Here is a 288,358-nt window from a genome sequence, read left to right as displayed (position 1 = left end):
TATAATGCATCCCATGGTCCTCCATATTGTATAATGCACCCCCATAGTATAATACACCCCATAGTCCTTTATATAGTATAATGTATTCCCCATTGTCCTCCATACAGTATAATGCAGGTCCCATATAGTAAAATAGTCCTTGATAGAGGATAATGCAGCCCTCGTGTAATATAATGAACCTCATGATCCTCTATAGAGTATAATGCAGCCCCCCTCAAAGTATAACGGAGCCCCCACAGTCCTGCAGTGTTATGGCCACCATGTACTTACTGGTATATACAAAAATAAATAAATGCAATACTTACCTTTCCTCATTCTCCCGCTGCTCCGGTATCTGCAGCTCCACTGCTGGTACATCACGCCCGCTGCATCAGAGGTAGAGGGGGAATGATAGGCGTGGAAGCAATGACGCTCCTTCCTCTATCATTGCTTTCTACTGTATGATGCGGATACAGTTGAATGCGCGATGCGGGGGGGGGGGTGCTGGCGCCGGGCCCCCCTGACTCACGGACTCTATAGCGGCCACGTGGTGTGTCGGTATTAGCTGCACGCCACTGGCTGGGGGCCCCTGGGAGAGTGGGGACCCTAGGCAGATGCCCAGTCTGCCTACCCCTAATCCCTGCCCTGGTTCAGACGCCCGTATTCCACAGTCCACTTATGGACCACAGAGCCCAGAATGATCGTTAGTCTCCTGACCTGGACTCAACAGCTTTATAGGCATACAGTATATGAGACTGCTGAGTTGGGGTCCAGGAGATTTCAGGGTGGTCCAGGCATTGTGGCTCATACATGGACTGTGGAATACAGCCATCTGATCCTGGCCCAGGGCACGACATTTTCATTGTTTGAACCTTTTAGGATTCAGATATTATTTTTGTAAACAGAAAAAATTGACCAGCACTTCCAAAACAAGAAATAGGTGTGTATAGGTGCTTATCAGGAGCAGCTACCTCCATATACAACTAACAAACGAAGTAGCACACTGCAACGCTAACATGAAATATATGAAATTTGAATAGCTTTACTGCTCTAGAAAATAGAAATAACTGAGAAACCTATCAGAAGCTTCTAAACACATGACCTCATCATATGGGCAGTCCAGAATTGTTTAAAGGCATAGTAATCTTAGTGTATGTAAACTTTTGACTTTGCAGTATGTAATAAAAATGCCTTAAAACATTCTCTCTCTCTCATTATTCTGGCATTTGGCAAATATTAAAAATTATGGTAATCCTAAGTGACCTAAAATGGGAAACGTTTATTCTGATTTCATGTCAGATATTGAGAAAAACCTGCATATGTGTCTTTTTAAATAGCGTATGTAAACTTCTGGTTTCAGCTGTATGTCTATATGCATAATATTATAAGTGCTCTATAAATAATTTTTTTTTTTTTTGGAGTTTTATTATTGACACTGATGTTATTGAGTTCATTTCCGTGAGACCTTATTAAAATGATATCGTGTTCATTTTCTTTACTGATGTTGAAAGCTCTGGATGGGCTGAAATGCATTTATTTTGTCCAGTTCTGACAAATAAAAAAGTCAGATGAAGAATCGACATAAGTGCCAGGCTTTCCTTGACTCTATAGTGAATTGGACCATCAGCGCAAATTCCCATTTTGACAATCTATAAAACAAGTACGCCTGTTTGTAAAAGCATCCAAAGTCAATGATTGCTTTCAAACATTCTGAGCTGCACACAATACACGGCACTAGTGATCTTGTTGTCACGCTCTACCAAGTAGCCAGACAACGCATGGAGAGACGGATGGGAAGGGGAGCACTACCACTAGGGAGAGATTAGAGTGATAACTAGTGTTGAGCATTCCGATACTGAAATATCGGGTATCGACCGATATTCGCGGTATCGGAGTTCCGATACTTTTAGAATATCGGATACCGGAATCGGAAGTTCCCATAATGCCTGCGCTCTGCAGTGTCTCTGAAGGATGACAAGCTGGATGGCAGCGCTCAGCTGCGATCCAGCCTGTCATCAGAATGCCATGCCAGCGTGAGAGAATTCTCCTGATTGTTTAAAAGCGGCGGGCGGTAAAAAGCCGCTGGCTTTTAAAGAATCACACAGCCCCATACTGCTTCCCCGCAGCCTCCCATCCCGATCCTTCGCTCCCCCCGCCACCTCTCATCCTGATCCTAAGTTAGGACCGGGCGGGGAGCGCAGCACCAAGGAGTGGGGAGCGAAGGACCCGGGCAGGAAGGCGGCAGTGAAAAGACTTCACCGCCGGCTTTCCCGTTCTGTGCTGCGCTCCCCGCTCCCTGATGTATGTGGTATGATGTATGATTGGTGTGTGCGCGGTGTCTGCCGGTGTCTGCGGGTGTTTGCGGGTGTCTGCGCGATGTCTGCGGGTGTCTGCGTGCAGGCACACATAGGCCGATGTGACACTACTACTCCCATCGGCCTATGTTTGTCCCCTGTCCACTCGTGCCAGCAGGATCAGCTCGATGGGAGCAGTAGTTTCCATCAGCCTGATCCTGTTATTTAAATTGCCCTACTGTGTCCTTTAAACTGCCCCATATGTTATTTTGGCCCCCATAGGTTTATATTTTTGCCCCTATACATGTTTTATTTGTTTAGGCCCCCATATTTTTTTGTTTTGTTTTTGGTCCCCAATAAATTTTAAATACATTTCATTGGTGGCCAGTGGTTACCTAAAATTAATTAGTTTATACATTACCTGTCCCCGCCGATTGCCACCTAAAATAAAGTAAAAAATAAAAAAAATACACCTATACTCACCTAGACACCTAATTCCCCGAAGCCATCGATCTCCTGTAATAAAATATAAAATAATAAACCACAACCTTATCCTTACCCCTCCGTAGTAGTCCAAATCGAGTGTCCCACGATGATCTCCAGTTTAGAGCAGCCACATAAAATCTGACCGCTCTAAACCGCTGCCGCCGCCACAATGACGGGGCCGTAAAGCAGCCCCGTCATTGCATAAGCGGGTTCGTCGGGGTTCAGGCAGCGCTGCTCCGGTGACCTCCTTTATGGCCCCGCTGACCGTGAGAAATTCCCACGGTACAGCAGGGCGGTAAAGGAGGTCACCGGAGCTGCGCTGACTGAATGCACTCCGGTGACCTCAGTCAGTGGCTCCCGCTGCCGGAAGCGGACGTGTTCCCGGCAGCGTGAGCTTACAGCAGCCATGCACAGCTGTCACCATCTCCAGATGTGACAGCTGTGCATGGGAGATCACAGCGCAGGAACGTGGACAGGTAACTATTTTTATTTTATAATAAACTAAGAATTAAATAAAATTGTGTGTTTTATTTCAAATAAATTATTTTTTTCTGGGTGTAGTGTGTGTTTTTTCTTTTTAACACTTTGTAGGTTAGTAATGGGGGTGTCTTATATACGCCCATCATTACTAACCTGGGCTTCATGGCAGCTGGCGCTGACATGAACCCCACCACTATTACCCCCTGCCACCGCACCAGGGCAGCGTGGAAGAGCAAGGCTAAGCGCCAGATTTGGCGCACAAATAGGATGTGCCAAATCTGAGGGCTGCTGTTTCTAGCCTGGGAGGGAGCCAATATTCATGGCACCCTTCCTGGGCTATTAATATGAGCCCCTAGCTGTCTGCCTAGCCTTTGCTAGCTATTAAAATAAGGGGACCCCACGTCATTTTTTTTTGGATCCCCCATTTTAATAGCTAGTAAAGGCTAGGCATTCAGCTGGGGGCTGATATTAGTAGTCTGGGAAGCTCCGTGGGTATTACCCCCTTCCCAGGCTTCAAACATCTGCCCCAGCTGTCTGCTTAACCTCCGCTAGAGACTAAAATTATGGGGGATCCCACGCCAATTTTTTTTTTAATAAATCCTTTATATTAACACTAAATGACACTTGAGGGCTTAATAAAGATGCAGTCCCTAAATTATTATTTATTTTTAATTAATTTTTCCCAAAAATTTTGACGTGGGCTTCGCCATATTTTTGTATGCCAGCCAGGTACAGCATCCAGGAACGGGCTGCCCCCAACTACCAGATGCCTATTTGTACCTAGCCGGGCACAACAATATAGGTAACCCTTTTTTTTTTATTTTTTATTATTATTATTTCATGAATTTCATGAAATAATTTAAAAAAAAATACGTGGGGCTTCGCCCTATTTTTGTGTCCAGCCAGGTACAGCAGGCAGGAACGGGCTGCCCCCAACCACCAGCTGCCTATTTGTACCTGGCCGGACACACCAATATAGGGAAGCCCTTTTTTTTAATTATTTCATGAATTTCATGAAATAATTAAGAAAAAAAACGTGGGGCTTCGCCCTATTTTTGTGTCCGACCAGGAACAACTAGGCAGCTGGGGGCTGGAATCCGCAGCGCAGGGAGGCCCAAGCTTTCTGGGCCCCCCCACGCTGTACCCAACTCATCCAGGGCCCTGGTGCGGTGGCTCACTGGGTAATAAAGGGGTTAAGACCAGCTTGGCATTATCAGCTGGCCCTAAGCCCGAAATTCATGGGGTCACGCCAATATTAGACTTGACCGCCATGAATTTCTAGTAAAGTATTTAAAAAAACACAACACCCAGAATAAAGTCCTTTAACTGAAATAAACACACAATTTTTTAATGTTCTAAATTAAACCATACTTACCATCACGCCCATTCCAGCTGAAGCCAATGTCTTCTGCAATAAAAGTAAAATAATAAAGCAACCTCATCCTTACCTTTCCATGGTTCCCACGACGGCTCCAGCTCTGCTACATCCAGCTTGCCATGCTGCAGATACTGAGAAGCGCAGGCATGCTGGCGCTCTGCAGTGTCTGGTTGTGACGGCATCCAGATGAGCTGAGGTCATGTCCAATGAACTCAGCTCACCTCATGCACGTCTTTCTATTCTAAATTGTCGGGTACCGATGCTGAATTGCCGGCCGGCTTTTTTAAAGAGACGGTGCATGAAAACACTATTATTTTTTTTAATAAATCCTTCAACACTAAATGACAAGTACAGTAATCGGCACTATCACTGTACTTCTTATATATGTGACTGACATGTTTCTATCTATCTAATCTATGTGTGATGCTCTATTCTTTTTGTTATAAATTGTCGGGTACCGATGCTGAATTGCCGGCCGGCTTTTTTAATGAGACGGTGCATGAAAACACTATTATTTTTTTTAATAAATCCTTTAACACTAAATGACAAGTACAGTAATCAGCACTATCACAGTACTTCTTATATATGTGACTGACATGTTTCTATCTATCTAATCTATGTGTGATGCTCTATTCTTTCTGTTATAAATTGTCGGGTACCGGTGTATGCCGCTGCTGAATTGCTGGCTTTTCATGTAATACATTCTACATTATTCTTAGTTGTTTTCCTTCATGTAGAATTAACCTACAAGGAAAGAAAGGGTTTATTTTCATTTCGATATTTGTGTCCCATTGACTTGCATTGGTTTCCGGTATCGGAATCGGCGATATCCGATATTTTTTGGATATCGGTCCGATCCAATCCGATCCGATATTTCTTGATATCGGAAGGTATCCCTCAACACTAGTGATAACCCATGAAACTTGCCCTGCGCAACCCTGAGCTCCCTGACGTCCCTAGACGGGTTCTTTCACCCCTTGAGGTGATTGCATTCCTATCCCAGTCTTGCCCTAAGCACGGCCCTGGTTAGTGCGTTGGGTAGCAGGAATGCTAGTTCTGCCCTATAATACAGACACAAAGGGAAACAGATAAGGATAACAGAAAACAGCAATCACTCTAAGCACACCCAAACTATGGAATGGTATATAACAGGAAAGGAAGAGAGAGGCTAACCAAAAGGGAGATAATGAAAAGGAAGACACCAGACAAACTTCCAAACAGCAATCTCTGGAGACAACTCAAACTACTTCTCTTTCTACGGCTCTCCGCTCCAAACCAATTCCAAGGTATAGCAAGCTATCACTGGCAACTACCCAAGCTAAGAGGTGTGCATTTATACCAGAGGGGAGGGGAGAATATCAGAACAGCTGGGATAACTCAGGACGGAAAGCTTTAGGCTGCGTGCCCACAATGCGTTTTTCAAGCTTTTTTGATGTGGAATTTTCACAGCGTAAACGCTTGCAAAACGCTTGGTAATCTGTGCCCCATGATCCCCAATGAATATCTGCATGTTCTGTGCCGATACTGCGGAATTTTCCGCAGCGGATTTTCCTTACGGAAAAATCCGCAGCATGTCCATTATTTGTGCGTTTCCGCATGCAAATTTGAGGTCACAATGCATTTGAAAAACGCAAGTCAAATCCGCATGTAAAAACCACAAGCGTTTTTACTGCCAAGAACATGCAGAAACGCTGCGGAAAATTTCTGCTTCAATTCTGCATCGTGGGCACATAGCCTTAGGAGACAGGAGTGTTTAACCCTTGCAACCAACGAACAAGGGAAATCTGTACAGCTAACTGGAAAGCACAGCAGATCCAACCAGTGCAGGCGTGCGTGTAGCCAAACGCTGCAATCATCTGACCTCTAAAATAGAGGAGACCTCTCTCTGTCGTGGTATCCCTGTGACACTTGTGCTGAAATTTAGTCCCCTATTAATGTATTAAAATTACATCACCGGAAAAAGGGTCCATCACAACCAAACAAAGCCACAAGACAGTTTTGATATATGAGAGAATTCTACCATTTAACTGATACCAGTATGACTGATAGAGCTTCAATTATGTAAGTTAGCCTCATACTGCTGTATGTGACAGTGAATAAAACCCCCACGTACTGTGTATGTGACACAAATGTATATGGGGAAATCAAGCTACCTCCAAGCAGCTAAATGTTCAGGTGATTAATTATACATTAGCGTAATAAATCACTGCAACATGTAGCAGCTTCATTATACCGAGCGCTGGCGCAGAAGGAGGCTGGAAGCCATAGCACCCATGTCACTGCAGGTCATTAGCCATGTTGTGTATATGTTTATTATACAGTGCTTTGAAGCTGCAATGAATTTTTATATTCACTGTAGTGTATAATTGAATTCAGACATTGCTGTGAACAGTCACCTTTACAAGAAATGATATATCCTCGGTATAGAGGGTTTCGCGTTAACAAGATTTACATATTAATTGGGAAATGCATTTATATTTCTACATCTGGTTAATTTATTTTTGTTTATAAAAATATGCTTTTTCAGTTTGAAATACTGTACCTTCAGGTGTGGAAAGTTTGTAACTAATCAGAGCCTATAATTTTTTCTAGTGCAGGTAAGACTCTGTTCACACCTGTGGATTAGGATGCATCCTTTTGTATAACGGATGCAAATGGCACTATAGGACCCCGTTGACTGTAAAGCTATGTTCACATGAAGCATTTTTTTCTGCAGCAAAAAAACTGATTTCTTGGCAGTAAAAGATGATCCATTCAAAATGGAGGTTTTGTTGCGTTTCTACTGCTTTTTGGGTTGTGTTTTTTATGCATTTTTTAGGCACTGTTTAATTGTGTGATTTGTCTACAGTACATGTTTAATAAAGCTAGTTTTATTCCCCACAAACACAGCAAAAAAGGCTGCAAGAAAGCAGCAAAACCTGTTTGCTGCGTTTTTTGCACCGATTTTTCGCGTTCTTATTGCTTCCTATGGGTGAAAAAACACTGCAAGAATTAACATGCTGTATATTTAAAAAACACAGAGTGCTTACATTTAGACTGGAAAATAAAAGCATGTGTGTGCATGAGATTTCTGAACTGTCATTGCTTTTGCTGAGACTGTAAAATACAACTTCTTTTTTGCATAAAAACCCGCTGCTTGTGAACATAGCCTAATGGAATCTGCCTGGCGTCCATTATGGTGTCCATCAATTTACCAACATGCTTTTCCTTTTCCGACACCTCCTGACGAAGCATGGAGGTGCTTCTGCGTCATTCTGTTATGTGTAGCTACTACATCACAGCATAATACAAGTGAATAAGGTCGCATTGCAACGAGTAAGTCACAAAAATTCCATCAAGGTCAGATTTTTACCACTTGCTTATCACAGCCACGCTACCCATGCATTTTGCAATGTGAACCCATTTAACCGTATTGTGCTGGAATATAACAATATTTGGCTGCATGATCTGGGTAGCAGCCAAAGTCGCATGGCCTCAGCCTTATAGTCGTACCATATTTTTAAGCTGCATTTACACTGAAGTATTATCGTGAATGAGCGTTTTTAAAAATGCTCGTTTTATGATAAATTTTCAGTGTCAACAGGCTGCCGATCACCTGATGAACGATCAAAATGCTCGTCCATCATGGGAAATGATCTTTTGCACAGCACAAAAAATTCTGTGTGAATGGGACTCGCACTGTCGAGACCTGTGTCAGCCTAACCACACCAAACGATCTACTACTGATTGCTCAGTGCACATCGTTTACTGTAGCGTGCCTGTTTAAACAGGTTATTGAACGACCACCAATCGGTAAATGTTTGCTTAGTGGCGGTCGTTTAGTGCCTCTGGTCGGTACGTGTAGTCAGACCGTTAGCGGCCAGTCTATAACAACAAAAAGTGCATTTGGTTTCTTATAATGGAGTAGCCTATTACACATGATGAACTATATGAACACAGCCTTTTTGTCTGCAAGTTTGGACCTTGTATGAATCATGTATTTTACTGATGTACTGTATGTTACTTACCATAATTGAATGTTTTTCAGACCTTTGGCTCCATTTACCCTACAGGAAAATTGATTTTCACCTTCTTTGGATTTATGACGTTGAATGATAATGTGCATTTTGTTGTGTTATACCACAATTGCATTCTACTTGTCATTAGTGTTGAGCCACCCCCGTAGTGTTCGAGTTCGGTTCGTCGAACACCCGTGTGTTCGCCAAACTGTTCGTCAAACTGTTCGTCGAACACCTTCGAACACCGTTAAAACCAATGGCAGGCAAAAAAAAACACATAGAAACACATAGAAAACACCTTCAAAGGTGTCCAAAAGCTGACAAACTGCTCAGAAGACATAACTAACACATGGAAAAGTGACAAGTACATATAGTCATGCGAAAATAAAAGAGGTGGAGGAGTAAAAGGAGGGGGAGACACAGATATAGGCATGTCATGCCCTTCTAAAATCCAAAAAGTGAGAAGCCGACACGGCCAGTCCGCTCCTGCCCGTGCCACCTCCGTGTCGTCGGGTTTGTGCCAGAGCCGCGGTGAACCCTGATGGCCAGCCCCCCTCTCCCAATACTGGTGCCTGTCCGCTGGTGGGTCGAGCGAGCCCCCCTGTGGTGGAGGCAGCTCTAAGCTTTTTAATTTAAATTGTCTCTCTAATTTGAATGAATACACTTTAAATCCATTTACAAGGATCTATTGGAGGGCAAGTCTCATGCCAGCAGCCGCGTAATTCCAGCTCCAGTAGCGTCCACTAAAGCTGCTGCAGTTAAAAAGCTTTTATAAGGATCGAGCTCGGCTGTCCACCGCAAGGCATCCTACTGCCAGTCCCAGCCCCTATGCCTTGGTGTGCCTCCTGATGCTCTTTACTGAGTATTCCATGGTCCCGAAGCATTTCCTTTGAAAAAATTAAGTGTCTAAACTACAGGTGGTGTAGCTTGCTTAACAGCCGGGATAATCCGCTGACTAGCAGACACTGCTACTAGGCACAAAGTATTTCCTGGGCTAGATGCAGTTAAAAATTTGTAATTAGATACTCTCGTTGGATGCTGAGAAAGCATTCCATAGAGTCTCCCGGCACGCCATATATGATTCTCTTAAAAAGCTTGGGGTAGGGGTCTAGGGGACCCTTTTATAGCCAAAATCACGGCCCTGTATCACAATACATCACCTAGGCTGAAGATAAATGGAACTGTAGCACCCTGAGGGCTCGGTTGCTACAGAGGTATTGCACCTCACCCAGAGGTGTGATATCTCACTCTCAGGTAAGGATGGAGTGTGGATCAGGACCCGACACCTGCATGCATTACACCACATTGCCGTGGGGCAGGGCGACCAATACGCCTCTGAGATGGGCACGACAGTCCCTGTCCCTGGCTGTAGTGGGGGGAGGGAACACTGAGGAAGGGGAACCCTGTAGTGCAGGAGCAGGGAGGAAGCAGTTCCTGGGTGCATTGAGAAGGGAGTATAAAAGGTGGGCACCATCTTAGTTCAGTGCAGAGAAGTCTGAGCAGAAGTGGCAGGGAGCAGGGGCTCTGCATGAGCTCTGCTCCGGAGGCGGGCCTAGTAACAGAGGCCCAGGCCTGGAAGAGGGAGAAGGAAGGAAGAGGAGCGGAGAAGGCTCCAGGAACGAGGAATGAAGGGATCCCAGGGGTGCGGACGGGCGAGTCGCCACCGCACGCCCGAATCCACCTGCGTGGAGGGGTCAGGCCAAAGGGGGAGACCGGTCCCCGAAACTAGTGGAGGCAGGAAACGACCCTCAGCTAGAAACCGGAGGCTGTGACATTTTATGTGGCGCAGTCCCTCGCTACACCCGCTAGGAAGGCACCACATAGGGTCAGGGAAACTGGCGCCAAGTTTACCAAGAGGAGGCCCGAGGCAGCCGGACAGAAGGGTTGGTAAGAAAGGCCAGACAAAGGACACACAAAGGGGGTCCTGTGAAGCGCTCCAAAGTTATCTGGGAGTTGTCTGAGCCCCTCACCTGGTGAGCACAGTACGACGTGGGCAGCCGTTACCTGCAGACGTGGTCTGGATAATAAGAACTGTGAGTAAAGGCCCTGGACTGCATCACTGACTCCGTGTCGTTACTGCTGCTGCCCTGCACCATCACCCCCATCCTCCGCATACACTGCCCTGAGGCTATACTCCTCCCGTGGGGAGTTATGCTACGCTCTGCTGCACCCACAACACCAGCCTCAGCGGTCTGCCCTGCAGCGGCGGTTCACTCTGACCGCAATCCACGGGTGGCGTAGTCGGACATTTAAACATCAAAACCACATAAATAGTTCCGCCACTGGTTTGACCACCCTGAGCCACGGAACCGGGTCGCCGCCACGAAGACTACAACCACCAGCATCCACCAAAAAGGGTCCGGCTCCGGGTGTCCCAAGGCCCAGGGGGTGCATCAGAACATTTTCATCACCTTTCACAATCACCAATGGGACAAGGCAGGGATGTCTTCTGTCCCCTCTCTTATACATCCTAGTGACGGAGCACCTGCTCTCATCAATTCGCCATAACCCCAATATTAGGTGGATTGAGGTGGGAGGCACCGAGTACAAGTGCTCTCTATTTGCTGATGATGTCCTAGTATATATCACTCAATCACATATATCCATCCATGCTGTTATGGCTGAAATAGATCACTTTGTTACATGGTCAAATTTTAAAATCAATGCAGCGAAGTCTGAGGCCCTCGATGTCTCCCTCCCCAAATCCATATAGGATTCCATCCAGTCCAACTTTCCCTTTGCCTGGCTCTCACAGGGTATCAAATACTTAGGAATTCCTATTCATAGAGACCTCTCCCATCTATGTTATCTTAATTTTGGGCCCTTTATTGAACAACTCCATACAGACCACGGTTGGCAAGTTAGAACTGTAAGATTCACTACGTGAACCACTTGTGTTTTGTGGAAAAGCACATGTACACTGCGTTCCAAATTATTATGCAAAAAGTGTTTGGGAGTGATAAGGGAAAAATTTGTTTGTTTGTCAGTTAAACTCATTGATGGTGATGTGTGTCAGGGCTCTTTATATCACTGTAAGCAATTGCAGACACCTGTGCTAATTAGTTTGGCAGGTGTGTCCAATTAAAGGCAAGACTACTTAAGAAGGCTGTCTCACATTATTAAGCAGCCTACATTTTCTGCCAAAATGGGAAAGAAAAAGGATGTGTCGGCTGCTGAGAAGCAACAAATTGTGGAGTGTTTAGGTCAAGGCATGACTACAATCAACATTGTGCGATGATCAGGATGAAGTGTCTTGGCAATCAAGAAGTACGTAGCTGATTCACAGTACACAAGTGTGCGTGCTGATAAGGGCAAATTGAGGACTCTTTCCTACAGGCAATTACGTCAGGTTGAAAGAGCAGCGGCAAAAAAGCCTTGTCATAGCAGCAGACAAGTTTTTGAAGCTGCTTGTGCCTCCAACGTCCCCCGAACAACAAGATGCAGGGTCCTTCAGAGGTTTGCAGCTGTGCATACGCCATCCTGTCGACCTCCTCTATCCACTTCACACAAGCAGAAACGCCTCCAGTGGGCCAAACATTACATGAAGACTGATTTCAAAACTGTTTTGTTCACGGATGAGTGCCGTGCAGCGCTCGATGGTCCAGATGGATGGAGTGGAGGATGGCTGGTTGATGGACACCCCACGCAAACACGGCTACAGCGCCAACAAGGAGGAGGTGGAGTAATGTTTTGGGCTGGAATCATGGGGAGAGAGATTGTCGGCCCCTTTAGGATCCCTGAAGGCGCTAAAGATGAACTCCATAATGTATGTGGATTTTCTCAAACAGCACTTCCTGCCATGGTTCAAGAAGAAGAACCGTGTATTTCACAGCAAGATCATTTTTCTGCATGATAATGCACCATCTCATGCTGCACATAAAACATCTGCATCTCTGGCTGATATGGGCATAAAAGGGGACAAACTTATGGTGTGACCCCCATGCTCCCCTGACCTGTACCCCATTCAGAACCTTTGGAGCATCATTAAAAGGAGTGTCTATGATGGCGGGAGGCAGTTCACATCTAAGCAACAGCTCTGGGAGGGTATTCTGTCCTCATGCAAAACAATTGAAGCAGAAACCATCCAAAACCTGACAAATTCAATGGACGAGAGAGTTCAGAAGCTCCTTTCGAACAAGGGGTCCTATGTGAAAATGTAACATCACCTAGAATAAAGTTTTGAGTTGAAAACTGTTTGATTTCAGTTTCTAACAATCTGCTAATGCTTATAATTTCAAAAATGACCATTTTTTTGGTCTTTATTAAAATGAAAAGGTTGAACGAAAAATTTGGGGGATCTAAGAGTGTGGCAACCCAGTAGTCATGATTACTTCGAATTCTGACAATATGAGGGTCATGCTGCAGGTAGTGCAGCAAGAAGGCACTTATGTGTCTTGCGCATCTCAGAGCCCCAAAATTATTTTCCGGGCTAGATGCAGCTAAAAATTATTATTAATTTTAAATCTGGTGAAGCTTTAGTATAGATGGCCTAATAGGATCAGTGCTGCACACTGCTACAAAGCCCAAATTATTTTCCAGTCAAGATACAGATAAACATGATTAGTAATTTTAAATCTGGTGGAGCTTATTATAGATGGCCTAATAGAATCAGTGCTGCACACTGCTACAAAGCCCAAATTATTTTCCAGCCAAGATACAGATAAACATGATTAGTAATTTGAAAGCTTAAAACGGTTGGTAGGGTGATTTTAACCAATCATCAAGCTTTTACTCTCCCCAGGATGACACAGGGGTAGAAAAGTCGTTTCGGATCCATGATTTGTTCATCTTTATGAACGTGAGTCTGTCTACATTATCAGTGGAGAGCCGCGTGCGCTTATCTGTCAGCACACCACCAGCAGCGCTGAACACACGTTCAGACAGAACGCTGGCTGCGGGGCATGACAAGATCTCCAAGGCGTAAGTGGCTAGCTCCGGCCATTTATCCAGATTGGAAGCCCAAAAAGAGCAAGGGTCCAGTGACACAGTCGTGGCTTCAATGTTTACTTGGAGATACTCCTGTACCATCGTCTCTAGGCGTTGACTATGTGTCAGACTTCTTGTCTCCTGTGGCCTTGCAAAGGATGGGCTAAAAAAGTGGTGAAATGATTCCGCAAAATTGATGTTACCAGCAGATACTGTGGTTCTGTTACGGTTTGAGTGCTGAACACTTGACGGTCCCACGGTTAGCAAGTTGGAACTGTGAGATTCACTACGTGCACCACTGGTATTTTGTGGAAAAGCACATGTAAGATTCTGCAACAGTCTCTGCTGATACTCCTGCATGCGTGCATCCCTTTCTATGGCAGGAATAATTTCTGCAAATTTACTTTTGTACCGGGGATCTAACAGTGTGGCAACCCAGTAGTCAGGATTATTTCTAATTCTCACAATTCGAGGGTCATGTTGCAGGTAGTGCAGCAAGAAGGCACTCATGTGTGTTGCGCATCCAGGAGCACCAAGTCCCTGTTGTGTTGGTGGCGAGGTAACAATCATGCTTCCTTCCTCTGTCCTCTCCCCCCAACCTCGCACAACAGAAATGTGATCAAGGTCTCCCTCATCTGATGAGTCTTCCATCAGTTCGTCCTCCACTTCTTCCTGGGCTCCTGCACCTTCCTCACTAGTTTGGCTGCTACCATGCGCCCTGGTAAAACCATCTCCCCCACCCTCACATGCCTGCCGCCTTGGTGCTGCTGACCGTCTGGACCTTGCAGATGTTAGCCCTTCCGCATACAACTCCTCCTCCTCTACTTCCTCCACCTCCTCTTGTGCCACCACCTGACTCCGAATTCTGTTTAACATGTGCTCCAGCATGTAAATCACCGGAATAGTCATGCTGATAATGGCATCGTCAGCACTAAACATCTTCGTCGCCATTTCAAAACTGTGCAGAAGGGTGCATAGGTCCCTGATCTGAGACCACTCCTCCAGCGTGATTTGCCCCACCTCTGAATCTCGTTGGCCCAGGCTATACGTCAGAACGTATTGCACCAGGGCTTGTCGGTGCTGCCACAGTCGCTGCAACATGTGCAGAGTTGAATTCCACCGGGTAGGTGTAGCACCCTGAGGATTCGGCTGCTACAGGGGTATTGCACCTCAACCCAGAGGTGTGATATTCCACTCCCGGGTAAGGATGGAGTGTGGAACTGAGCTCAGATAGACTGCATGCACTACATACATCCCATTCCAGAGGAGCAGGCCGACGGTACTCCCACTTAGAAATGTGCAGGTACAACCGAGCCTGTTCCTGGCTGGAGTGGGAGGGGGGTGGTACATCCCATGTAGTGTAGGGGCAGATAGGGGGAGCAGTCTGGGTAGTGATAGGAGCTCATTGGGTGCTGGTCACCTGAGCTCACACATAGAGGGATATATAAGGAGGGCACCAACTTAGATCAGGGTCAGACGCTGAGAACAAGTCAGTTGGAGAGGAGAGAGAAGGAAACAGCAGCCCTAGAGAGAGAGAGAGGAGAAAGAAAGAGAAAGACCCAGAGGGGGAAGACTGAAGGGACCCAAGAACCCAAATTAGAACACCGGGTGAGGAGTCAGCAAGAGGGTACCGGAACCCAAGCTGGTGGGGGTAAAGACATTCCCCAGCCAGAGACCGGAGATCGTGGGCAGCGTTTGCCACGGTCACCCACCACATTCACCCTGAAGGCAAACCACATGAAGGGTCAGGGAACCCAGGGCCAAGGGTGTCCCAAAAGAAGGCCCGAGGGAGCTGGACCTAGGTGAATCACTGGTGGGGACGGCTGAAGAAAGGACAGAGGGAGAGCTCAGGGCCACGCTCCGGACTTGTTTGGGGGTTGGCTGGATCCAGGACCTGGTGGACGCAGCACGGCTCGGGTGGTCACTAGCAGCTGGAGTGACCAGTACAACATCTGCAGTAAGTAAACACCCTTAACTGCACAACCCGACTCTGTCTTCACTGCCGTCTGCACTACACCACCACAACCCCCATCCTCTGCGCCTGTCCCCTCTGAGGCTATACCCCTCCCGTTGGGGGTTATCCCACCAAGCTGCGCATCCACCATCAGCCTCAGCGGACCCTGCTGCAGCGGCGGCCACAGTGACCGCATCACAACGGGTGGCGTAGTCGACACAAAAGAACTTTAGTAACATCTGTAAAGCTGCCACATAACACTGAGCTTGACGCCCTGGGCACGGGACCGGGTCACAGCCGCTCGGAGACTACAACCCCCCATCTGATCCGGTGCCGGGTATTCCCCTCAAAAAAGGAATATGTCCCAGGGGGCGCGTCAACTTTGGCGTAGTCGGCAGGATTACGTGCCCGCAACACCCGGGTACTGCGTGCCTGAAGAAAAGTGCAAGTTTACCTCAGAAAGAAGTCTCCCGCCAGTTCCGGAGGGTCCACGCCATCGGACTCCATCACCAGTCGTTTCCCGCCGATTGTCCGCCATTTCCAACTTGTTCCCGCCATCTGCAGAGTTTCCCGCCACTGGGCGACGCTTCCCGCCAAAACCGCAGATTTCCCGCCTTGGAAGAGCAGCGGACGCCATTATGGGCGTGCCGAAGGAGGGCAGGAGGCCACCTCCCATCGTGGGCCAGGACAGAAAATGGCGCCAAAAGTGGAAACCGCCCCCACCAATAGAGACTGTGATGCTGGAGGTGTCTGTCAGCGTGAAAGAACTACCCCTAGAGCTGACAGTCACCGAGTTGCCCCGGGACCGCCCTCGAAGTGGGAGGAGACGAAAGAGAAGAGAAAAGATGGGTGTCGCTTGGAGCAGTCTGGAGCGAGCGCACCCGGAGGCAGGAAGCCTGGAAAGGAGCAGCAGAAAAGCTCACCCGGAGATGTCCAGAGAGCAGAGCAGCACCGGCCCGCTGGCCAGGAGCCTGCTGGAAGAAGAGCAGAGCAGCACCGACCCGTTGGTCAGGAGCCTGCTGGACACCACGACCCCACTAGGCCTAGTGGAGGTCCTTGCACAGCTCCCCCGAGACCGGGAGTGTGCACAAACTGCCCTGGAGGGCCTCGCACGGAGGATGGCCCGGGTACAGCGCGAGATACTGGCGGAGTGGAGCCGGGAGATGGCCCAGCAAGCAGAGACCAGTCAACGGAGCACGCTACCCTGGAAGAGGAAGCAGACCGCCTCTGAGGATGGCGCGGGAGGACCCAAGGCCGGAGACGGCGCCAAGGAGGGAGCCGAACGCATGGAGGCAGGTAAAGGGGACGCCTATACCCCAAGCCGTGACACCGCTTACCTGCCCCAGCTCCCCGTCGCAGAGCCCGAAAGTCCCCCTGCTGTGCCCGTAGCCGCCAGGTCACCGCCATGGACTAGGCCCCGACCGGAAGCCGCCGCCGCGACCCCTGTGACGTCACACGCACCGACCCGGAGCGTGACAAAGCAGGAATTACCACCAGCCTGGTCGCAAGGCCTAGTACCCTCGGGCGCCGCACCACCAACAGCGCCCCCTACCTCCGCGGAGCCTCCGGCCTGGCCGCAAGGCCAGGTAGCCCAGGGCGCCGCCGTCCTAACGGTGCCCTTCACCTTCCAGGTGCCCCAGGCCTGGCCGCAAGGCCTGGGCAACCCGGGCGCCACCACCACCGCGCCCGCGCCCGCAATACCTAGGGTGCCACACCTGGGGGAGGACCTCTTCGGCCAGCTCACATGGCCGGACGGGCGGCCCTTCATCTGGCCCGAAGGGTACCCTGAGCTGGAGCGGCAGCAAAGACTAGGGCCCTTGTGTGAGCCCCTGATCCCGGCTCCGAAGCCCGTGACTCGGGTCTCGCCTCCTTTAGAAGAAGCCCAATTCGTGTGGGACCCCACGGGAGAAGATTTGATGGGGTTCACCGGAGAAACTCGGGCAGTCGCCGCTGAGCGTACTGAGTATTGTCGTCAGCAGCTAGCAGAGTTTAAGAGAGAACGGGAGGAGAGGCGGGTCAGAGAACAACAGGCCCAAATCCAGAGCGCGGAGCAGAAGAGCCGGACTAGGAGGAACCCCCGTGCAGCGCATTGTCCCCGCACCATCGGGACAGTGATAAAGTTCAACCCGCAGCATGGGTGGGGCTTTATTCGGGACCGTAACAACCGCGGTGACGTTTTTGTGACCCGCAGAGACGTCGAGTCCCACCTGCCGGAAGGTCACAAAGGCCGTGACCTCTACGTCGGAGACGAAGTCACTTTCACCCGGCACAAGTGTGCCAAAGGACCTTACGCCCTCCACGTACACCGCTTGACGGAGGAGGAGTTGCGGTACGGGGAGGAGGAGCCAGAGGACCCGGACGGGTCTGAAGAAACATCATTACAAGAAAGAGCAGGAGGAAGACGCCGTTGAGTGCGGCAGAGCAGGAGCTGTAAATAAGTTACCCAATCGGGGTATATAGAAACTGAAACTGTTGCTGCTAAAATAGTCCCCGTTGGGACCAGTGAACTGTTCACCCGTTAACCCCTTCATCCTACAGGCTGAGGACTGTGAGCAGCCATTCCCTTCCCTCTACCTGGCCGAGGACTGAGAGCGGCCAACTTCCAACTTCCCCTGTATATAGTTGCGCGTCCTAAAGCGCCCCCTACCGGTTTTATAAGAAAACCAGATTTTCTAAGAGACTGTCGCACTTTTCCCGGACACACGTTGCACAGTGTCCGGAGGAGGAACCAGAGACAAGAGAAGTCTACGAGAATGTTTATATAAAAAGTTTTATATATATATAATGTTTATATGTTTTATATGTTATATGAAAAATTTGTATGTTTTGGTGTTTTTGTCTTACAGCCCGAGGACGTGCTGTGATTTACCAGGGGGGAATGTAGCACCCTGAGGATTCGGCTGCTACAGGGGTATTGCACCTCAACCCAGAGGTGTGATATTCCACTCCCGGGTAAGGATGGAGTGTGGAACTGAGCTCAGATAGACTGCATGCACTACATACATCCCATTCCAGAGGAGCAGGCCGACGGTACTCCCACTTAGAAATGTGCAGGTACAACCGAGCCTGTTCCTGGCTGGAGTGGGAGGGGGGTGGTACATCCCATGTAGTGTAGGGGCAGATAGGGGGAGCAGTCTGGGTAGTGATAGGAGCTCATTGGGTGCTGGTCACCTGAGCTCACACATAGAGGGATATATAAGGAGGGCACCAACTTAGATCAGGGTCAGACGCTGAGAACAAGTCAGTTGGAGAGGAGAGAGAAGGAAACAGCAGCCCTAGAGAGAGAGAGAGGAGAAAGAAAGAGAAAGACCCAGAGGGGGAAGACTGAAGGGACCCAAGAACCCAAATTAGAACACCGGGTGAGGAGTCAGCAAGAGGGTACCGGAACCCAAGCTGGTGGGGGTAAAGACATTCCCCAGCCAGAGACCGGAGATCGTGGGCAGCGTTTGCCACGGTCACCCACCACATTCACCCTGAAGGCAAACCACATGAAGGGTCAGGGAACCCAGGGCCAAGGGTGTCCCAAAAGAAGGCCCGAGGGAGCTGGACCTAGGTGAATCACTGGTGGGGACGGCTGAAGAAAGGACAGAGGGAGAGCTCAGGGCCACGCTCCGGACTTGTTTGGGGGTTGGCTGGATCCAGGACCTGGTGGACGCAGCACGGCTCGGGTGGTCACTAGCAGCTGGAGTGACCAGTACAACATCTGCAGTAAGTAAACACCCTTAACTGCACAACCCGACTCTGTCTTCACTGCCGTCTGCACTACACCACCACAACCCCCATCCTCTGCGCCTGTCCCCTCTGAGGCTATACCCCTCCCGTTGGGGGTTATCCCACCAAGCTGCGCATCCACCATCAGCCTCAGCGGACCCTGCTGCAGCGGCGGCCACAGTGACCGCATCACAACGGGTGGCGTAGTCGACACAAAAGAACTTTAGTAACATCTGTAAAGCTGCCACATAACACTGAGCTTGACGCCCTGGGCACGGGACCCGGTCACAGCCGCTCGGAGACTACAACCCCCCATCTGATCCGGTGCCGGGTATTCCCCTCAAAAAAGGAATATGTCCCAGGGGGCGCGTCATAGGCACATCGCATTTTAGCCGGTGAAGTGGCAGGCCCAACGACTTCTGTAGAGATGTAAGTCGCTGAGCTGCGAGATGCGAACGGCGGAAGTGAGCACACAGCGACCGTGCCCTCTGCAGAAGGCCATCTAGTCTGGGATAGTGGGCTAAAAATTGCTGGACAACCAGGTTCAACACGTGAGCCATACAAGGCACGTGTGTGACATTGCCCCGGCGAAGGGCCGCACCCAGGTTTGCAGTATTGTCGCACACGGCCTTCCCTGGTTTCAGGTCCAGTGGAGACAACCATTCATGAAATTGGTTCTCCAGAGCTGACCACAACTCCTCAGCTGTGTGACTCACATTTCCCAGACATTTCAATGTAAAAACCGCCTGATGACGTTGAGCCCTACTGCCAGCATAGTAAGGAGGTGTGCAGGATCCTTTCTGCGCAGTTAGAAAGCTTGTGGCATGACCAGACAGGCTTTGGGTGCAGGTGGAAGACCGAGAGGAGGTTGAGGAGGCAGAAGCAGTGGAGGAACTTTGACATAAAGAGGATTGACGCACAACTCGTGGGGACGGCAAGACTTGGACAGCAGCCCCTTGTCCTGCTGTCACCATAGTTACCCAGTGCCCAGTCAGTGACATGTAACGCCCCTGTCCATGCCTACTCGTCCAAGTGTCTGTGGTGAAATGCACCCTGTCACACACAGAGTTTCTCAAAGAAGCGGTGATGTTGTGTGCGACATGCTGGTGGAGCGCAGGCACACCTTTCTTTGAGAAGTAGTGCCGACTGGGCATCTGGTACTGGGGCACTGCGACGGACATAAGGTCTCGAAAATCCTCTGTGTCCACCAGGCGGAAAGGCAGCATTTCTGTAGCCAAGAGCTTGCAGATGGTGAAATTCAACCTCTTAGCTTTCTCATGGCTAGGAGGAAATGGTCTTTTACTTGTCCACATCTGAGGGACCGAGGGCTGGCTATTGTGCTTAGACGGGGTTGATAAGGGTGTCCCCGGCAAACTGCCGGTCTGTGAGGAAGATGCAGGCGGACATGTTAGGTTGCCTTGATCCAAAGGTGGTGCTATCGATGTCGGACAGCGCTCAACACCAGCTGGTGTTACCACCTCCAAAGAAAATGATGACCTGCCAATCACGCTGGCTGTTGCGGGTAAAGAGGTGGCAGGTCTGCGCCCCAAAACAGGTGTGACTGCTGTCCCCCCAGTCACAGAGGATGAAGAGGCCACAGATGCACAAGATATGGCAGACGGTGGTTGGCCCGGCCGGCTAGGCCGCATTGTAGCACACTGAGCTTCCCACTGCAACTTATGCTTCATGTCCATGTGCTGGTTCATGCATGAAGTACTCAAACTATGTATTTTTTGGCCTCTACTTAGCTTTTGCTGACAAATGTTACAGATAACACGAGTTGGGTCATCTTTATCGATCTGAAAAAATGCCCAGGCTATGCAAGGCTTAGCACCCATGCGACCTGAAGAGCCACCACGACTTGTGGTGAGAGGCAGAGTTGTGTTTGAGGATGCAGTTGTTGACGTGCTTCCAGTACTACGTCTCTGTCCAGGAAGGCGCAACCTGACCTCGTCGTCACTAGCATCTTCCTCCACCTCCTCTGCTGACCTCATCTCTTGGCTGACTGTGGGTTGACAGTAAGTGGGATCTCCAACCTCATCATCATCACCCTGTGCGTTATCACACCCGTCGTCCTCAGAGCCAACCTGTTCCTGCCCTGACAAAAAACTAAAGTTGTCGCTCCAATCAGGTATTTGAGTCTTATCATCGTCTTCCTCATTGTCTCCACCAACAGGAGTTACAGTTTGGGAATGAGGGTCTACATTATGGTCAGAACCTTCTGCGTCTGGTCCTGGATCCGACTCATAAAGATTCTGGGCATCAGTGCAAGAACATTTCCTCGTCTGGATTCACAGAAGCGCTGGAGTCGACCGCTGATTCCCAGGCTATAGTATGAGTAAACAGCTCTGCAGACTCAACCATCTGTTCTACCTCATACTCAGACGGGCAGCTGGAGATTTGGGAGCTGTGAGGAAGCAAGTGCGATTGGGGTGACACCTTTGAGGACTGGAGTATTTGTGATGTTGAAGTTGATGTGAAGGAGAGCCCACTTAAAGGAGCACTTGATATCCGTTGAAGCACCTGCTGTTTTTGTGCCTCATCTGGAATTTGTAGCGATTGGCGTGGCCGTAAGAAAGGGATCTTATCACATTGTCCGCTAAAAGAAGTAGACATTTTAGTTTGGCTGGAAGATGGTCTTTCTTCTGCAGATGTTACTGTTGCTTTAACACCTACCCCACGGACACAACCTTTTTTCCCCTTCCCAACACGCCTATTCCCCTTTCCACCAGCAGCAGGCCTTTTTCCACTCATTTTGGTGGTTAACTAATTCACAACTCTGGAGTTGTTTGCACAAAAAAACAATGGATGGGAACCGAGCAGAGCTGAGTGGCCAAACTGTGGTATTAGGCCAAAACTATTGGCTGGGTTAGATGCAGAAAAAAATTATATTCAATTTGCAACCTGATGGAGGTCTGTATAGATGGATTAATAGAACAAGTCCCACACACAGCTAGAAGCCCAATATTTTTTCAGAGGTAGATGCAGAAAAAAATATATTCAGTTTGCAACCTGATGGAGGTCAGTATAGATGGACTAATACAACAAGTCCCACACACAGCTAGAAGCCCAATATTTTTTCAGAGGTAGATGCAGAAAAAAATATATTCAGTTTGCAACCTGATGGAGGTCTGTATAGATGGATTAATAGAACAAGTCCCACACACAGCTAGAAGCCCAATATTTTTTCAGAGGTAGATGCAGAAAAAAATATATTCAGTTTGCAACCTGATGGAGGTCTGTATAGATGGATTAATAGAACAAGTCCCACACACAGCTAGAAGCCCAATATTTTTTCAGAGGTAGATGCAGAAAAAAATATATTCAGTTTGCAACCTGATGGAGGTCTGTATAGATGGATTAATAGAACAAGTCCCACACACAGCTAGAAGCCCAATATTTTTTCAGAGGTAGATGCAGAAAAAAATATATTCAGTTTGCAACCTGATGGAGGTCTGTATAGATGGATTAATAGAACAAGTCCCACACACAGCTAGAAGCCCAATATTTTTTCAGAGGTAGATGCAGAAAAAAATATATTCAGTTTGCAACCTGATGGAGGTCTGTATAGATGGATTAATAGAACAAGTCCCACACACAGCTAGAAGCCCAATATTTTTTCAGAGGTAGATGCAGAAAAAAATATATTCAGTTTGCAACCTGATGGAGGTCTGTATAGATGGATTAATAGAACAAGTCCCACACACAGCTAGAAGCCCAATATTTTTTCAGAGGTAGATGCAGAAAAAAATATATTCAGTTTGCAACCTGATGGAGGTCTGTATAGATGGATTAATAGAACAAGTCCCACACACAGCTAGAAGCCCAATATTTTTTCAGAGGTAGATGCAGAAAAAAATATATTCAGTTTGCAACCTGATGGAGGTCTGTATAGATGGATTAATAGAACAAGTCCCACACACAGCTAGAAGCCCAATATTTTTTCAGAGGTAGATGCAGAAAAAAATATATTCAGTTTGCAACCTGATGGAGGTCTGTATAGATGGATTAATAGAACAAGTCCCACACACAGCTAGAAGCCCAATATTTTTTCAGAGGTAGATGCAGAAAAAAATATATTCAGTTTGCAACCTGATGGAGGTCTGTATAGATGGATTAATAGAACAAGTCCCACACACAGCTAGAAGCCCAATATTTTTTCAGAGGTAGATGCAGAAAAAAATATATTCAGTTTGCAACCTGATGGAGGTCTGTATAGATGGATTAATAGAACAAGTCCCACACACAGCTAGAAGCCCAATATTTTTTCAGAGGTAGATGCAGAAAAAAATATATTCAGTTTGCAACCTGATGGAGGTCTGTATAGATGGATTAATAGAACAAGTCCCACACACAGCTAGAAGCCCAATATTTTTTCAGAGGTAGATGCAGAAAAAAATATATTCAGTTTGCAACCTGATGGAGGTCTGTATAGATGGATTAATAGAACAAGTCCCACACACAGCTAGAAGCCCAATATTTTTTCAGAGGTAGATGCAGAAAAAAATATATTCAGTTTGCAACCTGATGGAGGTCAGTATAGATGGACTAATACAACAAGTCCCACACACAGCTAGAAGCCCAATATTTTTTCAGAGCTAGATGCAGAAAAAAATATATTCAGTTTGCAACCTGATGGAGGTCTGTATAGATGGATTAATAGAACAAGTCCCACACACAGCTAGAAGCCCAATATTTTTTCAGAGCTAGATGCAGAAAAAAATATATTCAGTTTGCAACCTGATGGAGGTCTGTATAGATGGATTAATAGAACAAGTCCCACACACAGCTAGAAGCCCAATATTTTTTCAGAGGTAGATGCAGAAAAAAATATATTCAGTTTGCAACCTGATGGAGGTCAGTATAGATGGACTAATACAACAAGTCCCACACACAGCTAGAAGCCCAATATTTTTTCAGAGGTAGATGCAGAAAAAAAAATATTCAGTTTGCAACCTGATGGAGGTCAGTATAGATGGACTAATACAACAAGTCCCACACACAGCTAGAAGCCCAATATTTTTTCAGAGGTAGATGCAGAAAAAAATATATTCAGTTTGCAACCTGATGGAGGTCTGTATAGATGGATTAATAGAACAAGTCCCACACACAGCTAGAAGCCCAATTTTTTTTCAGAGGTAGATGCAGAAAAAAATATATTCAGTTTGCAACCTGATGGAGGTCTGTATAGATGGATTAATAGAACAAGTCCCACACACAGCTAGAAGCCCAATATTTTTTCAGAGCTAGATGCAGAAAAAAATTATATTCAATTTGCAACCTGATGGAGGTCAGTATAGATGGACTAATAGAATGATGCTATGCCCAAAAGATTTTACTTCACTAGGTGCAGTAAAAAAATTGGTATTCTATACACAGGTGGTATATCTTGCAACACAGATAGGCTACTCCACTGACTAACACACTCTACAATAGGCCAAAAAGGATTAGCTTTGCTAGATTCAGCCAAATGCTGTGAAAAAAACTTGCACAGCACTGGCACAGACCTGTCTGGCAAAAACTGATAGGAACTGATGTAACCTAGTCCTGAAAAGAACTCCAATTATAATTAGTCTTTACTCCCACAATCTATCTATTTAAGAGCACAGACCTGCCTGATAAAAGTCGTAGGAAATGCTGTAACCTAGTCCTTAAAAGGACTGCAATCACAACTATTCCCTACTCCCAAGCTATCTGTAGATTTGTGCGAAAATTGGCTTGAAATTAACAAGGTATAGCGCACACAGCAACAGCGGTGCCGTCTAACACGCAGCTGCAGCAGTGAGAAAATGGTGACGACGGGGAAAATGGCTTGGTCTTATAGGGCAAGGACATGTGACATACACTGCCAATGACACATGCCCTTGCTTGTGTGAAAAAAAGCACTTCGCTCCGTGTGTGCGCTGCTGATAGGCTGACAGATTGCACCTCCCCACTGCAAATGCGGGAAAGAGAAAAAAAAATGGAGATCTTCATTGTTCCTGCAGAGATCCATCCCCTGCCCCTCCCCCCATCCCGCTGTACACTCAAACTGCGTATTAACATTAATTTTCATCATTACTGAGAAAAAATCCAGTTATGATTTTGGTGCACGAACAGTTATCGAACATAACCTCGAACAGCCGAATTTTTCTCAAATTGTTCGTGTTCGCCGAACGGCTCGAACACCGCCCAAAACAGCTCGAATTTGAGATTGGCGAACAGTTCGAGTAGAACAACGCTCATCTCTACTTGTCATCTTATCTTGCATTTAATATTTTACTGTATTTCTATAGTGTGAAGAAGGTCTGGGTCGTCAGACCGGAATGTCACTGTGGGTTTCATTTGGAATGCTTTCAAATAAAAGATTCATACCAATATTACCACATGGAGTGCTGAGAAGTTCTATATTGCTCAGGTTACCAATTAACCTTTACCGATTTTGATTTCTAATTGCCATATTTATTATTGGTACCTGTAATTGTCTTTATCACTTATGATCTATAGTCCATTGTACACATCACTACTTTCATCCCTAAGGATGCTTTCACATTCTGTTTTTGTCCACATTGGTTAGTCCTGTGGAGGCTTGTGTAGCACCCCGAGGGCTCAGCTGCTACAGGGGTATTGCACCTCGAAACAGAGGTGTGATATTCCACTCCCGGGTAAGGATGGAGTGTGGAACAGGACTCAGTTAGCTGCATGCACCACACACACCCCATTTCCGAGGGACAGCTCAACGGTGCTCCCACTAGACAGAAGTGCAGGCACGACAGCATCTGTTCCTGGCTGGAGTGGGGAGGGGGGAGAAAAACCCAGTGGTGTAGGAGCAGATAGGAGTGGGTCTCTGGGCATAGGTAGGAGCCCATTGGTTGCTAGTCACCTGGGCTCGGGTGTTAGAAGGAGGTATGAAAGGTGGGCACCATCTTAGAACAGTAGTCAGTGGAGTGCAGAGAAGAAGCTAAGAGTGAGAGGAGAAGACAGGAAGCAGAGCCCCTGCATGGGCTCTGCTCCGCAGGCAGGCCTTGTCAGGAGGCTGGAGCCTGAGAGAGAGAGAAAGGAGAATGAACAGAAAGGACAGTAAGAAAGGAAGCAAGGAACAGGAACACAGAGAAAGGCCCAGAGACACGAGGACAGAAGGAACCCCATATGCCCAGGAGATACAGGGTGAAGGTTTGGCAGAGCAGGGTACCGGAACCCAAATTGGTGGAGGCGACTAATCCTCAGCCAAAACCGGAGGTTGTGACCACATCTTGGTGCGACCCCTCACTACATCCACCAGGAAAGCATACCGCATAGGGTCAGGGAAACCGGAGAGAGGTTTCGCCAACAGAAGGCCCGAGGAAGCTGGACAAAGGTGGGTCACTGGTGGGGACAGCCAGAGAAAGGAAAGGAAGGGAGTCCTGTGCCACGCTCTGGAATTGCCTGGGAGTTGGTCGAGCCCCTTGCCTGGTGGACGCAGCACGGCTTGGGCAGTCACCGCCGGTACCGAGGTGACTAGGACCAGTAAAGAACTGTGAGTAAAGCATTGGAAACTGCAACCACACGTCTCTGTGTTTCATCGCCGCACCAGCACCATTAGTACTGGGACGCTCACACCATCACTCCCATCATCTCTACTCTAGCTGCCCTGAGGCAATACTTCTCCCGTGGGGAGTTATCCCATTCTTGGCTGCACATATAACATCAGCCTCAGCGGTCTGCAGCGCAGCGGCGGTCCCCACTGACCGCAATCCACGGGTGGCGTAGTCGGACAATTACAATACCAATAGACTGCCACTGGTTTGACCGCCCTGGGCACGGACCGGGTCACCGCCACGGAGGACTACAACCCCCAGCGATCCGGCTCCGGGTATCCCCCTGCACAGCACAGGCCCAGGGGGCGCGTCACTTGCGTCCGAACCCCCCGCAAAACGGGATTCGGAAGTATGCGCCGACAGGGCCATAGACTATAATGGTGCCAACAGAGTAAACGTGCGCTCTCACAAGCATCATTTTCGGGCGTACACGCCTGCTGAAGATGGACACCCAGACGTAGTGTACTACGGGGGCTTCCGACTCAAGCACCAACAGGACCAACGAACGTGGACAAAAACCCTAATCCCAAATTAACAGGTTCATATTTTCTTTTAAAATAGTGGGTGCAGTCATGAAAATTATTCAATGTTGCCCCTCTTGTGACTGTGTAGCCCCAATTGCTAGTGTTTCACACATATACAGCCTAACTTTACTCAAAGTTACTGTTTGAAGCCTGTCAGGCCTCGTAATGTAAAATGTGGAAATAAAATCATAGTGTCAATTTCTTAAAGAAGCATAATTTATTACCGAAACAAATACACTGAGTTATGTTGGAGTAGAGCCTGAGGGCGGGGGATACATGACATCAAGTTTCAAAGGGCACATAAATGGCCTCAGATCCTGCTCTAGGCATAAACACATTGTATCAGTTTCACCCCAGGGATTTTCCTTAAAGGAAAGCTGTCACAATATTCATACTGCCAAAACCAGGGGTAAAATAAATCAAAGCTTGGCTGGAAGATTGCAGCCGGATAATTTTTAATACAGTTAGAAGATCCGACTGGGGACCATAGCCAGAGATGAGACTAACCCCGGCCAGCATCTCCCTGCACCGTTCCAGATGACTGACAGGTTTTTCCCATAGCAAGAGACAAGTCATTCACTTGGAGCTGCACTAGGAAAAGCCAGTCAAGGACGCAGCCAGACAAGACAAGTCTCTAGCTATGATCCAGGCTGGGTCTACTAGATATATTTTTTCTGGAATCCTGAAGCATTTTAGAGAAAAAAATGTACCTGGCTGCAATCGTGCGCCCAGGCTTTGATTCATGCCCATTGTTTCGGCTGCATGAATTGGGTGACAGGTTCCCTTTAAGGTATTATTCCTTGCATAAGTGAGCAGGCTGCTCATCATAAATTGTACTGAACTAACAACAATCACTTTCCCATGTTGGAATTGTGGAACTTTGCTAAGAAAAGGTGGTGGGATCAATGGTTGAGGTGGGCTAGTTTCAAATCAGCCATATAGGATTTCAAGATTAAAAAAGAGTTTCTAGCTAATATTTACCTTCGGACTACTATCTTGTACAGGGAAAAGAGATCTGTAAATGAACTGTTATATGTAGTCATAGTGTGCCTGGGTACTAAAGTGGAACATCCTTCCGAGATAACACTAGTGACAGAGAAAATGTAGATCTGCAAAGATCCAGTAAGTATACTATAAAAGGGTGAACCCAGTGATCATGTGATTACTGGGATCAATAAAGGCCTTGCCACTTCCCCTATTAACTACACAAAGCTCATCATAAACCACTTCTATCTTCTCCTTTGGTTCAAGACGATCTTTAATGCACCAACGAGTTAAGATTTGGATTACATCTTGCTGTTGTAATGCGCTAAACAGAAGAACAGCTGGTGCGCCAGGCTGCACCATGTCCTGCCAAATTATCTCTGACTCTAGGTCCTGGCTTAGGGTTTATCTCATGTTTGGAAATTATCTTGTTAGTTATTTGTAGGTGCTGTGTGCTCAGTCCGCAGATGCACCTACAAATGGGGAGTATGGTATATGCAGGTTCTGTGCCAGGATATAGTGAAGAAATTCCGGTGGGAAATTCACACTGCACATGCTCCTCTCAGTCTGTGAGCCCATATGCACAAGATTTGGGAAAGCTAGACATATTGATGAGGGTGGTAGGGCAGATTTAAATAACCGAGTATGGGCATAGATGGGTGTCCATTTTAGCAATTCATTGGTATATGGAGGACTATGAGACACACGACATATAGCAAGCGGACTACTTAGAGCTGCATTGATAAATTCCCTTTAGGCTGGAGTCACACGAGCATATGTATCGGATGAGTGCAATTCGATAAAAATCGGATTGCACTTGGACCAATGTTATTCGATGAGGCAGTGCAGATCTGCGTATTTTTTCTCGGCAGTATTACTCATGAGAAAAAAATTACAGAATGCTGCAATTTCACTCTGAAATCGGACAGTGCGAGAAAAAAAAATCACATGCCATACAGACCATCAGAATGGCATCTGATTTTTACGGATACATTACAATTCTGTAGCATAGGAAATTGTAAATGGTCCTATAAAAGATTGATAGCTGGTAAGTAAGAAAAAGGATTGCATATGGATGACAAGTGAGAAAAAATCGTCCCACTCTCCTAGATGAGAATGGGACCGATTATTCATACGCTCGTGTGACTCCGACCTTCGGTGCAGACTTCTTCTCTCTACCTGCATCATACACAGGCAGATGCTCTCTCAGTCACTACTACTCTGCTACTCTTTGACTGCACCAGGAACACCAGTTTTGATGCCAACTGTCCTCCTGCAGGATCTAACTGGTCATACTTAACCTATTAAGGACTAGACGAATTTTCATTTTTGCTCTTTTGTCGTTTCCTCCCCTTATTCCAAGGGCCATAATTTCTTTATTTTTCCAGTGACATAGATGTGTGAGGGCTTGCATTTTGCGGTACAAGTTGTACTTTTGAATGACACCATCCATTTTATCATGTGATGTACTGGAAAGTGAAAAAAAAATTCCAAGTGTGGCAAAGCAGCAAAAAAAGCACAATTCCGCGATTGTTTCTTGTTTTTTTTATTTGAATAATTCATTTTACGGTAAAAATATTTGTCAATATGATTCTCCAGGTAAGTATGATTACAGACATACCAAACATGCATAGTTTTTGTTTTATTTAAGTAGTGAAAAAGAAAAATCAGGTAAAAAAAAAGTTTGCAACGCCATTTTCCGAAAGCCGTAACATTTTTAATTGTACAGAGATGGAGCTGTGTGAGGGCTTGTTTTTGTGAACCCAAGCTGATGCTTTTATTGATATCATTTTGGTAGATATAATCTTTTAATCGCCTCTTATTACATTTTTTTGTGTTGTGGCATCCAAAAGAACGAAATTCTGGCATTTTAATTTTTTTCCTTGTTATGCTGAATACCGATCGCATTAATTTATTTTAGATTTTGATAGATCTGACTTTTATGAATGCAGCTATACCAAATATGTGTTTTTTTTTTATTTATTTATTAATTTGTAATGGAAGAGCTTTTATATATATATATTTTTTTTTTCATATATTTTTTAAAAAAAATATTTCACTTTCCCTGTATTTGTTAATCACCATGAGGGACTTGAACGTTCGATTGTCTGATCGCTTGTGGTATATACAGCAATGCCACATCATTGCTGTATATAGCGAAAATCACAGTCTCCTACGAACGCCAGTCACATGTTGGTTTTCACAGGAGTACCTTAATGACAGTCACGGGGGTGAGCAGTCTCCTGGCCATCATGGCAACCCATCGGCGCTTCGCGATCACGTCATGGGTGCGCCAATGGGCGCACAGAATAATGTGTGCACCTGCGGGTGGGTAGTCAATGCCGTTGTCACATGACCCTGTACATCATATGTCGTTAAGGGTTTAAAGGGTTCTTCCTAAAATAACAAGTTATCCCCTGTCCATAAATCCTGAAATCGTGTCTCTGTTACCTTGAATATGGGGCTCTGCAGCCCATCTTGAATGGAGTAGAGGTTTCATGCTCGATCTCTGCACTAGTCATTGTCTATAAGACTGGGGGAGAAAGCCAAGTATACCACAGTATTGCTGATTCTATTGCGTAGGACAAAAAGCTACTAAAAAATACAGCATACAAGTCATATAATGGCCAGAATTAGCACTGGGGAACACTGCTAGAAAGGACCCCTGTGCAAGAATAATTTATGGGCCCTTTGCAGTCCAATATCTCATCATAATGCACAATTCCACCTGCATTGAAGATGGAAATGGGCCCCTTACCTCATGGACCCCTGTGCACCCGCAAGGGCTGCAGCAATGACATGTCCGCCCCTGAGATATAGTGTTATCCCTCATGTACACACATGGCAGCTGAGGAGAGAAAAACAACACATTTCTCTGAAAGATATATTACAAAGTTGCTTATTATAACGTTCTATTGATCTATGAAATGTGAATTAAAATAACAGGCTGAGTGCACACATTGCATTTTTGCTGCATTTTTTTCAGTGCAGAATTGTCACAAAACCTGAAGAGTTTCCTGATGCCAGCAAAGTGAACGAGAATCCTGAAGTGTCACGGACACGTTGCTGATTTGGGGCAGATTTAAATCTGCAGCATGTCAGTTCTTTCAGCGTTTTTGCTGCAGATTTCACCCATAGTAATGAGTGAGGAAAAATCTGCACAAAAACGGCAATAAAAAACACAGGAAAAACATGCGATTTTGCGCTGCGTTTTTCCTGCCAAGAGATGCAGAAATGTCTGCACCATATACTTAACATGTGCACATACACTTACTCTGCGGGGCACGTCAATCTTTTATTGTATGCCCCTGACTGCTGTGCCTTGTTTAAGGGGTTAAGATTCTGTGTCTCATGTTATTTCTCCTCCCCTCCTGATTTTCTATCCAATGCTTGTCTTCTTCCTCCCTCTTCCCCTCTTTATAAGCCCAGACCATGTCTCTTCCTGTCTCTCTCCTCACAAGCATTGGACCTGGAGGCTGCTTTGCTCTGGTGAGAGACGGCCGTGAACTTAATTGTGGCGATAAGGAACAAAATCAGAAGGGAAGGTGATTCCTGGCTTGCCAGTATCTTGATTGAGCAGGACTCACCCCCTCCTGATGTTCAATCGCTTCCTCCCGGTGGCCGGTGGTCTGCTCGGCGCATCCGCCAACCAGATCGCTTGAGCCACGCCCCCATGACGACACGGGTGTGCGCACGTGTCACGTGCGCACTGCCGATCTGGCAACGCCACCTTCGGCTCACGTGGTGGCTGCAACCCTCCCCTGTCCCAGGGATAATGCAGCGCTGCCATTTTACCCCACCACGCTTTCCCCAAACTTCCTGTCCCATCTCTTTGCCTACATGAGAGGCCAAGCCAGCAGTGGTTCCTCATCGGTGGAAGAAACTGCCAGCACAGTGCATGCTCCTGCTGTGCAGGCACCTCCTATCCAGGCATCAGCTGCTGCAGCTCCTGCACAGGCTGCTGCTTCAAGTGTGCGCTGTTTAAATAAAAATATTCCCATGCCACTTCCACCACACCTTCCACAACCCTTACCTCCCCTACCAGCCCCTACTCAACCTCCAGTACAAGTGCCAATTCACCCCCTTACTTTACCCACTCTGAGTACAGTGCCCCCTAGTGTTCCCCTCGTGCCATCTATATTCATGACCCATACCGTGGCGGGCGCTGGATACCCAGCCCTGACTCTGCGCCGTCATGGGCGCGATAACCGAGCCACAGGGTCACCATCCCCCTCATCATTCTACAGTCCTGATCGGCGCCACCGTTCCATTAGAAGTCACAGCAGGCGTTTGTCACTTCGCTCCAAATCCTCCAGCCGTAGTCGTCGGTCCTGATCCTCACACTGGCGATCACCTTTGTCATCGGAGGGGTCGTCTGATGAATCAGCGAGTCCACATAGGAGATCACATCATAGGTCCAGACATCATCGCAGATCACCAAGAACATCTCCAGTCTGCGCTCATCCCAAAGACGTGGTTGGTCTGATGAAGGCTGTTCCGGTTTACCCCACTCCGGTTCACTTTGTTCCGTTGATTCTGCAAGGTATCGGTGAGTACCAGTATTTGGGGGCTTGGGGGGATGGTGCGGATGTACTTACAGCCCTTAAACCGCTTTTAGGTCAGGGTGCTAATCCCCTCCCTGGCCATAAAATTATGGTTAATCCTCTTTTATTAAGTCAAAATCCACAAAAAGAAACCCCTGCCCGCGCAAGCATACACAAGGACATCTTCCTCTGTGGTATTTCCCTCCTTGGGTCCCATTTAGATGATCAGACCGTTAATAAAATTTGGTTTAACAACTATATCGATATTTGGTCCCTCGTCTCTCCCTACCAAGATACAGTTGATAAGGAATGGCAACCTTCGTATAGACCTTTTGATTGTAAACCAAAAGTCGTAAGAACCATGAATAATTGGCTGCAAGCCTTTTTTGGCATGGGTTGCGTTATGGGTCAAAAACACCCAGAGTGCTGTTCAAAAATGTTTATCTACATGGACACCATTTATAATTCTTACAAGGCCCATGATGGAAGCGACTGGTGGCGTTTTGATGAGGAGTTCAGAAGGCGTTTAGTCTTACAGCCTCACTTGGGTTGGGGAGTTAAAGCTACACATACTTGGATTCACCTTATGCTAGCCCAGAAACCCGCTACTCCCTTTCACGCAGCGGCCTCTGGTAAACACTGCCGGCACAGGGTCAACGGCCATCGGCAGATCCGGCTCCTATTGGCTGTTCAATGAGGGACACTGTCGTTTTTTTGGACTGCGTAAATACAAGCATGAGTGTTCAGCCTGTGGAGGCCCCCATGCTGCAGTCAAATGCCCCCGTCCTTCCACAAAGCTTCCAACAAAACCCCCCAATCAACCAAATTCTAAAGACCCAGTAAGCGTAACCGCAATGGGGCCATGGCTCGATCTCTACCCCAGTAACGAAACAGGAGCTCAATTACGCTTTGGTTTTAGTTACATTGTTTTTCATACCCTTCACTTTCAGTAGACATCCATTGTTTTCATCTAACATGAAATCAGCTAAAGATTTTCCACTAATCCTTTTGGAAAAAGTGCAAAAGGAGGTATCCCTGGGTAGAATGGCAAGTCCTTTTTCAATCCCCCCCATTTTACAATTTAGACTTTTCCCCATTGGGAATCGTTCCCAAGAAAGATCCTGGCAAGTTTCATTTGATTCAACACCTCTCCCACCCCAGGGGAACATCGGTAAACGATGGAATTGTTGAAAGCGACGCGTCTGTGACGTACGTTTCATTTGATCGGGCCATCACTTTGATCAGGGAGGCTGGTCCTGAGGCTTTAATGGTGAAATCAGATATTGAGTCTTCCTTCCGCCTTTTTCATCATTTGCCAGACCATCAAGGGTTGGAGGAGGGGGCACATTCGTCAAGAGAGCAGACGGCCCATTTCTTTCAGCTTGCTTACTGGTTTAATTAATTGTACCCCCGCCGTCTGTTCTTGTCCTTTTGAGTCTGCTCTCTTTTCTGCCACATTTGGCCTCGCGTTTTTTGGTGCCTTGTGCATTAGTGAATTGGTTTCCTCAACCAAGCGCATGACTGGAGGCCTCCAACATGATGAGGTCACCCCCTGTGACAAAGGTCTTCATATCTGCATTCGGAGATCGAAAACTGACCCGTCTGGTATTGGTTCATGGGTGCCCTTCTATACCTGGCCCTATTTGTCCTTTAACACTTGTCAATAATTACTTATAGTTTTGGCGTTCTGGTGACTCCTTTTTCTCCCATGAGGATGGTTCTCCTCTTACGGTATTTCAATTTCAATCCCTTTTTTCGTAAGTGCTTGTCTTTATTAGGCCTTCCTCTCAAGGAATTTGGTACACACTCCTTTAGGATTTGAGCTGCAACAGAGGCAGCCCGTGCTGGTTTGTCTAACTTTGAGATCCAGCGCATTGGTAGATGGCGTTACTCCTGTTTTGCCAGATATATCAGACCAAATTTATTACTTCACTAACTTTATTATCTCTTCATAGGTGGATGAAAACCCACAGTGTGGATACAGGGTCACCCTTACATCTTCTGGGAGTCTCAAAGAGCAGAAAGTTGGCCAGGTGGAAGAGGTCTTGGGTTTTACCTGGCCTCAGGTTCTTCCTGAGGTCGTTCGGATCACGCAGGCCACTTCCTCTCCTGTAATACTAGTCCTGCATGCGGGCGGGAATAATCTCTGTTCCTTCCACCTAGCAGATCTTCTCACTATGATGCATTCTGACGCGGATAAATTCCACGGCTTCTTTCCAGACCTTACTCTGGTTTGTTAGAGGTCATTTCACGTGTTGCATGGCAGGGTGCCAGAGATGCAGCAGCAGTTGAGCTTTCTCGGCACAAACTTAATACCTGCTTGTCCCGCTTCATCCGTTTTAAAGCCGAGTGGTCGATAGGCAAGGTCAGCTGGTGGGAGACAATACTCGTCTTATGTTACCATAGCTTCCATCTTACAGAGATAAGACCAGATATTTTTCTCTCCGGTCTCCAGGATGGCATAGAGCAGGACTTGTACCAAATGGGTGGGGGTCAGAGCGCAGTATAAAATACTTTGTTCCTCCTCGGCGGTCAATTGTTCTATCTTGATGTTTTTCTGGTACGAAGTCAGACTTGCATTGGGAGTCCAGGTGTGGCATAATGATTCATACATGTTCAGCTGGCCATTTGTGCCTTAATTGAGAGTTATACCAGTTAGGTGCTGAGTACGACCTTTATGGCTGTGACCGACCCCCACTCATTAAAGGGAGTTTTTGATGAAAATACTGTGTGTTGTCTTTATTATTACATGGGACGTTGTTGGGAAGTATTGCCTTTTGGGTCTCAGCAGTCTTACCACGTTCACACTATCAGTATTTGGTCAGTATTTTACCTCAGTATTTGTAAGCTAAAACCAGGAGTGGGTGATAAATACGGAAGTGGTGACGTGTTTCTATTATACTTTTTCTCCTGGTTTTGGCTTACAAATACTGGGGTGAAATACTGACCAAATACTGAACGTGTGAACGTGGCCTAAGACTAACAATTTGCATGCCAGTCTTTAACCTTTTAATCCAAAACCACATACATGTACATTGTAAGATGCACTGCTTTCCCACATTCTTCTGTACATGTACGTGAATGATTTAAACCAGGGGTCTTAAACGCAGCTGGGTAAATGGGCCGCACATAGAAAAAATTTGAATATGAAGGGCCTTGATCTTTACAGGAGAGGATGACGTTTTTTTAGTGATACCATTATTATTCTATATGACTTTTTGATCATCATCTTTTTTTTTGGGGGGGCGTATTTTTTATTCCTTTTAATGGTGTTTATCATATGGCTTATGATACAGGTCTTCTCTTTCATTTAAATTTTTACATAAAACAGTATTTTTAGCAGCAAAATATTACTTTATTTTTTCATTCATTGTTTTACATTTTTAAATGTTTTCCTTTTTTTTGATGACCCCCTCCCCTTCAATTAACCCTATATAATATTTTTTTTTTACAATTATCCCCATATAGCAATTCTGGCCCCCATCCTGTAAAAATGTCTCCGATCCTCTTATAATGTCCCCTATCCTGTAATAATAATGTCCCCAATCCAGTAACAATGTCCCCATTTTGTAATAATGTCCCCAAGCCTGTAATAATGTCCACGATATTATAATAATTTCCCTCAGCCTGCAATAATGTCCTCTGTTCTGTAATAATGTCCCCAACCTGTAATAATGGTCCTTGTCCTGTACAGACAGACCAATCACAGTGAAGGAGGCTGGTTTATCCAGTCATGTCACAGGGAAGATAATAAGTGGTCAGGTTAACCCTCAATGTCTTATTGAGGGCTAACCTGACTGCTTATTATATTACGGTATATATGCATTGATGTCATTCATGTAATGATTGAATTTTTATTGCATACAGCATATATGGACAAGGTTTTTGAGGTCTCTTTGTTTTTAAATGTTTGTATGTGTGCGCACTGAATTGATACTAATAAAATTATTGTTTTTTCATTTTGGCGTGCATAGCCTTCCCTTTGCATTTGTCTTTTTTCTTCTTTGTTGCATGACTTTGTAACCAATGCAGGCTATAGCACCCGCATCTTTATATATAGCATTATGGTGCACTCCAATCCTTTTGCCTTATAAACTGCAATAAGCGGCCACGTGTTTTGCATTATTGTAGTGAGGAGATCTCAATTAACAATTTACGAGGTGCATGTCTCCAAAAGCACAAGCTGGGCACAATGTATGGGGCGCTACAATATATGGGGTTACTACACTGTATGGGGGCACAATGTAAACTGGCATATTTGCCATTCATCAGAATAAAGCATGGCGTGGATGTTACAACATAGTCATTGCAGCCATAGATTCATTCATGCCCCAAAGTTATAAAATTCTGTGGAACAAATATGGGACCTAAATCCTCTCTGCAGCCCTAGATTAATTATTTGAGGGGTGTAGTTTCCAAAATGGGGTCACTTGTGGGGTGTTTTTGCATGCCAGGGGCTCTTCAAATGCGACATGGTGTCCGCAATCTACTTCAGTCAAAATGGTGCTCCACAATTCAAATAGCACTCCTTACCTTCCATGCCCAAACAGTAGCTTCCTACCACATATAGGGTATTAGCACACTCAGGAAAAATTGCACAACAAATTGTGCGGTTTAATTTTTCATTTTCACATCTCAATGTTATAAAGTTTTGTGAACCACCTATAGGACCTACACACGTGGTCAACATTGTTGGTACCCCTCGTTTAATGAAAGAAAAACCCACAATGGTCACAGAAATAACTTGAATCTGACAAAAGTAATAATATATTAAAAATTGATGAAAATTAACAAATGAAAGTCAGACATTGCTTTTCAACCATGCTTCCACAGAATTTTAAAAAAAAATTAACTCATGAAATAGGCCTGGACAGAAATTATGGTACCCCTAAAAATAATGTGACAAAGGGGACACGTTAAATCAAGTTGTGTTCACTAATTAGCATCACAGGTGTCTACAATCTTGTAATCAGTCAGTGGGCCTATATATAGGGCTACAGATACTCACTGTGCTGTTTGGTGACATGGTGTGTACCACACTCAACATGGACCAGAGGAAGCAAAGGAAAGAGTTGTTTCAGGAGATTAGAAAGAAAATTATAGACAAGCATGTTAAAGGTAAAGGTTATAAGACCATCTCCAAGCAGCTTGATGTTCCTGTGACTACAGTTGCACATATTATTCAGCAATTTAAGATACAGTTATATGAAAAAGTTTGGGCACCCCTATTAATCTTAAGCTTAATATTTTCTTAAAATTGGTGTTTTTGCAACAGCTATTTCAGTTTGATATATGTAATAACTGTTGGACACAGTAATGTTTCTGCCTTGAAATGAGGTTTATTGTACTAACAGAAAATGTGCAATCTGCATTCAAACAAAATTTGACAGGTGCATAAGTATGGGCACCCTTATAATTTTCTTGTTTTAAATACTCCTACCTACTTTTTACTGACTTACTAAAGCACTTTTTTTGGTTTTGTAACCTCATTGAGCTTTGAACTTCATAGCCAGGTGTATGCAGTCATAAGAAAAGCTACTTAAAGTGGCCACTTGCAAGTTGCTCTCCTGTTTGAATCTCCTCTGAAGAGTGGCATCATGGGCTCCTCAAAACAACTGTCAAATGATCTGAAAACAAAGATTATTCAACATAGTTGTTCAGGGGAAGGATACAAAAAGCTGTCTCAGAGATTTAACCTGTCAGTTTCCACTGTGAGGAACATAGTAAGGAAATGGAAGAACACAGGGACAGTTCTTGTTAAGGCCAGAAGTGGCAGGCCAAGAAAAACATCAGAAAGGCAGAGAAGAAGAATGGTGAGATCAGTCAAGGACAATCCTCAGACCACCTCCAGAGAGCTGCAGCATCTACTTGCTGCAGATGGTGTCACTGTGCATCGGTCAACTATACAATGCACTTTGCACAAGGAGAAGCTGTATGGGAGAGTGATGCAAAAGAAGCCGTTTCTGCAAGCACGCCACAAAAAGAGTCGGCTGAGGTATGCAAAAGCACATTTGGAGAAGCCAATTTCTTTTTGGAAGAAGGTCCTGTGGACTGATGAAACCAAGATTGAGTTGTTTCGTCATACAAAAAGGCATTATGCATGGCGGCAAAAAAACACAGCATTCCAAGAAAAACACTTGCTACCCACAGTAAAATTTGGTGGAGGTTCCATCATGCTTTGGGGCTGTGTGGCCAATGCCGGCACCGAGAATTTTGTTAAAGTTGAGGGCCGCATGGATTCCACTCAGTATCAGCAGATTCTTGACAATAATCTTCAAGAATCAGTGATAAAGTTGAAGTTACGCAGGGGATGGATCTTTCAGCAAGACAATGATCCAAAACACCGCTCCAAATCTACTCAGGCATTCATGCAGAGGAACAATTACAATGTTCTGGAATGGCCATCCCAGTCCCCAGACCTGAATATCATTGAACATCTGTGGGATCATTTGAAGAGGGCTGTCCATGCTAAGTGACCATCAAACTTAACTGAACTGGAATTATTTTGTAAAGAGGAATGGTCAAAAATACCTTCATCCAGGATCCAGGAACTCATTAACAGCTACAGGAAGCGACTAGAGGCTGTTATTTTTGCAAAAGGAGGATCTACTAAATATTAATGTCACTTTTCTGGTGAGGTGCCCATACTTATGCACCTGTCAAATTTTCTTTGAATGCAGATTGCACATTTTCTGTTAGTACAATAAACCTCATTTCAAGGCAGAAACATTACTGTGTCCAACAGTTACTACATATATCAAACTGAAATAGCTGTTGCAAAAACACCAATTTTTATAAAACATTAAGCTTAAGATTAATAGGGGTGCCCAAACTTTTTCATATAACTGTATATGGGACTGTAGCCAACCTCCCTGGACGTGGCCGCAGGAGGAAAATTGATGACAAATCAAAGAGACAGATAATACGAATGGTAACAAAAGAGCCCAGGAAAACTTCTAAAGAGATTAAAGGTGAACTTCAAGATCAAGGAACATCAGTGTCAGATCGCACCATCCGTCTTTGTTTGATCCAAAGTGGACTTCATGGAAGACGACGAAGGAGAACACCATTGTTGAAAAATTTGCCAAACTACATGTTGACAAGCCACAAAGCTTCTGGGAGAATGTCCTATGGACAGATGAGACAAAAATGGAAGCTTTTGGCAAGGCACATCAGCTCTATGTTCACAGACGGAAAAATTAAGCATATTAAGAAAAGAACATTGTCCCTACTGTGAAACATGGAGGAGGCTCTGTTATCTTCTGGGGCTGCTTTGCTGCATCTGGCACAGGGTGCCTTGAATCTGTGCAGGGTACAATGAAATCTCAAGACTATCAAGGGATTCTAGAGAGAAATGTGCTGCCCAGTGTCAGAAAGCTTGGTCTCAGTCTCAAGTCATGGGTCTTGCAACAAGATAATGACCTAAAACACACAGCTAAAAACATCCAAGAATGGCTAAGAGGAAAACATTGGACTATTCTGATGTGGCCTTCTATGAGCCCTGACCTAAATCCTATTGAGCATCTTTGGAAAGAGCTGAAACATGCCGCCTGGAAAAGGCAACCTTCAAACACGAGACAACTGGAGCAGTTTGCTCACAAGGAGTGGGCCAAAATAGCTGCCGAGGGGTGCAGAAGTCTCATTGACAGTTACAGGAATTGTTTGATAGCAGTGATTGCCTCAAAAGGTTGTTCAACAAAATATTAAGTTAAGAGTACCATCATTTCTGTCCAGGCCTATTTCAGGAGTTTAATTTTTTTTTAAATTCTGTGGAAGCAGGGTTGAAAAGCAATGCCTGACTTTCATTTGTTCATTTTCATCGATTTTTAATTTATTATTACTTTTATCAGATTCAAGTTATTTCTGTGACCATTGTGGGTTTTTCTTTCATTAAACGAGGGGTACCAACAATTTTGACCACGTGTGTAGATGCTCACAGTACCCATACAAGAATTCAATGAGGGGTGTAGTTTCTAAAATAGGGTCACTTGTGTGGGGTTTCTGCTGTTTTGTCATGTCAGGGGTTCTTCAAATGGAATATGGTGTCCACAATGTATTCCAGTCAAAATTGCTCTCCAAAATTCAAATGGCACTCCTTCCGAGCCATGCTCTGTGCCCAAACTGTAGTTTCTGACCACATCGTCGTACTCAGGAGAAATTGCACAACAAATTGTAAGGTCCATTTTTTCCTGTTACCCTTGTGAAAATGAAAAATTTGGGGCTAAAGCAAAATTTTTGTGGAAAATAACAAATTTTTCATTTATTGTTTCCACTTTGTTGTAATTCCTGTAAAGCACCTGAAGGGTTAACAAACTTGATAAATGTGATTTTGAATATGTTGAAGGTTATAGTTTCTAAAATGGGGTCACTTTTGGATGTTTTTTTAACACATAGGCCCCTAAAAGTCACTTTAAATGTGAAGCAGTCCCTAATAAAATAGGTTTTGTAAATTTTGCTGGAAAAATGAAAACTTTATGCTAAAACTTTAACCCTTTTACCTTTCTAACACAAAAATATGTTTAAAAAATTATGCTGGCATAAAAGAGACATCTGGTAAATGTTATTTCTGAATTAGTTCTAGTGGTATGACCATCTGTTTTAAGGGCATAAAAATTCAAAGTTCGAAAATTGCAAATTTTTTAAAATTGTCATCAAATATCCAATTTTTCATAAATAAACACAAATCCTATACCGTATTTTTCAGACCATAAGACACACTTTTTCCCCCCAATATTTGGGAGGAAAATTGGGGGGTGCGTCTTATGGTCTGAACGTTACCTGCGGTGGTGGTAAAGTGGGATTGCAGGGCCATCCAGGAATGCGGCAGTGGTGGTAGTGGCGCGGCGTCAGCGGCAACTGTGCCTGGCCGGTACTGGGGCTGGGGTCGGTGTCGGGCTGTAAGCGGCGTGCGGCCTGCGCAGGTTTCCGCTGTGCGCAGCCATCTTCCTAGAGCTGTGATCTACAGGAAAATGGCCGCCCGAGCCGGCGCATGCCCCAGCCCAAGACCCCGGCCCCAGCCAGAGGCCCAAGCCCCAGCCAGAGGCCCCAGACCCAGCCAGAGGCCCCCGGCCTCAGCCCCAGCCAGAGGCCTCCGCACAGGAACCGACCAGGCTAAGGGCCTCAGCCAGACACAGGCTCCACAGCATCTGACCTCTTCTGCTGCAGCCGCCGACTTCCTGAGGGACCGTGCCTCTTGTGACCCTCACTTCACTGCCCCCCAGGTAAGATACCGTACCTGTTCAGACTATAAGATGGACCCCCATCTTATAAAAAATATTTTTTTTCTATTTTCCACCCCAAAATTTGGGGTACGTCTTATGGTCCGGTGCGTCTTATAGTCCGAAAAATACGGTAATCATATCAACCTAAATTTAGCACTGATCTGAAGTACAATATTTCAAGAAATAAACAATTACAGAATCACTGGGATATGTTGAAGCATTTCAAAGTTATTACCACATAAAGTGATACTGCCTAGAATTGAAAAATTTGGCCTAGTCAGTAAGGTGAAAACAGGCTTCGGCGGTAAGGGGTTAATGTATTAACATTTAAGCCGGAAACAAATAGAACATATAAGCAACAAAGAAGTCTATAACATCAATCTAGTATATACGAAGGGCTATATAATAAAGCAAGCCAGGATCTCCATTATAGAATCCAACTTTATTACGCAGGTGCACTTTAATAGATCAATACCGTATTGTATAGTATTGATCCTCTGACTTGCGTCTTATTACAGTTGGAGTCTTTACTGGTGATCCTGCTCAGTTTATTATATTACTCTTCATACAAGTTATAATTATATACTAGGTGCTGTGCAATGCAATATGGCTGCGTATTATGGGCATGCAAAAGTATCAAAATAACAGTAAGCAATTTGAGTGTTCGGATGGCAATTTTAAACTAAATAAGATGGAGTAATTTTTTTGTAAAAAGTCAGTATTATTATTGCGATACAAATGTATATATTTTATATTTTGGGTAATAAAAACAAAAAAAAATATATTTTTTTGTTTCCCTATATTTTGTGTCTTACTTTTTTGCGTGCTGGTTGCTTTTTGGGGGGAGGAAGGAATTAACTTTCATTGGTACCACAATATACTGTTCTTTCACTGGGGTCCTTCTCTGTCTATTTCTATCTCATCTGCAGCATACCGTTTTATAAATTGTAAGGTGACTGCCGAACAGGTCGCGGACCTGTATGTATGTGTCCCCGAAGAGCCAGGCTTTCGTGATGTAGGACCCAGAGAAGCAGTCTCCAGCACACATAGTGCTGAGAGGAATTTAATGGGCCCGGATTACAGGGCCCGGTTTTACAAGCAGCTGAAAGAGCTGGGTGGGATCAGCTGCTCACTTACCTCCAGTCCAGGTCTTGGAAGGCTGATTTAAGACACCTGCGCCTGTCTCAGTCTGTCTGTGTGTGTTGGGCAAGGTGAGCAGACCTTGCATGTGCTCCTTAAACTCCGCAGTAGGCAGAGAAAAGCACATTGTTTAAACGGCTGAGGCCGTGCTGCATGGACTTGTTATTTTGAGCTTTGTTCTGTTATTCCTTTTTGTGCCAGGAAAAGGCTGTTACTTTTGGTTCCTCACTGGTATATGGACACTGAATAAAACAACCAGTTTGTTTGAACCCGCGGACTGCATCACTGTGTGAACCTGTGCCTACCTCCAACGCGGCTCAGTGAGTACAAATCCCTACAAAATGTATGGGAAAGCACAGCAGACTGCGCTTACCTATACTGATGAACACTGTGAAGAAGCGTTTGCCAGGCAGTATACTTTTATTTTTTATTTTTTTTACAGTGGGTCTGTAGGTCAACAGATGCCTCAACATCTATCCTGACTGTGGTTTCTGTTGAGCACATACCTTCTGGCTTAGCATGATCATTTATTTATGTGAATACATACACAGCAATATTGATTGTGTACTTTTTTGCTTTAGACTTTTTCACAATGAAACATTTTTATTTGTGAACTTTTTTGTAACATTTTTTTCCTTTTTTTTTACTTTTTTTGTCCTATTAGGAAACAAAACATCTCTTAATCACTTCTGCTAAACTTTTATGCATCTGTCCCACCACTGTAGTGCGGCACGGGGCGGTAGCCACAAGCAAGGCTCTCGTCTCCTCCTTTTACGTCCTGGCGCACTACATGAAAGTGTGGGTCCTGGCTTGGTGTTGGTGTTAGTGCTGTGAGGGCTTTGCGCCCTTGCAGGCTACCGGTAGCCGGTGTTGGCTGGCCAGGACCATAGCTTCCGCAGTTCAATAAAGGAGATTCCCGTTCTAAAACACAGTCTTTACTGAATGGTAACTTTATAATGATTATGTAGAAGGGATAGCGAGTACAAAGCCTTATGGACGTTTCCTTTGTAGTATAAAGCATTTTCATTCCCACAGTATCTTTCCACTGTAGTATACTCCAGGGCTGGTGAAGCTCACTGTTTCGCCCTTCTTCGTCACAGCCTAGCTTGTCGTCACAGTCCTGATCAGCAAGTCTCTCTACTTGCTCAGCACTTCCGAGTCCTATTCCTTCCACTACTGGCACCCTGGATCTACCGCTTGGCACCCCCACTAGTGCCACGAACTCAGTCCTGTCTGGGTCCGTTACCTTTAGTGTTTTGAAAGCTCATGGTTCTCGTGACACGTTGTCCTATCCAAGGACCCCTTTTCTGGAAGGCCACTCTGTCTTGTCAGTCACTTCAGGATCTCACTATTCCCTTGTCCCTTAGTCTCCTTTTCCAGTAGTTCACCCAATACGGAAGCACTGCTCACAGAACACTTTCTACTTCTACTTGATCTAGTACCTATCTGCCTAACTACAGGTAGCAGTCACTTGCCCTAACACTAAGCCCCTCAGACTATGGGCTAGTCCCAAACATTAACTCAATCTTACCCTAATGTCGCTACCTAGCTACAATAAACTACCTATCTTGTGTCTTAAGCCTTAGACTATGTCTTACCCTATACTTATCCTATACTGTAACACTATACATTACCAACCTTACTACACATTATACAGACAAACATCACATGACATAATATGTACAAAGATGCAAGACATAATATACAATATGCATAGCGCGATTGGTGTCTTCAGGGGTAGGAACGCGACAGTCCAATCCACACCCCTTGCACCACCTTCACCTATGACTGCCACTCTCTGTCGTGCTCCATATCTGGCTTTGCAAATTGCCCAGCATAGTTCTGTGATGTAATCTCCCGAAGCCTATTTAAGTCCCACTAAGACATGTATCTTAAAATTAAGACTCCTTGTCCTGTGTTTGGTGTACTGCATCCTCAGTGAATTCTGTGCTCTCATTCTGCAAGAACTCTGAGTTTCTGTACACCTTTGGCCTTTCTAACTGCCTGTCAAGTGCCATCTCCTGTCTTATCACGGCATTTGACAGGTAGTCAGAATTGAGTCAGGCTGCCCACGTTCAGTCAGAATGTGGCTGTGCGTTTGCATATCGCATAGAGTGACTGTAGACTTTCGTAAAAAACCTGGACAACCCCATTAGGACTCCTAATCACGTGTTTGGTATGGTGCATCTTCTGTGCTTTGATCCTGAAAGACCTTTGAGTTGCTGCACAACTTTGGCCTTACCGGCTACCTGTTGAGTGCCATCTCCTAGATTATTCTCCAGCCGCATTAGCTCACAGACTATATTGGATTTTGCTTATGCTATTCACTCAGTCATGCTATAAATCTGTGGATCTGTGGTCTTTTTGCCTTCCACTGAGTTTTGCCCTGGTCTGGCTGTGTCCTCTTTACATTTGTCCTTCTGTGGTCTCCACTGTGCCAAGTCCTGGCTCCCTAAGCACCTTCCTGCCTGTTGCACGAAAGTCCTTTGTCGGTGTGCCCACTCTGACCTGTGGCTTTGAGAGTCCACCTCACCAGGTGAGCCTAACAGAATTCTAAGACCATGGTGTCAGGATTTCTGTTGCCCTTCTACAGTTTGACAACTAGTGGCCGCTATTGTTCATTTTAATATTTGTGCTGCAGTTTCACTCCTTACCACTGGAGGCTGCTGTTGTGTTCTGCAATTGCTCTTTACCAAGATGGCGGATTCCGAATCTATGGAATCTATCTTGTTTCCTGTTTGGGCCTACTTAAAGCCACATGGAACTCTCATTCATTGCTTGAGTATTGTGTCTAGCTACTAGCCTAGTTTCAGTCTCCAGCTCCTGAACATTCTTACCCAGACTGTTCTAAGTCATTTATGGATTGTTTCCTACAACTCCTTGCTAACTTCAAGAACTTCTTCTACCACTTGCTGTTCCTACTTGTGCTCCTTCCATTACTGGATTTCTGCAGTACTACGCCAGTATCGTAACAGGATACTCAAGCCATCATCATGGACGCCGTCGAGGGAGGAAAATTGGAGGTGCGTGTAACTAAGATGAACTGTTTGATTACCAACATCTATGCAGATATGCAAACACTAAAAACAAAATACATGGCATTTGAAAATCAGACAACTCATAACGTTCAAATTTTTGGACAAGCTACACAGAATCTAGAGAATATTGTGCAAGATCTAAGCAATAAGATGGCACAGCAGTCTGAGCAGATACTTCATTTACAAAATCAACATATAACTCTGGCCCCTCCACCCACCTTTCCACTGCCACCTTTCAGGTTTGGTGGAGACCGTGACAAATTTAGTGGATTGATCAACCAATGCAGACTGTACTTTGGAGCACACCCTGCTCACTTCCATACTGACAGATCAAAAGCATTGCGCATCATTATGCTACTGACACATAAAGCTTTGGCTTGGGCATCCCCCTTATTGAAACTCATGATGATCGACTTAATGATCTAGAGGCTTTCCTTGCAGCCATGAGCCAGGTGTTTGATGACCATAATCGTTGTGCAACAGCTTCAGCTACACTGATGGCGCTAAGTCAGGGTAAATGCTCTGCTGCAGGGTACGCCACAGAATTCAGACGGTGGGTGATTGATTCCGAATGGAATCATGTTGTAAAATTATCCTTTTTTAAGAATGGACTCTCGAGCGCACTCAAAGATGAACTAGCCCAGGCCGATGCTCCTACAAATTTTGATGACTTCATTCACCATTTTATTCGTATAGACAACCGTTTGTCAGAGAGAAGATTGGAAAAGTGGAATTCAAACTGGTTTCACAACAGTAATCGTTATCCCCCTGTTTCAACCACCAGTCCCAGAGACTTTGAGATAAAGAGCCCTCACAAATCTGAAGTTGAATCCATGCAGGTTGACAGCCTGTTAAAACATGAAAGTGCTGAGAGAAAAGAAAGGAGACTTCGGGAAAATTAGTGTTTTTATTGTGGCAAGACTGACCACTTTCTCATCAATTGTCCTTCTCGACTACGTAAAACAGTGTCAATGGTAGCGGATCCCAACTATTCCGACGAAGAATCAGTCTTGTCTGAATCTTTGCCTCCAGTGAATGCTGTCATCCATTCAATTTCTTCTATTGCACCCCACATTAACCCCTTCGCAACCCTGGAATTTTCCATTTTTGCATTTTCATTTTTTGCTCCCCTTGTTCCCAGCCATAGCGTTTTTATTTTTTGGTCAATATGGCCATGTGAGAGCTTATTTTTTGCGGGACGAGGTGTACTTTTCAACGCCATTACTAGTTTTAAAACAGGAAAACAGGAAAAAAATTCCAAGTGCAGTGAAATTGCAAAAAAAGTGCAATACCACAGATGTTTTTTTTTTATTTTTTTTTACCACGTTCACTGAATGCTAAAACTGACCTGCCAGTATTATTCTCCAGGTCATTACGAGTTCGTAGATACCAAACATGTATAGGTTCTTTTTTATTTAAGTGGTGAAAAAAAATTCCAAAGTTTGCTAAAAAAAAAAAAAAATAGCGCCATTTTCCAAGACCCGTAGAGTGTCAATTTTTCAGGATCTGTGGCCGGGTGAGGGCTTATTTTTTGCGCGCTGAGCTGACGTTTTTATTGATACCATTTCGGGGTAGATCCAATGTTTTGATCGCCCGTTATTGCATTTTATTGCAATGTTGTGGCGACCAAAAAACGTAATTCTGGTGTTTAGAATTTTTTTCTCGTTACGCCGTTTACCGATCAGATTAATTTTTTTTATATTGATAGATCGGGCGATTCTGAACGCGGCGATACCAAATATCTGTATGTGAGTTTTTTTTCTTATTATTTTATTTTGAATGGGGCGAAAGTGGGGTGATTTAAACTTTTAAATTTTTTTAAATATTTTTAAAAACTTTTTTTTTCACTTTTTGCCTGCTTCTATTGTCTCCATAGGAGACTAGAAACAGCACTTGTCTGATCACCTCTGCTACATAGAGATGATCAGCAGATCACCTCTGTGTAGCAGAAATGGTCCTATGCTATGAGCGCCGACCACTAGGCGACCACTGGAGTCTGCTGCAGACCTAGGGTTGTCATGCCCACCCATCGGTGACCCGCGATCACGTAACGGGGTCACCAATGGGCGGGGTAAGTGACACGCTTCCGGCGCGGCGCTGTTAAATGCCGCTGTCAGAGATTGACAGCGGCATTTAACATGTTAACAGCCGCGGGTGGATCGCGATTGCACCCACGGCTGTTGCGGGCACATGTCAGCTGTAAGAATCAGCTGACATGTGCCCGGTTCAGTGTGGGCTCAGCGCCGGAGTCCTCACTGAACCGGGGGTTACAGCCTTGTGCGTATAAATACGGCACACGCTGTGAAGTGGTTCAAAAAGAAAACAAGGACTCTCATTGCTTCATTTCTATCAAGTTTCAAGTTGATTCTCAATGGATTTCCACATCTGCCATGGGTGATTCAGAGCAAATGAAAATTTTATGGACATCTCTTTCGCAAAGGAACATGGGTAAAAATTCAAAACAGACTTTCATCTATTATCAAGGAAACTGTTGACGAATCTCCACTAAATTTGGGACCAGTGAATCAAGAGACTGAACCCTTAGAGATAGTTATGGAACTTAATCACCATGCGGTTTTATCCTCCCTACTAATCTCATCTCCACATTTTCCAATAATCCTGGGGTTCCATGGCTACAGACTCAAAATCCAACAATCAAGTGGAGAACCAAAGAAGTGTCTTTTCCATCTACTGTACACTTCCCACAGGCTTCACCAAATGAAGAAGTTGTAAAGGATGCTGAACAATCTTCTAAAGTACCATCTATATTTAAGGAATTTGGTGATGTAGGGGACAAGAAAAATGCAGATAAACTCCCTCCTCATCACCCGTATGATTGTCCAATTGATCTATTACCAGGAGCAGCAATACCCTTTGGAAGCATTTGCCCACTGGCAGAGCAGGATTTAAAAACATTCAAGGAATACATCAATGAAAATGTAGCTAAAGGGTTTATTCGTCCATCTTCATCACCAGCAGGTGCGCCTATATTTTTGGTAAAAAAGAAAGACGGTTCCTTAAGATCCTGCGTTGGTTACAGAGAATTGAATAAAATGAAGTCTCACTAAGACACATACCGGAATCTTAGAATTAAGACTTCTAGTTCTGTGTTTGTTGGACTTCATCCTCTGCGCATTCTGTGCTCTTATCCTTCAAGACCTCTGAGTTGCTTTACATCTTTGGCCTTTCTGGCTTCCTGTCAAGTGCCATCTCCTGGATTATCCTCCGCATTAGATCACAAACTATATTGGACTTTGTTCATACTATTCAAGCAGCCATGCTATACATCTGTGGTTCCTTCCTCTGGACTGGCTGTGTCCTCTTTATATCTGTCCACCTGTGGTCTCTAGTGTGCCAAGTCCTTGCTCACCATATGCCTTTCCCACCTGCTACACCAATGCCCTGGGTTGGTGTACCCACACCGACCTGTGGGATCAAGAGTTCACCTTGCCAGGAGAGTCTCACAAAAACAGTTTTTAGTCGCAGTGCTTTATGCCTTTTGTTCTAACACTAACAGATAACCTATTAGAGCCTAATGGGTTTGCTGAATTATCTGCTGAATAGGCAATATGAATGGAAGTTCTGCAGCCTATAAACTGGTTACAAATGTTAAAACCTCTGAAACATATGACCGTAGTTTACCTCATATCTTGTCAGATAGTCTGCCATTTCTGATTTGTAATTGAGACATCTTGCATTCCATTACTGAATACAGGTCTCGGCCCTGATTGGCCCCCTGTACGTGTTAATCAGTAAATAATAACTACAAAGTAATTAAAACCCAGTACCACAGTGACAGAGCATCATGGGCAGACTGCGGGCATTCTCAGAGGAATACTTATTTTTAGGAATTTCATAGACTGAATGGAGCAGCCGTTGGCGTAGAAGTGTCTGAGCTCCAACTATCTGTATTCCACGGTCCACCAGGCAGGCACACAGGAATAAACTAAGGGGAAGGTGAAGCAGGACAGATGGTGACAGAGACGGAGTGAGGGATGAAAATAGTTTTGAGACGGTGTGTGACAGAGATTGAATGTGGGACTCCGAAAGCAGCAGGAACCTGTCTGTGATTCCCTGTCACTGAGACACATATGAAGAGAAATGGGCCTAGTGTAATTCAGCTTCCTCGGGATGTTATCAGCCCCCTGTTGAGTTTTGTCCGCTGTTTCCACATGTGTGTGGGCACAAATAAGAGACAGACTGACATCTTAAGTACAAAGCGCCATAACACAATTAGAGTTCAGGAAGGCAATACACCAATGACAATTGGCAACATTTAGACTGCAAATAATCTAAAGATACTTACTAAAATAAACTGCTCAAAAAAATAAATGGAGCACTTAAACAACACAATGTGACTCCAAGCCAATCACACTTCTGTGAAATCTACCTGTCCAGTAAAGAATCAACACTGACTGTGAATCAATTTCTCCTGCTGTTGTGCAAATGGACCAGACAACAGGTAGAAATGACAGGCAATTAGCATGACAACCCCTATGAAGGAGTGGTTCTGCAGGTCACCATTTCTCTGTTCTCATCATTTTTGGCTGTTGTTTTGATCACTTTTGCAATTTGTCATTGCTCTCACCCCTAGTGGTACAGTAGCATGAGGTGGTGTCCACAGTACAACCCACAGAAGTTGCTCAGGTAGTGCAGCTCATCCAGGATGACACATCAATGCGAGCTGTGGCAAGAAGGGTACCTGTGTCTGTCAGCACAGTGTCCAGAGCATGGAGCAGATACCAGGAGACAGGCCAGTACACCAGGAGATGTGGAGGGGGCCGTAGGAGGGCAACAACCCAGTAGCAGGACCGCTACCTCCACCTTTGTGCAAGGAGCAACAGGAGGAGCACTGCCAGAGCCCTGCAAAATGACCTCCAGCAGGCCACTAACATCCATATGTCTTCTCAAATTGCCAGAAACAGACTCCATGAGGGCGGTATGAGGGCCTGATGTCCACAAGTGGGTGTTGTGCTTACAGCCCAACACTGTGCACGCTGATTGGTATTTGCCAGAGAACACCAAGATTGGCAGATTCAACATAGGCGCCATGTGCTCTTCACAGATGAGAGCAGGTTCACACTGAGCACATGTGACAGACATGACAGAGTCTGGAAACGCCATGGAGAGCGATCTGCTGCCTGCAACATCCTCTAGCATAGCCAGTTTTGCAGTGGGTCAGTAATGGTGTGGGGTGGCATTTCTTTCCAGGGCCGCACAGTCCTCCATGTGCTACCAGAGGTACCCTGACGGCCATTGGGTACCGGAATGAGACCCATTGTGAGACCATATGCAGGTGCAGTGGGCCCTGGGTTCCTAATGATATATGACAATGCTAGGCCTCATGTGGCTGAAGTGTGGCAGCAGTTCCTGCATGATGAAAGCATTGACGCTTTGGACTGGCCTGCCCGTTCCCCAGATCTGAATCCAATCGAGAACATCTGGGTCATCATGTTTTGTTCCATCCACCAACACCACGTTGCACCACAGTCTGTCAAGGAGTAGACTGATGCTTTAATCCAGGTCTGGGAGGAGATCCCTCAGGAGAACATCCGCCGCTTCATCAGGAGCATACCCAGGCGTTGTAGGGAGGTCATACTGGCACGTGGAGGCCACACACTCTACTGAGCATCATTTCCTTGTCTTGAGGCATGTCCACTGAAGTTGGATCAGCCTGTAATTTGATTTTCCACTTTGATTTTGAGTATCATTCCAAATCCAGACCTCCATGGGATATTAATTTTGATTTACATTGATCATTTTTATGTTTTACTAGCTGTACCCAGCCACGCGTTGCTGTGGCTGTCTGGTTAAATGGAAAAGAAAGAAAATAGAAGGCGCACGCTTCTAAAATATCTAATTTAATTTTGCTTGTGAGTATACAATATTTTTTGTTGTTCCATTGTCTGTGTAGATATAGAGATTGTCTGGTTTGCTGACTCTAGAACACGCAACATATAATTGTCCATGCGAGAAGCAATCTGTGTCTAGATTTAAACAGCACAATTCTAAAGATTGGCCCTGAGCTTTGTTGATTGTGATTGCAAATTTCAAAATCTTAAATCTCCAAAAGTTCTTCACCGATTCCTTTGAAATTTTGACACAGTCAGGTGTCACAATGGAGCCGGTCATGTCAGGGATTGCTAGTTATTCAATTCCCTAGTACAGAGGGAATGTGACAGGAGGGGCACAGAGATGAAGGCAGGCAGCGGGAGAGGAGGAGGGGGTGATCCACTTGACATGTGCTGGGCCGGTACTGGCCAGATCCCGCTCCTGCCGGTGACGCAGTGGGATTTGCACTCGCTCACTATCCGCCCACTGCTGTGAGGCTCGGGCCCAGCTCAGCGCCCAGAGTGGAGGCCGCGGCCTGTGCCTCTCCGTGCAGCCTCCTTCTCTCCTTCCCTCCCCCGCTTGTTGTTGTGCAGTTGGAAATAATACTCACCTGTCAGAGAAGAAGATGCAGCAGCAGCGGTGCCGGAGAGCAGAGGCGGCCACCTCTCAGGCGGTTGTGGCGTTGAGCAGTGGCGATGAGCAGCAGCGTCTTTTGGCCTCGAACAGACGGTCTCGTCATTCCCCTTCCCCCAATCCCCATGGGGGACACGAAAGTAGCAAAGCACAGGCAGCGGCTGGAGCGAATGAAGGCGAGGGAGAAGGGTTTAAGAATGAGATATCACTAAGTGGGCGGGGAATGCTGGGCAGCCGGGGAGAGTCAGCCTGGGACTGAGCTCGTAACACCCCCCTCTTGCCGTTGCTTTTACGTTCAACAGCTGGTATATAAAAACATAGTAGGTATATAAAAACATGCGTGTCTTCGAATGTAACGTTGTGTCAAAACTTCATAGCAATCGGTGAAGAACTTTCGGAGATTTAAGATTTTGAACAAACGAACATTTACATTTTTATTTATGTATAGAAGATAGATTGTTCTCATTCCACTATGTAATGAATAAAGATTTGCAACTGGAAGATTTCATTCAGTGATTTCTACAGTGCTGGCCAAAAGTATTGGCACCCCTGCAATTCTGTCAGATAATACTCAGTTTCTTCCTGAAAATGATTGCAATCACAAATTCTTTGGTATTATTATCTTCATTTAATTTGTCTTCAATGAAAAAAACACAAAAAGAATTGTCCTAAAGCCAAATTGGATATAATTCCACACCAAACCTAAAGAAGGGGGTGGACAAAAGTATTGGCACCGTTTGAAAAATCATGTGATGCTTCTCTAATTCGTGTAATTAACAGCACCTGTAACTTACCTGTGGCACCTAACAGGTGTTGGCAATAACTAAATCACACTTGCAGCCAGTTAACATGGATTAAAGTTGACTCAACCTCTGTCCTGTGTCCTTGTTTGTACCACATTGAGCATGGAGAAAAGAAAGAAGACCAAAGAACTGTCTGAGGACTTGAGAAACCAAATTGTGAGGAAGCATGAGCAATCTCAAGGCTACAAGTCCATCTCCAAAGACCTGAATGTTCCTGTGTCTTCCGTGCGCAGTGTCATCAAGAAGTTTAAAGCCCATGGCACTGTGGCTAACCTCCCTAGGTGTGGATGGAAAAGAAATATTGAAGAGAGATTTCAACGCAAGATTGTGCGGATGGTGGATAAAGAACCTCGACTAACATCCAAACAAGTTCAAGCTGCCCTGTAGTCTGAGGGTACAACAGTGTCAACCCGTACTATCCATCGGCGTCTGAGTGAAAAGGGACTGTATGGTAGGATACCCAGGAAGACCCCACTTCTTACCCCGAGACATAAAAAAGCCAGGCTGGAGTTTGCCAAAACTTACCTGAGAAAAACTAAAACGTTTTGGAAGAATGTTCTCTGGTCAGATGAGACAAAAGTAGAGCTTTTTTTATGAAAAAGCATCAACACAGAGTGTACAGGAAAAAAAAGAGGCATTCAAAGAAAAGAACACAGTCCCTACAGTCAAACATGGCGGAGGTTCCCTGATGTTTTGGGGTTGCTTTGCTGCCTCTGGCACTGGACTGCTTGATGGTGTGCATGGCATTATGAAGTCTGAAGACTACCAACAAATTTTGTGTGACACCCCAGGGGTCTGGTTGCCACAGTAATAGAGATATTATGTCTGAGAGCAAGTGGGAGGTTTCTCTGTTCAGGAGCCCTAAGCATGCAACACTGCCCACCCAGACCTGGGAGGGGAGGAATCTGCCCTTATAAACTGGGTCTGGGGCGGGATTAGGGGAGACAGAGCCTGCAGAACAAGCAGAGCAGTCAGAGCCTAGAGTGAAGCTGCAGACACAGGAAAAGATAGATCAGGAGCTCTGTAGGAGCAGAGGCAGAAGGCCAGGGGCTGTGAGCAGAGATATAGCTTGCCCTGGCTGAAGTTACTAAAACCGGACACAGGAGTCCGAGGCGGTGGGGACTGATATATACCCAGCAGCAGAAACCAGCCGGCAGGGGATTCCAGGTCCTCTGGCCATAGAAGCCCGGAGGCTCAGTCACAAAGAAGGGACCAGCGCCGCCATCCAGGAGCGGAGGCTAACAGAAGGCCCCAAGTCACCAGCCATACGGGTGAGCACCACACGGTATACTCAGGGACGTGGGCTACTTGTAACCGCTGACAGCAAGGTAGCCAGGAAGAGTGCAGATAAACGGGGAGGCCTACAACTCCACCTGGCCAGGGGAACTCCTGCTTGCTCGCAGACTGACCAGGCCCCTTATACTAGCCAGTACTCCCGGGAGGGTCTGCCTTGTACCATCAGTAAAGACCCTGAACTGCACCTCACGTCTCTGTGATTCCTTGCCGCACCAGCACCATTAGCACTGGGACCCTCACACCATCACTCCCATCATCTCTCACATTAGCTGCCCTGAGGCAATACTTCTCCCGTGGGGAGTTATCCCATACTCGGCTGCGCAGACAACATCAGCCTCAGCGGTTGGCAGCGCAGAGGCGGTCCCCACTGACCGCAATCCACGGGTGGCGTAGTCGGACATTTGCTATACATTAAGACTGCCACTGGTTTGACCACCCTGGGCACGGACCGGGTCACCGCCACACGGAGACTACAACCCCCAGCATTCTACAACAGGCCCGGTTCCAGGTTCCCCTGCACAACACAGGCCCAGGGGGCGCGTCAATTTTGGCGTAGTCGGCAGGATTTCGTGCCCGCAACCACCGGGTACTGCGTGCCTGAAAAAGAGACTTTTATACTTACCTGTGGTGAAGTTTCCCGCCGTCCGGAGCCGATTCCCGCCATCAGACGCCATCTTGGACCGTTTCCCGCCGTCTTCTGCCATCTTCCTGCCATCCGCAGCTGCTTCCCGCCTTCGGACGCCATCTTCGGGACGCCGCACGGGAAGAAGAGGGGCGTGGACGCCGAAAGCGCGCGAGATTCGAAGCTCCGCCCCACGTTCTGACGCTGCGCAAGGTCCTGGAAGGGAGGAAGAGCGACGCTGACGTCATCGGAGCGCGACGCCAGGTCCTCAACCCCGACGATCGACTGCGGAGCCGCGGCCTACGGAAGAAGAGCATCGCAAGGTAGGCCACGGTCCACTAGGGGGGAGGAGGATGCCGGATACCGAGGGGAGCTCCACTGCCACAGCCACCGCCAGCGCAACCGCTGCAGCAGTCATGCCATTCACCATGCCCTATATCCTGGGGGCAACCTGGCTACCCCAGTACTCAGGGGAGTCACATACTCTAAATGACTTTAGAGAAAGACTGGATAGCCTCTTCCAGGTGTACCCCCTCACAGAAGAGCAAAAAGTGAGCATCCTGGTGGCCCAATTAATCGGGGCAGCCCAAAGGGAGGTAAAGTCCTGGCCACCTGGGAGGAAGAGGACTGTCAGAGAAATACTAGCCCGGCTGAAAGACACATTTGATACCCGCACCTCAGCCGAAATAAAGCTCAGATTTGTAAACAGCGGGCACATGAGAGTATAATAGACTATGCTCTAAACCTACAAGAGGCCCTGAGAGCCATTAAGCAGGCAGACCCTGACAGCGTGGGAAATGAAGATAAGCTGTTGACCGAACAATTTGAGGGTCTACTGTACAATGCCCACCGAACCCAGTTGCGGGCAATGGCCTTACAGGACCCTGACCTGGACTTTGCACAGTTCAAGGACAGAGCCATCCGGGCGCTGTGACCCACAGGCGCCCTGCTATCACTTACCACCAGGAGACGGCGCCCTTGTCTGCAGGGCCTGTGGGAGCTGATGCGCAGGCTTTGAACAATAACCCGGCAACAGACCTGCACCATCAGGTCCAAGAGCTGACTAAGAGTGTTGCCGCGCTAACCAGAACTGTGTAGTCTTTACAGGTCTCTTCTCCAGAAAAGATCCAGCTGGCATCCGGACCGGAGGACGTCCCGTGGCGCCGACTGAGGAGGACCCCACCGGCCAGAGGAAGACCCAGCGACAGATACAACGAGGACAGACGACCCATCTGCCGCCGCTGCAATCAACCCGGACATATGGCAAGGTACTGTCATTTAAACGGGCACAACCTGGGGTAGAGGGCCAACCCCCAGGCATAAGATCATCAGGCCCATCAAACTGGCGTGACAAATACATAGGGGGACGTCCGGTCTTGCCTGTGGTACTGGATGGCATTCCTATGAGTGCCCTACTAGACACCGGGTCACAGGTCACCACCATCCCCTACGTGCTCTTCAAGCAGTACTGGAATGACTCGGACATAACCCGCTACCCAGATGACGACCTGAGCATTGTCGCCAGCAATGGTCAGCCCGTGCCACAGATAGGATTTAAGGAAATGACCATCAAGGTCAGTAAAGTTGAACTGCCGGCACAAGGACTTATCATTGTGGATATTGACCGTCGCGAGAGTCACCCAAAAATCACCCTAGGTACTAACGTAATTGAAAACTGTCTTGCAGAGGTGATTCTTATTTTGCAGCAGGTCGCCAAGAACGCCAGTTCCAGCCAGCAGCGTGTGCTCCAAAAAGAGATCCGGGCACTGATGAAGCGGCAACAGGTGGAACTATCTGGTGGTGAGATAGGTAGCGTGAGAATGTGTGACCCGTTCCCTATTGCCATGCCCCCAAAAAGTGAGATGATGATTTGGTGCCGGGCAGCTATTGGTCTAAGAGGTAGAGACTACCAAGCAATGGTAGAACCCGTCTACTCAGACAGTAGGCCCACCATTTTGACAGCACGGGGGGTGGTCGATGTACGCCATGGGAGGGTGCCCGTTCGCATCATAAATATCGGGGAGAGAGAAGTGCACCTGCCCCGGTATGCCACGCTAGCCAAATTGTTCACCATCAACCAGAACTCTGTACAGGCCGTGGAACCCTTGCCTCCATCTCAACCAGAGGAAGGTAACGGCTCTAAGAAACCAATGGAGGACTGGTGTCAGCAGCTGCATTTGGGTACTGACTCCACTCCCTCACACCAGAAACAGGGAGTCTATCGGGTGGTTCGAGAGTACGAGAGAGTGTTTAGTAAACACCCGCTAGACTTCGGGCGAGTAAAGGGGGTAGAACACCACATCCCCACGGGAGACCATCCTCCCATAAAGGAGAGATACCGACCCGTACCCCCGGCACACTACCAACACGCCAAGGGGATGCTTAGAGACATGAAGGAGGCTGGGGTAATCAGGGACAGCTGTAGCCCCTGGGCAGCTCCACTAGTCTTAGTGAAAAAGAAAGACAACACCATGAGAATGTGTGTAGACTACAGGAAGGTCAACCGTATCACACACAAAGATGCGTACCCGTTACCAAGGATAGAAGAGTCCTTAGCTGCATTAAAATCTGCTAACTTCTTCTCTACTTTGGATCTCACTAGCGGGTACTGGCAGGTTCCTGTAGCAGAGGCGGACCGGGAGAAGACCGCATTCACCACCCCGATGGGTCTCAGCGAATTTAACTGTATGCCGTTCGGGCTCTTCAACGCACCAGGAACCTTCCAACGGTTGATGGAATGCTGTCTGGGACACCGGAACTTCGAGACGATCCTGTTATATCTGGACGATGTCATCGTCTATTCCAGGACCTACGAGGACCACCTGAAACACCTGGCAGAAGTGTTCGAAGCTCTGGCAAACTACGGCCTAAAGGTGAAACCCTCCAAGTATCACCTCCTGAAACCAAAGGTGCAATACCTGGGACACGTGGTGAGTGCTGACGGAGTGGCTCCTGACCCTGATAAGATCACCGTGATTAAGGACTGGCCAAGACCCTCCAGCATAAAGGAAGTGCGGCAGTTCCTCGGGTTGGTAGGCTACTACCGAAGATTCATTCCCGGTTTCACCAAAATGGCAGCCCCTATGCAGGACCTCCTGATAGGTCAATCTCGGAAAGCCAAAAACCAGAAGCCGCCCTTTAGGTGGGAAAAGCTGGAAGAGGAGTCCTTCTGCCAGCTGAAGATGGCCCTCACGGGGGATGAAATCCTGGCATATCCAGACTACAGCCAGCCCTTTATCCTCCACACGGACGCAAGCAACATCGGGCTAGGAGCCGTACTGTCCCAGATCCAGCAAGGGAAAGAACGGGTAATCGCTTACGCCAGCCGAAAGCTACGGCCCACGGAGAGGAACCCTGAAAATTATAGCTCATTCAAGCTGGAGTTCCTGCCAGTAGTGTGGGCAGTGACCGAACGTTTCAAGCATTACCTTGCCTCCTCCAAATTCACCGTGTACACGGATAACAACCCGTTGACACATCTGGACACTGCAAAGCTCGGTGCCCTGGAACAGAGATGGATGGCCCGCCTGTCCAACTTTGAATTCACCATCAAATACCGGGCAGGACGCTCAAATGCCAACGCGGATGCCCTGTCTAGAATGCCGAACTTACCGGACGTAGGGGAAGATCCAGAAGATCTGGAAGAAGTTGAGCTCCCTGCGTTCCACCGTCATGGGATTACCCTGTATTCCCACCGTGTGAAGGACAGGCGCTCCGTGACGTTCAATCCCTTGCCCCACTACAACTGGGCGGAGACGCAAGACAGTGATCCCGCAGTCCATTTGGTGAAGGAAATGCTGACCCAGGCCGATGCCCGTCTTGACCTAGATGCTCCGGAGGAGACCAAGCAACTGTGGAAGGAGAAAAGTAAGCTGTTCCTCTACAGGGAGAAGCTGTGCCGGAGAATGGTTAACTCTCGAACACGTGAGTTGACCTGGCAGGTAGTGGTCCCAAGACGACACGCGGCTATGGTTCTGGAGGCATACCACAACGGAGCAGGGCATTTCGGATGGAAGACGCTGGAGTTCTTGTTGCGTGAACGGTTCTACTGGGTAGGCATGAGAGGAGCCATCGAGAGGTGGTGCAGAGACTGTGGCCCGTGCCACCTGAGAAGAAAAGACCGAGCCAGCCAGAAGACTCCCCTGCAGCCCATCATCACCAGACAGCCACTGGAACTAGTAGCCCTGGACCATGCGAAACTGGCTCCAAGCAGATCTGGGTATGTCTACGCCCTCACAATCGTAGACCATTACTCCCGGTTCCTGGTGGTGGTCCCGGTCAAGGACTTAACGGCTCAAACAGCAGCTAGAGCCTTCCAGCAGCACTTCTGCCGTCCACACGGGTACCCGGACCAAGTGTTGACAGACCAAGGACCAGCCTTCGAAGCGGAGGTCTTCCAGGAGTTCTGCAACCTGTATGGCTGCAAGAAGATAAGAACAACGCCCTATCACCCTCAAACCAATGGACTCTGCGAGAAGATGAACCAGGTGGTGATAGATCTGCTAAAAACATTGTCCCTGGAAGAACGCAGTCTGTGGCCTGAGAAACTGCCCGATCTGGTGGACCTGTATAACCACATCCCTGTAGGTTCCACCAACTGTACCCCGGCTTACCTAATGAGAGCAAGACCTGGTAAGCTGCCTATTGACCTGGATATGGGAGTCCTGACGCCTGAGGACACCTCACCAGAGGCAGACTGGGATACAGAACGGCAGCAGCAGTATCGGAAAGTACAGGAGAACGTCGAGCGAAGTCTGTCTCAAGCTAGAGAAAGGCAAGAGAAGGCTTATAACCAGTATGCTCCCGCTGTTCCCCTGGTACCTGGAGAGCAGGTCTTGAAGAGGAAGAGGCGGCTCCACAAGTTGGACGACCAGTGGGAAAAGGACCCGAACACCGTACTGCCATCAAGCCATGAGAACCCAAAAATCTGCGTAATCAGTAAGGATGGCGGAGAAACCACAGCCATTGTCTCCAGAGACCACCTGAAGAAGTGTCCCGAGCAGCTGCAAAGCCCTGAAGAAGATCAAGGAAACCCTCAACCCGCAGAGGAAAGGGAAGAAATGATCAGTACCGTACTCGGAGACTTCCCCCGGTCTTGGACACAAGTCAACGGCGCTGTCGTGGTACCTGTCCTCACCTTTCTCCAGCCAGCCCCGCAAGTGTCTACAGAGGAACCGGTAGAGCTGGAAGAGCAGCCGGCCCAAGAGGCAGAAGAGTCCACACCAGCAGTACAGGAGGATCAACCCTCTGCTAGTAGTGAGCCTGCCGTGCCCCTAGTGAGCCAAAGAGTACGCAGACAGCTGCCCAGCTTACCCATAACACCTCCTACACCCTGTAGTGCAGAACCAGTTAGTGAGCTCCGTAGGTCCACTAGAGTCACTAGAGGTCAGATGCCCGCTCGCTGGAGAATCTAAACTAATGCACTGTGAATTTATCTGTTAACTGTTTATGGTTTATGTTTGTTGCCTGTTATTAATTATATTTCTCAGTTACCCTGCAGATTTTTATGGACTAACAAGTTATGGACGCTGGATAACCGGAACAGTTTTGTAGATAGTTGCACCTTGGTGCCTCTTGCGAAGACGGCCGCGGAAGAGAAAACCTGTCTGGCGTGGCCTCCTTGCGGCCCAAAGTAGTTAGTCTACCCTTGCAGCCACGCCCAAGGCCAACGCAAGGGGTTTGCTTTGGACAGGTCCCCTACTTCGCTTAAAGTTTCACCTTGGGTGACATGGACACCCTCTTGTTTCAAAAACTTCACCTTGGGTGATATGGACACCCGGTTGCGGACACGCCGTGACCTTTAAAGAACTAAAGCTTCTTGCAAATATGTTATCGTATTATTGTTTATACCCTGTTATTATGTTTTAAAAATGTGTTTAGTCCCGGAGTACTAAAATTTACTAGGGGGGAATGTGACACCCCAGGGGTCTGGTTGCCACAGTAATAGAGATATTATGTCTGAGAGCAAGTGGGAGGTTTCTCTGGTCAGGAGCCCTAAGCATGCAACACTGCCCACCCAGACCTGGGAGGGGAGGAATCTGCCCTTATAAACTGGGTCTGGGGCGGGATTAGGGGAGACAGAGCCTGCAGAACAAGCAGAGCAGTCAGAGCCTAAAGTGAAGCTGCAGACACAGGAAAAAATAGATCAGGAGCTCTGTAGGAGCAGAGGCAGAAGGCCAGGGGCTGTGAGCAGAGATATAGCTCGCCCTGGCTGAAGTTACTAAAACCGGACACAGGAGTCTGAGGCGGTGGGGACTGATATATACCCAGCAGCAGAAACCAGCCGGCAGGGGATTCCAGGTCCTCTGGCCATAGAAGCCCGGAGGCTCAGTCACAAAGAAGGGACCAGCGCCGCCATCCAGGTGCGGAGGCTAACAGAAGGCCCCAAGTCACTAGCCATACGGGTGAGCACCACACGGTATACTCAGGGACGTGGGCTACTTGTAACCGCTGACAGCAAGGTAGCCAGGAAGAGTGCAGATAAACGGGGAGGCCTACAACTCCACCTGGCCAGGGGAACTCCTGCTTGCTCGCAGACTGACCAGGCCCCTTATACTAGCCAGTACTCCCGGGAGGGTCTGCCTTGTACCATCAGTAAAGACCCTGAACTGCACCTCACGTCTCTGTGATTCCTTGCTGCACCAGCACCATTAGCACTGGGACCCTCACACCATCACTCCCATCATCTCTCACATTAGCTGCCCTGAGGCAATACTTCTCCCGTGGGGAGTTATCCCATACTCGGCTGCGCAGACAACATCAGCCTCAGCGGTCGGCAGCGCAGCGGCGGTCCCCACTGACCGCAATCCACGGGTGGCGTAGTCGGACATTTGCTATACATTAAGACTGCCACTGGTTTGACCACCCTGGGCACGGACCGGGTCACCGCCACACGGAGACTACAACCCCCAGCATTCTACAACAGGCCCGGTTCCGGGTTCCCCTGCACAACACAGGCCCAGGGGGCGCGTCATTTGCAGCATAATGTAGGGCCCAGTGTGAGAAAGCTGGGTCTCCATCAGAGGTCATGGGTCTTCTAGCAGGACAATGACCCAAAACACACTTCCAAAAGCACTATAAAATGGTTTGAGAGAAATCACTGGAGACTTCTAAGGTGGTCAGCAATGAGTCCAGACCTGAGTCCAATAGAACACCTGTGGAGAGATCTCAAAATGGCAGTTTGGAGAAGGCACCCTTCAAATATCAGGGACCTGGAGCAGTTTGCCAAAGAAGAATGGTCTACAATTCCAGCAGAGCATTGTAAGAAACTCATTGATGGTTACCGGAAGCGGTTGTTCGCAGTTATTTTGGCTAAAGGTTGTGCAACCAAGTATTAGGCTGAGGGTGCCAATACTTTTGTCTGGCACTTTTTTGGAGTTTTGTGTGAAATGATCAATGATTTGATTTTTGCTTCATTCTCTTTTGTGTTTTTTCCTTGCAAGCAAATTAAATGAAGATAATAATACCAAATAATTTGTGCTTGCAATCATTTTCAGGAAGAAACTGAGTATTATCTGACAGAATTGCAGGGGTGCCAATACTTTTGGCCAGCACTGTATGATGTGGTATTTTAGTGTTCCCTTTAATTTTTTTGAGCAGTGTATATTAGTGCACAGAAAACCTTGTGTCTTGTCAGTAGAAACACAAGTTACACAGTTTCTTAATACTATTGAAAGAACACTGGAATTAAAAGTTTTTACCGTATTTCGTTCTGCCCGCATGTCCTCTCATTACATGCTACAAGACCATAGAATAACATTTACACATCAGTTTTTTTTCATTGCCACTTCCTCCATTTAAAATGGGTGAAAAACAGAAGGAAAATTAATTACTTCCATTATTTTAATAGTTGTCAAGGATCATCATAGGCTTGAATGGCTGATTGTGATTCACAAAAACAAATGAGAATAAAACATGCGCTGAGATTAACAGATCCGGTTCATTAAAAAGACAAATGTGGAATTAGTTCCATTAAACTTTATGGGTCAGTGTAATATCTGTTTTTAAAATGAAGAGCAAATGGATGAGAAAAATTGATGTGTGGATATGCCAAAAGGAAGCAATAGAAACTATACAGGTGAGTTTTTAGTGTCTGATGATTGCCTTAGCAACTGCCCCACTCATCTTTCCCTCAAGTATCCTCAGGCAAAGGGGGCGATTAATTAACACTGGCGTTAGACATGCCAGACTTAAAGGGGTATTTCCATCTCCAAGATGCTATCCCAATGTGTAGCAGGTGTAATAATAATAATATTATTATTATAAGAAAATACCTCCAATTAGAAATGTAGGATAGTTCTCCTGATAACCTATGTTGCTTATCTCATGTGCAAGGCATTGCAGTAGTTTAGGTATCCATGGTTGCGACCATTAACAACTAGCTATTTAACTAACTGTCACTATATGAGTGGTTGTAACCATGGATACCGAAGCTACTGCAATGCCCTGCATATGGGGTAAGCAATATAGTGAATCAGAAGAACTATACTATATTTCTAATTGGAGGTATTTGCTAATATTATTATTATACCTACTACATATTGGGATAGGATCTTGGAGATAGGAATACCGCTTTATTTAACAGGCTCTCTGGATTACAATGCACCTAATTCATTAAGAGGAGCACACCACTTAATGAATTAGGTACATCTCTTAACTGAGTACGCCACTGCCAAAAATGTACTCCACTCAGGGAATGAAGTACATTACTAGCAAAATTTACACCACAAAAGTGGTGTAAATTACAATGAATTAGATGGGTCCTCTTAGCTATGCCCCATCCCACCCATGTTCCACCCATTTCTACAAAGCTGGCCAGAACTGGCATGTAAATTTTTGAGCAGCGTCCAAGTTGCACAAAAATTTTGCAACAAATGAAGGTGTTTTATGCCAAATGACTGGCCTAAATACCTTCATGCATTCATGATGGAAGCAATGCATACTGGGAAGTGGGAGTAATGTGGTTCCTAAGATGCTAGCTGAATGCTGATGAAGAGGAACTATCTATTCAAAAAGAGAGGATGGCATGTACGAGCAAGATAAAGAGCAAGAGAATAAGGGCAAAATCTAGATATATTAAATTACCATATTATATGAATGTATTATTACGCTTTAATTTTCAACATTAGATGATTTTTGTAGTGTGATGAATTTAGTTTGAAGTGCATATATCAACAGTTTTAAATTTTCTCCTACTACATCTAAATGCTTTATAGCATGGTGTAATTATGAATCATATGTTACAGGTGATCAACTCTTTTGAAATTCAAATTTGCCAAGTTCGACAATTTATTTTTAAATTTGATTCAAAGGCAAAAGTTTCCAATTTTCAATTGCCCTTAAAAGATGTGAATAACACTCTGAGGTCTCCTGGGCCTTTATCCAACCCGTTCCAAGCTCTTTAAGGCTATGTGCCCACGATGCAGAAATGCTGCATATTTTTTACGCTTCTCCCTGGCAGGAAAAACACATGCGGATTTTACATGCGTTTTTCCTGCCAGGTAGAAGCGTTTGTCAAGCGTTTTTGCATGCATTTCTGCATGCAGGTTATCAAGCGCTTTTCCAAGTGATTTTAGCATCACTTGGAAAAGTGCTTGACAACTTGTTCACACTATATAAATCCATGCAACAGGCATGGATATATAGTAGTGTGACCAAGTTAGTTAAAGAAAAAGAATAAGAATGGTAAAAAATAAAAAAATAAAGTTTATACTCACCTTCTGATGTCCTCCCGGTGTTATCTCCGCTGCGTCTGGTGTGTTGGGCGGCTCAAGGTGTTGTGAAGGACCTTCGGTGACGCCATTGAGCCATGTGATGGGTCACATGACTCAGTGACGTCATGGCAGGTCCTTCACAACAGCGCGAGCATTGCAATAGACCGGACGGAGCGGACAAAACACCGGGAGGACATCGGAAGGTGAGTATAAGCTTTATTTTTTATTTAGAATTCTTTTTTTTACAGTTTCTATGGTACCCAGGTCTGGATGAGAGTCTCCTCTCCTCCAGACTTGGGTACCATCCGCACATAGAAACGCATAATATCCGTGTGTACAAATGTACTGACACGAATATTATGCATTTCAATGCAAGTCAATGGCGGCGATTACGCTGCGTGTCCGCAAAATTAATGGACATGCTGCGGATTTTCGAGCGCAGCATAAATGTTGCGGAAAAATCCGCAGCATGGGCATTGACATTGCGGCTTGTCATTGGGGACCATGGGGGGTGGATTACCAAGTGTTTCCCAAGCGTTTATGCTGCGGAAATTCCGCAGCATAAAAGCTTGGAAAACGCATAGTGGGCACACAGCCTAGCACAAAATACAGTCTTAGGCTATGTGCCCACGATGCAGAAATGCTCCGGATTTTTCCTGAGCGTTTCTGCATCTCCCTGGCAGAAAAAAACGCATGCGGATTGTACATGCGGATTGTACATGCGGATTGTACATGCGTTTTCCTGCCAGGGACAAGCAGATGTGAAGCGTTCTTCACATGCATTTCCGCATGCGGGTTGACAAGCGCTTTCCAAGCGATTTTAGCATCACTTGGAAAGTGCTTGACAACTTGGTCACACTATATAAATCCATGCAAACGGCATGGATTTATATACACTGTGTTCCAAATTATTATGCAAATAATATTTTCTCAGATTTTCCCAAATTACCTATATGAATTGCAGTCATTGTAATTTTCCAGTCAAATAACTATTAGAGTACAATTGAAAGGTTTTTGTACAAACTGCCTATGATAACAGTATATTTCAAAAAAATAAAACACTCAAACTGCACTCAAAATGCATGTTCCAAATTATTATGCACAGCAGAGTTTTCAACCTTTTCATTTTAATAAAGAACAAAAAAATGGTCATTTTTGAAATTATAAGCATTAGCAGGTTATTACAAACTGAAATCAAACAGTTTTCAACTCAAAACTTTATTCTAGGTGATGTAACATTTGCACATAGGACCCCTTGTTCGAAAGGAGCTTCTGAACTCTCTCATTCATTGAATTTGTCAGGTTTTGGATGGTTTCTGCTTCAATTGTTTTGCATGAGGACAGAATACCCTCCCAGAGCTGTTGCTTAGATGTGAACTGCCTCCCGCCATCATAGACACTCCTTTTAATGATGCTCCAAAGGTTCTGAATGGGGTAGAGGTCAGGGGAGCATGGAGGCCACACCATAAGTTTGTCCCCTTTTATGCCCACAACAGCCAGAGATGCAGATGTGTTATGTGCAGCATGAGACGGGGCATTATCATGCATGAAAATGGTCTTGCTGCGGAATGCACGGTTCTTCTTCTTGAACCATGGCAGGAAGTGCTGTTTGAGAAACTCAACATACATTATGGAGTTCATCTTTACCCCTTCAGGGATCCTAAAAGGGCCGACAATCTCTCTCCCCATGATTCCAGCCCAAAACATTACTCCACCTCCTCCTTGTTGGCGCCGTAGCCGTGTTTGCATGGGGTGTCCATCAACCAGCCATCCTCCACTCCATCCATCTGGACCATCGAGATCATTTCATGCATGATAATGCCCCGTGTAGGGTGACCTAAAGAATGGTTAAAAATAAAATAAATAAATATATACTTACCTTCCGATGGCCCCCGCAGTCTTTCTTCGCTCGGTCCCGGCTGCCAGCAGATTGCGGTACACTGAAGGACCTGCCGACGTCAGCATCGCGTGACCCGTCACATGACTATGACGTCAGCGCAGGTCCTTCAGTCCATCGCTAGCTGCCGGCATGGGAGGACGAGCGTTCCGCGGGCCATCAGAAAGTAAGTATAACATCTATTTTATTCTTTTTTTTTACAGTTTTCTATGGTACCCAGGTCCGGAGGAGAGTCTTCTCTTCTCTAGACCTGTGTACCATCTGTACATTAGAACGCATGGAATGCGCATCTACATATACAGTGATGCGGAATCCATGCATTCTAATGCAAGTCAATGGCAGCGAAAACGCAGCACTTCCGCAAAATAATTGGTAGTGCTGCGTTTTTTCCCGCAATGATAATCCGCAGCGGAAATTTCCGCAGCATGTGCACACCACATGCGGATTATCATTGGGGAACATGGCAGGCCTTCTACCATGCATTTTTTAAGTGTTTCTGCAGCCTTTTCGCCACTGCGGAAACGCTTAAAAAAAGCATCGTGGGCACACAGCCTAAGTCATGTCAAAGTAACTTAACCTTAGAAACAGATGGTAACCTGGTAGTAGCTATCAGCCCAATTAATAGCAAGGAGCACTGACAGTTTTTTGTTAAATTAACCACTTCCAGACCGCCCACTGTACATAAACGTCGGCGCTGCCTGGGCTCTGTGCAGCGTCGACGTTTATGAATGGTTGGTCGTCCCACAGCCCTTAGGACCTGCAGGGTCCTGCAAGTGCTGCGGTTCCGGTGCAGAGCGATAGCTCTGACAGGGGACATCATCGGGACCTGATTGGATCAGGTCCCAATGATGTTAACCCTTTGCTATCTTCTATATGCCGCGATCTATAGTGATCGCGGCATTTAGAAGATAGTAAGAGGAGAGGGGGTCATCCACTTACCTCTCCGACGGCCCCCTTTTATATTGAAGATCTCAAAGAGTTTTGGCTTTGCTAGAGACCTGTTACTTTGCTCATCTATTATGGCATACATTTTGGAGGCCTTGTCGGGTTGTCCTTCTGGATAGACATTGACCAAACATACTTTAGTGCAGCATTTAGGATCAGTCCCTTCTCCACATACTTCCATACATGAGGAGGAAACAGCAGTTGCAGCTGGATCAGGAACTTGTGGCTCCCCGCCATGCTTTTGAGCAGGATTGGGTGCTGCAGAAGGTTGTGAATTGTGTGGAGCTGGTGTGGGATGCATAGATGTAAAGTGTTTGTCCCTACTGCATTCGGTGCACTTAATGACAGCCTTACAGTCCTTAGCAAGGTGGTCTGAGGAGGCGCAACACTTGTAACATACCCCTAGCTCCTTGAGAGTATCTCTGCGTTCCTGCAAAGTCTTTGCCCTGAATCCACGGCATTCCATAAGCGGGTGAGGTCTTTTGTGAATAGGGCACATACGGTTACTATCCATAGCCTTAGGAGCAACAGCGTTTGTTTTGGTAAAAGAGGGTGCAGTAAGTGGAACGTCAGTCTTTCTCACGGATACTGTGCTTCTTAACTCTCTACGTTTGGTGATATTGTTATCATACCTTGTAGATGATGATGATAAAGCTGGTGGAGTAGGTTCAGTGAAGTCAAAGCTGGGATCATTCTTCTTCCGAGCTTGATCACTGACGAACCTGGAAAAATAGGAAAAGGGAGGAAAAGACACATTATGCTGTCTTTTATACCGTGAGCCGTGGTCTGCCCATTTATCCTGCATGCCTTTTGGCAACTTGAGGACTACTGGAGTCACGCCATGAGCAGTATCAAGGTAGCTCAGTCCTGAAAGATGTGGGTCTAATTTTGCCAATTCTATTTCCTTTAGCAGGTCACTCAGGTCTTGCACTTTTCGATTGTCCTTGTTAGTTATTTTTGGGAAGGCTTGCAGTTTCTTAATTAAGGCAGACTCTATGGCTTCTGAGCTGCCGTAGGTTTGCTCCAGTCTCTCCCATGCTGCAATAAGACCTGCATCTGAATAGTCCACATGAACTGCCCTTATTGTCTTGATGCGCTCCGCTGATTCAGGACCTAACCAGTTGACAAGCAAATCTAGTTGTTCCTTGCCGGTGAGATTAAGGTCTTGGATTACTGCTTGAAAGGTCGATTTCCATGCTCTATAATTTTGGGCACAATCATCAAACTTTGAGAGACTGATGTTTATTAACTTCCTGCGAATCATATATCTGGCGAATTCAGACATGTCCGACCTCCCGGTCATAGTTGCAGGATTAACTTGTGGTATCCCTGGGGAATGTAAGTTCTTTGGCTTATATGAGACGGATCAGGACGGGATGATGTGGCATGAGGGTTAAGTTGTGGTTTAGTCTCTATAGGGTCTGCTGGCTGCGGCCTAAATTGAGGGTTAGTGCTGGAAGTTACCTTGTCGGCAGTAGGTGGCGACATTTCTTGGCTTACGGGTGCATCCGTGTGGTGGATTGGAGGTGGCGCTGGTACAGATGGTAAATGTTTTAGCACATAGTCTGTAGTGCGATCAGCTGGGTCCTCCATTTCTCCTGGAATAAAGCAGTCCATATCAGCATCTTGACCTAGTGCTTGTTCAAGGACCTTCAGTTTAGCGAGGGCTGCTGCTTCTTCCCTTTCTGCTTGGAGTATTTTTAATTGAGTTTCCATCTCAGCTTCCTGCTTTTTTAATTGGGCTTCCATCTCAGCTTCCTGCTTTTTTAATTGGGCTTCTACTTCAGCCTCCTTCCTAGCAAAGGAGCTTCTTACTCTAGCTTCCTCTGCAGATGCACGGATTTCCAGTATCTTGTAAGACAATGTTGACTTCCTGGACTGAGATGATCTGGAAGACCGAGATGTGATTTTGGTCGAGGTTGTACGATGTGACCTAACCTCTTGGAGGAGTTCTGCCTTATCCTGGGCATCTCGCACTAATATGGTCTTTTCTTGGCGAAGAGTCTCCCTTTCAGCCAGCTCTGCTGGGGCATCATCCATATCACAGTTACTCAGGAATGCAATGTACTTAACAGACAGTCTCTGGTAGCGATCATAGGCAGCAGATAAACTCTTCAATTTGGCGGTTAAATCTGCTGCGTCATTGTGAGCACGTGGAAGAGCTGCTCAACTCTGCCCCATAAATGATCTATGTTATCATGGAGCTCATCTCTGGTTGTCTGCAGGTTCTCTCTGACCTTTTGTGTTGGCTTGGTTACATGTTTGGGTTGTACATCCTGCTCTGCAGTAAGTGTGGACTCTGCTCCTGGAGCATCTGTGGTGTCAGGAACATGAAGTGCTTCTCCCACAGAGGGATCCACTGTGCCCTTTGTGGACATGCTTTAGCTAAGATGGTGGACGGTCATAGACTTGCTAGCAGATATGCATATGCACACAGATACTGAAGACTTAGGTCTCTTGTTACTATTCTGCCACCGATGTACGTGGGGCGAGATGTGTCTGAAGGATGTGACACGGATCTCTGTATAAGCAATGGCATATAGCGTCAACTCACTGACCTGCGCTCCTGTTCCTCATGAACTGCACGTGGTAATCCGGAATGATGATGCAGTGATGAATTCAACAGATTTATTTACAGTTCTTGATGAGGTGAGATGAGGGAAGGTGAAGGCTGAGGAAAGGGTAGGAATTGTAGGTATTAGAAGCGCCAGGTAAAGTGGTAACAAGAGAATCCTTTTTCCAGTCCTGCAGCATGTGTAGTCAAGATGGATGTGATGAAAAAGAAGGAGGTGAGGAGAAGGAGATAGGAGGAGTTACAGACCGAAAGGGTTTGTGGGTAAAAGACAAGAATAATACATGTTATAACATACAGTATTATAACAACGGCCAGTAGATGGCAGCAAAGTACAACAATACAATAATCATGTAACATTAGGTAATGTCCAAAATGGCTGAAAGTCTTTTCAAACAAAGAGCTGGACAGCACACTCCCCGTCTGAAATCCCTGGATTTCACTATATTAACAGTCTTGAGGTGGAGGTGTTTTCCTGAAGTACTGAGGGATACCTCAACCTGAAAGACAAACAATGCATGCAATGCAACAATAACAAATAACAAACGAGGTAGACGAATGTCTATAACAGTTCCTGAAGCAATCCAAAGGATGCCCATCTTCGGATTGGAGAAACCGCACTAGGCCAAACTGTCTCCAACCCAATGATAATCCAGTGGTTACAGTTCCTGGTTGCAATCAGATAAGTGTCTTTAGTAGTCCAAAAGTTTCTTGAAAGTTCCAAGTTCAAGTTCCAGATGTGTTGGCGCAAACAAGTCTTGTCCATCTGGAGAAGTGTTCAAATTTCTGTCAGCCCAAGCCAACCTTCTATTTGGCAATGGGGGTGCTGACATCAGGACGGATCTCTGGGTCAACGTTTGGATCCTGAAGACTGAAGCTGTCTTCAATGGCAGTCTCTTCACACTGGCCGCAAAGGAACTTCGGTCCTGTTAACCCAGAAGAGTTTGCGAAGGCACCAACAGACACTGGCCTAGTAGCAAGGTCAGCAGGGTTAAGATGGGATGGAACATACTGCCATTGCTCAGGTTTAGCGGATTTCCTGATCCTTTCAACGCGGTTACTGACATAGACATAGAAGCGTTTTGTCTGGTTTTATATGTAGCCCAGAACAACCTTGCTGTCTGTGTAGAATCTTGTGTCATCCACGTGAATAGCTAGTTCATTCTGTATGAAGTCTGCAATCTCGATGGCTAGTACAGCTCCACAGAGCTCAAGTCTGGGTATGGTGTGTTCAGGTTTAGGAGTCAATTTAGCCTTTCCAAATAGAAATCCAACATGGGCTTCATTGTTAGAGTCTATAACCTTCAAATAGGCAACAGCTGCAATAGCTTCAGTAGAGGCGTCGGAGAATATATGGATCTCTTTCCTTTGACTCGTAGCAAGAGATGCTGGAGTATAACAACGTGGTATGTGGATTTTATCTAAGGCACAAAGAGATTCCCTCCATGACTTCCACTTTAGTTGTTTGTCAGCAGGGAGTGATGCATCCCAGTCCTTAATAGACTCTGAGAGTTGCCTTAACAGAAGCTTGCCTTGTATAGTCAGGGGTGCAAGAAACCCGAGTGGATCATATAGACTGTTCACCACTAACAGTGGTGGTACAGAAAAAAATGGTTTTTCTGTACCACTAACCTGAAAGCTGAAGGAGTCCTTTAGCAAGTTCCATCTCAAGCCCAGACTTCTCTGTACTGGTGGGTTGTCTGAACCTAGATTCAAGTCTCTGAATTCTGAAGCATAATCATCAGAGTGAAAAGCCTTCATGACAACAGCACTGTTGGAGGCAATTTTATGCAATCTTAAATGAGCTTTAGAAAGCATACCTTGTGTCCGTTTGAGCAGATCTATGGCTTGTTCCGCTGTGGGCAGGGATTTGAGACCTTCGTCCACGTAGAAGTCCTTTTCAACGAACTGTTGGGCATCCTTCCCGAATTCTGCTTCACCATCAGAGGCGGTCCTACGTAGGCCGTATGTAGCAACTGCAGGAGAAGGGCTGTTTCCGAACACGCGCACCTTCATGCGGTATTCAACCATTTCCTTGCTGGTGTCGTTGTCTCGGTGCCATAGAAACGGAGATAGTTTCTGTTATCTTGTCGCACGATGAAACAATGGAACATTTGTTCAATGTCAGCAGTAATGGCGACTGGCTCTTTTCTGAATCTCATGAGCAATCCCACCAGGTTATTAGTCAGGTTGGGACCAGTGAGAACATCATTCAGAGATATACCATCATGTTTGGTGCTTGAATCGAACACCACTCTGATTTGTTTAGGCTTTCTTGGATGGTATACTCCAAAGGAAGGTAGATACCAGCATTCTTCATTGGCTTGTAAGGGTGGAGCTAGCTCTGCATGGTCATTGCGAAATATCTTCTCCATAAAGGCTACAAAATGGTCCTTCATTTCAGGCTTATTTCTCAATGTTCTCTGCAGTGAGGTGAACCTTGATAAGGCCTGTTCTCAGTTGTTAGGAAGCAGGGCCCTTGTACCCTTGAAGGGTAAGGGAGTGACCCAACGGTCAGCTTCGTTCTTGAAGAATCCACTGTCCATTATTTTAATAAATTCCTTGTCTTCTATGGATAAGACGACCTTGTTGTCATCTTGTGTTGTGCGAAACACTGTTCTCCCTAAGTCGTCACCATAGGGAGTGGGAATGATGTCAGGCTCTTGGATGAAGTCAGAGAACCTTTCTTTCACTTCGTAGTGATGAGAGCATGGTTTGAAGTGAGTTGTGCGACCATTTTGAAGTACATACGTTTTAAAGGAGTTGACTTTGGATGCCTTGTGACTCTTATCCAGACATACATTGCCCACGATTACCCAGCCTAGATCAAGTCTTTGGGCGTATGGAGCATCATCTGGGCCATTACATTGATGGCGCACCTTGTGGACCCTTAGAATGTCTCTCCCCAGTAGGATTAGAATATCAGCATTCATGTCCAGAGGAGGAATTTCGTTAGTTAGGTGCCTCAAGTGGGGATGATGAAGCGTGGCTTCCAGAGTGGGAATTTCTTCCTTGTTATCAGGTATCTGGTCACATTCTATTAAAGTTGGCAAGGATATGTGTACATTCCCCTTGATTGAAGAGATAATGTACCCAGAGGCTCTCCTACCAGAAGTCTCAATACGACCAGAACAAGTGTTGAGGGTGTATGGAGCCGTTTGTCCTTTTATATTGAAGATCTCAAAGAGTTTTGGCTTTGCTAGAGACCTGTTACTTTGCTCATCTATTACGGCATACATTTTGGAGGCCTTGTCGGGTTGTCCTTCTGGATAGACATTGACCAAACATACTTTAGTGCAGCATTTAGGATCAGTCCCTTCTCCACATACTTCCATACATGAGGAGGAAACAGCAGTTGCAGCTGGATCAGGAACTTGTGGCTCCCCGCCATGCTTTTGAGCAGGATTGGGTGCTGCAGAAGGTTGTGAATTGTGTGGAGCTGGTGTGGGATGCATAGATGTAAAGTGTTTGTCCCTACTGCATTCGGTGCACTTAATGACAGCCTTACAGTCCTTAGCAAGGTGGTCTGAGGAGGCGCAACACTTGTAACATACCCCTAGCTCCTTGAGAGTATCTCTGCGTTCCTGCAAAGTCTTTGCCCTGAATCCACGGCATTCCATAAGCGGGTGAGGTCTTTTGTGAATAGGGCACATACGGTTACTATCCATAGCCTTAGGAGCAACAGCGTTTGTTTTGGTAAAAGAGGGTGCAGTAAGTGGAACGTCAGTCTTTCTCACGGATACTGTGCTTCTTAACTCTCTACGTTTGGTGATATTGTTATCATACCTTGTAGATGATGATGATAAAGCTGGTGGAGTAGGTTCAGTGAAGTCAAAGCTGGGATCATTCTTCTTCCGAGCTTGATCACTGACGAACCTAGAAAAATAGGAAAAGGGAGGAAAAGACACATTATGCTGTCTTTTATACCGTGAGCCGTGGTCTGCCCATTTATCCTGCATGCCTTTTGGCAACTTGAGGACTACTGGAGTCACGCCATGAGCAGTATCAAGGTAGCTCAGTCCTGAAAGATGTGGGTCTAATTTTGCCAATTCTATTTCCTTTAGCAGGTCACTCAGGTCTTGCACTTTTCGATTGTCCTTGTTAGTTATTTTTGGGAAGGCTTGCAGTTTCTTAATTAAGGCAGACTCTATGGCTTCTGAGCTGCCGTAGGTTTGCTCCAGTCTCTCCCATGCTGCAATAAGACCTGCATCTGAATAGTCCACATGAACTGCCCTTATTGTCTTGATGCGCTCCGCTGATTCAGGACCTAACCAGTTGACAAGCAAATCTAGTTGTTCCTTGCCGGTGAGATTAAGGTCTTGGATTACTGCTTGAAAGGTCGATTTCCATGCTCTATAATTTTGGGCACAATCATCAAACTTTGAGAGACTGATGTTTATTAACTTCCTGCGAATCATATATCTGGCGAATTCAGACATGTCCGACCTCCCGGTCATAGTTGCAGGATTAACTTGTGGTATCCCTGGGGAATGTAAGTTCTTTGGCTTATATGACTGAGACGGATCAGGACGGGATGATGTGGCATGAGGGTTAAGTTGTGGTTTAGTCTCTATAGGGTCTGCTGGCTGCGGCCTAAATTGAGGGTTAGTGCTGGAAGTTACCTTGTCGGCAGTAGGTGGCGACATTTCTTGGCTTACGGGTGCATCCGTGTGGTGGATTGGAGGTGGCGCTGGTACAGATGGTAAATGTTTTAGCACATAGTCTGTAGTGCGATCAGCTGGGTCCTCCATTTCTCCTGGAATAAAGCAGTCCATATCAGCATCTTGACCTAGTGCTTGTTCAAGGACCTTCAGTTTAGCGAGGGCTGCTGCTTCTTCCCTTTCTGCTTGGAGTATTTTTAATTGAGTTTCCATCTCAGCTTCCTGCTTTTTTAATTGGGCTTCCATCTCAGCTTCCTGCTTTTTTAATTGGGCTTCTACTTCAGCCTCCTTCCTAGCAAAGGAGCTTCTTACTCTAGCTTCCTCTGCAGATGCACGGATTTCCAGTATCTTGTAAGACAATGTTGACTTCCTGGACTGAGATGATCTGGAAGACCGAGATGTGATTTTGGTCGAGGTTGTACGATGTGACCTAACCTCTTGGAGGAGTTCTGCCTTATCCTGGGCATCTCGCACTAATATGGTCTTTTCTTGGCGAAGAGTCTCCCTTTCAGCCAGCTCTGCTGGGGCATCATCCATATCACAGTTACTCAGGAATGCAATGTACTTAACAGACAGTCTCTGGTAGCGATCATAGGCAGCAGATAAACTCTTCAATTTGGCGGTTAAATCTGCTGCGTCATTGTGAGCACGTGGAAGAGCTGCTCAACTCTGCCCCATAAATGATCTATGTTATCATGGAGCTCATCTCTGGTTGTCTGCAGGTTCTCTCTGACCTTTTGTGTTGGCTTGGTTACATGTTTGGGTTGTACATCCTGCTCTGCAGTAAGTGTGGACTCTGCTCCTGGAGCATCTGTGGTGTCAGGAACATGAAGTGCTTCTCCCACAGAGGGATCCACTGTGCCCTTTGTGGACATGCTTTAGCTAAGATGGTGGACGGTCATAGACTTGCTAGCAGATATGCATATGCACACAGATACTGAAGACTTAGGTCTCTTGTTACTATTCTGCCACCGATGTACGTGGGGCGAGATGTGTCTGAAGGATGTGACACGGATCTCTGTATAAGCAATGGCATATAGCGTCAACTCACTGACCTGCGCTCCTGTTCCTCATGAACTGCACGTGGTAATCCGGAATGATGATGCAGTGATGAATTCAACAGATTTATTTACAGTTCTTGATGAGGTGAGATGAGGGAAGGTGAAGGCTGAGGAAAGGGTAGGAATTGTAGGTATTAGAAGCGCCAGGTAAAGTGGTAACAAGAGAATCCTTTTTCCAGTCCTGCAGCATGTGTAGTCAAGATGGATGTGATGAAAAAGAAGGAGGTGAGGAGAAGGAGATAGGAGGAGTTACAGACCGAAAGGGTTTGTGGGTAAAAGACAAGAATAATACATGTTATAACATACAGTATTATAACAACGGCCAGTAGATGGCAGCAAAGTACAACAATACAATAATCATGTAACATTAGGTAATGTCCAAAATGGCTGAAAGTCTTTTCAAACAAAGAGCTGGACAGCACACTCCCCGTCTGAAATCCCTGGATTTCACTATATTAACAGTCTTGAGGTGGAGGTGTTTTCCTGAAGTACTGAGGGATACCTCAACCTGAAAGACAAACAATGCATGCAATGCAACAATAACAAATAACAAACGAGGTAGACGAATGTCTATAACAGTTCCTGAAGCAATCCAAAGGATGCCCATCTTCGGATTGGAGAAACCGCACTAGGCCAAACTGTCTCCAACCCAATGATAATCCAGTGGTTACAGTTCCTGGTTGCAATCAGATAAGTGTCTTTAGTAGTCCAAAAGTTTCTTGAAAGTTCCAAGTTCAAGTTCCAGATGTGTTGGCGCAAACAAGTCTTGTCCATCTGGAGAAGTGTTCAAATTTCTGTCAGCCCAAGCCAACCTTCTATTTGGCAATGGGGGTGCTGACATCAGGACGGATCTCTGGGTCAACGTTTGGATCCTGAAGACTGAAGCTGTCTTCAATGGCAGTCTCTTCACACTGGCCGCAAAGGAACTTCGGTCCTGTTAACCCAGAAGAGTTTGCGAAGGCACCAACAGACACTGGCCTAGTAGCAAGGTCAGCAGGGTTAAGATGGGATGGAACATACTGCCATTGCTCAGGTTTAGCGGATTTCCTGATCCTTTCAACGCGGTTACTGACATAGACATAGAAGCGTTTTGTCTGGTTTTATATGTAGCCCAGAACAACCTTGCTGTCTGTGTAGAATCTTGTGTCATCCACGTGAATAGCTAGTTCATTCTGTATGAAGTCTGCAATCTCGATGGCTAGTACAGCTCCACAGAGCTCAAGTCTGGGTATGGTGTGTTCAGGTTTAGGAGTCAATTTAGCCTTTCCAAATAGAAATCCAACATGGGCTTCATTGTTAGAGTCTATAACCTTCAAATAGGCAACAGCTGCAATAGCTTCAGTAGAGGCGTCGGAGAATATATGGATCTCTTTCCTTTGACTCGTAGCAAGAGATGCTGGAGTATAACAACGTGGTATGTGGATTTTATCTAAGGCACAAAGAGATTCCCTCCATGACTTCCACTTTAGTTGTTTGTCAGCAGGGAGTGATGCATCCCAGTCCTTAATAGACTCTGAGAGTTGCCTTAACAGAAGCTTGCCTTGTATAGTCAGGGGTGCAAGAAACCCGAGTGGATCATATAGACTGTTCACCACTAACAGTGGTGGTACAGAAAAAAATGGTTTTTCTGTACCACTAACCTGAAAGCTGAAGGAGTCCTTTAGCAAGTTCCATCTCAAGCCCAGACTTCTCTGTACTGGTGGGTTGTCTGAACCTAGATTCAAGTCTCTGAATTCTGAAGCATAATCATCAGAGTGAAAAGCCTTCATGACAACAGCACTGTTGGAGGCAATTTTATGCAATCTTAAATGAGCTTTAGAAAGCATACCTTGTGTCCGTTTGAGCAGATCTATGGCTTGTTCCGCTGTGGGCAGGGATTTGAGACCTTCGTCCACGTAGAAGTCCTTTTCAACGAACTGTTGGGCATCCTTCCCGAATTCTGCTTCACCATCAGAGGCGGTCCTACGTAGGCCGTATGTAGCAACTGCAGGAGAAGGGCTGTTTCCGAACACGCGCACCTTCATGCGGTATTCAACCATTTCCTTGCTGGTGTCGTTGTCTCGGTGCCATAGAAACGGAGATAGTTTCTGTTATCTTGTCGCACGATGAAACAATGGAACATTTGTTCAATGTCAGCAGTAATGGCGACTGGCTCTTTTCTGAATCTCATGAGCAATCCCACCAGGTTATTAGTCAGGTTGGGACCAGTGAGAACATCGTTCAGAGATATACCATCATGTTTGGTGCTTGAATCGAACACCACTCTGATTTGTTTAGGCTTTCTTGGATGGTATACTCCAAAGGAAGGTAGATACCAGCATTCTTCATTGGCTTGTAAGGGTGGAGCTAGCTCTGCATGGTCATTGCGAAATATCTTCTCCATAAAGGCTACAAAATGGTCCTTCATTTCAGGCTTATTTCTCAATGTTCTCTGCAGTGAGGTGAACCTTGATAAGGCCTGTTCTCAGTTGTTAGGAAGCAGGGCCCTTGTACCCTTGAAGGGTAAGGGAGTGACCCAACGGTCAGCTTCGTTCTTGAAGAATCCACTGTCCATTATTTTAATAAATTCTTTGTCTTCTATGGATAAGACGACCTTGTTGTCATCTTGTGTTGTGCGAAACACTGTTCTCCCTAAGTCGTCACCATAGGGAGTGGGAATGATGTCAGGCTCTTGGATGAAGTCAGAGAACCTTTCTTTCACTTCGTAGTGATGAGAGCATGGTTTGAAGTGAGTTGTGCGACCATTTTGAAGTACATACGTTTTAAAGGAGTTGACTTTGGATGCCTTGTGACTCTTATCCAGACATACATTGCCCACGATTACCCAGCCTAGATCAAGTCTTTGGGCGTATGGAGCATCATCTGGGCCATTACATTGATGGCGCACCTTGTGGACCCTTAGAATGTCTCTCCCCAGTAGGATTAGAATATCAGCATTCATGTCCAGAGGAGGAATTTCGTTAGTTAGGTGCCTCAAGTGGGGATGATGAAGCGTGGCTTCCAGAGTGGGAATTTCTTCCTTGTTATCAGGTATCTGGTCACATTCTATTAAAGTTGGCAAGGATATGTGTACATTCCCCTTGATTGAAGAGATAATGTACCCAGAGGCTCTCCTACCAGAAGTCTCAATACGACCAGAACAAGTGTTGAGGGTGTATGGAGCCGTTTGTCCTTTTATATTGAAGATCTCAAAGAGTTTTGGCTTTGCTAGAGACCTGTTACTTTGCTCATCTATTACGGCATACATTTTGGAGGCCTTGTCGGGTTGTCCTTCTGGATAGACATTGACCAAACATACTTTAGTGCAGCATTTAGGATCAGTCCCTTCTCCACATACTTCCATACATGAGGAGGAAACAGCAGTTGCAGCTGGATCAGGAACTTGTGGCTCCCCGCCATGCTTTTGAGCAGGATTGGGTGCTGCAGAAGGTTGTGAATTGTGTGGAGCTGGTGTGGGATGCATAGATGTAAAGTGTTTGTCCCTACTGCATTCGGTGCACTTAATGACAGCCTTACAGTCCTTAGCAAGGTGGTCTGAGGAGGCGCAACACTTGTAACATACCCCTAGCTCCTTGAGAGTATCTCTGCGTTCCTGCAAAGTCTTTGCCCTGAATCCACGGCATTCCATAAGCGGGTGAGGTCTTTTGTGAATAGGGCACATACGGTTACTATCCATAGCCTTAGGAGCAACAGCGTTTGTTTTGGTAAAAGAGGGTGCAGTAAGTGGAACGTCAGTCTTTCTCACGGATACTGTGCTTCTTAACTCTCTACGTTTGGTGATATTGTTATCATACCTTGTAGATGATGATGATAAAGCTGGTGGAGTAGGTCCAGTGAAGTCAAAGCTGGGATCATTCTTCTTCCGAGCTTGATCACTGACGAACCTAGAAAAATAGGAAAAGGGAGGAAAAGACACATTATGCTGTCTTTTATACCGTGAGCCGTGGTCTGCCCATTTATCCTGCATGCCTTTTGGCAACTTGAGGACTACTGGAGTCACGCCATGAGCAGTATCAAGGTAGCTCAGTCCTGAAAGATGTGGGTCTAATTTTGCCAATTCTATTTCCTTTAGCAGGTCACTCAGGTCTTGCACTTTTCGATTGTCCTTGTTAGTTATTTTTGGGAAGGCTTGCAGTTTCTTAATTAAGGCAGACTCTATGGCTTCTGAGCTGCCGTAGGTTTGCTCCAGTCTCTCCCATGCTGCAATAAGACCTGCATCTGAATAGTCCACATGAACTGCCCTTATTGTCTTGATGCGCTCCGCTGATTCAGGACCTAACCAGTTGACAAGCAAATCTAGTTGTTCCTTGCCGGTGAGATTAAGGTCTTGGATTACTGCTTGAAAGGTCGATTTCCATGCTCTATAATTTTGGGCACAATCATCAAACTTTGAGAGACTGATGTTTATTAACTTCCTGCGAATCATATATCTGGCGAATTCAGACATGTCCGACCTCCCGGTCATAGTTGCAGGATTAACTTGTGGTATCCCTGGGGAATGTAAGTTCTTTGGCTTATATGACTGAGACGGATCAGGACGGGATGATGTGGCATGAGGGTTAAGTTGTGGTTTAGTCTCTATAGGGTCTGCTGGCTGCGGCCTAAATTGAGGGTTAGTGCTGGAAGTTACCTTGTCGGCAGTAGGTGGCGACATTTCTTGGCTTACGGGTGCATCCGTGTGGTGGATTGGAGGTGGCGCTGGTACAGATGGTAAATGTTTTAGCACATAGTCTGTAGTGCGATCAGCTGGGTCCTCCATTTCTCCTGGAATAAAGCAGTCCATATCAGCATCTTGACCTAGTGCTTGTTCAAGGACCTTCAGTTTAGCGAGGGCTGCTGCTTCTTCCCTTTCTGCTTGGAGTATTTTTAATTGAGTTTCCATCTCAGCTTCCTGCTTTTTTAATTGGGCTTCCATCTCAGCTTCCTGTTTTTTTAATTGGGCTTCTACTTCAGCCTCCTTCCTAGCAAAGGAGCTTCTTACTCTAGCTTCCTCTGCAGATGCACGGATTTCCAGTATCTTGTAAGACAATGTTGACTTCCTGGACTGAGATGATCTGGAAGACCGAGATGTGATTTTGGTCGAGGTTGTACGATGTGACCTAACCTCTTGGAGGAGTTCTGCCTTATCCTGGGCATCTCGCACTAATATGGTCTTTTCTTGGCGAAGAGTCTCCCTTTCAGCCAGCTCTGCTGGGGCATCATCCATATCACAGTTACTCAGGAATGCAATGTACTTAACAGACAGTCTCTGGTAGCGATCATAGGCAGCAGATAAACTCTTCAATTTGGCGGTTAAATCTGCTGCGTCATTGTGAGCACGTGGAAGAGCTGCTCAACTCTGCCCCATAAATGATCTATGTTATCATGGAGCTCATCTCTGGTTGTCTGCAGGTTCTCTCTGACCTTTTGTGTTGGCTTGGTTACATGTTTGGGTTGTACATCCTGCTCTGCAGTAAGTGTGGACTCTGCTCCTGGAGCATCTGTGGTGTCAGGAACATGAAGTGCTTCTCCCACAGAGGGATCCACTGTGCCCTTTGTGGACATGCTTTAGCTAAGATGGTGGACGGTCATAGACTTGCTAGCAGATATGCATATGCACACAGATACTGAAGACTTAGGTCTCTTGTTACTATTCTGCCACCGATGTACGTGGGGCGAGATGTGTCTGAAGGATGTGACACGGATCTCTGTATAAGCAATGGCATATAGCGTCAACTCACTGACCTGCGCTCCTGTTCCTCATGAACTGCACGTGGTAATCCGGAATGATGATGCAGTGATGAATTCAACAGATTTATTTACAGTTCTTGATGAGGTGAGATGAGGGAAGGTGAAGGCTGAGGAAAGGGTAGGAATTGTAGGTATTAGAAGCGCCAGGTAAAGTGGTAACAAGAGAATCCTTTTTCCAGTCCTGCAGCATGTGTAGTCAAGATGGATGTGATGAAAAAGAAGGAGGTGAGGAGAAGGAGATAGGAGGAGTTACAGACCGAAAGGGTTTGTGGGTAAAAGACAAGAATAATACATGTTATAACATACAGTATTATAACAACGGCCAGTAGATGGCAGCAAAGTACAACAATACAATAATCATGTAACATTAGGTAATGTCCAAAATGGCTGAAAGTCTTTTCAAACAAAGAGCTGGACAGCACACTCCCCGTCTGAAATCCCTGGATTTCACTATATTAACAGTCTTGAGGTGGAGGTGTTTTCCTGAAGTACTGAGGGATACCTCAACCTGAAAGACAAACAATGCATGCAATGCAACAATAACAAATAACAAACGAGGTAGACGAATGTCTATAACAGTTCCTGAAGCAATCCAAAGGATGCCCATCTTCGGATTGGAGAAACCGCACTAGGCCAAACTGTCTCCAACCCAATGATAATCCAGTGGTTACAGTTCCTGGTTGCAATCAGATAAGTGTCTTTAGTAGTCCAAAAGTTTCTTGAAAGTTCCAAGTTCAAGTTCCAGATGTGTTGGCGCAAACAAGTCTTGTCCATCTGGAGAAGTGTTCAAATTTCTGTCAGCCCAAGCCAACCTTCTATTTGGCAATGGGGGTGCTGACATCAGGACGGATCTCTGGGTCAACGTTTGGATCCTGAAGACTGAAGCTGTCTTCAATGGCAGTCTTTTCACACTGGCCGCAAAGGAACTTCGGTCCTGTTAACCCAGAAGAGTTTGCGAAGGCACCAACAGACACTGGCCTAGTAGCAAGGTCAGCAGGGTTAAGATGGGATGGAACATACTGCCATTGCTCAGGTTTAGCGGATTTCCTGATCCTTTCAACGCGGTTACTGACATAGACATAGAAGCGTTTTGTCTGGTTTTATATGTAGCCCAGAACAACCTTGCTGTCTGTGTAGAATCTTGTGTCATCCACGTGAATAGCTAGTTCATTCTGTATGAAGTCTGCAATCTCGATGGCTAGTACAGCTCCACAGAGCTCAAGTCTGGGTATGGTGTGTTCAGGTTTAGGAGTCAATTTAGCCTTTCCAAATAGAAATCCAACATGGGCTTCATTGTTAGAGTCTATAACCTTCAAATAGGCAACAGCTGCAATAGCTTCAGTAGAGGCGTCGGAGAATATATGGATCTCTTTCCTTTGACTCGTAGCAAGAGATGCTGGAGTATAACAACGTGGTATGTGGATTTTATCTAAGGCACAAAGAGATTCCCTCCATGACTTCCACTTTAGTTGTTTGTCAGCAGGGAGTGATGCATCCCAGTCCTTAATAGACTCTGAGAGTTGCCTTAACAGAAGCTTGCCTTGTATAGTCAGGGGTGCAAGAAACCCGAGTGGATCATATAGACTGTTCACCACTAACAGTGGTGGTACAGAAAAAAATGGTTTTTCTGTACCACTAACCTGAAAGCTGAAGGAGTCCTTTAGCAAGTTCCATCTCAAGCCCAGACTTCTCTGTACTGGTGGGTTGTCTGAACCTAGATTCAAGTCTCTGAATTCTGAAGCATAATCATCAGAGTGAAAAGCCTTCATGACAACAGCACTGTTGGAGGCAATTTTATGCAATCTTAAATGAGCTTTAGAAAGCATACCTTGTGTCCGTTTGAGCAGATCTATGGCTTGTTCCGCTGTGGGCAGGGATTTGAGACCTTCGTCCACGTAGAAGTCCTTTTCAACGAACTGTTGGGCATCCTTCCCGAATTCTGCTTCACCATCAGAGGCGGTCCTACGTAGGCCGTATGTAGCAACTGCAGGAGAAGGGCTGTTTCCGAACACGCGCACCTTCATGCGGTATTCAACCATTTCCTTGCTGGTGTCGTTGTCTCGGTGCCATAGAAACGGAGATAGTTTCTGTTATCTTGTCGCACGATGAAACAATGGAACATTTGTTCAATGTCAGCAGTAATGGCGACTGGCTCTTTTCTGAATCTCATGAGCAATCCCACCAGGTTATTAGTCAGGTTGGGACCAGTGAGAACATCGTTCAGAGATATACCATCATGTTTGGTGCTTGAATCGAACACCACTCTGATTTGTTTAGGCTTTCTTGGATGGTATACTCCAAAGGAAGGTAGATACCAGCATTCTTCATTGGCTTGTAAGGGTGGAGCTAGCTCTGCATGGTCATTGCGAAATATCTTCTCCATAAAGGCTACAAAATGGTCCTTCATTTCAGGCTTATTTCTCAATGTTCTCTGCAGTGAGGTGAACCTTGATAAGGCCTGTTCTCAGTTGTTAGGAAGCAGGGCCCTTGTACCCTTGAAGGGTAAGGGAGTGACCCAACGGTCAGCTTCGTTCTTGAAGAATCCACTGTCCATTATTTTAATAAATTCCTTGTCTTCTATGGATAAGACGACCTTGTTGTCATCTTGTGTTGTGCGAAACACTGTTCTCCCTAAGTCGTCACCATAGGGAGTGGGAATGATGTCAGGCTCTTGGATGAAGTCAGAGAACCTTTCTTTCACTTCGTAGTGATGAGAGCATGGTTTGAAGTGAGTTGTGCGACCATTTTGAAGTACATACGTTTTAAAGGAGTTGACTTTGGATGCCTTGTGACTCTTATCCAGACATACATTGCCCACGATTACCCAGCCTAGATCAAGTCTTTGGGCGTATGGAGCATCATCTGGGCCATTGCATTGATGGCGCACCTTGTGGACCCTTAGAATGTCTCTCCCCAGTAGGATTAGAATATCAGCATTCATGTCCAGAGGAGGAATTTCGTTAGTTAGGTGCCTCAAGTGGGGATGATGAAGCGTGGCTTCCAGAGTGGGAATTTCTTCCTTGTTATCAGGTATCTGGTCACATTCTATTAAAGTTGGCAAGGATATGTGTACATTCCCCTTGATTGAAGAGATAATGTACCCAGAGGCTCTCCTACCAGAAGTCTCAATACGACCAGAACAAGTGTTGAGGGTGTATGGAGCCGTTTGTCCTTTTATATTGAAGATCTCAAAGAGTTTTGGCTTTGCTAGAGACCTGTTACTTTGCTCATCTATTACGGCATACATTTTGGAGGCCTTGTCGGGTTGTCCTTCTGGATAGACATTGACCAAACATACTTTAGTGCAGCATTTAGGATCAGTCCCTTCTCCACATACTTCCATACATGAGGAGGAAACAGCAGTTGCAGCTGGATCAGGAACTTGTGGCTCCCCGCCATGCTTTTGAGCAGGATTGGGTGCTGCAGAAGGTTGTGAATTGTGTGGAGCTGGTGTGGGATGCATAGATGTAAAGTGTTTGTCCCTACTGCATTCGGTGCACTTAATGACAGCCTTACAGTCCTTAGCAAGGTGGTCTGAGGAGGCGCAACACTTGTAACATACCCCTAGCTCCTTGAGAGTATCTCTGCGTTCCTGCAAAGTCTTTGCCCTGAATCCACGGCATTCCATAAGCGGGTGAGGTCTTTTGTGAATAGGGCACATACGGTTACTATCCATAGCCTTAGGAGCAACAGCGTTTGTTTTGGTAAAAGAGGGTGCAGTAAGTGGAACGTCAGTCTTTCTCACGGATACTGTGCTTCTTAACTCTCTACGTTTGGTGATATTGTTATCATACCTTGTAGATGATGATGATAAAGCTGGTGGAGTAGGTTCAGTGAAGTCAAAGCTGGGATCATTCTTCTTCCGAGCTTGATCACTGACGAACCTAGAAAAATAGGAAAAGGGAGGAAGAGACACATTATGCTGTCCTTTATACCGTGAGCCGTGGTCTGCCCATTTATCCTGCATGCCTTTTGGCAACTTGAGGACTACTGGAGTCACGCCATGAGCAGTATCAAGGTAGCTCAGTCCTGAAAGATGTGGGTCTAATTTTGCCAATTCTATTTCCTTTAGCAGGTCACTCAGGTCTTGCACTTTTCGATTGTCCTTGTTAGTTATTTTTGGGAAGGCTTGCAGTTTCTTAATTAAGGCAGACTCTATGGCAGGGGTCTCAAACACGCGGCCCGCGGGCCGCATGCGGCCCCTGAGGCTGCTTTATGCGGCCCGCAGGCACATACCCCTTGATGATCCCGACCAGGTCCAGGAGGAGCCGCCGACAGCAGCGCTGCATTGCCGCACAGAGACTGTTTCCCAGCACTGCATTTCCAATGCCAGCCGCCGGCCAATCAGAGGCCAGCAGCTGATATCTGCGTGTCGGCGCAGCGAGTATGACGTCATTGCCATATGCAGATGTCCGCTGCTGGCTTCTGATTGGCCGGCGGCTGACATTGAAAATGCTGTGCTGGGAGACAGTCTCTGTGCGGCAATGCAGCGCTGCTGTCGGCGGCTCCTCCTGGACCAGGTCGGGATCGTCAAGGGGTCGGACTCTGTGGTGCCTGCGGGCCACATCTGCAGGAAGGACGCCGAGGGAACGGAGGACAGGTGAGAATCATCTTTTTTTTTTTTATGTGTGTGAAGAACAGCACAGGGAAAACATAGCCACAGGATGGGGACCTGGATGGGGCACAGAGCCACAAGAGGGGACCTGGATGGGGCACATAGCCACAAGAGGGGACCTGGATGGGGCACATAGCCACAAGAGGGGACCTGGATGGGGTACATAGCCACAAGAGGGGACCTGGATGGGGTACATAGCCACAGGATGGGGACCTGGATGGGGCACATAGCCACAAGAGGGGACCTGGATGGAGCACATAGCCACAAGAGGGGACCTGGATGGAGCACATAGCCACAAGAGGGGACCTGGATGGGGTACATAGCCACAGGATGGGGACCTGGATGGAGCACATAGCCACAAGAGGGGACCTGGATGGGGCACATAGCCACAAGATGGGGACCTGGATGGGGCACATAGCCACAAGATGGGGACCTGGATGGGGCACATAGCCACAAGATGGGGACCTGGATGGGGTACATAGCCACAAGAGGGGACCTGGATGGGGTACATAGCCACAAGAGGGGACCTGGATGGGGTACATAGCCACAGGATGGGGACCTGGATGGGGCACATAGCCACAAGAGGGGACCTGGATGGGGCACATAGCCACAAGAGGGGACCTGGATGGGGCACAGAGCCACAAGAGGGGACCTGGATGGGGTACATAGCCACAGGATGGGGACCTGGATGGGGTACATAGCCACAGGATGGGGACCTGGATGGGGTACATAGCCACAAGAGGGGACCTGGATGGAGCACATAGCCACAAGAGGGGACCTGGATGGGGCACATAGCCACAAGATGGGGACCTGGATGGGGCACATAGCCACAAGATGGGGACCTGGATGGGGTACATAGCCACAAGAGGGGACCTGGATGGGGTACATAGCCACAAGAGGGGACCTGGATGGGGTACATAGCCACAGGATGGGGACCTGGATGGGGCACATAGCCACAAGAGGGGACCTGGATGGGGCACAGAGCCACAAGAGGGGACCTGGATGGGGTACATAGCCACAAGAGGGGACCTGGATGGGGTACATAGCCACAGGATGGGGACCTGGATGGGGTACATAGCCACAGGATGGGGACCTGGATGGGGTACATAGCCACAAGAGGGGACCTGGATGGGGTACATAGCCACAGGATGGGGACCTGGATGGGGCACATAGCCACAAGAGGGGACCTGGATGGGGCACAGAGCCACAGGATGGGGACCTGGATGGGGCACAGAGCCACAGGATGGGGACCTGGATGGGGCACATAGCCACAGGATGGGGACCTGGATGGGGCACATAGCCACAAGAGGGGACCTGGATGGGGCACATAGCCTCAAGATGGGGACCTGGATGGGGCACATAGCCACAAGATGGGGACCTGGATGGGGCACATAGCCACAAGATGGGGACCTGGATGGGGCACATAGCCACAAGATGGGGACCTGGATGGGGCACATAGCCACAAGATGGGGACCTGGATGGGGCACATAGCCACAAGATGGGGATCTGGATGGGGCACATAGCCACAAGATGGGGATCTGGATGGGGCACATAGCCACAAGATGGGGACCCGGATGGGGCACATAGCCACAGGATGGGGACCTGGATGGGGCACATAGCCACAGGATGGGGACCTGGATGGGGCACATAGCCACAGGATGGGGACCTGGATGGGGCACATAGCCACAAGATGGGGACCTGGATGGGGCACATAGCCACAAGATGGGGACCTGGATGGGGCACATAGCCACAGGATGGGGACCTGGATGAGGCACATAGCCACAAGATGGGGACCTGGATGGGGCACATAGCCACAAGATGGGGACCTGGATGGGACACATAGCCACAGGATGGGGACCTGGATGGGGCACATAGCCACAGGATGGGGACCTGGATGGGGCACATAGCCACAAGATGGGGACCTGGATGGGGCACATAGCCACAAGATGGGGATCTGGATGGGGCACATAGCCACAGGATGGGGACCTGGATGGGGCACATAGCCACAGGATGGGGACCTGGATGGGGCACATAGCCACAAGATGGGGACCTGGATGAGGCACATAGCCACAGGATGGGGACTTGGATGGGGAACATTACTACAAGATGTTTGCCATTATTACTATATGATGCTAATTGTAAGACAATATTACTGAATGTGGCCAATTGGGGGAAACAAAATTGTAAAAATCAAAAAAATAAAAATAAAGCATGAAAAAATATTGGGCGCTAAAAATGCTGTTTTATATGTAAACTAAAGTAAACACAAAAAAGTGCACGTTTATTATCGCCACATCCATAACGACCCAAGCCATAAAAAAATAAACACGGAAAAAATGTTCAAAAGGTGTATACAAAAAAAATGGTATCACTAAAAATGTCACATTGAACAAAGAATGCGGCCCCCCAAATTCAAATTTTTTCCATGTGCGGCCCATATACCCAGCCGAGTTTGAGACCCCTGCTCTATGGCTTCTGAGCTGCCGTAGGTTTGCTCCAGTCTCTCCCATGCTGCAAGAAGACCTGCATCTGAATAGTCCACATGAACTGCCCTTATTGTCTTGATGCGCTCCGCTGATTCAGGACCTAACCAGTTGACAAGCAAATCTAGTTGTTCCTTGCCGGTGAGATTAAGGTCTTGGATTACTGCTTGAAAGGTCGATTTCCATGCTCTATAATTTTGGGCACAATCATCAAACTTTGAGAGACTGATGTTTATTAACTTCCTGCGAATCATATATCTGGCGAATTCAGACATGTCCGACCTCCCGGTCATAGTTGCAGGATTAACTTGTGGTATCCCTGGGGAATGTAAGTTCTTTGGCTTATATGACTGAGACGGATCAGGACGGGATGATGTGGCATGAGGGTTAAGTTGTGGTTTAGTCTCTATAGGGTCTGCTGGCTGCGGCCTAAATTGTGGGTTAGTGCTGGAAGTTACCTTGTCGGCAGTAGGTGGCGACATTTCTTGGCTTACGGGTGCATCCGTGTGGTGGATTGGAGGTGGCGCTGGTACAGATAGTAAATGTTTTAGCACATAGTCTGTAGTGCGATCAGCTGGGTCCTCCATTTCTCCTGGAATAAAGCAGTCCATATCAGCATCTTGACCTAGTGCTTGTTCAAGGACCTTCAGTTTAGCGAGGGCTGCTGCTTCTTCCCTTTCTGCTTGGAGTATTTTTAATTGAGTTTCCATCTCAGCTTCCTGCTTTTTTAATTGGGCTTCCATCTCAGCTTCCTGCTTTTTTAATTGGGCTTCTACTTCAGCCTCCTTCCTAGCAAAGGAGCTTCTTACTCTAGCTTCCTCTGCAGATGCACGGATTTCCAGTATCTTGTAAGACAATGTTGACTTCCTGGACTGAGATGATCTGGAAGACCGAGATGTGATTTTGGTCGAGGTTGTACGATGTGACCTAACCTCTTGGAGGAGTTCTGCCTTATCCTGGGCATCTCGCACTAATATGGTCTTTTCTTGGCGAAGAGTCTCCATTTCAGCCAGCTCTGCTGGGGCATCATCCATATCACAGTTACTCAGGAATGCAATGTACTTAACAGACAGTCTCTGGTAGCGATCATAGGCAGCAGATAAACTCTTCAATTTGGCGGTTAAATCTGCTGCGTCATTGTGAGCACGTGGAAGAGCTGCTCAACTCTGCCCCATAAATGATCTATGTTATCATGGAGCTCATCTCTGGTTGTCTGCAGGTTCTCTCTGACCTTTTGTGTTGGCTTGGTTACATGTTTGGGTTGTACATCCTGCTCTGCAGTAAGTGTGGACTCTGCTCCTGGAGCATCTGTGGTGTCAGGAACATGAAGTGCTTCTCCCACAGAGGGATCCACTGTGCCCTTTGTGGACATGCTTTAGCTAAGATGGTGGACGGTCATAGACTTGCTAGCAGATATGCATATGCACACAGATACTGAAGACTTAGGTCTCTTGTTACTATTCTGCCACCGATGTACGTGGGGCGAGATGTGTCTGAAGGATGTGACACGGATCTCTGTATAAGCAATGGCATATAGCGTCAACTCACTGACCTGCGCTCCTGTTCCTCATGAACTGCACGTGGTAATCCGGAATGATGATGCAGTGATGAATTCAACAGATTTATTTACAGTTCTTGATGAGGTGAGATGAGGGAAGGTGAAGGCTGAGGAAAGGGTAGGAATTGTAGGTATTAGAAGCGCCAGGTAAAGTGGTAACAAGAGAATCCTTTCTCCAGTCCTGCAGCATGTGTAGTCAAGATGGATGTGATGAAAAAGAAGGAGGTGAGGAGAAGGAGATAGGAGGAGTTACAGACCGAAAGGGTTTGTGGGTAAAAGACAAGAATAATACATGTTATAACATACAGTATTATAACAACGGCCAGTAGATGGCAGCAAAGTACAACAATACAATAATCATGTAACATTAGGTAATGTCCAAAATGGCTGAAAGTCTTTTCAAACAAAGAGCTGGACAGCACACTCTGGAAAAGCGAAATGGCCCTTGCCCCCCAAAAGAATTTCAGAAAATTTTTGTTCCCAAATCCAAATACCTATTCTACTATAATTTGTTCTCCAATTGTCAAATAGCGCTCCGTCCCTTCCAGATCTCGCCGTATGGCCACATATGGGGTATTGCCACGTTTAGAAGAAATTGTGTGACACATTTCGGCACCATTTTTACCCATTGACCTGTGTGAAAATGTAAAATCTGAGGGTAAAACATTTTTTTGTGGTAAAAATATAATTATGCTTTTTTCACTGCCCAATGGTATAAAATTTAAAAATTAAAAAATACTCATTACTTCCCTAGATGAATTCCTTGAGAGGTGTAGTTTACAAAATGGGGTCACTTGTGGGGGTGTCTGCTGTTTCGGCATGTCAGCGACTCTTCAAATGTGACATGGTGTCTGCAACCTATCCCAGCCAACATAGCCCTCCTTTCTCTTCTGAACCCTGCCGTACACCAAAGCAGTGGTTTTCCCCCACATATGGGGTATCGGCGTACTCAGGAGAAATTGCACAACAAATTTCATGGTGCAATTTCTCCTGTTATCCTTATGATAATGCAAAATTAGGGGATGAAAAATATTTTTTGTGGGAAAAATTTGAAAATTTTATTTTTACAGCTCAATATTATAAACTTCTGTGAAGCACCTGGGGGTGCAAGGTGCTCACCACACATCTAGATAAGTTCCCTAAGGGGTCTAGTTTCCAAAATGGTGTCACTTGTGGGGGGTTTCCACTGTTTAGGCACATCAGGTGCTCTCCAAACGCAACATGGCGTCTGCTAATTATTCAGACAAATTTTATATTCAAAAAGTCTAATGGCACTTCTTCCCTTCCGAACCCTGCAGTGCGCCCAAACAGTGGTTTTCCCTCACATATGGGGTATCAGCGCGCTCATGAGAAATTGCACTACAAATTATGTATTCCATTTTTTCCTGTTACCTTTGTGAAAATAAAAAAATTGGGTCTAAATAACATTTTTGGGAAAAAAAGTTAAATGTTCATTGTTTTCTTCCACATTTCAAAAATTCCCGTGAAACACCTGAAGGGTTAATAAACTTCTTGAATGTGGTTTTGAGCACCTTGAGGGGTGCAGTTTTTAGAATGGTGTCACTTTTGGGTATTTTCTGTCATAAAGGCCCCTCAAAGTCACTTCAAATAAGATGTGGTCCCTAAAAAAATGTTTTTGTAAATTTTGTTGGAAAAATGAGAAATCGCTGGTCATCTTTTAACCCTTATAGCTTCCTAACAAAAAAAAATTTTGGTTCCAAAATTGTGCTGATGTAAAGTAGACATGTAGGAAATGTTATTTATTAACTATTTTGTGTGACATATCTCTCTGATTTAAGGGCATGAAAATTCAAAGTTTGAAAATTGCAAAATTTTCAAACTTTTCGCCAAATTTCCGATTTTTTTCACAAATAAACGCAAGTGATATCAAAGAAATTCATGAAGTACAATATGTCACGAAAAAACAATCTCAGAATCAGGGGAATCCGTTGAAGCGTTCTAGAGTAATTACTTTATAAAGTGACACTGGTCAGAATTGAAAAAATTGGCCCGGTCACGAAGGCAAAAACAGGCTCTGGCGCGAAGTGGTTAAAAAGTGGTCCAAAAATTATTCCGATTAGTCATTTGTGGTCAGGCAGACCATTCTGTGTAAAACACTGACTCAAAGTGACAGTGTCCCTGACAGAGGGAATGTCTACATCAACGTTAGTATTACATTAACATACAGGTGCACAAATACGCTATGTGGCCAATATACAAACAAATCCATACACTGTCTGTCAGCACACTGATTAATGAATACATGAACTACAATATTGCTGTAAAAGTTAAATACGTAAGTGTTACGGTGTCGGGTGGTGGAACCACTGTGCTATGGTACAAGGGACGTAACTAGGGACCTCATCCTGGGCCGACCTTGGCTATATGGCGGCTTACTCAACTCCGTAAACCAAGGAAGGATCAGGAAGGTGGACCAGATGCTACTCCGGGACCGACCTCATGTGAGATCAGGCAACTCCGATGGGACTGATGACATGCGCTGACTGGCACGGCAGCTAGACAGGTTGGCACGGTTGGTAGGCAGGTGGGCGGGCACGGCTGGTAGGCAGGCTGGCAGGCACGGCTGATAGACAGGCTGGTGGGCAGCATTGGGACCTGGGGGCTGACAGAAGTGTTAGACACTAACAGACAACATTGCTCAGGCACCTCCATGTTGGGGGAGGTGCCTTATTGTAGTAGATGCCTTCTGGCCAATGGCCAGGGACATCTTAGGATGGCGTGCGTGCGCGGCCCCTTTAAGGGACAGGGAGCTCCTGTATGGAGAAACTAGTCGCATGCATTGGTAAGCTGTGATTTTGTCCCATTCTTCACATCCTGAAGGTTCAGTGGGCTCCTTCTGATAATTAGTTCTTTCCATTAATTTTCTATTAGATTCAGGTCGGGTGATTGGCTGGGCCATTCTAGTGGCTTCATATTCTATTAAATCAATTGAGAGATTCCTTGTCTGTGTGTTTGGGAACATTGTCTTGCTGAAATGTCCACTCTCGTTTTATCTACATCATCCTGGCAGATGACAGCAGATTTTTATCAAGAATATCTCGGTACATTTCTCCAATCATCCTTCCTTCAATTATATGAAGTTTGCGAGTGCCGTATGCTGAAAAACAGCCCCACATCATGATGTTCGCATCTCCAAATTTCACTGTTGGTATGATGTTTTTGGGTTGATTCCAGATTATGGCCCCAACAGTGCTCACTGGAACCTTCAGTAGTTTAGAAACTCTTCGGTAACCAATGCAATCAGTATGTTTTGCAACAATAAGGTTGTGAAGGTCTTAAGACTGCTCACTAGTTTTACCCATCATGAGATGTTTCTCGTGTGACACCTTGGTAATGAGACCTCTTTTTATAGGTCATCAGTTGAACCAGTTGATTTTATTTTTCACTAAGTGGCAGGATTGTTTTCTAATTACTGATAGATTTCAGCTGGTGTCGTGACTTTCCATGGCTTTTTCAACCTCTCATTCTTCATGTGTTCAATACTTTTTCAAATAATACCATGGCCATTGAAAAAGACAAAAATCGTTCTGACCGAAACCGTTGGCCTGTTTTCTTGTACAGACTCTTTGGTGCACTGACTAAAGTTTGTGTATTTTCACCTGCAAGTTTTCAGTGCCGTGGTATTATTTGATATATATACAGCATGCTGTTTTCTATCATGTAGCACGGATCATTTTATTGAACCACTGAGTGCCCACCTTATTTTTTCTATTTCTCATTATTACACATAACTATGAACATCTATGCTTTGATTTCTTTGCCTGTGTGGATTGAATTTCATGTCAATAGTATCTTTAGAAATACATTTACTTAGAAAATTGGTGAGGTGTTCAATACTTATTTCACCCGCTGTATTTAAGTACTGTTTGGCTTTATGGGCAATGACTGCATTTTAGTAATGCTCAACTTCCAATCAGATTTTCAAGATATTTAACCCCCTTATGCTATTTGACATATATATAAGTAATGAGCAAAGGTCACTTAGTACTCCATTATGGATATATGTCATGCTAACATCCACAACTGGGTTCTTACTGTAACTGCTGGGATCAGAGTTCTTGCAGATCCTAGAAGTTTAACCCTTCATACCATGCTGTCAATATTGACACATGAGGAGTTTCATATTGGGAAAGGGCTCCCTCTGTCAGCACACCTGCAGTGCAATCGTTGATGGCAATGGGTTGCCATGGCAACCAGCGGCCAGAGGCGGGGCTTGACAGGCTGTCAGTCAAGCACTGACAGGATAGTGTAATACACAGCACTGCTAAGATAGTGTTGTGTAATACTAATGCAATCAAAAGATTGCATGTTCAAGTCAACTTGGTGACTAAGGACTAATAAATATTTTAGAAAAAAATGTGCATTTCTTATTTTTTCTTGTGGAAAAGTAGAAAAATTTTAAAAAAAGTTAAGAATTGTATCAGTGTAATCATACTATGCTATAAATCTATATAATTGAACAGTGAATGCTTTAACCCCGCTATCCCCTCAAGCCTGTTTTCACCTTCATGACTGGACCAAATTTTACAATTCTGACCACTATCACTTTATTAGATAATAACTCTGGAACGCTTCAAAGGATCCCCCTGATTCTGAGATAGTTTTTTCGTGACATATTGTACTTCATGATAGCGGTAAAACTTATTCGATATCACTTGCGTTTATTTGTGAAAAAAAACAAAAATTTGGCAAAAATGTTGAAAATTTAGCAATTTTCAAACTTTTAATTTTCATGCCCTTAAATCAGAGAGATATGTCACACAAAATAGTTAATAAATAACATTTCCCACATGTCCACTTTACATCAGCGCAAGTTTTCAAACATATTTTCTTTTGTTAGGAAGGTTAAAAGTTGACCAGCAATTTCTCATTTTTCCAACAAAATTTACAAAACCATTTTTTAGGGACCACATCACCTTTGAAGTGACTTTGAGGGGCCTTTATGACAGAAAATACCCAAAAATGACACTGTTCTAAAAGCTGCACCCTTCAAGGTGTTGAAATCCACATTAAAAAAGTTTATTAACCCTTCAGGTGCTTCACATGAATTTTTTGAATGTGGAAGGAAAAAATTAATATTTAACTTTTTTTCACAAAAATTTTACTTTAGACCCAATTTTTTTTATTTTTGCAAGGGTAACAGGAAAAAATGGACCCCAAAATTTGTTGTGTAATTTCTCTTGATCATGTCAATACCTCCATTTGACTTTTTCAATGTAAGATTTGTGGAATAATTAGCGGATGCCATGTCGCGTTTAGAGAGCCCCTGATGTGCCTAAACAGTGGAAATCGCCCACAAGTGACACTATATTGTAAACTACACCCCTCAGGGAACTTATATAGATGTGTGGTGAGCACCTTGAATCCCCAGGTGCTTCACAGAAGTTTATAAAGTGCCGAGCTGTGAAAATAATCACATTTTTCCCACAAAAATATTTTTTAGCAACAAATTTTGCATTTTCACAAGGGTAACAGGGAAAATTGCACCATACAATTTGTTTTGCAAATTTTCCTGAGTACACAGATAGCCCATATGTGGGATAAACTACTGTTTAGGCGCACAGCAGGGCTCAGAAAAGGAGTGACATTTTGGAATGCAGACTTTGATGGAATGGTCTGCAGGTGTCATGTCGTATTTGGAGAGCCCTAATGTGCCTAAATAGTGGAAAAAACCCACAAGTGACCCCATTTTGGAAACTAGACCCTTCAAGGAATTTATCTAGGTGTGTGGTGAGCACTTTCAACCCACAGGTGCTCATTGAATTTTACAAGGTTGATCTGTGAAAATGAAAAAAATATATATTTTTTTGCCCACAAAAATGTTGTTTTAGCCCCAATTTTCTTCATTTTCACAATAGCAGGAGAAGTGCAATTTTTCCTGAGTATGCTGACACCCCATATGTGGTTGAAAACTACTTTTGAGGCACAGTGAAAAGCTCAGAAGGGAAGAAGCGCCATATTGGAGTTCAGATTTTTCAAGAATGGTTTGAGGGTGCCATGTTACATTGGCAGAGGTGCCAAAACAGAAGAACCCCCCCCCCCATAAGTGACCTTATTTTGCAAACTACACCTCTCAATGAATTCATCTAAGGGTGCAGTGATCATATTGACACAACAGGTGGGTCACAGAATTTTATACCATTGGGCAGTGAAGAAAAATAATTACATTTTTACCACCAAAATTTTGTTTTAGACCCAGATTTTACATTTTCACACTGGGAAATGGGTAAAAATGGCACCAAAATGTGTCCCACAATTTCTGCTGAATGTAGAAATACCCCATATGTGGCTGAACACTACTACTTAGCTATACGGTAAGACTCTGGAGGGACGGAGCGCTAGTTGCCTCCTGGAGCGCAGATTTTCCTAGAATAGTTGCGGACTCCATATGCAGAGCCCCTAAATGCTAGAAAAATCATCTTTCAAGTTACCCCATTTTGTAAATTATACTTCTTTGGGAATTTATCTACAGGTGTAGTGATGATTTTGACTCCATGGGTGTTTTCCAGATACAAGCAGCAGTGAATGTTGCCGAGTGAAAATTGCAAACTGCCATAGTAGTACCCAGTACATTGTAGCGACCAGTACGTTGTAGTGCCCGTACATTGTACCTAGCTTATGCTCCTGGAGACACGCACCCGTAAATTAGGACGGCTCTCATCGCTACAGGAATCCAAAACGTGGACGTTAAATGTGGTTTGGGCATACTGTGGGGCTCAGAAAGAAAGGGGAAATTGGATTTGGGAGCACAGAATTTGCTGGTTTTCTTTTGGGGGCGAGAAGCCATTTAGGTTTTCCGGAGCCTTTGTTCTACCAGTAACGTGGAAGCGCCCTATATTTTCATTGACAGATGATGGACCTGAGTGGGGGCTTTTTTGTGGATTGATTTGAAGCTTTTGTTAAGAACATTTTACATAACGTTTGGAATCACATTTATCCGGCGCTCTAAGCACTTACATCAGGGTTTCCATCTAAATCTCCGAGTGACGGGATTCAGATGAAACCCCCGAGGGTTCCATTCACTATAATGAGGCAGCAGAGTTACTCTGGACTCCACCTGGCCTCGGTTCAGTGGTGTCCTTCATTTCAGAGGTGCACAAAACTATGGTCGATGGCACTTTTATGAACGCCTAAAAAGATGGACACCGACGGATTACAGGTCAGACGGCGTTTACAGTGTTTACATCTGCCTCAATATAGGGAATCTTACGCCGATGGTTCCGTCTGAATCACGTATTTCAGCGATTTACACGGAAACCCCGGTGTAAGAGCTCAGCGTAGAGCACAGGATAAATGTGCGCCGAGCCTTATTGTGATCTTTGGGAGGCAGAATGAACAAATCAACAGCACGTGAAGAATTGGTTTTATTTATTTTTTTCTCACGTGGTATCAGTGATTAGACAACTTTATTCTTCGGGTTGGTGCGATTACAGCGATACCAGATTTATATCGGGTTTTTATGTTTTTCAGCTGTCACACATTAAAAGACACTTTTTCTGCATTAGAACTGTCAGCCTTGCAGACACAAGTTAGTTAGATCATACACTGCCCATGATCTAACTAACTTGCTAGTGCCTGGTGACCCAGATGACATCAGATTACCATGGCAACGATTGGGCCCCCACGATGATGTTGCAGGGGCGCCAATCGGAGTGCAGAGGGGCTCCCTCCCTCTGCATGCCTGCTAAATGCTGCGATTGCTAGGGGTTAAAGTGCTAGGAGCAGTGTCAGAATCATGACACCAGGCGGCAATCGCATGCGCACAGCCTCTGTGCTCACAAAATCACCTGGACGTATCCATATGTCCAAGGACGGTAAGTACCTAGCGAACTGGACCCTGGACGTTTAGATATATGTCCAAGGTCGTGAATTGCTGTATTTTGTTCACCCAAAAGCCCAAAAAAAGAAATAATGTTATCACACTGATAATATATCAATATGTGAATTAAATTGCACAATGAAGTGTTTATAAAAATCCAAAATTGTTGTTTCTTTTGTACATTCCATCTCCAAAATGTGTAATAAAATGTGATAAAAAATTGTATGTATCAGAAAATGGTAACACTGAAAACGACATCGTCACACAAAAATAAGCAGTCACACAGCTCAATTGGCAAAAAAAAAAAGTTAAAAGGCGTCTCTAAAAAGATAGCGACATAACACATGATTTTTTTCAAACAGTATATTTATTATACAAAAATAATAAAAACTATATAAATTTGGTATCGGCATAATCGTGCTGACACATAAAAGGTCCTTACAAGCATAAATAAACACCTTATTTGTGCAGCATGAACAGCAGAAAATGTAAAACATTAAATAAACAAATTGCTGGGGCTTTTTTTTTTTCTTATTTTTACCTATAAATAGTAAAAAAAAAGATTGATAATAAGTGTAATGCAGCGGCTTGCTGCATTGCTAAAATGTCCAGGGGGTGTGTTCTGGCTGACCATTTACCTCCCCCTCAGGTGACTGATCACATGACTGTGACATCATCACAGGTCCTGTGTGCACAGAAGGATATATAAATCCTGGTGGTTTTGAAACAGAGAGAGAGAGGGCTGGGGAGGCAAGAGGCCTGGTCCCTGTGTCTGGGACTCCACTAGCCTGGAAGGCAAGAGGCAGGATCCCTGTGTCTGGGATAGCAGTAGTCTTGGAAGGCAAGAGGCAGGATCCCTGTGTCTGGGATACCAGAAGCCTTGGAAGGCACGTGGCCTGTAGACTACGTCTAGGGAGCCTTAAAGCCACAGCTGTGGCAGAACAGAGCTGATAGAAGCAGATGTGACCGAGCAAAGGTAGATCGGCGCTTTAAGTGAATATTGATGCTGTACCTTGCTGAAGTCTGTATCTGAAGCCAAGCGGGCATAGCTGCCACTGAAAAGGCTCGAGGATATACATGTGTAACATTCCTGCGAGCCATTGAGATGGACTATGTTATAAGCAGTTTATGATGTGTAATAAACTGCTGGACTTCATATTATCGGAAAACGTTGCATGTGTGCTTTAATTGTCCCGGTGAAGTGAGTGCCCCTCAGCGTGATGAATAGCGCTACCTTACAATTGGTTGGAGAATGCGGGCAACTGCAGCCTGGTTGCTAGCGGTAACGACACAGGACGACGAATGTGGGTGCAAGCATCTGGCTGTAACTCGGCGGGGTTACGAAAATTGTTGTCGCACTCAAACCTGGTTTACGGTGGCTTGGTGGGGCCACGAAAATTTTCTGGGGAGAGTGGTGTGAAGTGTCTAGTGTGAACAGTGTACCGCGATGGCTATGAATGGAGCAGTATCCCCAGTCGGAATGGAGAAGTGGTTAGATGACCGGCTGCAAACGCTCTTCAGCAAAATAGAGTTTTCTGAAGAAATGCAGGAGCAGATAAAGATGGCTGTGAAGGGAGCAGCAGATGAGTCTGAAGCTGCTGAGCGGTTAAGGTACCTGTTAAAGTTACAGCAACAGGACATGGTGCAGACACCGTATAGAATGGCGGCAGCGGACCATTCTGTTAGTTCTCCAGGAGCGCCGGTATTGTTCCAGAGTGCCCGGCGAGGTGGTAAGAGATGTTGTGAACTGGGTCCTAAGACTATCGCGTGTTTTTTTTTTTTTTAAAAAATCCCCCTACAGGTGTGGGTGTCCAGAGGGGGGGGGGGCGGAGTTACAAAAAAGGGGTGAAGCATAAAAACCAGAATTGGTTACTGGTCGTGTGTTGGTACCGCCTAAAAATGACAATTCGACCGTTGATAACTAGGTAGCTCCAGTAGAAAGGGTTGACGTCAAAGTGGGAGGTGACTTGTTAGTCCACACCAGGGGGAGTGACACAGACCCCATAGCTGACGGTGACACTACAAAAGTAGAAAGAGAGTTCAGTCAGTTGCAGCTTGACAAAGCGGAGTTTGAAGATGAGCTGTGTGAATCCAAGAAGGAGTATGGTGAAGTCAGTAGGGAACTGCAACAAATTAAGAGAGACTATGAGGATCTCCTCAAGGTTAAGGAAAAACTAGAGGACGATAAGGCGGATGCAGAGCACATGCGCCAAGTGATTGAGACCACTCTACAGGACACCCGGGATGAGAATGATGATCTCCAGAGGGCAGAGACGTGCCTTAAGGATAGAATCGGCAGGATGGAAGCTGAGCGGAAAAAGATGGAGTGTTACAGATCTGGGTGGTGGAACCTCTGTGCTGTGGTGCAAGGAGGGACCAGAGGGGCGTAACTAGGTATCAACTCGGACTGACCAAGGTCGCACGGCGGCTCAATTGACTCCGTGAACAAGGGAAGGACCGAGCAGAGGGACCAAGTGCTACTCTGGGCCTGTCCTTGTATGAGAGCAGGTGACTCCCACGGGTAAATGGCAGGAGCCTCCGGGTAGGCACGGCAGGTAACTGGTAGGAGCCTCCAGGTAGGCTAGCTGATAGGCACGGCAGGTAACTGGTACGTTCTCCGGGTAGGCAGGCATGCCAGGCCCATAGACAGACTGGCGGGTTTGGATCGTAGGCAGACCGTCAGGCTGGAGAGTACACTTGGCTGGCGGACTGGACTGGTAGTCAGGCTGGCGGACTGGACTGGTAGTCAAACTGGCGGACTGGACTGGTAGTCAAGCTGGCGGCGAGACCTGAGGGTTGGAGCAGAGTTTAGGACACAAAGCTACAACCTTGCACGGGCACCTCCATTTTGGAGGAGGTGCCTTTTATATGAGAGGTCCTCCGGCCATTGGCCGGGGACTCCTTAGGACGGCGCGCGGCCCCTTTAAGAGGGAGGGAGCGCGCCCTAAGCACAGTGCCCGGGAAGCTGCGCGCGCCGGCAGCAGCAGCAGGAGAGCCGGAAGACGCCGGGCCGGGAGCGCGGCGGTAAGAGGGACGACGTCTCTGCCTATCAGGGGGCAGAGACGCCGATACTACATGGAGGAGTCTATCGGAGAAGGGAGGTATGAAGTAAATGCCTCCTCGAATAATGCGAGCTTGGATGATTCGGTGGATGTAAGAGCCGAGATCAAGGAGCTCAAGAAGATGTTACAAGTCCATTTGAAGCAAGAGAAGCTTGAGAGACTGGCTGTCGAGAGCCGAGTGGGCGCATTGGAGACAGAGGTCTGAGAGAATTCTGATGATAAAGGAGCAGTTGAAGCAGGAAGAGCTTCAGAGATGGGTTGCTGAGAGGCGAATAGCTGAGCTAGAGGAAGAAGTTGTCGTGCGCAAAGGTCGCCTGGCAAAGTACCAATCAGTGAACGAGGCCTCCTTGGAGAAGGAGAAGGGCAAACAAATTGCGCTTAATCCTTTAAACCATGAGAAGGTGGACCTGAGGAGAGCTGAGAGAGTGTTAAAAGAAGATAAGTATGAAATGGAAGTGGTCAAGACGAGAATTCTTGAGTTCATAGCTGTGAGTCAGCTCAGGGGAAGTATACAGGGTGAAGAAGCGGAAAGTCAGTTGTCCCTGAAACCTGAGCCAGATGATCATTTGGAGACCACTGGTGAGACAGAAACGTCTCGGTACAAGTGCCTCATAGATGTACCCGAAGATTTGAGAGAAGAATGCACCAGAGAGTCAGTGCATGAAGAGTTTAAAAAGGCTGTGGGAGCCTGTAAGGTGTACTCTACCTCAGAAGCTAAACAGCTGGTGGTCCTGTCCACAACCGAAGTCACAGTGAAGAGGGTGGCTATCCTAAGTGACATGCACTGGCGATGTATTCGCACGAAGCGGTTTGTCCGATTGAAGACGGAACAAGCAATTAGACAACTGGAGCTTATGAGAAAAGCTCAAAGTCTGTGGGAAGAAGTCATCCGGGTGGCTCATGTTTTGGTAAGAAAGCTCATTGGGAGAAATGGCCGAACCATGCAAATGATGGTAAAGAAATCTGGTGTGATGAAAGTAAGCAGTCCACGTGATCGTCAGGACTGGATACCAGATGAAGACGGCATGGTGTCATTCTTTCGCTGTCGGAACGGAAGAAAATCTTGCATATGTACGCATGCTGATGGAGTACCGAGTGACCTACCTGCGAGAGGTAGAACAGTTGAATCTCGGCAGACTGCGAATGGAAAGACAGCATCGTCTGAGCAGCAGAAGATGGCAGCCGTCTAGAAATTGTGAAACCAGACAGAGAAAGGGCCCTTCAAATAATAGGACGGCTACAGTAGAAGTTAGAGACCTTTCAAGATTTCCTGAGGATAGTGGGCGTGGGTTTAGAGGTAGTGAGACCTCCAGTAACTCAGGTCTGAGAGGCCCATACAAATGACCCAATAGAGTACGGGACAGCACAAAGTCAGACCTGACCTTAGATATGAGGGCAAGTGAGTCACACTGCTGTATTGACCGCTGGGAGCGGGGGAGGTCTGACAAGGTTACGACTCGGAAATGTGACTTGACGAAGTTAGTGACAATGACAGATGGTAGGTCCCTAAGGAATGGGCTAATGTTGATGACTAAGGTTCCAGGGGCTGAGCAGCACAATTGTCAAGTACATGGTCTCTGTGTGAACCGTGGGTTATAATGTGATTGTGTATACTATGTGTTCAACCCCACAAGTTTGAACAGGGGAGGGGGGGATATGTAATGCAGCGGCTTGCTGCATTGCTAAAATGTCCAGGGGGTGTGTTCTGGCTGACCATTTACCTCCCCCTCAGGTGACTGATCACATGACTGTGACATCATCACAGGTCCTGTGTGCACAGAAGGATATATAAATCCTGGTGGCTTTGAAACAGAGAGAGAGAGGCCTGGGGAGGCAAGAGGCCTGGTCCCTGTGTCTGGGACTCCACTAGCCTGGTAGGCAAGAGGCAGGATCCCTGTGTCTGGGATACCAGTAGCCTTGGAAGGCACGTGGCCTGTAGACTACGTCTGGGGAGCCTTAAAGCCACAGCTGTGGCAGAACAGAGCTGATAGAAGCAGCTGAGACCCAGCAAAGGTAAATCGGCGCTTTAAGTGAATATTGATGCTGTACCTTGCGGAATTCTGTATCTAAAGCCAAGCGGGCATAGCTGCCACTGAAAAGGCTCGATGATATACATGTGTAACATTGCTGCGAGCCATGTTATAAGCGGTTTATGATGTGTAATAAACTGCTGGACTTCATATTATCGGAAAACGTTGCATGTGTGCTTTAATTGACCCGGTGAAGTGAGTGCCCCTCAGCGTGATGAATAGCGCTACCTTACATAAGTCATATGTACCTCAAAATGCTGCCACTAACAAATACAACTCATCCTGAAAACAAAATATTTCCTCATACAGCTACATCAACAACAAAAAATAAAAATACTTCCTCTCCTGGAATGTGTCAATGAAAAAAAAAAAAAAAAGAAAAATTGCTTTGTCTTTAAGGGTTAAAATCTATGATAAAAAGCAGAGGCGGCTAAACTTTACATTTTTGTAAAAGTAGATCATTATATCCATGTAATATATTGCTGGCAATCCCAAAAATAATATTTTAGCAAGTGTATTATTGATTCATTTAACACATTTTAGATGTGTTTTCCAACTCTGGGAGGGTGACAGCAGGTCTGTGTGATGTCACACAGTCAAAACAGCAGTTGCCCTGTCACTCTACACTGGCAAAGCGACAGCTCAGTTTTAAAAGTGTGTGCCAGGTCAGTACCAGGTGAGGACACTCTGCGCCAAGCTTAATCTCCTCTCCTGCCTCAGCAGTTCTGGCCATCTGTGCGCTTACTGCCGGGTGCACTGAATATACAGAAAAGAAAATATAGACAGTAAGTAACATTGACTGTACACAGGTGCGCTACAGGATGTCAGCGCTCTCTGCAAAGTAACCACATAATGGATAGAAGAATAGAGATCATTATACACTGCTCAAAAAAATAAAGGGAACACTTAAACAACAGAATATAACTCCAAGTGAATCAAACTTCTGTGAAATCAAACTGTCCACTTAGGAAGCAACACTGATTGACAATCAATTTCACATGCTGTTGTGCAAATGGAATAGACAATAGATGGAAATTATAGGCAATTATCAAGACAGCCTCAATAAAGGAGTGGTTCTGCAGGTGGGGACCACAGACCACATCTCAGTACCAATACTTTCTGGTTGATGTTTTGGCCACTTTTGAATGTTGGTTGTGCTTTCACACTCGTGGTAGCATGAGACGGACTCTACAACCCACAGAAGTTGCTCAGGTAGTGCAGCTCATCCAGGATAGCACATCAATGCGAGCTGTGGCAAGAAGGTTTGCCGTGTCTGTCAGCGTAGTGTCCAGAGGCTGGAGGCGCTACCAGGAGACAGGCCAGTACACCAAGAGCCGTGGAGGGGGCCGTAGGAGGGCAACAACCCAGCAGCAGGACCGCTACCTCCTCCTTTGTGCAAGGAGGAACAGGAGGAGCACTGCCAGATGGATGAGGTTCTTTATTTTCTCAGATGGTAAAGCTGCCATTTCTTCTTGGCAAAAAGACTTCAGCTCCTGTAAATTCCTTGGCTGTCTAGCATGAACTGCGTGCTTGAGATCTCCCCAGAGTGGCTCAATGATATTGAGGTCAGGAGACTGAGATGGCTCCTGCAGAGCCTTCACTTTGTTCTGCTGCAATGACAGGTCGACTTGGCCTTGTGTTTTGGATCGTTGTCATGTTGGAACGTCCAAGTACATCCCATGCGCAGCTTCTGGGCTGATGAGTGCAAATTTGCCTCCAGTATTTGCTGATAACGTGCTGCATTCATCTTTCCTTCAACTGTTACCAAGCAATCCATCTCCGTGCTTTACTGTACGAATGGTGTTCCTTTCATCATAGGCGTTGATCTCTCTCCAAATGTAACATTTATGGTTGTGGCCAAAATGTTCAATTTTGGTCTCATCACTCCAAATTACCTTGCTCCAGAAGTTTAGAGGCTTGTCTCTGTGCTGTTTGGTGTATTGTAGGCGAGATACTTTGTGGCATTTGCGCAGTAATGGCTATCTTCTGGCGACTCGACCATGCAGCCCATTTTTCTTCAAGTGCCTCCTTATTGTGCATCTAGAAACAGCCACATCGCTAGTTTTCAGAGAGTCCTGAATTTCAGCTGAGGTTATTTGTGGGTTTTTCTTTGCATCCCGAACAATTTTCCTGGCAGTTGCAGCCGAAATTCTTGTTGGTCTACCAGACCGTAGTTTGGTTTTTACAGAGCCCCTGATTTCCCATTTGTTAATCACAGTTTGAATGCTGCTGACTGGCATTATCAATTCCTTGGATTTTTTTGTATCCCTTTCCCGTGTTATTTGCTTTCCCCATGACTCACAATCCAGAAAGGTCAGTGGCTGGATGAAAGATGCAAGAGTCTGTCTGGATCCCAGAAACTCACTCAGCTTTTATGCACATATACTGATTACAAGCAAACAGGTCACAGGTGAGGATGTTACCTTAAAGTGGCCATTCAAACCCATTTGTGTCAAAAATCTTCTTGTATTCTCTGAAACAAGGCCAAGAAAGGAAAAATTCTGCCGGGGTATGTAAACTTTTGAGCACAACTGTACATTATATACAGTTGAAACCAGAAGTTTACATACACTATATAAAAAGCCATATTCACGTTTTTCTCAATATCTGACATGAAATCAGAATAAATCTTTCCTGTTATAGGTCAATTAGGATTACTATATTTTTTCTTTCAAAAGATTTTATATTTAGTTTTCCAAAAAAAAGAAAAGAAAAAAAACAAATTTTTTTAATTTTTTTTTTTAACAATAAACTGTGCATGTGGCTTATCACTTCTATCTTTTAAGTATATCTTAATATTTTACTATACTTAAGACATATTTATTGTAATGGGAGAGATAGGCATTCCCACATTTCCTCCAGCACAAAAGGTGACTGGGGTAAAGTACCATCTTGTGATCAGTATATAATAAGTTTCATGCAGCGTAGCGTACGTATTGGATTTATATACGGTTTTAATAGATTTTTCCCAATGTTCTGAATCTTGAGTAAAGCTCAGATCTTTCTCCCAGTTTGTCATGTTAGTTGTCTTTTTAAGGTCAGTGTCATTATTAAAAAGTTTAAGGATTACTATAATTTTTAATATTTGCCAAATTGTGAAGATGATGGTGGAAGCTGGTAAGATTGTGTCAATATCCACAGTGAAAAGAGTACTGTATCAACATGGGCTGAAAGGCCACTCTGCCAGGAAGAAGAAATTACTCCAAAAGAAACATAAAAGAGCCAGATTAAGGTTTGCAAATGCACACAGTAACAAAGACCTTAATTTTTGTAGACATGTCCTGTGGTCTGATGAAACTAAAGCTGAACTTTTTGGACATAATGACCATGATTACGTTTGGAGGAAAAAGGGAGAAGCTTGGAAGCCTAAGAACACCATCCCAACTGTGAAACACAGGGGTGGCTGCATCATGTTGTGGGGTTGTTTTGCTGCAGGAGGGACTGGTGCACTTCACAAAATAGATGGCATCATGAGAAAAGAAGATTATGTGGCAATACTGAAGCAACATCTCAAGATATCAGCCAGAAAGTTAAAGCTTGGGCGGAAATGGGTCTTCCAAATAGACAATGACCTGAAGCATACTACCAAAATGGTAACAAAGTGGCTTAAGGATAACAAAGTCAATGTTTTGGAGTGGCCATCCCAAAGCCCTGATCTCAATCCTATTGAAAATTTATGGGCAAATCTGAAAAGGTGGGAGCGAGCAAGGCGACCTACAAACCTGGATCAGTTACACCAGTTTTGTCAGAAGGAATAGGCCCAAATTCCGACCAACTATTGTAAGAAGCTTGTGGAAGGATATCCCAAACGTTTGACCCAAGTCATTCAGTTTAAGGGTAATGGTACCAAATACTAATGAAATGTATGTAAACTTTTGACTTTGCAGTAAGTAATAAAAATGCTTAAAACATTCTCTGTCTCTCTCATTATTCTGGCATTTGGCAAATATTAAAAATCATGGTGATCCTAATTGACCTAAAACAGGAAAGGTTTATTCTGATTTCAGGTCAAATATTGAGAAAACATGCATATGTGTCTTTTTATATATAGAGTATGTAAACTTCTGGTTTTCAACTGTAGGTGATACTGCCAGCAGTCACATACTTAATGTATATATATAGCAGTTGTGGTGTCAACTATACACAGAAAAAGCCCAGTGCACGCCGTGGCGGCCCTTGTCAGTGCGACTCACGGGCTTTGGCTGCCCCTGTCAAACACGTGAAAACAAATGCTGCGGCAATGCTGGGGTTTCCAAGATAAAGCGTGTTACTGACCTGGGTAGACACATTGAAGTGCTAGTAAGGTACACAGGTGATCATGTAGCCCTTTGGGAAAATTAATTGCCCACCCCTGTCTTAAGCAGAATACGGATAACGGTCCTAGCCATCGACGCAACACCCAGATGTATGATCATTACTTCGTATTGATGTGCGCCTAACATTCTGAAAGGATAAATGTGGCATTAGTGGTTAATGGTGAATGTTCATCTATTGGGTCTAGGGTTTTATGTGAGCATTGTGTGCACATGCACTTGGGGCTGAGTTCACATAGGGACAGTGGGTAGAGCTGAAATACAGACTAACTATCATATATTTACCCTTAAAGGTTATTTATACTTTTATAACAATCATTTCATTGCTCCTAGGGAGCAAGACTAAAACTTGAAATAACTTTACAAGTAGTCTTACTTAAAACCTTTATAATTTTACAACAATGCAAATCTAAGTGTCTCTAAGAATTGAGACTGCTGTGGGTCTATTGATCCACACTTAACAGTCTCATAGGTATAAATGAGTGTCTCTAGTTAAAGGTGTTGTCCGGCCTTAGGCTACAAGTCTGCAGTCACTGTATGCAATCGCAGTCTTGTGAATCCTCACATCACTTGCACTGTGCGCTGTGAGGATTCTCCGGCGCTGGGAGCAGGCGGCCAAATGACTGCAAGTATGCAATATGCCGATTCCAGGACACATTCCAACTAGCATCGCTCAATACACTTGCATTGAGTGAGGCCACGCCCATCTAGTCAGCACATGACCACATGTATGAAAATTTCATACTTGCAGTAACGCGCCTGCCATCAGCTCCAGATAATGCTCGCAGTGTGCAGTGTGTGCGATGTGAGGATTCCCAAGTCTGCAGTCACAGAGTGACTGCAGACTTGTAGCTTAAGACCAGACAACCCCTTCAAGGTCAGGAGTTGCAGTTAGTCGGTGGGTAGCGTTCCATATTTGGACAGCAAAACACAGATGTGTTTAACTGTTTATCATCGCTTCTGTCTTTTTTTGCTGGCTCCATAACGATTGATAATTGAGGTACAGTACATGTACTGTGTAGAAGCAATGGCACTGCTGATGCTTCTATAGAACCTGGCGATCATGTGGTCACAGAGTCTGCCCAGCCTAGCAGAACCAGATCAGTTTGCCAGTGACTTGTGTCTGTAGTAGGCTACTTCCCCTGTAACTGGGGATCCTTTGAATGACCGAGTAAGGGCTCACTCACGAGAGTGTTGTGAGAGAATCACCTCGATTATGCTAATGACACTCAGCTCAAACTCTGTCAGAGTCAGATTACGGTGATTGGATTCTCTTGCAGCACAGGTGCGGGGAAGACAGAAAATGTAATTTCTCCATCTTCTCCATTTTCTGTGTCCGCGTTAATCGGACGGAAGGCACTGGGGGCAAGGCATCATGAAATCTGAAGATTACCAGAGGATTTTGGGTTGCAATGTAGTGCCCGGTGTCAGAAAGCTGGGTTTGGTTCCTAGGTCATGGGTCTTCAAGCAGGACAATTACCCCAAACATACTTCAAGAAGCACCCAGAAATGGATGGAAACAAGGCACTGGAGAGTTGTGACATGGCAAGCCATGTGTCTGGATCTAAATCCTATTGAACACCTGAGGAGAGATCTTAAAATTTCTGTTGGGAGAAGACACCTTTCAAATATGAGAGACCTGGAGCAAAAGAAGGGTGGTCCAAAATTCCAGTTGAGAGGTGTAAGAAGCTTGCTGATGGTTACAGGAAGCGAAAGATTGCAGTTATTACTCCAAGGGGTGTGCAACCAAATATTAAGTTGAGGGTGCCAACAATTTTGTCCGACCCATTTTGGGGTTGTGTATGAAATTATGTCCAATTTGCATTTTTTTCTTCATTTTTTTTTGTGTTGTTGAAGGGGTACTCTGGGGAGATAAAAAAAAAAATATCCTAATACTCTTACTTTCATAGACTATGAGTATAACATTAATAGTGCTGTTTTCCATGTTCACAGTCGCTGTAATTCTGTGATGCTGGGACGTCACATCACACATCAGGAGGCGTAGCTTGCTCCTGGCTGCTAGCAGCAGCCGCCCCCTGGTACCATCTGCTTGTATTTAGTCCTATATCAGGGGACCTGCTCCTGGCTGATAGCATCTGCCATTTCCCTGATAATATCTGCTTGTATTCAGTTCTAGATCAATGGGCGTGGCCTTCTCCATGATCTAGGACTGCAGGGAAGGAGATGTTATCACAGGGGCTGGCTGCTAGCAGCGGGGGAGCAGGCCACATGCCCTGATGTGCAATGTCCCATAAGGGAGGGGGATCACCAAGGAGCAGCTCCGGCATCACAGAATTACAGCTACTATGAGGATGGAAAACAGCACTATTAATGTTATCCTAATAGTCTATGAAGGTATTAGCATTAGGATAATTTTTTAACTCCCTGGAGTACCCCTTTAAGGCTCCCATACACATTAGACTGATGTCGGTTGAACCCGCTGAAATGGGCAAGCTCAGCTGACAGTCCAATGTGTATGGGATGTATCATAGAAGTAACAGCCACTAACTGCAACAAAGTAGAAGCCATACTGCAACAGAGGATGCCAATATACGGATAGAGAACACATCGTATATAATAAGCTGGATTTTTTTTCTTTAAGCCTATGACACACTATGAATGTCATTGTCCACCTCCTAAGAGTGGGCCACAAGCACAAAAAGCACATAGAAATCAACGTATATATTCTGTAGAAAACAAGCCGAGCTGTTCCACATACAGATTTCATCAGGGCCGGGAGTAATGTACTCATAAATCACCTCTGCTCTTGGAGAGAGAGATGAGAAGGGGGGTGGGGTGGCGAGGAATCTAATCAGCGCCAGAAGCATCTGTAATCAGTATGCCCTGGGCACGTGCTGTGCAAGTGTAGTGTTGGAACAAGTTTTTTAAAGGAAGTCCTTCAATAAATACACAAATTGAGTCTCCAAGTCTTAATTTTAATTCACTTACAAACAACTGGCTAACCACTGTGCACAGTGCAGCAAGTCCAGAACGCCGGCCTACAGTCACAGAGCAGCGAGAGTATACAACTCCGCGTGCATTTGACCACCCCATATACGGGTCAGTCAGAGGCACAAGGTGTGCCTGCATTCCTTTTATTGATATAAAAGGCAACAATTGGCCCTTTTAACATGCCAATGCGGTACAGACAATGCCTTCCTGATAGTGAACCCCTTATTTGCCAGAAAGAAGACAAGGCACTGTTAAAGAGGACCTGTTACTAGCTCAAAAGTGGCCACTTTTTGCTCATATTTCTCCAGAGTGTTCGGTTTTGTTTTTGTCTTTTTAAAAATCCACCACACGGTTCCAGAGATATGGACCTTTATACTGGGAAAACCTGGTTACAGGTTCCCTTTAAATAAAAAGTAGGGCGACCAGCTTTAAGGCCTCTTTTACAGCATTCGAGTATCCTGTATGTATGTCCCCAATTCCTTCTGCATAGCACAAAAGGGCTTTTATTATACTCACCTACGGCACGGTCCGGCCTGGTCTTGATCCAGCGCCTCCTTTTCTTTTCCGGCTTGCCTCATGTGGATGACCCATCCTACATCATCCATACAGTATTCTTCATCACGCTCCAATGCAGGCACACTTCTCTTTGCCCTGCCAAGTGCAGAGCAAAGTACTGTAGTGTGCATGTGCCGGGAAAGGCCAAAGAGCGCCAATTACCTGTAGGTAAAGCCAGCGTATGCGTACAACAGTGCTTTGCTCTGCACTCGACAGTGCAGAGAGAAGTGTGCCTGCGCAGGAGTGCGATTAGGAGGCACCATGTGGATGACGTAGGACGTGCCATCTACATGACGCAGGGAAGGAGGACAGCAACAGTACCAAGAGAGGACGCACCAGATCAAGACCACCGACGCCAGTCGGACTGGCCTTCGCCATCTGTGGGTATAATAAAACCTATGCAGAGGGGTCTAAGGACATACATACAGCATACCAGAATTCAGTAAGAGGCGTTAATGGTGGTGCCTGTACTTTATATTGGGAAAACCTAGTGACAGGTTGCCTTTGACACTAATTTTAGCAGTTTTTACCAAAGAGATGGTGCCCTCAAGATTATCTGGGATGTGTCTTTAGACCGCTGTGTATTATTACAGTGTGAGTTACGCCGCCTTGGTAAAGACCATAAAAATTAGCACTAAATATAAAAGCCCACATCTCTGGAAGCGTATGGCGGATTTTAAAAAACAGAAAATCGGATTACTCAGGAGCAACGGGAATAAAATAAGGGCAAAAAAATGGTCATTTTTGACCTGGTGAAAGGCTCCTCTTTGAATGGTTTTCAGTAAATAATTATCTTATAATTAGGATTTCTTCTTAATGAGCAGACTTAACTGTGATCGTCATTATAGCACAGGATATGTCCAGGGAGAATGGGGCCAGCCCCAGCTAACTTGTGGCAGTATATAAGACAAAGGCAGCCTATGTGTCCAGCACATGACCGCCTTGCTCAGGCCATAATGATAACGTGCTTACAGGTTAACATCAGTCAGGATTATGTTGGCGGTGACATATATAAAGCAAGAGAATGCCCAGAGGAGAACAAACCACACCCAGCCTACTTGTTTAAAAGGAGACCGGTGCTTGTTACTACTATCAGGTCCATACACCAGGGCAGAGTCTTTGCGACTGCAGAAAACGAGAAACGCTGGAATAACATACTGGATGCCATTTCCTGCATAGGCACCTGTGATGCTTACTAGGATTTCTAGGTGGTTTGTACAAAATGCCACAATGATAGGTGGCACCAGCGTTATGAGCGGAAACACGATACGGTCCACGAGCCAGGGATATGTGCCACCTTCCCGATGAAAAAGAGTCCTCCAGTTGTTTCGCAGCGTGACAGCAATGATGGGGAAATTGGTGCTGATGGTGAAAACTGGGAATAATCCGAGGAAGTAGCCAATCACTGTAGGCACAAAGGGACTACATCCGCTGAAGTTAAGAGTGTACATGTCCATCAGACTCCCAGAGGAGAAGCAGAATATAGCTGTGAAGCAAAGAAGGCTGTAGAAAGACAAGACCAGTACGTAGTCGAGGAGCACAAGTCCGGTCAGGTGTTTCTTCTTGGACACAGGTGTGATCAGTGAAGGCAGAGAATGCTGGCACATGAATGAATACACGCACACCCCAAAAAGATTTCGGATCCCCGAGACATCTGCCATAGGGGGTTTACCTTCCCCTTTGCCTTCGCCGATACGGACGAGTGCCAGCACGATCATGATGATGAAAGCTGCAGTGAAATATAAAATAAAAGGGGTTAAGTTATGTGAATGACCTGAGTGATCTCGTTTTTTATGATCAAAGGCCTTTCTGGCACGTACCCAGAAATTGTACTGTGTGCAAGCGGGCAGTCAAGAGTTAAACTGTTGTCTTCAGGATTTATGAGACTGACTCAGATGAGAATAAAGTGGCAGTAAAGCTGTGAAAACTCATTACCCGCTTCATAAATCACTGAGAGAAGGAGGCCCCTGACACTACCACCTCTCCTCCCCATAGTGCTGCAAGGACAGAGCCCCCTCTCTACCAGTGTGAGCAAGAAAGGGTTATCAGCAGGCGTTATGTGGGTGGTGGGGGGGTTTCTTGGGCATGCGTGGTCCTTGTGGGTGGGGCGGTTTGTGACATTTAAACGTGAGCTGGTTTATGGATTTGCTTGAGGATTTTAATCTCCATTTGCCTGCGGGCACTCAGAGCGGATGGGGATGCAAGTAAATGGATTTGTGTAGCATTTAAGAAGGATCGGACGGAGTTTTCATAATATGCCATTGTCAATCTCAGAATAGGACAAGCAACTGCTCATCAGAGCAATTTTTTATTTAAGCTTGGGGGCTTAATTCTGAACTCAATCAAGAATGTAATGTTTGGACCGTCATTCTTAAGGCGAGCTTATTGCATGGCTGAGATGGCTACATAGTTATTGCCCGCCGCACATGGGCCACTTCAACTTTCCTATATGTAATGGCCCTGAATCAGAGAATGCACACTTATTCAGGATTTTATCTGATTTGATAGCTCAGCCATATTTATTATTAGGTTTCCAAAAATTCAAAGCTAAATAAACCATTTCTTGTAGAGACCAAATCAGACAAGTACCAGCTTATCATGCTCCAGGTGACAGTTGAAGTGGATTTTCCCCTAGATTTTACAATACAAACATTATTTAATAGATCATACACCCCCTTCACATGTCCTTGTTTGCAGTACGTGTGGCACCAGTTTTTTTCACAGATCCCATACGTACCCATTATAATCTATGATGCAGCAGACTTGTCCGTGTGTTTGCAAGCCACAGGAGGAGACATGTCCGTTTTTTACCAGCAGCACGGATGATGAGGGACAATTTAAGTCTATGGGTGCGTGTAAAACATGTAAAGCATCTGGATGGCATCAGTGTGTCATCCATGTGCTGTGCACGTTTAGCATTGCAAAGTATAGGAGAAGCTTTGGAATTAATTTTGCTTCATCCATACCAGAAAAAAAACAAAAAACATATGACAAACGGAGGGCACACTGATCTGAAGCACTGATGAAACCGGTACCGGTATTATACAGACGTGTTAAGGGGGCCTTAGACCTAAAGAGGGTGATGCACTTACTATGAAAATCCATGACAGAATCACTATCATCCTTATTAAAATATGAGCATTTTAGGAGTCCAGCTATAGCGTGAAATAGCTCAGAAGTCCTAGGGCGCGATTCATTAAGGGGCTTACGTCAGAATTCTGGTCACAATAACCTTAAAAAGGGGTATTTCCATCTCCAAGATCCTATCCCAATATGTAGTTCATGTAATAATATTAGCAAATACCTCCAATTAGAAATGTAGTATAGTTTTTCTGATTTGCTAGGTCTCTTTCCTCATGTGCAGGGCATTACAGGACCTTAGGTATCCATGGTTACGACCACTGATATAGTGACAGTTAGTTGGCTGGTTGCTAGTAGTCGTAACCATAGATACCCAAGGTCCTGCAATGCCTGCACATGAGGAAAAAGACATAGGGCATCAGCCTGATAAGTTCTGACAGATGCATTTAATGTCTGTACAATGCATTGTGAAATCTGGCGGCAGATCCTGACTATCAGATTTGCCTATAAACCGGATTACTGTCCTTTATCTATACACATATGAATATGAACTGAACAGAATGCTATAAGATGCCGTAATATCCCAGTAAACTGGCATCTATTTACTCATAAGCCTTGCCAGTTGCTATTCGCACATAGAGCCCTACTGCCAAGAGGAATCACACAACACACTGCTTTACTCCACGTGACAGCCGCGCTTTAACTATAGAAAAAGTTACCCACTAAAGACTTAGCATTCACGATGACAATCTTATTAATGGCCGCGACGATGCAAAGAAATGCCATAAATGATGACTGGTATGTTTGTGTACACAAGATTTATTTCTACTGCATAAATGAGATTATAATAATGTCAGACGCTAATGCTGGTTTCCACCACTTACCTATCCATCTCATAAGTGACGTCAAAATCTGCAGATATTTTGTCTTCTGCACGTTAAAGAAAGTAAAAGGGCCGAGGAATAGAGTGAATATGGCCTAGAAAGAAAGAGTAAAACTGCCATTACATCAATGGGGACCTGTCAGCAGGTCAAAAGTGGCTAGTTTTGGCTCTTTTTTCCTGCTGCTCCCCTGATTTTTTTTTTTTTTTGGGGGGGGGGATAAATGCCGCACAGTTCTGGAGATATAGTCCTAATTATTTAGTGAGTCAAATATTCTAATTTTTATGATTTTGACAAGCAGATTCTCTCGGGCAGTGTTTTTTGTTTCTCGCCATAATTATCCTGTGAACAATGCCTTGTTGGTAAAAACCATAAAAACTAGGATATTGAGTGCACTAATAAAAAGTCAAATATCTCTGGAACCATATTGCGGATTAAAAAAAATAAGTACATAAAAAAAAATAAATAATAATAAATAATAGGTGAGAAATAAGAATAAAATAAGAGGAAAAACGAACCACTTTTGAGCTGGTGTTAGGACCTCCTCACAGGAGTGATCCTACTAGGATATATGGATTGCATTAGCCAGGGCTCCCCACTCGGTAGCACTTTTCGCTCTGGCGGTTCGTAGACGGTCACTTATTTCAATGCATGAAATGCAACACAGGGAGACCACCACAATTCCTGGCTTAGTGATCAAAGCACTGAATCAGTGCTTTGTTATTCCATATGTCTACTTTTCATTAGCTCGGTCTTTCTAAACCTGTGTGTAATACACAGTTAAACAGATGAACTCTATTTGTCTGGCACACACAGTCAGAATTGTACTTAATAAATCGTTTATGCAAAATACCTGCATAAAAGCCAATTCTGTATGAGACCCGACTGCCAAGTGGCTGCTTCATTGTACAATTCTCAAACACATATGTAAGTAGTCTAAAGAGAAAGAGCCGAGCTGGAGATGTGGGATAGACTTACAGGGTGCGCACTCGGCTAGCTCCATCAGTCCTCTAGGCTAAGAACGGAGTATGGGGAGCATCCAGGACCCTCGCTCCATTCGGGCAGGTCACTGTAGAGACTAGAAGTGTTTTTTCCATACAAATGTTTGAGACATGTCAACAGGACCAAATCATAAAAATAGTAAAATCAGGAGTTATCCAGCCACTGGGACTCCCTCTGATATAAAAATGGATATTGATCTCTTTTTAACTTTTCATAACTCCTATTGACATGTCACAACAGAATCATGGGAAAACCCATATAAAAACGGGTATTCCCATCTCCAAGATCCTATCCTAATAATAAATAATAATATTAGTAAATACCTCCAATTAGAAATTTAGTATAGTTCTTCTGATTCGCTATGTCGCTTACCCCATGTGCAAGCATTGCAGTAGCTTAGGTATCCATGGTTATGACCACTAACAACTAAGTGTCACTATATAAGTGGTTGTAACCATGGACACCTAAGCTACTGCAATGGGGTAAGCGACATAACAAATCAGAATAACTATACTACATTTCTATTTGGAGGTATTTGCTAATATTATTATTATACCTACTATATATTGGGATAGGATCTTGGAGATGGGAATACCCCTTCAAATCATTTGTATGAATCAGAACAACTTCACACAAGAAGGTCAATTTAGAACCACATATCGCTGAATGCCTCCAGGGAGCCTAAAATCTATAATTAGGAAGAATAACTTGCCAGATAGATCCTGTAAGCATCAATCCGTCTGATGTTTCCCCAACAGGGGTCAGTGTCATTTCTTTCTCCTGCTTGAGTTCCACATGATTCATTCCCAGTAAAACTGAATAAGGATAGAAAGTAAAGTGATTAACGCTCTATAGGATGACAGATAAATGCCTACGTCCACATGATGGTATAGTGAGGGCATCAGTTCCGCTAGTCACTAGCATACGATAAGGCTGGTGAGAGCATTGTGACAAATGACCCAGTACTGCACATGACTATGAACTGAAGAGCACAGATGAAATATATGGGGCAGAGGTAATGGAGTCAGGACATTAACCGTTCAATAGGACGCAATTTCATCTATTTTCTGATCGAAAAAAAACAAAAAAAACTAAAAACACTTCTCACATAAAAGTTTATAAAGGGATTACCAGCTCCTAAGAGGATTTAAGGCCTGTTCAGACATTTCCTCCAAGTGAAAATATATGGAAAATAAAATGCTGTAAGCTGGATGTACCGCGTCAAAAGTTTAACGTGTGATATTCTGTATGGAGTTGCCCATTTACTGCACCATGATCGCACTGAAGGTGATGCCAAACCCTTATTTAACAAAATATTAATTAACCCCTTTTTAGGGCATGGAATTTTTTCTTTTTTTTGCATTTTTCTTTTCTTCATAACTTTTTTTTTTTCTGTCGCCATAGCTGTACGAGAACCTGATTCTTGCGAGGTGAGTGGTAGTTTTGTATGACATCATTTATTTCATCATAAAATGTACTGAAAGATGAGGAAGAAAAATAATTCCAAGCATGGTGAAATAGTTTATTTAAAAAATGAACTCCCTCACACCCCCTTGCATATTCACCATTATTTTTTTGTTTTTACGCATTATGTGGTAAAATGATATGATCAGGGAACATGATTTCTCCACTCAGTACAATTACAGCAATGCCAAACATATAAGGCTTTCTTTCTATTTTACTGGTTGAAAAAAAACAAACAAATAATAATAATAATGGTTTGTGTTTCTCCATTTTCTGAGAACCATAACTTTTTTATTTTTCCGTCCATGGAACTGTGGCGAGCTGTTATTTCTCTGAATTTTGTGCCCTTTTTTCTCTACAAATACCTTTGATCATTGTGGCCAAAGAGTTCTATTTTAACCTCATCGGTTTACAGTAATTTTGACCAGGGGTGCCCAAACTTTTACATGCCACTGTGTTTGGATGTGGGTTATTAGTAATAGAGTGGTGTCCTGCCCAGCCGCAGGTAGTTACTAGGGACAGTTAGGTTTAACTGTTGGGACTAGCCCAGAGTGGGAGGGAGTGAAGTGAAGGGACAGAGAGAGTTTCCTCTCAGGAGGGCAGATAGGGCCTAGCCTGCAACAGAAGCAGACCTACGGTCTGACTAGTCGGCAGGGCTGCATGAAGTGTGTGTTCCTGAAGTGACAGGAGACCGAGGGAAGAGATAGAGTGATCCAGAATAGAGACCAGGAAAGTGATAGAACTTCCGGAACCCCTACCAATCCTGAGAGTAAGGCTATGTTCACATGTCCAGTAAACATCCATTAGAACGGATACACAGCTGCAATCAAGTGACAAAAAAAGTTGTGCACACAACTTTTGTCCCCCTGAAAAAAATGGATTTCAACTGGATCCATTTTTTAACATTGAAGTCTATAGAAAACAGATCTGTTAAATAACCATCTGTTTTTCTCTTATTTGAAAAGGATCAGTTTTTTGCTTACGGATGACAGATGATTACTGGAAATGTGAACTCAGTCTTAGGCTAAGTTCACATGAGCAGTAAACATCTGTTTGAAAAGGATACGGTAGACAAAATGCTGGATCAGTTTCAAACTGATGAAAAACTGATTCTTTCACAGACCTCAATGATTTAACAAATGGATCTAGCTCAATTATTTTAGCCAGATAAAATAGTTGTGCTTGCACAACTTTTGTGTATGGTTAAAAAATAAAATTATTTCTGCTTGATCAGTTTGTGAAATCATTCAACAATGTAGGCAGCATGGTGGCTCAGGGGTTAGCACTGTCCCACCAAGGACAACATCTGCAAGGAGTTTGTATGTTCTCCCCGTGTTTGCGCGGGTTTCCTCTGGGTTCTCCGGTTTCCTCCCACACTCCAAAAATATACTGGGAATGTAGATTGTGAGCCCCAATGGGGACAGTACCCATAATGTCTGTAAAGCGCTGTGGAATTAATGGCGCTATATAAGTGAGTAAAATAAATAAAAAAATGTGTACTCAGCGTAGAATAATACAGTTCTATAAGCACCTGGTGGCCAGACCACCATTGTGCAGAAAGAAAAACAAAAAACCACAGTGCTTCTGCAGCCCATTCGTTTTCATGATCCCCAATACAGACCTTGATTGATACTTACCATGTGACCTGAACAAGAGACAGAGGTACTGCGGTTGCATATATAGCCAAATCTCCATACAGATATACAATGATGCACAAATAAAACAGGTTTACTCCAACTGCAAGAAAAAGAAACTTTACTTAGCAACATGATTTCCATGGCACGGACATAATAGATGGACCACTCCTTGAGCTCTGTGCGAAACGTACGTCGGAGTGGGGGATCTCCCAATTAGATATGTCTCATCATATTTTCTCATGATGTTGTATTTTGTTTAGATTTACATCTCTTACGGGTAATCACTGGTATCCCTATCTATGTAGTATTTATATAAACTTCTATAAAAGGACTTTTATTTCATTTTACTACAATCTCACCACGTATATCTACATAATTACAATTTTTGGCATACTTTTATAGCGGGTGTTTTGCCCCTTGTCTGTCATTACCCTTATAACATGTACCATGTGGCTCCCTATACTTATGTATATAAAAATATTTTAGTATTTTGTTCAATAAAAGCTAATTTGTTTAATAAATTGCAGTGGACATATTTTTTATAGGTTAAGCTTTTTTGGTCCATTGACAATATATGTTCTGTTATTAGTGCTGTATGTGTAGGTCACAAATAAAACAGGTTTACTCCAACTGTATGAAAAATAAACTTTACTCAGCAACATGACTTCCATGGCAAGGACATAATAGAGGTGATAAGGACTAGTCCAAATTCAAGGAAAATATAAAGTGCTTCCAAAAGTCGGTCCTACAAGGGAGTCTTAGGTAGTTTGAAAGCTGCCTTCTTTCTGAAGAGCAGGCTCTTTGGCCTCCTTCTCCCCATGCTTTACACTGCAGGTTTGCCTGCTGTTCATATGCATAAGCTCTGCAGTAAGACCAGTGTATGGTGAGCTGATTTCTACCACAGCAAGTATTAGGCTATAAACAACTAACCCAGTAGGGTTTATTTTAAAAAATAAAAAAAAAAAGTAAAAAGTTTAATAGGTAACAATCAAACTAAAATTAAACTGAATTTAAAATAAAGAAAAGGTAAGCATGATCTGATAAATAAGTGTAATATACACCATATAGTTCATAGAAGGATGAACCAGACAAAGAAAAATCTAATATTTAATATCACTGATCAGTAATTCAGCCCGTGGTGAAATAATGCAAACACAGAAAAGTGCTGCCACCTTTTGGCATAAAGAAGAATTACAGCAGATAAATTGCCAATAAATTATTTAAAGTAGATATACTGTAATTTGGAAAATCTTTATATCTGAGCGATACCAAATTCATACCTTTATTAAAAAACATGGAAGCCATCTGCCCCATTTCCACCCGTTCCATGATTTCATATGGGTCGGACAAGCCACGACGCTCTGAAAGAGAAAAAGAAATGTATATTAAAAAAATAAATAAATGTAATTTGTTTAGCCTCACAAAGGAGGTCCATAGATTTTTCGGACAGATACTCACGCACTGAAAGGATAGGCTGGACTTCAGAATTTTCATACCCATCAGGGGACAAAGATTCATTATCAGAATTTTCAGAGGAGTCAGCTTCCTGAAATTAACAATTTGTCAAAGACGAGACAGATCTGGGCTGAGTATGAAGGTCTACACCAGGACCTGATATTACCAGGAAAAGTACCCACCAACCGTATGTATAATCCTTACATATTCCATGTACATCATATGTACGGTATCTCCTTACGTATATATTGCAATACAAAAAAGAAAGAAATTGGGAGAACCAGAGGAACAAAGGAAAAAAAGAGACAAGACCCTATGTCAGAGAAAAAAACTATTCCATACCTTTATTTCATTACAGATATTTTAGGAGATCGCCTTGTATTACTGTTTTTTTTTTTACTTTTAAACTCATGTATAACAGTTTCAGGAGTGCTTAGCCCTTTTTTATCAAAAATGTCCACATTTTGTTCCACTAATGATTATCTTATGATCACTTAGTTTCCCAAATGGGTATCCCAAACTGATTGTCTTTACACTCTGGAAGAAATTAAACAAAATAGAAGATTGTTAATAAAAGACAATAAAACACAGATATAGTACATTTTACAACTAGGTTAGAAAATGTAGATTCTTGTGCATATTTGCTTTCTGGTAAAAAAAATAATAAAAACAAATCAAAGCAAACCATAAAACAAGACTAACAACATTTATATACAGTACAGACCAAAAGTTTGGACACACCTTCTCATTTAAAGATTTTTCTGTATTTTCCTGACTATGAAAATTATACATTCACACTGAAGGCATCAAAACTATGAATTAACACATGTGAAATTATATACTTAACAAAAAAGTGTGAAACAACTGAAAATATGTCTTATATTCTAGGTTCTTCAAAGTAGCCACCTTTTGCTTTGATGACTACTTTGCACACTCTTGGCATTCTCTTGATAAGCTTCAAGAGGTAGTCACCGGAAATGGTCTTCCAACAATCTTGAAGGAGTTCCCAGAGATGCTTAGCACTTGTTGGCCCTTTTGCCTTCACTCTGCGGTCCAGCTCACCCCAAACCATCTCGATTGGGTTCAGGTCTGGTGACTGTGGAGGCCTGGTCATCTGGCGTAGCACACCATCACTCTCCTTCTTGGTCATATAGCCCTTACACAGCCTGGAGGTGTGTTTGGGGTCATTGTCCTGTTGAAAAATAAATGATGGTCCAACTAAATGCAAACCGGATGGAATAGCATGCCGCTGCAAGATGCTGTGGTAGCCATGCTGGTTCAGTATGCCTTCAATTTTGAATAAATCCCCAACAGTGTCACCAGCAAAGCACCCCCACACCATCACACCTCCTCCTCCATGCTTCACGGTGGGAACCAGGCATGTAGAGTCCATCCGTTCACCTTTTCTGCGTCGCACAAAGACATGGTGGTTGGAACCAAAGATCTCAAATTTGGACTCATCAGACCAAAGCACAGATTTCCACTGGTCTAATGTCTATTCCTTGTGTTCTTTAGCCCAAACAAGTCTCTTCTGCTTGTTCCCTGTCCTTAGCAGTGGTTTCCTAGCAGCTATTTTACCATGAAGGCCTGCTGCACAAAGTCTCCCCCTTAGGCTATGTGCCCACGATGCAGAAATGCTCAGGATTTTTTCCTGAGCGTTTCTGCATCTCCCTGTCAGAAAAAAACGCATGCGGATTGTACATGCGTTTTCCTGCCAGGGACATGCGGAAATGAAGCGTTCTTCACTGACATTTCCGCATGCGGATTGACAAGCGCTTTCCAAGCGATTAGCATCACTTGGAAAGTGCTTGTGACAACTAGGTCACACCATATAAATCCATGCAAACGGCATGGATTTATATGGTGTGACCCGAGAGAGTGGTTAAAAATAAAAAAATAAATGTATACTTACCTTCCGATGGCCCCCGAGACTTGCAGCGCTCCTGTGCTGGCTGCCGGCAGATCACGGTACTGAAAAGACCTGCCGTCACATGACTGTGACGTCAGCGCAGGTCCTTCAATCCTGCGCGATCTGTCAGCAAGCGAAGAGAAGGAGTCCGGGGGCCGTCGGAAGGTGAATATAATCTTTATTTTATTCTTTTTTTTATGGTACCTGGGTGTGGAAGAGAGTCTCCTGTCCTCTACACCCGGGTATCATCCGCACATTAGAACGTGCCAATTATGCAAGTACAGATGCAGTCTTGCGGAATTGGCGTGTTCTAATGCAAGTCAATGGCGGCAAAAACGCTGCGCTTCCGCAAAATAATTGGTAGTGCTGTGTTTTTTTCCGCAATGATAATCCGCAGCGGAAATTTCCGCAGCATGTGCACAGCACATGCGGATCATCATTGGGGAACATTGCTGCCCTTCTACCATGCGTTTTTAATGCGTTTCCACAGCTACAAAAACGCATTAAAAACGCATCGTGGGCACACAGTCTAACAGTTGTTGTAGAGATGTGTCAGCTGCTAGAACTCTGTGTGGCATTGACCTGGTCTCTAATCTGAGTTGCTGTTAACCTGCGATTTCTGAGGCTGGTGACTCGGATAAACTTATCCTCAGAAGCAGAGGTGACTCTTGGTCTTCCTTTCCTGGGGAAGTCCTCATGTGAGCCAGTTTCTTTGTAGCGCTTGATGGTTTTTGCAACTGCACTTGGGGGCACTTTCAAAGACCTTTATTTCTTTAAGTAATGATGGCCACTCGTTTTTCTTTACTTAGCTGCTTTTTTCTTGCCATAATACAAATTCTAACAGTCGATTCAGTAGGACTATTAGCTGTGTATCCACCTGACTTCTGCACAACACAACTGATGGTCCCAACCCCATTTATAAGGCAAGAAATCCCACTTATTAAACCTGACAGGGCACACCTGTGAAGTGAAAACCATTTCCGGTGACTACCTCTTGAAGCTCATCAAGAGAATGCCAAGAGTGTGCAAAGCAGTCATCAAAGCAAAAGGTGGCTAGTTTGAAGAACCTAGAATATAAGACATTTTCAGTTGTTTCACACTTTTTTGTTAAGTATATAATTCCACATGTGTTAATTCATAGTTTTGATGCCTTCAGTGTGAATGTACAATTTTCATAGTCATGAAAATACAGAAAAATCTTTAAATGAGAAGGTGTGTCCAAACTTTTGGTCTGTACTGTATACAAAACCCTTAAAAGGGGGCTGTCCAGTCAAAGTCAGACTTCAGCTATCAACAGTATAGGTAATAACTTGACGATCAGTGGTGGTCCGACTTCTGGGACCCACTCCGATCAGTGAATTTTTATCCCGATTACAAAATGTGACAGGTTGGACATCCAATTGATGCTCTGTTTATTCTCTAAGGGACTGATGGAAAAAGCCAAATACGGTGCTCGGCACCCCCATGGGGAATGAATGGAGTGGTGGCCAAGCACGCTGCTCCATTCTAATGGGAATAAAGAGTTCTCTGTTCTGCCGATAGATGCGAATCCCAATGGTCGAACCCCCATGATCAATAAGTTATCACTTATCTTACGAACAGATGATAACTTGTTTTCACTGGTCAATTTCTTTTTAAAAGGAATCTGTCTGCAGGCTTTCACCCCCCCCCACCTATTTATATGCACATGTAGCTCTTTCAAAGACAATCCCAGCAATACCTTTACTTGGCCAGTCCGATTCTCCATTCCTGAGAAATCAGTGTTTGAATTCATATGCAAATTAGGCTGTAGAGCTATGGTAGATCTGAATCCTCTATCACTCCAGCACCGCCTTCTCCTTCTTGACTGACAGCCTCTATGCTGTGTGACGTCAGACAAAGGAGCGGTCATCTAAGCAGGTGGAGGCATCGCTGATCAAGGAATAGAGCTGGAGTGACAGACGTCAGATCTTTAGCCTCCTTTTTATATCAATTCAAATGCTGATTTCTCAGTAACTGAGGAACGGACTGGACTGGCCATGTAAAGGGCATTACTGGACTTGTCTGATAGAGCTACATGCACATAGACGTAGTTTAGGGTACAACATTCCGCTGACAGATTCCCTTTAAGCAAGAAAACATTTGCTTATTTTACAGAGACTGAACTCACCACCTCCTTCTCCCATCTCTTCCAGCGCAACTGGGCATTAGCAGCAGCCATAGCTTCAACAACAAAGGTTGTTGTCATATAGCTAAAACAGAGAGATGTCACCAAGTTAACGAAAGGGCTAATCTAAATGTGAAATAGGGCCACCCTCAGATAAATGGTAGAGACACAAAGGCCATTGTTCTACAGGATTAAAAAAAAGAAATAACTGGTGTCAGAAACAGCGCCACACTTGTCCATGGGTTGCGTCTGGTACTGCAGTCCAGCTTGATTGAAATGAACAGGGCTAAGTTACAACAACCTACACACGTGTACAGGTGTGCTGCCATTTTTTAAACAAAAACTTTGTTTTTCTAATTCTGAACAATCCCCTAAAGCAACAATTCATACTAAACACCCAATATGCGAGAGACAATAGATTTAAAGGGGTGGTCCAGTCTAAAATGACACTATGTGCCCGCAGATTTGTGAATCCGCCCAGCGCATGCGCTGGGAGGATTCGCTGGTGTCAGCGGCCAGAATGGTGGTAGCGAGACCAAGAGTATGTGCTGGGAGGATTTACAAGTCTGCAGTCACATACAGTCTTGTCATTTTAGACCGGACAACTCCTTTAACAAAAATATACTGTAGCTATTTTATAATATATTTGTGGGAAAATATGCATGCAGCCATCAATTGGGGTGGGGGAGCATGCTGCATTCATATATTTACAGATCTCATTGAATGCAATAATATATCTGTATGCACTTAGCTCCTACACTCCCTCTAATGGTGGCCGCAGCCCCTGGAATTTTATTACTGAACTATATTAGGTTTATGAAAGGAGGGCATAAAAGATAGGTTCTAAAATTAATCATTAGGGTAAATTCATGTTTGCAGAGCCCATCTAGGGACAGGTTTGGGAAAGGTCCCAACACATACATACATAAAATTCAGAGACCACCACATTCCCAACAGGAGGGTACTTTAGGCCTTCATTACGGTGGTGTATATCAGTATTAGGCCTTGCTGCCACGGACGAGTGCAATCCGATAAAAAATTGTATTGCACTCGCCCCAATGTTACCCTGTGATGCAGCTCACATCTGTGATTATTTTCTCATGCCGATTCAGCATGTGAAAACGATTTCAGCATGCTACAATTGCATCCCTGAATTGTATCACACGCACCCATATAAGTCTATGGGTGTGGCTGAAACATCGCACTGCACTCGGATATCACCCGAGTGCAGTGCAATTCCCGCAAGCGCTGGCAACAGAGGAGATGGAGAAATTACTTGCTCTGTATCTTCCGCACCTGTGCTGTGAATCTCTCATGCGAGAGGACCGGAGCACAGAGCAGACACTAGGCTCCCCCTCATTAGCTTATCACATCCGATGAGATACATTAGTGGGACCACGGCCTTAGAGATGCTGTGAATCGTTTCACATGGCCCTTTCCAGCAGCCTAATCAGTGATCTATGGGTCTTTGGACAGGGCCCCTGTGGATCCCCTTCTACCTCTTGATTAGACAGCCTGGTGCAACATCATCATTGCAGCATGATGCACAGGTGACCGTGTCAGGCTGGCTAATAAAATGAAGAGCCACGGATTCCGGGCAGGCAAGAAGTGGGTCTCAGTGCTCCCGTCTGAAGGCCACCAATTACTGATGTAAATGAATCTACTTTTTTTCTTCTGTATAAAATAGTGCAGTTTGCAACGCTACAACATAGAGAGAGATCCAGCAAAGAAAGCATACTACATGGTATTTTATTATTTTTTTTAACATGCGAGCCTATGAGTGACATATGCCACTTACAACACAAAATCCTCCTATTTATCATAGATTTACACTGTGATCGCAATGAAAATAGAGCCTTACAAAATTTTGAGCCTAATGACAAATGTTCAACTGTGAACATTCCCTTTAAAGTAACTGTCCTTTAAAAAAGGGCAAAACATGGCAGCAAACTGCTTTAGGTATCTATCTCTGTATCCCACAAACTGCCACACGGCCCCCTGCTTATGGTGGCACAAGATAACCATATAACGCAGTATGGTGCTGCCCCCCCCCCCCCGTGTACTCACCTCATAAACGCCAAGAAGATGATGAGAATTAGACTTATTAACCAGCCTGCGTTGGCAAATGCCTTGGGCATTGTGAGGGCACCTGTGCCAACAATTAAGTTAAACATGTATATCAGACCAACCTGCAGGTAAAAAGAAAAAAAAGTTATATTTTTAAAAAGAATTGGAACAGGAAATTAAAATTTCAGATGACTTCACTTTGTAACTGCTTAAATATGGAGATGGAGGAAATCTGGATTTTTACTGGCTGTCCTGGAAATTGCAATTGATGCAGTTCCCCATTATATTAGTAGACTGCCGCTGGAGGGTAATACAAGGTCTCGGGGTCCATAGTAGCTGGCCATCCATGATGGGCTATTATGGGTTGTAGCACATGACTATTTTACAGATTTCTAATGTTTCCTCACTATGCCTCTGCCAAGTTGTTGATGTCAGCAAGGCCAGTGATACTGCACCGCCTTAGTCAGCCGCTTTACTCAACCTCTGGCCTTAGCCATGGAGCTGAGCTAGCAATTGTCTTAACAACAGTCGCTTAATTGGGGAAGTATACATAACATGGTGTCCCTATGGTTAGTACGCTCTGCAAAAGTGCCAGACATGTGCGTCTCGTCTGAAGGAGGTTTCCAAAAACTACGCTCTCAATGGTATTCAGAAAAAATCTTTATGTGGGACACCTATGAAACTGCAGTTAAAAGCTAGGTGACAAATGGACACACTAAATGCTCAGATGAAAGATTATCCATCTATACAAGCACGGGAGCCCTCAAAGTGGCTCCTTCAGACTCCTTGAAAACATGCACTGATAGGGAGTGGACAGGGCCACGGACAGAAATATACGGGTCCCATACAGACCAGTGGTCAGGGCCCTTATAAGCACTTAAGTCTATTAACTTCTCTCTCATACCCTATTGTGAACATAACCCTATGGCTGTTATACATGCGACTCATTTTAAGATAAAGGGAAATTATGTACTATATATATATTCCTCCTCAGTGCATACAATATATGTATTAGATCCATATCAGGGAGTGAACAGAATACCAATTGCAGCCTGTGCAAATCATTTCCTTTGCAATAGTGTGAAAACTTAGAGTACTACAGTATCGTCAAGGTACTGATGATTTTACTAAATCTAATTAACGCTAGAAAAAAAAATCGATTTTGTGGATCTTCAACTCAGATTCACTGACTAGGGTAAAACCCACAAATAACCCTGTGAGGACATATCCTAAAGCTCTCGTGCACTAATAAGCAGCTGGTGGGCGGCATCCGCAAAGTCAGTTTAGGCCCCTACTTTGTGTAGGCCCATGACAGCAATAAAACCTGCAAATTGCCACTTCAATGGAAGAGTACTTGATCTAGTGCCACCTATTGGAAGTAGCAATCCTAAAAGTCACTATCGACCCTTTAACAAGCCTTGCCATATAAGTTCATGACTTAGGATAAACACCAAAGCAAAATCTCAATTTGCAGACACGTGTTTCGGGGTGTTGCCCTTCCTAAAGGCAAAGCATGAAATCTGAATTGGCTGTATGAGAGGTCTCTAACTGGGGTCTAAGAAGCTATTTGCATATTTAATTTCCCAGAGGAACACTGCATGGCCTATAAGTCCTTACACTGGCATGTCACTCTCCACAAGGATATGCAAATTGCATCTTCAGAGACGAAGGGGACTAGAACTCTAGTGCCACCTATAGGAAGGAGAAATCCCAAAAGTCAATATCGACCCTTTAAGGAGCCTTGCCATATAACTTAGGATAAAAGCCAAACCAGAATCTCAATGTGCAGACAAGGTGTTTCTGGGTATTGCCCCTCGTCAGTGCAAAGTATGAGAACTGATTTGGCTAGGTGACAGGCTTAAGTCTGGGATCTAAGGGATAACGTTTCTCCTTGTGGAGAGCGACAAGCCAGGTCTGACTTGTCAGAGTGAGGAGACTTATATGCCATGCATGCTCCTCTGGGAAATTAAATATGCAAATTGCCTCTTCAGAGAGGAAGAGGACTAGAACTCTAGTGCCACCTACTGGAACTAGCGATCCTAAAAGTTTATCCTATGTCATGTGGCAAGGCTCGTTAAAGAGTCGATATTGACATTTAGGATTCCTACTTCCAATAAGTGGCACTAGAGTTCTAGTCCTATTCCTCTTTGAAGAGGCAATTTGCATATTTAATTTCCCAGAGGAACATGCATGGCGTATAAGTCTCCTCACTTTGACATGTCAGGCCTGGCTTGTCACTCTCCACAAGGAGAAAAGTTGCCCCTTAGACAGCAGTAAAACCTGTGCAGGATTTAAGGTGGTCCTGGGTATACAGCCACATTTGGTAAAAGCTCGAGGTGGAGCTCCACGGCCACTTCATTCTCAAGATCTCTGGTGATCCAAGGTGGAGCTTCACAAACACTTTATTCTTAGAATTAGTGGGCGTCCCACTGAGGAGTCCTGACAAGTCCCTGGTTCAGGCTTTCCATGCATGATGCACACACATATTGAGAGATACAGTTACATAACTAAAACATAATAACACCATTTCTCAGGATGACCAGATGGCAGGACCCTCACTGTACACTGGCTACATATTCTATTGTGAATTACATCTTATAGGAAGAGATTGCTCAGTCTGCTACAAATGACACATGAAAATGACCGAGTATCCCATTATTCCTATCAAATGGGGGAAATCACATGTGATTCGTGTGTAATGCAGAAATTGCAGACACTGGACATTTCAGAAACAAACTGAATGACATGAAAACCGTTATCATTAGTCACCTACAGCATGTCACACAAGTATAACTGTAATACTTACAAATGGAGAATAGAGCTCCCCCGTATCAGTGATTTCACCTGCCATGGCTGGGGTGGGGAGGGATAAAGTAGGGGATAAGGGGCAGGGGAACCTAGAAAACAAATGGAAATTAAAAGAGATAATTCAACCTGCATTACCTGTAAACATTACACCGTACACCTTTATTCACAGCCGTCTAGGACTGGTCTGAATTAAACATTTGCTATATGTGGAGCTCCAAATGATTGATGTCATGTTACCTGAGCGGACATAAATACCCCAGACCAATACATCACCAACACTTATGATCCTACTGATGAAAACTATTATTGGGTTTATCTGGGGATGACAGCCAATGACCCCACAGATCATCTCATACCCCATGCTGCAGCTATGCAGTGTAGGGGCCATTCTGGAGGACTGCAGACACAACACTAAGACCTCAGCATAGGCGGGTAACCGGTGCTGGACCCAGGGAAGTACCTGGTCTCTTATTTTAGAGCATTTGGGGTTCACTTTCCTGGAAGTGAAAAACCCCTTTAACATGCTTGCTCTGGCCGCATTCCAAAAGGAAAAAGGTACACACATTGCAACCAATCACCTCTGGTGGGGAATATTTTACCTGAGAACAAAAGGATTGGACATGTTGAAATCCAGTATGCCCGATTTAGCTTTCCTACAACATCTGAAGTCGAGAAAGAAATTACAATACACATTAGATGGTGGTCTGGCCTTGTGGAAATAGACCACTTTAGCTGACAATCTGTTTGCCCACCTTGACAACAGGGACATAACATACATTGAGGTGGTCATATCCATTAGATGTCCTGTTAACCATCTAATGTGTATATGGGTGTCACCAGTCTGGAGAATAAATCGGATATTCCCAATCCTTTATTTTCAGGGAAAATGAGCTGCAGTCACAGGTGTCTGCCAGCGGCATAAGGCCCCCATACACGTTAGACTAATGCTGGCTGCACCTGCTGATATCGACAGGTTCGGTCGACAGTCTAATAGGTATGGGGGCCCTTGAAAAAGCATTGTCACGGGAGATAAGTATCTGACATGTTTGATTTTTGTCTTTTATTCTGTAAGAGATAAGCTGCACCCAGAGATGTCTAATGGTAGGTCTCTCATAGAGAACACAGGAGCACTCAGCAGAGAAGATACCCCTGTGTACGGGAGAGGTGGGTGAACTAGACAGCTATCTAGAGTGTACAGGGTCTTTACTCCCCAGAAAGCATTTGTCCCACTATGGCCTCCTTTACAGCTTACTGTGCTGGTATTCTATGACTGGCAAGAGGCTGGCACCCCCTCTCCTCTCACCGCTGACAGTATACAGGGACTGTGAATGAGGAATGGGTTTTGTAGTAGGAGATTGGGGTAATAAATGTATAATAAGCACTGCAATACACATTAAGGGATTTCTGAAAATGAATTGCTAAATATAGAGCGGGTTGCTGCAGGATGGAGGGCTCACCTTTGTATTCCAGATATAGCATTTTTTTCAGGTATTAGTAGTGAATTCAGATTCATTGTTGTGCTAACATTGTGAATGTGAAATATGCGGAGCGATAATAACACATTGTGATGTTCTTATTATTGCCACTCACATTCCATTTACTACGGTGTTATCATAACAATGCCATGACTGCCTGATAATTATCCCACATTAGGACGCATAGTTCTGGCATTATTCATCACCCAAAGCTATATCTGCAACACAACACCCGACGGCTAAATATACTCGCAGGCATTTACATACTGAACACAAAGACAGTCCCCGCAGCGGTATGGAGGCCGGAGATTTTAGGAATGAGGTTGCTGCAGTCCATTATACAAAGTCCCAGCCATAAAAATTACAGACCTCTCCATTCTTTATAGGTGGGAACATTTGCGAAATCTGCAGTGCATCAAATACCTGGAAGTTACAGGTATAAGAGCTCTAGGTCTGAGGATATAGGAGGTGAACCCAGTCCAAAGAGCAAAATAAACATCACAAAGGTAACATGGAAAAAAAATAAACACCTCCCATCTAGCATGCATCCTTTTTTATTAATATATGCCCCTTATCAGTCACAGCCGTGCCATATACTATCCCCCAGAGTCAGAGCAGTGCCCGGTCATCTATAGCTCATACCTCCGCCAATTGGCACAAGCAGATGTTCCACCCCTCTCCCTTAAAACTTTGGCACCAACAAAAAAAATTTCTAGGGTCACTGGCTATCTGACTCCTGAGAGCGATCCTACACATACTGTACTGTGGAATAAGAGGAAGGAACAGCCGAAAGCTAAAGATTACCTACAGTGAATGTTAAAATATGGACACATCGTCATTCATACATCATGTATGAATCCAGATATGTATGTGACATACGGGCAGAGTTGAGCGCAAACTCAGACATGTTTGTGAAGATGACGGAGAAGATAAGCGTCACAGGATGTAAAGTCTCACTAAAACAGCAAGAAAAGGAAGACGGCATCTTATCAGTTCTTACAAATGAAACAGCTGATATGTAAGAGAAGATAACTTGGTCCCCTGTACACCAATTAGCTGGTCACTATTGTAACCTATGCACCCCACCTGGATTTCTGGTACTCCTCAACAAACTGCTTTGGCCCCACACAAAAAAAAAATATATATATCACAACTAATTTCTTTGGTACCTATGTAGACAAAGTTAAACTGACCCACCGCAGCATTCCCTGAACGAGCCCAAGCCGCAGTACTGCATGACAGTGAGCTCAGCTGCACAGCTCAGACTCTACTACCAACACAGTGAGAGAGAACCCACCGATCTACTGGAAACCTCCAAGTGCAGGTAAATCACCAACAGATATGTAACCGGTCTCTACAGGTTAAAGCACTCCTGCCAAAAATGTTTTCCCCTAAACCTTCCTAAATACCTATGTAATGTAGCGTATTTGTATCAACATACTTACTGATTGCTGTCTTCCCCAGTTTCCAGCATCACTCTGGTTGTCTTCTGACTCACATGGCATCAACTCCGACTCGTCAGATTACTCAGGAACCAGACGTCATTTTAAGGCTATGTCCCCATTATCAGTATTTGGTCAGTATTTTTTCTCAGGAGTGGGAGCCAAAACCAGGAGTGGGTGATAAATGCAGAATTGGTGACTTGTTTCTATTACACCTTTTCTCTGATTGTTCCTCTCCTGGTTTTGGCTCCCACGCCTGAGAAAAATACTGACCAAATACTGATAGTGGGGTCATGGCCGTATTCTGATAAACTTACATTCTGGTCCATACATAAATCTCTGTGCGATCTGGCGAGGTGAAGCCACGTGACTCAGCAGAGGACCGGAGTGACACTGGAAACTGGGTAACAAGGCTGTAAATAGTAGATAGTTTTACAACTACACTACATAGCATACGTAAATAGAAGGACTGAGGAGATGTTATTTTTGTCAGGAGTGCTTCCTAACTGCTCAGGTTAGTGCCCAATGGCTTGTGCACAAAGCAAAGACATAGACCGCCTACACATTCAAGCAGATAACCTTTGTACAGGAGGTCATGCACATTCACCAGCTGTCAGCCAAACACCTCTTCATCAGACAGCCCCCCATCCACATGACTGTACATATGGTTCTAAAGGGAACGTGTCATCAGATTCATGATGTCCAAACAGCAGACAGCATGAATCAGACCCCGGCAGCGCGATTGTAGCCAGTAAGTGTCTCAGCTGACTAGCCGAGGTCTGTCCCAGGCTGCTTCTCCCGGCCCAGCTTTAGTTGACTGACAGGTCTCTCTTTATGTGCGTGACCTGTCAGTCAAAGGGAGTGAGGGGGGAAAAGCTGCCATGACCTGCCTCAGACTCATCATCCAAGATGGGGAATCCTGAAACACTGCGGCGTTAGCACAGCTCGGCTCCGATTCCTGCTACCCCTGCTGCGTCAATCTGATGGCAGGTTCCCTGTAATATGGGGGTCGGGGTCTCTTAGCTGTGGGATATCCGGGTGACATCCCCTGTGGGAGCAGTAATGGCGGCCATACTGATTGTCACCCAGCTTTCCCAAAGGCAGATAGGTAGAGGAAACAGACCTATGAGGGCGGCCAAGACTGAGTGATGCCATGATTCTAAGGGGGGGGGGGGGGAATTGCAAAACATGTAAAATCTCACGCATGGTTCCAGGTGTTGGAGAACTACATATCCCAGCATGCAGCCAGTGGGAGAGAAGCAATAATCAACACTAACAACCAATCCCCCTGGTCCATCAGTAATCTGCCCACAGACTGGATCCCCTCCAGCACTGGGGGCCACTACAGCCCCCTACACCTGGACACTAAGCTACAACTACTCCCAGCAGATACCTCGGTCACCGCTCAGCCCCTCTCCTCCAGCACCCCGTTGCCCCTGGTTACCGCTGCTCTCGGAGTGTTCCGGGTGTATGAATCACATGCGTGGCTTGCCAGCAGATCACGTGAGGAACCAGCCAATCAGATAACCCGCGTCATCACACAGCCGCTTCCGGGCTTGTCTGCCGGGTGGAGGAGACTAAGGAGAGTGGAAACTGGAAAGTGGGCGGGGCATGAAGGGAAGGTAGTGACGTAGTCAGGCGAGAAGCGTGAGTGGTTACGCAATGTCTCTGTGGTCGTGACGTCATGTGACTGACAGCTCGTGGTGCTTGTGCCTTTCAGAGCAATGCGTGTGAACGAGGACACGGTGCTGCGCGGGCACAGGGTGCTGCTGGTGCCGTATGAGCCCCACCACGTGCCCAGGTACTGGGTGTGACAGCTGGGGGGCACAGAGGGGAACCATGGGGTCCTGCCTTGTTCAGTGCCGTTTTCTTTTCTTTTGCACTCAGTGCCCCCATACTTTTTAGCAATGTAAGGCCACATTCAGTATTTGATCAGTATTTTACCTCAGTATTTGTAAGCCAAAACCAGGAGTGGGTGATGAATACAGAAGTGGTGACGTGTTTCTATGAGACCACGGTCACACGCTCAGTATTTGGTCAGTATTTTACCTCAGTATTTATAAGCCAAAACCAGGAGTGGGTGATAAATACAGAAGTGGTGACGTGTTTCTATGAGACCACGGTCACACGCTCAGTATTTGGTCAGTATTTTACCTCAGTATTTATAAGCCAAAACCAGGAGTGGGTGATAATCCAGAAGTGGTGACGTGTTTCTATTATACTTTTCCTCTGATTGTTCCACTCTTGGTTTTCCCTTACACATACTGAGGTAAAATACTGACCAAATACTGATAATGTGAACTTAGGCTTAGGTTTTTTTTCTCAGGACAAACTTATTTTTTATTTTCACCATTTTGGGATTCATATAACTTTCGGGATACCTTTTATTAACTCTTTAGGGTCATGGTAAAAAGCAGCATTTTCAACATGATTTTTATACTTGTGCTGTTCATCGAGCTACATAAATGACGTTACTTTCAGTCTGTGGGTCAGTACATAACTACCACACCAAAGTTGTATAGTTTTTTTTTTAATAATTTTACTACATTCGAATATTTAGAATTAATTTAATGGGAAATTTTTTATTTTTTTTTAAAGGGAATCTGTAATGACATCATGGCACCCGCTGCACTGATACATCAGGCGCTAAGGAAGAATGATGGGGGTGATAAGCTTATGCTAATTTAATAATAATAATGCACATAGGGCTGTGGAGTCAGTAAGCCAAACCTCCGACTCCTCAATTTCCATGACTCCGACTCCCTCATACATGGCCCATGTTTAAAGGGAACCTGTTACATCCTAGTTGCTATGTACACTGCCCCCATTGCTTTGTTAGGCTGTGTGCCCACGATGCATTTTTTAAGCTTTTCCGCAGCGGCAGAAACGCTTAAAAAACGCATGTAGAAGGCCTGCTATGTTCCCCAATGATAATCCGCATGTGCTCTGCACATGCTGCAGATTATCATTGCGGAAAAAAACGCAGCACTACCAATTATTTTGCGGAAGCGTTGCGTTTTCGCCACCATTGACTTGCATTAGAACGCGCCAATTCCGCAAGACTGCATCTGTACTTGCATAATTGGCGCGTTCTAATGTGCGGATGGTACCCGGTTGTGGAGGACAGGAGACTCTCCTTCAGACCCGGGTACCCTAAAAGCTGTAAAAAAAAGAATAAAATAAAAAATAAAGATTATATTCACCTTCCGACGGCCCCCGGACTCCTTCCCTGTGCTTGCCGATAGATCGCGCAGGACTGAAGGACCTGCGGTGACGTCACAGTCATGTGACAGCAGGTCCTTCAGTACAGCGTACCGCGATCTGCAGGCAGCCAGCACAGGAGCGCAGCAAGTCTCGGGGGCCATCAGAAGGTAAGTATAGGTTTATTTTTTATTTTTGGACATTCTCTCGGGTCACACTATATAAATCCATGCTGTTTGCTTCGATTTTTATAGTGTGACCGAGTTGTCAAGCACTTTCCAAGTGATGCTAAAATCGCTTGGAAAGCGCTTGACACCCGCATGTGGAAATGCCAGTGAAGAACGCTTCACATCCGTATGTCCCTGGCAGGAAAACGCATGTACAATCCGCATGCGTTTTTTTCTGCCAGGGAGATGCAGAAACGCTCAGGAAAAAATCCTGAGCATTTCTGCATCGTGGGCACATAGCCTTAGTGATGCAATGTGCATCACTAACAAGCTTTTTTTCATTTCGGTGGTAGTATAATGATGTTATAACTTTATATACACTTTGTCCTACCTGCTCGTTTTCAGTCATAGGGGTGTGATTCTCTCATTCAGTCACTGCTGGCGCCGCCCATGTATTTGAATCCTGCTCCCGGCAAGGTTGTGTCTAGATTGGAGGTGATTTTTTGAGGTCCTCACTTTAGCCTCCAATCCAGACGCTTCACTTCTGAGGAGACTAGATCGTAGTTGCTGGAGTGAGGGCCTCAGTAATCCCCTCCGATGTAGACAGTTCAGCACTGACACCACTAGATCGTAGTTGCTGGAGTGAGGGCCTCAGTAATCCCCTCCGATGTAGACAGTTCAGCACTGACACCACTAGATCAGAGTTGCTGGAGTGAGGGCCTCAGTAATCCCCTCCGATGTAGACAGTTCAGCACGGATACCACTAGATCGTAGTTGCTGGAGTGAGGGCCTCAGTAATCCCCTCCGATGTAGACAGTTCAGCACTGACACCACTAGATCGGAGTTGCTGGAGTGAGGGCCTCAGTAATCCCCTCCGATGTAGACAGTTCAGCACTGATACCACTAGATCGTAGTTGCTGGAGTGAGGGCCTCAGTAATCCCCTCCGATGTAGACAGTTCAGCACTGACACCACTAGATCGTAGTTGCTGGAGTGAGGGCCTCAGTAATCCCCTCCGATGTAGACAGTTCAGCACTGACACCACTAGATCGTAGTTGCTGGAGTGAGGGCCTCAGTAATCCCCTCCGATGTAGACAGTTCAGCACTGACACCACTAGATCAGAGTTGCTGGAGTGAGGGCCTCAGTAATCCCCTCCGATGTAGATAGTTCAGCACTGACACCACTAGATCGGAGTTGCTGGAGTGAGGGCCTCCGTAATCCCCTCCGATGTAGACAGTTCAGCACTGACACCACTAGATCGGAGTTGCTGGAGTGAGGACCTCAGTAATCCCCTCCGATGTAGACAGTTCAGCACTGACACCACTAGATCGGAGTTGCTGGAGTGAGGGCCTCAGTAATCCCCTCCGATGTAGACAGTTCAGCACTGACACCACTAGATCGGAGTTGCTGGAGTGAGGGCCTCAGTAATCCCCTCCGATGTAGACAGTTCAGCACTGACACCACTAGATCGGAGTTGCTGGAGTGAGGGCCTCAGTAATCCCCTCCGATGTAGACAGTTCAGCACTGACACCACTAGATCGGAGTTGCTGGAGTGAGGGCCTCAGTAATCCCCTCCGATGTAGACAATTCAGCACTGACACCACTAGATCGGAGTTGCTGGAGTGAGGGCCTCAGTAATCCCCTCCGATGTAGACAGTTCAGCACTGACACCACTAGATCGGAGTAGATTTCAGGAGCTGCTCATGCTCACTGCTGTCTAGTCGCCTCTTCTGGCTTTTTATTGTTTTTCTTATGCTTTTTTTATGCAATTGCTCATGTTTTTAATGGCGCAAACATCACAAGTCAAAAATGATTTTTTTTTACACTGTTAAATATATTATGGATTTGGGCAAAGTTCTATTTTTCCCTGATTAATGAAATTTCCATTTTGATTGTCACTTTATGTAATAGAAAAAATTCACCTTATCGCTGATTGTTCAGTTTTGCCAGAATGTGACTCTTCCCATTTGTCCACAGTCCTGTCCGCAGCACCGCCATTGTGAAGAGTGGGCGGAGCTCCGCGGGGAGAGACGTAAAAGAGCGCCCCCGACAGTCACCATAATGTACAACACAGAAGTGACAAATTATTGCAGGAATGTCTAGGGTCACTGGAGAACACTGCTGTTATCATTTACGCCACTTTTGTGCTGTACATTCTGATGATTCTGTCGGCTGCTCCATTACTGTCACCACCTTCCCCGCAAATCTCCACCCAATCTTAGTTTGAAGTTGATTTTTTGAGGACCTCACTCCAGCAACTCCATTCTAGTCACCTCAGTACTGAACCGTCTAGAGTGGAGGCTACGGCCAGGTCCTCAAAAAATCACCTCCGCTCTACTCACCTCACTAGTGAGCCACCTACAGTGGAGGCTAAAATGAGGTCCTCAAATAATCATCTCCAACCTAGACGGCTCCTTATAGAAGTGGCCAGAATGCAGTTACTGCACTGCGGGGATGTAACGAGGCACCGGAATATATCAGATAACAGGTGGTTTGTTTTATTGAATAGTAATTAATTTTAGATATACAGTATATAATTATATATATATATATATATATATATATATATATATATATATATATATTATATCACTGGAGAACGGTTATAATTTTCGCCACTTTTGTGCTGTACATTCTGATGATTCTGTCGACTGCTCCGTCACTGGCTTGAGACTTGTGGACATGCAGAAAAATTTAAATTCTATCAAAACTGAACAATCAGAGCTATGTGTAATTTTTTTATATTACAGAAAGGGATAATAAAAAAAAAAAAACTCACTTTATTAATTAAAAAAAAAAATCACAAAGTGGCCGAGCTTTTTCTCTCTCACCCTTCATTAAAGGGGATATCCGTTCCTGTCGTTCAGCTGCCTCTGCTGACGTCACGTCGACAGAGCAGAGGCTTCTTTTCCGCTCCACTGTGTTGACAGGATAAGACTGACAACGCCGTTCTGATTGACAGCTGGATTCCCACTGTCTAACTGGGGGAGAAGGCTGTCAATCAGAATGAGTCGGACATCACGCTCTGCCCCGTCAGCAGAGGCAGCTGAATCCCGACAGGAACAGTCTGTGACTGCGCTGTACCGGGAAAGAATGCTGCCGGGCACAACAGGCAGGTAAGTAGCAATTACCTGCCTGTTTGGCTATGTGCCCACGATGCAGAAATGAAGCAGAAAATTTCTGCAGCGTTTCTGCATCTCCCTTGCCAGAAAAAACGCATGCAGATCGTGCATGCGTTTTTCCTGCAGAATACACGCGTATTCAAATGCGTTTATGCATGCGTTTACGCATGCAGACTACAAGCACTTTCCAGGCGATAGCATCACTTGGAAAGTGCTTGACAACTAGGTCACACTATATAAATCCATGCAAACAGCATGGATTTATATAGTGTGACCGTAAAAAATAAAGCTATACTTACTGATCACCCGCCGCGTGTGTTGTCGCGCTCCTTCCGGGTTGCCGGCATATCGCGAGACAGCCTGCGGTCACATGACAGCGACGTCATCTCAGGTCCTGGAAGATAAGCGCTGCCGGCCGGCCCGCGAGAAGGTAAATATAAACTTTATTTATTATTTTATTCTTTTTTTCACAGGGACAATGGTACCCAGGTCTGGATGAGAGTCTTCTCTCCTCCAGACCTGGGTACCATCCGCACATTGAAATGCATATAATCCGCGTGTACAAATGTACAGATGCGGATTCTATGCGTCTCAATGCAAGTCAATGGCGGCAATTCCGCTGCGCTTCCGCAAAATTAATGAACATGCTGCGGATTTTTGAGCGCCGCAGAAACGCTGCGGAATGCCATTGGGGACCATGGGGTGCGCATTACCAAGCGTTTTTGATGCTTTTCCGCTGCGGAAATTCTGCAGCGGAAACGCATGAAAAACGCATCGTGGGCACGCAGCCTTAGTGCTTAGGCACATTTTTTGTTTTACAGAAAGTCCCGGATATCCCCATTACTGAAGGGTGAGATTGTGAATGTTTTTTTTTTTATTATCGCTTTCTGTAATATAAAAAATGACACATGGCTCTGATTGTTCAGTTTTGATAGAATTCAAATTTTCCTATATGTCCACAAGTCTCAGCCAGTGACGGAGCGCAGCCAACAGAATGAATCATCAGAATGTACAGCTCAAAAGTGGAGTAAATTCTAACAGAAATGTTCTCCAGTGACCCCGGACATTCCTATATATATATACACTGCTCAAAAAAATAAAGGGAACACTTAAACAACAGAATATAACTCCAAGTAAATCAAACTTCTGTGAAATCAAACTGTCCACTTAGGAAGCAACACTGATTGACAATCAATTTCACATACTGTTGTGCAAATGGAATAGACAATAGATGGAAATTATTGGCAATTATCAAGACACCCTCAATAAAGGAGTGGTTCTGCAGGTGGGGACCACAGACCACATCTCAGTACCAATGCTTTCTGGCTGATGTTTTGGTCACTTTTGAATGTTGGTTGTGCTTTCACACTCGTGGTAGCATGAGACGGACTCTACAACCCACAGAAGTTGCTCAGGTAGTGCAGCTCATCCAGGATGGCACATCAATGCGAGCTGTGGCAAGAAGGTTTCCTGTGTCTGTCAGCGTAGTGTCCAGAGGCTGGAGGCACTACCAGGAGACAGGCCAGTACACCAGGAGATGTGAAGGGGGCCGTAGGATGGCAACAACCCAGCAGCAGGACCGCTACCTCTGCCTTTGTGCAAGGAGGAGCACTGCCAGAGCCCTGCAAAATGACCTCCAGAAGGCCACAAATGTGCATGTGTCTGCACAAACGGTTAGAAAACGACTCCATGAAGGTGGTATGAGGGCCCGATGTCCACAGATGGAGGTTGTGCTCACAGCCCAACACTGTGCAGGACGCTTGGCATTTGCCACAGAACACCAGGATTGGCAAAGTCGCCACTGGCGCCCTGTGCTCTTCAAAGATGAAAGCAGGTTCACACTGAGCAGACGTGACAGAGGCTGGAGACGCCGTGGAGAGCGATCTACTGCCTGCAACATCCTTCAGCATGACCGGTTTGGCAGTTGGTCAGTAATGGTGTGGATATAGATTTGTAATGCAGCGACTTGCTGGCATTACGGTAATGGTCCAGGATGTGTTTTACCTGACCATGTACCTTCCCCCTCAGGTGACTGGTCACATGACTGACATAGCACAGGTCCTGTACGCACAGAATGTCTGTCTGATCACATGACTGTGACATCAGCAAGGTCCTGTCAGTGTGTGTGTGTGTGTGCACGGGATGCTTATATAAACCCTGCTTGATGGGAGACAGGTGTGTTCTGTGAGAGAGGCGTAAGGCCTGTTCCCGTGTGTGTGGGACACCGACCGTGTGAGGCCTAGTGAGGCCGAGTGAAGCCTGGTGCCTGAAAGGTCGAGTCTGGATCCTGTGTGGATGCTAGTGGCCTTGGAAGGCAGAGGCTTGAGGAAGAGTCCTGAAAGGCAGAGCCTGGATCCTGTGTGGATGTCAGTGGCCTTTGAGGGAACGACGGCTAGAGACCCCCACCTGGGAAGCCGCAAAGCCACAGTGGTGGCGGAGTAATGGACTGAGACAGCTAAACCCGGCAAAGGTAATACACTGTGTTATATGGACATTAATAGGGACATTGCTAAGTTATTACCTTGCTGAAGGCTGTACCTGGAGCAAGTGGGCCGGTCTGCCACTTGGCTCGTGAACATTATATATATATATATATATATATATATATATATAATATGTGTGTGTCGGCGTGCCACTGAGTTGGACCCGGTGAACTGTGGTTTATGAAGTGCAAAAACTGCTGCATTGTGAAATACCGGAAGGACATTGCTGGTGTGCTTTGATTTACCCGGTGCAGCGGGTATCCCCCATTATGATGTCTAGCACTGCCTTACAATAAATATATATATATATATATATATATATATATATATATATATATATATATATATATATAATTCCCAGCAGTGTTCTCCAGTGACCTTAGACATTCCTGTAATAATTTGTCACTTCTGTGTTGAGCATTATGGTGACTGTCGGGGGTGCTCTTCTACGCCTCTCCCCGCGGAGCTCCTCCCACTCTTCCCAATGTCGGTGCTGCGGACAGGACTGTGGACAAATGGGAAGAGTCACATTCTGGTAAAACTGAACAATCAGCGATAAGGCGAATTTTTTTATATTACATAAAGTGAAAATAAAAATGTAAGTTTCATTAATCAGGAAAAAAAAATAATTTTGCCAAAAAACATAAATTATATACCGTATATTCCGGCGTATAAGACGACCTGGTGTATAAGACGACCCCCCTACTTTCCTGTTAAAATATAGAGTTTAGGATATATTCACCGTATAAGACTACCCCTTTTCCAACGCATACCAAACACCGGTAAAAATTAAAAAAAAACAGATTTGAATTTAACATGGTCCTTTTTTAATTTAAATTCTTATGACATGCAGGTATATAGCAGGAAAACTGTCACTCATAAACATATTAAAATAGGGGGGACCCCAAGTCATTTTTTGGGGGGGTCCCCCATTCTAATAGCTAGTAAAGGCTAGGTATTCAGCTGGGGGCTGATATTAGTAGCCTGGGAAGCTCCGTGGGTATTACCCTCTTCCCAGACTTCAAACATCTGCCCCAGCCGTCTGCTTAACCTCCGCTAGAGACTATAATGATGGTGGATCCCACGCCAATTTTCTTTTTAAAAAATCCTTTATTTTAACACTAAATGACAATTGAGGGGTTAATAAAGATGCAGTCCCTAAATTATTATTAATTTTGTAATTAATTTTTCCCAAAAATGTTGACGTGGGCTTCGCCATATTTTTGTGTCCAGCCAGGTACAGCAGGCAGGAACGGGCTGCCCCCAACCACCAGCTGCCTATTTGTACCTGGCCGGACACAACAATATAGGGAAGCCCTTTTTTTTTTAATTATTTCATGAAATAATTAAAAAAAAAAGACGTGGGGCTTCGCCCTATTTTTGTGTCCAGCCAGGTACAACAAGGCAGCTGGGGGCTGGAATCTGCAGCGCAGGGAGACCCAAGCTTTCTGGGCCCCCCCCGCTGCAAATTGCAGTCCGCAGCCACCCCGGAAAATGGCGCGTTCATAGAAGCGCCATCTTCTGGCGCTGTACCCAACTCATCCAGGGCCCTGGTGCGGTGGCTCACTGGGTAATAAAGGGGTTAGGGCCAGCTTGGCATTATCAGCTGGCCCTAAGCCCGAAATTCATGGGGTCACGCCAATATTAGACATGACCACCATGAATTTCTAGTAAAGTAATTAAAAAAAACACAAACACCCAGAAAAAAGTCCTTTAATTGAAATAAAGACACAATTTTTTAATGTTCTAAATTAAACCATACTTACCATCACGCCCATTCCAGCTGAAGCCAACGATCTCCTGCAATAAAAGAAAAATAATAAAGCAACCTCATCCTTACCTTTCCATGGTTCCCAGGACCGGTCCAGCTCTGCTACATTCACATGACAGGCTGCACCGCAGGAGAACGCTGCCGTTCAGCTTGCCATGCGGCAGACACTGAGAAGCGCAGGCATGCTTGTGCTCCTCAGTGTCTGACTGTGACGGCATCCAGATGAGCCGAGATCATGTCCAATGAACTCGGCTCACCTCATGCACGTCACTGACAGCGTGGGAAAATTCTCCTGCTCCCCGCATGCGCAGTAGAAGTTTCCCACGCTGTCAGTGACAGACGTCCAGGAGGTGAGCTGAGTTCATTGTCGGCTCATCTGGATGCCGTCACAGTCAGACACTGAGGAGCGCAAGCATGCCTGCGCTTCTCAGTGTCTGCGGGATGACAGGCTGGATGGCGGCGTTCTGCTGCGGTCCAGCCTGTCATCTCGATGTAGCAGAGCTGGAGCTGTCCTGGGAACCATGGAAAGGTAAGGATGAGGTTGCTTTATTATTTTTCTTTTATTGCAGGAGATCGTTGGCTTCAGCTGGAATGGGCGTGATGGTAAGTATGGTTTAATTTAGAACAATAAAGAATTGTGTCTTTATTTCAATTAAAGGACTTTATTCTGGGTGTTTGTGTTTTTTTTAACTTTGACTATGGGGTTAGTAATGGGGGTGTCTTATAGACGCCTCTCCATTACTAACCTGGGCTTGATGTCAGCTGGCATTATAAGCTGACATCAACCCCAACCCTATTACCCCCTGCCACCGCACCAGGGCAGCGTGGAAGAACGAGGCTAAGTGCCAGAATTGGCGCATCCTATGAATGCGCCATTTCTGGGGCGGCTGACGGCTGGTGTTTCTAGCCTGGGAGGGGGCCAATATTCATGGCTCCCTTCCTGGGCTATTAATATCAGCCCCCAGCTGTCTGCCTAGCCTTTGCTAGCTATTAAATTAGGGGGGACCCCACGTCATTTTTTTTGGGGGGTCCCCCATTTTAATAGCTAGTAAAGACTAGGTATTCAGCTGGGGGCTGATATTAGTAGCCTGGGAAGCTCCGTGGGTATTACCCCCTTCCCAGGCTTCAAACATCTGCCCCAGCCGTCTGCTTAACCTCCGCTAGAGACTAAAATTAAGGGGAACCCCACGCCAATTTTTTTAATAATAAATCCTTTATTTTAATACTAAATGACAAGTACAGTAACCAACACTATCACTGTACTTCATATATATGTGACTGACATGTTTCTATCTATCTAATCTATGTGTGAAGCTCTATTCTGTCTGTTATAAATTGTCGGGTACAGATGCTGAATTGCCGGCCGGCTTTTTTAAAGAGACGGTGCATGAAAACACTATTATTTGTTTTAATAAATCCTTTACACTAAATGACAAGTACAGTAAGCAACACTGTCACTGTACTTCATATATATGTGACTGACATGTTTCTATCTATCTAATCTATGTGTGAAGCTCTATTCTTTCTATTCTAAATTGTCGGGTGCCGGCTTATGCCGCTGCTGAATTGCCGGCTTTTCATATATTGTCACAGAAGCGATGCGAACTTCCCTGCTCCGGACACAGCGCAGCGCTTCTGTGACAAGTGAAAGCTGTCGGCACAGAAGCCCTGCGCTGTGTCCGGAGCTGGGAATACGCAGCGATGTGTCAGTTTCAGCACAGAAGCGCTGACTGTCTGGACCTACCGCCGCCGTATTTTAACTCCCTCCACCTTATATTAACTCCGACATGGCAGGGATACGGCCACGGCAGCTTATTAACACCCCCAGAGTATCCCCGCATGTCAATTTCTGAAAGTTTAAAAGCATTACCGGCGTATAAGACGACCCCAGACTAGACAGAAGATTTTTCAGTCTTCAAAAGTCGTCTTATACGCCGGAATATACGGTAAGTGTAAAAAAAAATCATTTTTGACTTGTGATGTTTGCGCCATTAAAAACATGAGCAATTGCATAAGAAAAACAATAAAAAGCCAGAAGAGGCGACTAGACAGCAGTGAGTATGAGCAGCTCCTGGAATCAACTCCGATCTAGTGGTGTCAGTGCTGAACTGTCTACATTGGAGGGGATTACTGAGGCCCTCACTCCAGCAAGTACTATCTAGTCTCCTCAGCAGTGAAGCGTCTAGATTAGTGTTGAGCGAGTATGTTCTGTTAACCCTTTCGGCGAGTATGCTCGGGCGAGCACCGAGTAGTTACAGCTGCTCGGTGATAAGGTTAAATCGCTCCCTTGTGCATGATTTGCAACAGTTTGACAGCTTTATTACATGTGAGGAATGATTGTTTTTTTCTTTTGCATTCCTCACATGTAATAAAGCTGTCAAACTGTCGCAAATCATGCACACGGGAGCGATTTAACTTCATCACCGAGCAGCTGTAACTACTCGGAGCTCGGCCCGAGCATACTTGCCGAAAGGGTTAACAGAACATACTCGCTCAACACTAGTCTAGATCGGAGGCTAAAGTGAGGACCTCAAAAAATCACCAGGATTCAAATACATGGGCGGCGCCAGCAGTGACTGAATGAGAGAATCACACCCCTATGACTGAATACGAGCAGGTAGGGCAAAGTGTATATAAAGTTATAAAATCATTATACTACCACCGATTTTCATGAAAAAAGCTTGTTAGTGATGCACATTGCATCACTAACAAAGCAATGGGGGCAGTGTAGAGGGCAGCTAAGACGTGACAGGTTCCCAAGTGATAAATTTACTGTAGCACAGATTCATCTCTGCTAAAAGTCTAGACCCTTAGATCAGGAATAGGACAGACATTTATAGGACATTTCATAACTTTCCCAAATTCTTGTGAAAAAAATATTCCGTATAGCAATAGGGGTTCAAGAAAACCACACAGGGAAAATAAGTATTTAAAGCGAGTGTAGTGCTACAAAGAGTTAAAACTTAACATTTATTACAACTGAATAAAAAAGTAATACACAAGTCCAAAGGACCTAAAAACAAGTATAAGCCTGTATGTAAATAGCTAATATATGAGTTATTGTAGAACATGAAGCACAGTGGTCTATTGATATATCCACTAAAAGCCTTTAAGGGGCATTTACACTGCAAGATAATCATGAACTAACCTTGTTAAAAACACTCGTTTCATGATTATCTTGCTGTGTAAAATGGCTGCTGATGAACGAGCAAAACAGTCATTCAACTGGTGAAATGATCTTTAGTGCAGCATAAAAGATCATCCTATGACAGCCTATGTGCACTTGGGTGATCTAATACAGCTCGCTCTGCCCACATAATTTACTTTGGTCTGTCTGTAACAGGCGTTCAAACGACTGCAGATTGCTAAAAGTTTACTGATAAGCATTCGTAATGTGCCACCGGTCGGTCCATGTTCATGTCACTCCTGTCCTGTAAGGCTATCATTTCACATCTGGTGCTCCTAGGTATCATGAATGGATGAAGTCAGAGGAGCTGCAGAAACTAACGGCTTCGGAGCCACTGACACTGGATAAGGAATATGACATGCAACGCAGTTGGAGAGAGGACAGTGACAGTAAGTGGTTTGCAAATGCCAGGCCGTGTACAATTTCCATTCATTAGTATTGGTATTGACATATTACATTAGTATTTGATGAGTTGCACTCAAGTTGAAGAATTATCTAACCAGTTTTACCTTTCAGAGTGCACCTTCATCATACTGGATAGAGAACAGTGGGATGAGGGATGTCCAGAAGATCAGTGTATGTTGGGAGATGTCAACCTCTTTCTGGTTGATCCTGAAAACCCCTCTTTATCTGAAATAGAGATCATGATTGCAGGTAATTGTAGTGAGTGTATATACACTATTTTACCAAAGATAGAAACCAATGGTGAGAGGACTAAACTGTCACTAGAGGCAATATTGTGATTTCATGGCAGCGGTGCAAAAACCTGAGAACACCAATGGCAAGCTCTGATTGACATTCTGTAAAGGAAACGATTGTAAAATCAGTTGCACAAATTCTTTGTCTGCATAGATAGTACTTCAAACTTGGCCATGCTTACAGACTAATTACAGGCAGATGCCTAAAAATGTGTCCAGCCAGAATACACAAGGCTATAATAGTAGGGAGGATATGAAACACTTGTCTGGGTTTTTTTTCTCTTAATTACAGTTTTGTATTTAGGTTTTTGCTACCTAATCTGAGAGCTGTATAATGTACAAAGATACTGATTCCAGCTATGTGTCATTTACTGGGCTGCTGGCTATAATTTTGATAAAATCACTTTTATCAGCAGGAGATTATCACTAGAGGACTAGTAAACCTGCTGCAATATAGTCAACCATGCCCCACCACTGATTGGCAGCTTTCTATGTACACTGTGCATAGGCACAAAACTGCCAATCAGTAGCATGGCTGGGGTTATACAGAGCTCAGCATTCAGAGACCTGCTAGATCTGCAGCAGAGAAAACAGTTTTTAATCCCAACTGCAGTGTCCAGTAAAGTAAGTGATACATCACTGGAATCAGGGTCCCTACATTATGCTGCTCTCAGATGAGGTAGCAATAACCTGGCCCCAGTACACATTAGGTAGCTGTTGGTAAAAAGACTATATGACTGACAGCCATCTCTGCCAACATAAGAATGCTCGGCCTCCTTGGGGAGAACAAAGTGGGAACAAAATTCAGCAGGCCCTGAACCTTCAGACTCCAAACATCTTTGTTGTGGAAGAGTCAGGAGGCCAACGAACACATTACACTAATGGCTGATATCGGCAGAATTACCAAAATTACTGTCCGTTCTCAAGAACGTAGGGATTTTAAATTTTTTTTTTAGTGTAGAGATTTTTTCCTAGGTTACCAGTCACACTACCGTCCCAGTTAATATCACAAACAGGATATTCTGACCCATATTATGTAATCAATTATTAAATTATTTAAATACTGAGAGTACTCAAACAAACAGTTTTAATATTAATTACCATCAGGCACACAATGATTCACAAATTCATAATTTTGTGAAATATAATCAGCACAATGTTATTAATGAAAGAATTATTACACACCTTATACCAACTACAGAAAAATTCCCCAAAAAAAACCTTAAAACCCTATTAAAAACACACAGAAATAGGGCAGGCTGTTCATAAAGATGGTGCACATGATATATAGAGTGAGTATTTATAATGCATAAATATCACAAATGGGGCTCATATAGTTACATGCTTAATTCTTGTATGATACCCAAGAGATATATAATCAATAGTAAAGTGCAGGTGCAATTGTAAATAAGCAATACATATATAAAATATCAGATAGGTATATCATATATATCTATGTATGCCAAGTCCAAACATTCTTCCTTGCAATAAATATCTGATGTCGGGTGGGTATATCACAGCAATATGAATAACAGTAATCAATAAGTTGATTTTATAAATATTCAACAACCTGAATAATAGTATAAATAGTCCATATCATTAGACCCATATGTTAAATCCAATTGTACATTCCACCCAGATTCTATATATCATGATATAAGTTATACGTGCCATTGCGATGTAATAGCAGCTTGCCTAAAATCCCTTACGCGCGTTTCGGCGCTAAGCCTTCGTCAGGGGGTGCTGTTATGACATATTCCATGGTTTATATAGGGTGTACCCCTCTTTCCTTAAACACGCCTGTGTGTATGGGCGCATGTGGGCCACCCACCACCGCGTCCATCCCGTCGGCCGGCGTCCCGGAAGTCGTGCTGCGCATGTGCGCATTCACAAGCTCCGATAGGTCGCCGGGCAGGGGGAAGGAGGCAGAGCGGCACAGACGCACACCAACAGGATCCCGCAGATGCCATCTTGGAAACTGAAAGGATGCCAGCTGTGCATAACAATCCCCAGGGTCCTGCAGAAGCCATCTTAGATATTGGAAAAGTGCCAGCAGCGCATCAGGTTATAGCGCTTTACATATTATACAGAGGGCCCCTTATGTGGTATATTTAATAAATCAGCCAACAGATAACATATTTAACATCTCTATTTGTGTCAAACAGTACATAATCATCAGTCAAATTATAATATCATTGATAGCCTCCATCAGATTTTTCTTAAAGCTGTATACACCGGTATACGAAGCATCACTGATTCATTGTTCATTACGTATAGCAGGCAAAGATACATGTTTGGTAAATATATCTGTTAATATAAGGAAAAATAAAAAATAGAAGCACATCTATAAAGCACAGAATCAGATTAAAAACAAATATTCAGATAGGAGGCAGATCCATTGATCCCATTGCAGAAATGGGGCAAAGTTAACCTGATCATTTAGGCCCTTTGGTTTTACAGTATGTAGGGTGGTGATCCACTTTATTTCTCTCTGGGCTAGCTTTTTCTTCAAGTCACCACCCCTAGCACCTAGGTGAATTTGGTCTATCCCTCTAAATTTTAGCACACGCCAATTACAATTATGATGCTGTTTGACATGCTTAGGGATGTTCTTAAGCATTTAAATTTTGTCAGATGTATCTGCCTTACTTGGATTTTTTATATGCCGTATATGTTCCAGGATCCTGACCCTAAACTCACGGGATGTGAGACCTACATAAATTAATTTACATGGGCATGTTGCCCAGTAAATAATGCCCGTGCATCGACAATTGGTATAATGTAAGGTTTTGTAGCTTTTAGAGCCAGTGGAGTCCAAAAATTCAAAAGATCTATCAACTTGAATACAGGCTCCACATGAGCCACAGTGGTAACTGCCCCATTTTTTCTTATAATTTGTTGATAGAGTAGATTTTGGAGGTGGTGGGGCATAGTGACTATGAACTAAAGAGTCGTTCAGAGTTTTTGATCTCTTTGGTGTTATGGCTGGATTGGATGAAATTACCTTCTTAAGTGTTGTTATCTGTTAATAGTACAGGCCAGTATCTTTTTATAATATTGGTCATTTCCCTCTATTGAGCATGGTATGGCGTAATAAGCCTTATCTGATTGTCCGTATTACGACGGGAAGATTTAAATAGTTGTTCCCTGGAGGTGTTATTAGCCTGTTCGTAGCCACTCTGAATATTTCTCATATTATAGTGGCAGGCTTTAAATCGCTTTTGTAGATCCATTGCTTGCTTGTTAAAGAGGTCATCCGTTGAACAAATCCGCCGTGCTTGGAGGAACTGGCCTGTCGGTATAGATTTCAACACCTGAGGAGGATGAGATGAACGGGCACTTAATATTGCATTTACCTCTGTTTTCTTACGGTATACATCTGTTTGTATCAGTCCATCACTACCCTTAAAAATACGTAGGTCCAGAAAGTCAATCTCTGAGAATTAAGTATGTAGGTTAGACGAATATTACGATCATTTTTATTAAGTTGTTGAAGGAATTATTCTAAGGCTGTGTGCCCACTATGCTTTTTTTAATCGTTTCCGCATCGGCAATTCCTCCGCAGAAACGCTTAAACGCATGATAGAAGGTCTGCCATGTTCCCCAATGATAATCTGCATGTGCTGTGCACATGCTGAGGAAATTTCCGCTGTGGATTATCATTGCGGAAAAATCTGCAGCACTACCAGTTATTTTGCGTAATCGCGGCGTTTTCGCCGCCATTGACTTGCATTGAATTTCTTAATATCCGCATGACTACATGCTTCACATGAGGATATTAAGCGATTCAATGTGCGGATGGCACCCGGGTCTGGAAAAGAGGAGACTCTCATCCAGACCCGGGTACCATAGTACCTGTAAAAAAAAAAAAAAATTTAAAATAAAAAAATGCATTATACTCACCTTCTGATGGCCCCCGGTCTCCTTAGTGATGCGTCCTGGCTCCCCGGCAGCTCGCGATGGTCTAAAAGGACCTGCCATGACGTCATTTAGTCATGTGACGGGTCACACGACCACTGACGTCGGCGGTCGCGTGACCTATCACATGACTAAATGACGTCAATGAAGGTCCTTTTACACAACCGCGAGACACTGGGGAGCCGGGGAGACCGGACGCATCTGATAAGGAGACCGGGGGCCATCGAAAGGTGAGTATAATGTTTATTTTTTACCATTTTTATTCTTTTTTTTAACTAACTTGGTCATACTATATAAAATCCATTCCGGTTGCATGGATTTATATAGTGTGACCAAGTTGTCAAAGACTTTCCAAGTGATGCTAAAATCGCTTGGAAAGCGCTTGACAACCCGCATGCGAAATTGCATGTGCAAAACGCGTGACAAACGCTTGTCCCTGGCTGAAAAAACGCATGTAAAATCTGCATGCGTTTTTTCTGCCAGGGAGATGCAGAGACGCTCAGGAAAAATCCGGAGCATTTCTGCATCGCGGGCACATAGCCTAGGTGGCAGGATTCACCCTGCCATATAATAAAAATATACCGAACCCACATCTGGACCGCCCCATTGTCAGATGCAGGGAAACAGATGTTGTGTTCCTAATACCCCAGGAAGAGGTTAGCATATGAGGGTGCACAGGACGCCCCTATTGTTGTAACCCTTTCCTGAAGGTACAGTGGTGGCCAAAAGTATTGGCACCCCTGCAATTCTGTCAGATAATACTCAGTTTCTTCCTGAAAATGATTGCAATCATAAATTCTTTGGTATTATTATCTTCATTTAATTTGTCTTCAATGAAAAAACGCAAAAAGAATTGTCCTAAAGCCAAATTGGATATAATTCCACACCAAACCTAAAAAAGGGGGTGGACAAAAGTATTGGCACTGTTTGAAAAATCATGTGATGCTTCTCTAATTCATGTAATTAACAGCACCTGTAACTTACCTGTGGCACCTAACAGGTGTTGGCAATAACTAAATCACACTTGCATCCAGTTAACATGGATTAAAGTTGACTCAGCCTCTGTCCTGTGTCCTTGTGTGTACCACATTGAGCATGGAGAAAAGAAAGAAGACCAAAGAACTGTCTGAGGACTTGAGAAACCAAATTGTGAGGAAGCATGAGCAATCTCAAGGCTACAAGTCCATCTCCAAGGACCTGAATGTTCCTGTGTCTTCCGTGCGCAGTGTCATCAAGAAGTTTAAAGCCCATGGCACTGTGGCTAACCTCCCTAGATGTGGACGGAAAAGAAAAATTGACGATAGATTTCAACGCAAGATTGTGCGGATGGTGGATAAAGAACCTCGACTAACATCCAAACAAGTTCAAGCTGCCCTGCAGTCCGAGGGTACAACAGTGTCAACCCGTACTATCTGTTGGCGTCTGAATGAAAAGGGACTGTATGGTAGGATACCCAGGAAGACCCCACTTCTTACCCCGAGACATAAAAAAGCCAGGCTGGAGTTTGCCAAAACTTACCTGAGAAAGCCTAAAACGTTTTGGAAGAATGTTCTCTGGTCAGATGAGACAAAAGTAGAGCTTTTTGGGAAAAAGCATCAACAGAGTGTACAGGAAAAAAAAAAAGGCATTCAAAGAAAAGAACACGGTCCCTACAGTCAAGCATGGCGGAGGTTCCCTGATGTTTTGGGGTTGCTTTGCTGCCTCTGGACCTGACAGGTTCCCTTTTAAGAAGAGGGAAAACAAGTGTATTTCACATATGTGGAACAATATCTTATTCTTTGTTTCTAGCCAGTAGGTACACCATTTGTTTTCCCCTTACAACATTTTCTTTCTGTGCTCCAATAATTCAGGGTTGTCATACAGACAAAAAAAAGAACCGCATTGAAAGAAAGTGAATTTTGGACACCTCTGATCTTAGACTACACCAGTTCATATAAAGAGGGTCAGTATGACAATAACTGTGAGCCACTGAAGTGTATGGAAGTAAAAATATTCTGGATTTTTGAGGGGAACTGACTTTTTCACCATCTAATATTTCGAGTGATAGTTCCTGGCCCCGTCTAGAGTTTCTTTTGTTCAGCTATGAACTTGTCGTTTATCACACAAAACACACATCACATCAGTTCACACTCTTATCATGTCTTGTCTCTATGAATCCTTCTTAATTGGCTTTTCCTTCACCTGACCGTGCACGGCACCAGCCTTAATAAATGTCACTGCCAGACACTTCTGCTTCACCCATCAATCTCTTGAAAAATAGTTTTACAATGTGCGAATAGTACGCCAAATAGGACACATCATCACTGGAGTCTGTCCACATTTATCTTTTTCAAGTTCCTTTTATATAAAGGATCAAACACGTTCATTTGCATCTGAATAGAGCACTCCTAGAAGTTTGGTGAATTGTTCTTTCCACATTATTCAATTACACAGAAGATCCAACTAACTGCACAATTATCAGTCCTAGAAGTTACAGGGGAGAATATATCTTTTTTTTTTTTGTAGCCCAGGGACAACAATTCCTGGCTTGTTCTCCATTCGAACTATGGGATCCCTACCAATAAATTGAGAATGACTGGGCTGCAGGGGTTGTGTAACACCGCATCCCCTTGGCTGTGTTTCCTGCACAGCACCACCCCGGCCACTGTGAACTGCAGTGGGGCCCCATACAAGTCAGTGCATAATGGCTAATTTATAGAAGGCTGCCCTGCATTTCATTAGAGAAGACAATGAAATTCTGACCTCCGCTTATTATCATGGAGTTCTGATTTCCTTTGAGTACAGGGACATTCTGGGATAGAGGTAGCACAGAAGCAAAAAATGTTTGCTGATCAGGAGGTATAACTAATGAATTACTAAATAAAGCAATCAATGGATTGGATTCCATCTCCCATGTTTGGAGTCACATTCTAGTGCAAGTGCTAATACCTGTACTCATGATTGCACTAAGTGTGACCCATACCTAATCCATTTTTCCTGGTATTCTAGAGCCCATGTCTCGTGGCAAAGGGTTTGGTGAAGAGTCTGTCCGGCTTATGCTGTATTATGGTGAGTACTGCAGTTTTTCCTATGTTACCACAAGCTACTGGACTTATCTGAGCTCAAGTCTCATCTCTGTCATAGGTGTTACGACATTGGGAATTTCCACATTTCAAGCTAAAATCGGAGAAGAGAACGTAACAAGTATTCGGCTGTTTAATAGATTGCACTTCAGTAAGGTGGGTGTTTGTCTGAGTCCAGTAATATGGCCCTGTATGAGCTTCAGTCATTCTGTATATTCTGTTCTCTGTTACCAGGTGTCCTATAGCTCAATTTTTCAGGAGACGACTCAGCACTGGGAGGTGTCCGAGACTGAAAGGCAATGGCTCTTGAATTCACTTCATGTCACTGTGGAATCTTATAGAGAAATGACACAATCGAAAAACTGATGCTCATCATTAGGTGAGAGCAGGAAGGTAGACTGGCAGACAATGTAGTTACTCAAGTTCCTTGTCTCTTTTTTATTTGTTTACAAACAGGTTCTTGGTCAGATATTGTTTTTTCTCCTTTATATAACGTTACGTTACTTATGAACTTCAAGGGATATTCCTATTTCTATATACAAAGCTCTAATATATTTTGTGTGTCAGTTTATCAATTTCTACTTCGTTCTATTCCTTTGCAGTGTCACAAGGAGGTTTTTGCAAGTATCGCCAACTGTCATGGTGGTGTCAGGGTCTGTGCAATCCACAGATTCTTACACTCTCTCACTTCTAACTCCATTGATAGCTATGATCACCGCAGGGTGACTCGGTCGTCGACTCAGCTGCAGCTCCTAGGCAGGTTAGCAAGAGTTAAATCTTTGCTGGGAAGCTGAATCTGGGGAGCAGGAGGTAGAGAGTGGGGGGGATGATGAGGATGCAGGAGTACAGGTGCTAATTTATATATTTTTGGGGTGGGGAAAAGTGGCTGTAGTGGGGGCACAGTGATGGATTATCAATCTAAATTTGGAATGGTGGGTTGTATAGTAACGAATTATATATTAATGGTGGGTACATGTCTGAATTCAGCGGAGCAATGCGGGGGGATTTCTTATTCAGAAACAAATGTGTATCTATATGTGAACTTTTTTATTTTCAGGGGGGCGGTGAACAATGCAGCAAACTGCAATGACAGAGTCCCAGTGTTAGGACATCGACATGAAAGTTTGACAAGATGAAGAAGAAATAGGCTTGAAATCAGACGAGATGTCAGCAATGATTTACTGGATGTAAATATTTTTGTATAAAGGGATGTTTACATTGAGCCACCAGCGGCACTAAATGACCACCAACTGGTAAACCATTACCGATCGGCAGTCATTTACTGATGTCCATCTGTTTAAACAGGCTATTAAAGGGGTGGTCCAAAACTAAATTTTATTTAATATCATGATCTAATCTTTTTACTATTATACTTTAATTAAAAATTCCCCATCCTTCTCTCACTAAACTAACTGCTTTACTTTTTTTTTTCCTACCATTTCCTCTTTGATGCTTCTCTTTAGAATCCCAGTGCATGCTGGGATACTCGAACGAAGTATCAGTGACCGCCGCAAACTCTTCCCCCTCTCTGAAGCGAAGCATCATCAGTAACGTTCATTTCAGGGTCGGGGCTGGACCCTGCTCTACTGAGCATGTGTCGATTGTCAACTCCGATATATGCTCAGTAAATTCCTGTCAGTGTGCACTATTCTAGCCACTGCACAGTGACAATGCGCTCTGTCGTCAGCTCTAATCAGAAGTGACGTCACTTGTGGGAGCGGGGCTGGTCTCTGTTCGATCGTTCTCTTCTTACAATGTGCACTGACCGTGCACTCTGTTGCCAGCCCGTCACTTCTGATCAGAGCCGGTGAGAGAGTGCATTGCCACTGTGCACTGAGAAGAACAGTGCACAGTGACAGGAAACTACTGAGCATACATTGGAATTGACAACCAGTGCATCCTCAGTAGAGAAGGGACTACCTTAGCCCCTGAAACGGACATCACTCACTGATGAGGCTTCTTTTGAGAGAGGGGGAAGTGACCGCAGCCTGTGCCCTCTGATGACTCTTCGTTTCAGTATCCAGCATAGACTGTAGATTCTCAAACGAAGCGTCATCAAAGAGGAAGTAGTAGAAAAAATAAATAAAGCAGTTAAATGGATAGTGTAGTGAGGGAAGGATGGGGAATTTTTAATTAAAGTATATTAAAAAAAAAGATTTGATTATGGCATTAGAGTTTAGGATGAAAATATAATTTAGTTTCGGACCACCCCTTTAAACGATGCGCACTGAGCCATCTGTCCCATTTTATATAGCATCCACTGTTGTCATATATAGCGCTGTCCCTTATTACGTAGCATTCCTTTTTGTTATGTACAGCGCCGTCCCGTATTATATAGAGTCCTTTTGTTATATAGCGGTTTGTTATTACATAGTTCTATAGATTATAGAGGATACTATGTTATATATAGCGCTGTAGATAAGGGGAAAAAATTTGCCTGATGTGCTCAGCACACTGCTGTCTGTCGTCTTACATGTGCACCTGTGTGTTAATCACATGACCTATCACATGATTTCTCAAAGGGGATCATGTGACATATCACGTGATACATCAGGTACTGGGGAAGCCCACACACTATAAACTGCCCGGGGCCCTGGCTACTCTTAATCTGCTCATGGTTGTAGGAGTTGTAAAGCTGTGATACTTGTACTGTAACAAGTTAATCTCTAATTACTTTTAATGTATTGTCCATTTTCTTACTGTATTTCGGTAGAGAAAGAGAAGACACTTATTATTATTATTTATATAGCTCCATTGATTTTATGTTGCTGTACATGAGAAGGGGTCACATACAAAATACAGATATCACTTACAGTGATGGGCAGCAGGGTGGCGCAGTGGTTAGCACTGCAGCCTTGCAGCGCTGAGGTCCTGGGTTCAAATCCCACCAAGGACAACATCTGCAAGGAGATTTATGTTCTCCCCGTGTTTGCGTGGGTTTCCTCCGGGTTCTCCGGTTTCCTCCCACACTCCAAAGACATACTGATAGGGAATCTAGATTGTGAGCCCCGATGGGGACAGCAACGATAATGTATGTAAAGCGCTGCGGAATATGTTAGCGCTATATAAAAATAAAGATGATTATTATTATTACAGCAAACCAACTAACAATGATAGACAGAGGAACCTGCCCTGGATCTTCAAGTTCTGTCTGAAGGTTCCAAATGTGGTGGATAATCGGACGTGTTGAGGCACAGAATTCCAGAGGATGGGAGATATTCGGGAGAAATCTTGGAAGCGATTGGGTGAGGAACGAATAAGTGAGAAGGAAGTCTTGGGAGGACCGGAGATTACGTGAGGGAATATATTGGAAGATTAGTTCAGAGATGTATGGAGGAGCAAGGTTATGGATGGCTTTGTAGGTCTGTGTTAATAGTTTGAATTGGATGTGCTGGGGAATTGGGAGCCAATGAAGGGATTTGTAAAGAAGTAGTGAGGAGAGAGATTAATTAGTCAGGCAGCAGAGTAAAGTACGGACTGGAGAGGTGCGAGAGTGTTGGCAGGTTGGCCACAGAGGAGGATGTTGCAGTAGTCGAGGCGGGAGATGGAGGGCATGCACAAGCATTTTAATAGATTGACGGTTGAGGAAAGGACGGATTCTGGAAGTATTTTTGAGCTGGAGGTGACAGGAGGTGGCGAGAGCTTGGATGTGCGGTTTGAAGGACAGGGCAGAGTCGAGGGTTACTCCAAGGCAGCCGATTTCCGGTACAGGGGATAGCGTGATGTCATTTATTGTGATAGATATATCAGGTAGGGAAGATATGTGAGATGGAAGAAAGATTGTGAGTTCAGATTTGTCCACATTGAGCTTGAGGAAGCGAGAGGAGAAGGAGGATATGGCTGATAGACACTCCAGGATTCTGGACAGCAGAGCAAAACATGTGGTTATGCGTGAGACATGAGATACTGTGAAGAATATTGGAGACATAATTCCATATCAATCATTTGTATCATATTTGGCATGGGATTATAAAAACCCCTTCACTGTGCAGTTGAATCAGAACACCTAGCAGCAGCAGGGGGAAGTCAAGAGTCAAAGTGCTGTGAGTGACTGATCTCACACCTTGACCAGCTCAGAGCAGAACAAAAGGCTTGCTTGCCATGTGGATATTGTGTGGTCTAAATTGCTTTAAGGCAGCTATGGTTTCATAAGGAGTTATGGAGATACTACACGCCCTAGCCGTACATTTTGTACATTTCCAAGAACACCAGACCGGACGCCTTCCAGGGCCTTGGTCTGTTCTGGCCTCACAGGCTGGGGAGATACGTAGAATAGCTAGTAGGAAACAGCAGGGGCCCAGCTGCATCCTATGGCACCAGAACCGTCTCCCTAGGACTGTCCATTAAGGAGTTCTGGAGTTTTTAGCTTCCAGAGGCATGGGGATGAGACTTAGGTTCAGCCAAGAGGACAGGAGGGGAGTGACCCAAAAGGGGATAAAGCTAGCGTAAGACTACGTTGTCTCTCTCCCTCTCTAATGCATGCAGTCCATTTCCAAGGGGGGGGGGGGGGTTATTCATGATGAGTAACGTGCTGTGAAGGACCTAGGACCCACCTGGAAGCCGATGCCCCTAAGGCTCAGCGCACACATGGTCGGATGTCACACCCGTAATTCACATGATCCGTCTGCTTATATCTTTTTTACTATACCCTGTATTTGCATATCTGACCATTGTATATGTATAACAATTGTGTATATAGTGTATTGTCTTGTGTGCCCTTAAGGCAATTAAATATATAATTTAATCTTGGGCTGCTCTTTTATCTCGATCCACGAATTCACACGTCCGTTTCTCGGTTTAACTTTCCATGCTACCGGGGCTGGTTTCTGGCCTGATGTAACCCCATTAACGAACCAGTCGTATATTGAACGAGGAACTGGTGACAGTCCTAATGGGCTGAGCAGGCTCTGTTTCACTGGTGCTAGTGAAAGGGGCCTCTCAGCCTGTCAGGGTTGTGGGCGAGTGTGGCGCCACATCCTCTCACTTCCCCCGTGTGGACAGGGGGGGGTGTTTGTGTAAAACTATACCAGTCTGACCTTGCGTGTCCCCAGGGGGTGTGGAACTTCACGTTGGTGAAAGTGGGGAGACCGCATTACGTGATCTGTCTGACGTAATAATGATATCAGGTGGGATGGCAAGGTGCGGATCCTTCACAAGTGGTGGTAGCGGTGGGATACTGAGTGATCTCTCTGGTGCCATCCTTCACAGATACCATTTGTATTTCCTTATATTATTTAAGGAGGCATAAGTTGTGGAACCAAAGAGCTGCTATGTTCTGGAATATGCTGTATATGTCTGAACATACAAAGAGCAGTCAAGTGGAAAAGCACCAAAATCCAACTTTGAGTAAATTACAGTGCGTCATTAATAACTTTGTTCACATGATGTTGTCCAGTAAAACTGCGCTTCTTGTTAGGAATGTGGACTGAGGTGCAGACATGTTCATCGTCAGAGGAGTCTGGATTGTGCCCACCAGAAGTATCCATTCAACAACACGCAATAGACCCCTTTTTTATCAGTGTTGATAAAGAAGGTCTTCAAAAGCACAGCTTCAAATGCTTATACATCCACGTTTGTATTTGTTTATTTTTTTTACACCCACTGAATTCACAGGAAAAAACACTACACATGTGCTATTGTCTCTGTATCTGGCAGATATGGTATTTCATATTTCCATAACTTCCACTGGTTTTAATAGACCAGTATCAAACTATCTGCTCAATGAAGACAAGGACCGGTGTATACACCTTCCAGACACAAGGATTTGACAACTAAGATAAGACTTTTGATATGTCTTCAATTCGCACTCACATAATTGTCAACATGTCAAACGTCTCCTAGTGAACATGTTGATGAAGATGAATTTGTAGAGTGGGGGTTGAGCATGCATGTTGCGGTTTCACAACTGTAGCAGTGACAGCACATTTCTGTGAGAAAACTCGTATGTACTTTTACAACTCTGGCACTATGTAGCTGATGCTCTGTAACTTTACACTGCCAGAATGGTGCAGGAACTTGAGATGGTGCCCTCACCCTCCTCAACAAGTGGCAGATTTATATTATAGCTGATACTGTTGCAGAAGCTTAACCCCTCAGATGTGTGATCAATAAATAGCGACTGAACCATGTAAGCGGTTACCACACCTGTATCTCCACAACAGAGTCATGTAATACTGATGGACTTCAATGGCAGCTGGGGCCTATGGAACATGTGTCCCAAAAAATAATCCGTCATACAGAAATGTTTCCAAAAAGGACAGTAATGGGAAGAAACACTGCATCCTCAAGATGCTAACTGTGGATATTCACCATGGGAGTGGTGAATATTCATGGGCTTTAATAGCGGGCACACTGACCGCCGAGCGCAGCAGGAGCCGCGCTGCGGCTACAGTGTGCGCGCGCTATTAGGGAGAATGAATGGTCACTGCTCCCCACGCACACAGTCTCGGCGCGGGGAGCAGTGACTATTCTGGCACAGAGTGGCACACAGCGCTGGAGGATTGAGGCGAGTATAATTGTTTTATTTTTTTTTCTGCAGCGTGACGGGGATCAGGGGCTGCCATGCATACCAGGATGAAGGGTGCCATACATACCAGGCAGAGGGATGAGGGGGCCATACATAGAGTGATGAAGGGGGCATAATACCAGGAGCCGCGCTGCAGGCACAGTGTGCCGGCTGTTAAGGAAAATGAATATTCACTGCTCCCTGCACCCATGGGCATGGGGAGCAGTGAATATTCATTTTCTTTAGTAGCGGGCACAGTGTAGGCTGCAGCAGGCGTCTGCTGCCTCCTGTGCCCCGCTACTCCGCCGCTGTCGCTTCCCCCACCACCCACAGCATTTATGTATATCGGACTATAAGACGCACCCCCCACTTTCCTCCAAAATTTTGGAGGAAAAAAGTGCGTCTTCTAGTCCGAAAAATATGGCAGTCCATCAATGCTACCCGACACCTAGCAGCAGGTCATATAAAATGGGTAGATCCACCACTGCAGATTGCCATAGGTGTGGGGAAGAGGCGGCAGATTTTATACACCTGATGTTGTATTGCTTTCCTAATGCAGACTTTTTGGAAGGAGGTCATAGCTATCGTCATTGAGATCTTGCAATATCCTGTACCAATCTGCCCTAAGGTGTGTTTGTTAGGAATCCTTGATGAGGAGACCTGGCCTCACTACCCTCAGTCTTCTCAGGGAAACATTGTTTTTGGCTTGCAAGGCTATCACGAGATGGATAGATGGAAGACCCCTGCAAATTTCACACTGGGTCAATATGGTAAATACTGCAGCTTCCTATGAGAGGGTGGTATACAAAAATAGACTTTGTCCTCAAAAATTTTATAAGGTATGGAAGCCTTCCTCTTTGACTCGCATTAGTCCCCAGGCGATATGGGGTATTTTCTCATGATAAAGAATATAATATTTGGTGCCTTACATGGGTGTCTTTTATGTTTTTTGTTAAGATATTAAGGCCCCGTCCCACTTAGCGACGCTGCAACGATCCCAACAACGATACGACCTGTCAGGGATCGTTGCTGCATCGCTAATACATCGCTGGTGAGCTGTCAAACAGGCAGGCTCACCAACGATCAGGGGAGCAGCGACATCGTGGAAAGAATCTTTCCACGATGTCCTGCTCCTGGTTACGAGCCTGCTGAAGCAGGAGCAGGCTGGTAACTATGGTAAACATCGGGTTACTAGGGGCACAGGCGCACCTAGTAACCCGCTGTTTATCATGGTTACCACTCTGCTACAGTGAGCGGGAGGTTACCGCTCACTTTAGCAGGCTCGTAACCATGATAAACAACGGGTTACTAGGTGCCCCTAGTAACCCGATGTTTACCATAGTTACCAGCCTGATCGCTGCTCCCGCTGGTCACACACAGCGATGTGTGCTGACCAGCGGGAGAGCAACGACCAAAAAATGGTCCAGGACACTTTGCAGCTATCAGCGACCTCACAGCAGGGGCCTGATCGTTGCAAAGTGTCACACATAGCGACATCGCTGGTGAGGTCGCTGTTGCGTCACCAAAACCGTGACACAGCAGCGATCTCGCTATGTGAGACGGGGGCTTTAGACCCATCATCTGTTAAGGTCAGGATTAACTTTGCCAGTCGGTATTGATGAGAATTGCTTTTTGTTCTATGATGTAAGGTTATAATCTTCAATAAAACGAGTTTAAATTTAAAAAAAAAAAAAAAAAAAAGTACAAGGCCAACAGATTTTTTTTTTTTTTTTTTTTTTTTTTAAGAGATCTCTCTCCATGGGGTCATTTGTGGACAATGTTTTAAGACACAATAGTAGATGACATAAAGCAACAAACAGGTTTAGTTATAGGATTCCTGCTACAAACTATTAGGGCCTTTTATCTCTTGTTCTAGGTATGCATCATAGTACAGTTGAATATATAAATCTTATGAAATTTATTTTTTTAAAGTATATAAGAAGTGTAGGTGCAATTGTAATATAACCTTCATCCAATGTTATTAAAATAAATTGTTTTATAGACTTGAGCAAAAAGATTTACAGGATGGTCACACTGGACCTACTAATCAAGATCCTGATAGGTAGGAAGAGGGTTGCAGGCCCAGCACTATACGCACATGACGCCATGCCAGGCTCGCTAACTAAAAAAAGGGCCAGGATTGCCGATAGAAGGTTTGCACAGTTCTGGTCCTGAAGTCATGGACTACCTCCATGGCCACTGAGCTAGGGTCCTGCAAATCTTATTGCTCCGCTTTACAGTTATACACTTAAATACATTCAAAGTACATAAATAATGTTTGTGTTCCTTCACAGACTATGAATAATACATACTTACACTGGTAACTCCACACTGGCCTACTTAGCGTCAGGGTAGCCTAGTTTCTGAAAAAAAAACAGAGACAAAATGTATTTTTCAATCAAGTGTCTTAAATGCATTAGAGTGTAGAGAAGGTGGTACGATAGTTTTTATTGTAGGACATAAGTCCCATAAATATAGGTGCTGTTAGGGACTAACTTTCAATAAAAAAAAAAAAAAGCCTCTATCTACAGGATTGCTGATCGTTGGGGGCTCCACCAAGTAAAGTGCTCAGCTATCTCTGGCAGTCCTGTAGAAAGAAGAGGTAGTGCATATGGCCATCCACCACTTGATTCAGCTGGGACTATGCAGCCCACTGTTTTGTGATTGGTGTGGATTCCAGCAGACCAACGCCAATTTAGCACCTATCCAATGGAGAGTTAATAACGTCTTAATTTAGTACAAATTCTTTAAAAGGCACTTGAACAGATAGCAGACTTGATGTAAATTTTCAGCAGTGTTTCCTTTTGTGTTACATGTGAACTTCACCCTATGCATTGCAAAGGATGAATCCGTAAATTGAAATGCGAAAAAAGAATTGACACACTGCGGAATTAAAAATCGTGCGAATACTGTATTCTGCTGCAGTTTTTACCAATTTTGGTCCTCCCCGAAATTCTGCACTAAATGCACACTGTCTGTAATTACCATAAAAATGCCAGTGCTCAGCTATTCTCTATAACTTAGTAAACTGAAGAAAACTTTTATGTAAATTATTGGGGCTGACTTAAGCTAGATCTGCAAGAAATCTGGCTTTCATGCCTTATCCCACATTTATCATGTGTTGTAGAAATGTTTTTCGGCACACTCGAGGAGGTGAGTATGGGTAAAGGAGAGTGGCTAAAATCACAACATGCTATACTTTGGCGGAACTTAGTTGAACAAAGTAAGCCAACTAAAAGATGGTGTAAACTTAAATTTGGTTCACCTTTAGACTGTCTAGTTTATTAATACTACAAAAAATTTGACACATTTTAAGCCTGTCTAGTGTTAGGCTGTGTGCCCACTATGCGTTTTTTAAGCGTTTCCGCAGCGGCAATTCCGCTGCGGAAACGCTTAAACGCTTGGTGGAAGGTCTGCCATGTTCCCCAATGATAATCCGCATGTGCTGTGCACATGCTGCGGATTATCATTGCGGAAAAATCCGCAGCACTACCAATTATTTGGCAGAAGCGCGGCGTTTTCGCCGCCATTGACTTGCATTGGACCGCATGACATCCGCATTACTGCATGTGCACATGTGGATATCATGCGGTTCAGTGTGCGGATGGTACCCTTGTTTTGAGAAGAGGAGACTCTCCTCGAGACCCGGGTACCATAGTACCTGTAAAAAAAAAAAGAAAATAAAAAATATACATTATACTTACCTTCTGATGGCCCCCGGTGTCCTTATCCGATCCACAGTGAGCTGCCAGCAAGCCAGGACGGATTGAATAAGGACACCGGGGGCCATCAGAAGGCAAGTATAATATTTATTTTTTACCATGCTTTACGGTCACACTATATAAATCCATGCCGTTTGCATGGATTTATATATTGTGACCAAGTTGTCAAGCACTTTCCAAGTGATGCTAAAATCGCTTGGAAAGCGCTTGTCAACCCGCATGCGGAAATGCAAGTGAAGAACGCTTCACATCCGCATGTCCCTGGCAGGAAAAACGCATGCGGATTGTACATGCGTTTTTTCTGGCAGGGAGATGCAGAAACGCTCAGGAAAAATCCGGCTTATTTCTGCATAGCCTTAAGCCCCACTGTCTCTTCTGTTCAAAATTAAAAGGTCATCATAGTTTCCTTCAATAATTCTGCATTCAACTATATAGCAGGTGTAGTTTTGGAAAATTGTTCTTTAAAAATTGAGTCACACATCTTGGAGCCTCCGTTAATGGTGCTGTGAAGTCGGTAAGCCAAAGGTCCAACGCTGACTCCTTTCTAAATGGCCTACAACAAATTTACTGGCAACATTGGCACTTTTTTTTTTTTTATAGGTAAAAGCCTAAGATTACTTGAACATAAAATTTCTCAACTATTTTAAAATTATAATATTTTACGAAAAACTGAAGTCACTATCTACTTCAAACCCCTGGCTTTCACCATTTTTTAATTTCATTTCTGAAATGTTTCTGCTCTAATGTAGTCATCCCTGCCTGGTTCATGCACATGTAATGAGCAACTTTATACCTTACAAATATGGTTTGAGACTTCAGAATTTTCTCTCCGTGAAAAAATGGACTGATTTTAATCAGTATACTGGATCAGAATTTCAACAGTGATTTTCTTGTCTACCCCCCCCCCCCCAAAAAAAAAAAAGGTTTTCTTCTACCCATTACAATGGTATCCATATACTGTCCTTGATTCTCCAAGCCTGGTGGACTTGTATGGGAGATTATGATCTGTGACTCGGATAAAAAATAAAAAAAAATAGGTCTGATTTCCCCCCCCCCCAAACATGCAGGTACAGAAAAAAAAATGCCTACAACTTGTGAACAGCTATACTGGGCACACACACATGATATTGGGAATGGGGGAAGGGGTAATCTGTACATTTAAAAAGGACATATACAGTGTTCAATATAAAGAAAACCTCAAATACTAGTGAAATGAGAATTTTGCAATTTGATGTTCTACAATAATCATAGGAAATGCAGAGAAACATTTTTACTATGAAGAATGCAAAGTATATGAACAGGAAAGACATCTTATAACAGGAATACATTGCAAGTCAGCTTAGCATTCTTTATTGTGCCAAGATCTCCCTCTAGTGGTTCATTGCACACACAACTCAAGGCTTGATTTCTTTACCCCTATAGGAAAAAATTAAATGGACCACATTTCCAAACATTACTCTGTACATTGCTCTATAGTGGCTAAACAAAATGTTAAAAGGAGTGTCACCCCCCCCCCAAAACTAAACTATTTAGAAGTTAATACATGGGGTTTATCCCTTACATTTAGTTATTTTACTCACTTATATAGCGCCATTAATTCCACAACGCTTGAACAGATATTATCAATGTCCTCATTAGGGTTTACAATCTAGAGTCCCTATAAGTGTTTTTGGAATGTGGGAGGAAACCCACACAAACACGGGGAGAACATACAAACGCCTTAAAGATGTTGTCCTTGGTGGGATTTGAACCCAAGACGTCAGTGCTGCAAGGCTAAAGTGCTAACCACTGAGTGGGCACTGTAGAATTTAGTTAGACGAGAACAAGCACAGTGTCAGTTTGCAGCCCTGCACAGGATCACACAGCAGATGCGGCATCCTAGTCTTCAATACCCAGCACTATTCCATTCCCTTTTTGAGTCATGTGATGGCACCTATACTCTAACTGTAAATCTCTGGATCCCTAACTTTTATAGTCTTAAAGTGTGGCGCTGTTCGCCAACAACCGCTGCAATACTGCACCAGCAGAGCAGGCGACCTGTGGGGCCTGGACTCATAGGGGACTTAGCCTTGCAGCAGGGGTGCTGTGAGGCACCAGGTTGCCCGCCCTGCTGGTGCACTGTCGTTACGGTGTTGGTTGGTGCACAGTGCCACACCTTTAAGGCTATAAAAAAGTTAGGGACCCATTGAGCGGTTCACCATGATTTGGCAGTGGGCTTCATACAGTCTGATCAGAATGTTAAACTAAGAACCTCATGTTCAATTTTGTACATTTTTACCTAGCGAAATTAGATCATCATATGATTTTTGGATGTGTGATCTGTGTCTTTTTTTCTACAGTTCAGCATAAATCATGTGATGGTAATTCAGACTCTCCGGATCACATTGCGCTCCATGTGTGAGCCGGAAGTGGCTTTTACAATACAACCCTACGAAGCCTCGTTCTGGTGCGCCATAGGCTTACATTGTAAAAGCGACTTCTAGGTCACACATGGAGCGTGGTTTTATCCGGACAGTCTGAATTTCAGTCACATGACGCAAAAGACTCGTGGAGTGGCGCTGGATCCCCTGCACAAGACATCGATAGGCGTGTATATTAATAACCACTATAGTACACAAATATACACAGGTTAAGAAAAGAAAAAAAAAAGTTAATAGGACTGCTTCTTCAATTATAGAACCAAACCAGTCACACAAAAGTTTGAGACACTGGTCACCACAAGTTCCTGGCAGGAGTGTAGCGAGTGCTTTCTCACGTTCACAGATTACTAATTTCACTGTTTGTTTTTAACAAACCTCAAAGATTAGGAAAGTAAGATGTAATTAAAAGATATTACAACATAAACTGGAGATGGTGGTTGAAAATAGGTTGCTTTTTGGATTTTATAATTTTGTATTTAATATATCTGAAATAAAGGGTGCAAAAACAGAACATAACACAAATCAATGCATCTTTTATAGCTTCTATAATTTAAATAAATATCCATTTGGAAAGAAAAATACAAACATGTTTTTGTGCATGGCCGAAAAAGATGACTACATACAAATATCTCAAGGGCTGTCACATTGTAGAAGGATCATCTTTATTCTCATTTGCACAGGGAAAGACTAGAAGCAATGGGATGAAACTAAATGGGAGGAGACACAGATTAGATATTAGAAAAAACTTTTTGACAGTGAGGGTGATCAATGAGTGGAACAGGCTGCCACGAGAGGTGGTGAGTTCCCCTTCAATGGACGTCTTCAAACAGAGGCTGGACAGACATCTGTCTGAGATGATCTAGTGAATCCTGCTTTGAGCAGGGGGTTGGACCAGATGACCCAGGAGGTCCCTTCCAACTCTTCCATTCTATGAATCTATGACTACCAGGATAAAGGTCAGAGAATGTTACCGCTTCATTGTGAATGACTGGGGAGTTCTTGTCGGAATCCTGTTTTACAGAGATTACCCAGACTTAGTGCTCAGCAGAAGTGTGAACTTACCCTAAAATTGTAACATGCAAGGAAAACGAGAAACTTTGCAATTTACTTCTTATTAAAAATCTTTTTCATGCTCAAGAACTGAATTCTTTCTAATTGCATATTTTACACAGCTCTGTGTCAAGGTTATAGACCACCTTAGAAGTGGCCATTTTCATAGGCAAGGAGCGCTACGCTAAAGCTAGCAGGGTATTTGAGCTCTATGTAAATTAGATGGACATACATTCTCCATAAAGATATTATGAAATTAATAAGCACAATTTAATCAACCATTTCAATAAAAAAAAAAAATAATAATTAAACCAACCATTCGCATTTCCACACCTTTGCTGACTTGTACCCCCTGTACATAATACAATTACCCATTTACTCTCCTTAACATTTAGGAATATTGCCTTCAACTTTCCTTAGACCTACAAGGTTATTGGATATTAACGTTAATTTGTAGGAATACTATCACTATCCTTTACACAACTATGCAGAGCAAAAATATAAATGGGAAGGGGGCATTTTGCTAAAACAAATCTTAGGAAGTGAAAACTACATGTAGAATTTCATTAATGATCATACTTGTAGGATAACCCCCAAATTAAATTTATTTTGGGAAGGCAATAAGTCTGTATATGGGGATTACATTGCTGATTAACAATGACCCTACAGGACTGCACCACTCTAGAACACCTTTCTACAAATCTTCGTGTTAAAAGTTCTACCTTGAGTCCGAATTCAGTTTTTTGTAGTGTTTTAAATAATCCCTCATCTGGTTTTTGCCACCTAGTGGTATATAAAATCAGACATCGCCCTCAAAAATTTGATAAGGTATGGAAGCCTTGGTTTGATTCTCTTTTGACTCACATTAGTCCCCAGGCGATGAGTATTCTCTCATGATTAAAGTATGTGATATTTGGTGCCTGACATGGGTGTCTTATGCTTTTGGTTAAGATATTAGACTCCTTGTATGTTAAGGGAAGGGTTAACTTTGCCAGACAGTTACTGAGCGATTAGAAATGCCGTTTCTTCTTTTGTTCTATGATGTAACTTTATGTTGTATAATCTTCAATAAAACGAGTTTCTAAAAAAATAAACGCAACGTGTGCACATACCCTTAAGCTTCTGAATCTGGGTGGTGCATAAAAGAAGGAGCAGACAGATTCCTGCAAGTTCTGGGTTTCTTACTGTAGTTTTGATACAATCACTTACCTGCTGTAGCTGTGCTGGTCCGCTCAGCAATGAGATCTGTTTATGCTCACCCACACTAGCGTATAAATCGGACGAGTGCAATCCAATAAAATAAAGCGGATTGCACTTGGACCAATGTTATTCAGTGAGGCAGTGCAAGATCTGCGTATTTTTTCTCAGCTGTATTCGGCATGAGGGAAAAAAGATCACAGCATGCCGTGAAATTCAATCCGAAATCTTATGGGGGGGGGGAAATCACATGCCATGCGGACGGACCATCAGTATGGCATCCGATTTTTATGGATACATTACAATACTACAATACTGTAGCACAGAAAACTGTAAATGGTCCTGTAAAAGATTAGTAGCTGCTGAGTAAAAAAAAAAAAACATTGCATACGGACAGCACGCCGATAACAAGTGAGAATAGGACCAATTTTTTTTATATGCTAGTGTGAGCGAACCCTTAGCGATAGCTTTATGCCAACACTGTGCATAGCTACAAAGCTGCCAATCAGTGGTGTGGACAGGCTAGTCCAGGGTTCTCAAACTCAGCCAGGTAAGTGGGCCGCACATAGAAAAAATTTGAATATGACGGGCCGCTTTCTTTGCGGGAGAAGATGACACTTTCAGCGATACCATTATTTTTCTATATGATTTTTTGATCATCTTTTTTATGGCATGTTTTTTATTCTGAATGCCATTATTTTTTCATTCTTTATTTTACTTTTTTTTTTTTAATGTTTTCCTTATGTTTGATCCCCAATCTGCCCCATACAGTAATATAGCTTTACAATTAGCCCCATATATTAATTCTGGCCCCCATCCTGTAATAATGTCCCCAATCATCTAATAATATCCCCAAGCATGTAAAAATGTCCTCTGTTTTGTAATAATGTCCCTCACCCTGTAGTAATGTCACCTGTTCTGTAATAATGTCCTCAATCCTATAATAATGTCCCACAGCTTATAATAATGTCCCCTGTTCTGTAATAATGTCATCAATCCTGTATTAATGTCCCCATCCTGATCCCATAGTATGGTAATCTCCCCATTCTGGTCCCATCTTATAGTAATTTATTTTTATTATACTGACTTATATGGCGCCATTAATTCCACAGCGCTTCACAGACAATATTGGCAATCTCCCCACCCTGGTCCCATCTTACAGTAATCGTCCCCATCCTGGTCCCATTTTATAGTAATCGTCCCATCTTATAGTAATGTCCCCATCCTGGTCCCCTTCTTGTAACAATGTCCCACATTCTATCGGTCTGTACATACACATAAAAATAAAATTCTTCTCATCTGACCTCGCTTCCTCGGTCACGCAGGGACGCTGACGTCAGCTGCTGGCCTCTGATTGGCCGGTATTGGTATTGCGGTATAGAGAGATGGTCTCTGCGCTGCAATACATTTCAATTGAATGTGTGCCCGAGGATGAACATTCAGTTGAAAATAAGCGCAGACGTCAGCGGTCCCTAGCTAGCTGAACGCGATTGTCTCAATGGCCACACAGCAGAGCCTCAGCAGCTGTATGCTGCCCTCGGGCCGCGTGTTTGAGACCCCTGGGCCAGTCAGTTCTCATGAATATCAAGGACTACATAGCAGGAGCTCATCACAAAGGATTAGAATCAAAACTACAGCAAGCAGCTCAGTACGTAATGTTAGAATACGAGTTTCTGCCCCTACTTTATGCTGCTTTCAAATGGGGCAGCAAAAACCTGGTTAGTTTCTCTTAACCCCTTACTGAAGTACAGTTACGCTATATTTAAATTTCCTGACTTTCATGCGGGCTCAGGAACTGAGTCCACATGTTTGCCGGCAGATGATGGAGGAGTTATTCAGCCATATTTAAATTTCCTGACTTTCATGCGGGCTCAGGAACTGAGTCCACATGTTTGCCGGCAGATGATGGAGGAGTTATTCAGCCATCATGTGCCTTTAACAGCCGCACATGGAATAGAGCTCCGCCCACGGCTGTTAACCTGGTAGATGCCGCCGTCCATCTGTGTCAGCGGCATTTACAGCGCGCGTTCCGGACAGGTTCAATGGGTTTCCATTATGGCCGTGGATCTGCTGAAGGCTCCAATGCTTGTCATGACTGTACTCCTAGGAAAGTAAGCCTGGGTCTGGCATTCATAGGAGACCATGATTTTTGCTATATACAGCAATAGTGTGCTGTTGCTGTATATAGCACAAGCAATTGGAAGAGCACGGGTTCAAGTCACCTAAAAGTAAAAATAAAAAAAATGTTTTAAAAATCTGAAGAGAAAAACAAATACAAAGTTCTAATAATCCTTACTTTTACTGATTTAAAAAAAAAATCATTTTTTTCAGTACATCACAGGATAAAATGTATGGTAAGAGCAAACATGGAAAATCGCCGGTTGGGAAGGGGTTAAGCATTGATATTATGATCAGTATTGGCTCATAGTTTTACTGCAAAGAAAACATCTTTCATTGTGGGGTGGTTACTGGTCACCAGTAACCAGTCCTGACTGGTAAAATCATGTGCGCTCTTATCAGTGTTTCAGTTTTATCTGATCAGTTGAAGGAATGAAAGCTAAGCTCTGATTGGTCACTACTGATAAGAGGAATAGATTTTATCGTTTTATTAAATTAGGACTGCTGACGTCAGTTTTGATGTGCAGAAACTCTAATGCCAGTCATCGTGTCAATCATTCACACAGAGCCAGTGGTAACTGAACATATAATTTATTGGTGTGCAAGACAACCAAATGGTTATTTCCTACAAAAATAGATTGCATGGCAGCCCAATCACTGGGAAGCACAATAACCCAATAAATTCAAGTTACCCAACATCAAGGGCATCTTACACCACATTGTACAGTATAAAAACATTGATCCTAAAATAATTCAATAAAAGAAAACCTGTTAAAAACAAAATAAAAAAAATTGTCCATCTTCCTCTGAAGGAACGGTCAGAAGGAAGGGTGTAAGGCAGTAAAATTTATAACTTAAAAAACAATTTCCTGTAGGAATAGCTAAAGAGACATGTGCAGAATGGAGGCTACATGGCCACGTAGTCCAAACCATGGAGAAAAGCATATTGTCTTGTAGCTTGCTCTAGTCCAAGGGCCTCCGATCAGTAGTGTATTCACAATGGGTTAGGTTGATCCCAAAACATCAGCGTGTCAGGAGCGAATGTCATTCTGCTTTGAAAAAGGGTAAATTCAGATTAGTCTTGATAATATAGTATGTTTCATATTTTTAGCTAAATTTCACACAAAAAAAATAATTTTAAATTACATATTAAAAAAGTAAAACTACAAATTTACTCCAATCACAAAAAAACAGTCATACAAAACTCATCATGGCATGACAATGAGCACAGAAGAATCTTATAATATTAAAGAATCGTTACAAATCAGCAGCAAAGCGCAAGAGCACGGCTAACCCCTTAACGACCTTGGATCTTTCTGTTTTTGTGATTTCATTTGTTGCTCCCCTTCTTCCCAGAGCCAGAACTTTTTTAATTTTCGTTCAATATGGCCATGTGAGGGCTTATTTTTTGCTCCCCTTCTTCCCAGAGCCAGAACTTTTTTATTTTTCAGTCAATATGGCCGTGTGAGGGCTTATTTTTTGCGGGACGAGTTGTACTTTTAAACGCCATCACTGGTTTTACCATATCATGTACTGGAGAACGGGTAAAAAAATTCCAAGTGCGGTGAAATTGCAAAAGAAATGCAATTCCACAGTTGTTTTTTGGGTCCTTTTTTTTTTTTTACCACGTTCACCGATTGCTAAAACTGACCTGCCATTATTATTCTCCAGGTCATTACGATTTCGTAGACACCAAACATGTATATGTTTTTTTTTATTTAAGTGGTGAAAAAAAAATCCAAAGTTTGCTATAAAAAAAAAACAAAAAAAAAACGCCATTTTCCGAGACCCGTAGCGTCTCCATTTTTCGGGATCTGGGCCGGGTGAGGGCTTATTTTTTGCGTGCCGGGCTGTCGTTTTTATTGATACCATTTTGGGGTAGATACGATGTTTTCATCACCCGTCATTGCATTTTATTGCAATGTTGCAGCGACCAAAAAAACATAATTCTGGCGTTTAGAATTTTATTCTCGTTACGCTGTTTACCGATCAGATTAATTCTTCTTTTATATTGATAGATCGGACGATTCTGAACGCGGCGATACCAAATATGTGTATGTGTTTTTTTTTTATTTTGAATAAATGGGCGGGGCTTAGGACACGCTTCCCGGAAGCGCAGAGATTGACAGCGGCATTTAACTGGTTAACAGCCGCGGGTGGATCGCGATTCCACCCGCGGCTGTTGTGGGCACGTGTCAGCTGAAAGGGGTTAAAGACAGATTCTCATGCTGATCTATGTCCGGCCCATAGTCTTAACAGCTCATTTACATAGAAGAAAAATGTGGCTTTCTCTGGAATAAATACACACCAATAAGTCATTAGGGCAAAGAACCTTATAGACACCAATAAGGGGACGAAGCATTTCCTATGCGAAACGCGCGTCGGGTGCGTGGTGGGTGCCTAGACCATTGACTCGTGCTCCTAGGTAACTATGGTTATTTGTTGGTAACTACACTATGGGCCTTCCCTTTACTGACACTGGTCATTGATATATGCAGCTGTATTGATTTCTCGATACCTGTATACACTAGTGGGGGATGTTATTGATATTTATGATGCTATTTATTAAATTCCGCTTGGTTATCTGTATATTGGATTACATATATTATCTGCTGCTTTTCTTTGATATGCCCTTTATCTCTGCATTTGGTATATATTTTCCTAGGGGAGTTACAAGTGGGATATTGTGGGCCTGTCCTTTACGGACACTGGTCACTAATATATGCAGCCGTATTGATTTTTGATACATGTATACACTAGTGGGGGATGTTATTATTGATATTTATCATGCTATTTATTAAATTCCACTTGGTTATCTGTGTTTAGGATTACATATATATATCTGCTGCCTTTCTTTTTATATGCCCTTCATTTCTATATATTTTCCTAGGGGAGTTACAAGCAGGATATTATACCTGATACTTTTATTGGTCCAGACTCTCCACCTGTTTCTTTCTGTGGTGTGTCTTTTATTGGTTTTTATTGTGTGTATTTACTTGTATATGTTTTCAATAAAGCTTTGGCACATTTGGGCTATGTGTGTTTTTATCTCTTATTGGTGTCTATATTTCTCTGGAATAAGACAACATTGCAGATATCAAAGTATCATATTATTCAGCTTCCTATGACCTGCATGCCGTTATACACTGCTTAGGAGGGCTGATCCTACTGACAGACTCCCTTTAACACAGTATGTTAACAGTGTAACCAAACATGGTTTTCATTGTAGCTTACGCATTTGACATAAGGAAAAGAAAAAACATTGCCCAATGCTCCATGATACAAGCACTTTTATTGCTGCCATGTGCAGGATGCTATATATCCATAAATGAATCCAATGGAGTACGCCATTATTTTGCTTTTCGTTAGATTTATATACAATATAGAGATAGTTCAAAAACAGAGACTGGTTTAAATAGAGCTAGTTTTAACAGATAGTTAAAACCGACTCAGTGATTGATAGATACCATATAATGATATATACTATACCTGCTCCATTACTAAGCCTGCCTCCTACAGCAATCTGGCGCGAGTTTCTTTCTCCATAACTCCTGCAAAGAAGGATGTAACAGTTACTGATAAGATATGGATGTCAGTCAGTTGTACAAGATGTCAGTTGTACAGGATGTCAGTTATACTTTTTTGTGACATAATTTGATTGGAAAAAAGGAGGTTTAAAGAGGAAAAAGCTGAAGATTTTAAGACGGAAAAGAAAAATGTTTTTTTTTTCCCCGTTTGCAGTAATTGTTTATATGTGATCGGCTAGCATCTGACCTCCACCAGTCACCAGAAATAAGGGTAATGTGCACAAGACGTCTTTTAAACACAGACATACCCACAGAGTTTTTGAAGCAGAAGACGTTTTAGGAAAAAGGAAGCAATTTTTTTTTCTGAAGGAACTATACAAAAAATGCCTCACGGATAAAGGATGATCCCTTCCTAAACTAGAGCAACTAAACCTACAGCGATATAGAGGGAGCATACATGATAAATACATAATAGAAATAGATCAAAGTTTATTGTTCATTTACATTGCTATAAATACAAATACAGGATGAAGAGGACAATGGATATGTAGAAATATTGCAGAGATGCTACAAGCCTCAATGTGCCTTATGAAGAGTAGTAGTATGCAGATAGTCCAACATATGATAACACAATAACATATGAATAGTAATAAGGGGACATTATATATAAAGTATGCCAGTCATATATGTTTGCTATAATAATTACCTGTGGCCATAGTAATGGGTAATTGGGCAGAGAAAGCACCTCTCAGGTGCAGTATTCTTTATGCTAATTTTACATGTCATGTGAATAATTATTAAGAGTATCTTGATGTTTTTTCAGCTACACGTTTGCTACCTAGGCTATTCAATATTATTGCATCTAGTTAAATGTTTTCTAAATCTGCTCCAGATGTACATGTCCAATGTCCTCTTCATCCTCCATTTGTATTTTAGATTTATGTTAGTGTAAATGAACAATAAGCTTTGATAGATTTCTATTAAGTGTTGAACATTTATGCTCCCTCTATATCACTGTAGATTTCATTATTTTCCCTGAAGTCTGGGTTGGCGCCTTTGCGGTCATTTTTTTTCTTTTTGTATGTATCCACGTAGAAGCTGCCTAGAGAATGATCAGGATCTTCCTTTAGCTGCCTTGCAGGTTTATGAACATGAAGCAGTCTAAGGACGGCACAAGTCTTTTTACATTGCAGTGCACACGTTCACGTTTACCAACTGCTTTTCAAGAAAGCTATGGAGCGTATCCACCTGAAAAAGACATGTGCACATACCCTTAGGAGTACAACAGTACCAAATGCTGTTCAGATGTAGCTGTCTGGTACTGACCATCATGGAGAACACATTTTAGTGAATGACTTCCAAACATATGTACCTTGTTTACTTTTTTTTTTTTACAGAAATACAATCCCACTTACGTTCGAGAACCTTCCAAAGTACTCTGGATCTCTTTCAGCATATCTACATAGATAACAGAAAATTGCAGAAACCAGTTACTGCATTTAATAACAAGGTTATTCAATCACTGTCTAAAATTAGTTCTACAAAAATGGCTATTCTAAAAAGTGTATGGTTTTTGTTTCTGCATCATCTCTGTTACATGAAGACAGGAGCTGACCATAAAGAGCAATCAAGTTACCATTCATTTTCCACAGGGAGTTTCAGCAATACAGGTGATTGTTTGCTTTACTATTCCCCTGCACTATATGAAAAGGTTTTTCTACAATAAGATATTAAGACTTCCCTGTGACATCACGCAAAACACTTTTTATTTTTTTTAAACGTAAGCATTTTTTTTCCTCTGGATATTGCTGTTCATTGGTATAACATCCCTTGGTGTTCCATTGATTCCCTCTAAGAACGATCAATCTAGGTTCACTGCACAGAACAAAAGCAGCAAAGTGATTTCTGCTATTGTACAGGCCAGAGAATAGGAATCGACGCTGTAGAAATGACTTTTCACCTGCAATAAACTGATTAGATTTAGGTTCCAAGACGGAATTTAAAAATAAATAATACCAAGGGGCGCTATAACAAGTATGTGACAGCAATATCTATGTACAGGAGCATTTTTCAGTAATAATTTTAATAGAAAAAAATTGTTACACGGTATGTAATCTGAAGGTGAATTGTTCTTTTTAATTACAGGACAACAAATTTCCTTTTTTTGTGTTTTGGGAACATTGACAAGTTTAATATGTTCTCTATCTAAAACTCAAAAATATCAGGTTCTTGAAATGGCCCCATAGAAGAAATATTTCTTGCTTTACACTCCATATCATTCAGAAGCCCAAAAACATATATAGATCTGTATGGGAACAGGTCGGCTCGCTATAATACATTATAATAATATATCCATTAGGAAAAAGGGAGCGATCACAGTCTACAGCAGACTGCTAGTTCCAACACTGTTGAAATCCCTTTACTGTACAGACACCACTCCTCGTGACACATCATGAGCCACATTCCAGTGGCGGCAGTAACAAAAGGATACTCACTCTCATCATTCAGCAACGCATGCTCCATCACCTGCCTTCGAGATCTATGTGCTGAGAAAAAGGCAAGCAACTATTAGGAAATAAGTCAGATGTATAAAGATTCTCAGTAAGTAAATTATATTTACAGGGGCGTTCTGTCATTACAGCTAGATATCCCATAAATGTGTGGCCAGCCCTCGTACCCCTCTTTTCTCAGAAGACAAGATCCCAGCGGTCATACCCACACTGATCAAACACTTATGAAATTGCCTAATGGCAGACAATGCCTTTAAGCAAATTCCACAGATTTGACTTATTCAGGTCCTATGGAGAATAAGTCAGTGAAATGTATAAAAAGACAAGCTAACTGGCTAATAATCAGATTTAGGTACAATTCAGATTTTTTTCCTTACCATCCGTACTAGAGTCACTCCTGCTGGGCATCCTGCAAGAACAGGAAATCAATATTATATCAGATCATTTGGCATTTCCAAAAGTTTAAGCACACATGTGCGACTGATGCTATGATACAATAGCAATTGCTGGTGGAAAACTTGCCACTTCCATGTCACTTGCCTGGATCGTTCGTTTTGCCTTTCTGTACTGTCGCCTCTTTGGAATCGCCCATTCACTGATGGTTCTGGAGGCTCAACCTTGCAACGGGGAGCAATAAGCCAGCATGTGGACAACGAGAAACGCTCCATTTCCGAAGGGGATATGAGGTAAAAACCTTTAAGAGAAAAACAATTACATATACAAAGTAGCATAAGAAAATACAAGAATGCTGCAAGCATTTTAATAGTTGTACCAAGTGATAAACTGGTTTTCCCACCTGAACGTGGGTTCCACTCACCTTGTCCACTCTTGGTGAACACACAAGATGCTATTCCGCTCACATCTTCCTTCCGGATACAGTCATAACGCACTTGTGACTTAAGATGGGGCAGTGACACCACCTGGATATCTCCAAGGTTGGTAAGAACAGTCAAATGATTTTCACTATGGTCTTCTGCTCGACAACTGCCAAAAGTGCACACTGCGGCCTTCCGCACCCGGCAACCTTCTGTGGCTGTCAGCTTTAGCTTTAATTTACTGCTCACTTTTGGTAGAGTGAAGACCTGTTAAAGGCATGTGTCAGAATACGGCTTGTAGAGGCCTAACCCAGTCCAATAACCACCATGATTCCTACCTTGAATTGTTCTTCAGATATGACCAACAACTGGTGGCTGCCTTGCATATCTGGACTTTTTGAAAGGTCATGAGCAGCTTCAAGAGGTTCTGGGAGGGGGACACTGTGACCATCCAAAATTAGGATCCCCACTACTGGTGCTCTGTGCATAAGTTGGATTTCTTTGACTGGAACAAGCAGAAGAAAATTTCTCTTTATCATATACACAAACCATTCTTATCAGCAACATCAATATTATCCCTCAACAACCATCTACAGATTAATCAAGTAAAAGTGCACTTAGACTAGCCAAATATGATCGAACATTCCTGGGAACACTTGATTCCCCATAGTCCACCAGTGTAAACAGCCTATCAAGTCACCCGAATGAGGAAAAAGTTCAGCAGTAATTATTTGAGCTTTTTTAAAAGGGGTTTTTCACCAGGTCATTATCATCCTCTTCAGCACCGCTTCCCCACCGTTGCTCTGTTTTCTGTAGTTTGACTGCAACAGTGACAACATGTCAACAACTAACTTTACTGCAGTTAATCACTGATCTCAGGAGCGCAAGTACCATCTAGTTTTCTTACTTGCATTATAAGAACTGTTTGGAGTCCAATTTTTCTAAAAGTGGGAAAACTCCTTTAAACAATATGTAAACAGGACCTTTGCTGTCGAGAACAAGGACACTATGTGCACAAAACGATCTATTACTGCTTGCTCGGTACGAATCGTAAGTGCGGCTGGCCTGTCTAAACAGCTATTACATGACCGCCAATCGGCAAACGTAGCCAATCCAAGGTCGTTTATCCGCTACCAGCCACTGTAAACTAGCCCTTACTTTGTGATGCAGACACTGCCTCCTCCATCCGTCGTTCTGTTGGTGGGACTCGCAAAGAAAAAGCATATACCGTGCCACCGTTAGTACCAGCCCATAAAGAGGGAGAATGCCGGGTGCCTGGGGAAACAAAAATGACCAACCTAAAACCAACAACAACTATTACAAAAAAAAACACATCATAAAAATAGGTAACAATTTCTAGATTATAAATTCCAGAAAGGAATCCATTTCACCACTTCTGGGCAATGGTAGTACAAGGCCACTTCTGACCTGCAGACTACATACAGACTCCCACCCGGCTGCTGGAAACCCTTCAAATCTCATTTCAACCTCGGTCTATTTTACCAGGAGTAGCGCCCTTGGGAAATTTGTACTAAATGCTTTGACATGATATTTCACGCGCTCCCAATCAAATTATAAGGGGCAAACGTCTCAAAACTACACATTTTGGAAAACCTCAATTTTTTTCCCTTTAGTGAGAATAAAAATAAGAGAACATATAAAAAGACTGAGCAGCTTTAACACCCTTCATGACCGGAGCATTTTGCGATTTCATTTTTGCTCCCCTTGTTCCCAGAGCCATAACTTTTATTTTTTGGTCAATATGGCAGTGTGAGGGCTTATTTTTTGCGGGACAAGTTGTACTTTTGAACGACATCACTGGTTTTAACATATCGTGTGCTGGAAAACGGGAAAAAAATTCCAAGTGCGGTGAAATTGCAAAAAAAATAAAAAATGCTACTCCGCAGTTGTTTTTTTTCACCATGTTCCCTGAATGCTAAAACTGGCCTGCCATTATTATTCTACTGGTCATTACGAGTTCAGAGACACCAAACATGTATAGGTGCTTTTTTATTTAAGTGGTGAAAAAAAAAAAAGGGCCATTTCTGAGACCCGTAGAGTCTCCATTTTTCGCGATCTGGGGCCGTGTGTTGGCTTATTTTTTGTTACCATTTTGGGGTAGATACGATGAATGATTGCCCGTTATTGCATTTTATTGCAATGTTGCAGCAACCAAAAAAATTAAATTCTGGCGTTTCAAATTTTTTTGTTCCTATGCCGTTAATTAAACAGATCGGATTAATTATTTTTTTATATTGATAGATCGGGCAATTCTGAACGCGGCAATACCAAATGTGTATGTGGGTTGTTTTTTTTTTTAACCGTTTTATTTTGAATGGGGCGATTTAAACTTTTATTTTTCTTTTTTTATACTTTTTACTTGCTTCTATACTCTCCATGGGAGACAAGTGCAGCTTCTAATCTGATCGGCTCTGCTACATACAGGCGATGAGCAAATTGCCTGTACATAGCAGATTTGCTCAGTGCTGAAGCCCGCACTAAACAGGGGGTGATGACGTGGGGCGTACTAATACGTCATAAAGGGGTTAAATATAGTGTTTTGCCAATCTCTCATATTGTATTGCCTTCATGTATTCTAGTTTATTCTCCATTTAAAATATTGCAGTTTTATGATTTCACGGGTGCCCCAGCTAATTCCATGTCCGGCGTTTTCTCTGCGGATTTACATCTTGTTGCCCAGTCCCAATAGCAGCCAGCAGAGTTCTGACTGCAGCTGAAGAAAACCATTTGCAAGGAGTCACCTTGTTATGTGCAGTGTATCCAAAAGGTGACCTGATGCTATAAAATGGAAAATTCATGAACCCTTCCTAGACTACAGAATACACTTTTCATTCCCATTGGAATATATAGCTTACTGTCACGGATGAAGGTGTCCGCAAAATACAGCGTGCGCACAAAGCCAGTGAAGGAGTCTTCTGCTGATCGAGCCTCAATCTTGCGCTGTACAGGGGCCAGCTCCATCTCATTCAGGGCTTCTTGCTCTAAACGGGCATTTGCCTCCTGCACCTGATAAAATCAAGTCAAAGTAAAGATAATATTTTGCGACATTCCCAATTTAACAAACAATAAACATGGATGAATTATGTTGTATATTATTAATTATGCTGGAAGAACAATATATTGTCCTGAACCATATACAGCTTTAACATTGCATGAAAATAGACCTTTCATTTGCATGGATACGCCAGAGGCATATTTCACAGGATATGTGATAAGTGGCAGACAGATGCATGTCCTGGAACCCGCACCAATGTTAAAAACAGTGGTCCCTCAATCCTTCTTGTGAGATGGACATGGGGAATACCAGCCCCTGCAATTATAATCCCTCTTTTCCACCGTTTAAGGATGCACTGAACAATTTCTTGGTAAAATGCCATTGCCTATTCGGCTTTAGAGGGGTTTTCTGGTTTTGGAAAGCCCTTTTTACCCAGCTTGTTTGTTTAAAAAAAAAAGCAAACAAACTGCGCTTTACTCACCCTCCCCAGGTCCAGCTCAGTCTCCACTGCTGCTCCCATTGTCTGTTATTTATGCAACGCTGATTTCATGTCGCAGCACTGCAGCCAGGAAGTGAGCTCAGTGGCACGGAGTGGTTTGTGACTGCTCAGTGATTGACTGCAGAGCTGTTGACATGACGTCAGTACTAAAGGCACTGAACACCGGGAGCAGCAGCGGAGACGCAGCACTGGACCCCAGGAGGGTGCGTAAAGAACAGTTTGCTTGTTTTTCAAAACAACTTGCAGTGATCTGACAGGGGTTTTCTGAACCTGGAAAACCCCTTTAAGACATTTCCCTTCATTGGACCTCAGATTCCCTCAATATATTTCATGAGAGAATCTGATTCCCAACTTCATACATTGTATGGTGTCTCATTTATATCTTCAGTAAAAAGATAAATGAAATAGGATACAGCAAATTCTTACTTTAGTTGCAACTCCATCCCTTCGCTTATTGACCTGACTCCTCCGGATGCGCCTAAAAGATTGGCGCAAAGACTTTTTCAGTGACTTTACACGGGACAGAGGCCCTTCCAGGGCTAGCTGGTCGCTGGCATGTAGTGTGCACCTATGGAAGCAGAAACAGTGGTCAGTGTAAAAAGTTAGTGAACATTCAGTTCACGCCTTGATTTTTGAGACATATTTCACTTTTGTTCTTGTTTTTTTCCTCCCCTTCTTCCAAGAGCAATAACTTTATGCCACCATTGGCATATGATACCTTCATTTGGCCAGGCAGCTTGTAGTTTAGAATGACAATTCCTTTTACCATACAATGTACTGGAAAATGGGGGAAAAAAGTGCCAAAAAAAACCAGCACACAATTCTGACATTTGTTTAGTTTTTATGGTGTTCATTGTGCAGCAAAAATAAACTGGCAACATGATTCCCAATATCAGTGCGTATTCGGTGATTTCAAACTTGCATAGTAATTTTTTAAGTGATAAAAAAAATTCAGATCTTTTATTTTTGTCAATGAGTTAAGTGAGGGCTTATTTTTTTGCATGGCAAGCTGTGTTTTTATTGATACCATTTTTGGGTAGATACAATATTTTTCTTGCAACTTAGGAAGGTGCAGAATGCAATTCTGGCATTTAGGTTTTTTTCCCCTCATTACGGCATTTACTGCTCAGATTTATTCATTTTATATTTTGATAGATCAAAATGTTACAGTTGTGGCGATACTAAATATGCTTATTTTTTTAATTTCTCTTCTAATGGAGGAAAAGGGGAGCTGATTTCAGTCCCCCCTCCCCTCCTCATTTACAAAAACTTCACAGAGTCATTTTCACTGAGCTTTACAACAACCAGCAATGGACAAAGGATTTTTTCACCTTCTTCTATGGGAGAATATTCTAGGCATGCTTGGTTACCTGGGCAGGGGTCATTCTGCAAGGATGGGGGAGACTCGCCTATAGTGAATAATGTGATCCTGTGATATCTATGTAGAAGACAGGTATTACTGTCTGATCGGACATAAATAGTAAAGACTGCAGCGGGCACGTGATAGAATAAAAGTCATGTCACCATGCAGGGCATTACAGTAGCTTATGTATCCATGGTTATGACCACTCATATATTTGCAGTTAGTTGTTAGTGGTTGTAACCATGGATACCTAAGCTACTCCAATGCCCTGCACATGGGGTAAGTGATCAGAAGTAGTATACTACATTTCTCATTAGAGGCAGCGGCGGCTGCTGCTACATATTGGGATAGGATCTTGGAGATGGGAATGCCTGGCTTCCATTCTTGAAGGGAAGATGAGCTCATAAGTCAGAAATAAAAGCTGCACGATTGCTGAAGCTTGTTCCTGTGATAAACTCCTTAAAGGACTTCTAACGACTCTGAATGTATCCACTCCCAATTAATTGGGAAGGGAATAACTTATTGATTGTGGGGGACAGGCTGCTGAAACACCCAGAGACCCCGAGAAAGGGGCTTTGCCCATTCATCCTCTGCTCCACTCACGCTCTATGAGACTGCTGGATATAAGCACACAGGAGGGTTTTCACCACCAGTCCCCCTGCTGGCATACATTTCTGGAGTAGAATATGCCACTTGAGTGGCGTAACTTATGAGGGTTTTGATGGGTGCACGTGACCACGCTCTGTTCCTACCCAAGCTATGCCCATATTGGCATAGCTGGCCGGGACTGGGATTCTGAATACTCAGTGCGAGAGGTATATACCGTATGGGAATAAAAGGGCCAGAAATAAGAGGAAACCAATATGGTTGAACAAGAACGTAAAAGGGGCGTTAAATAGCAAAAAAGAGGCATTCAAGAGATTAAAACAGGAAAACAGTAAGGAGGCACTAATGTGTTACAAGGAAAAAACGAGAACCTGTAAAAAACAAATAAAAATAGCGAAGGAGGAAACAGAGAGACGTATTGCTAGGGAAAGTAGATCAAATCCCAAACTGTTCTTTACGTATATAAATAGTAAAAGGATTAAATTGGATAACATTGGACCGATAAAAAGTGAGGAAGGCAAAATCATAGAGAAAGATGAGGATAAAGCTAATCTATTAAATCATTTTTTTTCGACAACTTTCACAAAGGAAATAGAACTAACAGGCGAAATGAGAAGTGACAAGCTTAATCCTCCACTAAGTATGACAAATCTAACCCAAGCTGGGGTACAGAAACGCCTCAGTAACATTAAAATAAACAAATCACCAGGACCTGATGGCATACACCCACGGGTACTAAGGGAACTAAGTAATGTGATAGACAGACCGTTATATCTTATATTTAAGGACTCTGTTGAGACTGGGTCTGTACCACTTGATTGGCGACAGGCGAATGTAGTGCCAATATTCAAAAAGGGAGCGAAAAGTAACACCGGAAACTATCGGCCGGTGAGTCTGACGTCCGTTGTGGGCAAAATTTTTGAAAGCTTCATTAAAGAGGCAATTACGGAGCATCTTGATGCTAATAATCTTTTAATCCCGAACCAACATGGATTCATGAGGAATCGCTCCTGCCAAACAAACCTGATTGACTTCTACGAGGAGGTTAGCTCTCGAGTAGATCAGGGGGAACCAGTGGATGTCGTGTATCTCGACTTCTCAAAAGCGTTCGATAGCGTGCCACATAATAGGTTGGTATACAAAATGAGAATGATGGGGCTGGGGGAAAATGTCTGTAAGTGGGTAGGTAACTGGCTAAGGGATAGAAGGCAGAGGGTGGTTATAAATGGAATATACTCAGATTGGGTAAGCGTCACTAGTGGGGTACCACAGGGGTCTGTACTAGGCCCAATGTTATTTAATATCTTTATTAACGACATAGTCAACGGGATAAATAGTAAAATATCAATATTTGCAGATGACACAAAGTTATGTAAAACAATTAATACAAAAGAGGACAGTGCAGAGAGGAATTTGGATAAGCTGGGTAGGTGGAGCATTAAATGGCAAATGAGGTTTAACGAGGAGAAATGTAAGGTCATACATATGGGAAGGAAAAATGGAAGTCACCAGTACTCACTGAATGGGAAATCATTGGGGAATTCAGAGATGGAGAAGGACTTGGGCATCTTGATTGATAGCAAACTAAATTGAAGTGCCCAAAGTCAGGCCGCTGCTGTAAGGGCAAACAGGGTAATGGGATGTATCAGAAGAGGTATAGCTGCAAAGGATGAGAACATTGTTCTTCCACTGTACAAAGCACTGGTCAGACCACACTTGGAATACTGTGCTCAGTTATGGGCCCCAATATATAGAAAGGATATAAATGAGCTTGAAAAGGTACAAAGGAGGGCAACAAAATTAATAAAGGGAATGGAGGGACTGCAATACCCAGAGAGGTTGGCAAAACTAGGACTATTCAGCCTGGAAAAGAGAAGGTTGAGGGGGGACATAATAAATGTGTACAAATATGTTAGGGGACAGTATAGAGACCTTGCCCGGGATTTGTTCAAAAGGAGGGATATTACGGTAACAAGAGGGCACTCACTAAGACTGGAAGAGAAAAGGTTTCAGCACCAGCATAGGAAGGGGTTCTTTACGGTAAGAGCAGTGAGAATATGGAATTCACTGAGTGAGGAGACGGTAATGTCGGATTCACTAAACCAGTTCAAGCGGGGACTGGATGCATTTCTAGATACCAGGCAGATTTCAGCATATACTTAAAAATAAAATAAAATAGTAGGTTGATACAGGGATTTATTCTGACTTCTGGTTTCAGAGTCGGGAGGGAATTTTTCCTCAGGTGAAGATTGGCTAAATCATTTGGGGTTTTTGCCCTCCTCTGGATCAACTTTAGCAATTACAGAACTGACAGGTCGAACTTGATGGACGCAAGTCTTTATTCGGCTTTACTTACTATGTTACTATGTTACTATGTAAATGCCAAAAGTGACAATATTTTTGCACCACCGCTGAGTTGCGCAAATCCCAGTCAGAACCAGGTTGTCACTGACTGTCGTGCACCGTAATTATTTTAGGGGATTTTCCATGCAAAAGACAAAGAACTCCTCCTAGACAAGTGTGCTTACATAGCTGTACCCACTTCTAACAACAAATTATGGGTTTTTTTGTGCAATTTATACAGAAACAATTTGAGATTTGTGCCCGCACCTTTACAGTGAAGAACTGTGCAATACATAAATCAGTGTATCATTACAATTTGTTTGGCGGACTTACTTAACCATTACTTGACATTTTCGCTGAAAATCATAAACTCCAAATCCATGACTGGTGCCAAATGCTAACAACTTCCATTCAGAGTGCAGTGCCAAGGAAGTGACAGCAGCGGGTGGTTGGCACTGTACTAAGGCAAAAGGCTGAAACCCAGGGGCAAAGCGCACTGCGTCCTGTCGTGCATGAAGACGCTCATGGCCTTTCCAACGATATCCTTCCTGCTCCTGTAAGAGATCCACCTGGGTATGGTCTACTGCGTGCTGTGAGGCCTCATCGTTCAGCTCCAGAACAAGGACCTGGGAAAAAAATATAGCAGCTATAACAAAACAAATTTATTTGGAGGAATGACCCAATGGGCAATGATGGGGCCCACTAAAGTGTTTGTCTCGCAAGACTTGGGATCCCCAATTATGAGCCAGAGTGGCTCTCACTGGCAGACTAGTCTGTGTTTTATATTTTGGTGGTCATCCATTTCTATAATTTGTGGACACAGTGGTAGTAACTGCAAGAGCCAGTCCAGTAAAGACTGGATGATTGGTGGGCCGGCTTGATTTCAAAAAGGGTTCGTCAAGATGAGACAGCCCTTTTTTTTTTTTTTTTTTTTACTGTTGTTAGTTTTGAAAAACAGAGAAAGGAAATGGATAAAACTAAGAAACAAAAGAACACGATTTTTAAACATATCTAAGAATTATGGTAAGGCTGATATTTTTAGTTGATTTTTTGTAGGGAGTAGTTGCCTATTGTTTATGACAAAAATACATAGGGGAGAACTTTGCCCACATTGTCAAACTAATTGACTTAGGAATATACAGGAATTTCTCCATCTTGAAAACTTGCAGATAACGAAGATTTAAAAGAGGTTGTGCAGCACCCGTCTCTTCTCCAAGATCCAGTATCAAGGTCACCAAGTAGCTGCTGAGACTATGGTCTGATGCACAGATGGGCTGCATGCATGTGTACTATTCAAAATGATAAGACACATGCATGATACCGTCTGGACTTTGGACGGCTGCTGCCTCACCAATTGTCCTTTCAGATATGTTATCAGATTGGTCAACGCTATATAAACACACACACAAAACAGAAATATTGAAAATTTCACACTGGCCACAAGGCCTTCTCCTAGAATCAGGCTTCCTCTTCTGTACAGAAGACTTTTCAGCAGTCTCATTATAATCACAGACCAGATTACAATGAAAGATCACAATTGAGGATGGACACTAATCGGCCTCCTTCCCCACTCTTCAAGATAATGCTTCGATACAATTGTTATTTTCTAAATAAATACAAATTGTCCCATTGTTCTTTCCAGCAGACACAGACTGGAAGCAGGAGTCTAATATTAGGATAGTGTACACAATGTTTTTTTTTTATATATAGTGATATGAAAAAAAACACAATAGCATTATAAGAAACATGTTACATTAACCTGATCTAGATAAATCTAGATAATAAATACTTTTCTGATGACACGTTCCTTATAATAATTTGTAATTGGGTGACAGGTGGTCTTTCATTTTACAATCTTTGTCCCCTACTGTGTATATAGATGTGGATAAGGCTTATTCTGGAGCCTGACACTAGACTGTGAAGGGTGGGGGGGATACCTGAACTTCTGGAACACACAAAAAGTTCTACATTTTTATTTGCAGTAAGAGACAAAATAAGAAAGGAGGATATTAAGAAATTGCCAAGATAATTTGGGCATTTTCAATTTCATGTTCCCTTAACCAGATGGGCCATCTTACGTGCTTAGCCAAGGTTTGGTGAAGCCAAAATAAGTATGGCTCAAATATTTAAGGTTAAAGTGGTTGTCCACTACTAGGACCTTTTCATTTCCCATGCTTGCCCCCGTTAAAATATATATAAAAAAAAAAAAAATTATATATATAATAATAAATAATAATAATAATAATAATAATAATAATAATAATCTTATACTCCCCTCCAGTGCCAGCGGCATTCCAACAGGGTCAGCTCCTGTGTCCCGGGGGCTTACGTGAGGTTGTTGAGTCACATGAGCCCTGTGCCCAATCAGCGCCAGCTTCACTGTGCCCGCCTGGACAACTCCTTTAATACATTTCCCTTTATGGTGCAGCTTCCCTTCAAGCTCACTCACCTGTCCTGCAGTCCCACCTACAGATAAGTAGCCACTGTATTTACAAAGGTAAATCTTCTGAATTCCCAGACGTGGATCATCACTGTAAGGGTCAAAGCAGCCAACCTGCAAAAGCCAAAAAATAAGTAATTCTCATAGTTCTGCCACTTTCAATAAAAAGGAAACAACAACAACATTTTTTTGGTGCATTTACCATTGTTTTAATAATATCCTTTTCGTACAGTCACTTTAATTGTGATCTCTAGTCATATGCATATGTCCCATTTTAACTATGCAAAAGACTTGCTGGGCACTGTGCGCTTGCCTTGGCAACTGTACAACCAAAAGTACCACCTGCATCCCTCCATACCTGATGGAAGATTTGGCAATGAAAGACGTTCTCTGGGTATCGAGATGTTCCACAGCAATTATTTTTTTATTTAATAGTTTACTTAAAGAGAATCTATCTCCCCCCGGGATGCTTTTAACCTATTACTATGGGCATACAGGTGATGGGACTATTTTAACAATTCTACCTGTAAGCCTCATAGCAGCTGTCTTGTTGTTGAGAAATCGTCTTTTAATCCTGTATGTTAATGAGGTCTTCCAGGGTTACAAGCGTCCCAAGGGATGACAGATTCCCTTTAAAGGAGTTGTCCCCTTTCACAAATGTTTTCCCCATATGCTCAATTTGTTAAACACACACAACATTCTACTCTTAACTCACCCAGTGCTGTGTCACCGCTGCGCTGTCAGAGTATGTTTGGCTGCAGTGCCGACATCCCATCAACTGTGCTGCAGTCAATCACTGAGCTCATCGACTCGGAACAGCTTGCACTGCAAACACTCAGTGAGTAGCTGCAGCCAAACAACAGAAACCAGGGCAGTGGCGGAAAGACCGTGCTGGACCCAGGGAGAGTGGATGATGTGCAGGGGTTTTTTTTTTTTTAGAATGAATTGAGCATATTGGAGGGTGGTGGGGGGGGGGGGGGGGGGAGAGAGAGACGAGACATTTTTCTTTTTTCAGATTATTCACCGCTAGATATGTGAAATTAGACAAAGAACTTCACTCACTTTCCTCAATGGGGGCCACTCTTCTTCTCCTTGGGAATTCAGGTTTTCATTTGGGTCCATATCAGTCTGGAAGACTCCCACGGTGCTCATTTTGTACATCAGCTGAAGGCAAATGCCAGATGCATCCCAGAAGCGCACAGTGCCATCCTCATGCCTGAGAATGGAGAATATCCATATGGATTATGAAGAAAGACCGCTACCTATTTCAGCAAGAATGATCATAAGACACCACTTTATGTTGAATTCTTAAGAAACACAAAGAAAGATCAATCTGATCAATAAATTGTCAAAGCCAAAATCATTACAATGGTTCAGAGGTTTGCACCCTTATCTTATAGGGAGGCCACCAAGAAAAGGAATGGATTCCAAAGCAACTTACAAATTACTAAAAGTTCCTTATGCTCCATTATTGACAGGCAATTAAATTTTTAGTACTACCATAACATTAAAAAACAATGGTTATTAAAGAGGGGATCTATCTTTGGGGTGAAAGTCATTAGTCATTCTATTTGACTGCAAACTCCTGAATACTCACATCACTGTCAGGATTTTACCATGGTGGCGGCAATAGCTGGTGGTCATAACCGCAAGTATGCGATTTGCATACTTCCGGCCATATTCTGACTAGACATGCACGGCCTTGCTCAATACAAGTGAATTGAGAGAGGCAGCCGACGTCTAGTTGACACATCATCGCATATATATGCAAATACTTGCAGTCACATGACCACCCGCTCGTCGCCAGCACCAAAGAATCCTGACAGCATGTGATGCGCGCACTGTGAGGATTTAGATAGTCTGCAGTTAAATACAGTGACTGCAGACTATCATCCCAAACCTGGACAAACCCTTTAAAGAAAGATTAGCACTTTAGTTAACTAGAGCACCAATTATTGGTAGAGAGACCGTGATCCAGAACATGTGGTTATTATACAGAAATCAGAAAAGCCATTTTATGACCTATTAGAGAAAGGGTGGGTCACTAGTGGGGCATAAATGCTTTTTAGTAGGAGTTGCAAAGCAATATCTTAAAAGGGATTTCCAAAGAAGGAAAAAAAAATGTTTGAAGCCACTCAGAATAGAGTACAAAAATAAAAAAAGGTTACAATTGCCTCATCGATCCCTGTGCTGCTCCAATTCCAATACAGTCACCCGCCAGTCTATACTTCCTGCTGCAGCAATGATCTTCCAATGCTGCAACTAAATCACTGAGAGGTCTAAATGGTTTTAAAATTAGTATTTGCCTGATTCATCAAGACTGGCGTTTTGTATGCTAGTCTTGATGAAGAGGGAGCAGGAGTAAGTTAAGCCAAATTCATTAGGTGTGCTTCCCAAGGCGTTGTCTCAACTTCATTTCAGGTGCGCACTGCTCCCTGGCCCTCTGCTTTGCAGGGGGTGGTTCGCTCATGAAGATTGACAGTTGTGTTCCCAGGCTGCAAGCAAAGAGATTTGTTTCTGCCGCACGGGAGAAAAATAGGGACACAGACTGGTCAGATCCAGTCAGCTTCTGAGCGGCATGAGCAGGCTGTGAAGCCTATAAAGCAAGATGATGTATTTCATTAAATAGTAAGAAAGATTTCATAAAAATCCAAAGTACAAACACAATGGTGGGTGAGAGAGTGAGGGGACCCCACAATAAATGGAGTAGTAGCACAATATAGATACTAACCAAGCTGAGTAATTAGTATATCACATAGTGTATTTATAATAATAGTGTATACTCAGCTAAGGTGAATCTATAATATAACGGAAGATGTCTCCTTCTGTCCGAAGCCTCTATAGACTGGCTCCTGACAGAACAACACATCCAGCCGTTACAGGTAAGAGGAGTGTATGACGCCGGAGATCGCAGTATGCTTAGGCACTGAACGCATACCGCGATCTCCGGCGCCATAAGGACATACTTACCTGACCGAGAGGAGTGTTGTCGCAGCGCCTCTGTTCTGACCGGAGGCCGTGGGCAGACTGTGGAGTCGGAATCGGCGCATGGCGCGCTATCCGGCGCCATTTTACTAAAGACACATTTGCAGTGTGTCTTCAACAAAATGGCGCCGGACAGCGCGGTATGGGCACGCACTCACTCCAGCACCACACTCCTCCCCCGGCCTTCGGAGGACTATTCCAGCAGAGCAGGACACAGTGCTGGAGCACAGGGAAGAAAGGGGAGTAGAAGTGTTTATTTTTTTTTGTGGGTGTAGCGTGATGGGGATGAGCGGGTGCCATGCATACCAGGATAGGGGGTAGGGGGGATGAACGGGTGCCATGCATACCAGGATAGGGGGGGGGGGGATGAGGGGTGCCATGCATACCAGGATAGGGGGGGGATGAGCGGGTGCCATGCATACCAGGATAGGGGGGGGATGAGCGGGTGCCATGCATACCAGGATAGGGGGGGGGGGGGATGAGCGGGTGCCATGCATACCAGGATAGGGGGGGGATGAGCGGGTGCCATGCATACCAGGATAGGGGGGGGGGATGAGCGGGTGCCATGCATACCAGGATAGGGGGGGGGGGGGGGATGAGCGGGTGCCATGCATACCAGGATAGGGGGGGGATGAGCGGGTGCCATGCATACCAGGATAGGGGGGGGGGGGGATGAGCGGGTGCCATGCATACCAGGATAGGGGGGGGATGAGCGGGTGCCATGCATACCAGGATAGGGGGGGGATGAGCGGGTGCCATGCATACCAGGATAGGGGGGGGGGGGGATGAGCGGGTGCCATGCATACCAGGATAGGGGGGGGGGGGATGAGCGGGTGCCATGCATACCAGGATAGGGGGGGGGGATGAGCGGGTGCCATGCATACCAGGATAGGGGGGGGGGTGAGCGGGTGCCATGCATACCAGGATAGGGGGGGGGGGTGAGCGGGTGCCATGCATACCAGGATAGGGGGGGGGGATGAGCGGGTGCCATGCATACCAGGATAGGTGTATGAGGGGCGCCATGCATACCAGGATAGGTGTATGAGGGGTGCCATGCATACCAGGATAGCCATTAGTACATACCTGACCCAATGGAAATTTGCTGCCGCACCTCTGTTTTGGCCGGAGTCCGGGGGAGCAGTGCGGCGTCGGAATCGGTGTATGCGCATAGAGCGCTATCCGGCACCATTTTAGTAAAGACACATTGGCGCCTTCTCCCCCGGCCTCCGGATGGGGGTTGCACATACCAATAAAAATGCTCGCCACTCGGGCATAGAAAAGGGTTCAATAGCTAGTTAACATATATCCATATTAAATAACCAGTATCCCCCAGTCAGAGAATATAAGGAGATCACATAAAATACATTTTTAAGTTAGTTACTTACTCATCCACCAAGGACCCAATGCGCATTTCGCAAATACTTCATCAGGGGAAGTTGGTGGGGGGGGTTAGTCACCCATTTAAAGCACATCTGACCAATCAAATACAACTGCAGGTGCAGTATAAATAGAAACCTTAAGACCATGACGTATAATGCGCACGCGCGATGCTAGAGAATATTTTTGAGTGTGCATGCGCTGGCGTGCATACCACGTATGGCAAGTCTATTGTAATTATCTATTTAGTTGTTCTATTTACACTGCACCTGTAACTGCCCTGATTGGTCAAATGTGCTTTACTCACCCAAGATTTTTAATAAGAAGTTGCAAAGGTGCTTGTTTTTTACCACATTTACATACCATATTCATAATATTTTAACCACATAAAAGCTTGAGACATCCTGACAACAGCTGAAAGATGCACCAAATTCTGAAGTTATTTGCCACAGTGAGAAATGGTACTTAAGTTGGGCTGGGGCACATTTATGTCAAGTTTTTTGACACCTGAGTAAATTATGATGTTTTTAAAAGTTGGCAGAGCTACCTGGTATAGCAAAAATAAGTAAAAACACCAAAGTTGCTAAAATGTTGCAAAACTACGAAAAAAAAAAGTTTTGGACAAAATGCAGACAGAGATTTTTGAACACCGTATAATACAAGAAGTAAAAAATAGCTCGTGTCCAAAAGGGCCAAAATAGCTCATCATTATGGGGTTAAGGTACTCCAGCTTCAGACAAAGTCACACATTTGTGAAACATGGACCGAGTTCAGATCAGAATTAAAAGCAGTTTGCTCAGCTGGGGAGACCCAGTGATGGGGCTTGGGCTTCCATGTGCCAAGTACAGATGAGTCAGCCCTTATCCTAGTGTATGTTTGACTCATCCATGTATGTAAAACAGGGAAATTAGATTGTATGCTGTAATGAACTGGGACATATGAGCATAGTCACATTTTGCAAAACAGTACAGGAGAACATTTTGGATTTATATAAATAATGGTAGACGAAATGGAAATAAAACACTGACCCTGTTAACAGCAAATCCCTTTGTCTTGGTGCTTCTGCCAAGTTCACACCACCATCAACGGGCCATGCCTGTAATGAATGTACAACAGTCAACAAGAAGCAACTGATAAATAGTGTTTTAAAAGGAGTCTGTCAGCAGGTTTATTCCATGTCATGATGTGGGGGTGGAGACCCTGATTCCAGTGAGGTGTCACTTGCCAGGTTGTGTGTTTCAATAAAATCAGGGTTTTATCAGCAGGAGATTTTCACTACAGGATTAGGTGTTTTGTGCCTCCTAGTCAATTTGTTGTTTGTAACCCCGCCCCCACTACTGATTATACAGTGTATACAGAAAGCTGCTAATCAGTGGTGTGGGCGGGGTTATACAGAGATCAGCATTCCGAGCTCTGCTAGATCTGCAGCAGAAAAACTGTGATTGTATCAAAATGACAGCATGCAGACCAGCAAGTGACACATTGCTGGAATCCATGTCTCATCCCCAACATCATGCTGCTCTCAGATTGCATAGCAAAAACCTGGTGACTAATTAACTTCAAAGGGTGCCTAAATATGATATCAGACAGCCCACAAGAGGTAGCCTACTAAACACATGACAGCTAGGGTCCAAAAATAACACTGTGTCCAAAAACAAAAAGAACTGTAGTAAAGGGCAATGTTCACACGCTGCGTTTTTGCAGCGTTTTTTATGCAAATCTTCAGCTGCATTTTACAGTACCAGCAAAGTCTATGAGATTTCAGAAATCTCACGCACACACCCTGGTTTTTCTTCCTGACTGTCTTGTTAAAGAGCTGCATTTTTGCCAAATGTAGCATGTCACTCACAGCGTTTTCACAGCGTTTTTCACCCATTGAAAGCAAAAGGTAGTGCAAAAAAAGCAGCAAAAAAAATGCAGGTATCAGGTTTGCTGTGTTTTTGGTGCCAAAACCTGATGAAGTTGAATCAGGTTTTTTTCTGCACTAAACTATTAGCATGCACAAGAGACAAATGTACCCTAGCAATAAAAACAAGCAAAGCAAAAAAAACAAAGTTTATCTTTATTTACCCCCGTTGTAACATTTCAGCTCCAAGTGGAGCATTGTCTTTTAGTAATAATATTTTTTTAGCATGAAAAAGGGTTCGGTTCAGGCTGAAACTTTACATTATTGAATGAATAAAAAAAAAAACACTTTCTTATTGCTGTGAAAAGCCATTCTTCTGTTAACACTAGTTTATAGGAATAAATGATCAAGTTTCTGTTTACTTGCACTCCTTTAATTATCTACACAGTTTTGCTATGTTCGGGCATTGGGACAAATAAGATAAAAAAAGGTTATTGATTTTTTTCTCTCAAATTCTACTTGTTCTTCCCATTAGCCATCCCTAATTCAGATTAGATATGATATGCAGATGCATATTCCCAGATACACAGTTGACAGAGGTGAGGAGAAGCAGAGAAAGCTGTCCCCACAAGCATACAGCTGCTATTGCTCCTATTACTCAAGGATGTAGATTACTGCCGAAGCCCAAACAGAGGTGAAGTGTGCACATCGAGATCAAGGATTCCTGACAATGAAAAGACTCCATCTATCTTTTTCTAGAATCCTATTACCCAAACAGCACAATATTTTTAAATAGGAGCGCAGACCGGCTCCCACCTATGCGGTCCTCATATAGTCCAGTGGTCTGATGACAAATCTGCTGGGTACACAGAGGTGTTTTCCGCTTCCCCCACTCTTGCACAATGCACAGGAAAACTACTTGGGAACAAAGTGCAAGAGTCTATGTGGTTTACTCTTCCACATATACAATCAATAGCAGTTCCAGAATTGTGCCGAATCTAAAGAGAAATTACATATATGGCCAAATTAAATTTCCTGTGAGAACTATGGCCATACCCATGCAGAGCTCTCCTTACCATGCTGGAGTACTGGGTGTTCTGCTTTCTGCCTGCACTGATTATTCTATCCCACAGCTTCAGTGGAATAGATGAGATATGGTAAGAACAAGTGATTGCCGAGCAGTGTAAGGAAACCAGGTAAGGGCACTGAATTACTGGCCAGCCAGGTGTCTGAAGATCAATGGCCACAAGCTCTTCTTCGGCAAGGATGAGGAGGGCACGTGGGTCATCATAGTCTGGATACAAAATCATGTTCATATTTGTAAACACAAACATATTACACAAGCTTAGAAAATTAATACTGCTCGCTTTCATGAAAAACTGCAACACTTGTCTATGAGCTATGCGAGATACTGCATCTTAGTAACACTAACTTAAAGGGGTTGTCACCTACTTAGGACAACCCCTTCTTAATTTGTATATTTGCCCCCAGTAAACTAATAACACGTATACTTCTCTCCGAGAAGAACGGTGTCGGTACTGTCTCTCCCAGGGCTCGCTTAACATTCTTGCATCCCTGACCCTTGCAGCCAGTCAGCACTTGCTTCACTCTCCCCGCTGCTGATCTCTCACTTCCTCCGGATGTATGTGATATATCTTAAGACAGTGAGAATGTAGCCAGCACCGATTGGCCGCAGGGATTGCGTGATGTAACAATATCAAGGGAACCCTGGGAGAGACAGTGCCAACACCACTGGAACGGCGCCAGCACCAGAGGTGAGTACAAGTGTTATTTTACTTGGGGCAAACATACAGATTGAGAAAGGGTGTCAGAGTGGTGGACAACCCCTTTAAAAAGGAATATGTCATCACATTTATGCTGCCCGAACCACAAGCATGGATCAGACACTGGCTTTGTGATTACAGCCAGGCATGTTCTACTTTCAAACCATGCCACATTTCAGATTACACAATATTTAGACACTTTTCAATGCGTCTCCCTGCCCCACTCCAGTTGACTGACAGGTGTCTTTGTATGTGTGAATATAGGGAGAGATCTGTCAGTCAAACATTTTGGGACATGGAGAAGACTGTTGGGGACCAGCCTCAGACAGTCCCCCGGCCGGCTTTTCAAGGTATGTGTACTCTGAAACACCACAGCTCAAGAGCAAAACATACATGGCTGTAATCGCACAGCCACAACAATGTCCATCGTTCGGGCAGCAAAAATCTGTGGATAGTTTCATTTTAAGTAACAGTCGACAGACATCAGCAGTACTGTCTTCTAATCTTTTTCACATGGACCATTGGCCCGTGTTGAAATTGCTGGTGTGCACAGGTAAACCGATTATTGGGCATACTGACAGCACACTGAACCAAAAATACACCAGTATCGACTTGGCGATGCAGAATTTGTTAAGGAATTGCTTCACATTTTAACTCATGCATTGCAAAGGGTAAAATTCCCAGGAAGAATTAACATGCTGTCAATTTAAAATTTGCACTGCATGACGATTTCTACACAGAATTTTTTTTTTTTTGTATGCATTTTCCTATTTTTGGAAAACTGAACCCTAACTCTCGGTCCAGTGCCAGCATCTGCATTTTGGCTGCAGCGACGGCATCACCGCTGCAGCCAGTAACTGAGCTCGGCAGCTCATTCAGTCAATAGCAGAGCCACTGAGCACAGCGATTGGCAGTAGCGGTGAGCAGCACTTTTCTAAAAGTAGAAAAACCTTTTAGAATAATGAGGTTATACAAACCCCAACTGATTAAGGATTTTAAATTTTATCTACATGTCTTCACTAGTGATGATAACAAGTGCTCGTTACTCGAGTTTGCCTCGGGTGCTTGGGTATGCACCAAGTATGATAGGTGCTCAAGTGACATGTTAGAGTCCCCGCGGCCGCATTTTTCACGGCTGTTAGCCACAAAACATGCAGGGATTGCCCGTGTTTGTCAGGCAATCCCCGCATGTTTTGTGACTGTCTAACAGCCACGGGTACTCAAACATGTCACTCAAGCACCAGTGATAATCTGTGCATACTCAAGCACCCTAGGCAAACTCAAGAAACGAGCGCTTGTGCTCATCCCTGGTCTTCTTATTCCTGCTCCCCATTTTTCTACTAAATCCCCCAAAAATCCCAATACGATCTTTTACTTACCAGCTGAGGGATCAGAGTTACAGATTACCAAATGATCAATTATCCTAGAAGTGAAGTCAAATGCTATTTGTTGGCTACCATGGACAACAGAGATGCTGTGCCTGTCTCCGTAACTTGCCATTGGCATGCCACCTTGGAACACAATATATGATGACCTAAAAAAAGCAAGAAGCCATTAACAAGACTGGAAAGCCAGAGCCGAACAATAAGGTCAAGAATTTCAGTTCCACAATTGAAACTTCTTACCCTCTGCGTGATGTCAGCCAAGTTATTTTACAAATTGCTTTACAGCGGAAAGGACCTAGGAAGAAAAACAAGAATTAGTGCCAATAGGATTAGAATGGGCAGCAGAAATAGCTATCTTTTTTTTTGACTGACTTACCATATGGCACTTTAGTCTCCATGGGAGACTGTTGTATAGGTTCATCGGCCGCTTCCCACTGACTGTATCCACCATCATTGTGACAGCTTATAATTTGCTGTGCGTCTCGGCACCAGAAAATATTTTCCAGTTGCTAAGAGAGAAGTAAATAATTAGAAAAGTCCAAAGGAACAGAATGTAAGCTGTTCTGGTACACTAGAAACATATAATGTACACATTAAGCATATTGACCCCTCTAGCGGATACCTGGGTGCCAAGGAATTGCTGCACGCTGCGTCCAGTTCTTACATCCCAAATCATCATAAGTCCACGACTATAGCCAATCAGGATTTGGTCTGGGTTCTTTGGATGCTGCTGCAAAGCTTCCACAGACTCAAAAGGTCGTCTGTTAGCATACTCATTTGGGAGACTGTGGGTAAATGAGAAATCGGATGAGAAAAATCCTCAAAGGTTTAATACAGCAATTCAAACTGAACAGCGTTGCTCACCCCTGCAAGGCGATATCATGCCCAATTGTTTTCTCCTCCAGTACTTGCAAGGATGGTAGTGTAAGGGTAAAAACACTGCCTCCTTCTGTGCCCACATACAACCGTTCTCCAGATGAGTGTGCAAGGAGCACCTTAATTTGGGTTAGACTAGGAGGTGCCCTGTTAACATAGGAACGACAATATTTACATCAAATTTAGATATGAATACCATGAACATTGTGAGTGCAAGAAAATGGAAGCGACCGGAAACTATATCATTGTTCAATATTACAGGATTTTCACATTATACATGAAAATATACGTATGGCAAGTTTATGATCTCACATGTACTACAACTAGATAAAAACCCTCGTAGATTCATTTTAGGGAAACAGTCAGATTTTCTGATATGTCTGTTTCAGTAACTATTTGTATTCTGCATAAAATAATTAAAAATAGTTGGTGGAGGGCTTAGATTCCATACACCTTCCCCTGGACCACCTAAAATTCCCAGGGGACTGGAAAAGAAGAAAGTCAGCCAGGCCGTTCCTATATATCTGAACAGCCGATAAATCTCTCATAGAAAAAGCCTGTAATGAAACAGTCCCCCTCATCCTGTCTACATCTATATAGGCAAATGAAAGCAGTCCACTCACTGGAGAACATAATGGTCTTCCTCTTCAACATCCTGGACAAATTTGTGCAGACCTGGGACCCCTGGGGTGTCTATGACTCCACAACAACTTCCCAGAAGCCTGATGGGATTCATGACCATAAAACCTCTCTCCTTGATCCCCTTTTCTCCTAATTTCCCCCTCATTTTTTAACCCTTGTCTTGTGGTATGTACCCCACCTTCTCCCCCTTTTTACTTATTAAAAATTGAATTGTACATGTAATTGAGGGTTCAAATACATGATTCAAGTAAAAAAGCAATTATGAAGCTTTTTTTGGTTAAAACTCTTCTCTGTGGTGTTCCCCAGTTATTCCCCATATAAATAAGAAATGTCATAGAACGTTAGAGTTGGACGGGACCTCCAGGGTCATCGTGTCCTACCCCCTGCTCAATGCAGGATTCACTAAACCATCTCAGACAGATGTCTGTGTTTAATAGGGACACTAGGCTGGACAGACATCTAAACTATACTCCGTCCATTACTTGCTAGGCTCACTCCTCTACTTATTGTCACTTATGGGATTGTACTGTATAGCTTGTAGAACAGGACAGGCTGGTTTTTAATGCCAGTCTAAACTTGCCCATGGCTGGCAAACAAACAGTCCAGCCAGGATCACCAAGGAAGGTATGAGACAGAGGTCAGGCTACACATCTGCTAAGAAACAGCAGACCTCGTACTATACTATATTTTTGCTCCTCTTAAATGTTTGAATACCTTAACAACTCAGTGCTACAATTACCCTGGTCATTCTGACAGTCAGTGCTGACAGTGTCACTTTGTAGGGACACTCCCTTTTGGCAAGAAGATTGGAATCTCTACTATTCATGATGGCACCCCGTCCAGAATCTTCCTCTACGTGCTGACGGCTAACTGACCCATTTGGCCTGCTAATCATTAGTAAAAATGACTGGTCTAAGTTCTCATTGAAGCCTCATCTTTTAAATTCATTAAAGGGAATTGTCTCATACTCTCCAATGGGTAAAAATGCACATTCCTTGTAAAAATCAGCAAATTTACAATTTACTTTTTATTAAAAAATCCCCTTTATTCTCGAGAAGGTAGGAATTAAATCTTATAGTTTACTTCTCGTAGCTTAGTTACCAGCCACCTGTGCAGTCCATCAGTGGTGGCAAGGAGTGCAGCGCTTACAAGTTGTTTGCTACAGAGCTTGGTATCTAGGGGTAACATTTCTCCTTGTGGAGAGCAACATGTTAAGCAGGTCACGGTGAGGAGACTTTTAAAGTCACAGTGCTCCTCTAGGAAATATGCAAATGGTCTCTTCAGAGAGGAAGAGGACCAGAACTCTAGTGCCACCTACAGGAAGTAGCAATCCTAGAAGTCAATAGTGACCCTTTAACGAGCCTTATCATATGACTTAGGATATAAGCCAGAACCTCAATTTGCAGACAGTGTGTTTCGGGGTACTGCCCCTCGTCAGTGCAAAGTGTGAGTTCTGGTTTGGCTGGATGAGAGGAGTCACACCAGTATCTAGGGGTAACATTTCTCCTTGCGGAGAGCGACATGTTAAGCATGACACGGTGAAGAGACTTAAGGCCCCGTCACACTAAGCGACACTACAGCGATCCTGACAACGATACGACCTGTCAGGGATCGTTGCTGCGTCGCTATGTGGCCGCTGGTGAGATGTCAAACAGTCAGATCTTCCCAACGACGCAGCAGTGATGCAGCGACCCGTAACGATGTATAACGATGCACGCCTATGTGTTTCTGTGTCTGAGTCGTCAACAAGGTCGTTGGTAAGGTGTCAAACACACTGATACATGCTACCCAGCGGGGCCGAAACGATCAAACAAATGTCCAGACCATTCCGACACGACCAGCGATCTCACAGCAGGGGCCTGGTCGCTGCTAAGTGTCAAACGTAGCGAGATCGCTGCTGAGGTCGCTGTTGCGTCACAAAACTTGTGACTCAGTAGCGATCTCGCTTAGTGTGACGGGGGCTTTAAAGCAGTAATGCTCCTCTGGGAAACATGCAAATTGTCTCTTCAGAGAGGAAGAGGACCAGAACTCTAGTGCCACCTACTTGCAAACACGACTCTGAAGCTGGACAGTTCACTGGATCCAGACAGCTTCAGTGCCTTTGCACTTAGCCAATGCTACAGAAGTAAAACTGCCTTTGCTTGCATCATCAGAGAGCACACAATTTGGGCCAGCAGCTCAACTGTGGTGCTGGTCTGGACTAATTCATCAGGTGCACAAGCAGGAAGATGGGATACAGGAGAATGAAACCCATTGAAAGACAAGCAACCCATCTAGGCTTAAAGGGGTATTCCCATATGAATAGTTTATGGCACAAATAGGGATACCTGACGATAGGCAGCAGCTCGCTTTCACAGGAGTTACAGAAATAATATAGCACAGCTCACTTAGATGTTTCCGTAGCCCGGTTCACCTCAGCCATGAATTTCTGAAGTGTGAATACTCCTTTAACCATCAGTGACCAAGCCCCATGTTTCAAATCTGACATGTCATTTTATGTGGTAATAGTTCTGGAATGCTTTTACATATCCCAGTGAATCAAAGGTTATTCTCGTGATAGTGGTACATTTACGTTGATATGTTGTGTGTTCTTCCCATGTTTGTGTGAGTTTCCTCCGGGTTCTCCGGATTTCTCCCACACTCCAGAGACATACTGGTTGGGGCTCACAATCTACATTCCCAATGGGGACAGTAACGATGATGTCTATAAATTGTCTGAATTGTAAAGCGCTGCGGAATATGTTGGCGCTATCTAAATAATAATAATCTTTTTATTATTATTCTACCGGGTATTTGATGAAAATTTTGTAATTCTAAAACCTTACCTGGTTTTAAACACACATATCAGACAAAAAAAGTTAATTATTTCCCATCTACTTTGTCATTATTTTTCAAACTTTGTTTTTTTTGGTTAGGGTATTCAAAAAGTTAAAAGTTTAATAGAACTTTTTTTTTTCCTTTAAAAGGAAATTTACAAAACTTTGTTTTTTTTCAGGGACCTATTCAGTTTTGATTTAACTGAGGGGCTTATATATTGAAAAACCCTCCAAAAGTGATACCATTTTAAAATCCCGCATCCTTCAAAGTATTCAAACTTGCTGTCAGAAAGTAGTTTGCATTAATTCCTGTGAAGCATCTAAAGGATTAACAAATTGAACTGAAAATTTACATTTTTTCCACTAAAGTCAGTGAAAATGCTGTCACTAAAGAAGCTCTCCCATTAAAGTGTTAATCTGCTTAATATATTACAGTCATATTATATAGCACTGTGTACTTACAAATGCTCATTTTGCCTTCCTACCCAGTTAATTCTTCTGCTTTCCATTAGGTCTATGACATCACATGATTAATAACAGACTAGTTGAAACCTTCTGTCTAGAAACAGGAAGTCACTTTTCCCTGCATGAGTCATCATTACAACTACAATTCGACTTCACTGCAAAGTCCCTGGCTGGGGTGAGAGGAGCAGTTGGGTCAGGAGGTGAAGAGGGGATGGAACTTAGAAGGCTTCAGCTAGTCTGTTTTTAATCACGTGAAGTCATTGGCCTAATGAAAAAGAGAAGAATTAACTGGGTAGAAAGGCAAAATGAGCAATAGTAAGTACACAGTGCTGTATAATATGACTATTATATTAAGAGGATAAAAACTTTGATGGGAGTGCCTCTTTAAGGGGTTAGATAACCTACAAAGCAGGGCTGTGGAGTTGGTAAGCCAAACCATCGACTGAGACTTCTCAATTTCCCTGACTCCACAGCACTGCCTCACTACTGAGCATGTACATAAAGTGCAGCACAGATTCATCTCACTGCCTCACTACTGAGCATGTACATAAAGTGCAGCACAGGTTCATCTCACTGCCTCACTACTGAGCGTGTACATAAAGTGCAGCACAGATTCATCTCACTGCCTCACTACTGAGCATGTACATAAAGTGCAGCACAGATTCATCTCACTGCCTCACTACTGAGCGTGTACATAAAGTGCAGCACAGATTCATCTCACTGCCTCACTACTGAGCGTGTAAAGTGCAGCACAGATTCATCTCACTGCCTCACTACTGAGCGTGTACATAAAGTGCAGCACAGATTCATCTCACTGCCTCACTACTGAGCATGTACATAAAGTGCAGCACAGATTCATCTCACTGCCTCACTACTGAGCGTGTACATAAAGTGCAGCACAGATTCATCTCACTGCCTCACTACTGAGCGTGTACATAAAGTGCAGCACAGATTCATCTCACTGCCTCACTACTGAGCGTGTACATAAAGTGCAGCACAGATTCATCTCAACTAAAAGCCTAGATCCTTGGATCAGGAACAGACATTTATAGGACATTTCATAACTTTCCCAAATTCTTATGAAAACATTTACAGCACATCCTGCATTGTACTACTGTACCCAATTTGACATTATATATATATTTTTAGGAGTCAGAGTGGGTCAATTTTATACCGACTCCACAGCCCTGCTTCAAAGACACACGAGACACTTTGCAAGTAGCGCAGTTAATTTTACAAATTCCTCTTGTTCTCATTTTTAATGTGCAATATCCAACAGGGCCCATAACGGACTGTGAAATATGCTCAGAATGCAACTACTGCTCTATTCTCTATGGACACTATTTGTTCTATGGTGCCATCTTGCAAAAACAATTTAAACTACAGCAGACCGTTTACCTTGGCATTATAAGATGCCAGGTTGCCGAGCACATAAGCTGGCACAGACATTCATTCATATGCAAAGCAGATAAGCCAGTGTTTACACATAAGGTTAGGTAGCTGAGCCCAAAGCAGGCAGAGGCAAAGCAGGAGCCGGCAGATGGAGCAGTGGTTGCCTTTGGGTGACTGGCCACTGAAACAACTCCTATAAATTTATGACCGAGAGGCACGGAACGACAGCTACCTCAACTCAGGCACTCGGAGCTTAATGCAATGAATGGAAATTCACATGACCATTCCGCGACGCATTTGTGACCAGTTTAGTCGTAGTCTGGGGCCCAGCTACTGTCTTTGTTCAGATTTAGAGCTGCTATGTCAGTTCTTTTCTTTTACAGGGGGGTGCAAACAACAGTAAAGCTATTCAGAAGATCTCATTTATGTGTGAACTCCAAGATCCAGTTACAGAATATAGAGTCCCAAAGTAAGGAAACTATTTGAGAGGAGTCAAGTCATTACAATCTGAAAGGCAGCTGAAATGTCATGTTTTTTATTGAGACGAAAAAATATCTAGAAAAAAAAAAAAAAAAAAAGCCCATAAAAATGTCAGGAACAATGACATCGTGAGGGATCTGGTCTGTACTCACCCAGGCGGTCCTCGGAGGGTGAACTTCTTCTCCTCCTGCAGCTCAGACACGCCATCTTGCTGCCTCAGTGACCATAGGTGGAGGCTGTTGTCATCCAGCAGTGTGATGAGTTGGCACTATGAATAAATGTCATACCATCCCATAAACCTTGTGTAAACCCAATGTGGTGGGACATAGCACACCAGATTTATACAATATGGGAGTCAGGGTAGAAAAGTTTAAAGTAAGCGGAGGTCACATGGAAGAAATGGAGAGGACTTTTAGAGCATTCTATATTATCCTGGAGCATTTATTTTATTTCCCAATACTAAACCCAGACTACCAGAATAATATGTTTGGGAGAGGGGGTTGATCTTGGGCTGTGTTGTGTTCCTTCCTACCCCCTTGAAGTGTCCATCCCACATGCTTCTACACTGCCCCTCTGCTGTCAGGAAGTTAGGCATTAGAACAATATTGACAGAAGCTACAAGGGTCTCATCCGAGAAAAAAACGGTCCGATTATTCTGATTAGAGTTGCATCAGTTTTTCACGGACGAAAAAAAAAATATATATATACATCAGACATGTGCACAGTCCCACTATCATACTGTAGGTACGAGTGCTATCTGTGAAAACCCCGGATAACACTCGGACGAGAAAAATCGGTCAGATGCTTGAGCCCCAACATTGATGATCACAGGTAACCCTGACGTGAGGTTTGGCCAAATCATAAACACAAATATCTCACCTGGTTTGGAACAAAGCTGATCTTTATCACTGCATTATTTTGTTCATGTAAATTCATGAACTCCACTCCAGGGGAGCCATATCTGGTGTAAACATGGGCTAAGAAAATATCGGGTTGAAATGAGAGGCAATCTAAGCAATACATTCCTTTTTTATGGTGTTGTCTCCAGACAGACATTTAGGACACATTAGAAGGACAAGCTTAGGTCCTCATTCATCATCGCTTTTACACCTGGTTTTTTTTGCCTAGTTGTGTGAACAATTTTTTTTTTTTTGTGTATGCATTTTTCACAATGCTTTATTCTATTTGCACCTCCTTTAAGTCTATTTTATGTGTTTTTGCTTGTTTTCCGCTTTGTGGGTGGAGTTTAGCAATTACAGATGTTTTTGGATAATTCTTTACAAATTCTTAACATTTGGCTTAACTCCACTACAGCTCCCTCCCTAGTGTTTTTCTGTTTGTTTTTTTAAAGTACGCCGCATTTTTTGGCACAATTTTTGCAAAATTTTGTAAAAATGTGCTCATAAAAAAAAGTTCAAAACAAGCAATTAACACATTTTTACTTTGAGTTAAATTCATGAATAGTGTGCGCCATTTTGAAGAATTTGGCACAGAAAATGCCAACGAATACCACAAGACAAAGAAAAAGTGACTTAAAAAACAAACAAACACGCAAAAGATTAATCAGGGTCATGATGTCTAGTAGAACTGCATCTCATCTATCTCCAGAATGGGTAAGTGTGAATGGCTGTACTAAAAACTCCAATAGACAGGCAACTGTCAAAATGGGGGTCGTGGACACCCCCTTTCTAGAGATAGGCGAGACACATCGTTATAGACATTTATGGCATAATGTGTGGATATGCCATAAATGTCAGTGGTGAGAATCTCTGTAAACACCAATATGGACATGACTAGAATGGTCAAAGGATACACTTTGATGGCTCCAGAGCGAGTCCCAATCGCCATGAGCCGTAAAGAGTCACTAAACCCCAGGGCACTTGGTTGGTGAGGAAATCCATGTTCAACGGTCTGCAAAAAAATAAGGGTACAAAGAAAGATGTTATGTGAACAAAGGATCAAAAACATCAAACATTAGAAAAAAAAATATTGGAAGGAAAGGCTTGCTTTCTAGTTTATACAATAGGACACATGGACAGGGCTGGTCTTCATAGGAGACTACATCTAAGGGTAGGGTACACAACATCTTTTTCAGGGAGTCTGTACAGTAACCCTCCTGAAAACTTGCTAAATAAACTCTCAAAAGAATGAACATATTCACTGCAATGTAAAAATGACTTCCTATTCATATGTTCATACTCTTGGGCATCTTTTAACCGCTTCAGGTTTCCAAAGCCACAAAATGGTTTGAAGAGGAGACCTGACTATCCTTCAAGCAGGTCACCATTTTATCCATACATAAAGAACAAAAACACGACAGCTACAAGGCCACCGCAAAAACAACCAGACAGATGCTTCAGAACAAAAAAAAAAAAAAAAAGACTGTCGGCGTTTTCCTCTTGCAGAACTCAACGGGTATGCCAGCATCTAAAAGACATTGTGTGTACATACCTAATGGTTACTGTACAGTCTGTTAGTACGTTTGGATGTGAACAAGGTGGACAGGTAGTCTGATACATTAGCTCTCTATTATCAAAAAGGGTGCTACGATTACCGCATTGTAAGGGGAGTGAGCATCTATTTTATCAGTGCGAGACCAAAAGGTAACCCTGAAGGAGCTGCAGAGTTCCCAAGCAGAGACAGGAGTATCTGTCCATACGACCACAATAAGCCATACACTCCATAGAGGTGGCCTTTATGGAAGAGTGGCCAGAAACAAGCCTTTACTTACACGCAAAAACTGTAAGCCTCGTTTTGAGTTTGCCAAAAGACATGTGGGAGACTCCCCAAATGTGTGGAGGAAGGTGCTGTGGTCAGATGAGACCAAAACTGAACTTTTTGGCCACCAAGGTAAACATTATGTCTGGCGCCAAACCAACAAATCTAATCAACCCAAGAACACCATCCCCACAGTGAAACATGTTGGTGGCAGCATCATACTATGGGAATATTTTTCGGCAGAAGGTACAGGGAAAATTGTCCGCATCAAGGGGAAGATGGATGGTGCGAAATACAGGGATATTCTTGAACAAAACCTGTTTCAGTCTGTAAGTGATTTGAGACTGGGACAGAGGTTCATCTTCCAACAAGACAATGACCCAAAGCATACAGCTAAAGCAACACTAGAGTGATTTAAGGGGAAATGTATAAATATTTTGGAGTGGCCTGGTCAAATCCCAGACCTTAATCCAGTTGAGAATCTGTGGTCAGACTTGAAAATTGCTGTTCAGCAGAGGAAAGCTTCTAACTTGAAGGAGCTGGAGCAGTTTTGCCTTGAGGAATGGGCAAAAATCCCAATGGCAAGATGAGGAAAGTGCATAGAGACTTATCCAAAGCAACTTGAAGCTGTAATTGCTGCAAAAAGAGGCTCAACAAAGTACTGACTTCTGGGGAGGGGGGGGGGGGGTGAATAGTTATGCACACTGAAGTTTTCAGTTATTTTGTCCTATTTGCATCACAATAAAATGAAAAACAAAATGTTCACACATGTAGGCATGTTCTTTACATGAACTGATGAAAACCCTCAAAAAAAAAAGTGAAATACCGTGTAGTGAAGTAGCAAACCACAAAAAGTGCCAAGTGGGGTCGGGAGGGGGGGGGGGGTGTGAATACTTTCACAAGCATACAATATAATAAAAATACACACACATACACACACTATATGGGGGTGAAATAAGTATTGAACACGACTGCAGTTTACAGAGTAAATGTATTTCTAAAGCTGCTTTTGACATGAAATTCTCAACAGATGTCGGTAACAACCCATCCAATCCACACAGGCAAAAAAATCAAGCCATAGATATCCATAAATTAAGTTATGTGTAATAATGAGAAATTACATAGGGAAAAAGTATTAAATAAATTTCAGTAAGCGTGTTCAATACTTCGTACAAAAGCCTTTGGTTTGTGATGACCGCTTCAAGATGCTTCCTGTATGGAGAAACTAGTTGCATGTATTGCTCAGATGTGATTTGGGCCCATTCTCCACACACTCTTCAAATCCTGAAGGTTTTGTGGGCTCCTTCTATGAACTCTGAGCTATAGTTCCTTCCATAAATTTTTTATTGGATTAAGGTCAGGTGATTGGCTGGGCCATTGTAGCAGCCTTATTTTCTATGAAACCAAATGAGAGTTTCCTTGTCTGTGTGTTTGGGACCATTGTCTTGCTGAACTGTCCACCCTCGTTTCATCTTCATCATCTTGGTAGATGGCAGCAGATAGCAGATTTTTATCAAGAATATATCGGTACATTCATTCTTCCTTTAAAAGGTAACCTGTCAGGTCCCCCATGCCCTCCAACCCAGCAGCATTCACATTTGTATGACTAAATTCCCCGCCTTTCTAGCCCTTTATAACATTATTCAGTTAAATAAAGGTAACAAAAAACATTTATAAAAAGGTCCCCTTTCCTATGCTAATTAGGGCTTTGATAGTCTATGGGTCCTTAGTTTCCCCAGACTAGTCAGCCTTCTTTCCAGGTTATCACGCCTCTGTGGGCATGATAACAATTTGTACAAGCCGGCGTTACCACCAGCTCAAGTAAATCTCGCGCATCGACGCGCCACTCATTTCGGCAGTGTCGCTGCACATCTGTAGCCAGGTGTACATTTCCCAGCTACGGAGACGCTCTGCGCATGAACGGACGCCATCTTCTGAACTTCCGGCCAAGCGCAGGGCGCTTCTGAAGCCTGGAAGCGTACAACCGGCTACAGAGTAGCAGTGACGCTGCTGAAATGAGCGGCGCTCATAAGCAAGATTTGCATGAGCTGGTGAGGACACCAGCTCGTGAAATTTATGTTGTCACGGGTATGATAACATAGAAAGAGTTTCCCCAGACTAGTCAGCCCTAACACCCCATCGACTAGTCAAAACCCTAACTAGCATAGGAAAAGGGGACCTTATAAATGTTTATAAAACATTTATTTAACTGAATAGGACTGGATAGGCAGGGATTTTAGTCATACAAAAGGTGAATGCTGCTGGTTTTGAGGACATGGGGGACTGGACAGGTTCCCTTTAATTACATGAAGTTGGCCAGTGCCATATGCTGAAAAACAGCCCCACACCATGATGTTCCCACTTCCAAACTTACCTCTTGGTATGGTGTTTGAACATATGGTATCCAAAGACCTCAATTTTGATCTCATCTGACCAGACTATATTCTCTCAGTATTTCATAGGTTTGTCTAAATGTTGTAGAGCAAACACGCTTTTTGTTCAGCAATGGAGTCTTGCATAATGAGCATACATACAGGCCATGGAGGTTGAGTGCATTACTTATTGTTTTCTTTGAAACAATTGTACCTGCTGATTCCAAGTCTTTCTGTAGCTCTCCACAGGTGGTCCCTGACTCTTGGACAACTCTTCTGATAATTCCATTCACGCCTCTGTCTGAAATATTGTGAGGAGCGACTGGTCGTGGCCAGATTATGGTGATATTATATTCTTTCCACTTCCGGGATATGGCCCCCAACAGTGCTCACTGGGACCTTCGGTAGTTTAGAAATTCTTCTATAACCAATGCCATGAGTTCGTTTTGCAACAATAAGGTTGTGGAGGTTTTGATACTGCTCAATGGTTTTCCCCATCATGAGAGGTTTCTTGAGTGGTACCTTGGTAAGGAGATTTTTTTTTATAGGCCCTCAGATGAATCAGCTGATATTTTTCACTTCAGTGGCAGGATTGCCTTCTAATTACTGATCGATTACAGCTGGTGTCATAACCTTCCATGGTTTTTTGCCCCCCTCTTTTTCATGTATTCAATACATTTTGCCGGTGTCATTTCTCATTATTAAACATAGTTTATACTAAATATACATGTGTGGATCTTTAAAATGGTGTTAAAGCTTGGATTATTACAATGACCATACACTTTATGGAAATGTAGTATACGTGTATATAAGTAAAGAGGATGACAGAACAAAATAACTGCACACATATTGGAAAATAGGAAATCCTAGCTCAGTATCCGCTTTGTACCCAGCTGTGAGTTAAGAATTTACATGTCTCTATAAGAGTCCCATGATCTCTGAGCGATTATCTACAGGAATCTTGGTAAAGTGGATTATAGGAACTAAAACATCAATACGAGCTTAACTGGGACTACAGAAAAAGAAAGTCTATAAGCCCATGAGTTGGCAAAGGAGCGTGGGAAAAATTATAGTGGATATTCTGCTCTCTGCAAGGTTTTAGCTCTTTTCTAAGTGACGTGTAATTCAACCAGCACAGACTGACATCATCCCTCCTGCACAATAATAAGTGGTTTGTGCTCTGGTTGTGATTAGTGATGACTGCCCTGTAACGCTTTAATGAGACGGATTCAGCATTAGTGACACATTTTGCAAGACTCACCCAACCGGTTTATCTGGAACAGTAATTTTAATATAAACGTCTGAAACTGTAATAAGGTGGGCCAGGGATACAGTACTGAAATAATGATGACCCTGGCGTACCTGAACTCTCAGGGGATGGGATCCCACTCCCTGATGGCACATACTTCTCTAATTTTTGAATACACATACACCTTAATTTTCCCAGGATTTCTGGCTACAGTGACGAGAGGAATTTTTATCTTTTCAGTTGGATGTGTCCATGAGTTTCCACAACCCCAGCTCCCTGTTCGTGGGGAGCCAAACTTTTGACTACGCCTCATGGTTCTTGCGGTAGTGGCAGACCAGCCAGACGTACTCTCCTCTCTAAGCTTTGGCGAAGATAAGACATAGATCCCCTACTTACTCAGGTCCTCTTAGCTTGAAGAATTAGCAAAAAGTTTACAGGGGTTTTTGAAGAGCATTTGCATTATTTCTCAATTGAAATGTTAGAAAACCACATTTGACAAGATTTCATTCCCTAAACTGCTCTGGAAGAAAATGGACGTGTGCATTTTTTACTTTTGTACTTGTTTTATGGTGTTAGGCTTTGTTCTCACTTGTTTAAAATATTTAAAGCCTCAGTTCTGCATACCACCCATCGTAGGGAGTAAAATAAAAATACTGAATCAGTTATGGAACATGTAATACATACATGACCGATACATGGGGCAGCACAGGGGCTCAGTGGTCAGCACTGTTGGCTTTGCAGCACTGGGGTCCTGGGTTCAAGGACAATATCTGCAAGGAGTTTGTATGTTCTCCCCGTGTTAGCGTGGGTTTCCTCCGGGTTCTCCAGTTTTCCAAAGACATCGTGATAGGAAAATTAAATTGTGAGCCTCATTGGAGACTGATGAAAAGGTCTGTGAAGCACGGTGTAATATGCCTGAATGGGGACAGCAATGAGGAGCTATATACCGTAACTGAGTAAAATAAATAAATACACCATCTATGCCACCAATGGATTTTTTATTCTAACTGAATTTTGGCAATACCTGGAAATACACTAGGTAGTGGGTTTACCTGCCAAAAATAACCCTCTATAGTCATGTGGTCATTACTTGATAGGCTACCTATTCTATATATACCATAATTTTCAGGATTGTGACTGATCTTGGTTATTTCATACTTCAGAAACAGGACAGGCTGGTTTTTAATGCCAGTCTAAACTTGCCCATGACTGGCAAACCAACTGTGCACTCATACTGAGGCTCTCCTACTCTTGGAAGAAATAGCTGTTGGCCGAACAAGAGTTCAGCCAATAGCTACTAATGAGTATGGTGTAAGGCTCATTTTGGTATAAGGGTCAGTTAACCCCTTAATGACCAGAGCATTTTCCGTTTTCATTTTTTGCACCCCTTCTTTCCAGAGCCAGAACCTTTTTTTATTTTTTGTTCAATATGGCCATGTGAGGGCTTATTTTTTGAGCACTGGTCTGATGTTTTTATTGATACCATTTTGGGGTAGATCCGATGTTTTGATTGCCTGTTATTGCAATGTTGCAGTGGCCCAAAAAAATGTAATTCGGGCATTTGGAATTTTTTTCTCGTTACACCTTTTTCCGATCAGATTAATTATTTTTTTATATTGATAGATCGCGCGATACCAAATATGTGTATGTGGGGTTTTCTCTTTTATTTTGAATGGGGCAATTTAAACTTTTACATTTTTTTAATATTTTTAAAAACATTTATTTTACACTTTTTGCATGCTTCAATAGTCTTCATAGGAGACTAGAAGCAGCAGCTGTCCAATCGCCTCTGCTACATACAGCTGATGAGCAGATCGCCTGTATGTAGCAGATTTGCTCACTGGCTATGAGCGCCGACCACTGGGTGGTGCTCATTGCAAGCGAGACATGACAAACACAGGGGTCTGCTGCAGACCCAGGGTTGTCATGCCCACGCATCAGTGACCCACGATCACGTTACGGGGTCACCGATGGGCGGGGCTAATGCCGGGCTTCTGGCGGAGCGCTGTTAAATGCCGCTGTCAGAGATTGACAGCGGCATTTAACTGGTTAACAGCCGCGGGTGGATCGCGATTCCACCTGCGGCTGTTGCGGGCACATGTCAGCTGTAAGAATCAGCTGACATGTGCCCGATTCAGTGCGGGCTCAACGCCGGAGCCCCCCGCTGAATCGGCCTTTCCGACGTGGTGCGTACTATTACTGACCACATCGGAAAGGGGTTAAGAGAAGGATATTTTCAGTCAGTGTACAGTCAGTGTTCCCAATGGACTGCACACAGACCAATTAAAGTCAATGGGAATTTCACATGGAAGCATCACTCTTCCTTTTGGGGAATGAGCATCTCTTCTTAAAAGTGTGTTGAATGGCCAACCGCACTACATATGAATCTCAGTCATGTTGGCAATTTGAGAAAGTCACATTGAGAAATGACAAGCTTGTTTGGCAATTACATGGTCATCATCATTTTCTCACTGGCAGTTTAGCAATCTGTACTATATACTCATTCTGCTCTTGCTGTATTGGATATCCGCTTTCTTTGTCTTCCTTGTGAGCCTGAGATAATTAAGTTTATACATAGCAGCCAATCTGAGGAGGCAGAGCTGCAAGGGGGAGGGACAGCCTAAACCAATGAGGAGACAGGAGGTGCGTCTCAGACTACCACAGACTTCATATAGACATCGTAGATTATCTGTAGTCAGAGATTACATCTCTGCCCTAAAAGGGGTTTTCCTCACAAACAAAAGTACATTTTAATCAACAGATCTTGGAATAATAATAATTTACACAATTGGATGCGTTTAAAAAAAATGTTCCTGAGCTGAGATAATCTTATAAATGTGCCTCTGATCATACCACATCTCCTGGGCAGAGGAGGAAGAAAAAAAAAAAAAAGTATACAGACAGTACAGCACAGGATCACAACTGATTCTTTCTTTGAAGTAAAACATTGTTTAAAAACAGACATGGAAATGTTTTACCTCACAGAAAGAATCAGCTGTGATCCCGTGCTGTAATGTCTGTATACTCTTTTGTGTCCTCCCCTGCCCAGGAGATGTGGTATGATCAGACCATGGCCCTGTGTGGTCAGACACAACCATTACCCAGTACACAGCAGGGGCACATTTATAAGATTAAATAAAATGTTCCTGTGCTCAGATAAACACATCCAATTGTTGAGGTTATTATTCTAAAATCTATTGATTAAAATTAACTTTTGTTTGTGGGAAAACCCCTTTAATGCAGTTTATATAAAAAGCAGTAAGAGCTAAGAAAAATAAATAGAATCATTTTTTAGCTAATTTTAGCTCTTAACAATTCACAAAAAAAAGATCAGTGATGTCTGAGTATTTGTAAACCTTTATACATAGGGAATATATTATCTGCCCACATTTAATGTATACATGAATAATAAATGTGTTTGTGTTGGCAGACATGAAACTCCTGGAACGTCCCTGTGGATAAAGGGACTTTTTCTGATAATAACACTGTACCAAGGATTTACTATTTATGGACAACAATACACTCACATGACATAGTTATTTAGGTTCACCAAAGCTTAACGTCCACTGTATATTTATGTGACAATTACTTCTGGATATAATCTCCCTGTTCTCTTTGCTATAAATGAGTTGCTCCAGTTTCTCAGGAATCCTTAGTAAAGATTTCTCATGGGACCATAAACACTGAAGCATGGCTGCTTTCCTCTGACACACAATAACCCGAGGCAGGTTGCCTGCACACCGTAAACTAGGCCATTATCATTTCTTGTCCGGAGCCTGCAATGTCGACCCAATTGGGGTACATCCACATGGTGCTTTTCTGAAGAGTTTTCTTTCCTGCGTGAAAAACGCAACTGTTGGAGGAAATATGTTGTGTACACTATGTGAAATTTTGATGCGATTTTCAGGCATTTTTATATGCATTTAAACGAATGGCTATGTGTAAAAAAAAATGTGAATGAGATTTTATTAAAAAAAACAGCATTTTGCTGCTGCTGTGAAATGTTGCTGTGTGAACATAGCCTTCCTGTTCTCTTGGCTTAACCCCTTAAGCCCCGGAGCATTTTTTGTTTTTGCATTTTCGTTTTTGCTCCCCTTGTTCCCAGAGCCATAGCGTTTTTATTTTTTGGTCAATATGGCCATGTGAGGGCTTATTTTTTGCGGGACGAGTTGTACTTTTCAACGCCATTACTAGTTTTATCATATCCTGTACGGGAAAACGGGAAAAAAATTCCAAGTGCGGTAAAATTGCAAAAAAAGTGCAATACCACAGTTGTTTTTTACCATGTTCACTGAATGCTAAAACTGACCTGCCCTTCTTATTCTACAGGTCATTACGAGTTCATAGACACCAAACATGTATAGGTTCTTTTATATTTAAGTGGTGAAAAAAAATTCCAAAATTTGGTTAAAAAAAAAAATAAAAAAATAGCGCCATTTTCTAAGACCCGTAGCGTCTCCATTTTTCGTGATCTGGGGCTGGTTGATGGCTTATTTTTTGCGTGCCAGGCTGACGTTTTTATTGATAACATTTGGGGTAGATCCGATGTTTTGATCGCCCGTTATTGCATTTTATTGCAATTTTGCGGCGACCAAAAAACGTAATTCTGGCGTTTAGAATTTTTTTCTCGCTACGCCGTTTACCGATCGGAATAATTCTTTTTTTATATTGATAGATCGGGCGATTCCAAATATGTGTATGTGGGGTTTTTTTTTATATATATTTTATTTTGAATGGGGCGAAAGGGGGGGTGATTTAAACTTATATTTTTTTATTTATTTTTTTTATTTTTAAAAACTTTTTTTTTTTTACTTTTTGCATGCTTCTATATTCTCCATAGGAGACTAGAAGCAGCAACTATCCGATCGCCTCTGCTACATACAGGGGACGAGCAGGTCCCCTGCATGCAGCAGAAGTGGTCCTGTGCTATGAGCGCCGACCACTAGGTGGCGCTCATAGCGACAAGATCATGACAACCACAGGCGTCTGCTGCAGACCCTGGGTTGTCATGCACGCCCATCGGCGACCCGCGATCACGTGACGGGGTCGCCGGGGCTTATGACACGCTACCCGGAAGCGTGCGTTAAATGCTGCTGTCGGAGATTGACAGCAGCATTTAACTGGTTAACAGCCGCGGGTGGATCGCGATTCCACCCGCGGCTGTTGCGGGCACATGTCAGCTGTAAGAATCAGCTGACATGTGCTCCGTTCAGTGAGGGCTCAGCGCAGCAGCCCTCACTGAACGGAGGGTACGCAAATATGCGTACTAATACGTCCCCGGTAAGTAAGGGGTTAAAGGGGTTTTCCCATGAACAAAAGTTAATTTTTATCAGTAGTTCTTGGAATAATAATAACTTCCACAATTGGATGTGTTTAAATATAATGTTCCTGTGCTGAGATAATCTTATAAATGTGCCCCTGCTGTGTACTGTGTAATGGCTGTGTCTGACCGTGCTGGAACATGATCTGAACATACCACATCTCCTGGGCAGGGGAGGAAGCAAAAGAGTTATTCTTCCTTTGAAGTAAACAGGCAGGGATAGGTTTTAGCTCACAAAAAGAATCAGCTGGGATCCCATGCTGTAATGTCGGTATACTCTTTTGCTTCCTCCCTTGCCCAGGAGTTGTGGTATGATCAGACCATGTTCCTGCACGGTGAAGCACAGCCATTACACAGTACACAGCAGGGGAACATTTATAAGATTATCTCAGCACAGGAACAATACAGTAATCGTAGAAGTTATTATGATTCCAAGATCTATCGATTAAAATGAACTTTTGTTCATGGGAAAACCCCTTTAAGGCCTGAAAACATGTAAATAATCTTTGAGAGGAAGCTGCAGATGTGTCAGGTATAATCACACATCACACTGGTAACTCCTCCTTCATGTATAATAAGCTCTGGAGTCATCTTCCAGGCAGCGTCCTCCCCAGAGCCTGGAAGAGATCATTTATATAAAGTGATAAAAGATGATTTATCCACAACAATACATCTGATATGAGACATACAGGCATCACTCTCCTCAGCAGTCTATAGCCTACATGCCAATATTAATAGTTTAGATGGGATCGTGTCACCACTTTTGACCTTTTAAATTAGTAAACACAATGGTTTTAACCTCCACATATTTCTCTTAATTTTCAGTAGGAAATGGTTTTGTTAGTTATAAAATGCTTCTTAAAGCACTACTTCAGTGTTTTTTTTTCCCAGAGCTGGAGTGGCTCTTTAAATGTAAGCCCTCTTCCCCCGTTCTTGGACTCTCCTTCCAGCAGCTTCACCGCTTACCGACACTGCTCTGTTCCTGCGGCGACATCTTGTGCCCGTAACTTCAGACTGGCCAGAAGTCAGATGTTATGTCATCTCAATGCAATTCCGAGAGCCAGAACAAGGCTCTCATAGACTTGTATTGAAAAGGGACCTCTGCGCCGCTCCATGCAACACAGAAGCTGCCGGCAGGTCATTTTTTGCCGGAGACCAATGGGAGTGACGCTGGAAAAAGGATGAAGGTGGCGGCAGGCAAGTTTGAGACAAGGGTCAGAGAAATTCAATTTAAAGCACCACTCCAGTGGTGCATTAAAAAAATTTAAAAAAAAAACACCGGAGTGGTGCTTTAAAGAGGACCAGTTAGCTCTCCTAATAGGTCTGGATTTCCAATAAATAAGCAATTACAGAGCTTTTGTTCTTAGCACTGATTTCAGTGGGAGGAGAAAAAGTCTGACAAAATGGGACTGTGCAAATACTTTATTGACAAAGAAATGAAGCCCCTAGTGGTCAATTTCTTCATATATTTCCAGGAGGAACAACGGAGTGATGACACAATGCAAAGCTCTTAAAAAAAAAAATAATAAAAATCCAAAAACCGATATTGCGCTGTGAATAAAATGATTTACTAAGACACGAGATGACAGTACGGTTTAAAGAGGATTAACCTATGAGGTTTTATGATGTGGCTCTCTGCTGTATTACCATCATTCATGTGTGAACAAGAAATCCATTTTTTAGCTGAGAGTTGAAGCAGCAGATGGTCACAGTGTGGCACAAGAAATAAATAATTCATATAATGAAATATAGGAAGACAGCCATAACAGAGGACAATCCCGCCATGTACACATACATGTCGCAGTCTGCCAGACCGCGTCTGATACCCTAGGAATGAAGCCCTGCCGAGTATTAATCCCACGTCACCTTGTTAAACTGGAACAGGTCCCTTTTCAGTCTCTCCCTCACAGAGTCTTGACCAGACCTTAGGAAGCGTTTCATTTCTGCAGCGCCCGAGCTCAGCGACACCCTGAAAATCCAACACAGACAAATGAAAAATCTCCACGATGGATGCAGAACTAAGATCATGGAATTATTACTAATTATTATACAACCACAACTGACAATACAAGCATTGGTAAAGCCATGGATGAATCAGGTCAGCGCCATTAGGGTCATGGGTGCTGCCATTGAGAATTACAGACAGATGCCCAAACGATGCCCAGTAATGAATAAACACTTTTACACACATGGCACACGTCGACAGCCCTCGGGGAAATCGGATGTATTTTCAGAGGAAGGTTCGGCTGGATTTGGAGGCTACACATGCAGTATAGCATATAGAGCTGGCTGCTGAATGTGTTAATCATTAACCTACAGACAGCTGCACACCCGGACCTTTACCCCGAGCCCTGGAGACAGGGACTAGAGATATTACCACTTCACTAACCTGTCTTTTCCAGACAGAACACATTGTTTTCAGCCATTATGAATATTACAAGCATCACTTTATGAGCAGAGCATTTCCTCTGTGCGAGCAGAGGTTGTTGCATGTAGCTTCCTCCATTGATCTCTGCACAGATTACTGCATGAATAAAAAACAAAGCAGTAGCCGACAGCCATTGTGGCCCCCTGCGCTCATGTCTGTTGGGAAACATGAAGGCGGATGAGTCAAAGCAGCCGAGCTCCATACGAAGCAACAGGCTGTGGAGCACATCCAGGATGAGGAAGACTTCCCAATACAGAGAGGATGATATTCTAGCCACCAGGATAAACTGGTGCACCACTTTGATATAAAAAACACACTACCTGCCTTGACATTATTATTTCACTGGTTTGCAAAATACATGGTTCTGCTTTTTTTTTTTCCTCTCTTCACATGTTGCATGTCTTGTCTTCATTACTTTAAAAAGGTAACCAGTTAACAAGAAAATGGAATTTACCTGTAGACATAGTGGTAATCTGTCATTTAATACCCTTTTAAATATATGGGACAGTCTAACCAGATTTTAGGCTGCAGGGAGAAAATAAAGTTATATCCTCCCTGCAGCCGCTCACTTCAAATAATCTGGGTAACGTCAGGGCTAAGTTAGTGTGCTGTAAACACTGCTGCTGCTCCATGATTGATATCTTGGGCCCCCTTCACACGTCCTGGTGATTCCGATACTGGAAAAACCAATACTGGTGAGATCCGTGGTCCATGTCCGTGTGCTATCAGTGTGACACGTATGGAATGAAATGCAGCATAGAAATTTAAGAGTGTTATGTATTAAAGATGTTCAAAGATAGAGATAGATAACGACAAGGATCATAGATAGATAAATCGATAGATCGACGCAGCAGTGACATCTGTAAAATTATCGCAGTTCACAGGCCAGCTCACACAGAGGTTACAGTGAGAGCCGCTACCTGTGACCGGCGGTAACCCTTAATTAAATCACCACTCATCACTGCAGCTGCATTCTCATGCTACTGTCATTGTGTTCTGGCAGCCGCACTGAGTGGTCACATTACGGATGTCACCGCTCAGAATGGATGTAGCAGAGTTGGTGATTGTCATGAGACGTGGGATGGATTTCATGGAGGACCACTTTGGATTATTTTTTTGGGGGGATAACGTAATAAATGGGTAAAAAAGGGTCAGGGAGTGATTTTTATAATTAAAGGATTTTTCTGCGTGTGTGCGTGCGTTTATTACTTTTGACAGCGGAGATAGTAATGGGGGTGTCTTATAGATGCCTCTCCATTACTAACCACTGGGCTTGATGCCAGCTGACATTACCCAGCTAATATCAATCCCAAAACCATTACCTCGCTTGCCAACGCACCAGGGCAAGAGGGAAGAGTCGAGGCAAAGCACTAGAATTGGCGCATCTAATTGATGCTGAGCGGCTGAGGGGTGGTGTTATTAATCTGGGAGAGGGCCAATATCCATGGCCCCTTCCCAGCCCATTAAGATCAGCCCGCAGCTGTCTGTTTAGCCTTTGCTGGTTATTAAAAAAAGGGAGATTCAACAATTTTTTTAAGGTCTCCTTTTTTAATAACTAGTAAAGGCTACACAGCCAGATGTGAGCAGTTATTAATAGGCTGGGAACCTTTAGGGGTATTGGCACCTTCCCAAAATAACATCAGCCCCCAGCTATCTGCTTTCCCTCAGCTGGATATTAAAAATAAGGCGGAACCACACGCTTTTTTTTTTTTTTTGTATTTATTTATTACATACTATTCACAGATAGCAGGTGCTGACTGCAACTCTCATTAGAGTCGCCAGGTATCGCTGATTGCAGGGAGACCAGGCGAGTATGATGATCCATGTAGTCAGCAACTGGCAGCTGGGAAAAGCGCTAACTGTACTGCTTTCCCCAGCCGCTGGAGCATTTAATTACAGGACATGTCACACGGATGTTATCCGTGTGTCTGTCATCAGTGTGCACGTGTTCGGCAAGCATTTCGACCGTAGTGCTGAAAAAAAAAAAAAAAAAAAAAAAAAGACACACATGGTTTGTGTGAAAAACCTGACAAGTGCGCACCACTATTGAACACAATGGGTTTGCGTGTGTCCGTATTTGCAGTCTCTAAAAAAAACAGACCGCATACGGACATAAAAAGAACGGATATGTGAAGGGGGCCTTACTGTGTAGTATGTGCTGAGCAGGCTGTCAGTCAAGAAGCAGGGAGGAGTTCTTTCTACTTTGTAAGAAGCACATTTTGTCCCTGCAGTCAAATATCCAGTTAGACAACCACATATACTTAAAACTGTATTTACCTGTAGGTTACCACTACGTCTGCAGGAAAATTTTAAATACAAGTTTGTTTGATGACAGGTTTCCTTTACTTCATACATGTCAAACTCGGGCCCGTGGGCCAAATCTGGCCCGCAGGGTGGTTTTATTTGGCCCGCAACACCAGAACCACCACCCCTATGTGGGGCCATTATTCTGTATAGTTTTTAATTTTGGCCCTGTGTGTGTTTGAGTTTGACATCCCAGCTTCACTTCATGAATAATCTGTCTTCCCCCTCAAACTTCCCTCTTTCCAGCCCGGCTCATATTTCTATACAGCTGCTGCACTGACTCCTACACGCTGTACCAGTAATTGCATTCATTACCCATCTTCTGAATTCAATATAAACTTATCACCATCACCTACAGATCTCTCCATAGTGCAACACTTGCACACATCTTCTCCCTCATCTCTATCCACCACCCTAACCATGTTCTTCATGTTGCTTAATGATCCAAGACTCTTTAAAAGCTAAATCTCCTACTCCTGTCTCCAAGTATTTTCTTGTGCTGCATCAGTTTTCTGGAATGCCCTACCATACTCAAATAAGTAGGAGCTATTCTGCAGTACCTGGGAGATGCCACTATACAGTGTACAAAGCTGTGTTGTTTGTTACACTGTTTACATCTGGCCGCAGCTGAAGTTAATATGTGGAGGTGCTGGGTGTCGAAGCCTCACCACTTTGATAATAATAGCACATCTTGGTGATGTTGTTAAAAAGGAGTTGTCCACTTTAACTTTATTTTAACAAATGTAATGGACACATGAATTTGTGGCCCCTACTAATGTATGAATATTACAGGTTCTCCTCCTACACTTGTTATGGCTGCTGGTGGAGGAGTACGTGACCAGATCAGTCTAGGAGTTTCCTCCAATTGAAAAAGCCCAGCACGTGGGAAAGTTTATTTTCAGTTGGAGGAGGCGGATGGACAAGTCTAATCACATGTTGTTCTTTAGCAACCATTTTAAAATTGACAGAAGAGATGGTACTCACTGGTTAAAGAGGTTGCCCACTACTTTTACACTGATGGTCTATCCTTAGGATAGGTCATCAATGTTTGATCGGTCGGGGTCCGACATCCAGCACCCCCGCCGATCAGCTGTTGTCTATGCCAGCCGCAAATACTCAATTGCGGAGCGGCTCTATCTTCTGATAGCGGCAGAGGCTTGGTACCACGCATCCGCTTCCTATTCAAATCAATAGGAAGTGGATGTGTAGTATACCCTGCGGCAGCCACTATCAGAAGACGGCCAGCTCCACAAGCATTTATGGACGGCGACCGATGCAGAGAACAGATGATCGATGGGGGTGCCGTGCGTCGAACCCCGATCAATAAGACATTGATGACCTATCCTAAGGATGGGTCATCAATGCTAAAAGTAGTGGACAACCTCTTTAAGGCTGCACTAACAAGTGCAGGACGAGATAATACATATATTTTAGTAAGTGCCATAAAGTCATGACCCCATTAATGACTAGGTGTACCTGTAGATAAAGTGAGCATACCCAATTATCTCATGTTAAGGAATTGCTATTTAGGCAATTCTTTGCTGTATTCTCCCCTTGTAGATTTACTCTAAATGTCGCTGTCAGGCAGATGAGGCAATGCTTCACCTTGGGCTCTTCATACATTTACCGAGAATGATGCAACAGGTAATCCAGCCACTCTGTACAGGATAACAGGTAGTAAAGGCATCTCAATGACACAGCTTCCAAGAGTCACTACGCGGGACATGACTACATTTATCAAGAAAAACTGACCGAATCCTATAAAGGTCCGTGCGTAATGACTCAATGCACATTCCTATTGCAAGTCACAAGGTACAGGAAGACTGCTAGTAATGGCGGTGCTGAACACAGGGGCTGGGGAAGGGGAGGCTGCTGCACAGTTGCTGTCCTATTTTTAGGAAGCTCACATGTGATCCGTCAGTGCAGGTCTCATACTTGTGGCATGAAGAGCACCGCATGCTCTGTGCAGACAATACACTTCCCATCCTCACATATAGAAGCAGCAGGATAAACATCTGCACTGGACAGACAGAAAAACCTAGGCCACCTTCACCTGGATTCTGCACCTAAAGCTGCCATTAAACAGATTAAGTTATACACAAGTGAATTTCTCTCCATGGTCACAAGAGAACAGTTCCAGGGTAAAATTCAGCGAAGGTAGAAGTCCTAAGATATGGGGTGCGTCTCCTTAGGAAGTAACTTTTGTTAACAAGTTGGTGAATAGTTGCAAAATACAATATAAGGGGATGTTCACAAGTAGCGGGTTTTTTGTTATGTACTTGGTGTGTAAAATGTGTGTTTTACAGTACTGGGAGGATCAATGAGATCACATCCACACATCTTGCATGTCAATTCTTGCAGCATTTTTTGCAGCGCTTTTCATCCTTTCAAATTAATGAGGAAAAAAAACAAGAATAAATTTTGCAATAATTCACATAACACAATTAAAAATGTGTGAATTGTCCCTAGCGTTCTTCCGTCAGTCTGGTTTTAGGTGCAGAAAAAACAACATGCGTCAGTATATCCTTAAAAATGTTTTCCCCTTTCAGAAAACTTCTGCCAGCAGGCTGCTAGCAGTAAAAATAAAAATGGTGCTTTACTTTGGCTCCCTATGCCAAGCGCAATGTCCCTGCCGGTGTCCCAGTCTTTGTAGTATGGTGGCAATGATGACATCAGGTTCACAATGCTGCAGCCAATTACTGATCTCTGCACGTCTCCACAACTGCCTGGGCTTCTGTTTGGCTGCAGCAGTGACATCATGTCAACAATGCAACCAATCACTAAGCTCAGCAGCTTGAGCTGTTTACATACACTGCTCAAAAAATAAAGGGAACACTCAAATAACACATCCTAGATCTGAATGAATGAAATATTCTCATTCAATACTTTGTTCTATACAAAGTTGAATGTGCTGACAACAAAATCACACAAAAATCAATGGAAATCAAATTTATTAACCAATGGAGGCCTGGATTTGGAGTCACCCCCAAAATTAAAGTGGAAAAACACTACAGGCTCATCCAACTTTGATGTAATGTCCTTAAAACAAGTCAAAATGAGTCTCAGTATTGTGTGTGGCCTCCACGTGCCTGTATGACCCTACAACGCCTGGGCATGCTCCTGATGAGGTTGCGGATGGTCTCCTGTGGGATCTCCTCCCAGACCTGGAGTAAAGCATCCGCCAACTCCTGGACAGTCTGTGGTGCAACGTGACGTTGGTGGATGGAGCGAGACATGATGTCCCAGATGTTCTCAAATCAGATTCAGGTCTGGGGAACAGGCGGGCCAGCCCATAGCTTCAATGCCTTCATCTTGCAGGAACTGCTGACACACTCCAGCCACATGAGGTCTGGCATTGTCCTGCATTAGGAGGAACCCAGGGCCAACAGCACCAGCATATGGTCTCACAAGGGGTCTGAAGATCTCATCTCGGTACCTAATGGCAGCCTCTGGTGAGCACATGGAGGGCTGTGCGGCCCTCCAAAGAAATGCCACCCCACACCATTACTGACCCACTGCCAAACCGGTCATGCTGAAGGATGTTGCAGGCAGCAGATAGCTCTCCACGGCGTCTCCAGACTCTGTCACGTCTGTCACATGTGCTCAGTATGAATCTGCTTTCATCTGTGAAGAGCACAGGGCGCCAGTGGCGACTTTGCCAATCCTGGTGTTCTGTGGCAAATGCCAAGCGTCCTGCATGGTGTTGGGCTGTGAACACAACCTCCATCTGTAGACGTCGGGCCCTCATACCACCCTCATGGAGTCGGTTTCCAATCGTTTGTGCAGACACATGCACATTTGTGGCCTGCTGGAGGTCATTTTGCAGGGCTCTGGCAGTGCTCCTCCCATTCCTCTTGCACAAAGGCGGAGGTAGCGGTCCTGCTGCTGGGTTGTAGCCCTTCTACGGCCCCCTCCACGTCTCCTGGTGTACTGGCCTGTCTCCTGGTAGCGCCTCCAGCCTCTGGACACTACGCTGACAGACACAGCAAACTTTCTTGCCACAGCTCGCATTGATGTGCCATCCTGGATGAGCTGCACTACCTGAGCAACTTCCGTGGGTTGTAGAGTCCGTCTCATGTTACCACGAGTGTGAAAGCACAACAAACATTCAAAAGTGACCAAAACATCAGCCAGAAAGCATTGGTACTGAGATGTGGTCTGTGGTCCCCACCTGCAGAACCACTCCTTTATTGAGTGTGTCTTGATAACTGCCAATAATTTCCATCTATTGTCTATTCCATTTGCACAACAGCATGTGAAATTGATTGTCAATCAGTGTTGCTTCCTAAGTGGACAGTTTGATTTCACAGAAGTTTGATTTACTTGGAGTTATATTCTGTTGTTTAAAGTGTTCCCTTTATTTTTTTGAGCCGTGTATATAGTGCCGCTCAGCGATTGGCTGCAGGGCTGTCAACGTGACGCCACCACTGCACTCTAACAGAGACCAGGGCAGCATATCTGCACAGCGCTGGACCTGCGGAGGGTAAAGCACATCATGCACTTTAGGTGGCTGTTGACTGAACTATCGTTCAGCTAATCGGTCATCTGAATGCTGGCCGAGAGCTCCTGTGTTCTCTTTGACAGTGTCGCTGCCAAACATCCCTGGCGGTGGCTTATAATTTTAGAGAACAAACGGATCAATCGGATCATCAGTCCAAAATCTGACATGCTTTCTGTCCTTAGACATCAAAGAGACAGACAATCTAGTGAGATTAAACGCTCAGCCGAACTCGTCGATATTGACTAGCATTAGTCTAATGTGTATGGGGTCTTAAAAGGGGTTGTCCAGTAATAAGTTATAACTAGTGTTGAGCGAGTATCTTCTATTAACCCTTTCGCCGAGTATGCTCGGGCCGAGCTCTGAGTATTTACAGCTGCTCGGTGATCAGGTTAAATAGCTCCCGTGTGCATGATTTGCAACTGTTTGACAGTTTTATTACATGTGAGGAATGTGTAAGAAATTGACAGCTTTATTACATGTGAGGAATGTCTAACAGTCGCAAATCATGCACACGGGAGCGATTTAACCTCATCACCGAGCAGCTGTAAATACTTGGAGCTCGGCCCAAACATACTCGGACAGAACATACTCGCTCAACGCTAGTTACAACCTATTAAAAATATAGGTAAGAACTTCTAGATCAGTGGGGCCCATCCGCTGAGACCCCATTAAATCAGCAGAATTTTTATTCCCTTTCAAATAGAGCAGCAGCGTGTATGCTCAACCATTGCTCCATTCATTCCCTATGGGGCTGCACTCGGCTTTTTTCAGAGGCCCCCATAGAAAATGAGTGGAGCAGCAGTAAGACTTCAGACTTGTTGCTGCATTTTGTAACGGGGATTAGAGTTCCCCATTCTGCCAATCAGGGCTGTCCCCAGCGGTAGGATACCAACCAATCAGCATGTTATCACCCCGTTAAAAAGCTTTTTTTTTTTTTTTTTCCCCCCACTCCTCCTTCAGTTAACTGCCTGCGGGCTGAAGGTTTCTGAAAGAGGAAAACCCCTTTAACTATTTATAAACTTGTAAAAAAAGATTAACAAGCCCTCATGAAGGGTTGTAACTTATACCATCTTAATGAAGTCATATTAAAAATAGTTTGTTAGTATCAACATGCCCGCCATCCAAAAACTCCTGCAGAAAATATTGCCACTACTGTAGCTTACAGAAGGTGATCTCAAAATATATATATAAATATAAATATATTTATCTCTCAGGTTGATTGAGGAATGTGAATGGTCACTGATTCAACAAACTTTGCATAAATCAATAGAACAAGTGAATAGAAGAAAGTTTGTCATATTTTAAATCTGATAAATCTGCTTCTTTCTCCACTGTTGAGCCACTTAACAGGTTATTCCCATCTTCATAAAAGGGGTATTGCCAGGTAGTGCTTCTCTTATTAACATTTTTAGCTCGTTGCTTTGGAGACCGACCACTACTGCTAGACAGTTGAACATGCGCAGTACATAAGCTCTTTTGTACAGAGTTTGTAAGCAACGATTTGAAGCTGATCAGGATTGCTGGAGCACGCTATTACCTCCTAATCCCGGGCAGCTTCAGCTCAGTGCTTACAAGCTAGACAACAGCAGTGGTGGTGGGTCTCCCAGAGGTGTTAACATCTCATGAATGGCTACTTTTTAATAAGTAAATTGAAAAAGTGCTCCCTGACAAATACCCATCTAAGATGAGAAAGCTGAGTGAAAGAGAGGAATAGACACAGATTCCTGCTGCTGCTTGCTAGTAAGTGACCCAGAGCTGGAACCACAACTACACTGGTCTGTACTGCTGCTGCTCTTGATCATGTGCTACATAGAAACATGAGGGATTCTTGTTTTCCAGTGTGTATGTTAGACACTAACAGCTAGTGGTCACCCACTAGGTCAGAGGCAACTTAAAGGGGTTGTCCTGTCTTAAGTTACAAGTCTGCAGTCAGAGTGACACAGTGAATCCTCACATCGCGTGCACTGCATGCTATGAGGATTCTCCCAATGAAAGTGTATTGAGCGAGGACCGATACAGTCTAGTCGGAATGTGGCCGGAAGTATGCAAATCGCATACTTATGGTCACATGACCACCAGCTACCAGCACTGGAGAATCCTCACAGGATTCACATGTCTGTGATGACAGAGTGACCGCAGACTTGTAGCCTAATGCCAGACAATCCCTTTGCTGGCACTGACTAATTTTAGAGGGGAAAACTAGTGAAAAATGCAGGCTACATGTCATAATGGCCAGAAATAGTGTTATTCCTCATGTACGCACATATGGCAAAGTAATTGAAAACTACAAGCACATTGTAATGTAAGGTAAGCTCTGATCAGGACATGTTCGGTAGATAATACCATAGACGTTCATTTGGGAGCTTTTGCCCAACGTGTCAGTATTAAAAGTGAATAGGTCCCAAAACAGGGGAGAAGGGAAACATGTCCAAATGTAACCCTGGTAGCCAATATGGCAGATTAAACACCTACAACATGGCAAAGGTTGAAACAAACAGCGGATTGCACAGACGTAATTAATGGTATGCGTTGGATCCCTATGTCAATGGCAGCTAACACTTACGACTAGACAATACTATATTTGCATACTTTAAAAAAGGTGGTCCTACATATTACATTTTAATTTATAGATCTTGGAATAAGTTCCACAACTGGAGGTGTTTAAAAAAAAAAAAAAAAAAGATGTCGTCCCTCTGCTGAGATATTATAAATGAGCCCCTGTTATGTACTGTGTAATGGTTGTTTCCAGTTCATGGTCGGCATATGCCACAGCTCCTGGCCAGGGGAGGAAGCATAAGAGTATATAAACGACACCACAGGGGCTCGCAGCTGTTTCTGTGAGGTAACATATTTCCCTTCTTGTTTTATCACAGGAGCGAGTGTTTCTGCTGCATTTCCAGCCCTCTGAACTCACCATAGACCAAGTCAGTAACACGAGTTGAGCAGCCGCTGAGCTCCTATGCCACTGACTTGATTATAAAAAGAGTTCCAATGGCTGGAGACATAACAGAAACACTAAATACAGATAAAACAAGGGAAATTTGGCCCTTCACAGAAAGAAGCATCTGTAAGCCCCCACTGTGTCCCTCTGTATACTCCCTTAGGCTTCCTCCCAGGGCCAGGTACTGTGGCATGTGCCGACCATGAACTGGAGAAGCTCTGCATGGTCGAACACAGTAAATAACAGTATATAGCAGGGGCACCTTGCTAAGATCTCAGCACAGGAATTTTCTGTTTTTAAACATCCAATTGTGGAATTCATTATTCCAAGAGCTATTGATTAAAACGAACATTGTTTGTGGGCCAACCCTTTCAATGTTGATTACTTTTATTTATCAGGCTACCATCAATGTATACTTTAGTAATGTAGTAAATCCATCACACTGCAAGTTTAATGGGAGTAATCACCACATATAGTTCACACAGCCGAAAGCAAAACAAAGAAGCATTGCAGACAACTATAATTTACCCAGAAAGGAGCAATTCTTTACCCTTATGCAGAATACATGCTGTACATTGGATGGGTTCAAGCTGCCATTCTTAAAGGGATCTAATCAGCACAAGATGTCTGCTCACGCCAAGCACACGCACTCAGTGCACCCTTAAGGTTGGCCACAGTTCAGTGCACCTTTCCATCTTCATATTTTGCAGAATAGCATACACTTAGTTTTGTGGACAAGACTGTACTAGTTTCAACGACACATTGCTAATTCACCCATGAATGGCCCCGTGGTTTTCCACGTTCACTCGAGCATAGCCAAAATAAGCTCTTACTGATACTGTTCTGAGCAACAGGCCTAGCAATCATCACAATTTGTCTCTAAGCTAAGTGATAATGTATGTCCAATGGAAAAAAAAAAAAGTTTGTTCCCTTTCAAGGTGCCCTAGTGGTCATGTCAGTGGTGGATTATAAAAAAAAAAAAAAGACAAACTGGGCTACCACCCAGGGCCCGATAGTCTGGGGGGGGAGGCAATGGCTAGTTTGCCCTCATTGTATTGGCGCGCATTGCAGCTAGCGCACTTTCTAGCAGGTCCACTGCCGCAATAGATAATAGCAGCGAAGCTGCAGGAAGTCATTCTGGGCTTCTTACCCACACAAAGTGGGGAAGGGGGTGACAAGAAAGGACAGGGACTTGTAATGAATTGGGGTGGGGATGGGAGGCACAGTGGAAGGAGAACATTGTAGGGATATTTGTAATAAATTGGGGGAGCAGCTAGGGGAAAAAAAAAAAAAAAAGGGCGTACAGTAGCCAATTTAATTTTTAGATTGGATAGTGGCTAAATATACTTAATATATTAGTCATGGTGTAATAATGCACTATTAATAACGTGGTGCATATTTATATTGACAGGTGCAGTATGGGGGATTTTTTAGTCCGGTGGCAAATAAAAGATCAAATGTGTATAAATATAGTTTGTTTCCTTTTCAAAGTAGCACACTGTAAAAACAAAGTATACCAGTCTACAGACATGCACTGTGTATATAGTGTATTAAAGAAGAAATTTGACTTAAGGAACTACCAAACTTTTGAAAAACAATTAAGTTAATTCTTGAAATCAATAAAAAGTCAAATGCACCCACCAATAAAGGGTACAGCCTAACCTTCCAGGACAGTGTATGAGATGACTTGACTATACATACGTCTGCAGTGGCTGGAAGATGTTGACAAAGATCTGACCAATGGAAAAGAAATGAAAGAATATGAGTAATCAGATGAGACGTCAGCATTAAATCACTGGATGGAAATATTTATTCTGTACCTCTATACCACTTGGCCTGTAGAGATTATGTAAAACAACCTCTCATTATGGATAGCGCCTTTATCACATTGAATCCTTTCTCATTGTTTACAGCCCTGTTCCTTAGCCTTCTTTCTTGTTCTGCATCGCACCGACCCTTATTACATAGCATCTTTTTGTTATCTTTTTATGAATTGTGCCACCCTACTATATAGTGTCCTTTTCAGTTATGTTTCATGCTCTCCCTTATTACGCTATGTGCACACGGAGTCTTTTAGATACCAGTCTTCCAACACAATTTTTGAAGCAGACTTCTTTTCAGACGTCATGTACGGCAGGTTTAAAAAACCTGAAGCAGTTAAAAGAAATTACAAAAAAAAAGCAGAACGCTTGTACAGCAAGTTGTTTCGACATTGTTGCGTATAGGATCTTTCTGCCGTTTGCACGTCGTGTGCACACACTCTTATGTAGTGTCATCTCTTGTTATGTATAGCGTCGTCCCTTATTACATAGTGTCCTCGCTTATGTATAGTTCTGTCAATAAAGGAAAAAAATTTGACCCAAGGCGCAGTTTCCCCTGTAATCTCCCAAATGTGCTCCAGAGCACCTGCGTGTTTAACCATCACTTGATCCCCACAATCATCAGGTGACATGGCACATAAGGTGACTGGAGGGGGAGGAGATGGGTGGGTTTTAGAGAAAGTCTAAACTGCACTGGGGAGGGGGGGCCCTGGCTACCTGCAATTCCCCCCTGGGTATAAGAGAAACTGAATTCAAAAGCCCTTATGTACCAATACAAAGTCTGGAGATTACAACAGATTTTCCTTGAGAAGCCCCTTCCACGGCTCATGCTTCATTGAAGTTCATGTGTATACTTCTAGGTGATAGTACTTTCGTATATTTGGAGAACATGGGAGCCTGCCATGATTTTCTGTCATATTTGGTAAAGTAGAGGACCCCAAGTGCGATTTCTAAATAAGCAGCACCTACCTTCCTTAGAACCGCAATCACGGCAGAATACAGTCTATTCTCCCTGTCTGCCAGCTGTCACCGCCAGTCTCACTGTAGCCAACAAAAGTGGTAAGAAAACCTAGTGCACAATTTATATAGCAGTGTAGGACATGTGTGCACTAAATATGATCATCTGATTCAGCACCATTAGTGTTAGGTTCATACGTGAAATTATCTGAAAGCAACATGAGAACTTTACACACGTTCAGTCCTTGAGAAGCGCAACTCCTACTGACCTGAAAGAGGAATTCCAGCTATGTTTTATATCCACTTTCTACAATCTAAACCAAAAGTTAAAAAAATATTTAAACAGCAGAACTAGTCTCTTCCCACACACGAGAAAGGGAACAGATCTCCGGCCAACCAAACAACCATGAATGAGCTAGAAGGCTTATATATTACTTTAGAAGTGGATTTGTATCCTATTCCGTAATACTTAAACCTGTAGCGTCATGCACATGTTGAGTATTTTTGATTTGCAGATTTGGTGCAGAAAATAACCTGCAACATGTCAATTGTTGGTGCGTTTTTGTCTTCGTTTTTTCACCCGTTTAATGCACTGAAAAAACGGCGGCAAAAACGCAACGTTTTTTGAGGCTGCGTTTTCCTGCCAAGAGATGCAGAAATGTCTGCACACAAAATACCCAACATGTGCACATACCCTAATGAGTGGGGGAAATCTGCACCAAAAACGCAAGTAAGAAAAACTTGCGTTTTACCTGCCAAGAGATGCAGAAATGGCAACAAATATTTAATGTGTGCACAGAATGGTCTAATACCAAAAGATTAAAGAGCAAGGCATTTGTGAACTATGGAGTAACTTCAAGATAAGGTAAGTAGTAGGACTTTTTTTTTTAAATGCATTGTCCGATGGCAGAAAACAGATCTTAATCTTTGAATATTCTACCATAATTCAATCTTCTTGGGTGCTACTGTTTCAGACCAGGTCAGAGTATATTGGCAAGTTCATTGAGTTTAGGTAAACTATTAAATGCTATATATTTTTATGCCACTGGGCAATCTCTTTAAGGGCTCGGTCACATGACCGTATTTTCGGTGCTCTGTGGAAAAACAGACAGCACTCAGACCAATGTTATTCAGACTGTACAAAGATGACAACTGAGGGGGGAAAAAAAAGTATTCTGAAACTCTGAAGGATTATTTTTTTTATACTCATGTGAACCTACCCTAAAAGGGAGCCTATTATCTACATCCTGCCCAAACCAAAGGCAGCATGAATCGGAGTTCTGTTGTGTTATTTCAGCCTTGTATTTTTTTACTAAAACACTTAAATTATTATGTGGTTCCAATACACACAAACAGGAAAAGACCCTGTCATTCAAGGGGAGCATTGGAGGAAAAAGTCACCGGGGTCCTGACTTACTAGTCATCTAAGAAGCCTAGTCCCAGCTGTCTTTTCTAAGCACGGTTTCTCTGAAACACCGCGTCATTTCAGTGTAAACTATCTACAGCTGCAATAATGCAGCCAGACTTTAGTGGTATGGGCAGCATGAATTAGATGACATGTTCTTTAACCCCTAAATGCTCCATGATGTATATGTAGCACCCTGAGGATTCGGCTGCTACAGGGGTATTGCACCTCAACCCAGAGGTGTGATATTCCACTCCCGGGTAAGGATGGAGTGTGGGACTGAGCTCAGAAGGCTGCATGCACTACACACATCCCATTTCCGGAGGGCAGACCAACGGTACTCCCACTTAGAAATGTGCAGGTACGATCGAGTCTGTCCTTGGCTGGAGTGGGAGGGGGGTGGTACATCCCAGTAGTGTAGGGGCAGATAGGGGGAGCAGTCTGGGTAGTGCTAGGAGCTCATTGGGTGCTGGTCACCTGAGCTCACACATAGAGGGAGTATATAAGGTGGGCACCATCTAAGATCAGGGTCAGTCTGTGAGAGGTCAGACAGGCAGACAGCAACTAGTCAGCCTGTTGTAGTGAAGACTTTGCAGAGCAGTGGAAGAAAGCAGAGGAGCAGAGCAGCCCCAGGCCCAGAGTGAGAGAGGAGAGAACAAAAGACCCAGAGGGGGAGAAAGAAGGAACTCTGAGAGCCCAAATACAACCACAGGGTGAAGAGTTGGCAACAGGGTACCGGATCCCAAACTGGTGGGGGCTACAACATACCTCAGCCAGAGACCGGAGGCCGTGGGCAGCATCTGCCACGGCCACCCACCATATCCACCCGGAAGGCAGACCACGCATAGGGTCAGGGAACCCAGAGGCAAGGGTTCGCCAACAAGAGGCCCGAGGGAGCCGGACATAGGTGGATCCCTGGTGGGGAAGGCCAGAGACGAGGACAGGACAGAACGGGAGCTCAGAACCACGCTCCAGAACTACTTGGGGGTTGGCCGAGTCCAGGACCTGGTGGACGCAGCACGGCTCGGGTGGTCACTCAAGGCCGGAGTGACTGGAACATCTGCAGTAAGTAAAGAACCCTGAACTGCACAACCCGACTCTGTCTCTCATTACCATCATCCCTGCACCTCCACAACCACCATCCTCTGCACCCGACCCCCTGAGGCTATACCCCTCCCGTTGGGGGTTATACTACCTAAGCTGCACCAACACCATCAGCCTCAGCGGACCCTGCTGCAGCGGCGGCCGAAGTGACCGCAATTCAACGGGTGGCGTAGTCGACATAAAGAACTTTAGTAACATCAGTAAGGACTGCCACACACTGAGCTTGACACCCTGGGCACGGACCGGGTCACAGCCACTCGGAGACTACAACCCCCATCTGATCCGGCTCCGGGTATTCCCCTAAAGAATATGGCCAAGGGGGCGCGTCATATATACACCGGGTCATCGGTGAAAGTTACTTTTACTCTATGAAGAATAAATGTAATTCTGATCTTGCACTGCTACCAGTGTACTTGTGGGAACGTGGCCGATAAGGTTACACATGGCCAAACTTTACAGCAAGTACAGAGATTGGAGAGAATTCCAGTCCCAGCAGTTGTGGCATTAGCTGAGGGTCAATACCAACCACGGCATCTAAGAGGTTGGACTGAAGGGTAAAGCTCCCTCAGCCCGTCCATTGCCCCTACCTTCAACACAATCACAGGGTGGTGATGTGTTATGGCAGCTGGAGCATAATAAAGGGACTGAGGTCTGCTATTTTAGCACTTCTATCAATTCCTTATAGATGGGGGCTATGCTGGCAGGCACAATACAAAAGTAGCAAAAGTAAGAGAGTAGCAGTGTATTATACAAGCAATCAAGTGGTGGCATGGCCAAGTCTCTAAGATAGAATATAAATGAATATGGGGAATGTGTAGACTCAAAAACATTGGTTTGGTAAGAAAAAAATCTTTTTACTACTATTCGAAATTGGAAAAAAAAACCTATGTAAATTTGATATCTGCATAATTGCAAAGCAAAATTGTTGTTGATGGGGGGAAGCCTTTCCCTAAAAATTGTGAATCAGTGCAGATCATGACACAAATGAACACACTGGCACATTGAATAGAAAACCACAGGTGTTCATTCATACACTTCCAGGAGGAGTATCAGAGGAGCAGCTGCACAAGGAAATCTGCTCTCAATTGCCCTTTCATGGGAAATACCTGTATTTAGGGAAACGCACTCGTCAGAAGAGAAGAAAGATGTTCATTAGTCCTCATTGTAACCTTCGTGTTTGTTCATGTATGCAAAAAAAAAAAAGAACTGTATGTGTCTCAGTGTTTTGGACCCAAGTTTTCATCAGAGTCAGTTTTCACCATCAGTGATTTTCACATGTGAAAAATAAATGACAAAGCTTCTCCTATCCTCTGCAGTGTTAATCACAGAGAGCACACTGATGCCATCCGAGTGCTGTCCGTGTTTTTCAGGGACCCACAGACTTGTATTGGTACTTCTCATCTGTGTGCTGGTAAATAAATGACACATTTCAGTGATTTTTGCAAGGCACATGTGAACAGCCTCAGACCATAACGGATACATGTTTTAGCCATGAAATAAACATATGTGGAAAACAAATGTCTGAACGAGGCCTTAGCCCAGTCATAGAAAATTTAGCCTAGTTACAACATACATGGCTATAAATTATTACACAAGGCCTAGATTACATCTTTTTTATATCTTGTTAAGAATGTATCCTTGATGTGGTGAATGGTTTTAGTGAAAAAAATTTTCTTTTTCGGTCTAATATTCCCATACAAGGATTGCCAGCTGGGTTTCCACCACAATGTGCTGTAGAGAGTCTGCCAGTCTTGCCCTTGCACGGGGAAGTGGTATACAGCACACCAGAGCTAGCAGAAAGTATTGTCAGTGCAATGACAGCAGGATGCTTGGCAGATCACATCTGGTTCATACACCCTGTGTAGAGTTTCGCTGCTTGTATGGCAGGGGATGGCACAGAGCCAGCAGCCCAGGTTTCTGGGTGTGTTTGCACTTTCAACAGTGGGCGTAGAAGCTGGGAGAAGCCGAGACTTTCTGTGACCTGCAGACTACAGTACGTTTCATGTGAATAAGGTGTGAACTCGGCATTGCACCATAACAATATCCTAATAGTACAACTGCCCACTCTTTCACTCGAGCGTCTTCATGTTACATTTATTTTTACACACAGCAGATTTTTGTGTGTGTTAAAATGAACATTAATCAGAGAAAGGTTACTGTAGTTTATAGAACTTGCAGCACTTTGTCACCAGCTTTGGACTTTTGTTTTATTCTTGCTACTTACACTAATTGTCACAAATGTCTGCTGCACTCAGCGGATATCCATAATGCTGATTATAGCTCGCATTCTGGTATGTATTGTGCACTGGGTGACATACACAGCACAACGTAGCAATGCTTCTAGGAGGGGAGGCCTATACATAGCGCAGTAGTAGTAAAATTCTCAAGCTCACAACTGTCCCAAGTAACCTGTAAGTGATCAAGGTTAAGATGAGAGCGGACTGATTATTCTTAAAGGGGTAGTCTGAAGGTTAAATACATTTTAATCTAAATCCTTATCTATTTAGTGCCGTAAACTAAACTAATTTCTAATATACTTGCAATACAAAATTTCCTACCGTTCCCCAACTACACTAACAGCTATTTAATTTTTTCCCCTACTTCCTGTGCGATGACAATTCGTTTGAGTATCACCAGTGCATGCTGGGATACTCAAAGCATCATCAGAGGGCAGGAGCTGTGGTCACTGCCACAGCCTCGGCACACTCCCTGAAACAAAGTCATCAGTGATGCTCATTTCACAGGCTGGGCTAGTCCCTGCGCGCTGTTATTGTGCGATGTGCACAATCACAGCGAACTCTGTGTTATCAACTCAGATCAGTAGTAATGAGACAGCAACAAAACACTGGAAATTGTAGGTGTAAAGGTAGGACACCCCCTTATTAAAGGGGTTGTCCGACCTTGGGATAGAAGTCTGCATTCACTATGTGACTACAGACTTAGGAATCCTCACATCGCACACTGTGAGGATAACGGTCACAGAGGGCCTGCAGACTTGTAGCTTAAGGCCGAACAACCCTTTGAATGCCCATGAATTTAGAATGGGATGTCTTAAAAGCTCCAGTAGGTGGAATGTGGGTGTCCCAATACTTTTTCCATATAGTGTCAGTAAAATGAAATTATGATCGTGTACCACTGGCGTACAGCCAATGGCGGCAGGCCACGCCACTGCTATGGGGCCTGTGAGCCGGGATGAGGGCCCACAGCAGGCCCTCACCGCACAGTGTCCCGCCTCCAGCCCCACCCATCCGCACAGATGCTTCCACCCCCATCATTCTCACTTGGCATCTGACTTGTCAGAGCAGCAGGAACGATGACATCATTACAGGGCGCCCGCTGTTCTGAGATGTGCAGAGATTCACTCCGCACGCTGAGGAGACTGAAGCATCTGGTGGAACCAGGAGAGGCGAGTACTGTATTTATTTTTATTTAAATGTGGCCGGTGGCCATAATACAGTGAGAAGGTGCATTATACTGTATGGAGGACCATGGGGGAGTGCAGTATACTGTATGAAGGACCAGGAGGGTGCATTATACTGTATGGAGGACCTTGATGGGAGCGCATTATTCTGTATGCAGGACCATAGGGGGTGCATTATATTGTATGGTGGACCATGGGGAGTGCACTATATTTTATGGAGGACCATGCGGAGAGCATTATATTCTATAGAGGACCATGGGGAGAGCATTATACTGTATGCAAGCAATTATACAGTGTGAAGGTTTGAGTGGGGTCCATTAGACTGTTTGGAGGGCTAGTGCGGGCCATTATACTGTATGTAGGCCCATCATAGTGCATGGATGGCTGTGTGGGGGATCATACTGTGTTGGGGGTCATCATACTTTGCCTTGGGAGTTGAGATGGGGTAATGCAGGGTCATTATACTATGCATGTGGAGGAATTCACCATGGGGGTATCATACTGTGTTGGGGGAAAGGGGGGGGGGGACCTTTTGTTTGCATAATACTTTGAGGGCAATGAAACAGGAATCTGGGACTTCAGCATGAGGAAAATTACTATGTAAAGGCTGGAAAGTTGTGAGATATGCTCTTGTGTGACCCCAACAATTTTTTCTTTTTTGCGGGGGGAGGGGAACCCCCACAATTAAAACTTCTGATATGGGGCCCGTACGCCACAGGCGTGTACATATATATCCATCACATACACACACACACACTGACCCTTTTCATAACAAGCAGTTCATCTGGTAACGTAGAACATTTTTGTGTTCAAACTCGGAAGTACACTGAACCCTATTTAAACATCAAGAGGAGGAAAAGGCGTGACAGGACAGTAAATGTGGGGCCTTAAGTGGGACAGGACAGAAGGACTAGGAAAACAAGCAGATGATTCAGATAGGAGTCATAAATCCAGCATAGTCTAGCAGATAAATGTCTCCAACTGGAGGAACACACACAATGGAAAGTAAATACCACAGAATGAATGGGAAGTACACAGTCAAACAGTAAGGTCACTGGAAGGAAGCGGCTGCTTCAGTCTTAAAGATCAAAGCTTATTACTTGGGTCTGATACCGTTCAGGTGTTGTAATCGCTGCAATCATTTGAGGAATTTCAAACAGACCTCTCAGGTGAAGGCCACCAACGCACAAGAGACACAAAAGCCTCTGGAAACATCAGGGTTAATGCCTGCAGATAAAGAACAATATGCTCTGGGAAGAGACATTCAGGCAGCTCTCCGACAGATGGTGCAACTTGATAAAAATCAGGGAAAATAAAAATCTATTCAACTCTCTCAATCGACATCTCAGATCCCACTTGTTGAACGCAATAAATTCTAGGATTAAAAAGGATGCCAACAGATCTGTCATCAGCTTTCACAACACAAATACATACAAGAAAAATCGTACACTAGCATCATCGGGTTAATATATTTGTATTAATGTATGCAGTTTGTATTGTCAAGCATGGCAAGAGGTCCACTTTAAATACTTTTTAGAGGTACCAGAAGGTTTTTCATGGAGTATCCACTAGAGAGGACACTGTCAAAGCAATAAGTGCCTCAAACAAGCCTAAAGCCATCCATGATCTGTCAGCTGAATTCTATACTCCAGAACTACCCCAGAAACCTGGTTATTCATCTATACAGTTACCAGATACTAAAAGGTGCCACTGCCTGGCAAACAAACGGTGAAAAAATGCTGCATCATCAAAAGGGCATGTGCACATGATGCTTGGTGGTTTTTTCCCTTGTGTCATGAGTTGATATCAGACATTGTTTTCAAGAGACATCAGTGTTACAGACCCATGCAGGCATTTTTTCCAACAAGGTATTCATATCTGATGCAATTTGAAATTATTTTTTTCACCCCCATGCACTTTTGATTTTTTGCCGCTTTTTGATTGAACAGCGTCAAATATGGATCAAATCTCACAAGTAAACCACATTAAAGTAATAAACATAACACTTCTGTTTTCGGCGGTCAGGTTTTTAAAAGACTTGTCGGAAAATAACTGCATGAGTGATGCATTATTTCCCATTGAAATCAATGGAAAGTTTTCAAAGAATATTTGAAGTTTGTTTTTTTTTCATGTGGATTTTTAAAAAATACCGCTTAAAACCCTATGAACATACCATGGCAATAAGATATAGGTGTTCCTAATCTTTTGCTACTGCCTTGTAGCCAAAAACTAAGGACCTACCATGGACAATGAACAGGAGATATGGTAGAACCCAGTACAGACATGACTGATACTTTGCAGACCCTTTCACAACTTGAAACAAAGTCTGAGGACATGCCACTGAGTCAAAAGCTGGGAAGCCGAAGAGAAAACCACCTGGAATTTGTAGCCGCCCTTCCCTAAATCCACCAAAACTCCACGCTGTAGTCCCTAACTTCCCAGCACACCCTCCCCCTATAGCAGGCTCCTTTATTGTGGGAGGGCTAATTAAGGCTCAAGGAACAGACAGATTAAATGACTGACCAAAGTTCATCTAGAAAAACTAGATAATGTTCATTACTATTAACCCTTACTGATGGGAAAGGAATCAGTGTTGGAACATCTAAATGACCTTGTACAATAATTATGGTCACCATTCTCTTGTTCTGAAATGATCATGATGAAGGTCCATAGTGACTGTGGGAAAAATGAATAATACACTCAGCCTTTACTACACAGGAGAAGACTGAAAACACTATAAAAAAAAAACAAGTACAGTAACGAGTGGGAAAATTAAGGCTTGGGAAATCATTTACTTTAAAGTCACATCTAGCCAATTTACATGGGAAGAAATAGAGATTATTGACCTGGCCTTAGTAATATGGTCGTACCGATAGAGAGCTAAAAATTAGATAGGAGCAAATCGTTCTTTCAATCTAGTAGTACACTACCCTAAAATACATCAAATCCATCTTTAGACGGTTATTCCAGGTTGCCACCTTTGTAATCAGTGGGTCTCCAACCTCTATGACTGCCTTCAGACAGTAAAATGCCTTGTCAGAATGGAGTGGTGGTCGCACATGCATGCCACCGGTCCATTCTTTGGGTATATTGCTGGAGTTAGCCAGGTTCAGCACTAGGTTTTCTTTCGCCAGTCCAATCAAGAATGAATGCAGGGGTGGCTGCTCACCCTTTTCCAACAGGGCATTTCAAAGGCCAATTATTGGTTGGGTAGTCCAAACTGTTAGACCCCCACGATCAGAATATTATCACCTATTAACTTTTAATGTTGGAAATAGCCTTTTAAATTAATCAAAAGCAAGTGTCAAACATGAAGAATTGACTCACGTGGTAGCCAAAAACCAAGCAATTCATAACTGTTCATAAAACAGCTTTACAGAAGGAAAGTAATTCAAATCAAATACCCAGTTTTATAAAGACAGTCGTCATATTAAATTGGGAAGGATGTTAATAAAGATTTTTTTCAGTTTTCCTTAAATTTACTAGGATCAATTTTTATCGGACATAGGTCTCCTTACAAAAGGAACTAAACTAAGTCTTCCCAAAAGCACAGAGGCCATGCAGCTCCATACAAAGGAGCCCTATGGCCCCTGAGCAATAGGCTCTGCCATGTGAGTGAGCATTTAGATATATGGTAAGAAGGTAAAGGGCAAGTTACCACAGGTTGGGTTGCCAGTTTGCCACACATTTCATCCATACATTTCAAACAGTGAAAAGTTCATTGACAGCCACAGCAGAAATAGACATCTGAAACCCGCAGTGCTGGTTAAAGATTTTATCTGCATTGTGTGCATGAGAGTCTATGACAGCTCATTCACAACACAGCTATTGTAAAATAAGCAGCGGATTTTCTACATGTAAATCCATAGCAAAAATCTGACTTTTATTTCTCCACAGAAACATGCCCAAAACAGCTTAGAATGCTATAAAATAACAAAAGCAGTAATACTCGCCTGGTGTACAAAGCACAGGCACAGATGAGAGTACGGGTTTTGGTAAGGCGAATATTGCTTTGTGTTATACACGTACCATTCTAAGCCGATTTTTAAAAGCTTCAGTTGGCTGGACTATTATATACACTGCCGTTCAAAAGTTTGGGGTCAACCACACAATTTTGTGTTTTCCATGAAAACTCATACTTTTATCAAATGAGTTGCAAAATGATTAGAAAACATAGTCCAGACATTGACAAGGTTAGAAATAATGATTTTTATTTGACAAAATAATTTTCTCCTTCAAACTTTGCTTTCGTCAAAGAATGTTCCTTTTGCAGCAATTCCAGCATTGCAGACCTTTGGCATTCTAGCTGTTAATTTGCTGAGGTAATCTTGAGAAATTTCACCCCATGCTTCCTGTAGCCCCTCACACAAGTTGGATTGGCTTGAAGGGCACTTTTTGCGTACCATAAGGTCAAGCTGCTCCCACAATAGCTCAATGGGGTTGAGATCTGGTGACTGCGCTGGCCACTCCATTACAGATAGAATACCAGCTGCCTGCTTCTTCCCTAAATAGCTCATGCATAATTTGGAGATGTGCTTTGGGTCATTCTCTTGTTGTAGGATGAAATTGGCTCCAATCAAGCGCTGTCCACAGGGTATGGCATGGCATTGCAAAATGGAGTGATGGCCTTCCTTCTTCAAAATCCCATTTACCTTGTACAAATCTCCCACTTTACCAGCACCAAAGCAACCCCAGACCATCACATTACCTCCACCATGCTTGACAGATGGCGTCAGGCACTCTTCCAGAATCTTTTCAGTTGTTTTGCGTCTCACAAATGTTCTTCTGTGTGATCCAAACACCTCAAACTTTGATTCGTCTGTCCATAAAACTTTTTTCCAATCTTCCTCTGTCCAATGCCTGTGTTCTTTTGCCCATATTAATCTTTTCCTTTTATTAGCCAGTCTCAGATATGGCTTTTTCTTTGCCACTTTGCCCTGAAGGCCAGCATCCCGGAGTCGCCTCTTCACTGTAGACGTTGACACTGGCATTTTACGTGTACCATTTAATGAAGCTGCCAGTTGAGGAGCTGTGAGGCATCGATTTCTCAAACTAGAGACTCTAACGTACTTCTCTTGTTGCTCAGTTGTGCAGCTTGGCCTCCCACTTCTCTTTCTACTCTGGTTAGAGCCTGTTTGTGCTCTCCTCTGAAGGGAGAACTACACACTGTTGTAGGAAATCTCCAGTTTCTTGGCAACCTCTCGCATGGAATAGCCTTCATTTCAAAGAACAAGAATAGACAGTCGAGTTTCACAAGAAAGTTCTCATTTTTTGGCCATTTTGACAGTTTCATAGAACAAACAAATGTAATGCTCCAGATTCTCAACTAACTCAAAGGAAGGTCAATTTTATAGCTTCTCAAATCAGCCAAACTGTTTTCAGCTGGGCTAACATACTTGTGCAAGGGTTTTCTAAAAGTCCATTAGCCTTCTTACACAGTTAGCAAACACAATGCACCATTAAAACACTGGAGTGGTGGTTGTTGGAAATAGGCCTCTATACACCTATGTAGATATTGCAATAAAAAAAGACGTTTGCAGCTAGAATAGTCATTTACCACATTAACAATGTATAGAGTGTATTTCTGATTCATTTAATGTTAGCTTCATTGAAAAAAAAAAGTGCTTTTCTGTCAAAAATAATGAAGTTTCTAAATGACCCCAAACTTTTGAACGGTAGTGTATATCTACCCCTATACAACATTTTACAAGTTACATACACATTAGTGGCCAAAATTGAAGCAACACCCTCAAGATTTATGAATTTTTAGCATTTTGCCAATACAAATCCAAATTTCATAGTAAAGTTTTTAAGTAGAAATAACAAAATCTCATATAGAAACACAATATTAACAGGAAATTTGTTCATTTGTCAACAAATTGGACACTATTGTCTCTCAGATGACTGTGGGAGAAAAGCCATTTATTTGTCCTATTTTCATATCTAACACTAAAATGTTAATACTTAGTTGGATAGCCCTTGGCCTTGATAACTGCCTGGCATCTACGTGGCATGCTATCTACCAGTTTGTCTAAATCAGATAGTGTGATGATATGAAACCATGATTTGATGATGGCTGCAATGTGTTCCTGCTTGTTTGAAGCTCACTGTTTTGACACCGCTCTTTTGAGCCGAGCCCAGAGATTCTCAATAGGATTGAGATCTGGGCTGTTTCCTGGCCAATTCAATAACTGGACATTTTTAGCCTTGAACCAAGAGACACATTTTTTAGCTGTATGGCATGGGGCTCCATCTTGCTGAAAAATAAACGGTGTCGCTTCACCAAATACATCATGTGCCGAAGGAATGAGTTTAGGCTGAAGGACTTCCTTGATGTACTTTTCAGCATTAACTGTTCCTTCAATTACCTGCAGCCAACAAACTGCATCTCTGGACACGCAGCCCCCTACCATAACACTCAGAGGAGGCTTCATGGTGGGTACTGTACACTCTGGCAAGCAATCCTCTCCAGGTCGTCGTCGAACGTAGCGGACACAGTCGCTGCCAAAGATGGATATGCGTGTCTCATCGCTCCATAAAACATTTCTCTATTGTTCAATGGTCCATTTAGAATGTTCTTTGGCCCACAGCAGACGTTTCTGACGCTGTGAGGCATTCAAAAATGGCTTTTACGTGGTATTCTGGCTCTTAACCCCGCGTTTACCAATCGTCGTCGAACCGTCCGATCGGACACCGTCACTCCAGTGTTGACAAGCTCCTTGTTGATTTCCTGTTATTTAGGGCGATTCTAACAATTATTCTATCAATCTGAGGAGTTGTAGCCCTCTTCCTTCCTCTACCTGGTTTATTCTTTAATCGAACCAGTCTCTTGAAACCACTTACACACTTTGAGAACGCTGGCCGGTGAGATCCCTTTTCCAATTCGATCTGCAATTTTCCGGTAACTGTACCCTTCTTCTCTTATAGTAACAGCTTTGGCTCTCTTCTTAGATGACCACTCCTAATACTGCTGGTACAATATCGGTCTTGAATCACACCCAGGTCACTATAAACATAGAATACATATCGCAGAAGAGGGCATGTGTTCAAGTAAGTAGGTCAGTGAAAACTTTCATTAAATATTGGTGAAAAACTGCAGGTGTTGCCTCAATTTTGGCCACTAGTGTAGATGTAATCTACATAAAATACGACTGATTTCCATAGAAACAGTTCTAAGAACTTTTGCCTAAATATATTTCGCAAAAAAAGAAGAAAAAAAAACACTGAAAAGATTCTCTCTATGCGGCAGAGGTGTGGCAATACAGCTGGTGTGATGGTTCCCTCACTGTGGCGTCAGTTCTAGGAAATTTGTCACCTAATTTTTGCTGCCTAACCTAAGAGAAGCATGATGTATGCATAGAACTGGAGAAAGTGTTGACGAATAAACCGCGGGAGGTTGATCGGCCCATGCACCGCCACCATTTGCATGAAGACAGCCACCAGCGAGAGCGCCGCCCACAGCTAAGATGGCGCCAACCCAAAACGCTAGTTAATTTAACAGAGGCGGCGGAGGGGCCTTCCTTGGCTGAGCCCTCAGAGCCGAAGACCACAGTCCAGCCCCGAAGCACCGAAATTTAGCATTAAGAGTTAACGAAAACCAGGCTGCAGATTTTTAAACTAAACGTATGTATTAAATCAGTACGACAGCGCCATACTGCCAATACCTTTAGTTTAACATGGACATTCCTGCTGACAGGTTTACTTTAAGCCTCATAAATGGTTGTGTGCACACAACCCATCCAGGTGAGCACAATTGTGCATATCCTTTTATATTGTTACCCAGATAAGACCCTCTTTGCATTTGCGCTTGTCTCCTCTCCAGTTTCTCTCTTGAAGCATGATGTATGGGCAGAGACCCTGATTGCAGCGATGTGTCACTTACTGGGCTGCTTGCTGTAATTTATACAAAAATCACTATTTTTAATCAGCAGGAGATTATCACTAGTAAACCTGCTGCTGTCATACAGACCAAATGCACCCCCACCACCAATTGGCAGCTTTCTGCCTATGCACAGTGTACACAGAAAGCTGCCAATTGGTAGTGTGTGGGGGATTATACTGGGCTCAGCATTCTGAGAACTGCTAAATCTGCAGCAGATAAAACAATGATATTATCAAATAACCCAGTGACACATAGCTGGAATCAGAGTCTCTGTCCCTACATCATGCTGCTCTCAAATGGGGTAGCAAAACCCAGGGGAAGATTCCCTTTAACAAGTTTGTTGACAGTTTCCTGCAGCAAGCAGTAGAAATGTGATTACAGCTCAGGACTATGCAGGAAGACTCCTCGGATCAATACAAAATATGTCAGACAATGTATTTACAGACGGGATATATACAGTAAGTGTTTGCCATTATATGCTCAGTGTGGTTTTAAAGTAATGGTGATTTAATACAAGCCATCAATCAAGAGTTCACACTGCTTTTTCCATCATCCAAATATACTTGGGTGCCAGACATAACAAGGAGTCACTACTCCAGTCTTAATATGGTCACAAAAATTATTTGTATAAACTACTGACTGTAGTGTGAGGAAGATATGTATATCCTATGTGTAATGTTTACTCATGCCATGTATAAACTGCTGACGAGAGAGCGCGTCAGTAAGCTCACACAGACAACCTAATGGAAGCCACAGTGCAGTTCATGGACAACATGTACAGAACAAACTTTTCAGTTTGACCCACATACCAAAATAATCCCCCCCCCCCTAAAAAAAAAAAAACACACCAGTTCCTGGGTTGTGTGGGCACACTTGCCTCTGTATATTTTATAGCAAAATGTTACAATATATTTTCTGCATCGATTCCTCAGAGTTGTCAAGTGCATTAGATCTTGCAAATGACAGACGACCTTACGTAAAGATCACGTGGTGGTCACGTTGCTGGCACAGGTTTCCAGTAGTTTGGAGTGGGAATGCCTAAATTGTATTTATTAAAAGGGTCTCATTCCATAAGGTTACTCTGTAGCTTGAGAAGAAAGAGGGGGGCCAGGATGCCCTTAAACATATTGCTTTAATGAGATTTATATTTTCGGAAGTTGCATTCCAATCACTACCAAATGAAGGCTGTGCTGAAACGTGCAACAGGGCAGCCATCACCATTCACCTGCAAGACGCTTCATGGGCATAGTGCCCGCTTTCTACATACCTGTAACATTATATCTCAACATGCCGCTGCATTAGAGAGGTCTGCGCACTAAGCACATCATATGACCTGTGGTATACATATTGTTGGGGCATTAACTTTATTCCATTCACTGTTATACTTGTGTATTTACGGGCAAAAGCTGCCATGTTGGCAATTCTATAGTATAGAGGTTATATTTTATACTTTTGTGTGTCCACGCCTTGTTTTTAGGGTGATTAGACTGTAAATAGTTGTAAGGATGTGCCAAAGTGTCACCTAAGATAGGAGAAGGTAGGGATTTCTGGTCGCAAACAATGGATCCATGTTTTGGGGAAAAGCCAAGTATAGTCGTTTGTGGACTGGCCGCACCTCCATTGTATGCCAAAAATTACCAGTCTACATAAAAGCACAACTTGACCAAGTGAGCACAAGATTTGTCCAGTATTGTGCCCATCACAAAGCATATTTACCCTCCTCTTTATTCAATCACCCTGTAGCTGGATTCATTGCATCACAGTCATCAAGCACTCTGCTTACCATCATTCAAAAGTAACTTTAGAGGTCTGTTCACACGTTGCAGTAGAATCATAGTTGACTGCCATGGAATTGATGCACAATGCCAAGGCATTAAAGGGGTATTCCTATTCCACTCACACATTGGGAGGTGACATCATGCCTACTGTTACTGGGTCACTTTCATGATCAGCTGATATAGTTATACGACTGACTAGGACAGGTTCACGATACCTGCAGAGGTGTTGTATAATGGCAGAGGTCTGGTACACGAGAATCTACTCTCTTTTTTGCTTTATTACTCCCATGGGTCCGAATTTAATATTTAAGAAAAAAAAAGTATAGGAAAGTCAGTGATGCCGCATCTGTAAGATGATGTGGCAACAGAAATCTAACCTGGTCCTTTACAATTTGTTATGAATTTCTTAAAATTCACCATGCATGCAGAAAAAAAGCCATAAGTGTCCATCCTATGCCTCACAGCTACCCAACATACCCTTATGTAACCACATATTTTATGGATGGGATAAACATCCCATTCCAAAACCATAAATTATACAATTGGTCCCCTATTCTGCTAGAATGACCTTCATTCTACTAGGATTATAGACATGGTCGTGAGGAATCAGCCACTTGTGCTCATCAGGTTGAGCATAGATGTTGGGTGATCAGCCTTGCTTTAATAGGGTCATGGATGGGATCAGATCTCCTGTAACATCCTGAAACAGTAACAGACCTTCCTCAAATTGCTGCTCAAAGGTTGGCAGAATGGAATACTCTATGAAGTTATTGTCTGTTGGAGTATTAATACCTTCATCGTTTCGCCACCTACGTTTTAGGGATTGTGTGCGTTCACCAATTTTATAGATAGTGATACACATTTGTGCCAAAAGCGGTCACCCAGTACCCTGCAAATGGGCAAGCTCAACAGTGCCAGACCCCATTTAAAGACTTACAATGGGGTCAGAGTGTAGTTATGATACAAAAAAAAAAGGGCACTTGAATTTTACCATCAAGAATAAGGGCATCTATGATTGAGGCTCCGACAGACATGAACAGAGTCTAACACCACTGCAGATAATATAGTAGTACTGATCACACTGTAATGGCTGTGTGGCCCACCACTGCAGCACCACAAATGGTGATCTTGGGAACATGTATCTGACCAATCTGAAAATACACAATTATATCCACATATAAAATACCACAGCAGCGTGAGCACTCCTGTGTAAGAGAGTCAGGGAAGCCAGAGGTCAGCTGAACCATGATTAAGCCAACAGCCATCTAATGTATATGGGAGGGGGCTTCAGGCTCATGTCTTAAGCTAGCCATCAGCCGATAAGACAACAGCCATCTCAGTCACCACTCCCATACACAGGAGCGCTTGTTTGGCCGAGAGCTCCTATATTCTCTATGACTCTAAGTTTAACGTGTATGGAAATCTATTATTCACACAACTGTGTTTGACACATCCGTTTGTCATCAGTGTGACACATACCGGCGCCTGGGAATCAGCGGTACAGTTAACGCTGTTCCCAAGCGTCGGGTGCTGAATGCTACCCTCATCATTGTCCCCCGATTGCGCTGCAATCAGCGCTAGAAAAGGACAATGATGTCCCTCGCTGTAATCCACATGACCGCTCACGACGAGGAGCCGGTGAGAATTGCCTCCGAGAGTCAGATGGCACTCGCCTATTCGTGTCTATGGGTCTTTGAAAAAATAAATAAATTTGGACCACGCTTAGATGATCTTTAAGTGCAGTCTGATATTCATGGACTGACATAATGGAGAAGGTGAAGAAATTGTGTTTGTTATTTCTGTCCACCCCCAAGAAAATCAGATCCCACTCTGATCAGAGCGTGATTAAATAATGAGACCGGTTTTCTCTTCTCGGATGGAGAGAAAACTGTTGTCTGCACCTGCCCTCAGAGTAAATGGAAGGGACATACATCCTATAACACATGCGGCCATGTTAAAATTCTTAATTAAAAAATGTGTGGGGAATTTTACACTTACATGAACAGATTGGATGTTAGGTGCAGAAAATTTACTGCAGGCCATTTTCACACTTAAATACCAACTCCATTTTTTGGATTAGGATATGTGAACACGGTCCAGATTTGCTGCGGGTTTGACGCTGCGGACTTATGCAGCATCAAGCCCGCAGCGGCCAGATGTTACAGCATAGTGGATGGGATTTCTAGAAATCCGATGTCCACTATGCGTATCTGGCCACCTGCGAATCACCCATGGAAACTGACATGCGGCGTCTTTCCAGACCGCATGTCAATTTCTCCTGCGGGTCCGCATGTGGGCTTTCCTTATAGACCTAATCTCTGAGGAAAATCCACATGTGAAAAAAAATGGCGCCGCTCATTTGCATAAAATGAGCAGAAGTCGCCGGCGGCTCTTCCACAGCGTCAAACCCGCAGGCCCGGACGCATCGTGGGCACATACCCTTAGTGTTTGTAAACCAGATGCAGAAGAAAATAAAAGAAAACCTAATTAATATAATTGCCTTTATTCTGTAATTAGGAGCCACTTCGGTATTTTTGGGGTCAGTTTGTACAAGTCAGATACGAAGCGTGCGCACCTAACGGATCCGATTTAGTCAGTATTAGTTTTTACCATCACATGCAACCAAAATAACTGATGAATGTTCCCTAGATTCTCCTACCAAACAGTGAAAAACAGGTACCGTACTAGTATGTAATTGTGTGCTGTCCAAGCTTTATCCATCACTGGGATCAAAAACTGACAATTTTCAAAAATGGATCGGTTCTCAATTTACTTCCCCCCCACCACTCCCCCCCCCCCCCCCAGACACTCGGTCTGCAGAAAGCACGAACATATCTACAGAACCATAGACTATAATGGGTACATGTTTTATGAAAAATAAGATATAAAATGTACATCAACCATGGATGTCTGAACAAATCCTAAATTCATTAACATAGCTCAAATCAGTTTTTAGGCTCATCAGGAAAAAAATTACTTTCTTAAGACCACTACCACAATAAAGACCTTCCTTCGTGATCACACGGCTGCAAGTTCTTCTGGATCAGTTGCAACTCTAAATGAGGGACGTTGACATCAGGCTCCATTGACCCCAATTGTGCTTGCCAGAAGTGTTGCACCTATACGTGCATACATAACGCTATAAAGGTGAGCCTTCCTAATTCTTCTAACTACATTTCTCAGTAGCCCTGACATACTAACGCTATGACCACCCTTTTCGCTCCCTCCTTTTTTTCTGCTCTATTTCTACAGAGTAAATTGAGCGTTGCCGCAGATTTGACTTCCATGGCCTGACTATTCCTGCATTGCAGATTTTACCCTTTGCAAGGCAACAAAATTTTGTCAAAAACCTGCATACTTGAATAAAGAAATTCAAGTCATATGTCCAGTGTGTCTTGCCATCATTCCCTACGGAAGAGCGGACCACACGGGAGCGATCGCCATCGTTCCCTACGGAAGAGCGGACCACACGGGAGCGATCGCCGTCGTTCCCTACGGAAGAGCGGACCACACGGGAGCGATCGCCGTCGTTCCCTACGGAAGAGCGGACCACACGGGAGCGATCGCCGTCGTTCCCTACGGAAGAGCGGACCACACGGGAGCGATCGCCGTCGTTCCCTACGGAAGAGCGGACCACACGGGAGCGATCGCCGTCGTTCCCTACGGAAGAGCGGACCACACGGGAGCGACCGCAGTCGTTCCCTACGGAAGAGCGGACCACACGGGAGCGACCGCAGTCGTTCCCTACGGAAGAGCGGACCACACGGGAGCGACCGCAGTCGTTCCCTACGGAAGAGCGGACCACACGGGAGCGACCGCAGTCGTTCCCTACGGAAGAGCGGACCACACGGGAGCGACCGCAGTCGTTCCCTACGGAAGAGCGGACCACACGGGAGCGACCGCAGTCGTTCCCTACGGAAGAGCGGACCACACGGGAGCGACCGCAGTCGTTCCCTACGGAAGAGCGGACCACACGGGAGCGACCGCAGTCGTTCCCTACGGAAGAGCGGACCACACGGGAGCGATTGCAGTCGTTCCCTACGGAAGATCGGACATAAGGCGACGTCTCCATCACTCCCTACAATGCCAGTTCAGCACCTGCACTTTACCACTCTCCATACATTCTGCTCCACGGCCACTAAGAAACTTTTGCTGGCAGTGGCGCCCGTGCCGCGGCTGTGGAGGAGCAGTGCTCTGCGCTGCAGGTGGGTGACAGGAGGATATGACACCGTGGAACTTACACCCCCGCCCACCAGCACACACCTGTTGTACCAGGCAGACACAGGAGCTGAGCCGGCCACACCCGGGCACACAGCCGCCAACCGCACACCGGGCGCCCCTCACATCGCCGGGCACTCACACATCACTGGAGCGCTCTTATCTACAGCGCAGGCACTCGTGCGCCCCGCCCCCATCACTGCCCCGCGTCCCCGGCCACTACCGGGGTCGCCTATAACCCTGGCTGCCGCCTCCGCCGCTCTCCAGGCTCTCATTCCCCTCTCACCTTCCCCGCGACCAGCAGCTCCCCGATCCTCGTCCCGCGGGAGGCGCCTGGGCCGCAGCCGCTTCCTGGTTCCCTCCACTGGGGGCCGGCTAATTACATATTCATGACAGCCATACAACAGCTGACCAATAGAAAAAAGACATCCTGCTTCCCAAGCTACGCCCCTATAGACAGGTTACATACAGGCCCCCAGGTCCGGCCCTTCTTCTTATGAATAATGTATTAGGTCGGATGTCATTGATTCCTCCGCGCACCTGGCTTACCTGAGTCGCAATACTGAATGGAACCGCCCGTAACATTGCGCGGTATAGAAAAGAAATCCCTGCAAGCTTTACTTCCACACAGGCAGCTGGTGGCGCCCAGTCACTGAGGACGGGCACCTGCTCACCCACCCCAGTACTACAGCTCTTCCCTCATGTCAGCATTCTCTCCTGCTGGCATTTTGTAGATTTTTTTACAAATATTTCTAACAAGAGAGGGAAAATGAAAAACATTTATTAAAAACACAAAGTAATTGACAATAAGAAGTTATCTTCTTATTAAACTGATTAAGGCCACGTGCACATGTTCAGTATTTGGTGAGTTTTTTACCTCAGTATTTGTTCCACTCCTGGTTTCAGCTTACAAATACTGAGGTAAAAAAAACTGACCAAATAATGTGTGCACGTGACCTAAGGGTACGTTCACACTGCGTCTTTTTCCAGTGATCAAAAATGTCAGATTTTCAGGAGGATGTTGCTTCAGGAATTGCTCCATTTATGTGGCATTTCGTCCTAAAGTGATTTTCTTAACATTTTTGTGTTGTTTCCTTTAAGTGATTTGTTAAAGTTTTTTCCAAACTTTTTTCAGATTTTTTTTGGAATCCATTAAGTAATGAATAAAGCACTAGCACATTTATTTGAGGCGAAAATGGTCGAAAAGAAGCCTAGTCGTGTTCCAGACATTGTTTTAGCCTTCCCATTGACTTGTATTGTAAGGTTTGGAGGAACTCCATAGCAGAAAACACCTTAGGGTCGGACATGTCACTTCTTATAAATGCTTAGAGTTTCAGAAAGACTGACGCATTTAAATAAGCACTCAACAGCCCGAGCATATGGGCAGCACGTCATTTTACATAGAAATCAATAGGAGGAATCATTTGAGCATTTTATGAATGCTTTTTCCGGTGGGTTTTTTTTGGAGCAGACCGGCTCGAAAAAAAAAATAATGTGAATCGACACATCTGCCGGATTCACACATCACGCAATTATTTTCTCGTACATGAAAAATGGTCTGTGTTTTTTAATTTATGTTCCATGTGTCAATTTTTACAATTCTTGTTGCATCTGTTTTTTTAGAATGAGGAAAAAATGTGTTAGGCCACGTGCACACGTTGAGTATTTGGTCAGTATTTTACCTCAGTATTTATAAGCCAAAACCAGAAGTGGGTGATAAATACAGAAGTGGTGACGTGTTTCTATTATACTTTTCTCTGATTGTTCCTCTCCTGGTTTTGGCTTTCACATTCTGAGGTAAAAAACTGACCAAATACTGAACGTGTGAACGAGGCCTTAGATTCTCCAAGTCATGTTTACACTCACTATAAATACTGCATTTTTTTGTGTAGAAAATCCACTGAGTTTCACACTTCCAGCAAAGTGAATGTGATTTCACATAACATGGCTTCAAATCTGGACCAAAACACGTAAAAGAAAAGTTTAAAACGCCTTTGAAAATTGCAACAAAAACTTGATAATTGAAGCACATTGTTATTACATATTTTGGTGCCGATACCTGCAGAAAAAAAAAAACACAATGGAAAAAAGGATCATTTATTGTAATGGGTCCATGATCTATTCAGAAAAAATAATGGATAAAACACGCACCAAATAAACTTTTGTGTGAAAAAGTTGATTCAGTCAATGGCCATATACATTAGATTGCTGACGTCTGTCTCTCCCATACACTGGAGCACTCAGTCGGGCGAGAGCTCCTGTGTTCTCTGAGACAGCCGCCTACAGACATCTCTCCTGTTGACTTATCTGCGGGAGAACAAAGCAATCAACATCTCCCCGACCATCAGTCCCCATACACATTAGACTGACAGCCGAACCCATCGAGGATATTAGGGTATGTGCACACAGCATCTTTTTCAGAGGGTGAATCCGCCAAGATTTTATAAGAAAGACACTTTAGGAAACGGCAGCATTTTATTTTTCTAACTTTTAGTTTTCAGTGTGTAGAATACAACCCCTGGCAAAAATTATGGAATCTCCGGGCTCGGAGGATGTTCATTCAGTTGTTTAATGTTGTTGAAAAAAAGCAGATCACAGACATGGCACAAAATTAAAGTCATTTCAAATGGCAACTTTATGGCTTTAAGAAACACTAAAAGAAATCAAGAAAAAAAATGTGGTATTCAGTAAGGTAAATTTTTTTCAGACCAATCAGAGGGAAAAAATTATGGAATCACAATTCTGAGGAAAAAATTCTGGAATCATGAAAAACAAACACACAAAAGAACACTCCAATACATCACTAGTAGTTTGTTGGACCACCTCTGGCTTCAAGGGGTCTGAGGATCTCATCTCGGTACCTAATGGCAGTAAGGCTACCTCTGGCGAGCACATGGAGGGCTGTGCGGCCCTCCAAAGAAATGCCACCCCACACCATTACTGACCCGCTGCCAAACCGGTCATGCTGAAGGATGTTGCAGGCAGCAGATCGCTTTCCACGGCGTCTCCAGACTCACGTCTGTCACATGTGCTCAGTGTGACCCTGCTTTCATCTGTGAAGAGCACAGGGCGTCAGTGGCGACTTTGCCAATCCTGGTGTTCTGTGGCAAATGCCAAGCGTCCTGCACGGTGTTGGGCTATGAGCACAACCCCCATCTGTGGACGTCGGGCCCTCATACCACCCTCATGGAGTCGGTTTCTAACCGTTTGTGCCGACACATGAACATTTGTGGCCTGCTGGAGGTCATTTTGCAGGGCTCTGGCAGTGCTCCTCCTGTTCCTCCTTGCACAAAGGCGGAGGTAGTGGTCCTGCAGCTGGGTTGTTGTCCTCCTAGGGCCCCCTTCACGTCTGCTGGTAGCGCCTCCAGCCTCTGGACACTACGCTGATAGACATAGCAAACCTTCTTGCAAACAGCTCGCATTGATGTGCCATCCTGGATGAGCTGCACTACCTGAGCAACTTGTATGGGTTGTAGAGTCCGTCTCATGCTACCACGAGTGTGAAAGCACAACCAACATTCAAAGGTGACCAAAGCATCAGCCAGAAAGCATTGGTACTGAGATGCGGTCTGTGGTCCCCACCTGCAGAACCATTCCTTTATTGATGGTGTCTTGATAATTGCCAATAATTTCCATCTATTGTCTATTCCATTTGCACAACAGTATGTGAAATTGATTGTCAATCAGTGTTGCTTCCTAAGTGGACAGTTTGATTTCACAGAAGTTTGATTTACTTTGAGTTATATTCTGTTGTTTAAGTGTTCCCTTTATTTTTTTGACCAGTGTGTGTATATATATATATATACAGTATATATATATATATATATATATATATATATATATATATATATATATATATATATTTCAGTTGTTTCCTGATCGCTTTTTCAACATTTTTGACCACCAGATATTTACGCATTCTTCCACCTTTTCTTGCGGCTTAATTTTTACTGGCATTTTCCAGTCTTTTTTTCTGTTTGTTTTTTAACCCCATTCATCAATGAAGGAACCGATAGCAGTTTTTTAAGCTAAAGCACTGGCAAAACACAAAGTATAGAATGATCAGAAAACGCCTGAAGAATGATCAGGTCACTTCTTTTAACCACTTAGGCCATGTTCACACGATCAGCATTTGATGAGTTTTTTACAACAGTATTTGTAAGCCAAAATCACCCAAAGAGGTTAAGAGACGCTTTAAAGCCTGAACATATGCACAGCAAATGCATACAGTATGTTCATTTTTTGAGCGTTTTCAGGCAGCTTTCAGAGCTGACCCGCCTGTAAAAACTTTGTGTGCACATATCCTTTTTTAAAATCAATTTAGTTCTCAATAACGGTGGGATTTTTAACATTTTTAATTCTATAGTTTACAGCTCCTTGCCTAGGCTACCAGCCACACAGAGGACTGAGTGGTCGGCTTTAGAACTTGCAAGCACTGCTCTAAAGTTAGTTGTATCTCTGGATCGGCAAGCTTCAGTGTCCCGGCACTTCTCCCTTGCTATAGAGGCACATCTGCCTCTGCTACCAGCACGGGATAGTGGTCAGTTCGGACCAGCAGTACAACTATACCACCAATCTGAACTGTCAGTCTTCAGGAGCGCAATGCTGCCGGCAACCGTGCGCTCCTGAAGAAAGAAGATTAGAACATGCAAATACAATTGTTTTAATTAGGGTTTTCCATTTTTGGCATCCATGGCATTTTTTAAAAGGTCTTTTCTATAGTATGATAATGTATAAATAATGTATAAATAAACAAAAAAACGTCAAAGACTCTTGTTCTTTTACAAGACAAGAAAAAAAAAATGAAAAAAATCTTTGTCTCTAAAAATGTTCCAAGTTATTTATTGGCTTATGCTAGTCTTTGGGCTCAAATTAATGGCCTAAAGACAACTAAAGGCAGCTACACATTTGTTTAATGTGGACTGAATCCGCCGATATAGTTGGGTTCAGCCAACAGTCTACTGTGTATGGGGACCTCCAGTCTCTCCCCCAACAGATGATGTCAGGGGAGAGGAATAAGCATGTTCAGTCCATCCTTTTGTTCTTGGCGAGATAAACCACAACCAGAGGAGTCGGGCAGTGGCCCTCTCATAGACAAATGAGTTCTCGGCAGAGCAAGAGCTCCTGGGTATGGAATCGGGAGGGATAGCTGCCGGCCGAACCATCATTCATCCGACAGCTATCTATTGTTTATGGGGGCTCAACTTAATGCAAGCTCATCTTGTAAGGCCTGGTTCATACCATTATATTAAACAGTCCTTATAGGACCGCAATGCCAAGACTGACCCAAACTTACAGCCTCATGTATGCTCATTGCAGTCCATTTACGGACCATAAAATGTGTCCATCTAAACCAGGGATGTCGAACTCAAACACACAGAGGGCCAAAATGAAAAACTTGGACAAAGTTGCAGGCCAACCAGTATACTCTACAATGAGCCCCACAAAATCCTTCATACTGAATAATGAGTCCCACATAGTCCTCCATACAGTATAATGGGCCCCCACATAGGTCTCCATACAGAATAATGAGCCCCACATAGTGCTCCATACAGAATAATGGGCCCCACATAGTCCTCCATACAGAATAATGGGCCCCACATAGTCCTCCATATAGAATAATGGGCCCCACATAGTCCTCCATACAGTATTATGGGCACCACATAGTCCTCCATACAGAATAATGGCCCTACATAGTCCTCCATACGGAATAATAGCCCCAAATAAAACCACCCTGCGGGCCAGATTTGGCCCATTGGCCAGAGTTTACCATGTATTGTCTAAATCCAGCATTACTGAGAGTCCCATGTTGCACACCTGTTAGTAGTAAATGTGGGTTTGTATGTAAAGGAAACAATATGGCAGCAAATCCCGACCCACAAAAATCAGTAGGTTTCATGTACTAACAGCATTGTAGTCATCTGTGATGCTGTGAGGTTTAATCATGGGACCAGCATTTGCAGCCATTATACAAATGCTAAAATGTGGCCACTTCACTTCTTACCTGAAGTTCCAGTACCCCCCAACTATCATGAATAATGTATAGTATTATGATCTCATATTGGCGAGCTAGAGAGACCTGTTGGACTTCCTCAGACTTCAGGGTGTGAGTCCATCCACAACTTATGACCCTGAGGGACAAATAAGGGACTCGCTAAGAGGAGAAAAATTCATCAAAATCCTATGTCCAATATTGCATAGGAAGAGGTTGTCTCACAAGAATTGATTTTGCAGATGACTTTCATATATAACATGCATATGTTCTTAACGTGCTACCCTATTAATGGAAGAAACATGGAATATAATAGCCTAGTAATCCAGTCTTATAAAGCGATGGCACATCACTAGGATATGCAATAACTTTATGATCAGGGCATTGCTTGAAGGGAAAAAGACACTACACCAGCATTGCTTTCTCTTCACTTTGAGAATCAGTGGAAGTCCCAAGAGGTCTAACGACTGAAAAAAGTGATTGCATATCCTAGTGACCTTACATGACAAGATGGAAATAGCCCTACAAGTCAGTATGTGACAACTGATTATACAACAGAATTATTTTTACAATAGGATTGGCTCCTTATTTGATATAGTAATCGTATAAAATTACATTTTTAGGCCTAGTCAAACATGTAGTGCTGTGACTGTAAATTTTACATAGATCAGTAAAATGTCTCCATCTCCCTGTGCAGAGCTGGATTTTCCACATTCATCTGTCATCTTGGTTAAGGGCTAAAGCACAGAAAAAGCATAACGAATTCAAACAATATCTGAGTCTTTTGGAGCCATAAAATTGTCCAGTAGTCTTTGAAAGGGATGATATTGCATTTCTCCATATATTCAATGACATACAGAGGTATACAGGGTTGTTGTTTTTTCCAGATTACATACGAATATGTGGCACCCTGTAACCACAGGTACCACAGGACCCAAAAGGGTGCATGGACGGGCTTCTCCACAAGAGGCCCTCACTACAAACAGACACTTCCACCCTTCCACCTCAGACCACCAGAGGGAGCCCTGTTAGGGATATATATATGGAGGGTGGAGTCAGGCAGCTCAGTCTGAGAGAGTGTGTTGACACTGAGAGCAGTGAAGACGCAGTACGTCTGCTGCTGTACTGAGGGCCCCGAGTGTGGCCGAGGCAAGGAGAGAGGAGAAAGGAGTGAAGGGGGCTGAGGAGCATCCCAGGCTCACCCCAAGGCACAATCCGGACACCGGGTCCGCACCTACAGGGTCCTCTATACCCAGTAGGGCCTACCGGCATTCCAGGAGGCTTCCAGACCCCTGGTCATACTGAAGCTACCATCAGATACAGGACTAGGAACCACGAAGGCCCCGGCGTCCAGGGATAGTGGTTGCCAAAGAAAAGTCCTACTACCAAGCGGTCAAGCTAGGCCAAGTTCCAGGCTAGCCAGAAGCTTAGAGAGAGGAAGACACGGATCAGGAAGCCTTATACCCGCTCACTGGGGAGAGTCCTGAAGTGCACCCTTCCTAGCAAGTACCCTGGACCATACCTGCCGTTACACCAGTAAAGGTACTGAAGCGAATCCCCTGTTGTCACGGGTGTGTTGCCACGAAGATCGTCACGAGTACACAGCCTGACTTCTCGCAGCTGACTTGTTGGTGCTTTGTGTTTTTTCGGCAGTGAAGGAGTTAATTCTCTCTCTCTGGGCTAGCTGAGGTCCAGCCTCGCCCAGCTGCAATCAATGCTTCTTTAGTGAGACTCCTTCATATTCCTGCAGGTCTGTTTGGGAGGTGTCGGTGAAAGCTTTTCATTCAGACTTACAGAGCGGATCGTGGTGTTTGGAGTTGCTGAGATAAGTGTATTTGGAAGTGTTTTTTCCCTTTCCTCGCTTTATCATTTATCTCCTTTCCCGTTGGTGTTCCCTCTGTTGTAGTTGTGTAGAAGTTGTATGCAAGGTGGTTTTGGTTTTTCCCTTGTACTGTCTCGTTCGTCTAAATACTGTGTGTGGGCATATTATTTCTGGTTCCCAATTGTTGTGATCGGGGTCCTTCTCAGGACTAGATTACTGAGGTGCAGGGATCCTCAGGAGGTAGGGGTTACGCTGGCGGCCTGGACCTCTGTACCTTTAACAGTACCTCCAGGTTGAGGGATTAGTCAGGGCCCCAGCTTAGGGTCAGCTTAGGCCCCCTACCTCCAGTATTCTGTGACAGTGTGACATTTTCACCGACCAACTTAGTTTTTCTCCAGCTACCATGGATCCAGTAGCCGGTCTAGCTCGGCAGTTGCAGAGTTTGTCCATGGGGCTGGCGGACGTTAGGTCCAAGGTTTTGCATCCTCTGGAGCAAGCCGGACCAGAACCTAAAGTAGCTCTCCCTGACAGGTTCACTGGGGGGCGGGACAAGTTTTTTGTTTTCCGGGAGGCATGCAAATTGTACTTTCGGCTGCGGCCTCGGTTATCGGGCAGCGAAGAACAAAGGGTGGGAATTGTCATCTCGCTCCTACAAGGGGACCCACAATCTTGGGCGTTCTCTCTTCCCCCAAGCTCCCCGGTTCTCCAGTCAGTGGATAGGTTTTTCGCTGCTCTGGGACTCGTATATGATGACCCAGATCGGATCTCCCTTGCTGAGTCTAAGTTACGTAGGATTCAGCAGGGAGATCGTCCGGCGGAGGAATTCTGTTCGGAGTTCCGTAGGTGGGCCACGGACACCCAGTGGAATGACCCGGCTCTTAGGAGCCAGTTTGGTCATGGTTTATCCGACAAATTACAGGATGTGTTGGCACAGTATGACTCTCCCGCGTCACTGGAAGCCGCTATGGCCCTTGCCATTCGCGTTGACAGACGGCTTCGGGAGAGGTGCGGGATAACTCTACCCCCTGTAATGTCTCCACCTCCTACAAGGTCCCCTCATATGGTGGTTCCCCTGGTCAGTCCGGAGGAGCCTATGCAATTAGGAGGGACATCATTTCGGGGAAGGGGACCGGTGGAGCGCCATAAGACAGGAAGGTGTTTCCTCTGCGGGAAAAAGGGACATTTTATTGGGGGGTGTCCATCCCGTCCCTTGCAGAGTAAAGAGTCGTCGAAAAAACTGTTGATCCCAGGTTGTGTGGTGGACGGCAATCTGGGAGTAGGTATTTCGTCCCTAGGTTCGTCTCAGTTTCTCGTACCGGCGGAGGTGGTGGTGGGTGCGAGAACTGAGAGGATATCTGTTCTTCTGGATAGTGGGGCCGGGGCTAATCTGGTTGATGCTCGGTTTGCCCGGGTTCAAGGTATGCGATTGAGTGAGTTGGCTAAACCCATCCCCATATTCTCGATCGATGCCAGGCCTCTCGGTCAGGGAAGTTTTTTGCAAGCTGTGCATGGCGTAAAACTTCAAGTGGGGGCAATACATAAAGAACTGTTGTCTTGCTACGTGTTGGAGGGTCTTCCCACTCCTATAGTGTTGGGCCTTCCTTGGTTAGCTAAGCATAACCCGGTTATTAATTGGCAAACCAGAGAGATAAGCCAATGGAGTAAATTCTGTAATAAAAACTGCATGAACACGGTCATCGGTGCGGTTACTCCTTGGGTCTTACCTTCATTTCTGGCGGACTTTGAGGATGTATTCTCGGAGAATGGGTGTCAGGAACTACCTCCTCATCGCGAGTATGACTGTTCTGTAAAACTGCTCCCTGAGGCCAAGTTACCTAAAGCTAGGTTGTATAACCTTTCTGGTCCTGAGAGGCAGGCCATGAAGGATTATATTTCTGAAAGTCTGGCTAAGGGGCATATTAGACCTTCATCTTCACCGGTGGCCGCGGGGTTCTTCTTTGTTAAGAAGAAAGATGGAGGCCTACGCCCTTGCCTGGATTTCCGTGAACTTAATCGGATTACGGTCCGAGATCCGTATCCGCTCCCACTTATTCCCGATCTCTTTAATCAGATCGTGGGCGCCAAATGGTTCTCTAAGTTGGATCTCAGGGGGGCGTACAATCTGATTAGGATGAAGGAGGGGGATGAGTGGAAGACGGCTTTTAACACTCCGGAGGGGCATTATGAGAACCTTGTCATGCCATTCGGTCTGACTAATGCCCCGGCGGTGTTTCAACACTTTGTTAATGATATTTTTCGCCACCTGGTGGGACAGTTTGTTGTCATATATCTGGATGATATCTTAATTTACTCGCCGGATCTGGTGTCTCATCAGGAGCACGTTAGACAGGTGTTACAGATCTTGCGGGATAATAAACTGTATGCCAAGTGGGAAAAGTGTGTGTTCGCCGTACAGGAACTCCAGTTTTTAGGCTTCCTGGTTTCAGCGTCCGGTTTTCGTATGGACCCTGGGAAAGTGCGGGCAGTTCTTGAGTGGGATCGGCCGGAGAATCTTAAGGCACTACAACGTTTCCTGGGGTTTGCTAACTATTACCGGAAGTTCATTCGTAATTTCTCGTCCATGGTTAAGCCTCTCACAGACATGACTAAAAAGGGGACGGATTTTTCTAGGTGGTCTGACAAGGCTTGTCAAGCATTCTCCTCCTTGAAAAAATGTTTTGCCTCGGCACCCATACTCATTCAACCTGATGCGTCTCAGCCATTCTTTGTAGAGGTAGACGCTTCCGAGGTAGGGGTGGGAGCAGTATTGTCACAGGGTTCGTCCCCTGGTAAGTGGCATCCGTGCGCCTTTTTCTCTAAAAAATTGTCGTCCGCTGAGAGGAATTACGTTGTCGGCAATAGGGAACTCTTGGCCATTAAGTTAGCTTTTGAGGAGTGGCGCCATTTTTTGGAGGGAGCAGTTCATCCGGTCACCGTCATCACCGATCACAAGAACCTGCTATATCTGGAGTCCGCTAAACGTCTGAATCCCAGACAAGCTAGGTGGTCATTGTTTTTTACCAGGTTTAATTTCGTCGTTACATATCGTCCTGGGTCTAAAAATGTAAAGGCGGATGCCTTATCTCGTAGTTTCCCTGGGGCCGGGAATACGGACGACCCGATTCCTATTCTTCAGGAGGGGGTGGTGGTTTCGGCAGTATGCTCTGAGCTGGAGGAGGAGATATTGGAGGCTCAGGGGGACGCCCCTGTTGGACCTCCGGGGAGACTGTTCGTTCCAGATCAGTTGCGACAAAAGGTGATCGAGGCACACCATAACTCAGTTTTTGCAGGACACCCGGGGAGTAAAGCAACTGTGGATCTCCTCTCGCGTCGGTTTTGGTGGCCTAACTTACATAAAGAGGTGGTAACTTTTGTCGCGTCCTGTGGGGTTTGTGCGCGCTCTAAGACCTCACATACCCGTCCGTCTGGGGCCCTTTTACCTTTGAAGATCCCGGAGCGTCCTTGGACTCATCTGTCTATGGACTTTATTACGGACCTCCCTCCGTCTTCGGGTAAAACGGTCATACTCGTTGTAGTGGACAGGTTCAGCAAGATGGCACATTTTATCGCTCTTCCGGCTCTCCCTAATGCTAAAACTCTTGCGCAGGTGTTCATTGGGGAGATTGTGAGGCTTCACGGGGTACCCTCCGAGGTGGTGTCTGATCGGGGGTCTCAGTTTGTGTCCAAGTTCTGGAAGGCGTTTTGTGCACGGCGGGGGATGCATTTGTCATTCTCGTCGGCTTTTCATCCTCAGACCAATGGTCAGACGGAACGTATGAACCAGAGCTTGGAGACATATCTTCGGTGTTTTGTGTCAGAGAACCAGGAGGACTGGGCTTCTTTCCTACCTCTGGCAGAGTTTGCTCTCAATAATAGGCGGAGCGAGTCCACTGGTAAGTCCCCGTTTTTTGGGGCATATGGTTTTCACCCCCAGTTTTGTACTTTCAGTAGGGGGGGCTCTTCGGGGGTTCCGGAGGAGGAACGATTTTCCTCATCTCTCGCTTCAGTATGGAGAGGGGTGCTGAAGAATCTGAATACTATGGGGAACCGATACAAACGTATGGCTGATAGGAGGAGAGTGTCTGGTCCGGACCTAAGTGTGAACGATCAGGTATGGTTGTCTACCAGGAATATTAAACTTAAGGTTCCCTCCTGGAAACTGGGTCCCAGGTTCATCGGGCCGTACAGAATCAGTTCTGTTATTAATCCGGTGGCATTCCGTCTTGACCTCCCCCCTACGTTTAAAATTCACAACGTGTTTCACAGATCATTGCTTAAGAGGTATGTGGCGCCGGTGGTACCCTCACCTTTACCTCCCCCTCCTGTGGTTGTCAATGGTAACTTGGAGTTCCAGGTATCGAGGGTCATTGATTCACGCTTTAATCGCCGGTCCCTTCAGTACTTGGTTCATTGGAAGGGGTATGGTCCTGAGGAGAGGATGTGGGTTCCTGCGTCGGATATTAACGCAGACCGATTAGTTCGGGCCTTCCACACGACTCACCCGAATAAACCTGGCCCTGAGGGTCCGGAGGCCCCTCGTAGAAGGGGGGGTACTGTCACGGGTGTGTTGCCACGAAGATCGTCACGAGTACACAGCCTGACTTCTCGCAGCTGACTTGTTGGTGCTTTGTGTTTTTTCGGCAGTGAAGGAGTTAATTCTCTCTCTCTGGGCTAGCTGAGGTCCAGCCTCGCCCAGCTGCAATCAATGCTTCTTTAGTGAGACTCCTTCATATTCCTGCAGGTCTGTTTGGGAGGTGTCGGTGAAAGCTTTTCATTCAGACTTACAGAGCGGATCGTGGTGTTTGGAGTTGCTGAGATAAGTGTATTTGGAAGTGTTTTTTCCCTTTCCTCGCTTTATCATTTATCTCCTTTCCCGTTGGTGTTCCCTCTGTTGTAGTTGTGTAGAAGTTGTATGCAAGGTGGTTTTGGTTTTTCCCTTGTACTGTCTCGTTCGTCTAAATACTGTGTGTGGGCATATTATTTCTGGTTCCCAATTGTTGTGATCGGGGTCCTTCTCAGGACTAGATTACTGAGGTGCAGGGATCCTCAGGAGGTAGGGGTTACGCTGGCGGCCTGGACCTCTGTACCTTTAACAGTACCTCCAGGTTGAGGGATTAGTCAGGGCCCCAGCTTAGGGTCAGCTTAGGCCCCCTACCTCCAGTATTCTGTGACAGTGTGACACCTGTGTGCGTGTCCGTCATTCCCCCTGACCCGACCGGGCCATCTCTCACCTGCATCCCTTCCATCAACCCTGCCCCGGGGGGGCCCGCTCCGCCTGTGGGGAGCAGAAACATCCCAGCTGCCATCCCATCACCCCCCGGAGGTCTGCAGCAGCGCTGGTGACCATTACCAGAAACCACAGGTGGCGTCACGAGACAAACTGTTAACAAAAACACTAAAACCCCTTTTAAAGAGTGACCCAGAGTACGGACCCGGGAGCTGACTGCCGTGATATCCTGCAAAGAAGGTAAAGGCCCGGGTACCGAGTCTCCCCATATATCCCCCTGGGCGAGTCAAATGCAAAAAGAAAAAAATGTTAAAATGTTTACTCTGACATTTTCTTCAAAGATCTGCATAATATTGTGAATTATAAAAGCATTATATGGCGACACATGGAGGGTGTACAGCTCAAGGGTGGATTTATACTCAAGGGTGCTTCTGTAAGGCAGTTATGGTCACATCTCATTTTTTTCAGCTTAATGTATGTGCTGGGAGTGGCTGTGACTGATGAAGAACAGTAGGATTTGTTACCCTTGGGCTATAATGGCATTGGATGTTTACCAGATATGTCATGAAAAGCTATGACATAAATTTAATAGGTGCCTGTGATAGGTGCTGTACAGTGGCACCTATCACCCAGAGGTTTCCATGGACTTTACTGGGCTCCACAGGATGGAACTGCTTAGTTTACTACACCATGTCTTTTTTATAAATGTATCCTGGCCAAAGAGAGGCCAAAATACATGGTAATCCCTCATTTATGACCATACACATTTATAGCGGATTTTGCAGTTTAGCAATTACAATTGACTTCACCTATGAAGATAAGGCTTTTAGTAGAGGAACTGTGACAGCCACAGCACTGGTTTGTAATTATGAGATCACTTCTTTGATTCATTGCTTGTTTTGTGATCCAGGAGAATGGTATTTCAGGGTGTAGCCTCATTTACATGCAACACAATATGTGGGTGGACGCAGATCTTCTGTTACATAATTATTAGACTTCACAACGTAAATTACAAGGCTGCGTTTCATAACACAGCAACTAGTTTTAGTCCTTGTTTTATCGTCTTTGGCTTGGTTCACACGTCCAGTTGTCATCCATTTGTAAAAAATCCAGTATTAGGAAAAAAAAATGTGATTCACTACAAACTGAATAAAAACGGTGTTCTGGGCACGCCCAGTGCTAAAATACGGATTACGTAACAGATGACCATCAGTTATGATCCACTTCCCTTAGGCTTCAAAGTTAAGAAGAAACAGATACAGTTGCAATTTGTGTTTTGTTTTTTTTATCAAAACAATAAGTTGTGCAGACGTTTTTTGATCCAAAAAATTGATAACAGCTGGATAAGGCTATGTTCACACGTTGCGTTTTTGCTGCGTTTTTTTAAGCCAATTTTAAGCTGCGTTTTAAAGTATTAGCAAAAGCTACGAGATTTCAGAAATCTCATGCACACACCCTGTTTTTTTTCCCAATTGATTTGGCAAACGGCTGCGTTTTTGCAAACTGCTGCGTTTTTGCAAACTGCAGCATGTCACTTCTTTCAATGTTTTTTTCACCTGTAGAAAGCAATGGGTAAGTGCAAAAACGCTACAAAAACGTAGCAAAAAACGCCGGTATCAGGCTTTGCTGCGTTTTTGGTGCAAAAACCTAAGGAAGTTGCATCATCATTTTTTGGGGGGCACTAAACTTTATCAGTATGCACAAGAGACAATAGAAATGCAGCAAATACGCAGCAAAAACCGCAACAAAAACTCAAAACCTGCTTTTTTGAAGCTGCTTCTTTACAGTCAAGAGAGCAGATTTGCCTATGAAAAAAAAATGTGGCAAAAACGCAACGTGTTAACATTACTTTAGGCTATGGTCATGTAAGGGTGTGTGAATGCCTGCACACGCTCTGCATTACTCCCTGATAAAACAGGTACATGTGTAATATATGGTATATGTATCGTGGTGGAATAATGTAAATGTGAGTTATTGTATTGTGACTAAAACTGAACTGATAGAAAAGTTAAGTAAAGTTCTTTTGATTGAAAAGAAAACAGAGCCTGAATGTGATTGTCGGCATACAGCTGCATCCTGTGTCAGACTGAAGAACATTGGGACCACCAGAGGATTTGATTCTGAGGGCCCACCTTTCTCCATCACTCAAGAGACCCATAGCAGCTGCAAGGTTTGCACTATGAACTCTCCTGAAGTAGAAGCCAGGGCCCACCGGAGGATTCTCTGGTTCTCTGGTGGGCCAGTCCAATTCTGGCTGCATCTGGAATCCTGAAGCTGATGGGATCCTCCAGGAAAACCGTAAGTTTTGTGTAGTACACACAGACCACACGTCACACTGGACATTATTTGTTATTTTTTGGGGGACAGTGTGTGGGTCCACAGCAACAACCCCTCGCCACAACTACCACCCTGCACCCCTCACAGTCACACGATCAGTATTTCGTCAGTATTTGACATCAGTATTTGTAAGCCAAAACTAGGTGAGGAACAATCAGAGAAAAAGTGTAATAGAAACACGTCACCAATTTTTCATTTTTGTCCCACTCGTGGTTTTGGCTTCCAAATACTGATAGTGTGACCGTAGCGTTACAGTCAAACTTTAGGACATTTATGTCTCCAAATGAATGGATCCCATGTTGGCACATTTTATTTCCATTCTTGTCATAGCTAAACTTATACAAAAATGAAAATAACTACAGGACCTGTAAACGTAGCCTTACACAGGAGATAGACTTGATTACAAGACTTTAAGTTTACTTTTCTTGTTTTATACAAAAACTTGGGTGTATTCACATTATGACGCATTTCAGCATTTTTACCACGATTTCTGCAAAACTGCGCCAAGAGCATAATTGTGCTACACAATCATTGATTAAATAATCTATTGATCTATAACAATTTTATCACAGCAATTTTCTTGTTTTTGATTACAGTAATAAACTTTGTGCACACGGGCATGTAGTGAATATGTGGATTGATAGCCGAATCCACAAAGATACGGTGTCTAGTGCTACTGTCTATCTAGCCTACCCCTTATCCCATTGCTGAATGCATGCCTTCTTTAAGATGCATATATAGAACATATTACCTCACATAGACACCACAAGGCAGCTGGCAAAGTACCTACATACCTGTAGGGAGTCTGTATGTCATTGTACAGAGCCTGTGTATGCAGCTTTGTACAACCCCTGGCAAAAATTATGGAATCACCGGACTCGGAGGATGTTCATCCAGTTGTTTACTGTTGTTGAAAAAAAGCAGATCACAGACATGGCACAAAACTAAAGTCATTTCAAATGGCAACTTTATGGCTTTAAGAAACACTAAAAGAAATCAAGATAAAAAGTGTGGTACTCAGTAAGGGTAATTTTTTTCAGACCAAGCAGAGGGAAAAAATTATGGAATCACTCAATTCTGAGGAAAAAATTATGGAATCATGAAAAACAAACACACAAAAGAACACTTCAATACATCACTAGTATTTTGTTGCACCACCTCTGGCTTTAATAACAGCTTGCAGTCTCTGAGGCATGGACTTAATGAGTGACAAACAGTACTCTTCATCAATCTGGCTCCAACTTTCTCTGATGGTTGTTGCCAGATCAGCTTTGCAGGTTGGAGCCTTGTCATGGACCATTTTCTTCAACTTCCACCAAAGATTTTCAATTGGATTGAGATCCGGACTATTTGCAGGCCATGACATTGACCTTATGTATCTTCTTATAAGGAATGTTTTCACAGTTTTTGCTCTATGGCAGGATGCATTATCATCTTGAAAAATGATGTAATCATCCCCAAACATCCTTTCAATTGATGGGATAAGAAAACTGTCCAAAATATCAATGTAAACTTGGGCATTTATTGAAGATGTAATGACAGCCATCTCCCCAGTGCCTTTACCTGACATGCCGCCCCATATCATCAATGACTGTGGAAATTTGCATGCTCTCTTCATGCAGTCATCTTTATAAATCTCATTGGAACGGCACCAAACAAAAGTTCCAGCATCATCACCTTGCCCAATGCAGATTCGCGATTCATTACTGAATATGACTTTCATCCAGTCATCCACAATCCACGATTGCCTTTCCTTAGCCCATTGTAACCTTGTTTTCTTCTGTTTAGGTGTTAATGATGGCTTTTGTTTAGCTTTTCTGTATGTAAATACCATTTCCTTTGGGCGGTTTCTTACAGTTCAGTCACAGACATTGACTCCAGTTTCCTCCCATTCATTCCTCATTTGTTTTGTTATACATTTCCTGTTTTGGATACATATTGCTTTAAGTTTCCGGTCTTGACGCTTTCATGTCTTCCTTGGTCTACCAGTATGTTTGTCTTTAACAACCTTCCCATGTTGTTTGTATTTGGTTCACATTTTAGACTTGGTTCACATTTTAGACACAGCTGAGTGTGAACAACCAACATCTTTTGCAACATTGCGTGATGATTTACCTTCTTTTAAGAGCTTGATAATCCTCTCCTTTGTTTCAATTGACATCTCTCGTGTTGGAGCCATGATTCATGTCAGTCCACTTGGTGCAACAGCTCTCCAAGGTGTGATCACTCCTTTTTAGATGCAGACTAACGAGCAGATCTAATTTGATGCAGGTGTTAGTTTTGGAAATGAAAATTTACAGGATGATTCCATAATTTTTTCCCCAGATTTGAGTGATTCCATAATTTTTTCCCTCTGCTTGGTCTGAAAAAAATTACCCTTACTGAGTACCACATTTTTTATCTTGATTTCTTTTAGCGTTTCTTAAAGCCATAAAGTTGCCATTTGAAATTACTTTAGTTTTGTGCCTTGTCTGTGATCTGCTTTTTTTCAACAACATTAAACAACTGAATGAACATCCTCCGAGCCCGGTGATTCCATAATTTTTGCCAGGGGTTGTAATGTACACAAGCCCTCACATTGACAAAGGGATTTTAGTAATAAATGACATGACATGGATCAAAAAAGATTGTTCAGTGGAATCTACCACCTAATGGTCCCATGAGCATGTATGTTCTCCTTCTAACCTTTAAATAGAGAAGTCGTTTCTATGTTGCCATGTTTTATTTTATCATCCCTATATAAGTGATTATTAAAGAGATTATTATTACATTACTATTAATAGTAGATGTACTATCATTAACAAGCATCAGTGCAAATCAGTAGGTACCGCTTTGTACACAGTGCAAACATGTAAGTTTGTATAGCCTTATAATACCAGTGTAAAAGGATGGCTTTCATCATTCTCATCTTTGTTCTGGTTTATTATTCAAGATATTCAACTAACAAGATCAATAGCAGCAGCAAAGAAAACAATACAAAGATGGGGAATGGGAGGAGGGAACGGGGTGTAAATAAAGGGGAGAAAGTTAAGAAGTAGGTTGATTGACATAGGCTATATCCAGAATATGGAATCTAATATTGGATTAGTAATATTTAGAATTTGTTTCCTGTTGCTGAGGATAATGACATCACAGTACACACATTGGTGCCTATCCACAATGAACCTTAAGCCCCCCACATACATTAGACTAACGTTGGATGGACCTGACGATATTAATGGATTCGGTTGACAGTGTAATGTGTATGAGGACCTCTGATAGATGAGGGGAGTTAAGGATCAACCATATCCGATTTCAAATTGCAGATCCGATCCTTTTGTTCTTTAATAGATGAGCAGCCACTAGTCATGTCTGGCAGCAGCTCTTTTAGAGAACACTGGAGTGCTCAGCAGAGCTAGAGCTCCTTTGTATGGAAGAGTCAGGCGAGACAGCTGTTAGCCGATCATTAAGCCAGTTCTAAAGTGTATGGGTAGCTTAAAGGGAATCTGTCACCCCCTGGCACTTATGTGACCTCTAATATGAGCATACAGGTGATAGAAATGTAAATCTATACCTACCTGCATGCCTCATATTAGAGGTCTTGTTGCTGTGAAATGTCTTTTTATTCAGTCAACTCTCTAATGCCTGCAGGCCGGGGCCTGGAAGAAATCCCGCCTCCTGTGTGAATTATAATGTTTTCCCCCTCCCCTGCATGTCACAGTGCTCTGTGATGCGCAGCTGCAGGAGCCAAATCCAGGCACTGTGACATGCAGGGGAGGGGGGAAACATTATAATTCACACAGGAGGCGGGGATTTCTTCCAGTCCCCGGGACTGGAACACATCAGAAACTTGTAGGAATAAAAAGACATTTCACAGCAACAAGACCTCTAATTAATATGAGGCATACAGGTAAGTATAGATTTACATTTCTATCACCTGTATGCCCATATTAGAGGTCAGATAAGTGCCAGGGGGTGACAGATTTCCTATAAGTGTCTAATTTTTCTATGTCAGATACTTAGAAATGGGAACCCATGCAATCACAAGAACAAATAGGATATATAAACCCTAAGATGTTTCATTGGTAGGATTGGAACTCATGATTCGAGATTGGAGAACCCAAACAGTAAAGTTCGAGATCCGTACTGAACACCTACTGTTCTGGCAACGGACCCTGAATGCAGACTTCACCAGGAAGTCCGTGTTACTGTTTGGGTTTGGCAAACCGAACATCGGGTGTTCCTCGCGCTGTCATCTGCACATCTGCATGACAGTGCGAGAAACACCGGCGGCTCTAATCGATGGTAAGATTAATACCTCCGGTCAGAGCGCTGCGGTTCCCTCGTGTGGGAATAAGGGCTCGAACATCGGGTGTTTGCCACGCTGTCATGTGCGTGACAGCATGACAAACACTTCCTCGGATCGATGGTAAGATTAATACCACCGGTCAGAGAAATGAGGATCCCACGTTGATGATCACAGTGTGAGCCCGCAGATGTGATCGGAGGTAAAATTTTACCTCCAGTCACAGGCATCGGCAAATGGGACTACTACACCCATCAGCCTACGCACCGATAACGGCAAGAGCAGGCATGGATGATGGGTGTATTCATCACCTGGCTCCTGTGCTATGAATAAATAAGTTTAAAAAATGGCGTGGGTTCCCATATATTTTTGATAACCAGACAGGCAAAAGTGACAGCTGCGGGCTGCAACCCTCTGCTGTCAGCTTTAGCAAGGCTTGTTATCAAGAATAGAGGAGTCCCCACGCCGTTTTTTTAATTATTTAAAGAAATAATTAAAAAAAAAAAATCTTTAGATGCACCAATTCTGGCGCTTTGCCCGGCTCTCCCCATTGCCCTGTGGGGGTGGCAAGTGGGGTAATATTTGTGGGGTTGATGTCACCTTTGTATTGTCCGTTAGTAATGGAAAGGCGTCTATAATATTTAAAAATAACAAACACAGTTATACTCATCTAACACCTAATCTCCAATTCCCTCATCTCCTTTAAGAAAGCAGAAATAGAAAACAACAATATCCTTCATATGTCCGAAGTTCTGTCCCACGTCGTAATCCAAGTCTGGGATAAATCGTTCTCAACAGGGACGGTGCCAAGATGCGACCGTCCCAACTGAAAACCACTGAGGAATGAGCTGCTGCGAGCTCAGCCTCAGTGACTAGCGGTGAGATCACCTATAGCGGCCGGGCTGGGAACGCAGCCTCAGGTTAAGTGCCCACGTAGCGTTTTTGTAGCATTTTTACGGATACGAAAACGCCGCAAAAACGCTTGTAAAACAGTCTGCCATGCAAAGCAATGTGAATTCGGATGTGCTGTGCACATGATGCGCTAATTTGCGCGCCGAATTCGCATTGTGTTGCAGCATGACCATTTCTACCGCGATTACGCTGCAAATTCTCGGCCATTGAGGAACACTGAAACGCAGCAAACCCGCAGGTATATGTGAATTTGCTGCGTTTCAATTAAATTCAATAGCTGCGAATTTTCAGCGTAATCGCGGTGCGTGTGGTACCCGGGATGAAGAGGAGACTACAACTCCTCTTCATTCCGGCTACCACACGGTGAAAAAAAGAAATAAAAAAGTTAAAAATAAACAAAACCTGTATATTCACCTCACCTCACGTCTTATGGACGCCTCTCCATTACTAACCTGTGGGATTAATGTCACCAGACAATACAAAGGTGACATCAACCCCACAAATATTACCCCACTTGCCATCGCCACAGGGCAATGGTGAGAGCCGGCAAAGCGCCAGGATTTGCGCATTTAATAGATGCACCTTTTCTGGGGCGGCTGCGGGCTGAAATTTTTAGGCTGGGGGGCCAATATCCATGGCCCCTTATCAGCCTGTGAATACCAGCCCCCAGCTGTCTGCTTTAGCTTGGCTGGTTGTTAAAAATGAGGGGGGACCCCACACCGTTTTTTTAATTATTTCTTTAAATAACCTTAAGTTACGTCCGGTCACAGCTGTGGGCTCACGCTGTCATTTGACAGCATGGGAACCGCAGCGCTCAGACCGGTGGTATTAATCTTACCACCGATCAGAGGCAGTGTTAGCCGCGCTGTCATGCACATGGCACACACCCAATGTTCGGGCCCCCATTCATGCGATTGGGGTCCATTTTCGGGCACTGTTCTGGTGTTCGGCTGAACCTGCCGGACCTGAACAGTCAGAGGTTTGCCCATCACTACTCGTGATCTGATGAATGAAAGGAAGCATTAACCCTATGCTAATATGGAACCCAATGCTTAACGTGAGCACGTTTTCTTGAGTAAATAATTGTTTCTTAAATAGTTCTGCCAATTCAATATATATGTATATATCCACTAATCAGCCATAACATAAAAACCACCTTGTGTAGGTCCCCCTCCTGCCACCAAAGGGTCTGTGGCACTTTTAATGTGTCCCATGGAATCTTGCACCACAAGTCAGAAGCAAATCATTTAAGTCATCAGGTGGAGCCTGCATGGATTGGATGCACATTATTGAGCTTTGGGATCCCATCATTCTGTTGTTGGTTCACAGGTTGTCCTTTCTTGGGTGATCTTTGAAAGATAATATCCACCGATTTCCAGAATCACCCCATAAGAACTGCAGTTTTAGAGACGCTCTGAGTTGTCTAGACGCGACTGTTCAGCTCTTATCTAACTCATCCAATACACAATAATTACGTATATCTGTAAAGGTTCTAATTAAAGATCTATTGTTTTGTCTAAAGTTCCTAGGAAGAATCTATCTCCATTGAAAGAAACCTTGTATGTAGTTTCTTCTGCTGCCACACTCCCTCATATTTAACCCCTATTTATTGCTAACATACAAACATTCAGTTAATAGCAATCACTTCTACACAGTTAGAAAATGTAAAGATGAGGGGAGAGTAAACTATTGATTTACCTGGATGATTCAGAGGTAAACATGAACTCTGAGTGTAAGTAAAGAACTGATACTCATTGTCAGCCCGCAGCTGGGGATGTCTCCTACATCTGATAATTGAGTCATGTTGTTTAACCCTTCCCCGCATTAGAATATGAATAAACGTTCCAGGCTATGGTCTGCAAGTGTGGAGAAGGCTCAGGAGTCAGCATTTGTGTCTAACAGCCCAGTCACTGCAGTTACCCATTTATATGCCAGTCAGTTTAAATTTCAATTACAAATGGTAATAAAAAAGTCCTGACCAATTGGTGAAATTACTGCTGCAAATTTTTTGGGGTATGCCTCTATCAGCTTTGCATATGTAGAGACTGAAATTTTAACCTATTCTTCTTTGCAAACTAGCTCTAGCTCAGTAAGATTGTACGGTGAGCATCTATGAACAATAGTTTTCAATTCTTGCCACAGATGCTAAATAGGATTTAGGTCTGGACTTAGACTGGGCCATTCAAGCATATGAATATGCTTTGATCTAAACCATTCATTGTATGACAATATGTTTATGGTTGTTGTCCTGCTGGCAGATGAACCAGCTTAAACTCTTTTACAGCCTCTAACAAGTTTTTTTCCAGGATTGCCCTGTATTTAGTACCATTAATCTTCTAATCAACTCTGACCAGCTTCCCAGGCACTCCTGGATAAAATCATCCCCACAGTATGATGCTGCCGCCACCATGTTTGATGGTGGGGATGGTGTTTTCCGGGTGATGTGCAGTGTTAGTTTTCCACTACACATAGCGTTTTGAATTTAGCCCAAGAAGTTCTACTTTGGTCTCATCTGACCAGAGCACCTTCTTCCACATGCTAGTTGTGTCCCCTACATAGCTTTTTGCAAACTGCAAATAGAACCTGTCATAGAGAAAAATTAAAATCCATAAGACATCACCATAGAGGGGACATATCCCCCCACTCACATCGAACATGGGATTAATTAGAACAAGGGAAGTTAGAGAGAGAGAGCTAACACCTCATCTCCACTGAAGAAGCGGTCCTCTGCAGTGTCCAGGTAATAAAACAGGAGATTCCCTGGAGAAAAGACGATGAGGCTGAGATTTGTTTATGCACTGGAGGAGATCTTCCCCTGTAAAGAGCTTCCTTTGTCAAATAACACTGGAAAATTGCAGGTAGACAGTTCAGTGCCAGTGGTCAGTGATGAATATTTGGGTTTGTAACAATCCGATATGTGATATAGCTTTTCAGTGGCGGAACGAAGGGACGAACAGAACGCATTCACTCATATCACTGTAGGGCCATTAGATCCCCTCTAACTTAATAATTGTCCAATGGATGGTGTTATATATGATTTTTTTCATCTCAATAAAAAGATAAAATCGCAATGCTGATAATGATGACAATTTCTCCCGCCTGGTATCTCAAGGGGCGAAGATATTCTGTAAATTGGGGGATCTCATAAAATTCTAACAGACCCAGCACATTCCACAGCCAGCCCCCATATGAACCCATCAAGGGGAGGTATGTGGGCGCAATCTTGAGTTAATAAAAAACAGTATTTGGGTTTGGGTCATTCCAGGAAGACATAGTTTGCTGTAAGAATGTTCCATTTTCCCAGTTGGAATGCTTCCCTCCGTTAAGCTCTGAGCCATTTCCGTGAGATAGGTTTAGTAATTTTCCTTCGTTATTCCTTTTTATTTCATGTAACTGTATATAATCGTATGGTTTGTTCCCATTTTTTTATAATTTTTGTATATTTTTTATAAACACTATCTATCTTTCTGGATTAAATATATAAAATTTAATAGCTCTTTTCCACTTGCTCTGTAAACTGCACTCCAAGTTAAAGTCCCATAGATGGACTAAGTAAAAAAAAAGTTAAAAAGAAGATTAAAGATATTATTAAAAAAAATAATTAAAAAATAAAGAACAAAAATGATTACACCAATAAATACACATATTCATTTAAAAACAAAAATAAACAAAAAAAAAGTACACATATTTAGTATTGCTGCGTCCAGAACGACCAGATCTATAGAACTGTTGTAGCACCCTGAGGACTCGGCTGCTACAGGGGTATTGCACCTCACTCCAGAGGTGTGGTATTCCACTCCCGGGTAAGGATGGAGTGTGGGACTGAGCTCAGTAGGCTGCATGCACTACATACATCCCATTTCCGGGGTACAGAACTACGGTACTCCCACCAGTATATGTGCAGGTACGACAGCGTCTGTCCCTGGCTGGAGTGGGAGGGGGGTGGAACATCCCAGTAGTGTAGGGGCAGATAGGGGGAGTACTCTGGGTAAAGCTAGGAGCTCATTGGGTGCTAGTCACCTGGGCTCACACATAGAGGGAGTATATATGGTGGGCACCATCTTAGGACAGGGTCCTTTTTAGCAGGGAAGCTCAGCCAGGAGGGCTGACAGGGAGCTGTGGCTCCGGCTGGGCCCAGCTCCAGAGCCAAGCCTGCAGAGGAGAGAGGAGAAAGAAAGGACCCAGAGAGAAAGACAGAGGGAACCCCAAGAACCCAGAAACAGACCAGAAAGGGTGAAGGGTTGGCGGACACGGGTACTGGAACCCGAACTGGTGGAGGCCACTTATCCTCAGCCAGGAACCGGAGGTCGTGGTCAAGATTTGCCACGAACCTCACCAAATCCACCAGAAAGGCACACCAAGCATAGGGTCAGGGAACCCAGAGGAGGTTTGACCACTAAGAGACCCGAGGGAGCCGGCCAAAGGTGGATCCCTGGTGGGAATGGCCAGAGACAGAGCGAGAGAAGGGAGCTCAGGACCACGCTCCGGAACTGCCTGGGGGTTAGCCGAGTCCAGGACCTGGTGGACGCAGCACGGCTCGGGTGGTCACTCAAGGCCAGAGTGACTGAGAGAACAACCGTGAGTAAAAAACCCTGAAACTGCACCTCAAGTCTCTGACTCTCCTTTCTACAACATAACTACACCCATCATCCACACCTGCTGCCCTGAGGCCATACCCCTCCCGTTGGGGGTTATACCATCACTGCTGCACATATACCACCGGCCTCAGCGGACTGTTCTGCAGCGGCGGCTTCAAAGCCGCACTCAACGGGTGGCGTAGTCGATCAAGTTAACATCTACTGCCATAGACTGCCACTTAGTTTGACACCCTGGGCACGGACCGGGTCACCGCCACAAGGACTACTACCCCTACTCAGATCCGGCTCCGGGTATCCCCTGAACATGGCCCAGGGGGTGCGTCACTGTCACACTAGTTAACCCCTACATGGAATTCCGTAAGAAAAAAAAGTAACAAAAAATTATGGTTTTTCATCATACCGCTGGAAAGAAAATGGAATAAAACACGATCAAAAAGACGAATATAAATTAAAATGGTACCACTGAAAACGTCATACTTGATAAAGACCGGCGAAGGGTCGAAACGTTCTAATCTGGTGGAATAAACTATGTCAGGGAAATATTGAGGAATATTGAAAATGTTCTTCCACATTTCCCTGACACAGATATTGACCATTCCTCTCAAAACTCTCTTCACCCCCTCCCTTATCCATCTTTTGAGAGCTGACAGTCCAGAGATGACAAGCTACAGTGTCTTCCTGCAAATTATCACCCACAGCCAAAAGGCCTTACACAAACATATTTTTTCTACATAATTATTTCATTATTTTTATTGTAGAATTTTTTTTTTTTTTTTTTATTGTGCAGAAGCGACAAAACATTAAATAAATTACATAAATGTGGTATTGCTCTAATCGTACTGACCCGAAGAATAAAGATGCCTTATCACTTTTACCACACGGTGAACAACATTAACAAAAAAGAAAACAATCGCTGAGTTACTAGATTTTGTTCATTCGGCCTCCCAAAAATCAGAATAGAAACATGACTGTGCTGGAATAAATCTAGAAAAATAATAGCTCTCAAAAAAACGTTGTTGTTTTTTTTTTTACAAAAACAAGGTTTTTTGAGTATGTGACAGCAGCCACACATTAAAAAAACACTATAAATCTTGTATCGCTTAAATCACACTGACCCGAAGAATAAAGTTGTCTAATCACTTATACTGCACGGTGGACAGGCGGAAAAAATAAACAAAAGCAATACTTCACCTGCTGTTGATTTGTTTATTCTGCCTCCCAAAGATTACAGTAAGACTCTGTTCACATTTATCCTGCACTCTACGCTGACCACTTACACCGGGGTTTCCATGTAACTATATCTTAACTATGAAAAATTTGTGGCTAAAGCAGCATTTTTGTGGGAAAAGGTAAAATTTTCATGTTTACCTTCCACATTGTTTTAATTCATGTGAAGCACCTGAAGAGTCAATAAACTTCTTGAATTTGGTTTTGAGGACCTTGAGGGATGTAGTTTTTAGAATGGTGTGACTTTTGGGCATTTTCTGTCATATAGGACCCCCAAAGTCACTTCAAATGTGCTGTGGTCCCTAAAAAAATTGGTTTTGTAAATTTTGCTGGAAAAATGGAAAATTGCTGATAAACTTTTAACCCTTCTAACTTCCTAACAAAAAAAAAATATTTTTAAAAAATGATGCTAATGTAAACTACACATAGGAGAAATGTTATTTATTAATCCTTTTGTGTGATATAACTATCTAATTTAAGGGCATGGCCTAACAAGGTCATCATAGCTGGCAGACCCGGAGAGCCTCCTCCCTCTCCTAGCCTCCTAAATGTTGCGATCGGTATAGATCGCGGCATTTAGGGGGTTAAATGGCCCGGGTCAGTGCGGGCACTGCTCCTGGACGTGACAGCTGGAGCTCAGTTATCACTTACACTGAGCTCCTGGTAGATATCGTGCGGAAACTTCTTCTGTGCTAACATGATCGCCATGTAAAAGGGTGACCTTGACAGTCATGTGCTTCTCCCTTGATTAGAAAAATGGTTGTAACCTGTGTCTACAAAAAAGTGTTTTATTATGCATAGAACCTTATAGGCACCAAGGTACACGGTTAATTTTTTGCTATAATATCTGGATGACTCGATGTGTTGTGATAAATGTATTAGATATAGGGAAAGGATGAGCTTAGTACAAAGGACATAGGTTTAGATTTAGCGATAAGATAGGATTGGGAACAGTGCATCAGTGGGCGCAATAAGTTCAGAAAGTAGACAGGTCTAGGAGAGAAACAGTTAATGTGTTCAGAAACAGCCCCCGTGAGAGAGGGGCAAGGCCTGTTAACAAAGGGGAGCACTTCCTGGTTAGTGCCGTTAAAGTGAGAGATTAGATGTAGAGATAGTAGTAGTTGGAGGTCTGAGGGCACGAGGAGCACAGGCTGTTCAGTACCAAGAGAACGTCAGCAATAAACTCTTAGTAGACATTCCTGGAACGTCTGGGGCCTACGGTAAAACTGAAACACTGAGAAGCATGCCTCAGTATCTTCCTAGGAGAGGGAGTCGGACGGGGAATCGCATATGGGAGTTGGGACAGGACTCATGTAAGCTGCAGAGTCAGATGGAGTATCCTGGGAGCGAGAGATGCCAGATCAGAAACAGATAGCTCAGGGCGAGCTATGGACTTTGAAAACGGAAAAGTTTGTGCCCAATACTGCGTGTTTCAATATAATGAAAATTAATGGACAGTTAAGTAAACTTCTTTATTATAAAACGAATTGGATGTCCCTTGATGTATGTGCGGCGGCTCGTGAAGTCGAAGAACCGGAGAGAGCAGAGGCCTGCAACTAAAATATGAGTGTTACGCACCACATGCATAACACAGGAGAAAAGGCACACCATTTATTTGTGGGATGCCAGGGTGTGGGAGAACAACAGGCTCTTGCCCATGACTACCGCACTGTTCACCTTACAGCTATGACATAAGTTTACGTAATAGGTCGTGAAGGGGTTAATGTTCCTGTGCTCCTTTGATGTTGCTGCAGCATCAGAGAGTGCAAATTTCTGGCAGCAGTGTAACTATGCTGGTCGCTCGGTTTATCTATCACTAGGTTTTTTGTCCTATGAAAATACCATTATTTAGGGACAGACATCTTGATTCCAGCGATGTGTCACTTAATGGGTTGCTTTCTGCAGCTTTGATAAAAATCACTGTTTTATCTGCTGCAGATCTACCAGTTCTCTAAATGCTGAGCTGCGTATAACCCCACCCACACCTCAGATTGATAGCTTTCTATTTAAACTGTGCATTGGCAGAAAGCTGCCAATCAGTGGTGGGATTATGCAGGACTCATGAATATGGAGTATGGAGGACTACACAGCAGCAAGTTTACTACTTTAGCAGCCCAGTGAGTGACACATCGCTTTAATCGGGGTTTATCTCTTCATTATGCTACAATGTTATACAGTAGTATGGGGCTGCTCAAATCTGTGATTATTTTGTCATGCCAATTTGGCATGAAAAAACAATCACAGAATGCTGTGAGTGCATCTGAAATTTGCATCACGCACACCCATACAAGTATATCAGTCTGTGTGAAACATCGGACTGCACACAGATGTCATCCAAGTGCAGTCTGACATCTGCGGACAGAAACAATGGAGAAGATAGAGAACTTAAGCTCTCCGACTTCTCCTCACCTGTGCTCCGATTCTCGCTGACACTCACATCAAACTCTGACAGAGTGTCTTTAGCATAATTGGCCCGATTCTTTTTCATGAGAGAATCGACAGCGATGTGACCTCAGACTTAGGGCTCTTTCACATGTCAGTGTGTCCGGTATGTGTGGTGACAGTTTCCACACGTACCGGAGACACATACACACGCAGACCCATTCAAATCTATGGGTCTGGGCACATGTCAGTGTGTTTCCATTGTCTGCATGCTCCACACGCTGACATGTCTGTTTTTTTGTGTCTGCATAGTCCGGAAAAGTGTCTCACACTGAACACACACGAATGACATCCGTGTGTCATCAGTTTGACAGGTACCGGCGCCTGGGAATAAGTGCTACAGTTAGCGCTGTTCCCAAACGCCGGAAGCTGAACACTGCCCTCATCATGGTTCCTGCCGGCGCTACGATCAGCACCAGCATGGACAATGATGAGGGTAGTAGTAGTCTGCTCCCCCAGTGTTCCTGTGTAAAAATAAGGATAAAATAATAAAATCCTCATACTCACCAGACCAGAGATGTCCCCCGTTGTAATCCTCTGACAGCTGACGCCGAGGAGCCGGGGATAATGAGCGGCTCTGGAGCTGCGCTCAGTGAGTGACAGGACACCGCTCCTGAGCTCAGCTCTGGAGCGGGTCATTCTCCCCGGTGTCAGTATAGCGCTGATTCCCAGGCGCCGGTCCGTGTAATCCTGATGCGGCACACGGGCGGCACATGGTTGCCACAGGTGTGACACACACGGACACACGGGTCACGGATATCTCCAGTATCATTTTTTCCGGTAGCGGAAATATATACGGACGTATGAAACTGGCCTTAACCTGATAAATGCCTTATAAATGGCGATGTGTGGAGCACTGTTCTAACTGCCTATCAGCTCCCCGCACCCCCTCCCATGACACGATCGTGGGTGCCAATGGGTTGCCATGATAGCCGAGGGTCTTCTGAAGATGTCATGGCGTAATGAGGATGCTGTGTCATGATGGTTCTCCGTTGAAGTCCAGCCAGCAGGATTTCACAGGAGAATGATTTTTGCTGTGCCATACTGTGGCCTAACAAATGCAGTGGAAATTTCAAACAAAATGTTTTTAAGAATTAAAAAAAAAAACTGTATATAAAAGTTTGAATCACTCATCTTTTCCTCCCATCAAGAAAAAAATAATAAAAAAAACAATATGCCTGTTATCATCACATCCATAAAAGTCTGGTCTATCAAAATCTACAATTAATTAACTAGTTTGGTAAAAGTCGTAAAGAGAAAAAAAATTCATAACACCAGAACTGCAGTTCTTCAAACACTGCAACAGGAGATTAAAACATTGTATCCACTCCAAAATGGTATCAATAAAAACATCTGCTCAGCTTGCAAAAAAACAAGCTCTCACATAGCTCCCTCAAAAGAAAAATAAATACGTTTCAAAGAATCATATTGCCAGGTTATCCTTACTGCATAACAAACGCCGTAAAAACAAAACCCAAAAAACAAGTGTTGAATTGTGGGGTTTTTCCCCCCATTTTCAAATACATCACATAGTAAAATGGATGGCGTCATTCAAAAGTGCAACTTGTTGGCAAAAAAATTAAGCCCCCAGATGGCTATATCGACGGAAAAATAAAAAAGTTATTGCTCTTGGAAAAAGGGGTTGGAAAAAACAAAAACACAAAAATGGAATATCGCCCTGTCGACAAGGGGTTAAGTCTTCCCACTTATAGAATTATATAAAATTCTGCAGAAAGGTCACACAGGCCAAAAAGACAACAGTTATCTTAGGGCTCGTTCACATGGCTTTATTTTCAATCTGAGAGCGGTCAGTGAAAAAAGAACAGCACAAACACATCATGAGGACCAATGTTATTTAATGGGGCAATGCAAATGAGCGATTTATTTCACTCAAAGAATCTGCATGTGAAAAAAATCGCAGCATCCACTAGTTTCTTCTGTGTGTCGAATAAGATTTATCCATTCACGTATATAAGTGCGCGAAAAAACAGAGCCACAGTATAGCATCCATTATTTTTTTTATGAATACATTGCAATTCTGTAACATAAGAAACTGTAAATGGTCCTGCAATTTATTAATTGCTACTTCTGCAAAAAAAAACAACAAAAAAAAACAACACAAAACAGATTGTATATAGACTGCACACAGATGACAAGTGAGAAAAAAATCGTTCGGGTTTTCTGGATGAAACTGATGATTTTTTATACACTTGTGTGAACCTGGCCTTAGGAAGAAATTTATATCATACAAAATGCTGTACAAAACAGCAGTGGGGAAGCTAGGGTGTGTTTGGTGTACTCCGTCACTATGGTTTCTTTCATGTGTGGTTAGCAGCTTTATTGTCATCGTTTCCCATGGTATTATGATAGTAGGTTCAAAGATTCAACAACACTTGTGTGTTCCCCGCCTGTTCTAAAATAACGACTAGCTCTAAAAGTGTTAATATCTGTCTATATTTGTTGTCATCAGAGCTAAACTAAAAAGAGAAAAGAACAAATAATACACTGCACCCAAATAGAAAGCTCTATATATGATGGTGCTACAATCTGTTGTGGTAATCGTTATGTAAAAGTGTTTAAAAATCGCAAAATTTTGGCGCAACTCAGAGTTGCATCTACATTTTGTGACTTTTGGCGTTTACACACCAGTTTCTCTCAGCTATGCGGGACAGGGGCACAACGGGGGATGTGATGCCACAACCAGTGTATTTTATGACTAGCTGTGGTGTTCTGTACTTCAGGAATCTCACTCCAATCAAGAAGGGAGTGACATTTCTGGCATAATGTACAGAGGTGTACTCCACTTGTCAGACACTCCAGATTCATGAAGAAGAGTGTACCTCTTCATGAATCAGGAGTGTCTGGCTTCAAAACACCCCCTCATCAAGACCATCGTTGTTCAAGGGCCCTATGTCTTAAAAGTTCCCATGTTGTTTTTTAATGGGGATCTTTCTTCTAGTACACCAAGTAACCAAAAGAATAAGGTGGGGCTTCATATGAGCATAGATGTGCCTGGTACTGCAGCTCGGAAATTGCCACTTGTCACAGTACAAGTAATTGATACACGTTATTAGAGGGAATGTGTATTTTTATTTTTTTTATAAATGTTTATGTTACCCAATGCCAAAATTTGGAAGAACAGTTTACTGTGGCAAATTAGGACTTTTCTTCCTAAAGAAACACACAGTAAGCATTTCTGTTACAGGGCCGCCAACAGAGCATTACTGCCCTTACTGGTTTATGGGGCCTGGGGAGCAGAAACCGGTTCAGTAACTGAATGTGCGTCCTCAATCTATTGCTGTGCAGGAAGCCACCGGTAAGGAGAAACTTTTTTTTTCTTTTTGTACTGAAAGCCGCAATATGGGGGCAGGATGGAGATGCATGGGACAGGATGGTGACACATGGGGCAAGATAGGAGATCATATGGGGCAGGATGGAAACACAGGGGGCAGGATGGAGACACAGGAGGCAGGATGGAGACACAGGGGGCAGGATAGGAGATCATATGGGGTAGGATAGGAGATCATATGGGACAGGATGGAGACATGAGGCAGGATGGAGACACATGGGGCAGGTGAGAGACACAAGGGGCAGGATGGAGACACAAGGGGCAGGACAGGAGATCACATGGGTCAGGATGGAGACACATGGGGCAGGATGGAGACACATGGGGCAAGATACACATTGGGCAAGATGTAGACACGTGGGGCAAGATGTAGACACGTGGGGCAAGATGTAGACACGTGGGGCAGGATGGAAACACATGGGGCAGGATGGAGACACATGGGGCAGGATGGGAGATCATATGGGGCAGGATGGGAGATCATATGGGGTAGGATGGGAGATCATATGGGGCAGGATGGGAGATCATATGGGGCAGGATGGGAGATCATATGGGGCCAGGATGGGGAATGTTATTACAGTAAGGGGTCAGGACAAGACCGGTTTGGACTAAAAAGCGGCCCTGGCACACAAAATTCACCAGCCCACATACAATAAATATCCTCAACCCAAATCGCAGAACACTGACCGGTCGTGTCGAATTTTGCTTTACTTGTTACACCACTTGCTTAAACATGTTAGATAACCACTTTAGAGGGCTTTTCCACTACTCGGGCACCCTCTTCTTAATCCGAATGTTTTCCCCTTTTAAAAAGCGGTGTCAGCACTCGGATCGTGTACCAGCATTACGTCATATGATCCCTGTAGCCTATCAGCGCTGGCTTCACTTTACCCACCTTCAGACGTATCACATACATTCAGAGGAAGAGAGAGCAGCACATCTATATCTCACAGGCTGAGCACAGACAGCTATCCACCAACCGGCTGCAGGTCGGACACTGTATAGATGGAGCCTGTGTCTGGGCTGACGCCGTATAAAGGGAGGCTGTGTGGGGGCTCATACGATATATAAGGGATGTCAGCATACTTAATTCTGCTCAATATTAAGAGATACAATTAATATAAAATAACTATAATTAATAGGTTTATATAAATATCGAGTAGAATTAATTTCAGCCTATTGCTTCGGTCCTCCACAACAGTCACGGTCTCTCATGTGGCCCCTCGGGAAAATTAACTGCCCACCCCTGGATTAAGGGAATTATTGCGCTTGTTACACATCAGTTCTGTAGATGCACTCACTAATTAGACTTAGGGCAACTTTAAAATATGTAACAAGTTTATTTTACAGGCTTCTGGAGAAAGACACAATGTCAGTCATTCAAGGGTTAATTCTTTGGAACACTGAGAGGGACTTTCTAACCAATGAAGCACCAGTAATAAACACCTGTGGTAACTACGGCAACTGTGCTGATGTCATAAACACATATAGCATATATGTAAAAGAAGATTCCGGAACCACAGGTCATTCAGCCGTATGAGGTGCCGTACTTGATGTGTCTGGAGACTTGGAGCTTCATCACTCCACAGTCTATAAGGGAGGAAGGGGATACCGCCTAGCCAGCCAGATCAGCCATACCGCCCAGCCAGCCAGATCAGCCATACCGCCTAACCAGCCAAATCAAACTAACCCTAAGGATCAATGAGGTGACAGATGTTGCAGCCAAATCTCCATCACGTCTGGTACTAGCCGCCTTCACCTTTATGTGTACGGCCTGGATAGGTCACATTAGGCTTCTCCATACAGTGTGTAGCATCGGCGTTTCTGGCCCCTACCAGGCAGAGACGCCGTCCTTCTCACCTCCCCGCTCCCCGCGCAGCGTCCTCCTGCGCTTCTCTTCCTGCTGCTGCCGGCGCGCGCAGCTTCCCGGGCACTGTGCTTAGGGCGCGCGCGCGCTCCCTCTCTCTTAAATAGGCGAGGGTCCTCCCATATATAAGGCAACTCCTCCAAAATGGAGGTGCCCGAGCCAAAGTTGATGCACAGCATACTTATCTCTGCTTCAGCCCTCAGGTCCAGTTGCCAGCCTGACTACTGTTCCAGTCCGCCAGTCTGACTACTCTCCAGCCCGACAGTCTGCCTTCCGTTCTGCCCGCCATTCTAACTATAGGCAAGTCTGCCTGCTTACCAGGAAGCACTTGCCAGTTGCCTGCCAGCTACCTGCCGTGCCTGCTAGTCCGCTCACCTGGGAGCACTCGCCTGTTACCTGCCTGTTCCTGCCTGTTACCTGCCTGCTACCTGCCGTTCCTGCTAGCTCACTCACCTGGGAGCACTCGCCTGTTACCTGCCTGTTACCTGATAGCCTACCTGGAGGCTCCTGCTGTCACTTGCCGTGACCACCCGTTTGTTACCTAGAGACTTCAACCTGCTCTGCCGTCACGTGCCGTGACCACCCGTCAACTATCCAGAGCCTTCTGCCTGCCTGTTGTGTCCATCCGCTATACCGGTCAGTCCCAGTCTGCTGACCCGTGGGAGCCACCTGCTCTCTTACAAGGTCGTCCCCAGAGTGGCACCTGGTCCCTCTGCTCGGTCCCTCCCTGGTCACGGAGTCGTTAGCCGCCGTACAACCAGGGTCGGTCTGAGTTGATACTTAGTCACGCCCCTCTGGGTCCCTCCTTGCACCGCGGCACAGAGGTTCCACCACCCGGATCCGTAACACAGTGCTCACACAGGGCACCTGTTTTGACCTTCTCCATTACTGTCTGTTTTCGGTTGATATAATGTGTAATCTGTGCGACTGTGTGATGTCACTACTGTCATATCTATAGTGGATGTATATTATATCTCACTGTAAATATGATACAATGTACAAATTTTGGTACAATTTGCTGTTAAATATTGGCATTAACCTTCTAAGCCCAAGGGAAGGGCAGTCCTCTAGCCATGGTTCCCTAGAGGTTTCCTCCACAGGGGGTTTTCCTCTCCTGAGTGCTGAAGGATGATTCTTCGTGAGTCGGAAGATTGCTTTTTTCAGTGTCTTTTTAATAGCAATTGGCTGATTCTAAATTTCAGACACTGAATGAAATAATAATAATGTGATTTGTAATAAAATTCAGTCAATTTAACATCCAATAAATGTGTTTTGTGCGTTTCTTTCACAAACTTGGGTTAATGGGATTTTCTTGGGAATCAGGACAAGCATCTATGATCAAGCCATGAAGCCAGAAATGCACTCTTCCTTGCATTCAGATAATGGGGGCAGAGTATAGTTGGAACTGAAATTTAGCCCTGGCATTTAAGAGCACACAGGCCCACTTGCTATGAAGTAAATGTGATATATGTTCGTCAACTTTTGTGTATTGCTCAAGATATATATCACATTTAGGCCACGTTCACACATTCAGTATTTGGTCAGTATTTTACATCAGTATTTGCAAAAACCTACAAGAAGCAAAATGAACATAGACGCCGCTCTAAATAAATGAAAAGCAAAAGTGCATTTAAATAAATTAGAGTTCTTAGGAACACTGTTTTTAATCAAAAATAGTATGAAAGCTATCCCAACATGACAAGGTGAACCCATTCGGGAGAGTCCTACTCTGTCTAATATTAAAAACCTTACCATGTGTCAAAGTCGACCTCAGTGTGTGAATAAGGGCAGACAAAGAAGCGGGTCCCGAACTGTGGACACCAACCAAGGGAAGCTTTTTAAATATATTATCCAGCTCTAGGGAAGGGAAGCCACACCCTGGTTTGCACAGAATGCAAAAAAACACAAAGAAAAAAACACAAAATTTGAGCTTGGTTTAAGTTGGTATACATGCAGCACATAAATGCATGTTTCACAATATTCTGTGAATTTTATATTTGTAAGCCAAAACCAGGAGAGGGACAATCAGAGGAAAGGCATAATAGAAACACGTGCACCACTTCTGTATTTATCACCCACTCCTGGTTTTGGTTTACAAATACTAATATAAAATACTGACCAAATACTGAATGTGTGAATGTCGCCTACAGGATACAAACTGCTGTGAAGCCAGAATAACACTATGTGAAATTTAAAGGGAACCTGTCAGGTCAGGTAACTCTATTTACCTGCAGATATAGGGTTAATCTGCAGGTTATTAGCATTAGAAAGGTACCCATCTGCTGTACTGAAAGTACAGCAACTGGGACAGAATAAACTATTTCTCCCAGAAGCCACTTTCAGTGCCCACAGCAATTACAGTCACAGCTCACAGCAGTGAGACCGCCAGCTGTAAGCACACCCCAGCACTTTGACTGACAGTCGGATTTGCACTGATGCACAGCCGGCTGTCAGTCAAGGGAGGAACGCAGCAAGCACAAAAGTGACCTCACTATCAGATGCATGGCTGGTCTCTGCTCCCCTGTTCTCTCCCTACAATGCACAATGGAACCAAATTTTTTTTTATTAGGGAGCTATAAGGGTTAAAAGTTGACCAGCGATTTCTCATTTTTCCAACAAAATTTACACACATCACATTTGAAGTCACTTTGAGGGATCTTTATGACAGAAAATACCCAAAAGTTACACCATTCTAAAAACTGCACCCCTCAAGGTGCTCAAAACCACATTCAAGAACTTTATTAACCCTTCAGGTGCTTCACAGGAATTTTTGGAATGTGAAAGAAAAAAATGAACATTTAACTTTTTTCACAAAAATGTTACTTTAGACCCAATTTTTTTTATTTTCGCATGGGTAACACGAAAAATGGACCCCAAAATTTGTTGTGCAATTTCCCTTGGGCATGCAGATACCCCATATGTGGGGAAAAACCACTGTTTGGGTGCACGGCAGGGTTCGGAAGGGAAGGAGCGCCATTTGACTTTTTGATTGTAAAATTTGCTTGAATAATTAGCGGACGCCATGTTGCATTTGGAGAGCCCCTGGTGTCTAAACAGTGGAAACCCCCCAAGTGACACCATTTTGGAAACTAGATTCATCAGGGAACTTATCTAGATGTGTGGTGAGCACCTTGAACCCCCAGGTGCATCACAGAAGTTTATAACATTGAGCCGTGAAAATAAAATTTTCACATTTTTACTACAAAAATGTTTTTCAGCCCCCACTTTTGCATTTTCATAAGGGTAACAGGAGAAATTGCACCATGCAAATTGTTGTGCAATTTCTCCTGAGTAAGCAGATACCCCATATGTGGGGGAAAACCACTGCTTGGGCGCACGGCAGGGTT

The 288,358-nt window shown here is 44.0% G+C and overlaps 3 protein-coding genes and 1 long non-coding RNA gene across 9 annotated transcripts; 2 read left to right on the top strand and 2 right to left on the bottom strand.

The window, feature by feature from the left end:
- Positions 1–110,794: 110,794 nt before the first annotated feature.
- TMEM104 (transmembrane protein 104) lies at positions 110,795–134,336 on the bottom strand. 2 transcript variants are annotated; one of them, XM_073684058.1, is made up of 10 exons: positions 134,198–134,336; positions 129,835–129,925; positions 127,029–127,150; positions 124,968–125,046; positions 120,910–120,997; positions 120,732–120,812; positions 119,452–119,551; positions 117,063–117,165; positions 115,352–115,445; positions 110,795–113,115 (listed from the first exon to the last, which is right to left on the bottom strand). In XM_073684058.1, exons 2-10 carry the CDS (start codon positions 129,877–129,879, stop codon positions 112,355–112,357), a joined length of 1,473 nt encoding a protein of 490 aa, XP_073540159.1. In that variant the 5' UTR covers positions 129,880–129,925; positions 134,198–134,336; the 3' UTR covers positions 110,795–112,354. The 2 variants fall into 2 exon arrangements, with proteins under 2 accessions (XP_073540159.1, XP_073540158.1); XM_073684057.1 differs by having other exon boundaries at positions 134,147–134,322.
- On the top strand, positions 134,251–159,106 carry NAT9 (N-acetyltransferase 9). 2 transcript variants are annotated; one of them, XM_073684059.1, is made up of 8 exons: positions 134,251–134,375; positions 134,474–134,554; positions 146,964–147,073; positions 147,201–147,338; positions 154,289–154,348; positions 154,424–154,518; positions 154,597–154,741; positions 155,420–159,106. In XM_073684059.1, exons 1-7 carry the CDS (start codon positions 134,365–134,367, stop codon positions 154,726–154,728), a joined length of 627 nt encoding a protein of 208 aa, XP_073540160.1. In that variant the 5' UTR covers positions 134,251–134,364; the 3' UTR covers positions 154,729–154,741; positions 155,420–159,106. The 2 variants fall into 2 exon arrangements, with proteins under 2 accessions (XP_073540160.1, XP_073540161.1); XM_073684060.1 differs by having other exon boundaries at positions 134,354–134,400.
- A 12,843-nt stretch (positions 159,107–171,949) lies between these two features.
- On the bottom strand, positions 171,950–251,397 carry LLGL2 (LLGL scribble cell polarity complex component 2). 4 transcript variants are annotated; one of them, XM_073684055.1, is made up of 26 exons: positions 251,246–251,397; positions 218,067–218,169; positions 206,355–206,452; positions 205,421–205,502; positions 204,694–204,809; positions 198,735–198,893; positions 198,493–198,655; positions 198,247–198,379; positions 198,111–198,165; positions 197,865–198,019; positions 195,778–195,995; positions 193,884–193,951; positions 189,556–189,709; positions 188,503–188,607; positions 186,387–186,679; positions 182,168–182,309; positions 181,103–181,253; positions 179,385–179,501; positions 178,565–178,731; positions 178,229–178,493; positions 177,952–178,105; positions 177,789–177,820; positions 177,397–177,447; positions 176,317–176,359; positions 174,864–174,925; positions 171,950–172,426 (listed from the first exon to the last, which is right to left on the bottom strand). In XM_073684055.1, exons 2-26 carry the CDS (start codon positions 218,139–218,141, stop codon positions 172,419–172,421), a joined length of 3,066 nt encoding a protein of 1,021 aa, XP_073540156.1. In that variant the 5' UTR covers positions 218,142–218,169; positions 251,246–251,397; the 3' UTR covers positions 171,950–172,418. The 4 variants fall into 4 exon arrangements, with proteins under 4 accessions (XP_073540156.1, XP_073540157.1, XP_073540154.1 ...); XM_073684056.1 differs by lacking the exon at positions 251,246–251,397 and adding an exon at positions 251,005–251,133; XM_073684053.1 differs by lacking the exon at positions 251,246–251,397 and adding an exon at positions 218,390–218,491.
- A 14,018-nt stretch (positions 251,398–265,415) lies between these two features.
- On the top strand, positions 265,416–286,148 carry LOC141271102 (uncharacterized). Its single transcript, XR_012321833.1, has 3 exons — positions 265,416–266,298; positions 283,007–283,117; positions 285,208–286,148. It is a non-coding gene; the product is annotated as an uncharacterized lncRNA (long non-coding RNA).
- The last annotated feature ends 2,210 nt before the right edge of the window (positions 286,149–288,358 follow it).

This window comes from Phyllobates terribilis, unplaced genomic scaffold, assembly GCF_046119375.1.
Source record: "Phyllobates terribilis strain yellow unplaced genomic scaffold, ASM4611937v1 Scaffold_5__5_contigs__length_657084704, whole genome shotgun sequence".
Lineage (NCBI taxonomy): Eukaryota > Metazoa > Chordata > Amphibia > Anura > Dendrobatidae > Phyllobates > Phyllobates terribilis.
Note: the sequence above shows the minus strand (reverse complement) of the source record. Positions and strands in the feature narration are given on the sequence as shown.

What these genes read in the sequence shown, in the direction of transcription:
- TMEM104 (XM_073684058.1), bottom strand. Translation starts at nt 129,879, where the DNA reads ATGGCAGGTGAAATCACTGATACGGGGGAGCTCTATTCTCCATTT. An exon ending in GGAAGAGATGGGAGAAGGAG is followed by an intron (nt 120,998 to 124,967) that starts GTGGTGAGTTCA and finishes TGTTAATTTCAG; the next exon opens with GAAGCTGACTCCTCTGAAAA. An exon ending in GTCACTTATGAGATGGATAG is followed by an intron (nt 113,116 to 115,351) that starts GTAAGTGGTGGA and finishes ATTTCACTGCAG; the next exon opens with CTTTCATCATCATGATCGTG.
- NAT9 (XM_073684059.1), top strand. An exon ending in AATAGAGATCATGATTGCAG is followed by an intron (nt 147,339 to 154,288) that starts GTAATTGTAGTG and finishes CTGGTATTCTAG; the next exon opens with AGCCCATGTCTCGTGGCAAA. An exon ending in CCGGCTTATGCTGTATTATG is followed by an intron (nt 154,349 to 154,423) that starts GTGAGTACTGCA and finishes TCTCTGTCATAG; the next exon opens with GTGTTACGACATTGGGAATT.
- LLGL2 (XM_073684053.1), bottom strand. An exon ending in AGGGATTTGCTGTTAACAGG is followed by an intron (nt 189,710 to 193,883) that starts GTCAGTGTTTTA and finishes CTCCATTCTCAG; the next exon opens with GCATGAGGATGGCACTGTGC. An exon ending in TAGGTGGGACTGCAGGACAG is followed by an intron (nt 186,680 to 188,502) that starts GTGAGTGAGCTT and finishes TTTTTTTCCCAG; the next exon opens with GTCCTTGTTCTGGAGCTGAA.